The sequence below is a fragment of the Schistocerca americana genome, chromosome 10 (assembly GCF_021461395.2).
Source record: "Schistocerca americana isolate TAMUIC-IGC-003095 chromosome 10, iqSchAmer2.1, whole genome shotgun sequence".
NCBI lineage: Eukaryota > Metazoa > Arthropoda > Insecta > Orthoptera > Acrididae > Schistocerca > Schistocerca americana.
The window spans coordinates 112,066,955-112,355,312 of record NC_060128.1 but is presented as its reverse complement, the minus strand read 5'-3'; the positions used below and the strand labels follow the sequence as shown (position 1 = coordinate 112,355,312).

General features: G+C 42.1%; 1 protein-coding gene and 1 non-coding gene across 2 annotated transcripts; both read left to right on the top strand.

Annotated features, from left to right (window-relative positions):
* Window positions 1-56,288: 56,288 nt before the first annotated feature.
* Window positions 56,289-261,517, top strand: LOC124552285 (CUGBP Elav-like family member 4). The gene is made up of 11 exons (XM_047126562.1): window positions 56,289-56,429; window positions 109,733-109,885; window positions 112,989-113,130; window positions 134,273-134,284; window positions 144,325-144,474; window positions 155,157-155,162; window positions 165,413-165,430; window positions 167,221-167,313; window positions 189,651-189,734; window positions 243,525-243,683; window positions 261,390-261,517. The coding sequence occupies exons 1-11, from the start codon at window positions 56,289-56,291 to the stop codon at window positions 261,515-261,517; spliced, it is 1,086 nt and encodes a 361-aa protein (XP_046982518.1).
* Window positions 208,560-208,634, top strand: Trnal-caa. Its single transcript has one exon. It is a non-coding gene; the product is annotated as a tRNA-Leu (tRNA).
* Window positions 261,518-288,358: the final 26,841 nt, after the last annotated feature.

Genomic DNA, 288,358 nt, shown 5'->3' with positions numbered 1-288,358 from the left:
TGCCACACCGACAAACTGGGGTACTTTATTCATGGGCGACAGCTCCTCTATGACATTCTGTCACGTCTACACGTCGACCGTCTTACTGCGCAGATACCGTACAGCTGGCCCAGGAAATACGGAAGCGTCCGATCCCGCCCGTCTGCTTTGACCCATGACGTCACAAATATGGCGGAAACGAAAACAAACACATACACTTTCCACAAGAAGCCTAATGACACCAACGGGACAAGCGCCAACTAAAACAGAAATTGGAGGAAACAGATAATTAAAATAAGTAATAAGTGTTTTTAAATTTTTAAAAAAATTTCACGATATAGAGCGAACAGATCAGAAAAGTAAAATAAGATAAAACAGAACTGGAGACAGCCACACACAAACCAAACTCCGCGCCGTCATGACGTCACACACGACGACACCCTTACGTCACGGGTAAAGGCGACGCGTGGGATCGGACGCTTCTGTCGACCCGCTGGGCCATACACACCACTTCACTGCAATGACTTACGTCTCAAGACCGCCTAGTATCCAAGCTCTAATAAGATCTTATATGGACTACAGATGGACACACCATTGTTCGGCAAGACAAAATAGACCAGATAAGCTAAGTAAGTAAGGACTTCGACATATGCCGACAGGAAGCTGCAACTCTCAACCGTTTTCGAAAAAACTGAATTTAAAGTTTTTAGGCGTGCTACTACAATTTGAACGGTCGTTGTTAACCAAGCAGCTCGGAGCTGACCAAGTAAGTACTTAGTTTTATAAGCAAAATGTCTCAGGATCGAATCTCATTGCAGGTGCATGTTTTTCGATCCCACATAACTCCAACAACACATTATATTGAGTGTGCAAATTATCAATATTTAATTATTCATTCATTATTTTCACGATCTTTATATTGGAAAAATCAGGAAAATCTTAAGTAGGAAGAGTGATTATAAAAACAGGATACAAAAGAACTTTCGATCACATCAGTATATAATACTGCCATCATATTATATGCACGGCGGGACAAAGGGAAATGTAGTACAGGGTGATTCTGTAACGATATTAAAACCTTTCGGGGATGATGGAGAAGGATGAATGTATCACTTTTAGGTAAGAGGCCCTGTTTCGGAAAGCTTAAAGGGAAAATCGTTCGCATACCTCTGAGTGTGGACCTCTTCCACCGCAAGCTCTTTCCATATTTTGAGAGGAGGTTATATGGACAAAAACAAGAAAAATGTCCAGTAAACATGCGTACTAAAATGCTTCCTTAAGAGCTATGAGCATTTGTTCATTAGAAAACCTGTATGACTCTTAAGGCACACATTTTAAAGGCCATGTTTATTGGACAAATTTTTCTTGTTTTAGTCCATACTATCTTCTCCCAAATTTTGGAAGGCAAAGAGCTTGCGGTAGAAGAGTCAGGCATATCAGAACGATTTTCGGTTGTAAGTTTCGTCTCAGTGTTCTCCAGACACGGGCCCCTTACCTCAAATTGTTGCATTCGCCATTCTCCATGACCTTGTATGTACTCTGGCCAAGGAAGCTGTGTATACTGGTTCAGTGAAATATGATAATGTCCCGCCTGATGGTTTCCTCCGAGCCATAAGGGCTAGGAACAGGACCCAATGGAGCGAAAACTTCCATCTGTCCAGCGAAATTAAAGGGAAACATTATGCCGCAGTGCTACGCAGACCTCAGTACCAAAACAGTAGAAACAGCAGAAACTTTACACTGAGGTGACAAAAATCGTGGGATAACCTCCTGTTGCCAGGCGAAATGCAGCAGCAGTTCGACGTGGCATGCATTCAGTATGTCGTTGGGTGTCTCCTGCAGAAATACTGAGCCATGCTCCCTCTGTAGATTTTCATAATTGCGGAAGTACCTCCGCAGGATTTTGTGCATGAACTAACCCCCCGACTATGCCCCATAAGTGTTCGATGGTACACATGTTGGACGATATGGGTTGCCAAATCATTCGCTCGAACTGTGGTGTCACCGCCAGACACCACACTTGATAGGTGGTAGCTTAAATCGGCCGCGGTCCATTTAGTACATGTCGGACCCGCGTGTAGCCACTGTGTGATCGCAGACCGAGCGCCACCACAAGGCAGGTCTCGAGATACGGACTAGCACTCGCCCCAGTTGTACGACGACTTTGCTAGCGACTACACTGACGAAGCCTTTCTCTCATTTGCCGAGAGACAGTTAGAATAGCCTTCAGCTAAGTCAATGGCTGCGACCTAGCAAGGCGCCAATAGCCTTACATAGTTTGATAGTTATCGTATGAAATGTCTCATCAAGAACGTTGTAAACCAATGACGGATTAAAAGTTAAGTATAGCAGCTACGTACTTTTCTTGCTACCATTCATTACGTATCCTGTTTCAGACCTCTATCTAGCCTACGTGATATTAACGCGTGCCTTTCGGCTACTTCAGTGTGGCGTAGCTGTCTTGTTACGCCACAACACGAACTGTCCAGAATGTCCTCCAAACCAAGCGCTAACAATTGTGGCCGGTGCCATGATGCACTGTAATCCACAAAAATTCCATTCTTGGTCAGTCGCAAACAGTTGTGGTCCAATGAAATGGCACACTGTCATCCACAAAAATTACATCTTTAAAATGAAACTTCCTGGCAGATTAAAACTGTGTGCCCGACCGAGACTCGAACTCGGGACCTTTGCCTTTCGCGGGCAAGTGCTCTACCAACTGGGTCCATGGCTTCGTGGGGTCCGCCACACTCGAATCCTACCGTGAGCTCTTACCAACAGAAATCGAAAGTCATCTGACCAGGTCACGATTTTCCAGTCGTCTAGAGTCCAAGCGATATGGCCACGGGCCCAGGAGCTGTAGGCGATGTCGTGCTGTTAGCAAAGACACTCGCGTGCGTCGTCTGCTGCCATAGCCCATTAACGCCAAATTTTACCGCACCGTCCCAACAGATGCCTCCGTACGTCCCACATTGATTTCTGTGGTTATTTCACGCAGTGTTGATTGTCTGCTGGCACTGAGCCCTACACAAACGCCGCTGCTCTCGGTCATTAAGTGAAGGCCCCCGGCCACGGCGTTGTCCGTGGTGAGAGATAATGTCGGTAATTTTGTATTCTCGGCACGCTATTGGCACTCTGGGCCTCGCAGTACTGAATTCTCTGTTTCCGAAATGGAATATTCCACGCGTCTAGCTGCAACTACCATTTCGCGTTCAAAGTATCAATTCGTGCGACCATAATCACGTGCAAACCCTTTTCACACGAACCACCTGAGACAGTGACTGGTCCGCGAATGCACGCCCTTTTGTATCTTGTGTACTTGGTACTATCGCCATCTGTATATGTTCATATCGCTGTCCCACGACTATTCTCACTTCAGTTTATACTGTCAATGGCGCGACTCCAATTCAATGACGGGAGATTCCGGCACATATCTGCCGCCTCAAACTGAACACATCTTTCTCGCGTAAATGCGGCAGTGAGCAAGATGTTAACCACATTTTAATTATTATACAGAATCCGCCTCGATTGTAAATTGAAACCGGATGTTGGCCTAGATTTCGGCGCGGATAACCACGTCTTCTTCTCAGGTAAACCTGACAGCCCGCGGCCCACCGAACGTTCGATGGGGTGAGGAAGCACGCTTCTGACGTTTGAGTTAAGTACAGCTATCGACATGGTACACACGTACCGTTTATTTCACATTTTATGCGATTCTTTTGCCCTTTCGGGCGTTCTGTATTAATGTTGGACCATGCCTCTTTAGGCAGTTTGTAGTTTTAGTGTGTTCCGAAGAAGGCGTTGTTACTCGCGCCGAAACCTAGGTCCACATCCGGTTTCAATTTGCAATCGAGGCGGATTCTTTATAATCATTAAATTATTCACGATTGCTGACGTGCTGCCATGTTAAAATTTCTTAACTACATTTTCTTTAGTTGTAACAGAAGGTATCAACAAACAATGAAACTAATGCAGCGATTGATGCCCTCTGGCAACACTTTACCAACAAACATTCGAGCTCTCTTTGCGACAGTGGACATGGAAGTGTATAAACTCTTATACCATTTTAGAAGAGACGGAAAAATAAGAAAACAGTAAAAGTTTCTTTTTTAATTGTCTTGTTTCTTAGAACGTTTATTTCGCGTTAAATGCAGGTAATGGATAATTCTTTTGGACCGGTTTAGGCTGTTACACAAATGTAAATAATAATCAAAATACTCCTACAGCGCTCCATAAGTGTCCGCTTTTAAGATAGGTGTCTGTCTGTCTCTCTCTCTCTCTCTCTCTCTCTCTCTCTCACACACACACACACACACACACACACACACACACACACACACACACACACATGAGAAGCTGTGTCGTCACATGGAGAGATGTTTTCGTCGCTTTACAGACTCCGCCACTCATTACTCTCGGCGCGAGTATCGAGCCCCGTGGCCCCCGGCGCGCCTTTCATTGTCTCCGCATTAAGGCCGCCGTCTTTGAAGCGCGGCGGACTTGTCGCCGTAGATTTCCCCGCCTGGCCCTTCTGCCAGAGAGTGCCGGGCATCGCTTCCTGCCTCCCGCCCCCTTCCTTTCCGCTCGCACGCTCGCGAGGCGCGCCGCGCTCGGCCCCGGGACAGGAATGCCGGGAATTTTTTTTCCCGGCGTCCCTTTATCCACGGCTAAATGCACTCCAGGCACTCCATAGCAACTGCGTCAGCCTTCACGTCTGCCCAGCCACTGTGCGTCTCTCCCCTCTCCCCGGCCCCTCCCCCCACACTGCCACTGGTTCCCTCTTGAAGCAGCGCCCGGAGCGGTCTTCACTCGCTCGCAACTTAAAAGGGCTGCTAGCTCTAAGTAAGCGACCCTTTAGTACTTCCTTTTACTCGCTCTCCTTCCACCAGTAAGATGTAGCTATTAATTACACGTCTGCATTCGAGATGAGAATTTATTTTACGAAGTATCTCAGGCGGTTGATAATGTAATCACAGATGTATCGAGAAGGCCCTATCACATTTAGGAAACACATTATTATTACACAACCGAAGAAAACAAGAGTGCATGGATATGGAAATTACCGTAACATCAGTCTAGTATTAAATACGCTACTGGCCATTAAAATTGCTACACCAGGAAGAAATGCAGATGATAAACGGGTATTCATTGGACAAATATATTACACCAGAACTGACATGTGATTACATTTTCACTTAATTTGGGTGCATAGATCCTGAGAAATCAGTACCCAGGACAACCACCTCTGGCCGTAATAACAGCCTTGATAGGCTTGGGCATTGAGTCAAACAGAGCTCGGATGGCGTGTACAGGTACAGCTGTCCGTGAAGCTTCAACACGATACCACAGTTCATCAAGAGTAGTGACTGGCGTATTGTGACGAGCCATTTGCTCGGCCACCATTGAACAGACGTTTTCAATTGGTGAGAGATCTGGAGAATGTGCTGGCCAGGGTAGCAGTCGAACATTTTCTGTATCCAGAAAGGCCCGTACAGGACATGCAACGTGCGGTCGTGCATTATCCTGCTGAAATGTAGGGTTTTGCAGGGATCGAATGAAGGGTAGAGCCACGCGTCGTAACACATGTGAAATGTAACGTCCACTGCTCAAAGTGCCGTCAATGCGAACAAGAGGTGACCGAGACGTGTAACCAATGGCACCCCGTACCATCACACCGGGTGATACGCCAGTATGGCGATGACGAATACACGCTTCCAATGTGCGTTCACCGCGATGTCGCCAAACACGGATGCGACCATCATGACGCTGTATACAGAACCTGGATTCATCCGAAAAAATGACTTTTGCCATTCGTGCACCCAGGTTCGTCATGAAGTACACCACCGCAAGCGCTCCTGTCTGTGATGCAGTGTCAAGGGTAACCGCAGCCACGGTCACCGAGCTGATAGTCCATGCTGTTGCAAACGTCGTCGAACTGTTCATGCAGATGATTGTTGTCTTGCAAACGTCCCCGTCTGTTGACTCAGGGATCGAGACGTGGCTGCATGATCCGTTACAGCCGTGCGGATAAGATGCCTGTCATCTCGACTGCTAGTGATACGAGGCCGTTGGGATTTCAGCACAGCGTTCCGTATTACCCTCCTGAACCCACCGATTCCATATTCTGCTAACAGTCATTGGATCTCGAGCAACGCGAGCAGCAATGTCGCGATACGATAAACCGCAATCATGATAGGCTACAATCCGACCTTTATCAAAGTCGGAAACGTGATGGTAAGCATTTCTCCTCCTTACACGAGGCATCACAACAACGTTTCAGCAGGCAACGCCGGTCAACTGCTGTTTGTGTATGAGAAATCGGTTGGAAACTTTCCTCATGTCAGCACGCTGTAGGTGTCGCCACCGGCGCCAACCTTGTGTGAATGTTCTGAAAAGCTCATCATATGCATATCACAGCATCTTCTTCCTGTCGGTTAATTTTCCCGTCTGTAGCACGTCATCTTCGTGGTGTAGCATTTTTAATGCCCAGTAGTGTATGATCATTTTGGCTAATCAGGTCCATCCCATGGTAATGTTTGTTCCCCAATGGTGACGCTGTAGTCCAAGATTATAAGGCACCCGGACTGTTTTTGTGAGCACAAGTACGAATTGTTTCGTCTCCCCTGGCCACAACAGTCACCACATCTCAATATTATTGATCATTTGTTCTCTTCTTTGGACTGAAGGGTGGGTGACCGCTACCCATCTCTATCATTGTTACCCGAACTTCTATTTTGCAGGAAGGACGGTATACGATTCTCTTGAAAACAATATAAGACCTGTATTCATCCATTCAGAGATGACTGAAAGCTGCCTTGAATGCCAACTGTTTCTTGCATCGTAATAATCATGGCACTGTGGTGTGTTTTTGGTGCACCTGTAATTAGTAATGAAGGAAACACGAGTCTAAACGTTGCCACAGAGAAGTTGGAAATGAGAAGGGAGACAGTTAGGAGGAGTGCCCTCAGGCCAGAAACAAATCGCTCGGAGGCGCCGACGTGCCGTCCATTATTCAGGCGTCCGCGAGGCATTATGGGAGTGGGCGTCGCATTCCGTATTCTGCGCCGCGCCGCGCTGCGTCTCGTGGCAGGTGGACGCGCCGGAAAACTTGGCCCGACCGTCTCCCCCAAACAGAAGGGAAACACTCGCAGACACCTCTTCTCTCCGCATCAGAAAACTTGGCCGGACAACCCCCGGGAGCAATGTGACTCGGCGCGATTCTCATCTTCACCGAAACGCCGAAAAACTCGACATGCTAAATCTCTGTCACGTCGAGAGACGGAGAACACCCAGTACTAAGAAAAATACTTACTCAGCACTGACGCATTAACATTGTGCTTCAAAACGGGGTTAACCAAACTTTAAAAAACGAACAAATTTTAAAAAAATTTCGCATAATGAGTATAAATATTCCGAAACTTCTTGTTGAGAACCGTTGGTAAAAGAATAACAGAAGCTTCCAACCCCGACTACTGTTGAGAAATAATAAATAATAGACTGCGTAGATGAATTTCAAGCATTGCGTATTGTGTGTTTCTCACATTCATTGCAGTGTGGTGAATATTATAACAATAGCGGTGGTATAAAAAGTTCAATTTATTTTGTTGCGGCATCAGTGTCCGGAGACAAATTCGATCCAGATAGTCCAAAATTAAGATCTGGGCCTGGTACGAAATGACTGAAATACTTATTTGAGAGTTCCCATTTTTTATTACAAACTTTTCTGCCACAGCCATGAAGTCCCCACTCTTTTCATATGAACTTCTTGTATCTATAGTTACATTAACAGCAACAACTGCTCGTAAGCAAGTCCATTGCATTACCAACTCAGTAAGTAACGTAACAACTCAGAACAATTCCCTCTGCCGCATACGGCGCCAACAAACTACCAAACATAATAATCTATCAAAGATAATTCCTAACATGTTACACTGATATTACAACTGATCTGTGGTAATAGTTCTTTCGTTCATTAAAGAGTAGAAATACATGTGTCATTGCAGAATATTATTTATATTAATATTTGTAAGGAATGTTAATAACTGAAAATTATTTGGATAAAATGAGGTGGACAGCAAATACCTTGATTCGCGCGAATTAACACAAAACGGTACCAGTAATTTTAGACGAGAAAACGTATCGATAGATACAATAAAGGCTTTAGGTTACCAACCTTGAGTCGTTACAAGCTTTCCGATGAAAATGTGATTCAGTGTTGGAATAGGTAGCATGTTGGAAATTCGTTATGAGATAAACGTATTGAAAGTAGAGCAATGGTAATAGAAGAATGTGATAGTTAAGTCACAGGATGCTGGAGGCACTATAGTACGGAACAGAACGCTGGAAGTAGATGTGCTTTGCTATTTAACTATTTTGGCATAAAAATATCGGCCAAATCGCCTTTGCTCCCATAAGAGGAGGGAAATATAGACACCTCTCCTCTTCGCTGCCGTCTATGTGTCAGGAAACTTGGCCGGGAAACCCGTGTGAGCTACGTGAGCCGGGGCACATCTCATCTCCAGCGAAAGGCCGAAAGGTGGATACGTGAAACATTTCTCTGTCACGTCTGGAGACGTCAGACAAACGTTACTGATTCAGCACTGCCACATAAATACCGTGTTACAACGTAGCCTAATTAAAAGCTAAAAAATAAAAAATTTAATTCAATTTAATCATATTACGAGTGTAAATGTTCCAGAATGTAATGCTGAAAGTTATTTGTAAAGGAATTAAAGTTTAAGACTTGCTGATGACCATAGCCTATCATCAGTTGAACGGAATGATTAACATCCTGAAAACATATTAAGAGGAGAACATAACGTGGTGCAGTTAAGTCAGATGATCCTGGAGAAATTGGAGTAGATAGTGATGATGATGCTGATGATGATTGGTTTGTGGGGCACTCAGCTGCGCGGTTATCAGGGCCCGTACAAATTCCCAACCTTTGCTCAGTCCAATCGCGCCACTTTCATGAATGAAGATAAAATGATGTGGACAACACAAACACCCAGTCATCTCGAGGCAGGTGAAAATCCCTGACCCCGCCGGAATCTAAACCGGGACCCCGTGCTCGGGAAACGAGTACGCGATCACGAGCTGCCGACAATTGGAGTAGAGAATGGATCAAAATTAGTATACATGTTTTGCTACGTGGGCATAAAAATACTTCACGATGGCAAAAGTAGAGGATGTAGGATGTAAATTAGTAAAAAAAAAGCGTTTCCGAAAAGAGAAAGAAATTTTCATCGATTATAATTTATAAGTATTAGGATCTTGATAACTCCAAAGTTTATAACTGGAGGATCTTGAAACACTTCCAAAGAACTGAAAAAATTCTAACTTCTGATCTGGATATCTTACGAAAATACTTCCGTAAATGGAGGTTACAACGTAACTCAAATAAGACAGAAGTTTCATTTTTTCCACCTGTACAACATATTGGCACACACAGTCCTTAATGTTTATTTTGAAGGGACCAACTTCATCATAAGACGCATCCAAAATACCTTGCGATCACCTTAGCATACTTTCTTTTAAGGAGCACATGAAGTGAAGATCATAAGCAGAAGTAATATTAAACTTCCTGGAAGATTAAAACTGTGTGCCCGACCGAGACTCGAACTCGGGACCTTTGCCTTTCGCGGGCAAGTGCTCTACCATCTGAGCTACCGAAGCACGACTCACGCGCGGTCCTCACAGCTTTACTTCTGCCAGTATCTCGTCTCCCACCTTCCAAACTGTACAGAAGCTCTCCTGCGAACCTTGCAGAACTAGCACTCCTGAAAGAAAGGTCGGGCACACAGTTTTAATCTTCCAGGAAGTTTCATATCAGCGCACACTCCGCTGCAGAGTGAGAATCTCATTCTAGAAATAATATTATTCATGAACTCCGTTGCTCTAGCTATGGATCGTCGGCAGATTTTCGTCGAGTATCGGCACTCGGATTGGTATACCCAACAGAAGAGTACTGTGTGTCTACCTGGCTTATTACTCCATATGTGAAAAGGACAAATGTACCACAATAACGAAATTATGTGCGCTGTTAGTGATCAGTTTGATCTACTACTACAGCTAGCAACCCACATTGAGTCACATTGCCCGCAGCTCGTGGTCGTGCGGTAGTGTTCTCGCTTCCCGCGCCCGGGTTCCCGTGTTCGATTCCCGGCGGGGTCAGGGATTTTCTCTGCCTCGTGATGGCTGGGTGTTGAGTGATGTCCTTAGGTTAGTTAGGTTTAAGTACTTCTAAGTTCTAGGGGACTGATGACCATAGATGTTAAGTCCCATAGTGCTCAGAGCCATTTGAACCATTTTTTTTTTTTTTTTTTTTTTTATACACATTCCACCACCTGATTCAGGCGGAATAGTACGCTGCGACGTGAATATCAGAAGATTGTAGATAACACCACCCATATAGTACCAAACGATGTATATTGAGAACACCGTCCATATAGCATTAAACAATGTACATTGAGGTGATAAAACTAATGGGATAGCGATATGCACTTATGCAAATGGATGTAGTGTCGCATACACACTGTATAAAATGGCAGTGCAGACAGAGCTGTCATTTGTATCCGGGTGCTTCATGTGAAAAGGTTTTCGACGAGATTATGACCGCACGACGGGAATTAATGGACTTTGAACGCGGGATATTTGGATCTAGACACATGGGACATTCCATTACAGTATTCCGAGAGCCACAGTGTCAAGGATGTTCCGAGAATACCAAATTTCAGTCATTACCTCTCACCACAGACAAAGCAGTGGTCGACGGCCTCGATTTAACGACCGAGAGCAGCGACATTTGCAAAGAGCTGTCAGTGCTAACAGACAGGCAACAGTGTGTGAAATAACCGCATAAATCAACGTGGGACAGTAGGGCGAAATTTGGCCTTAATGGACCATGGCAGCAGACGAGCGACACGAGTGCTTTTGCTAGCAGCAAAATATCGCCTACAGTGCTTCTCCTGGCTCCTGACCATATCGTTTGAACCCCACACGAGTGGAAAACCGAAGCCTTGTTAGATGAGACCACATTTCAGTTGGTAAGAGCTGATGGTAGGGTTCGAAGCCATGGACCGAAGTTGTCAAAAAGGCACTGAGCAGTTTGGTTGTGGCTCCATATTGATGTGGCCTCTGTTTACATGGAACGGACTTGGTCCTCTGGTCCAACTGGACGGGTTATTGATTGGAATCTTTTATGTCTGACTACGTGGAGACCATTTGCAACAATTCGTGGACTTCATGTTCGTGAACAAATACGGAATTTTTGTGCCCGCCACGATTGTTCGAGATTGGTTTGAAGACCATTCTGGACAAATGGTTCAAATGGCTCTGAGCACTCTGGGACTCAACTGCTGTGGTCATCAGTCCCCTAGAACTTAGAACTACTTAAACCTAACTAACCTATGGACGTCACACACACCCATGGCCGAGGCAGGATTCGAACCTGCGACCGTAGCAGCAGCGCGGCTCCAGACTGGAGTGCCTAGAACCGCACGGCCACCACGGCCGGCCCATTCTGGACAGAACGAGCTAATGATATGACCACCCAGGTCGCCCGCCATGAATCCAACTGAACATTTATAGGACATAATCGAGAGGTTAGTTCGCGCACAAAATCCTGTACCGGCAACAATTTCGCAATTATGGACGGTTATAAATGCCGCATGGCTCGATATCTCTGCAGGGGCCTCCAACGACTTGTTGGGTCCATGACACGTCGAGGAGTTGGTTTAAGCCGGCAAAAGGAGGTTCATATAATATTGGGAGGTACCCCATGACTTTTATTAGCTCAGTGTATTCTCTGTGGAGCGAAAAATATTGCGTTCATGAGATTCTTATCACAACCAGGATTGTTGCTGAAGACATCGATGAATGGAAACGCTGCTGGCAAGCGAAGTATTCGTAATGCCTGAAACTGCACTGTACCCAGGAGAAGCCCCCTGGATTTGATGTGCTTCAAGCAATTCGGTCCACCCTGGATCATGTCCGAATAGGACATGAAAGAAGTGCAGACACTCTCCGCAGGTGGAGCAAATCATCACCATCTTGTGACGTTGGTGCTGATCGACAGACAGCTGCTCATGTTGTATCAACATATGCCGCACGTGGCTCCGTTCCTTTCGAATATTTGCCGACAGCGACGAGTGGAGCGACAAACTATGCGGGTTGGTCAGAAACTGTGTGAAAAGCTTTTATGGGTGTTGAGGGGTGGGCTATGCTGAGAAATAACTTAAGTTGACGCGAGTATTTTTCCGTGATTTCGACATTTCACGATGTCTGGCATCCCATCTTCCAATGGTTGCATTTATATACGTGTCGTGAACTTTGTTTCTCTACTAACGGCGTCGTAGAATTTTGCAAACATAGTTTTCAGACAACTATTGTAAAATTCGTAAGTAAATAAACAGTGTGTACGACACTTGCATACATCTAAACGTCGGAAGACGGAGTGAATATAAAGCGAATGTATTCCTAGAACCCTTGCTTGGAACCATAAGTTGCTGGCGTGTCGTGTCGGGGTAAGGATGCCATTCGTATAGGTGCGTCACGTCATGAGCATTAACGTGACAGACGATGTAGTTCTGACTTGATACACTGGGAGCACTGCTTCCGCGTTACGTGACGAGACGGTCAGCGAGCTTACGCCAGTATGTTAATCAGGCCCGCGGGTCGCCAAACGTCGCCCACGTCTGATTTACGCTATGAGAACAACTGAATGCAATTGTATCTGGTGGCCCGCTTGAATTTTCTCGCGCAACGGCCTGATTGGTTGACTTCAATGCCAATTAACTCCGAAACGGCGCGACGTATCGAAGTTTTTTTCTTAACAGTTATTTCCCAGCACAACCTACCCTGTAACATCCTTACAAGCTTTTCACACTGTTTCTGACGTCCTGTATAAGAAACATTGACATTCGCCTGTAATTATTGTCGTTGGCGTTATATTATGCTGGAAAGCTATACTGAAGGGTTGATGTCTAGCAGTTTAGTAATCTTTGTATACTTATGAAGTACGCCATATGATAAATAAATAGTAAATTAAGCGTTAGGAACTTTATTCTGATTTTATATTTCTGTAGTGTACCCTTATATCGAAGTGAAACGTGGACGATAAACAGAAGAGATGAGGAAGTTTTTTAAATGTGGGGCAACAGGAAGCTGCTGAACATGATGTGGGTAGGTCGAATAAGGACTGAATAGGTCGTATGGTTGGATGTTTAAAGGGCCGGAACTAGTAGGTCATCACTCCCCTTATCCTCGAACACACAGGTCTCTGACTGTAGATCTGAGATAACCTATCGCGCGAAAGCCAGGCGAGGCTGAGGTAAGGAAAAAAAAAAAGAAGAAAGAAGACAGAGGGAGAAAGGCAGGCTAGGTGCCCGATATAGGGAGCAGCCAAGCCAATCTCAGAAAAGAGTACCCCTGGTAACACCCCACTTTCAGGTGTTTCTGGCTGCTCCATGTGTGAGGGCCTATACCTGTGCATTTCATTTGGCGTCTTGCAGTCGACTTTCAGCGGCACCCACACTAGAGGAGGAATAGTAGAGGCAAAGGTAGTCAGCATACAAGCAGGGTGATAGTGAGGACCCCACAGATGCTGCTAGACCATTTATGGCTACTGGAAAGAGAGAAACACTCAGTACAGACCCCTGTGATATGGGGGGATTGTGGGAAGCACTAACTCGAATCTGAAACGTACAGTGTGAGGAAATACTAGATGAAAATCGGGAGTGGACCCTAGAGACCCTACTCAGTAAGTTAGCAAGGATGTGGCATCACCATGTGTTGTCACCATGCGGTCTTACAAGTCTTTTGCGGGTCGAAGAAGGCAGTTATAAGGTATCGACATCAGGCAAAAGCTGTTCAGATGGCAGGCTCCAGGAAAACCAGATTATCAGTAGCGGAATGGCCGTGACGAAAACCACCTTGGGATGGAGCCAGAAGGCCCTGAGCCTCAAGGAGTGAACACAGCCACCAGCTTACCATGCACTCAAGCAACTTACAGATAATATTGGTGAGACTTACTGGGCGACAGTTTCTCTAGAGGGTGCTTACCCAGTTTCAGTACTGGGATAGTGATGCTTTCTCGTCATTACTATGGGAACTCGCCCTCGCTCCAGATGTAGTTAAAGATGTCAATCCTATGACACTGGCCGGCTGATAATTTGGTTGTGGATGAGAGCTGGCCCTTGGATGTATCATGGCAGTGGGCGAGAATACTAACGAATTCCCACTCACTAATTGTAGCGTTGTATGGCTCCAGGTGGCGTGTAGTAAAAGAAAATTGCTTTCACGCCAACTGCTGTTTTAGGACACAAAAGGAAGATTGATGCTTCTCGGACACTGACGCTTGAGCATAGTGCAGAGCAAAATGTTCGATGATAGCGTCTGCATCAATATAGACAGAGCCATTCAAGATATTCAATACCAAGTACACCTGCAGGTGTCTTGAGTACATAGAGACATCTACTCTTAGCCCAAACCTGTGAAGGAGACATACGTGATCCGAAGGTTGAAATGTACCACTCCCAGCATTCTCGCTCCCTTTTTTTTATTAGGTTGCGCACCTGGGCATGGAACCACTTAAAAGCAATGAGATGTTCTATTGATGGGTGCCACTTATGGCGTTGGAGAGTCCGTTTGTAATCTCAAATGGCCTCTGCGATTTCCGAGAACCACCAAGGTACCGTCTTCTGTTGAAATGGGCCTATGGAACAGGGGATCACTATATCAGCTGCCAAAAAATGGCTATAGTTGCATTCTGGACTGCCTCATCAATATCTCCATGCAGCATGGAGCCAAGGTCGACAGGCAGAGGTGAAAGCATCTCAGTCAGCACTGATGAAAGTCTATCAGGGCAGGCGTCCAGGGGAGAGGTCACTACCACACAATCATTGTGGACTCTCCAGTGGATGTATGGGAGAAGACAAGGGCTTCAAATGGAAAGGTCAATGGTTTAAAAGTTCCGTGCACCACAATGTGCTTGGGGGTAACAGTATTCAAGAGGCAACAGTCAAGTTGTGCCAGTAAATTTTCGAAGTCTTTACTGCGTGACCATGGTTGCATCCCACATAGGGTTATGAGCACTGAAATTACCCACGAATAGGAAAGATGGGGAAGCTGAGAAACCCATGCAAACAGTATGTTCTAATACACTTCACCATCAGGAGTTGGTAAACATTGAAGATGGTAATATCCTGAAATGCCCTTACCCACAGCCTCCAACAGTGTATTAAGAGGCACGAGTTCTGTGTACAGAGTCTCTAGAACATATATGCTAACTCCACCCAACGCCCTCTCATTGGCAGCACAATTATTATAATATTCCCAGTATCCACGAAGGGCTGAGGTCTGTGTTACTAGAATCCAAGCCGCCTGAATGACAATGCAGAAGGTAGATGATGTGCTTAAAAGGAGTTGTAGGTCATAAACGTGGTGGAAAAAACCGCTACAGTACTACTGGAAAACAATGTTATCGATGTACAGTGAGACCATGAATGGATCCCAAGGGCAGGTCATGCCATAGCGTCACCTGCTGCCACTGGTTGAATGTTTATGGCATCAGTTTACATAAAGGTTCATTTGTGTGGTGCAAACCGAGGCCTTAGGAGCCGCTGGAATCTCTGCCTCCGCTACACGAGTGGAGGAGCGGAACAGGTGGGATCTGGTAGCGTGGTGGCCACCAGAATATCCTTCTTGGAGGATGTTTTTCTTGTCTTTCCTCTCCTTAGATGATTTCGATGATTGCAAGGGCTTCTATGAAACAGTTTCATGTAAAGAGGATGACTGCAAAGCCCTGTGACCAGCAGCCAGCGGCTGGTCCCAAGGGCGTAACGAGCAGGAGTACCATCGCCAAAGGGCCAAAGGAGGCAACATCGTCGTGGCTGTAGTATGACATTATTTGATATCCTGGGTGCAATCACCCGTTCTTCTTCAGAGCCTTGTATTATCTTTTCTCTTTAGAAAAATACCGCAATCTCCAATCTCGTGAACAGGGAGAATTGTGCTTTCCACAAATGACACATTGCGGGGCGGCAGGGGGGGGGGGGGGGAGTTTCACAAGAACGTTCACATGCAGAGCTCATCCACAATCTTTATACTTTATAGATGGGGCTAGCAGTGCAACACGAAGACATGTGCCCAAATCTCAAGCATTTGAAGCACAGCATTGGGAGGAGAGTGGGGGCAACACACCGTTTAACACTGCATCCATATACCATCACCTTGACCTTTTCAGGAAATGAAGGCACTGGAAGCAACCCTATTGTCCTTTGCCCCCCTCCCCCTCTATGTACATGACAAATTACGTGTACACGCTCTAAGTTGGCGTGTATGTCATCATCAGATTGCAAGACCAGGTCCCTGTGGAAAAGCATGGAAGTCATAGATCTTACGGAAGGATGTAAGTATTCGCTTTTCTCGTGCGCTGTTCGAGATTGGAACAATAGAGAATTGTGAAAGTGGTTCGATGAACCCCATGCCAGGCACTTAAGTGTGATTTGCAGAGTGTCCATGTAGATGTAGATGTAGACGTAGACGGTTGGTTGGTTGTTTTGGGGTAAGAGACCAAACTGCGAGGTCATCGGTCTCATCGGATTAGGGAAGGACGGGGAGGAAGTCGGCCGTGCCGTTTCAAAGGAACCATCCCGGCATTTGCCTGGAGCGATTTAGGGAAATCACGGAAAACCTAAATCAGGATGGCCGGTCGCGGGATTGAACCGTCGTCCTCCCGAATGTGAGTCCAGCGTGCTAACCACTGCGCCACCTCGCTCGGTGTAGACGTAGAGATTGACAATAATAATTGAACTATATGAAAGAAACGTAAATTAGTTACAAACTAAAGTGTGCACACACTTTATTCAACATGTAAACGTCACTACAGATATTCGGATTTAAGTTATGACATATTCGATACGCCTGCCTTCATTGACGATGATGTGGCGGAGACGAACAGGTCTGCATGACACGCTGAAGTGTCCGAACATCGATGCTGTCGATGACCTCTTGAATGGCTGTTTTCAGCTGAGGAATGGTTTTGAGGTTATTGCTGTACACCTTGTCTTTAATATAGACCCACAGAAAGGAGTCGCTAGTGCTCAGATCGAGAGAATATGGCGGCCAATCGAGGCCCATGCCACTGGTGTCTGGGTACCCCAGAGCCAGAATGTGGTCCCCAAAGTGCTCCTCCAGGCCATCAAACACTCTCCTGCTTCGAAGGGATCGAACTCCGTCTTGCATAAACCACATCTTGACGAAACCACGGACACTTTGGATAATGGTGATGAAATCATTTTCCAAACCCTTCAAGTACCATTCGCTAGTCACCGTGCCATCAAGGAATATCGCACCGATTATTCTGTGATTGGACTTTGCACCCTACACACTCACCCGGTGAGGGTGAAGAGACTTCTCGATCATGAGACGCGGGTTCTCATCCCCCAAATGTGCCAATTTTGCTTACCGACTAACCTACCGAAATGAAAGTGAACTTAGTCTCTAAACCAAACAATACAATTCCCATCATGCCTCGCAGCCCACCGTGCAGCAGAATGTCCTAACGCAAACCGTTCGCAAGTTATGACTATTTCATTCCATGTAGTTCAATAATTGTCACCCTATGTATCACTGAATGTGCCTGGAGAATTATATGATTGTACGACACACAATTCACTTCATGTGACGTAGTAAGCATTGAGATGCGCGTGAAACTAGCTTTTGCTTAAAATGGAGCGCAAATTATCCAGGCTGTATTCATTCATTGTTTCATAATGAGAGCATTTAGCGACATCCAACAAACTTTGGACCTAATTTCTACCCTTTTCTAAACTTTGCACGCTTAACGTCAAATACGCCCTACGCAAAACAGAAAAAAAGAAAGAAAAGATGCACGACGAATGAATTACGCGAATGTGACGGAAATGATGTAACGTTCATGTACAGACAGACAAATTACCAGACTTTCAGAGAAACTGGATGACTTATTCAAGAGGAAGACCTTCACAAATTGAACCAGTCAATAGCGCGTTCGTTCGCCTCTGAGCCTTATGCAAGCAGTTATTCCGCTTGGTATCGATTGGTAAGAGTTGGTTGATGTCCTGAGTGATATCTTGACAAATTCTGTTCAGTTTGGGTTTTAGATGGTCAAAATCCCGATCTGGTTAGATGGACTTTGCGCATAGTTCTCCGACGATCTCAGTTGGGGAGAGATCCGGCGACCTTACTGGTCAAAGTACGGTTCAGCAAGGAGTTAGATAAGCAGCAGAAACTCTTGCCGTGTGTGGGCGGATATTATGTTCATGAAATAGACCCAGGATGGCTTGCCATGAAGGGCAACAAAACGGGTCGTAGAAGTTGACGTACCGCATTGCAGAAAAGGTACCGCGCATGAACAACAAAGAAAGTTTGCTATGAAAAGTAGCAACACCCCAGACCACTAATCTTTGTTGCCCGGCTGTATGGTGGGCGACTATCAGGTTGGTAATCGACCGCTGTCTGTGGAAGTTCAGACTCGTCTTCCCTTCTCATCGGCACCCAGATCGAAGCGGGACTCTTGACTGAAGGCAATTCAATCCAGTCAGTGAGATTCCAAGACGTAGGTTTATATGTTGCGCTTCGTGACAAGCCATCCTGGGCTTACATTTCAGCAAGGTAACCCCCGCAAGGCACAATTGAGAACCAGATCGGGATTTTGCCCATCTAATGTGCCGAACTGACAATTTAGCACAATATCCCTCAGGAGGAAATCAACAACTCTAGCAATGTGCCAAGCCGAATAACCGCTTTCGTAACTGGCAGAGGTGGACAAACGCGTTACTGACTTGCTCGATTTGTGAAGCTCTTTCTCTTGAATAAGTCATCAAACGTTTCTGAAATTGTAATTATTTGTGTGTCTGCACATGTACATCACGTCTAATGATTTTCGTCGCATTGGGACAATTCTTGGTGGTGCGTCGTTTCTATTCTTCGTATTGGTCATAGTGTATTTGATACATTAACTCTTTGGTAAAGTAATCAGACGGTTGGGCTGTTCTATATCGAGGAGTTTGAGGTTTTAAAGAATCGGGGTTTACTCGTTGTTACATACACCATGCTAGCGATACACGTCCGTTCAGTAGAATTATTTTCCTTTCCGATGCTTGTATATGAGCAAAATAACGCTGTAGGAATGACACCGTGTGAGCAGCGGGCGGTTACAGTTGCGGGCAGAGTGAGCGACTGTTTCTCGTAGGGAGAAGACAGGTACACGAGGGGTAAGAGACATCACTTATCTCTCGCAGATATTCACTAAACCTCTAAGTTTTTTACGGTCAGTTTTTATGACCCCTCTGTGCCTACTTTCTTGGTCTGTCCCCACGCCCTCTGTACGACCTTGGATGCAGCTTGATTACGTCCAAAAAGGGAAATTAGCTATCCGCTAAGGAACAAAATGAATGGTTTACTTCGACGTAGAAAAAGAGCCTTCGCAGAAATATGACTTCCTTAAAGACACCTTAGAATGTTTTCCGGCAAATTGTTTCGGATGACTAGAGAAAAACAGCGAGCGGGTACTCATATCGGCCAACAGTTCTTCTTGCCGGAGTCGAACAGGTGGTCGGTTATGAGGCCGCCAACAAGTGTTGCCACCTGTTGCAAAACTGGAGGCGGCGTAGCGCTGGCAGCGTCTTGGCTTCCCGACAGGTTGTGCCACAAACCGAGGCTCTCGCGCGCTAGCTGCGCCACCCCGTGGGCAGTAACCGTCACTCGGCAGTTGACATCTCGCCCACGTTTATGCTGGTTTCCATGTATAACGGGAATAAGATCAGCACTTACGTTGAGGTAGAAGCTCACTCTTGTGTCAGTGTCACCTAACAGATTTGTTTTTTGATGGATTCAAACTTGAGCAAACAAAATTTTTAGAGTTCCGAACTTGAATCGGTAAAAACGGAATCCTTAACAGATCACCTTCTTGTCACTCCAACTGTATACACAACAGTCAGAACCCTTGTTCTCAGGTTCTGGTAGACGTATCAAGTTGAAATCCATGTCAAGTCCCATGAGGGCATAGTAAAGGTTAGCTTCTAAGTCGATGAAATCGAAAGATGTGTCACACATTTTGATACACGCAAAACCTACGGGGTACTGCCCCTCGATGTAAAATAATGAAATTTGATAAAAAGTAAGGTTTCACAGTACAGCAAATAAAGGGAAAAAATCCTAAAATTATTAATTTGTAATTATATCACACGAAAAACTATTTCTTTAGTCATTCGTTATCGACTTGACACTCGAAATAAAAACATTCTATTTGGTTCCGTTGCTTACAAGACCTCTTTCTTCATTTCACACTAGCGTTTCTTCCCTCCATAAGTGAATAGCACCGAACAGTTGTATTTCATGCTCCATTTTGCATTTACAATGAGCATCCAAGCACACACATCGTCCATGGATGAACCGGAGAGGTACGATTTTTGTAAACTTTATTCCACTCCCATTTGCACGTGTGTGGAATACAGATTTCCTTCTTAGCCTCTTCCTGAGTGATATATGGATTCGAGACACGCAGCACCTCTACCACCTCGGTAACTGCCAGTGCTTTTTTGTTTGTATTCTTAATAGTGGTTTCCACAGTCGTGGAAACTCGCGATACAGTGAGATAAACCGCAATATGAATTATCGTCCGCTAAACATGCTCGGCGAAACATCGACACACATACCGTCCGAAGTCTTGTCAGAGCTGTCGTCAATCAAAATTTCTCACACACACGTCAAGGTTTGGGTCGTCTGACAGTTCTCTGTGGGCAGAGATCAGAGTCAGGAGCAACTGATGAACGGTAGGGTGGCAATCGTCGGAGTCTTGAGGTTTTACCCGAATTTTCAAGGCATGAACTCTAGAACGTTTTCTTCACGAGTGTCGTCTTGAGAAACTTCGTTACTATTTACACAACTACGAACCAACACGAAAATGCCAAGTGCCTACCAGAATTACTAAATTCACTCAGTGTTCTCGGCATGCTCTCGTAACTAAGCTTGTAAGCAATTTCATATAAGCGAAAAAATTAACCGGAAAAGAAAAACGCTAGTCACTACTGATACAGCGAATTCCGCTTATTTCAGCTAACTTACCGTTAAGTATAAAAGGTTGCATAGTCTAGTAATATAAGCGTGCAGTACGTCTGACAATAAATAACAAGGGCAAAACATTCCAGTGCTGCGGAGTGACTAAAATATTCGCGTTTGTCCCACGGACAACCATACGTAGCTTGTTCGCTTGTTTGACAGTCATAAAACTTATTCGTCTTAGCACCCCAAAGGAAATCACTCAGCGGAGTTTATATGTATGTAATTCGACTAAGTTAGATAGTACACAAACGGTACGATGATTGTGCGTTTTTCCAATTCAGGAAACAAATGGAAAAAAGAGACGAAGCTAGAGCCTCCTTTCCAGTTGGTTGCTCATACAGTGCACTTTCTCACGGCTGTTATTTATGTTCGTTTTGTAAAGAAAACTGCGTTTTTGTTGCTGTCATATTTTAGTTGTTCCAGACACTTTTCGCATTTTACTTTAAGGCGTCTGCAATAGAATCTAGAATATACTGTTTTGTTTTGATTTGCGACGTTTGCAGATTATAAGGCAGTTCACGTCTTATCTTTTACGTAAATAAGTGATTTCTTACAGTTATTCGAGTTTTCGGCTGGCATCTGCGTCTGCTCTTATCTGGTGACATGGCAGAGGTCACACTGTAACTTCAAGTACGAAACATAAGCACATTTTCAACTAACGAACTTTTTTCTTCAGTTTTCGTGTTCTTTGCGCTAACTGCTCCACAGCACACTTTCAATAATTTGTAGAAAAACGTAGTCTGGACTGCCCTACACATATTCCCAAACTATCGTTATACATGTCGTCCCACTAACAACTCTGTCACCTTATATTTCCGAAACGAAAAAAAATGTGGAGAATTCAGTTGGCCAGGGATGCACCTATGTCAAGGGCTCACATAATGGGCAGGAATGTACAATACACAAAAGTAAACAAATGTCACTTTCAACACAAAGTTACTTTTTTTTAATGGCACATGTAGTTTTTTCTACCGTAATGAAAACTAGGGTTACATTTAGTGACGGCAAACGTGTTTTCAGTGTTCTAAACCTCATGGCTTCTGAAATATGTAGACTTCAAAAGATAGCAACGGCGCCACCGTTTCTGCCGTAATTTGTAGAGCGAAGGGTGCCTTCAGCACGCTTCAGACCAGTGCAGGCAACTCGCATTACAACGGAAGCTGTAGCGCCGTTTCCGTTACTTAAGGTCTAAGTATTCCGAAAGGTTTAAGGTTTAGAGCGGTGAAACCACGTCCGCCGTGATTAATTGTACCTCTAACTTTCATTTGGATAGAAAAACGTACACGTTATTTATTAAAAAAGGTATCTCTGTGTTGAAAGTGAAGATTTTTTACTGGTATGGATTGTGCATTCCTGCCCATTGCGTCAGCCCCTCACGTTGCTACGTCCCTGGCCAGATGCATTTTCCATGTTTTATTTAATTTCGGAAATACATGAGGCAATGAAGATAGGCGCGACACACTGCGCATGTATACTATGCTTTACAGTTTAGCGGAAATATCTGTAATCGACGGTATAGGAGATCAACGATTATGCACTCTTGCCCCTATCCTCACAAAACGATTTGCCTCATGAGTGTAGATTTCATATGCTGGTAATTCCTTTTGTTACATAAGAGGTAATCCATAACTTTGATTGCCAAATTCAACAAATCGTGTGAGCGGGCACTGTAGTTTAGATGCTGGACTCGCATTCTCACAGCGGTTCAAATCCCCGTCCTGCTGTCTAGGTAAGATTTTCGTGCTTTCCCTAGCTCGTCATCATCTTCTTCTTCTACTCTCCCTCCTCCTGTTCTTCTCTCCCTCCTCCTCCTCCTCCTTTTCATATTCTCTCCCTCCTCTTCTTCTTCTTCTTCTTCTTCTTCAAGTATTACACTTTACGTTTTAAGACTATGGAGGCTATAGAGATTACGTCCAAGTTCTTCCACTCGATTTTTGGTCACCGTATGTATACATAGGTCTGAAAGAATAGTGTTGTCGATTCACAGCTGCACGAAATTCATTGATTGTGAACGGGTAGTAGACCGATGACTAACAAAGCTGATGTCAAGGGATTAGCAGTCACCGAATAAATTTCGGAAGTGGATCCTACGTTTCTTTGTGTGTTGGTGTGTTGCATGTTGCCTATCTAACGGTTCCATAGGAAACAAAATTCTCAATAATTCATATAATTATTGACTGCATTTATAGAATTTTAAGTGTTGTAACGACTTATTAAGAGGTATTATCTATGTTAAAAGTTTAACATGGGAGAAGTATTACAGTCAGAAACTGTGTGCATGCCCTGCTCCATCGTAACTCGCGGCGCACAATTTCATCCCGTATTTGAAAATGAGACCTCTTAGCGACTGCCAACTAACATAGCACATAACTTCAAACTCAGCTCAGTAGCTCGGTACGGGCTTTTGTTGAAGTTTCGAGAACATACCTTCACCGAGGAGTCAAGCAGTATATTGCTCCCTCCTACGTATAGCTCGCGAAGAGCCCATGAGGATAAAATCAGAGAGATTAGAGCCCACACAGAGGCATACCGACAATCCTTCTTTCCAAGAACAATACGAGACTGGAATAGAAGGGAGAACCGATAGAGGCATTCAAGGTACCCTCCGCCACACACCGTCAGGTGGCTTGCGGAGTATGGATGTAGATGGAGAAACTTTTTTTTTTCTCGCTGACAAACCCCACAACATTATGAAAGGATTAAAGTTTAAAGCTTATTAAATTTTCGGTGTTCGTGCAGTAAAACTTCAGCATCAAAATGACGTTTTAATTTATTACTTCTTTCTAATAATTCCATTCGCAGCATATTTTGCAGAGATTATCGACATATACAACTGAATATAATGCAAAATTATATCATTGTACGACAAATAGTGCAGGAGATATGACGTCGTAAACATTAGCATCCTTGAAAAACTTGCTTTTGCTTAAAACTGAGCTCAAATTACCCAGACTATACTCATTCAGAAAGCATCATTTCCTTTACCTTCCTGAGTGGTCCGAAATAAAATCTTACGTCTCCTCTTTGTAGAAAGCTGTATATGAGGTTCATTCAAATGAAACATGGTCAGTGCGTCTACCTGTGCCTTACACGTAAGGTGGCACCACGAACTGCGGGTATTTTGGCGCCATCTGTTAATAGAGAGAGTGACGCGTGCGCACCGTTTGATGTTGCATAGCGCCTGTGTGGTTTCACACCGAGGAGAAGGTGGTCACACAAGTTATCGTCCACTAACCAACATGCAGGCGAGTAGCGATCACTTGAGGAGGAGAAGGAGGAGGAGGAGGAGGAGGAGGAGGAGGAGGAGGAGGAGGAGGAGGGGGGGGGCGAATCACTGGAAGACGACGCTAGTCCTGGACAGGCTCATCGTGTCATCACACTGGAAATGTTTGCGGAAGTGAATGCTTTAGTCTTGGACAACCGCAGAATCACCGTGGACGAGATCGATTCGCAACGGACGACGAAGTGCGTGACTGGGTCCAGGCCTGAATCAAATAGTAGTCTATTAGCTTCTTCAAGGATGGAATCGACCAGCTAGTGTCGCAATGGGATAAATGTGCCAACAGTTTTGGCGAATATTTATGACTATATGTACTGTGTATAACTGCATTTTTGAACTAATAAAATTAATTAAAATTGAGTTAATAAAATTAATAAATTTATACTAGTGACCGGGTTTCATTTGAATGACCCTTATACACTCCTGGAAATGGAAAAAAGAACACATTGACACCGGTGTGTCAGAGCCACCATACTTGCTCCGGACACTGCGAGAGGGCTGCACAAGCAATGATCACACGCACGGCACAGCGGACACACCAGGAACCGCGGTGTTGACCGTCGAATGGCGCTAGCTGCGCAGCATTTGTGCACCGCCGCCGTCAGTGTCAGCCAGTTTGCCGTGGCATACGGAGCTCCATCGCAGTCTTTAACACTGGTAGCATGCCGCGACAGCGTGGACGTGAACCGTATGTGCAGTTGACGGACTTTGAGCGAGGGCGTATAGTGGGCATGCGGGAGGCCGGGTGGACGTACCGCCGAATTACTCAACACGTGGGGCGTGAGGTCTCCACAGTACATCGATGTTGTCGCCAGTGGTCGGCGGAAGGTGCACGTGCCGTCGACCTGGGACCGGACCGCAGCGACGCACGGATGCACGCCAAGACCGTAGGATCTTACGCAGTGCCGTAGGGGACCGCACCACCACTTCCCAGCAAATTAGGGACACTGTTGCTCCTGGGGTATCGGCGAGGACCATTCGCAACCGTCTCCATGAAGCTGGGCTACGGTCCCGCACGCCGTTAGGCCGTATTCCGCTCACGCCCCAACATCGTGCAGCCCGCCTCCAGTGGTGTCGCGACAGGCGTGAATGGAGGGACGAATGGAGACGTGTCGTCTTCAGCGATGAGAGTCGCTTCTGCCTTGGTGCCAATGATGGTCGTATGCGTGTTTGGCGCCGTGCAGGTGAGCGCCACAATCAGGACTGCATACGACCGAGGCACACAGGGCCAACACCCGGCATCATGGTGTGGGGAGCGATCTCCTACACTGGCCGTACACCACTGGTGATCGTCGAGGGGACACTGAATAGTGCACGGTACATCCAAACCGTCATCGAACCCATCGTTCTACCATTCCTAGACCGGCAAGGGAACTTGCTGTTCCAACAGGACAATGCACGTCCGCATGTATCCCGTGCCACCCAACGTGCTCTAGAAGGTGTAAGTCAACTACCCTGGCCAGCAAGATCTCCGGATCTGTCCCCCATTGAGCATGTTTGGGACTGGATGAAGCGTCGTCTCACGCGGTCTGCACGTCCAGCACGAACGCTGGTCCAACTGAGGCGCCAGGTGGAAATGGCATGGCAAGCCGTTCCACAGGACTACATCCAGCATCTCTACGATCGTCTCCATGGGAGAATAGCAGCCTGCATTGCTGCGAAAGGTGGATATACACTGTACTAGTGCCGACATTGTGCATGCTCTGTTGCCTGTGTCTATGTGCCTGTGGTTCTGTCAGTGTGATCATGTGATGTATCTGACCCCAGGAATGTGTCAATAAAGTTTCCCCTTCCTGGGACAATGAATTCACGGTGTTCTTATTTCAATTTCCAGGAGTGTATTTTACTATATGTAGCACTGTACAAAGCAAGTAGCACAATAGCTAATAAGGGTAGCCAAAAATATGGAAACACCACAAACTTAACAGTTTAACATGCCTAATACGATGTAGGAAACTCGCTGGCATTCAAAACAGCCTCCAGTCGTCGCGGACTGGATAAATATATGTCCTGTACTGCATTCTTCTGCGAACTAGTGCCGAGTTCAGCTAACAATGAGAGAGGTGTACAGTGACGAAGCACCCTTTTCTCCAATGTAGACTACAAAGGCTCAATAATATTGTCATCTGTTGACTCTAGTGTCCAGGAGAGACGTGATAGTTCATCTTCGTGCTCTCAAAACCAGTCCCCCAAGATGCGGACCGTCTGAACAGGGGCCTGTCGTCTGGGAACACAGAATCACCACTGGGGAACAAACATTGTACCATAGGACGTACCTGATCAGCTAAAATGATCACATAATCCTTGGAAATAATGCCATCTTGCAGAGTAACCATGGAACCCATAGAATACCACGATACGTCTGCCCAAATTATCATCAAATCACCGCCATATTTCACTTTTTGGAAATCGGCCAGAAGTTGGAAACAATGTGAAACAATTCTCTTCCGACCGAATGACTTTCGTTCATTGCTCCATAGTACAGGTTTTATGGTTTTGGCACCAAGTTCTCCTGTTGCGGGCATCTGCATTGCTGATGAGTAATTTTGGAATTCCATCTCAACTTGATATTCCCAGCTTATTGAGCTGCCTTCATTTTGTTTTGGCGCTGACAGGGTACGTAGTGTGATGTTAAGTTCTGCAATGACTTCTGCAGCTGTCATATTCTCACTTTTTGTTACAATCCTCTTCAGTGACCGTCCGTCGCCATCACTCGACACACACTTTCGTCCGCGTTGTGACTCAGGGAATGACGTTTTTCCGGATTCCTTGTACGCTCTTTAAGTCTACTATGCGGTGCCTCTTTCCTTCCCTTTGTAAGGTGATAGGACATGGACAATTACACGTTAGCTTACCAAGTTAGTATTAATAATAAAGGAGCTTGCAAGGACATCAGAGCATGACTCTACTGAATTATGATAAATATGAGGCACTCTCGAGCAGTATTCCCTGCATGTCTGCATGATTAATTCACTAAGTTAAAGCGTTGGTGAAAAGTGTCGGAAGTTGAGAATTGTGGAATATAAAGTCTGCATCTGGCCGTAGCTCGCCGGGCCACCGTGGGCGGCAGGTAGCGGACACCGGCGCTTTTGGGGATAGCCCGGCATCCGGAGCCACCTATCCTGGGCAACACGTGGCAAAGACGGGAATTTCGTTTGCCTAGGGGCGTTATGACCTACTCGATCATTGGGTAGATCTCAGAAATACCGTTGGAGGATTTCGGCGATGGCAGAGCGTTCGACATAGGCCGAAACTATTCTTCCGCCGTGTTTTCGTACGCGTGTGAGACGGGATAATTGTGGAGAGAGAGGACTTCGCCTTCAGCCATCGAGCGGTAAGGACTTTGAGACGGCGTCTTGGCCATCGTCTTCAAAGGGAGGTATACGGTCTGTATCGCAGCACTGCACAAACGTGTGTTCCGTGCAGAGTTCTGCGGTTAGAGGTCTTTGTGTGCCCAGAAGCGAGATTTTCACCAACGCTTAAACACTTCCAACAACTTACCTAGTATTCTTGACCTGGTAGTTATCCTTGCGAGGTGCCGAGTATTTATCAAAGTAACTGCCGGTAATAGGGGCGCGTAATTTCAAATTGTTAATGTGTCATTCTCGGGAGTGTGTGGGTGGACAAAGAAATTCATATTTTTTGTTAATTTTGTCAGTTGTCGGGGATATCAAATTAAAATGCCAGTATTACAATCAAACTATTGACTTCATTGTAGCTAGCATTTACCCTGTCCCAGTGAGCTTTACATGTACTCTAGCCACTGCACAGCTTGCCCAGACGGGAAGGAAAGAAGGTTTGCGGTCTTCTATGTCAAAGACGGACAAGTAAGCTTACACCTTCAGCAACCTTTGTTATGGAAGCACCAACCATATGAGGACCAACAATTTGCCCACGTTCGACTGCTCTGTGCACCGACATCATGCACTCACTACTACACACAACACTGTTCTGTCGTTGGCTGACACTTGAAACATATCGAGGACATCGCTCAGACGACTTTCGTGGTGAAATTACAACAGCGCAACCTGCAGGCTCAGCTACCGTCTGCATGCACGAATTTCTCGCGGAGTTTCCATATCTTTGGCCCAAGATCCAAAGATCGTGACGTGACTGTTCAACGTTTTCCCGTTTTCATTGCTTAGAGAGTGTCAATTTGTGTGTCTGGTATGACCATTACAGAGACTGACCCAATCTCTGGCAGCGTGACGTAACGGCTTCCGCCGACTAATCATATGCGATCTAAATGGTCACCAATGTAGCAGGCATGACAGTTGCTTTCTTTTTTCTTTTCTTCGGAGACTATGGAGGATTTCCCCGAAAGCTCGAGATTTTTACTCAGGCCTGACGCGGCAAAAAAACCGGAGCTGAGCTGTGGTGCTGCGGTGATACGACCGCCTGGGGCCTCTGATTTCCCGCCGCGGCAACAGCTGGCCGCTGCTGCGGCTGTAGTGGCAGCCTTGACTGCCAGCCGACACGACAACAATCGATAGCTGGTCTCGCGCCAGAGAGGCGCGGGCACAGGCCGGCCCGCAAGTCGCTGCTCGCCATCACAGGGTGCGCTGCCAATTCTGCCGACAAAGAACGGAACTCGTCCCGCGCCTCTTCATCGCCATTATCATCATCAGCATCGTTGTCATTATCACCGCCCCACCATCGTCCCTTTCATTCAGCAGTTCGGCTAAATATCCTTTTCTAGTGGCCACTATTCCTTTGTCTTCTCCGGTCCCTCCAGGCAGTAGGTCGATACCTGCAATGCTCCACAGGAAACCGGCGGGTAACGCATATGTTACACAGTCGCTTCATCTCTTCCTGCACTCATTCCTTCTGCATGCCTTCATTCCTTGTCACGAAATTAGACGTTCTTCTTATAGAACACGTATTTTTTATTAAATGGCGTTGATTACTAAGAAGGAAGGTTGAACGGCTTCTACTGCTAAACAGCCAACATCTGAACAACAAAATAACAGACAAGGCAGAATGTATACGATTACTGTGAAATCCATACAATTGTACAAATGGATGTATGTGTGTGTTTTATATGAAACACATCTCTTCCTAAACCACTGGACCGATTTCAACCAAACTTGATACCCATATCCCTTACTGTCAGGCTACAATCGGCGTGGGGGTAAGACCCACCTACCTGTCATAGTTCTGGAGATATGACGTCATAATGCAGTGAGATGGGTAAAACAACTGCAGCAATGTGTGTGATGTTTAAATTTATTACTTCATTACTACTAACTCTAGTCATAAACACTGACATGCGTGAAAAAGTGCCATATCATATATGTAGTTTTAATACTCCTAGAGTCGAGTCAACTTAAGGAAATCTCCGACACCTGGCAACGCTCTCAATAACTTTGAATTGCGAAGCGCAAACGGCTTTAGGCGAAAATAATAGCCGTCAATACAGCTATGAAGAGGCGTTGCTATAGAGATGTTTACAAAATCGCGTTGTAGAGACGCGAAGCAGCTGCGCTCATTGTAGAGAAACTGGCCGGGATGCTGTACTTACACATTCGTACATTGTGCATATTTCTCTGTAAGACTGTTTCGTGATTTAGAAGATGTTTTCATATTATGTAACTTGAGGTGGAGTGGGGAGGAAGGGAAGGGAAGGGAAGGGAAGAAACTGATACCAGCTGCAACGGAACTTTATCTGGAATCAGCGGCGACGGGTGAAAATGTGTGTCGACCACAGCTCGAACGCAAGATCTCCTGCTTACTAGGCAGTTGCACTGACCACTGCGCTATCCGGACACAGTGTTTATCTCGGCACGCTTCCAAGGCGACCCGTATTCCCATCTAGCGCCACCTATCTGCACAGACCCCGCGTCCATGTCATCAATGGCCCGCTAGAGCGGCCGAGCGGTTCTAGGCGCATCAGTCTGGAACCGCGCGACCGCTACGGTCGCAGGTTCGAATCCTGCCTCGGGCATGGATGTGTGTGATGTCCTTAGGTTAGTTAGGTTTAAGTAGTTCTAAGTTCTAGGCGACTCATGACCTCAGAAGTTAAGTCCCATAGTGCTCAGAGCCATTTGAACCTTTTTTTTTTCTTCAATGTTCGTTAAGTTTAGATCCCACTGGAGGTCGAACGTAATGTGCGTCACCATTGAAGGTTGTGGATTCGTTGCCCATCGAGGGGACTGAATTATATGGAAGCTGATGTCCGAAAGAACAGATGCCATACATTCAAATAAAGATGTTTTCACGAATGCAAGTAAATGAAATTTTTTCGGTCTTGCACTACGAATACAGTTCATTTTTTGTTTAGTTTCTAACTGAAAACTGGAAAAATGAATATTTGGGCAATGCCGGATTTGTCAGTTAGTATGAGATAAAGGTGCAGACCGATTAAGATTGTTATACAGTAACGTGGCACAGTAATGGCCAAAACATGCAAAATACCTTCCATGCTTGTGCCTCATGGTTCTAAGGGCGAGACAATCTGTGTCAGCAGAGGTTGCACGCTCAGATTATATGAGTTATGAGAAACAGATAAAAAATTTTGAAAAGAAAATGTCATATACTTCGTTAAATAAATTGACAAAAAGTAAGAAATCAAAATATTTCACGTGCTTTTTAGTAATGGTAGAAATCACGCACAGCAAATTAGACTAGGTAGGCTAGGAAATCCTGTAGCGCTTGTTAAGATTCTAAGGTTCTAAATTAAATATTGAACTTTAAATTCTCATTTGCTGCAGATGATTTCCAGTGTCATTCAGATTCTGCTGTAGTTATTTTATTTCTTACTTTTAAAGTATTCATTTCCCAAAACATATGACTTAAAAAACAGTTCAATATCACTCGAATGGAACTTTTCATGAGTAAAATAGTTACGCCTTAAAGAGATGAATTTCTTGACATTTTAAATACCATCTGTTCGTGAAATATTTGAATGTTCCCTCAAATCACCAGTTAAATTTTTCTTAACTAACTTTTCTTGTTTTGCAAAACTAGACTTCATGCTGGTCGGCTTGATAGCCCCTCTGAACATTTCCCACTCTTCGTCTGGCTATAAAAATTCAGACAAATCTGTTGCGTAATTTTGCCTCAAAAAAATTTGCGGAAAGAGATGCGTATTTTGCGAACTGTAAGACGTACTTTTTCCTCGAAAAATTGGCAGCAGCAGTTAACCGATGCGACGAACATTAGCTACCGGGATTCTCAAGCTTGCTAACACCATCTTCTTCCCGCCCCTCCATCCTGTATCGCCTGTGATGCTTCATTGTAGTATACGGTAACGGTGAACTTGACCCGAAAGTGATTTATGTTACCGGCAACGGAACAATATTTTTGTTAGTAAATAGTTTCGTAATGGAAAAGAATAGACGGTATTCATATGGTGCAGGCCATAAATTGAAAGTAATAGTATACGCAGAACATGGAAACAGCCGCTGAGCAGCATTTCGGCCCTCCACCAACAGGAAAAAACCATTCACAGTTGGCAGTTCAGTAAAGAAGAACTGAATAAAATGAGGAAGACCAAATGCGCAAGTAGAGGACTGAATGCAATGTGACCAAAACTAGAAGCTGACGTACTGAAACTGATTCAAGGACGCCGTCAAACTGGAATTTGAATTAATACAAAAACGATTCAAACACAAATTCTTAAGGCAGCGCTAAAGTGGAACTTAACAGACTTTAAGGGTGGAGTTGGCTGGTGCTACAAGTTTATGAAGCGTCTTGGACTTAGTATGCAAATCAAAATATCTCAGAAAATTCCGCAGGGGTATGAAGAGAAAATATCTTTCGACTGCTTTATTATTCAGAATCGAAAGAAAACCAGTGTGGAACTAAGCCAAATAGCGATTACGGACGAAACTCCTCTGATACTTACATTTTTCCACATTTAGGGCTAGCTGCCATTCATCACACCAACTGTAAATTTTGTTTACGTCATCTTGTCTCTTCCTACAGTCACTCAATTTCGGCACCTTACCGTACACCACGGCGTCATCAGCAAAGCAACGCACATTTGCTGCCCACCCTGTCCACCAAATCATTTATGCCTACAGAGAACAACAGTGGTCATATGATACTTCCCTGGGGCAGTCCTGACAATGCCCTTGTCTGACGAACACTCGCCGTCGAGGACAACTACTGGGTTGAAAATGCCTTCGAACCGCTCACATATCTGTGAACTTATTCCTTCGTTAGCAGCCTGCAATGCGGCACCGAGTCAACTGCTTTCCGGAAGTCTAGAATATGCCTGTTGCCATTCATCCACTGTCCGCAGTATACCACGTGGTATATGAGTTCCGCACGAGCGATGCTTTCTAAAACCATGCTGATTCGTGAGCATGAGCTTCTCAGTCTCGAGAAATATACTCTAACTGAGATCATGTTTAAGAATTCAGCAGCAAACGGAAGTCAGAGGTATTGGTCTGTAATTTTGCGGGTACATTCTTTTACCCTTCTACACCTGCGCTTGTTTTCCAGTCGCTTGGGAATTTGTGCTGGGGGAGACATTCACGATAAACGCAGGCCAGGTAAGGGGCCACTGTGGTAGACTACTCTTTGTAAAGTCAAATCCATCCGGAGCTGGTGAATTATTTGCTTTCAATCTCCTAAGCAAGGTATTCTTATTACTGTGTCATCCGTATGGGAGTCTTTCCGATGGTCAAATGACGATATGTTTCTACGATTCGTCTGTGTGATGTATGTGAATCCTCTCCATTGCCATCATAGTGCCATGTAACTGCGCATCGTAATTTGTAAATTAATCCGGAAGACGCACTTTGAAAACCCTACCAGGGAAAACAGCGGAACAACCGAGAACATTCTCCTGCTGGGAACTATCTGTGTAAATAACAATGAAACTGTGGTATATGCTTAAAACAGAAGAAAACCAAGTTGTAAAATTATTGAAGCAGATTTGTTATCTTGTGCTAGATCAGTTTAGTACTAGTCATTGGCAAATTCTGTGAAAGAGAAATTGAGACAGGGTAAATACAAGGCTTGGCGTTATTCCGGGAGAATTTACTGTACAATTGCAACCTCTTGATGTCTCGATAAATAAATTATTTAAAGTGTATATGAGAGAAGAATGTAACAAATGGATGGTGGATGAAACCCAACATGAATTCACGCCGAAGGGGGCTTTAAAACGACCTGCTATCAAAACTAATGTGTCAGTGGATAAAATAGTCGTGGTCTAGAGTCAGAGAAGACATTATTGTTAAATCTTTCAAGAAGTGAAGCATAAGTAATGCTCTCGATGGCAGTGAAGACCATTTTTATATATGAAGAGGACAACGATGACGACGAATAGCGTTAGGCCTTGTAAACTAAGAATTTTTTTTAGTATGGCTTTGCAGTCTAATAATAAAAATGGTAACAATGTTATTTTTAAAAAACTGCTTAAAAATAAAGGTGCGCCTCGCATTTTGTAGCGTCTTATGCTCCGTAAAATAAGGTGATTGCTTGAAAGTAACCAGGATAAGTAAGAAAATTCAGACAAAAATTCACTGTTTAATTTCTGGGGAGTGGTGTCTTCGATCTGCTCAGACATTTGATGTGGGAACAAAATAAGAAAAAAGTCACTATCTGAAAGCCAGAGTCTAAAACACAAAAAATTAGTTTCTAGCATGGGAGATATATGGTAAGTAAAAAGCATGTCACAAAAAATGTCGTATAACGCGCTAATCATAATATAATTCATGAATGGAATAGATTTTTAACGTAAATGCACAAATGGGTACAAGTAACAACAGATCTTAAGAAATACAAAACATGCCAAATAAATCATAGAAAGCAACGTTTAGCTAGGTAGGTTTGGTGACCGACAGAGATCGCAGTTTCCGAAGTGGGTTCTCGTTCACTTCTTATCAAGTCCGGTCCACATTTTTCCATGGCAACAGACGGACGACCCACGAAGAAGCCCCATGTGGCGTCCACTGAAGCGCGCCGACAGGCCAGCGGGAAACAAGGGAGCCCCCACGCCTCTTGCACTTCACGCAGACCACGTGCATTCGCACCGCACACTTCATTAAGAAGTTCGTCTTCGCTTGAACACCCTTGACATCTTGAAGAAATAACGTTTCGGTAACACGTGATTGACAGGAAAAACGTGGTAGTCCAACGCATAATTGTCCGCTTAATGTTCCATCATGCAATTCAGGAGACATCACTGGCCTTAACGGTTGTAGTGGAATATCAGTTTCCTACGTCATTATATCAATACTCCAGGACACACAATCTTTCTTTTTTCTAAAAAGTTTGTATGTTCAAAATGGTTCAAATGGCTCTGAGCACTATGCGACTTAACTTCTGAGGTCATCAGTCGCCTAGAACTTAGAACTAATTAAACCTAACTAACCTAAGGACAGCACACACATCCATGCTCGAGGCAGGATTCGAACCTGCGACCGTAGCAGTCGCTCGGTTCCAGACTGTAGCGCCTAGAACCGCACGGCCACTCCGGCCGGCAGTTTGTATGTAAACAAGATCTTGCTGGAAGTGACAAGACAACATTCAGACGTGTAATTGCATATGCACTCTAAGAAAAAATAACGCACCACTAGGGAATTATCCAAACGGGACGGATATCGGTGGGTGTGATGTACACGTACACACTAACAAATGATTACAATTTTAGAAAAATTCTGTAAGCCAGAAACACGTTAGTCCACCTCTGGCCCTTACGCGAGCAGTTATTGGGTTTAGCATTGACAGAGTTGTCGGATGTCCTCCTAAGGGATATCAAGCCAAATTCTGTCCAACTGGCGCGTTACATCGTCAAAATTCCGAGCTGTCTCGAGCGCCCTGCCCGTAATGCCCCAAACATTCTCAACTGGGAAGAGATTCGGAGACCTCGCTGGCCAAGGCAGGGTTTTGCAAGCACGGAGACAAGCAGTAGAAACTCTCATCGTGTGCGAATGGACATAACGTTGCCGAAATGCAAGCTCTGGTGGCTTGCCATGAAGGGCAACAAAGCGGGACGTATACTGTCGTCGACAAAACGGTGTGCTGTAAGGGTGCCGAGGACGACAAACAAAGGGGTCCTGTTATGAAAAGAAATGACACCCCAGACCATCACTCCTGGTTGTCGGACCGTATGGCGGGCGACAGTCAGGTTGGTATCTCACTGCAGTCCAGGGCGCCTGCAGATACTTTTTCGGCCTGGAATCTCACTGTCTGGAGTAGAATTGTCTTCACTGATGAGCGCCGCTTCGAACTGAGCCCCGATGACCAGCGGACACATGTCTTGAGTCGCTCCGTACAATGATACGATACCAACTTGACTGACGCCCGCCATATGGCCCGACAGACAGGAGTGATTCATCTGTACATCACATTTACCAGTCTACGCGTTTTGAGCTTTACCGTTGTTTACTCATTATAGTATGGAAGTTATCAGCGATTTTGACGGTTGTTTGTAACAGAATCTGCAGAATCAAATTTACACTCTTCAGCGGTTTGCGCACTGATACGAAACTTCCTGGCATGTTAAAAATGATTGCCCCACTGAGACTCGAACTGGGGACATTTGCCTTTCACGGGATAGTGCTCTACCGACCTCTATTTACTTATTTTTATTAAGGAATAGATGGTGGTAAGTGATTTCACATAAATGACGAAACTCTTATTTTATTAATTGACATTGACTGCTTCTTGCAGCACAAAACAACAATGGACAGTGACCCTCTTCGTGAGCGTGCGCCTCGCCGATCCAGCTGTACCTCGTCTTGGAGCTGGGGACGTCCTCGAGCGTGCTGGTGGGTCCTCTCCACTGCCCTAGTCCTTTCTGGTTCAGAATCATTCTCTTCCCTATTACACTCCAACTGAGTGAAGGATCCCGCAAGGCACTACCAAAAAATAAGCGTTGCATGTGCGATATCTCGGATATTACAAATCTATGAGTGATGTTCTTGTAGTAAGGCCCAAAAGTACAGCACATTCCTCCCCGTCCTCTCGTAAAAGGTTATGTACAGTCGGAGTCCGAATCCAAGTCACTGCCATTGTCTTTGTCTGATGACAGTATGTCATATCTGGGACAAGTAGTATCCGCGGTTTATTTGCCTACAGCACCACCAGAAGGAGGAAGACATTGTTTGGAGCAAATTTCACACTACAGCTGAAGATCCGCATGTAATGCGATGTTCATCTGTATCTATGACACAGTGCTATGGCAGGGTATCCATAATGTGAATTGTATGCAACCCGGAAAGTGTCACGTATTTACCATTTACAGCCTGATACCACAGCGCACGCATCTCCTTATCGAGGTGTACATGGTTTACTGGTACCCGCTTGCCCCCCCCCCCTTTTTCTCTTCCATCCTTGTGCTCGCTGTCCGGGATCGTTTGCAGAGTCTTCACGTATGCCTCTGAATTGATGGTTGACCTTTGACCTTCTTGGCATCACATCCACGAGAATGACGCCATCACAATGCCAAAAGACTGTCACCATGACTTCTCCGACAGAGGGGGTTGTCCTTAATTTCTTCTTTTGTTGTGAATGTGGATGATGCCACTCCATGGACTGCCTTTTTGTTCCCGGCGCGAAGTGTATGAAACGTCCCCTTAGAAAAATTATAAATTATTGTGCTCGTAAACTTCTATGTTACTTGATACAGAGACAGCTGAGTAAAACTGAACGTACTCAGACATTTCTCTCTTTACTTATTCTGATCATCAATAAACTGACACACAATATTTTTAGCGCAACGCAATCTGACTTTCAATAATGGCCCTGACTAACAATAACCTATACCTTTCATGAATAACTTACCTCACAAAAATCTTCGTTACTGAACTACTGCAATACAGCGAGCGCCAATACTGCTAACTAAATAAAAGTTTCTAACTATGGAAGGCACTAACTGCTGATAGGCATAGTTAGCAAATGAAAGATTTTGGCGGAGAACAAACAGTGTATTTACCTTAATAATGTTCGAAAGTCATCATATATATATATATATATATATAAAGTTCATGATATCCAGTCTTACAAATATCCTCTTTCTGACGGACACAAGTCCATATCTCAAAACTTTGTCATCTCTGTCCCCACATCCACCATTGCTGGCGGCTCACTTCCAACTGCCCAACGCTACGCGCTGTTCACATCCAACTGCCCAACACTACAGAAGCAAATATTCCAACAATGAGTCCAACCAGTCACAGACTGCACACAGCACAGCCAGTGATTTTCATACAGTGCGCTACATGGCGTTACCAACATAAAAACCTAAACAGCCTACTTACAAGTGGTACGCCCAGCTTTGGTCCCCTGTAAAGATCCGTGACAGAAGGGCCTCTCCGTCGGTCTCAAAATGCTCCAACAATTCAGATGAAATGGTCTTTGAGTACTGCGGTCCGCTGAGAGCATTTGTGGAACCCTTCGTGAGCACCTCTTTGAATATCCGAGAGTCTCGATCATTGCAGAAGCAATTCCAATACTGACCGACGACTGTAGAGCCAATTGTCGAGTTGTGATGCGCCGGTCGGCACGAATAATGGAATCCGCACGATTCACCATGTCTGGAGCAGTGGCTGTGACAGGACGTCCCGAGCGTAGCTGATCGTGGAGCTCTATTTCTGCATTTCCTGAAGCGGTAACTTTCTTTACCCATCGCCAAACCGTACTCATATCAACTGCAGCATCGCCATACACTGCACGCAAATGTTTATGGATGGCCACAATGGTTTCTTTTTCTGCAAACAAGAATTCAATAACAGCAGGCTGCTTGATGTGAGTCGTATGTAGACACCATTTTGACGCTCTTCCACGGCTCTGTCATCTGTCACCAGCGCACAAAACAAATAATCAGATATGAAGCAACAACAAGGACGTTTCTCTCTCTCTTTCTCTCTCTCTATATATATATGGTGAGTCACGTAAGACTTAACACCCCTATTCACCCCTATTATTCCGGGGGCGATTGCACTTATTGACAAGGGGTGTTCGGCGAATCATAGCGAACTATGGGGCACATACGTTGGTACATGCACAATAATCACAACGTTTATATTGGCCGAGATAATGAGGCAAGTACACGTTTTTTAAATAGGACGCTATACTTTTTTTACCATCATTCGAACGCTCTGGAAAAGACGCGCATAGTGATGTAACGCATGTTCCTATTGTGATTCAAACTTCGCTTAAAAGACGCTGGGAAATATTGGACGATTGAAGGTAGAGGTGGTCGGAAGCGGCTGCAGACTGTAAACACGCCTCGCGCGACCCGCAGGCCGAGTTGCCGTGCCCTATGCAGCATGCACGGCCACCGCTACGTAGGTACATCCTCATCCGCCCTCTTTTATGCGAAGTTTGAATCACAATAGCAACATGCGTTACATCACTATACGCGTCTTTTCCAGAGCTTTCGAATGATGGTAAAAAAGTATAGCGTCCCATTTAAAAAACGTGTACTTGCCTCATTATCTCGGTCAATATAAACGTTCTGATTATTGTGCATGTACCAACATATGTGCCCCATAGTCTGCTATGATTTGTCGAAAACCCCATGCCGATACGTGCAATCGATCGCCCCCGAAATAATATATATATATATATATATATATATATATATATATATATATATATATTAAGGGTTTTTTTTAATGTGGGGCATTATTTATTGAACGGCCCTCCCGAGATGTGGTAAAGTTCCATCTCTAATAAAAGCACGCTTCCGGGTTTGAGTGCCGACCCGATACACTGTTTTCATCCGTGACGAGGTTTCAAAGCAGCGCACGCTCCGTTGCACAGTGAAAAAATTCGTGCTTCAGAGTGGCTGTTCGTTCAACTCCGGCGCACAGTCACGCCGGGCATACGTCTGTACTCGTAGCTACCCCGATAAATCGAGCGAGCAGCGGCGCCACGACAAGCCGCGACACGCTCGAGGTGATTTAGGTGCCGTAATAACGCGGCGTCGACGGCGGTAATTGCTGGCGAGATAGGCCACTCGGCGCTGAGGGCGTGCTGTGCGTAACGGGGCACAGTAGATCCATCTTAATTCGCGGCGAGCACGCGACCAGACCGGCACGGCTCGCGGAGGCCGGCGTGTTCAACAGGTTGCGCACGGCCCGGCCAGGCCTAATGCTCGCGTGCAACAGGTTTTTAAGCACGCCAAGAAAGCGCCACAGTCCGACCCGAAAGCCGGTGCCTGGCCGCGCCACCGCTGAGAGGCGACCGAGTTAGTGACTGCCAGGTGAAATGACTCAACTGTGACGTGGACTGCGTCGACTTTTCTGTTCCGGTAGTGAACTTCGGAACAGGCTGTTCGAAAAATGAGATTCCCTGGCCTGTTCGCCGCTATCTGCGACGGAATTCCGAAGAGTTCGAGCGAGCAGCTTTTTAAAATTTTTCTTTTTTTCATTGGTCTTCCAGTATTCATCATACAGCCATCCACGTAAGTAAATCGTAATGACGTAGGCTACAGGGGCAGGACAAAAACACAAAACATTACCATGCCTAACACGGAGTAGGAAACTCACTTCCAGTTGTCTCGTAATGGATAAATACAGCTCCTGTACGATTTCCAAGGTAATCTCATACCATTACTCCTGCAAAATAGTGGCAAGTTCCTGTGACGATGATGGAGGTGGATTACGATCACGCGTTCTTCTCTCCAAAGGATGATGATGATGATGATTGGTTTGTGAGGCGCTCAACTATGCGGTTATCAGCGCCCGTACAAATTCCCAACCTTTGCTCAGTCCAATTTCGCCACTTTCATGAATGATGATTAAATGATGAGGACAACACAAACACCCAGTCAACTCGAGGCAGCTGTAAATCCCTGACCCCGCCGGGAATCGAACCCGGGACCCCGTGCTCGGGAAGCGAGAACGCGACCGCGAAACCACGAGCCGCGGACTCTCTCCAAAGGAGACGACAAAATCTGAACAACATTGATATGGTGATTGTGGTGTACAGCAGAGACTGCGACAATTCATCCTCGTGCTCACAAACCAGTCCTGGTCGATGCGACATGTGTTACAAGGGGCCTATCGTCTTGGAACACAGCATCACCATTGAACAACATGTACTGTATGAGAGGATGCAGCTGATCAGCCAACATTTAACATAATCCTTCGCAGTAATGCGACCTTGCAGACTAACCTTGGGACCCCAGGTAATACCACGATATGGCTGCGGATATCATCACCGAGTCCCCGTCACGTTTCACTCTTTGGACGTAAACTCGGTTAAAAGGTGGATACAGTATGAACAAGACCAATCCTACCAAATGACGTTCTCCCATTGCTCCAAGTCCAGGTTTTATGACTTCGGCACCACGTTTCCTGTTACGGCCTTTTACATTACTAATGACTGGTATTGGAATTCCAGCTCGCCCTGCTTATGGATCTCCCTTCAGTCTCGCGCGAACGTGTGTGTTTTGGTGTCTTGGTGTGTGTGTGTGTGTGTGTGTGTGTGTGTGTGTGTGTGTGTGTGTGTGTGTGTGTGTGTGTGTGTGTGTGTTTTGGCTCACGGAGTTCGCATTCAGTTTTGCAGTGGCTTTTGCAGCTGTCACAATCCTCTTCTATGACCACCTCCCACAACCACTCAACCCTCTCTTTCGTCGGTCTTGTGCCCTGACGGGCGATATTTTTCCTGTTTCCCTGCATGCGGCACAAATCTTCGATACGGTGCCTCCTGAAACATCAAACTCTTCGGCTACCTTGCTTATGGGAGCACTCGCCACAAGAGTACCAACAATTTGCACGCATTCGAATTCACTGATAGGGAATCCCTTGAGCGGGAGGTCGCGAAAGGCCAATAATGTTTACGGCATTTGACGGCGCACATATTTTCTACAATGCAACCACAATATTGGCTGCTAATGACAACAGGGGATGGGACTGGAGGTATCCAATAGTGAGCACAGCAATGAGGCCATCGAGCGAAGTTGAAATGCTTAGTCGACGAGTAACTCACAACAGTGCTACAGTACTAGTGGTATTGACACAGATCAGAGCAATCGTAAAGATAAACAAAGGAAACATTGCAATATATCTACAACACTTGCCGAAGTCGATACTTCGTCTGAAGGGATAGTGAAGAATTTCGCAGAGTGAGAAAGAAGTGGCAGACGAAATATTAGCGTTTCTCCAAGACGGGTCAGTGGAAAATGCGGTATACGCTCGACTGTGCGGAAGATGTACCGGGTAATCAAAAAGTCAGTATAAATTTGAAAACTGAATAAATCACGGAATAATATAGATAGAGGGGTACAAATTGACACATATGCTTGGGATGACATGGGGTTTTATTAGAGCCAAAAAAATACGAAAGTTCAAAAATGTCCGACAGATGGCGCTTCATCTGATCAGAATAGCAATAATTAGCATAACAAAGTAAGACAAAGCAAAGAATATGTTCTTTACAGGAAATGCTCAAAAGCATGTCCGGAGTTATGGTGAGGCATTGGCGTCGGATGTTGTCTTTCAGCATCCCTAGAGATGTCGGTCGATCACGATACACTTGCGACTTCAGGTAACCCCAAAGCCAATAATCGCACGGACTGAGGTCTGGGGACCTGGGAGGCCAAGCATGATGAAAGTGGCGGCTGAGCACACGATCATCACCAAACGACGCGCGCAAGAGATCTCTCACGCGTCTAGCAATATGGGGTGGTTCTAATAAAACCCCATATCATTCCAAGCATGTGTGTCAATTTTTACCACTCTATCAACATTAATCCGTGGTTTATTAAGTTTTCAAATTTATACTGACTTTTTGATCACCCGCTACATGCGGAGTACAATGATGACGATATGTGCTTAACAAGTGAAAGTGATACTGAAGTAGGTGTCGAGCCATGTAATTCGTCATTCTTGTCAGACAGGGAGCCACAAATGCCGTCTCCAGTGAAACGTAGTGAAAGACAGTCGTCGTCCAAGGAGCGAGTCCTAGACATAATTACGTACATGGATCACCACCCGCAGCCCAGTGAAAAGAAAAAAAGTAAACAGATATAGAATAAGTCTGCAGCAATATCACCGTGTAGGGCATAAGAAGGGCAACGGATATTTAAAGGAGGACAGGGCGCACTTCCTGCAAGAACTGGTGTCTGCGCTTTTCAAAGATGTTGGATACAATTTACAGGATCTGCATGATAGTGACCTACTGCGTTATGCACACCAAATTGCGCACGACGTGGGTTACAGTGATTTCAAGAGAAGCAGTGGATGGTTGCATAACTTCAGAAAGTTCTACAGAATTGGAAAACTTAAGACAACAAATTTCAAACAAAGCGTCAACCTGACGATTCACACCAAACTGCGGAATCGGATCAAAAATTTGTAGATGATATAAACAAACTTATCACATCGTTCAATAAGGAATCTGTTTTCAGTTCCGACCAATCGGGATTTGAAGAGGAAAACCCTGGAAATTAGAGCTATCAAGAGTGCTGTATCAGGATCAGTTAACATCGATACCTTAACTCGTTCGTATACAATTATTCCGACTGTTAATCTGGATGGTAAATTGACTGAAAAGTTATTTACTTTACAGGGAGAAGTTGGAGGTGCTCTGCCCCCAAGGATTCTTCCTCGCGTGCATCATCTTGCACCGACAGTAGGGAATATTTGCGTTACAGCAAACAAGAGTGGGAAAATGAGCTTTTGATCAATATTGGTCAAAATGACTTGCTTTGTTGGATTCCTGGTCTTCGTGTGAAAATCTCACTCCTTTAGAACAAACTATGCCTCCTGAAAAGTGAGTGACATTGCAGTTCATACCACCTGGAACCATTAGACAAATTCATCCTATGGATTTTCTTTTTTTCCTTGCCTATAAAACACATTGTCACACTGTCTGCAGCTACGCCTTCAAGTATAGCTGGTTTCACGACAAGTTTCACGACACACTGTTTCGCATTCAATTGCATGCCATCGCATTCCATCAGTTCTTATCATCCCGTTACACCAGTATGATTCTGTATGCGTTCCTTGAGAGTGGATACCTACCTGAACGTGCTGCAGAGTCTGTAACTCCATACGAGGTCGACCACATTCTTGATGGTGCGAACCTTTGTGATCACTCTGGCGCGCTATTTTTCATTCGGTGTTCACGGTACAAGTTAGTGCTTTGTTTCGAACATTTGTTGAATGTCGAGGAAGTCTATTTTGTAAAGTGTAATACGTACAACCTATTGAATGTTAATCTCTGCACGTCCAGGACTCTGATGTTGTATATGGTAAGTCAGTAGCAGCTAATATTTTCCTGTCATAACTGTTAATACAACACTTTAAAATGAGCATTTCTACAGACTGAGCTTTCGACCTCACACTCAAGGGGTTCCTTGATAGCTCCGACATAATTCACTCAAAGCTCAGACCGCGACCGAAACTTGCAACGTACTGAGGACACTACACAGGCGCCGTTCGTGGTCAAATCTAACAGCACCTCCTGCAGGCTTGACTAGCATCTGCATTTATGTTCAAGCATTCATATATCGCGCTGTTTTCATGTTTTTGTACAACTGGTATAGAACCAAAAGCAAATGGACAAAAACAAACACTAATAGTGATGACATAAATACAAAATTATTTGGTTGACGTACGAAGGAAGGAAGATTGCGTTTAACCTCCCGTCGAAATCGAGGTCATTTAGAAACGGAGCACACACTCGGTCTGCGTGAAGGATAGGGAAGAAAATTCGGCCGTTCGCTTTCAGAAGAACCATCCCGGCATTTGCGTGGAGCGATTTACGGAAATCAAGGAAAACCTAAATCTGGATGGCCGAGCGCGGGTTTGAACCCTCGTCCTGCTGAATGCGAGTCCACTGTGCTGTGCGTTTACGTGGGTTAGTTCTACATCTACATCTACATTTATACTCCGCAAGCCACCCAACGGTGTGTGGCGGAGGGCACTTTACGTGCCACTGTCATTGCCTCCCTTTCCTGTTCCAGTCGCGTATGGTTCGCGGGAAGAACGACTGTCTGAAAGCCTCCGTGCGCGCTTTAATCTCTCTAATTTTACATTCGTGATCTCCTCGGGGGGTATAAGTAGGGGGAAGCAATATATTCGATACCTCATCCAGAAACGCACCCTCTCGAAACCTAGCGAGCAAGCTACACCGCGATGCAGAGCGCCTCTCTTGCAGAGTCTGCCACTCGAGTTCGCTAAACATCTCCGTAACGCTATCACGGTTACCAAATAACCCTGTGACGAAACGCGCCGCTATTCTTTGGATCTTCTCTATCTCGTCCGTCAAACCGATCTGGTACGGATCCCACACTGATGAGCAATACTCAAATATAGGTCGAACGAGTGTTTTGTAAGCCACCTCCTTTGTTGATGGACTACATTTTCTAAGGACTCTCCCAATGAATCTCAACCTGGTACCCGCCTTACCAACAATTAATTTTATATGATCATTCCACTTCAAATCGTTCCGCACGCATACTCCCTGATATTTTACAGAATTAACTGCTACCAGTGTTTGTTCCGCTATCATATAATCATACAATTAAGGATCCTTCTTTCTATGTATTCGCAATACATTACATTTGTCTATGTTAAGGGACAGTTGCCGCTCCCTGCACCAAGTGCCTATCCGCTGCAGATCTTCCTGCATTTCGCTACAATTTTCTAATGCTGCAACTTCTCTGTATACTACAGCATCATCCGCGAAAAGCCGCATGGAACTTCCGACACTATCTACTAGGTCATTTATATATATTGTGAAAAGCAATGGTCCCATAACACTCCCCTGTGGCACGCCAGAGGTTACTTTAACGTCTGTAGACGTCTCTCCATTGATAACAACATGCTGTGTTCTGTTTGCTAAAAACTCTTCAATCCAGCCACACAGCTGGTCTGATATTCCGTAGGCTCTTACTTTGTTTATCAGGCGACAGTGCGGAACTGTATCGAACGCCTTCCGGAAGTTAAGAAAAATAGCATCTACCTGGGAGCCTGTATCTAATATTTTCTGGGTCTCATGAACAAATAGAGCGAGTTGGGTCTCACACGATCGCTGTTTCCTGAATCCATGTTGATTCCTACATAGTAGATTCTGGGTTTCCAAAAACGACATGATACTCTAGCAATAAACATGTTCTAAAATTCTACAACAGATCGACGTCAGAGATATAGGTCTATAGTTTTGCGCATCTGCTCGACGACCCTTCTTGAAGACTGGGACTACCTGTGCTCTTTTCCAATCATTTGGAACCTTCCGTTCCTCTAGAGACTTGCGGTACACGGCTAGAAGGGGGGCAAGTTCTTTCGCGTACTCTGTGTAGAATCGAATTGGTATCCCGTCAGGTCCAGTGGACTTTCCTCTGTTGAGTGATTCCAGTTGCTTTTCTATTCCTTGGACACTTATTTCGATGTCAGCCATTTTTTCGTTTGTGCGAGGATTTAGAGAAGGGACTGCAGTGCGGTCTTCCTCTGTGAAACAGCTTTGGAAAAAGGTGTTTAGTATTTCAGCTTTACGCGTGTCATCCTCTGTTTCAATGTCATCATCATCCCGAAGTGTCTGGATATGCTGTTTCGAGCCACTTACTGATTTAACGTAAGACCAGAACTTTCTAGGATTTTCTGTCAAGTCGGTACATAGAATTTTACTTTCGAATTCACTTAACGCTTCACGCATAGCCCTCCTTACGCTAACTTTGACATCGTTTAGCTTCTGTTTGTCTGAGAGGTTTTGGCTGCGTTTAAACTTGGAGTTCTTATCTCTCTTTTCGCATCCGTCAGTACGGAGTGGAGTCTTTGATACATTGCACAATCTGTGGTTGTCATTAATGTTAGCATCAATGATGGAAGTGTTATTTCTTGCTCAAGACATTCCTTAGTAACCTTAATGTGAGGTTCCACCAGATGAAGCACCCAGAAAGTACGTGATTTCTGTCTTCCACTTCGCCAGTCGCAAAGTTGAGATGGTGTTGTGCGCATGCGGTGTAGGTGCTGTGAAAAGCGGCAATAGTCCAACTTCACTCTCTTAAATTTCCGTGAACACGTCCATAATACAAAGACCCGGTTGGTAGCACTGGCGTTGTTTCCGCGTATTATTTTACTGTAGTTGAATGGGAAAAAATGGTTCAAATGGCTCTGAGTACTATGGGACTTAACTTCTGAGGTCATCAGTCCCCTAGAACTTAGAACAACTTAAACCTCTCGTTCCGCAGGTGCTCACGCTAACCACGGGACCACGGCCGTCCTGAGCTTAGACAATCCTTGATGTTGCCTATCCTGCGCATGGACTACTCAGTTTATATATTTTGCTTATTTTTTTTCATAGTTCCACACAACTTCTTCCTGTTTTCTCGATTGATCTGTGTTCAGTTTTTCAAGGCCTATCCACTGTGCCAACTTCTAACTGAATCTGAGGTGGGTGCGATGGGGAGGTTCCCTTGTGAGTCACATGCCCGCAACACCACCAGGCGGCATCCAACATCGAGGTGGTCAGTGGTCATAATGTTTTGGCTGACCAGTGTACATTACGCATATTTCTTTGTACGGCTCTTTCATAATTTCAAACACGTTTTTCACGAATATGCGGAAATTTTTTCTACATTACACTACAATCACAACTCATTTTTTTGTTTCAGTTTCTAATAGAAAGCAGGCAAAATGAATACCAGGGAAACACCGGGTTTGTCACCTGTTACATATTAAAACTAATTGCTAGAAACACTGTCGTAGATAACAGCACACTGGGTGGGAAACAAATCCATGCCGGCCGGAGTGGCCGTGCGGTTCTGGGCGCTACAGTCTGGAACCGAGCGACCGCTACGGTCGCAGGTTCGAATCCTGCCTCGGGCATGGATGTGCGTGACGTCCTTAGGCTAGTTAGGTTTAATTAGTTCTAAGTTCTAGGCGATTGATGACCTCAGAAGTTAAGTCGCATAGTGCTCAGAGCCATTTGAACCAGCCAACAAATCCATAGCCTGCCAGTCTGCTACTTGCAAAAACAGTTCATCCCAGCCCCATTTTCTTGCCCTTTATGGCGATCCGTCCTGTGCTTACATTTCAGCGAGATAACTCCCGCCCACACACGGCGAGAGTTTCTACTGCTTGTCTTCGTGCTTGCCAACTTATACCTTAGCCAGCAAGGCCGTCGGATCTCTCCCCACTTGAGAACGTTTGGAGCATTGTGGGCACGGCCCTCCAACTAGCTCGGGATTTTGACGGTCTCGCGTGCCAATCGGACAGAATTTGGCACGATATCCCTCAGAGCACGCAACAAATCTGTCAGTCAATACCATGCCGAATAACTGCTTGCATAATCAGCAGGGGTGAGCCACCGCGTTATTAACTTGTTCAATTTGTGAAGTTCTTTGTACTGAATAAGTCGCCCAATTTTTTTTTTAATTTGTAATCATTTGTTTGTCTATACGTGTACATTGCATCTACACATTTCTGTCCCATTCGGATAATTCTATCGCGGTGCGTCTTTTTTGTCTTAGAGTGTACTAAGAGAAATTAATGTAAAAAGGACAGCGATTAACAAGATATTGATCAGAATAACGAAATTAACTGGACAACAAAACAGCTTCATAAGAAATGACTTATAAGAAAAAATACTGGGTAAAATCAACAAGACAGGCCTGAAACATGCGTATTACACAGTGTTATCTGTGGAACGGACAGCAGCAATTTCAACCAAATGGTAGAGATGGCGACGGATATAAAAAATAAGCCCCCTCAGTCGAAACGTTTACAGACTGGATGAATAAAAATGGAGAAACGTTAATCTGATGGTTTTAATACTTGCGTGTTCTACACAGCCTGCCCTCAGTTGAGTACAACGATGAGAACGTTGATATAGCCATGTGAAACTGTCAGAAAAGTTTGTCTTTGGGATGTTGTTCAACTCGCGTGTCAAGTTGGCTTGTAAGTCAGTTATGTCGTCAAAGCGCTGACCTGCCATGTGATTTTCTGCACTTCGTCGTTTTGTAGTATGTTCATATTCGTAATACCAGGTCTCGTCACCCATGTTGATCTTTTCCTGGAAAATAATTGTCCGCGTTTTGCAATTCAATCAAGATGGGTTGTTTTTGTTCGAGAGTCAATTTATGCAGGACAAACTTTGTTCGCATTCCCCTCTTCAAAACATTCTCCAGGACGCGTTCAACACTTGACTGAGAAATGTTGCTCCACTGCGAAGTGTGACAACGACGTTGACGCAAGACTGCCGCACGTATGCTGCTGTCAGCTCACAACTAAGTGGTCGAATGCACGTCCATTGTTTACAGTCGTCAGTTCAAGTGGCCAGTGTATTTACTAAGCTGACGCCGCTTTTATGCTAGAAATAAAATCAGTCTCCGAACTTTCTGGTCGGACAGTGTATTGCTGAAATACTCTGAGAAAGCAATAACGAGCGCCCTGAAAGCTGCTGCGTGGAAGTGCCACCACAGAGCTACTGCTAACCAGGGGAGTGAAATTTCTGTGAGCAATGAGCCACCAAATCTCCGTATCAGTTTATATCACCTTCACCTGACAAAACGGTGAAGACTTGATACAAAAAGATGCGGCGCTAATATTCCGTAAATGAGGGTATCCTGTAGAAAAGTAATCCGCTTTGCAATATCTTTTGTAGGTTATTGGTTACCTGGCGAACAATATGATACTAACGTCGCTAGTCCCAGTGTAAATCAATGGCTTGCGCTGAAAGCCTAAAGGTGCAATGGGTTGCAGATGTGAGCCAATAATATATGTGTGAAACTGATATCAAGCACGCCAAGAAAGTGACACAGTGCACTCCGAGAGCTGCAGCACGAACGATACTACTCAACTACTTGTAGCCATAAGGGCAGCCTTTGTAACTAATGTAAAAATAATTTTTATTTTGACGTCCTTCCAGAGTCCAGGAAGGCTAGGAACTAAAATATTCTGCGTTACCCCTAAATATTGCCAGTTAAGTCTCCGTAACAGATGATATACGATAAGATATACGTAATGGAATCGGATGTTGATGCGAAAATGAGGATGAAGATCGCTGGAGTGTCCGTCTGCAGCATAGAATTATATGGAAAGGAACTGTAGACGACTGGAAATCTGGAGAAGAGCTGGAATGATTTGAAATACGACGCTGTGAAAGAATGTTAAAGATGAAATAGATAAAGTATAAAATGCACACGTACGAAAGAGAGTAGGTGGGCAAAGAAGTCTATGGACGACTTACCAGAAGGATGGACAGAGTAGTGGTACACCAGTGAACCCTCGATTCTTTAAAAGGCGAACTCCTGTATGTGAAACAACTTCAAATGAAGTAATGTGTTAAATATTTGACGTTACGAATGTAAGCGAGAAAAAGTTTAGAAAAGATTTGAAGTTTGTCGGAAGTCACTAAGTGCTGTCCTCAAGCGGACGAATAAAGTCCGGGTATTTGCGCGCAACACACACACACACACACACACACACACACACACACACACACACACACACACACACACACACACACCTTTCTAACTGCAATACTTCTCTTACAAAATTAAACTTTTAACATAAGATTATAACTTTTAGTGAGTAGAATATGACAACACTTTAAATTTTCAAAGTCGATCAGTAATTACGCCAGATATATAAAATGAAATTTTTGTTTGGTAACACAGATCAGCCATCCGCGGGAAAGAGGCATGGCAAAGTTCGAGAATGCGCAGAAGGCGTTCGACGTGACGCAGCCTAAGCCAGCTGCGTTGGAACAGCCTATGCTGCTTAATCGAGCAGTAGTTTCCTCATGGTAGAAGCCGTAGAGGGGAAAATCTACACAGGCAAACAAAGATTAGAAAATGAAATAAGTGTAGAGTGTGTTGTGTCTGATAGTCATATGTAAAGCTTAAGGATACCGTGAAAGCAGCCGAAAAACTAACGACAAAAGACGCTGCAGATGAGAGCTTCCAGCTGCAGAGTACTCAAAATACCATTCTCACTCAAAAACATACCTCGTGACGTAAAGCCTCATCCACTGGAATTTCCAGTATAAATCAACGATGTGCAGTACGGAGCTGAAGCTTCAACAGGTTGCACGTGAAAGCCCCTTATGTCCCCGTGCAACAGGCTCTTCAGTACATCAAGAAGGCTGGGTAGGGCGAACTGAGTGCCTCTACATAACTGTGTTACCAGACAGCTGTTCTGGCTAGGATGGCAAGTTACAAGTGAGAAATGGACAAAGAGATCTCCTTGCCAGTTTATTTCTTCGTTATATATGAACCAAGGAGGACCTACAACTAACATATAGCCCAAAAATAAACCCTAAGATAATAAAAGACGCATTACTAAGAAATTATACGAATGGGATGGAAATCGGCGGATGTGATTTGCATGGACAGACGAACAAGAGATTACAGATTTAGAAAAATTTGATGATTTATTCAAGAGGGTGAGAGCTTCACAAAGTAAGTCGATAAGGCATTGGTCCACCTCTGTCCCTTATCCAAGCAGTTATTCGGCTCGGAATTGATTGATAAAGTGGTTGGATGTACGCCTGAGTGATATCGTGCCAAGTTCTCCCCAACTGGCGCGTTAAATTCTAAACATTCTGCGTGGTGTCTGTCTGTTCTATATCGTGTCTCCCTACCACTTTCGCGCAACGACGCTCTGAGCGTGTTTTTTAGGGAATTGACTAGTTTGAACCTGGGACCTGTTGCTGGTAAGGAGACGCCAGACCACATATGACATGTAGAATTCAGAAGAGTTCAGTGAGACTAGAGATGATATAACCAAATACTTAATGATTTCAGCGTCAGCTCCACTGCACTCCCTGTAAAAGAATCTTAATACTAACTAAATTTAGTGGAGGGGGTTCAAGGCTTTCCTATTTTTAGTTAGCTGGTAAAATAACGTCGAAAGAGCAGTTAAGTTTACCATTGGAAATTTTATTCTACTCACAAAACATTGTTTATAAATTGCACTATTGATAAAAGGAAATGTTTTAATACAGGATGGTAAAAACCAACTGTGTTCAACAAAAATGTGAACGAATATTCCCTGAGTGGGTTTCCAAGATCTACAATGAATCGAAGGATGACCTATGCCATATCACATCTATAATCTAGGTTTAAATTAAGTTTCACAAAAGAGAAAACTATCAAAATGGTCTACAGATACCCTCAATTATCTTTAATTACTTATCTAACTTGTCGTAAATTATAGTGGCTGATGTGGCTTCTCAATAACTATATAACAGAAAAATCATCGCGTTTCAGATTTTTACTTCAAGTGGCAAATGTGAACACCATGAGCTTTAATTGACGATCGACACTAGTATTACGCCAAAAGGGGGTGTAACAGATGAGACTTCTGCAGTTCTGAGTGAAGTTTTATGCGCTGTTATGCGGCATCGCGTGCGTTCATTACCTTGTCGGTGTTCGTCAGGGGGCGGCGGGCAGCACAGTTCCGCTCACCTCGCCTTCTCCGAAGCAACTCTCTCCTAACTTCTCCTTACTACAATTTACCGAAGTTGGTTTAAAAAAAAACTATCTGGCTGTGTTTTCATCTGACCAATCAGGGTCTCAATGTTAACCTTAAGCTCCGCCTACAAAAATTCTGTCTATCCAATGAGAAACGTTATACTTTTCGTGGTGGGGCAATGTTTTTAAAGTTTGCAACGTAACAGAGACGCGAAAAAGTCTCACGCTAAAACTTGCAGCTGGTGTGGTCCTTTTAGCGTTATCGTAAGGTCTATACTGTTCTTCTGGAGGGCTCTAGCTTTTAACATGGGCTGGGGGGTGGTCCTAACGTAACAGAGACGCGAAAAAGTCTCACGCTAAAAACTTGCGGGTGGTGTGGTCGTAGCGGTTAGCTGGCGACGTGGGTGTCCGTCCCTTATCGTAGGGCCTTCTCGCTTAACACGGTTCTGCTCTCGGCTTCTGATCTCGTTTCTCCCCTCGGAACTGCGTCTGTCTCACGGTGGGGATGTATGACATGCATTTAGGCATTCTTGTGTTAGTCTGTGGTATTCCATTTGCTCACTCGTTACTCGTATTACTTTGGTTAATTTAATGTCACGATTTATTCGGAGCTATGTGACATACTACTGGATTTGCTTATCATGTCAGGGTTTTCATGGAAGGTGTTGGATTTGCCTGACACCTTACAAAATCATCAAAATTCCAAGATGGCTGGAGAGCCCTGACCACAATGCTCCAAACGTTCTCAACTAGGGAGAGATCAGGCGAAATTGCTGACCAAGGTAGGATTTGGAAGCATGAAGACAAGCAGTAGAAACTCTCGCCGTGTGCAGGCGGACATTATCTTGTTGAAATGTCAGCCCAGGATGGCTCTCCATGAAGGGCAACATAACAGGATGCAAAATATCGCCGACGTACCGCTATGTTACAAGCGTGTCGCAGATGTCTACCGAATAAGTCTTCCTATGAAATTGAGTGGCACCCCAGACCATCACTCCTGGCCGTTGCGACGTTCGGCGGGCGGCAGTCTGGTTGGTATCACACTGACGCTCGGGACGTCTCTAGACAGGTCAACAGCCTGGAATCTCATTCACATGGTTGAAATTGCTTTTAGTGATACGTTTTGCTTCAAACTGAGCCCCGACAACCAGCGAATACGTGTCTTGAGACTCCCGAGACAGTGGTGGGATACCAACCTCAATATCACCTGCCATTCTGGCCGACACACGAGTAATGGTTGGGGCACCATTTCTTTTCATAGCAGGACCCCTATGGTTTTCATCGGCAGCGCCCTTACAGCACAGCAGTACGTCGACGATCTTCAACGTTCCGTTATGTTGCCATTAATCGCAAGCCATCCTGGGATTACATTCCAGCAACAAAACGCTCGCTCGCGCATTGTGACTGTTTCTACCTCTTGTCTTCGTGCTTGCCAAACACTATTTTGGCCATCAAAGTCGCCGGATCTCTCCCCAATTGAGAACGTTTGGAGCTTTATGGACAGTGCTCTCTGACGACCTTTGGATTCTGACGATCTAACAAGCCAATTGGCCATAATTTGGCACGATATCCCTCAATAGGACACCCAACAACTATCAATTCCAAGCCGAATAGCTGCTTGCATAACGACCACAGGTCAACCAACGCGTGATTGACTTATTTTGTGAAGCTGTTTCTCTTGAACAAGTCATTCAGTATCTCTGAAATTGTCATCATTTGTTTGCTTGTAAATGCACATCGTATCTACTGAATTCAGTCCCATCCGGATAACTCTTTGCTGAGCATGTTAGAGAGGGTTCTCAGCAAACGCTCAGTAGAAGAGTGTAGTTAGCCAGATATCAGAGGGGGTGTGGTCGGTCACTTTGGCTTCTTCCACATCTTGAACAGTTGAGAACTAGGGAAGATGTTGCCATATCGTATGGCCGTGAAAGCATCTCATTCGATCGCAATGAGAAGTGAGAGACAAGCATATCGGGGATGCTCAAAAATATGGAAACACCACGTGAAATGCATGAGTCAGAACCCACGTTCTGTGTAGCGGAAGTGAGGTAAGTGAATTCTAACGAGGGCAGATTGTTGGCGCGGTATAGCGAGTCCTTCCTTAGCCAAGGTAGCTGAAGTGTTTATTGTTCCAAGAGGATTCCTATCGAAGATTTGGACTGCATACATGGAAAGTGGAAAAACAGCATCCGCTATCTCCCAACGTGGCCGTTATCGTCACAGACGGTCATTGAAGAAGATTGTGACGAAAAGTAAGAAGAATTGAGTGCCGCACTCACAAGCACTTTCCGCACCAAAACAATACGGAGGGAGCTCCATAAGAGCGAATTACAGGGTTAGGTCGGATTACGAAACTACGCATCGGTGATGGAAATGCTCGTAGTAGGGAAACGTGAGGCCGAAGCCATGAAACCTGGGCTAAGGAGCAATGGAAGAAAGTCATTTGTTTGGAGAGTCTTTCTGCGCATTATCTCCAACTTCTTGCCAAGTTTACGTCCCAAATGTGAAACACAGCACGGCTTTGGCGATGATTTGGGCAGCCATATAGTGGTATTTCATGAGCCCCACGGTTGCTCTGCAAGGTCTCATTACTACTGAGCAGGTCCATCACATGGTACAATGTTTGTTCCCCACCTGTTATGCTATGTTCAAGAGACAGGGAATCTGTTCACACAGCTCGCATCATCCAGGACTGGTTTTGCGAGCACGAGGATCAACTGCCCTGTCTCTCCTGGCCACCACACTCACCAGATCTCAGTATTATTCAGCACTTGTGATGTACTTTGGAGAGATGCGTGCGTCATTCCAATCCTTGTCCATCATCGTTACCCGAATCTGCCATTATTTTGCAGGAAGAATGTTATACGATTCCCTTGAAAACCACACACAATATATATTTATCCTTTCCGAGACGACTGGAAGTTGTTTTGAAAGCCAAAGGTTTTCCTACACCGTATTTGGTATAGTAGTGTGTTATGTTTTGGTGTTCCAAAAAAAAAAATGGTTCGAATGGCTCTGAGCACTACGGGATTTGAACATCTGAGGTCATCAGTCCCCTAGACCTTAGAACTACTTAAACCTAACTTACCTGAGGACATCACACACATCCATGCCCGAGGCAGGATTCGAACCTGCGACCGTAGCGGTCGCGTGGTTCCAGACTGAAGCGTCTAGAACCGCTCGGCTACAGTGGCCGGGCTTGGTGTTCCATATTTTTATTCAGTCGCTGTATGTCTGCAGCTCTACTCCTCCAGCTCACCTTGTGATGTGTTGCAGATGGTATTATTCATACCACCACCAGTCACAAACGGTGTGTGGTAGGAAAAAGTACCAGTACAGAGCGAATTGTAGGGTGAGTTCGAATTCCAAAACTATGCACAGATTCAAATGGTTCAAATGGCTCTGAGCACTATGGGACTCAACTGCTGTGGTCATAAGTCCCCTAGAACTTAGAACTACTTAAACCTAACTAACCTAAGGACAGCACACAACACCCAGCCTTCACGAGGCAGAGAAAATCCCTGACCCCGCCGGGAATCGAACCCGGGAACCCGGGCGTGGGAAGCGAGAACGCTACCGCACGACCACGAGATGCGAGCCTATGCACAGGAGATGGAAATGCACGTAGTAGGGAAATGTGAGGCCGAAGCCAGTACCTCTGCTCTACATGAACACTAATACCTCTGATTTTCTCCGCGTGGGCAATTTGCGAGGTCAATGTGGAAGGAAGTAATACGCTGCCTAACTACCCCTGGAACGAAAGCCCTTCGCATTTCTAGCGTAAAGCTATCAATAATGCATGACGCCACTCTTTTAATGCCTGGATGGAGTTACCTAACGAAAACTCGACGAAACACTATGAATCTCACCTGATACGGGTCCTAAACCCACGATCAGTACTGAAGATTCGTATTTTTAAATTACCTAGTTCCTAGGTGGATTACATTTTTTTAGGATTCTTTTACTAGATCTCTATTTTTTTATTTCTGTGTAAATAGATGAATGTTGTTATTACTTTACTGCAAATCTTTACGTTGGGTGATGTCAGGCTCTTTGTTAAGAACATTATCCACATTTGTACTCAGTACTCCAAGCGAAAATTCAGCTCCACTCATTTTGCATATCCACACAATAATACAGAGAAAATATTTTCCTGTGGATGGCAACATCACCAGTAAACTGAGAGTCTTACTGACACTTTATCACATATCGCGCACGTATCTTGACGACATAAACGGCACTACTACGCCACCTTGTGATACGCGCAATTCTGTTTCCGTTTCTGTCGAACAATTTGTGTCCAGCATAGTGCGTCAGTGGTTACGATCACTTCTTGAAAATCTTGTTTAAATGCCCTTAACGGTTTACTGTGTGTTATCGTTGCCTGTGCTCTATTGTGTGGGTAGAGAACCATTGACAGTATTTTCGTAGCTATAATCTTTAATACTTGATTACATAAGTCTGGAAAGACACATACCAGCATAACGTATGCCAACTTTTATGATCTTTGTTTTACTCTTTGCTAAAAAATATGGACTTGCAACCTGTAGTTGTGTAATTTCTGTTATAACTAAATGTGAGATAGTAATATATTTCATGGAAATTTCTTGTATTCTGGCAGCTAACGCTCGTTGTCTCGTTCTCTTCTGTTTTACAGGCTGCGCTTTCGTGAAATTCAGTTCACATCAAGAGGCGCAGACAGCGATAAGTACGCTCCACGGCAGTCAAACTATGCCGGTAAGTTGGCAGCACTGCTTGTTCCCATCTGTCTTCTTTATCGTCCTTTAATTTCACGACCTTACGTTATCCCTCGAAAATATTTTACTTAGCGTCATGCATTTTCGCAGTTATAAGTGAAACTGTAGATACTTGACCCTCTTATGTAATTGATTCCTTAAATCATATACTGAGATGCACTTCATGCGACATGTGCAAAATTCACCAAGAAAACGGATACTAATGGGGAAGTTTAAAGCACCTAGAGAATTAAATAACACTGTGATATTGTTAAATCATACACAGAAAATACACTTATGTGTAAATCAGAGACGGGAGGCACTTTGGGGGTGGGGCAGAAGAGTCAATGAGTGTTAATGAAAGAGTGTGTGTGTGTGTGTGTGTGTGTGAGAGAGAGAGAGAGAGAGAGAGAGAGAGAGAGAGAGAGAGAGAGAGAGAGAGAGATATGAGAAGGAGGGAGGGGGGGAGTGTTAGCGAAGGAGAAACAGGCAGACTTTGAGAGAGAGAAAGTGTGAATGTGAGAAGGAGGCATTAAGAGAAATGGAGTGAAACTTAGGCCATTTGAAAGAGACTGGATGTTACAAACAGCTAGTGTGAAAATGAGGAACAGAGTTTAAGTAAGAGCGCTTGTACGTGTGTGTGTGTGTGTGTGTGTGTGTGTGTGTGTGTGTGTGTGTGTGTGTGTATGTGTGTGTTTTAATAAGGCCTACTAGTACTAATGAATAAGTAGCTCCCACCCTACCTCAAAATTTACGATATAATGAGCAGAGTATATTAAAAAATAAAACTAATCTTTGAGTTCAATATACGTCCAATTAGGTGCTGGAAGGTTTCTTGGGGAATGGCAGCCCATTCTTCACGGAGTGCTGCATTGAGGAGAAGTATTGATACAGGTCGGTGAGGGCTGACACGAAGTCGGCGTTCAAAAACATCCCAAAGGTATTCTATAGGATTCAGGTCAGGACCAGTGTAGGCCATTACAAGGATGTTATTGTCGTGTAACCACTCCGCTACACGCCGTGCATTATGAACAGGTGCTCGACCGTGTTGAAAGATGCAATCGCCATCCCCGAATTGCTCCTGAACAGTGGGAAGCTAGAAGATTCTTAAAACATCAATGTAGACCTATGCTGTGATTGTGTCACGCAAAACAAGGGGTGCAAGCCCCCTCCATAAAAAATACGACCACACCATAACACCACCGTCTCCGAATTTTACTGTTGGCGCTACAAACGCTGGCAGATGACGTTCACCGGACATTCTCCATACCCACACCCTGACATCGGATCGCCACATTGTGTACCGTGATTCGTCACTGCACACAACTTTTTTCCAATGTTCAATCGTACAATGCTTACGCTCCTTACACCAAGCGAAGCGCCGTTTGGCGTTTACCGGCGTGACGTGTGGCCTATGAGCAGCCGCACGACCATGAAATCCAAGTTTTCTCACCTCCCGCCTAACTGTCTTAGTACTAGCAGTGGATCCTGATGCAGTTTGGAATTCCTGTGTGATGGTCTGGATAGATGTCTGCCTATTGCACATTACGACCCTCTTCAACTGTGGGCGGTCTGTCAGTCAACAGACGAGGTCGGCCAGTACGCTTTTGTACTGTACCTGTCCCTTCACATTTCCACTTCACTATCACATCGGAAACAGTGGACCTAGCGATGTTTAGGAGTGTGAAAATCTCACATACAGACGTATGACAGAAGTGACACCCAAGCACCTTACCAAGTTCGAAGTTCGTGAGTTCCGCGAAGCACCCCATTCTGCTCTCTCACGATGTCTAATGACTACTGAGGTCGCTGATACGGAGCACCTGGCAAGTTGGCAGCACAATGCACCTATATGAAAAACGTATGTTTTTGGGGGTGTCCGGATACGTTTTATTACACAGTGTAAGATAAAACAGACAGGAAATATTTAATCTAAACAAAAAGACAAAGATATAATTTATTAGGAGTTACAAAACCATTGTTCTAAGACCTCCCTGAATGTTATCAAGCAGAATGACACGTTTCTGGGACGTCATAATACCACCACCTGGTCGTCACATGAAATTCAAGGGAGGATGGGTAAGATGTGCGATGTCAGCGCATTTAGGTGTGCCCAGGTCGCGGCAAGCCGAAGGATGGGACAGTCCGCCTTCGAGGCCGTACATGCACTGAGCTCTTCACGAATCGCCTTGTCAAGGGTGTACAGTGTCAACCTCGTTTTGGTGCGGCACTCCCAGAGTCAACCGTCGTCTTCGTGACGGGGAGTCGCATAAAGATAACGGATACTCAGAATGAAAGATGTATTCATTGGCATGAATCTTCCTGGCAGATTAAAACTGTGTGGCGGAGTGGAATTCGAAGCTGGCATCTTTGCTACTCACGGACAAGTACTCTAATGACAGCTATCCAAGCACGACTCAAGATCCGCCCGAAGGTTTGCAGGAGAACTTCTACACAGTTTGTAAGATTGTAGATGCGATACTGAGGGAAGTAAGACTTCGTAAACAGGTCGGGAGTCGGGTTCGGATATCTCAGTCGGTAGAGCAATTAGCCACGAAAGGGAAAGGTTCCAAGTTCTATTCTTGGTCCAGGACAAAGATTTTATCTGCCAGGAAGATTCAGTAATGGACAGACTGGCCCGAAGAGCAGTAAACCGCTCTCCAGTTCAATGCTGGACGGCGGCAAGCAGTGAGCAGCAATACCCCAGTGAATCACCACTTCGCCACAGAGACAGGTGATCGCCCTGCACTGATATTTCCCCTCATCGATTTGCAGTCATGGATAGGATGCTCAGAGTTTGAGACAAAGGCCGTGTCAACTGGAGAACTGCGTTATACAGTACACTTGGGCAAGTTCATGTCTGGGTACGAGTTTCTCAAATACCACACTAGGGGGCACATCCTTTAGGCACCATTTGCAGTGTCTCCTGTCCTGCTTGTAACGCAGGCGTCAGATTCCTCTCATACATTCGGGCGTCGTAAATGGTTGCTCGCTTAGTGACTGTGATTATAATCAAGCTACGAATAGGATTAAAGACGTGTGGTGATTAAAACGTTATGTGAATAAGTGACAAACTCAAATATACAGATATACTGAATAAAGTCCCAATTGCAGATAAAGGAACATCAATTAATGTTATAACACTGAAATGAGTGGAAAAAAGTGTTTAAATTTTTTAATGGCTCTGAGCACTATGGGACTTAACTTCTGAGGTCATCAGTCCCCTAGAACTTAGAACTACTTAAACCTAACTAACCTAAGGACATCACACACATCCATTCCCGAGGCAGGATTCGAACCTGCCACCGTAGCGGTCGCGCGGTTCCATTTAAATTTTTTAAAGATTTTATTAAACACAATGTGTACAACTTATTAATTACTTAAATAAAATTATCATCATTTGCATAAAAGACCGTGACACTGGATGATGTGATATGTATTGCAAGGTCCTCTGCATATGGCGCACTGACCCCTGTCGGTGGTATTGTGAATCCCTCAGTTGGGCATATTCGGTAATGTAGTGCATCGGCAGCCACCCTCGTCTACAGGTGGATCAACTGCATGTTGGTTTCCTTCCATTCGTCATTCTTTATAGAACTGGTACAGCTAAATGTCTTCATTAAGTGATCATAATTTTTGTATCGTTCTACTGCCATACCTAGTGGGTGTGCTATCGCACATTAACTAATGTGGTGAAGAAAATCACATGCGATGTGTGACTACACGAGATGAATCTATGTCCTTCGTATATCTCCAGGCCGCAGACGAGGGCTCATCCGTGAACATTTTAAAGTAAGTGAAGTACAGTAATGCAGTACTGTGCTGAGTAGTACAATATAGAACTAACTCCGGTTCGATATCACTTGGCGCCATATTTGCGTACGTTATTTACGATACACTGTAAGAGAAAAAATACGACACACCATGAAGAAAGTATCCTAATGAGACGAATATAGGTAGATGTGATGTCCATGTACAGACAAGCAATCATTACACTCTCAAAAAAACTGCATGATTTATTGAAGAGAAAGAGCTTCACAAATCGAGCCGCCAATAACGCGTTAGTCCACGTCTGGCCCTAATGAAAGTCGTTGTTCGGCTTGGCATTGATTTATACGGCTGTTGGAGATCCTCTTGAGCGATATCGCGCCAAATTCTGGCCAATTAGCGCGTTGTCAAAATCCCGATCTGGTTAGATGGCCCTGCCCATAAGTCTCCAACGTTCGCAACTGGGAAGAGATCTAGCGACTTTTCTGGCCAGGTTGTGTTTGGCAAGCACAAAGACAAGCAATAGAAACTTCGGCAGTGTGTGGACGGGCAATATCGTGCTGAAATGTCAGCCGAGGATAGTTTGCACAAAGGGCAACAAAACGGGTTGTAGATTATCGTCGACGTATCGCTGTGTTGTAAGGGTGTCGCTGATGACAAGAAAGGGGCCCCGCTATGTGATGCAATGGTACCCAAGACCGTTACGCCTGGTGTACGGCTGTAAGGCGGGCGACAGTCAGATTGGTATCCCACCATTATCTGCAACGTCTCACACATGACTTCGAACTAGAATCTCATTGACTGGAGTAGAATTGTCTTCCGTGCAGAATCCTGATTCGAATTTAGTCCCAATGACCAGTGAAGACGTGTATGGAGAACCCCCGACAGCGTTGGCATCCCATCCTGACTTTCGCCCGCCGTACGGCCCGACAACCATGCATGTTGGTCTGTGGAGCCATTTCTTTTCATTACAGGACCCCTTTCGTTGTCATCCTTGTATCAAAGCATTACGCAGACGATATTCTACTTGGGATTTTGACGCTCTAAAGCGTGAACTGGACAAACTTCGTCACGATATCCCTCACGACGACATCCAGCGCCTCTATCAATGCCAAGCCGAAAAACTGCTTGCATAAGGTCTGCAGGTGAACCAACGCGTTATTGACTTGTTCAATTTGCGAACCTCCTTCGTTTTAATAGGTGGTACAACTTTTCTGAAATCATTCCCATTTGTGTACCAGTGCTGGAAAATCATCTGCTGGTAGTGCCTGGTAAGTATACATTAGGCTCCCATGTAGCACTCTCCAGTCATGTGATCAACAGTACTTGTTGCACCTACCTGCCTTACGCTGACACTAAGGTTGTCGTCAGTTGTACGCAAAAATTCCTCCTCTAGCTGAGGTGTCCTCGTCTTTCTACGCCTCCCCCAGTCGCGACTAGTAGACTTAAGTGTCCCATTTTCCATAAGACGACGATCAGCTGCTTCGAACAGCCTCCTGTCGGGGCACCGACGACCTGGAAATCTTTCCCGATACAAGTGTTGAGCGCTACGGCCATTACCATCTGCTAATCCGTACAGCAACTCCGCATTTGAGTAAACTTCTACTGCACTGTGCCGGAAACAAAGTCCGTGTCAAGGGGTTCTAGGCGCTACAGTCTGGAACCGCGCGACCGCTATGGGTCGCAGGTTCGAATCCTGCCTCGGGCATGGATGTGTGTGATGTCCTTAGGTTAGTTAGGTTTAAGTAGTTCTAAGTTCTAGGGGACTGATGACCGCAGCAGATAAGTCCCATAGTGCTCAGAGCCATTTGAACCAAGTCCTTGAAGTACACTAAACAGCTGATGCTACGTGCTTGGTGTTAGCAGAGCAATGGAGTTACGTGGTGGTTGGTGGTTAGTGTGTTTAACGTCCCGTCGACAACGAGGTCATTAGAGACGGAGCGCAGGCTCGGGTTAGGGAAGGATTGGGAAGGAAATCGGCCGTGCCCTTTCAAAGGAACCATCCCGGCATTTGCCTGAAACGATTTAGGGAAATCACGGAAAACCTAAATCTGGATGGCCGGAGACGGGATTGAACCGTCGTCCTCCCGAATGCGAGTCCAGTGTGCTAACCACTGCGCCACCTCGCTCGGTATGGAGTTACGTCAACACAGGCAACGCCGGAAGTAAACGTAAGAATTACAGCTTGCTGTACATTCTAACCAAACGTAACCAGCTGCGTATTTTGAATATTTTATGTAAGAAAATGTTTCCTCTAACGCTGGTACGATCTATTTCTGTGGGTTACCCACGATTGAGGAAATTATGAAGGGAAGCAGAAACTTTGCTCTAAGATGGGAACAAAGCGTTTCCCACGTAACACATTTACTTCATCTGGTGAATGTTTTCTCAAAGTCTGGCCATACCTTTTTGTTACATCTTCTATAATATTGCTTTCAGATTAATATTTGTATAATAATGTCAGTTACAAGTATGTGGTTACGATGAAAAGACATACTAGTTACGCATTACACTCAATTATGTTTTACAGGCGGCAAATGAAAGTTGTGTACAATGAGTGTAACTGCTCCCAGTCGTCAATGGGAAAGACTATCCCGCAGTGTGTCATCATTTTGAGATCTAGTGAGCAATGGCTCTCACTTTTCGTCAGCGTTATTTGCTTGACGCTACTTCATTATTGTTTGGTGACTTTGTAAACGTTAATGCGATAATTAATTATTTTCTATAAATTATGCTACGGAAATACAATGCGCATACTGCCCTTACGACGTTGTGTACAACGAACGGAATAGAACGACAGCATCGCGCTGACTATTTTTTCTATTTTTTTCTTCACATTCATGAAATTGTAATTTATATCCCTCCGCTATCCATATACTACAAATTAACATTTTTACGGGAGTTCTGTTTATTTTTCAGCAGGCAGTTTATGATTAAATACAAACAATGTTCCGTCGTATTTTACAGGATCGTTATTCATCAGTAAACACAGATGCTTCAATTGACACTTCTCGATAAAACTGGAATGTGTGTGACAACGGTGACGCAGTGCCAATCAGGAAACCGTTAACTTCCGCTCGTTTCTTCTGTCTCCGGTTTACAACCATCCAAACAGTGAGGTTGTGGCTATCGCACCGCGGGAAACGGTTCGGTATTCTGTCAAGATACCTTGAGATCTGCACCTGCTGCACACTGAAAGCCACTAGACTGTTGTGTTGTGGAGGATAGTCCTCGCACCACCGTCGTTCCCCGTCCCGTCTCTCTTTTGCGAAGATTGTATAGGGATAACAACAGTGGGAAAATCTCCATTTGAATTGAAGTTTCTTTGATTTTCGTCATGGACCTTTCGCATGATATACACTAACTGATCAAAAGTATCCGGCCACCATTGCGTAATGCATAACTAAGAACTAGTTGTCACTAGAGGCTAACCCTACAGTATAAAAGGAGGCGGCAAGTATCTTGTTGTCAGCAGAGTAGCATTGAGCAGAATGGGTCGGCCAGGACAGCTCAGTGACTTCGAATGTGGACTGGTGATTGGATGTAACGTAACAAATCCATCAAGGACATTTGCCCTGCGTGGTAAAAACGCGATCTACTTAGAGTTAGAAGATAGCATTACTTACTAAAAAAACATTCTGTAAGGCATCGAACTCTCACGTATAAAACAGCTTCAAACGTCTGATTAATTTACAAATGAGTGTGCTAGTTAACTGATGCTAAGCGTCTAAGATAGAAAAAAAGCTTAGAAATCGTTTGAAATTATATGTAAGTTTATTGAAAGTGCTGTCGTTTTCGAATACCGGACGAATGTAATCTGGATAAAGTTACTTTGCTGGCCTGGAAGAACGCTGCCTCAAGATATATACACAGTAATGAGAATTAGTGGTAACACCTTCAGGTTTGTGTGTGTGTGTGTGTGTGTGTGTGTGTGTGTGTGTGTGTGTGTGTGTGTGTCAACATCTTTATTCAAATGCGACCTATTTCGGTGCCACACTGTACCGTCGGTTGGCCAGCAGAGGAGCCCCACGTCAGTGGAGTGTGTCACCGACACACGTAAATTTGAATAAAGTGGTTCAAACACTAATCTGAAGGCCTTACCATTAATTCTGATGTACTAATCAGCCGTTGTCTCACTCGCCATCCGAAACAGAAGATGGATATACGAAATATACCCAGTTTTCAACCGTAATTTTACTTGTGTTACTGTGTTAAATCTTCAACGTGAGAGTACCAGCTGTGGTTACAAAATAACGGAACTATAGCTGCAAAACATTTCCAAAACATACCTATTTAGTTACTGTCACCCTCAACATATTCCTCCTCTATCGGTACAACGCTCCAGGCGAATTTTCCATTGCTGGAAACAGTCCTTGCAAGTCTTCCTCTGTGAGCTCCTCCAGAACGCATGTAGCTTTTCTTCTCGTTACTCCAAGGTCCTGAAATGTTGTTTCTTTTAATGCAGATTTGACCTTAGGGGATAAGTAAGTCACATGGTGCTAGGTCAGGCAAATAGAGTGGGGGAGGGATGCTGTACTTCGCTACAGACCCCGCAACAGACAATGCGGTATCAGCTGCTGCGTTGTCTTGAGACAGAACCCGTGACTTGTTCTTCCACAATTCGAGTCTTTTTTTTCTTGGAGGTTGAGCAAGAACCTCGTTAGTAATGTCGATTAATAGTTTGACCTTCAGGAACCGTATGAAGATACAAAATTCCATGAATTTCGAAAAAAACAGTCATCGCTTTGAATCTTGATTTGCTCTTTCGAGCTCTTTTCGCTCTCGGTGAAGTTGGGCCCTTCCAGTGTACGGATTGACGCTTAGTTTCTGGATCATAAGTAAAAAACCAAGATTCGTCACATGTTATTTCCGAGAAATTACATTCATTTTCAGTGGTACTCAGAGTGTCAGTACAAACATTTTTACGAGCTTCTTATAGTTCGATCGTGAGAATTTTCGGCACCAGTTTCGCACACACTTTCTGATGTCAGTCTGTTTTTGTAAATGTGCCGTCGATTCTTACAATTTTTAGCAATCGATCGCATACTCAGCTGACGGTCATATCAAATCAGATTATCTGCTTTTTCAATGTTTTCTTCCTTTTTTTGCTGTTGAAGGGCGTCCCGGGCGTCAGTATCTTCAAAGTCTCCTCGGCCACCTCGAAAACGCTTAAACCACTCAAAAACCAGCGTAGGTGATAATCTTCGCTATACATTTATTTTACTAAAATGTAGGTTTCAGTAGCAGTTTTTCCAAGTTTCACATGAAACTTCACGACAGTTCGTTGCTCTTTTATTACGCTTGTAATTTTTCCGGTTCAAATGGCTCTGAGCACTATGGGACTTAACATCTGAAGGCATCAGTCCCCTATAACTTAGAATTACTTAAACCTAACCAACCTAAAGACATCACACACATCCATGCCCGAGGCAAACTTTTCCGGGAAACAGCTCTTACACAAACGAAGGCCACCGGCCACAATGATTTGTCTACAGACACCACAGTTGCCGTATTCGACTGAGGCGGTTTCACACTTCACAGCTATTGGTCGTTCATCTTTGGTGGATTTGTACTTACTCTTGGACATCATCAGTGACGTCATTTTACAGCCACAGCTCTCATACCTCTTAATGAATAGAATATGACAGCATTATAAGTTTTTAAATTCGGTCAATAATTACATTCGATAGTGAAAATGAAATTTGTATTGTGCCTGGAAGCCGTTAGGCAAAGTGCGATTTGAACCGGATGTCACGAACCACGTTGTTCAAATTTCTGCCTGGGACCTAATGTCTATACATATAGCAGTTTTTAAAGCCTTATATTTGGTAAGAGCTACTCTCCACCGCGTACTTCGGAGTGATTTATGGATATGCGTACCATTGTGGAAATCGCCGGTGTAGGTAGTCCTGACTCGTTCAGGAGTGAAAGTCTCCGAAAATAATCTTCGCGCTTGCCCAGGGATACGCAGTATGCAAAAGAGCGCAGCGCGGCGGAACTCTGATATGGGATTCGAGATCGCGGGGAAGTCCCGGCGCCGTAATAATTCGGCAGCGGGCCGCGCAGTGCCGCTAAAAGCACCGGCGGACAGACTCGGAGATTCCCGTTGCTGCGCCAGGCGAAAAGCGGAGAGGGAGGTACTTCCCCGGGAACGGGCATTTTCTTTCCGCCACGTTGGCAAGACGAAACAGCGCTGTTTAATCAGCAGAAACGCCTAAGCTGCAGCGTCGGCCGCCGGAATTAGGGACGCTGAAAAAGTTGCTGGCGGGGCGGAGCGCGCGAAAAATATTATGCGCTGGTAGCGGCCAAAGTGGGACACGTTATTACGCCCACGATTTATGGGAGGGCCGTTCTGTGTGAGGTGAGGTGGGAAGAAGGGTAGCTGTCCGCCTCGCGCCGCGCCTACAAGCCCGCGCTAGTGCAGTGAGTGATACAGTGATATGGAGGCGGCATTTCTCGATTTTCTAATAGCATTTGACTCTGTACCACATTTACGCCTATTATCTAAAGTACTATAGTGTGTGGTATCAAGCGAGATTTGTGACTCGACTGAGGATCTCCTGCTGAGGAGGACGAAGCTTGTTAAAAAAATGGTTCAAATGTCTTTGAGCACTATGGGACTTAACATCTGAGGTCATCAGTCCCCTAGAACTTTAAGAACTACTTAAACCTAACTAACCTAAGGACGTCACGCACATCCATGCCCGCGGCAGGATTCGAACCTACGACCGCAGCGGTCGCGCTGTTCTAGACTGAAGCGCCTAGAACCGCTCGGCTACAACGGCCGGCGACGAAGCTTGTTATCTAGGATGGAAAATCATCGACAGATTTGGATGTAACTTCGGGTGTGCCTCAGGGAAGTCTGTTGACACCTACGGTGTTTGTCTTGTATACACTATAAGACGAAAAAAAACGACGCACCACGAAGGAATTGTCCGAATGGGACTGAAATCTATAGATGTGCTTACAATTTCAGAAACATTGGACGTTATTCAGGAGAAAGAACTTCACAAACTTCGCAAGTCAATAACGCATTGGTCCACCCCCGGCGCTTCTGCAAGCAGTTATTCAGCTTGTCATTGATAGCATTGTTGAATGTCCTAAAGTATATTGTAACATATTCTGTACAACTGACGCGTTAGATCGTCAAAATTCCGAATTGGGGAGAGATTCGGCGATCTTGCTGGCCATGGTAGGTTCTGGAAAGCATAAAGGTAAGCAGTAGAATCTCTCGCCGTGTGCAGGCTGGCATTATCTTGCTGAAATATAAGCCCAGGATGGCTTACCGTGAAGGGTAACAAAACGGGACGTAGAATATTTGTGCCTTAAGGGTGTCTACGAAAATAAATAGCACCCCAGATCATCACTCCCGGTTGTCGGGCTCCATGCCGGGCGACAGTCAGTTTTGTATCCCACTGCTGTCCAAGGCGTCTCCAGACAAGTCTTCGCTGGTCATCGGAGTTGAAATCGAAGCGGGTCTTAGCACCGAAGACAACTCTATTCCAGTCAGTGAGATCCCAGATAGGAAACAATCTCAGGTTAGCAGCCGAGTGGCGCCGTCATCGTCTTGTTGCAATGTTTCAATGGATTCCGTACACATGATCTTCAGGCGAAGTGTCGGGATGCTGTCTGCCGCGTTTCTTTATAGCCGCCCCTGCCGGCCAGTCACGCGCCAGCGGAATCGCTCGGCGCCACCGTTGCGAACGGGGGGAGGGGAGAGACGCGCGTTGCGGCTCCAGTGCGGGCGTCGAGTCCTGGTCTTCCTTCATTCCATGACCGGTCCCCTTCTGACCAGAAAGTTCCTGCCGAATCTTCTTAACTGCGGGATCTCATGCCGAACTGGGATGATAACCACTGCCTCGATTAAATAGGAATATAAAAAAAGGGAGGAAGGTTTATCTGTTTAGCAAGAGTAATAGAAGGCAGATTTCAGACTACCTAACAGATCAAAACGAAAATTTCTGTTCCGACACTGACAATGTTGAGTGTTTATGGAAAAAGTTCAAGGCAATCGTAAAATAAGTTTTAGACAGGCACGTGCCGAGTAAAACAGTGAGGGACGGGAAAAACCCACCGTGGTTCAACAACAAAATTAGGAAACTACTGCGAAAGCAAAGAGAGCTTCACTGCAGGTTTAAACGCAGCCAAAACCTCTCAGACAAACAGAAGCTAAATGATGTCAAAGTTAGCGTATGGAGGGCTAAGCGTGAAGCGTTCAGTGGATTCGAAAGTAAAATTCTATGTACCGACTTGACAGAAATTCCTAGGAGGTTCTGGTCTTACGTTAAATCAGTAAGTGGCTCGAAACAGCATATCCAGACACTCTGGGATGATTATGGCATTTAAACAGAGGGTGACACGCGCAAAGCTGAAATACTAAACACCTTTTTCCAAAGCTGTTTCACAGAGGAAGACCGCACTGCAGTTCCTTCTCTAAATCCTCGCACAAACGAAAAAATGGCTGACATCGAAATAAGTGTCCAAGGAATAGAAAAGCAACTGAAATCACTCAACAGAGGAAAGTCCACTGGACCTCACGGGATACCAATTCGATTCTACACAGAGTACGCGAAAGAACTTGCCCCCCTTCCAACAGCCGTGTACCGGAAGTCTCTAGAGGAACGGAAGGTTCCAAATGACTGGAAAAAAACACAGGTAGTCCCAGTCTTCAAGAAGGGTCGTCGAGCAGATGCGCAAAACTATAGATCTATATCTCTGACATCGATCTGTTGTAGAATTTTAGAACATGTTTTTTGCTCGCGTATCATGTCATTTCTGGAAACCCAGAATCTACTCTGTAGGAATCAACATGGATTCCGGGAACAGCGATCGTGTGAGACCCAACTCGCTTTATTTGTTCATGAGACCCAGAAAATAATAGATACAGGCTCCCAGGTAGATGCTATTTTCCTTGACTTCCGGAAGGCGTTCGATACAGTTCCGCACTGTCGCCTGATAAAGTAAGAGCCTACGGAATATCAGACCAGCTGTGTGGCTGGATTGAAGAGTTCTTAGCAAACAGAACACAGCATGTTGTTATCAATGGAGAGACGTCTACAGACGTTAAAGTAAACTCTGGCGTGCCACAGGTGAGTGTTATGAGACCATTGCTTTTCACAATATACACTCCTGGAAATGGAAAAAAGAACACATTGACACCCGTGTGTCAGACCCACCATACTTGCTCCGGACACTGCGAGAGGGCTGTACAAGCAATGATCACACGCACGGCACAGCGGACACACCAGGAACCGCGGTGTTGGCCGTCGAATGGCGCTAGCTGCGCAGCATTTGTGCACCGCCGCCGTCAGTGTCAGTCAGTTTGCCGTGGCATACGGAGCTCCATCGCAGTCTTTAACACTGGTAGCATGCCGCGACAGCGTGGACGTGAACCGTATGTGCAGTTGACGGACTTTGAGCGAGGGCGTATAGTGGGCATGCGGGAGGCCGGGTGGATGTACCGCCGAATTGCTCAACACGTGGGGCGTGAGGTCTCCACAGTACATCGATGTTGTCGGCAGTGGTCGGCGGAAGGTGCACGTGCCCGTCGACCTGGGACCGGACCGCAGCGACGCACGGATGCACGCCAAGACCGTAGGATCCTACGCAGTGCCGTAGGGGACCGCATCGCCACTTCCCAGCAAATTAGGGACACTGTTGCTCCTGGGGTATCGGCGAGGACCATTCGCAACCGTCTCCATGAAGCTGGGCTACGGTCCCGCACACCGTTAGGCCGTCTTCCGCTCAGGCATTATGGTGTGGGGAGCGATCTCTTACACTGGCCGTACACCACTGGTGATCGTCGAGGGGACACTGAATAGTGCACGGTACATCCAAACCGTCATCGAACCCATCGTTCTACCATTCCTTGACCGGCAAGGGAACTTGCTGTTCCAACAGGACAATGCACGTCCGCATGTATCCCGTGCCACCCAACGTGCTCTAGAAGGTGTAAGTCAACTACCCTGGCCAGCAAGATCTCCGGATCTGTCCCCCATTGAGCATGTTTGGGACTGGATGAAGCGTCGTCTCACGCGGTCTGCACGTCCAGCACGAACGCTGGTCCAACTGAGGCGCCAGGTGGAAATGGCATGGCAAGCCGTTCCACAGGACTACATCCAGCATCTCTACGATCGTCTCCATGGGAGAATAGCAGCCTGCATTGCTGTGAAAGGTGGATATACACTGTACTAGTGCCGACATTGTGCATGCTCTGTTGCCTGTGTCTATGTGCCTGTGGTTCTGTCAGTGTGATCATGTGATGTATCTGACCCCAGGAATGTGTCAATAAAGTTTCCCCTTCCTGGGACAATGAATTCACGGTGTTCTTATTTCAATTTCCAGGACTGTATATGTAACAAATTGTGCATTCATAGGGGGAAAAAATCCACTACTGTACAGCTACACTATTAATGACAAATAGCTGGAGACAGCGTCTGCCGTAAAATATCTAGGCGTAGCTATACAGAGCGACCTTAAGTGGAATGACCATATAAAACAGATAGTGGCAAAGCAGACACAAGACTCAGATTCATCGGAAGAATCTTAAGGAAATGTAACTCATCCACGAAAGAAGTGGCTTATAAGGCGCTTGTTCGCCCGATTCTTGAGTATTGTTCATCTATGTGGGACCCTATCAGGTAGGGCTGTTAGAGGAGATAGAGAAGATCCAACGAAGAGCGGCGCGGTTCGTCACAGGGTCGTTTGGCTGGCGAGAGAGCGTTACGTAGATGATAAACTCCACTGGCAGACGTTACAAGAGAGGCGTTGTGCATCACGGATAGTTTTACTATTGAAATTTCGGAACAGCACTTTTCAGGATGAGTCAGACAACATAGTACTTCACCCGGCATACGTCTCGCGTATTGATCACAAGGAAAAAATTCGAGCAATTAGAGCCAATACGTGGGCTTACAGACAAACATTCAGTGGAACAGGGTTGGAGGGATCAAATAGTGGTACCGGAAGTACCCTCCGCCACACGCCATTAGGTGGCTTGCGGAGTATGATGTAGATGAATGCTGTCTAGCTATCCGAGAAAACAGCTTCCTAGGCACCCTACATAAGACGAGTGGGCAGAATCCCACAAACATGATTGCCTACATTGATAACAAAAAGATTCTTTCTTCCAGGGAAACTGCACTTTACACTTTACAAAGTAAGGATTCACTTAGCGGGGTGGTTGTGGTCGCGGTCGTGTTTTAGTGGCAGCTAACGTTAGGGAAATGTCACCACACCAACGATTCCTGTGACCTTCCCCCTCTTCCAATATTCGCGTATATTACCATGTTCCAGGTAAACTTGTCTTGAGCATTGCTTTATCATCACAAACACGTGCTGCTGTTGTTTTCCGAGCTCACTACGCAACAAGCAACTGCTGTACTCAAAGTTATTACAAAAAAAGTCTGCCTAGAAAGTGCAGCTCGCGTGACTTACACGTTCGGCACTTGCTTTCATTACATACTTAACGGCTTCTACGTAATTAACCTGTTCAAAGAATTAAACGCGAAAATAACATCAGAATTTACAAGTTCCTTCAGACAGGAAAATTACATTCCCGCAAACAGTTCTTTATGCTTTTAATGGATGGCGCTATTTGTTACATTCACAGAATACTGGCGCCTACTTTTAAATATCTCAAACTCTGCTATGAACTGAAATTTGCAGACATACGAGTATGAATAAAATTTATGCTTGTCTCCATGTTCTAAAAATGAGTATTTAAATCTATATTACGGTCTTTATTTAATTGGGTCATTACAATGAGGTCCCTTATTGTGCGTAAGAAAATGCTGTGTGTGAAAGATTTTACAAATGGCTTTGGCTCTGAGCACTATGGGACTTAACATCTGTGGTCATCAGTCCCCTAGAACTTAGAACTACTTAAACCTAACTAACCTAAGGACATCACACACATCCATGCCCGAGGCAGGATTCGAACCTCCATCCGTAGCAGTCGCGCGGTTCCGGACTGCGCGCCTAGAACCACTAGACCACCGCGGCCGGCAAAGATTTTACAACCTTGTGTACTGCAGCAATAGAGGAACAATTCGGAGACTAAAACTGCTTGTATCAGGATGACAACGCAGACGTCATAAAGCAGAATCTGTGAAGCAATGCTTTCTGAACTGAAATTGACTGCCCTTGACGGAGTCCGGTTGTCAACACAACGGAACACTTTTGGGATGAGTTGGACCGTCGACTTCGCTGCAGACCGAAGCGTTCAACATCCCATACCTTCTCGACTCTTGGGGAAGAATAGGCAGCCAGACTGCAGACATTCATTCGCGACACAAAGAGCTCCGACAAGAGCTCAAGGCATCGAAACTGCCAATGGCCGTCACATCTCATCTTAAAGTCCACTCGTAAGTGTCCGGATACCGTTTAGCAGATAGAGCACAGGACAGCTGAGTTAGTTTGGGGATACCTTACACACCTAGCGCCCATACAACAAAAATCAGCAATGCTGTAAATATCGGACGTGAATGTCTGCACCGTATGAACATTAGACTGTACACTATAAGATAAAAAAAACAATGTACCACGAAGGAATTATCCAACTAGGATGGAAATCGGTAGATATGACATACAAACAAATTGCTACAATCTCCGAAAAATTTGATCATTTATTCAAGAGAAAGACCTTCACAAAGTGAGCACACCAATAATGCGTTGGTCCACCTCTAGCTCTTATGCAAATAGTTATGCGGCTTATCATTGATAGTCGTCCTGAGATATATCGTACCAAATTCTGTCCAATTGGCGTGTTAGATCGCAAAAATCCCGAGTTAGTTGGATGTCCCTGCCCATCATGATTCAAACGTTGCAAATTAGGGAGAAATCCGGCGACTTGCTGCCCAAAACAGGGATTGGCAAGCACGAAGACGAGCAGTCGAAACTCTTGCCGTGTGTGGGTGGGCATCATCTTGCCGAAATGTAAGCCCAGGATGGCTTCCAATGAAGGGCAACGAAACGGGGCGTAGATTCTCGTCGACGTACCGCTATGCTGTAAGGGTCCTCCAACCGCCTCCAGACTTTGAAGATCTAACGCGCCAACAGGACAGAATTTGGCACGATATCCCTCAGAACGACGTCCAACAGCTCTGCCAATCAATGCCAAGCCGAATAACTACCCGCACAAGGCTCACAGGTGGATCAACGAATTATTAACTTTCTCAATCTGTGCAGCACTTTCTCTGGAATACGAGAATTTCATCCAACGTTTCTGAAATTGTGATCACTTGTTTTGTCTGTACCTGTAAATCACATTTACGCATTCCCCACCCATTCGGATCATTCGTTTTTGGCCCATCTTCTTTTTCTTATAATGTATTTTTAAATAATCTTATGAATCAGTACGAAGCCACAATCTAACTCTTCCTGTGTTTACCCCTCACGAAATCTCGCTTCGTACCTCAGGAGGTAATTACTGCAGAGTCGTGCACCACTGCCTTAGGCGAATGCCGGGTCGGTTCTTTTCGCGTGTCGTTCCTCGCTTGCTTCCTCCGCTTCTTTGGCAGGTGCCAGAGTTGAGGCCGGGCGTGTGCGATGCGCCTGCCCGTGGCGGGAGTTACTGATATCAGGCGGAGAACACTCCCCCGCAGAAGCCAGGCCGCTGCCGGCGCAGAAGTTAATTTTCTTGTAGCCAGCAGGAGGGGAGACCGGCCCGGAAAGATTTTTCTACTAATTAAAGCTGGCGGCCGGATGTAATAACTGGCGAGAGGAAGAGTCCGCTGGTGGAAGACTGCGACCGCTCCGGGAGGAGCGGCGAAGCATGGCACGGGCCCCGGACTCGTCTCGCACACTGATGAGAAGCACCATCTGAAAGCTAACGTGGGGAGTCGGCAAGATAACTCCGACACCCACCTCGTCCGGCGTCACCTACCCCAATTTTTAAAGCACAGGTGCTAACTTACAGCGTAACACGCCAGCTGCGGAGGCAGCAGTGCTAGAAGTAAAACTGAAATACTTAAGCTTTCCTAGCGAAATGTGTCTGTCAGTGAGCTAACTCGTCAACAAGACATTAATTCTCACAATTCTGAGCTTCAATTCTGCAAAATGAAAATATATAATATTCGTACCTGACACACCCAATTATGATTGGTGGTGACTTTAATTTACCCTCGATCTTCTTCTTCTTCTTCTTCTTCTTCTGTAGTGGTCAATCCAAGGATTGGTTTGCAACAGCTACAATAGCAGCTTGTCTCCATTCTGTGCGTCTTTCAGCTTTTCTCTTCATTTCTTTATAGTTGTTACATCCCACATCTTTCACGATTTGATCCATGTACCTCAGTCGTGGTCTTCCTCTTGGTCTTTTTCCCTCGACATATCCCTCTATGATTGTGTTCAGGAGTCCTTTATGTCTTAATAGATGGCCTGTAAATTGCACTCTTCTTTTAACAACGAAACTCCAGAAGCTTCTCTTCTCACCTGCTCTTTCCAGAACCACTTCGTTTGTGACCTTGTCGATACATTTTATTTTGAGCATGCGTCTATAGCATCACATTCCAAAAGAATTAAGCTTCTTGTCTTCCTCTGTCCCGAGAGTCCATGTTTCACACCCATAGCATGCAACACTCCACACATATGATTTCAAAAATCTTTTCCTGATTTCAAGGCTGATGCTCTTAGATGTTAAGATGTTTTTCTTCTTGTTAAAAGCAGCCTTTGCTTGAGCAATTCTACTTCTCACTTCTGCCTTGCTCCTTCCATCCCTGGTAATATTACTGCCCAGATAAGTAAATTTATCAACTTGTTCGAGCAGTTCATTGCCTACATGAATTTGGACTTTCACTTGATCTTTTTTGTCGCAGGCCATTACTTTTGTTTTTGTTTTATTAATTCTCATATTATATTCTTCCCCCATAACTTTATCCATTCTATTCAGTAGGACTACAACATCATCTTCACTTTCAGCCAAGACAGCTATATCATCGGCATATCTTATCATATCTATTCGTTGGCCATGAATTACTACACCTGTCTGTGAGTTTTCCCTTACTTTTTTCAGGCCTCTTAAATGTATACGTTAAAGATAACAGGGGATAGTGAGAAACCTTGTCGGACACCTTTCAGTGTCTGCACCTCTTCTTGTTTTGTCCGTCCACGGAAAACTGCTGTCTCGGTTTTGTACAGGTTCCATATCATTTTTCTATCTTTATGGTCTATTCCTACTTTTTTGAATGCCTCAAACATCTTATCTCATTTAACATTATCAAAGGCTTTCTCTACATCTACGAAATCTATGTATGTTGTCAGGTTCTTATCTAGTCGTTTCTCTATTATTAGTTTTAGAGCAAATATTGCTTCTCTGGTTCCTCTATCTTTCCGGAATCCAAACTGGTCTTCGGAGAGTGTAGCTTCGACTTTTTGTTCTATGCGTTTCAGGATAATTGAGGTTACTATTTTAGAGGCGTGAGTAACTAGGCTGAGCGTCCTATAATTACCCTCGATATGTTGACGAAAATACATGTTTAATTCCGGAGGTACGCATAAAACCTCATCCGAAATTGTCCGAAACGCATTCTCTGAAAATTATTTCGAGCAATTAGTTCATGAGCCCACGCGAATAGTAAACGGTTGTAAAAACACACCAGACCTCTTAGCAACAATTAATCCTGAGTTAACAACGACCATCAAAACGGATACAGGAATTAGTGAACACAGGGTTGTCGTAGCGCGATTGAACCCCAAGATTCTCTAAAACTAAACGAAAAATAGATCTATTCAAAAAGTAGGTAAAAATTCACTTTACGTCTTCCTGTGAGACACTCTCCACTCATTTCAAATTAACAATGTAAATGTGGACAAGATGTCGCTTCAATTCAAAGGAATAGTATATAGTAATTGAGAGATTTATATTAAATATATTAACAAAAGACGGAACTGGTCCCCCATGGTGCACAAAACGGGTCAGAATACTGTTGCAGAAGCAACGAAAAAGACAAACAAAATTTAAACGGACGGAAAATCTTCAAGATTAGCGATCTTTTACAGAGGATCGAAATTTAGGGCAGGCTTCAATGCAAGATGCTTATAATAGTTTTCAGAACGAAACTGTCTCGAAATCTGCCAGAAAATCCAAAGAGATTCTGGTCGTATGTAAAGTACGCTAGCGGCAAGACAGAATCTGCGAGATAGCAATGGAGATACTACCGAAGACAGTGCTGCCAAAGCAGAGTTACTAAACTCAGCCTTCCGAAATTCAAAGAAGACGAAGTAAATATTTCAGAATTCGAGTCAAGAACAGCTGGCAACATGAGTAACACACAAGTAGATATCTGCGGAGTAGTGAACAAACTTAAATTACTAAATAAATGCAAGTCTTGTGGTCCTGACTGCAGCACGTGTTCTATTATCGCAAAATAAGGGGGGGAGGGGGGGGGGGGGTCACTGAAATGATAGAGGATTTGGGATGGACTTCATTAAAAGGAAGGCGTTTTTCGTTGCGGAGAATCTTCTCACGATATTACAATCACCACCTTTCTCCTCTGAATGCGAAAATATCTTGTTGACACCGACCTACATACGGAGGAACGATCACCATGTTAAAATAATGGAAATCAGAGCTCGCACGGAAAGATATAGACGTTCGTTCTTTCTGCGCGCTATACGAGATTGAAATAATAGAGAATTATTGTGAAGGTGGTTCGATGAACCCTCTGCCAGGCACTTAAATGTGATTTGCAGAGTATCCATGTGACTGAAGATGTAGATGCAGCGTGACCCAAAAAACATTTCAAAATTCAATATTTCAGGGAATACAGTAGGCAGAGAGGTAAAAATTGACACACGCTTAAAACAGCACCGTATTTTATTGAAACCAAATAAAAGTGCACAAACTGACAAACAGATGGCGTTTCACATGAAACAAAAGGAATAGTTAGCGTAACAACTGATTTTAGTAAAGGCGATGTTTTTTTATAACAAATGGTCAACGTTTTGGCCGTCATTCATCGACAATACCTGTAGTGGAAGGACACTGTTGCCCACAGCACTGTACAGCACATCAGTAGGTATGGTGAGAAATTGCTGTCGGACGATAGCGCTAGACATGCGACTTCAGGCAATCACACAACCAATAATAATTACACGGAGTGAGGTGGGTGACCTGGGACGCCAAGCGTGAAGGACGTGCCGGCTCAGCACACGATCCTCGCTAAAGAGATCTTTCGCACGTGCAGCAGTATAGTGTTGATCAGCAAAGCTACGGATGATCTGACTCCCTTTCTCACTTCAGCGCATTCCCCATACGGCGTCACTGACGTCTTGCTGCCCAGCGCCTTCTGTTCACCTCTTTTTGGACTCAATTTCAATAAAACAAAAAAGGGAAAAGACGTTCAACTAACACCAAGAAAACACCCCCTGCTCTATAGTGCCAAAATATTTACAGTTTCTCAAAAGTCAGTTCATAATGCTTCATTATTACAAAATGTCACAATTAGTTTTATTACTTTACAACCACTATTTGTGTAATTTATCGTATTATATTATCTTAACTTCGTTATTTCATCTTAAAACACTTGTTTTTTTCCAGAATGGTCCCGAGTTCGAGTCTCGATCCGGCACACAATTTTAATCTGCCAGGAAGTTACATGTTTTTTTCTCACAAAAGTGTCTTGATACGCTAAAATTCAGATTCATACGAAATCTTCGGTTACTGTCTTATTCGATTTTGTATGACTAATATTGGACTTCAGTGCTCGTCCGCCTAAATACAGAGTTTTAAAAACAGACATAGATTCGTATTCATTTTTATTTTTCACATGAAATACGAAGTTACGTAAAATTTTAGAATTTACCTGACGTAAACAATGATGTGCCCTATACTTCTTAATTTTTATTAGACATTATTAATGTCACTAATTACGAAATATGAAATGAAACCTCAACCTTCAATTGGGAACCACACGAGTCATCTATCTACCTCAAAACCTTATGACACTGCCAAAAACCCGAAAAGACACGTTTTATATTCGAGAAATAGGCATGTATAGCGTCCTTACCAAATCTAGGTTCGAACACACCATTATGATCTGTCTGCGGTGAGACTGGGAAGAAATTACGTACTAAAGATGTGTTTAAAATAGGTTTTCAAATGGCTCTGAGCACTATGGAACTTAACATCTGAGGTCATGAGTCCCCTAGAACTTAGAGCTACTTAAACCTAACCTAAGGACATCACACACATCCATGCCCGAGGCAGGATTCGAACCTGCGACTGTAGCGGTCGCACGGTTCCAGACTGAAGCGCCTAGAACCGCTCGGCCACACATGCCGGCTAAAATAGGTTTTCCTTATATTCTAGTGGTGGATGAATATGCACCACCTGGAATGTTATCCTTCCTTCTCGTGTACCAGCAGACACAGCAGCTACTTGGGGTTCGGTAACTCGCCCACTTGCTGGCGTTGACGGTACACAAATGGAGACAACCGTGTAGAAAAAAACTCTGTTCGGAAGAATTAGGGGCACACGTAAATCAACGTCGAGTTTGTCAAATCGACATTGATACAGGCGGTACCTGTGATCGGCTATGTCATGTATTATAGTCTCAGGTGACCCCTCAAAAGGAAGTGGATAGCAGTTTTCCAGTGTTTTATAGCAAGATACACAGATGGCAGCTGCCCTTTTTGGCCGTTGTGTTCAACCGAGCACATGCGACATCCTGATGCAGTTAGAGCACAATGGGTCAGTCTGGACAACTTAGTGACTTCGAACGTGTAGTCATTCGATGTCACCTGAGTAATACATATATCGGGGACATTATAATCCTCCTAATAAATCCGGAGTCGACTGTTGAATGACAGACAGAGACGGAGGGTGGTTGTAAAATATTTCATAAAACAAGCGGAAGGAATCATCCGTCCGTCCCGAAGGGTTACCTCCAGGACAATGACTGTGAGTAGGGAGTTAAATAGCATGGGGTACCAATGGCCGAACAGCTCCACATCGGCCACGCATTTCTGTAACCAGTGCTAATCGACACTTGAGGTGGCGTTAAAGGTGACACCACTGGGAACGAGTCATCGCGAGTGACGAATCACGCTATATTCCTTAGCAATCTGATGGGTCTTTGGATCTGTCGAATGCGTGGAGAACGTTATCCGCCACCGTGTATAGTTCCAACCGTGAATACGAAGGAGTTGGTGTTACTGTACAGGGGCATTTTTCGTGGTTAGGATACGGCAGTTTTGTGTACTGGGAACAACAGAAAAATAATTCGGAGACGATGATTACATCAGCTTGAGACCCTATCATACAGCAGCATCTGTGAGGAAGTGCTTTGTGGACAATAACATTGCTGAAATGGACTAGCGTACCCAGAGTCCCAACCTGAAGCAAATGAAACACACTTATGGCGAGTTAGAACGTCGACTTCCCTCTATAACGCAGCGCCCAACATCCAACTTAATTACCGTCTAGGATTTCGCCTCTTCCGGAAGAATGGTCTGAAATTCCTCCGCAGATACAGAGGCATCTCACTGAACCTGTCCCTGGGCAGAGTTCAAGCCGTCATAAAGACGAAAGGTGGACACACACTATTTATGTTCACTAATAGATGTCCGGATCCTTTTGATCAGTCAGTGCATCCTCGTTCTCACAAAGAGCGTGCTTCGCCACAGCCGATTCCTACACCAGTTCCAGTTTGCCATTCTGTTTATGTTCTATGGTCCTGGTATTGAAGGATTGTCCAGTCATTCTAACCAAGACGATTCCCCATAATATAGAGGTTACTGTGGAGGAACCTAAAGTGTTTAATTTGTACACTACTGGCCATTAAAACTGCTACACCACGAAGATGACGTGCTACAGACGCGAAATTTAACCGACAGGAAGAAGATGCTGTGATATGCAAATGACTAGCTTTTCAGAGCATTCACACAAGGTTGGTGCCGGTGGCGACACCTACAACGTGCTAACACGAGGAAAGTTTCCAACCGATTTTTCATACACAAACAGCAGTTGACCGGCGTTGCCTGGTGAAACGTCGTAGTGACGCCTCGCGTAAGGAGGAGAAATTCGTACCATCACGTTTCCGACTTTGATAAAGGTCGGATTGTAGCCTATCGCGATTGCGGTTTATCGTATCGCGACATTGGTGTTCGCGTTGGTCAATATCCAATGACTGTTAGCAGAATATGGAATCGATGGGTTCAGGAGTGTAATACGGAACGCCGTGCTGGATCCCAACGGCCTCGTATCACTAGCAGTCGAGATGACAGGCATCTTATCCGCACGGCTGTAACGGATCGTGCAGCCACTTCTCGATCACTGAGTCAACCGATGGGGACGTTTGCAAGACAACAGCCATCTGCACGAACAGTTCGACGACGTTTGCAGCAGCATGGACTATCAGCTCGGAGACCGTGGCTGCGGTTACCCTTGACGCTGCATCACAGACAGGAGCGCCTGCGATGGTGTACTCGACGACGAACCTGGGTGCACGAATGGCAAAACGTCATTTTTTCGGATTAATCCAGGTTCTGTTTACAGCATCATGATGGTCGCATCCGTGTTTGGCGACATCGCGGTGAACGCACATTGGAAGTGTGTATTCGTCATCGCCGTACTGTCGGCTTATCACCTGGCGTGATGGTATGAGGGTGCCATTGGTTACACGTCTCTGTCACCTCTTGTTCGTATTGACGGGGCACTTTGAACAGTGGCCGTTACATTTCAGATGTGTTACGACCCGTGGCTCTACCCTTCATTCGGTCCCTGCGAAACCCTACATTTCAGCAGGATAAATCACGACCGCATATTGCAGGTCCTGTATTGGCTTTTTTGGATACAGATAATGTTCGACTGCTTCCCTGGCCAGCACAGTCTCCAGATCTCTCACCAATTGAAAACGTCTGTTCAATGGTGGCCGAGCAACTGGCTCGTCACAATTCGCCAGTCACAGTCTCCAGATCTCTCACCAATTGAAAACGTCTGTTCAATGGTGGCCGAGCAACTGGCTCGTCACAATTCGCCAGTCACTACTCTCGATGAACTGTGGTATCGTGTTGAAGCTGCATGGGCAGCTGTACCTGTACACGCCATACAAGGTCTGTTTTGCTCAATGCCCACGCGTATGAAGGCCGTTATGACGGCCAGAGGTGGTGGTTCTGGGTACTGATTTCTCATGATCCATGCACCCAAATTGCGTGAAAATATAATCACATGTCAGTTCTAAAATAATATATTTGTCCAATGTATACCCGTTTCTGCATTTCTTCTTGGTGTAGCAATTTTAATGGCCAGTATTGTATGTTTTCCACTGTTTAAAAATTATGAGTGAATCTTTCAGACTCACAGTCTATATTTTTCACTCGGATTAAAAAGGGAACAGAAACACTGTACTCTTTCTAAATGTGTCTACAGTCCCCTGAAGACTACCTTTTCTTGATATCTTCTCACGAGCGCACTGAGCGAGTGTCCTAGTTGCTTGAACGCACACCGTGATGCGTGAAATCTCGCAGTAGATATCGACTATCACGGAGGGTGCACCCATTAAACGCTCGCGGGTACAGGGGAACAAAAGAAATTAGTCGACCGCTAGTTGCATTCACGTCGGCACACTGGCGACCCTGCGCCGGCGACCGATCTGCGGTATAAACGCTCCCCAAGGGATGATTAGGGTGGATTTTACACATGTAAATTGGAAGCAATATGCAGCCAACGAAATTATGCCAATTACAATTATAATGAAAGCGGCCGCCATCGGGTTTGGGGTGGGGTTTCCGAGAATTGTAAATTATCAATTTAACGATGCCACGAACACGATATTCAATTAATTGCTAGTTTGCTATCGCTGCTGTGGTGGGGCCCATCTTCGGCAGTATCAGTTTATACTGTTGGTTGCTCTGTTTTAGAGAGAGAGAGAGAGAGAGAGAGAGAGAGAGAGAGAGAGAGAGAGAGAGAGAGAGAGAGAGAGGGTGGGGGGGGAGGGGGCAAGTCGCCAAATTGCTCTACCCGAAACGCCACAGAAATATTTTTGGGGGGAATAATAAGCGCACAAAAATAAAACTGGGCGCCGTGTAATTGCTCGAAAGCGAAGAAAAGTAAATCGTGTTGCCAAATGAATGCGTGAAACAGAAAATAAAAAAATTAGTTTTAGTAATTTTGTTACGTACCTAACTCAAAATGTTCGTTTATGTCAAAATGTCTTTCACTTGAACGTTTAGAAGAGTTAAAGAGAAGCACTTTTTTGTAAGACAAAAAAAGTCACAGGTGCACGGGTTCCACGTAGTTTTTGATGTTAGTTTCGTTTACAGACAGTGTTCAAACTACCATGTGATTTTTTTTTTTTTTTTTTTGGGTGAGATGATGCGTTTGCCGTTCGAGACACCGACAGTCTCTCCATATGAACTGGTTAGCCATTTGGCTGAAGGAGCAACCATTAAGGGCCCTACACACGCACCAACAGACCGGCAAATTGGACGTGCTTAAGCGTTTTGACAGACAGACCAAATTTCCTTGTCGGGGTGTCGAGGCGCTAGGACCACACGGCAGCCAATGCCCTCCCCTCACTTCACCTAACGAATCGTGCTGTATCTAGCGTTGTCGTGCCAACCGCCCGATAAACGTCTTTTGTCACTGTGCACAAGATTAAACGATGTGCTGTAGAGTGCGATGTTGACGAAATTTTGACAAAGTTTCTAAAGAAATTTAAAGAATGGAGATTTTTTGTGAGACACGTTGTGCGGGGAGTGTAGCAGCACGGATGCAAGAAATTTTCTTAACGAATCCACAATGACACATATTATGGATTAGTTAAAAAAAATACAAGTGCTTCATTTCTTGCATCCCTATTACTACACTCCTCGCATAATATATACACACAGTGAATAAAAGTCCGTCGACCTTCGGTACTTCTGTTTTTAGGTTTTACGACCAGCTTTCAATAAGTAAGGATGGTGTTATTCAGGATGTTAATTCGCCATATTATTTCCCACTCCTTTAGCGATAGAACCATATTTTTCAGCTTAATCGCCTTTCAATGTTACGGACTTACGCCGTCTTATTGGGAGGGTCTGTATGCTCATATGGTGCCACTCCACTGAACGACGTCTTGCTGCGTCAGTAACCTCCGCATTATCCAAGTACTGCTTCCCGCGGAGTGTCCAACAGATGGTCCTTCATTGCTCTTTGGTCTTCTGTTAGGCGCCGAGAAATCCAGGGGCACACGCCTTTGAGTACCCCAACTGGTGAACGAGTGTGTCACCACTACCAACAGAGACGTCAAGCTGGGCAGGGAGGTGTGCGTGTGTGTGTGTGTGTGTGTGTGTGTGTGCGTGTGCGTGTGCGTGTGTGTCACCCACTACCAACAGAGACGCCAAGCTGAGCAAGGAGGCGTGTGTGTGTGTGTGTGTGTGTGTGTGTGTGTGTGTGTGTGTGTGTGTGTGTGTGCGTGTGCGTGTGTGTCACCCACTACCAACAGAGACGCCAAGCTGAGCAAGGAGGCGTGTGTGTGTGTGTGTGTGTGTGTGTGTGTGTGTGTGTGTGTGTGTGTGTGCGTGTGCGTGTGCGTGTGCGTGTGCGTGTGTGTCACCCACTACCAACAGAGACGCCAAGCTGAGCAAGGAGGCGTGTGTGTGTGTGTGTGTGTGTGTGTGTGTGTGTGTGTGTGTGTGTGTGTGTGTGTGCGTGTGCGTGTGTGTCACCCACTACCAACAGAGACGCCAAGCTGAGCAAGGAGGTGTGTGTGTGTGTGTGTGGTGTGTGTGGTGTGTGTGTGTGTGTGTGTGTGTGTGTGTGTGTGTGTGTGTGTGCAGGGAGATCGGACAAGTTTGCACGACCTTGCTGGGATAATTACAGACGCCTCGTCAAACGACTCACCGCGTTTTTGTTCACTGCCACGTCTCAGTAGACATTCTGCAAGTGCCTACAAATATCCATGTTGCTCTGGTTTTCCGTAGAAAGAAACTCAATGACAACTTTCTGCTTGGAACGCACCTCCGTTACAGATGCCATTTTCAAGGCTACGTACAACGCCACCACCTATGGAAACTTCATAAAGCTATAGGGGCTGAAGCATGAATATTCCAAGTTGTCCTACAACAAATTCTGCGTTTTTTCAATCGAAATTAGCCGAAAAAAATATGTTTCATTACTTAATGAACGTTCGTAGCATTTCCGATACTTTTCGGAAAGATTAGATCTTAGATTTTATTTGAAATATGTATTGGGAATAAAACCTAAAAACCGAAATATCCACAGTCGATGGACTTTCATTCATAAAATATACCTGCTTCGTTGTTAGAAGTGTTAAAGTCTTCTGCTATGAACAGCAAAGCGTCCGATTTTTTATTGCAGTTCTAATAGTTGCTAAATACTTCATTTCTCCAACATTTGTAGTGTTTATTAGATGTTATGCAAAACTACCATTTGTAGTCTTTCTTCTTCTCATCTGAAATGAGTTTCTTATACATACAGTGAATCTTTTACACTATATGCAAGGTAAAGTTTACATGAACATCTTTTATTTATTTTGGTTTCCCATAATGTATTTCCTCAGGTAATCATAAATCCCTCCGCAGGTTTCAGGAATTTTACATAAAAGCTGTTTGTATATGACTGCACTCATCCTGAAGTCCTCCTAACTTCTGCCAGTGGCTAGAAATCGTAACGTAGCTAACAGTCGTTCCTCGCGGATTACAGCCTTTCCCATGGATGTAGACTTTTTCGTTAAGAATAATATGATGTTCAGCTGCCCCTACATGCATGATACATCAGTTCTTAGAAAATTACGAAAATCATCAGCACTCAGTTCCTTAAATCACAGAACGTGGGTAAATTTCTATCTTTGTACTACCCTCACCTTCACCCACAACTTTCTCTCGGCTTCTTTGGCGTTGTTATCTCCAAAACAAACAGCTTAAACGCCGTTTTTGTTTCTGTGCAAAACCAAGTGGGATCTCGTATAATATAAAAAATATGTATATCGGCCGACCGATAAATTGGTGGGTGTGAAGGGGCTGTAAGATCGTAGATTATCAGGTGATAGAGAAAAGCAATCTTCCATATTAAAAAAATATCTATACATAACCTTTTAACTGACTTGATCGCAAAACGCATGTAGAGCAGTTTACAATTCGCTTTCAGCAGTGCGCACGTGTGTGTGTGTGTGTGTGTGTGTGTGTGTGTGTGTGTGCGCGCGCGCACGCGCGCGCGCAGGAGGGAGGGAGGGGGAGGGTGAGGGAGGGAGAGAGGGAGAGGGAGAGGGAGGGGGAGGGGGGGAGAAAGTGGGGGGGGGGGGAGAGAGGGGGGAGAAAGTGGGGGGGGGGGAGAGGGTGAGACTCCTAGACAGTACTACTGAGGAAGTCAAAAACTGTGGAAACATATTTCGCTGCCTGGTAATATTGTGCCGTCTGTGGGCAGTATTGGCAAAATCTGTTACAGTCTCTCACGTGGTACACACACCAAGAAGGTTAGGTTTCTTGCACTTGGGTGGAAACTATTCAGAACATCACGAAAGAGCATTATCACTAGTGCATGGAAATGCGTCTCACTGCCGGCGTTGTGGAAAGTTAAGACAGATGATCACAAAACAGATGTGTTGAGAATAACGAATCATATGATTTACTGCTCAGAAAATTTGTGGAACAGCCGTGAAGGAAGAGGTTTTTTTTAAAAATAAATTAATACATAGTTAAGAATAAAAGTCCATATATTTATCTCTGTGGGAACCATACTGTCTCGAATATAATCCTTTAGTGTTGTATTATTCCGCCACTCGTTTCTGTAACATGTCTCATACTGTAAGGTAGAACTGCATCTCTATTGTATTATGTTCTTTTTTGATGGTGGAGATATGGAACGCCGTACGAATTTATCTGGGGCTGAGGATGTCATGGATGGGGGAGGGGGAAGGGAACGTGTGAGAGGTAAGAACCTATGTAGCGGAACGCCAGTGTATGAGGAGAACCAGTTTCAGCAATGCAGTAAGGTATCAAATGTTGGATCATCAGTACAGAAAAAAAAAATCATGAAATTTTTTCGTTCAACCTCTTTGACGCACATTGAACATATTTTTCTTCCACCTTTCTTTTCTGCTAGCAATAAATTAGAGCAACTATCACAGCAGAAGCGTCTCCACCGTCTAACGTCCCGAACCACAGTGCTATTCCACAGTATTATTGACGATATAACAGATAATATTACTGAGCAGTCTAAGGAGAATTTCAGTTATACTGTGCAGTATTACTGTGCAAAATTATGCACCGTCTAGGGGCAGTTTAAGCGACTATCCTGGAACCCAGAATCCAGAACCACTTGCAGGTTGCCTATCTGAAGGCTTGCAGGGACAACAAAATGTTTTCCAATATTTCCCGTAATAACTGATCGATTTTAAAAATTTACAATGCTGTCATAACCTACCCATTAAGAGGTATAACGTTGTGTTGAAAATTTAGAGTTGGAAATTGTGCTTGTCTTAAGGCAGCCTAACTGGCGGCGCGAAATACCCGGACTTCATACTATATTTGAGAAAGAGTGGCTTCTAACAAGTTTTACATGTAATATGAACCCTTTTTCACACTGACACCCCGTTACAGAATTATAAAAGTTTATCGCTTACTACATTTTCTCTCTTCATGCAGTCAGACTTCAGCATCAGACATGAAATTTTAATTTATTGCTTGTTTACTGCTACACACACTGGTAAAGAGTATCTACTTAAGTCGTACCTGCACAATTATGTCATTGTAAGACACATTTAAGGAGGTATGAGGTCAGAGGTGATGGAAAAACTTGCTTATTCATAAAATGGAGTGCAAATTATCCTATCTCCATTCAGTGCTTCATAATGGGCGCAAACTTCAAGGATAATTTCGAACCATTTCTAAACTCTTTCTCACTTACAAGCTTAACGTGAAATGTTTGGTTGGTTGGTTGGTTTGGGGAAGGAGACCAGACAGCGTGGTCATCGGTCTCATCGGATGAGGGAAGGATGGGGAAGGAAGTCGGCCGTGCCCTTTCAGAGGAACCATCCCGGCATTTGCCTGGAGTGATTTAGGGAAATCACGGAAAACCTAAATCAGGATGGCCGGACGCGGGATTGAACCGTCGTCCTTCCGAATGCGAGTCCAGTGTGTAAACACTGCGCCACCTCGCTCGGTACTGAAATGTTTGGATATGCTTGAAGCATTAACTCATTTGTAAGGTAATCAGACGTTTGAAGGTGTTTCATACAGGGGAGTTCGATTCTTTGAGGAATCGGGATTTCTGGTTCGGAAATAAGCAGCGACTGTTATGCCTTCGCGTCAGGGCTGAACAGCCGCTGCTACGGCTGTCACTGCAGTTCGGTTGCGTTCGGTACCGTTCGGTCTTCTCCGGTAACCGCGGTGTAGCGGAAAGCGCAGCCCATCAGCCGCTGCAGCTTCGTTATTCGTAAACACGCCTGGTCTGCGGTGGGTGACAAACCATGCACCCCATTCGGACGCCCGCGCATACAAAAACAGAGCACTTCGGACACCTTCGGCAGACGTTGGATTGTACTCGGTCTACTAGCTGCCTGGCCAGCTCGCGCGGCAGTGCAAAACGCAATTGGAACGTAGCTGAAATATTCCATGAAAATTAAAAGCAAAATAAATAAACTGTTCAGACACATCAGTCCCTAGTCCTCGTAACGTACAGGCGAGGAATTTCAAATACAGCAAGTTCCACCACTTGCTTGAATTATAGATGATTAATAAGTTATACTTCAAGACGAAAAGCATCATTTAGAACAAAATTTGCTTCTGCCACAGTTATCCATCTTTACAGTGACACTATTGCGTAGAACTAGTTATTTGCCCCCTTTAGCGACATTCTAAATCATTTCGTAAGATGTTCTTTGATCGGAAGGTTGGCCCTAAAACGACTGTATAAAATTGCCTTCCGCAAAATTTTTCAAACTGGGTAAGCACAGAAAATATGTTACGCAAGAGATTGTACGATTTAACAGAGAGAGAGTCTAGATATGTAAAACAAATATGAAGCAAGGCATAATTCATGTCACCAACATGGAATCAAATGTTTCGTATTCTGATATTGTACATCATTACCTACCTTATACTACCGTATAGTCGTGGATGCTTCAAATATTCGAAAATAAATGTTCTGCAGCATAATTTCAGGACTCAGCCTCAATAACTGGAAAGAGATTACTATACTCGCCAAATTTTACGAAAGTGTGACATAACGACGTTTCGGATAGCACAACAGGTCTTGAATCTTCACGTGTGTAGTGTAGTAAGTCGTCGTTAATGGAAGGTAACAGATAATTCGCTAGTAATCTTCTGGCGATGTTCGCCATTCTACGATCGAAAAGGGAGATAATGTAAAACGTCGTAGATAGATGTAGGAGCTCTGGAGCTCAACGTAAAAGAGAAAAGAGCTATTCAATCACAACAAAAGCTTGGATATTTCGAAAATTGAATTAGCTGCGGAAAACAACTTTTTCGAGCTTACCTTTCGCTGGGAGTTGTCTGCCATCGGCGAAACAGCGACTGGATCGCGGAAAACACGGCTCCGGCTTCGAATAGTGGCATCGAGCCGCACGCACCACACACACATCGTAAACTGAGGCGCCGCGGCAACCTAAACCGCAGACGTGACGTCACAATTGCTGCCTGACCAATACGCTCGCAACTTTCGTGAATCAAAGGACGTATTTTTAAGTAAAGGGCCCTACAAACGCACCAACCGACAGTCCGACCGACCGACAAATTGGGCGTGTGTAGCGCTGTCGTGCCGGTCTCCCGACTAATATTCGTCTCTTGTCGCTGTGGACGGGATTAAATGTTCTAATACACATGAGAGGGTGCGAGGCGGACGAAACTTTAAGGACAGACTTTCTGGAGGAGTTTAAAGCCTGCAGATGTTTGTGGGGCAGGTCGTGTGAGGAGTATAGCAATGTAGATGCAAGAAATGAAGCACATTTTTCAACTAATCCACAATGGTTTCGTGTTGCACATAGAGGGAATAAAAGTCCATCGACCTTTATATTTCTGATAATAAAGTGCAGCACCACATTCCAAATGTTGACTGTAGCTTTTGGCGAATCTACTATGAGTAAGGTAAGAGTTTAGAATTGATATAAACGTTTCAAAGTGGACCCAGAAGGCGTTGAAGACGACGATAGCCCTCGACGCCCTAGCACACCAATTACTGACGACAATGTGGAAGAGGTAAATAAACTGGCCCTGGAAAATCGCCGAATCTTCATCAGAGAGGTTGCTGATGATGATGGCATATCCTTTGACTCGTGCCAAGCAATTGTTTCGGATGTTTTGGACAATTTTGACCTAAAACGACGTCGTGTAAACATCACCTAGGAATTGCTAAATTAAGACGAGAACGATCCAGAACTAAAGAAGGTTAAAACAGATGACAGAACCATCCGGATGTGACGTCGAATCCAAGACCCAATCGTCCCAATAGAAACTGCCAGAAGAGCCAAGACCGAAAAAATTCGACAAGTTCTATCACATGTGAAAGCTCTTCTCACCTTTTTCTTCGATTACAATGGGGTAGTGAATCATGAGTTCCTGTCTTATGGTCGTACGGACAATAAGGAATACTACCTGAAAGTTATGCGCCATTTGCGTAAAGCAATCCGAAGAAAAAGATCAGAATTGTGACAAAACCACTCCAGGAAATTGCATCACAATGATGCATCTACTCCTACCTTAATGCTAGTTCGTGAGTTTCTGGGGGGAAAAAAGAATTGGAAAAAGCGCTGGTACATTTGTATTATATCTGAAGTGAATTACTTTAAAAGGGACAAACTTGATGTTGATGAATGAATACAGATTCTTTAAAAAAACAACATATCCCGTTACTTTTTCATCACGCCTCGTACAACGATAGTAAAAAATGATCTGCACTTACATCAAAAATGGTTCAAATGGCTCTGAGCACTATGTGACTTAACTTCTGAGGTCATCAGTCGCCTAGAACTAATTAAACCTAACCAACCTAAGGACATCACACACATTCATGCCCGAGGCAGGATTCGAGCCTGCGACCGTAGCGGTCGCTCGGCTCCAGATTGTAGCGCCTAGAACCACACGGTCACTCCGGCCGGCGCACTTACATCCCATGAATAAAACTATGACAGTGAAGTACAGAACTGTACAACACCTTGAATGATTTCTGACAACATATTTTCTTCATATTTATATTAAGCATGTTTTTCATAAAACAACTCATTCTATAGCATACAGGAATACTCGAATATACAGAGTGTTACAAAAAGGTACGGCCAAACTTTCATGTAACATTCCTCACACACAAAGAAAGAAAATATGTTATGTGGACATGTGCCCGGAAACGCTTACTTTCCATGTTAGAGCTCATTTTATTACTTCTCTTCAAATCACATTAATCATGGAATGGAAAAACACAGCAACAGAACGTACCAGCGTGACTTCAAACACTTTGTTACAGGAAATGTTCAAAATGTCCTTCGTTAGCGGGGATACATGCATCCACCCTCCGTCGCATGGAATGCTTGATGCAGCCATGGAGAATGGCGTATTGTATCACAGCCGTCCACAATACGAGCACGAAGAGTCTCTACATTTGGTACCGGGGTTGCGTAGACAAGAGCTTTCAAATGCCCCCGTAAATGAAAGTCAAGAGGGTAGAGGTCAGGAGAGAGTGGAGGCCATGGAATTGGTCCGCCTCTACCAATCCATCGGTCACCGAATCTGTTGTTGAGAAGCGTACGAACACTTCGACTGAAATGTGCAGGAGCTCCATCATGCATGAACCACATGTTGTGTCGTACTTGTAAAGGCACATGTTCTAGCAGCACAGGTAGAGTATCCCGTATGAAATCACGATAACGTGCTCCATTGAGCGTAGGTGGAAGAACATGGGGCCCAATCGAGACATCACCAACAATGCCTGCCCAAAAGTTCACAGAAAATCTGTGTGGATGACGTGATTGCACAATTGCGTGCGGATTCTCGTCAGCCCACACATTTTGATTGTGAAAATTTACAATTTGATCACGTTGGAATGAAGCCTCATCCGTAAGAGAACATTTGCACTGAAAAGAGGATAGACACATTGTTGGATGAACCATTCGCAGAAGTGTACCCGTGGAGGCCAATTAGCTGCTGATAGTGCCTGCACACGCTCTACATGGTACGGAAACAACTGGTTCTCCCGTAGCACTCTCCATACAGTGACGTGGTCAACGTTACCATGTACAGCAGCAACTTCTCTGGCGCTGACATTAGGGTTATCGTCAACTGCACGAAGAATTGCCTCGTCCATTGCAGGTGTCCTCGTCGTTCTAGGTCTTCCCCAGTCGCAAGTCATAGGCTGGAATGTTCCGTGCTCCCTAAGACGCCGATCAATTGCTTCGAACGTCTTCCTGTCGGGACACCTTCGCTCTGAAAATCTGTCTCGATACAAACGTACCGCGCCACGGCTATTGCCCCCTGCTAATCCGTACATCAAATGGGCATCTGCCAACTGCGCATTTGTAAACATTGCACTGACTGCAAATCCACGTTCGTGATGAACACTAACCTGTTGATGCTACGCACTGATGTGCTTGATGCTAGTACTGTGGAGCAATGAGTCGCATGTCAACACAAGCACCGAAGTCAACATTACCTTCCTTCAATTGGGCCAACTGGCGGTGAGTCGAGGAAGTACAGTACATACTGACGAAACTAAAATGAGCTGTAACATGAAAATTAAGCGTTTCCGGACACATGTCCACATAACATCTTTTCTTTATTTGTGTGTGAGGAATGTCTCCTGGAAGTTTGGCCGTACCTTTTTGTAACACCCTGTATGCTGCGCAACGAAATTAAAGGATTACTTTTTCAAAACCACGTAATTTTGTCCCATTCCAACGCATGAGTTTGAAATTTGGCTCAAAGATGTCTACAAGCTTTCTCCGTAATCGTACAAAAGCGTGGCGCCCTGTGACTTCCTCCTCGGGCTCGGTGACGAATTAAACAGCATGGTTTCGACACATTCGAAAAAAAATGCCACACATTGAGCTGTAAGGTAGGTTAATGATGTCACATTGGCACCAAATTTCATCACAATCCTGTCCAGCACTATCATGACTGTGTCACTATGAGGAGGTCGTCACACCGCCTCTTACCCACGTCTCATCCCGTCTTTTCACGCCTCAGCGTTGAAATCACGCGATTTTCTGATGAGAAGCCTAGGAAAACATTCCAGGCACACCGTTGCTCAGAACTGACACGAAACGGCCTCAGCGGGTGCCATACAGGGCGCCAATGAAACAACTCCTTCATCTGGGGCGTTTATTCCCACACATTTCGCGGTCGGAGAGAACAGTTCGCAGTGTGATGAGCAACAGGACAATGTTCTCGACAACTTTCGACACTTCTGCCACCCTTTGGGCGTTTCAGCCCTACTTTAAGTATATCATAAGGATACAACCTCACTGACCGTGATCTGACCCCTTTGGAGCTTAGCGCGACTGCAGTTTTTGTTCTACTGTACAACTCGGAGAATAACTAGGACCTGTTAAAAACATTCGACGAAATCTGAACATGATCTGAAGCAGCAATGGTTTAGTACGCTTTTTCATCCCTCCTTTTCTCACCCTCCTACAGCGTGATTACAGGGGGGGGGGGGGGGGGGCGGGGACAACGTTAAAACGTGCGTGAGTAAAACGGCGAAGGGTCCCTCTAATATGACCCTTTGCAGGAACACCCTTGGTGCCAATCGCTGAACTTAGTTGAGCACAATGGAAAAGTAAATGTCAGAAATTTAGACGCGCTTTCGGCTTCGTGGCTGAGTGTCAGGCAATCTCTTCGACACGCCTCAGGTGGTGTTTGCCTGCTTTCAGGCGCTAGAGCAGACACAAGCCAGAATGTGGGTCGCAGTTTCTGACAGGTACATTATGTAATCTGCTCGACAAAGATGCGTGGGTGGCACCGAGAGTGTTGCGGAAAGGGTGGGTGGGGGGTCTAAGACGGACCCTTTGCCGCTTTACTCTCGCATATCTTAACGTTGTACGCTCCTCAAGACCACGCCATAGAAGGGCGCGAAAAAGGATTGATAAAAAGCGTATGCAAAAAAAAGCCTGTTGACATAAACAAACTAAAAGTAGGGTAAATTAGAATGTCAGTGGTGTTTGTTGCTGGATTCTAGTGCGAATCGTTTACGAGATGTCGTATTTTGAAAAATTCCCACTTCGACACTTGCTTCCGCTATTCAACTTGAGTAGTTCCTTAGTGCGATGTCGTTATGTTCATTGACAGTGCCCCTGAGTGTTCCTTGAGTGCTTTACGACTTGCTAGTCAGTTAGTATGTGACAGTCCAAGCAGTAGCTCGTGAATGGACGATGAGATTTACCAGTGCAAAAAAGGCCGACATGCTCATGGTGTATGGAGAGTGTACAAATAATGCAGTTCGTTCTTGTACAGTATAGGTGGCACGATATCCCAATAGATGTCAACCATCTCGGCAATTATTTATTAGCCTCTTCAACCAGTTATGTAAAAGTGGTAGTATAACACCCAGACAATGTGACAGAAGGAAACAGGTTACTATAGAAGAGGGGAAATTAATGTTCTTGCTGCCATTCCAGTTGATCCGGTCTTTAGCTCCAGCGCAATCGCAAGAGGAAGTGGCATAAGTCAAGCAAGTGTCCCACGCATTCTACATCGACATAGGTTCCATCATTATTACATCTCTCTCCAACGAGAAATGCATGGAAACGATCGTGAGAATCGTGTTATCTTCTGTACATTGGCATTAAGACAGGATATTCGCCACGCGGAGTGGCCGCACGGTCTCAGGCGCCACGTCACGGATTGCGCGGTCCCTCCCGCCAGAGGTTCGAGTCAAGCAAGTGTCCCACGCATTCTACATCGACATAGGTTCCATCATTATTACATCTCTCTCCAACGAGAAATGCATGGAAACGATCGTGAGAATCGTGTTATCTTCTGTACATTGGCATTAAGACAGGATATTCGCCACGCGGAGTGGCCGCACGGTCTCAGGCGCCACGTCACGGATTGCGCGGTCCCTCCCGCCAGAGGTTCGAGTCAAGCAAGTGTCCCACGCATTCTACATCGACATAGGTTCCATCATTATTACATCTCTCTCCAACGAGAAATGCATGGAAACGATCGTGAGAATCGTGTTATCTTCTGTACATTGGCATTAAGACAGGATATTCGCCACGCGGAGTGGCCGCACGGTCTCAGGCGCCACGTCACGGATTGCGCGGTCCCTCCCGCCAGAGGTTCGAGTCAAGCAAGTGTCCCACGCATTCTACATCGACATAGGTTCCATCATAATTACATCTCTCTCCAACGAGAAATGCATGGAAACGATCGTGAGAATCGTGTTAACTTCTGTACATTGGCATTAAGACAGGATATTCGCCACACGGAGTGGCCGCACGGTCTCAGGCGCCACGTCACGGATTGCGCGGTCCCTCCCGCCGGAGGTTCGAGTCAAGCAAGTGTCCCACGCATTCTACATCGACATAGGTTCCATCATAATTACATCTCTCTCCAACGAGAAATGCATGGAAACGATCGTGAGAATCGTGTTATCTTCTGTACATTGGCATTAAGACAGGATATTCGCCACGCGGAGTGGCCGCACGGTCTCAGGCGCCACGTCACGGATTGCGCGGTCCCTCCCGCCAGAGGTTCGAGTCAAGCAAGTGTCCCACGCATTCTACATCGACATAGGTTCCATCATTATTACATCTCTCTCCAACGAGAAATGCATGGAAACGATCGTGAGAATCGTGTTATCTTCTGTACATTGGCATTAAGACAGGATATTCGCCACGCGGAGTGGCCGCACGGTCTCAGGCGCCACGTCACGGATTGCGCGGTCCCTCCCGCCAGAGGTTCGAGTCAAGCAAGTGTCCCACGCATTCTACATCGACATAGGTTCCATCATTATTACATCTCTCTCCAACGAGAAATGCATGGAAACGATCGTGAGAATCGTGTTATCTTCTGTACATTGGCATTAAGACAGGATATTCGCCACGCGGAGTGGCCGCACGGTCTCAGGCGCCACGTCACGGATTGCGCGGTCCCTCCCGCCAGAGGTTCGAGTCAAGCAAGTGTCCCACGCATTCTACATCGACATAGGTTCCATCATTATTACATCTCTCTCCAACGAGAAATGCATGGAAACGATCGTGAGAATCGTGTTATCTTCTGTACATTGGCATTAAGACAGGATATTCGCCACGCGGAGTGGCCGCACGGTCTCAGGCGCCACGTCACGGATTGCGCGGTCCCTCCCGCCAGAGGTTCGAGTCAAGCAAGTGTCCCACGCATTCTACATCGACATAGGTTCCATCATAATTACATCTCTCTCCAACGAGAAATGCATGGAAACGATCGTGAGAATCGTGTTAACTTCTGTACATTGGCATTAAGACAGGATATTCGCCACACGGAGTGGCCGCACGGTCTCAGGCGCCACGTCACGGATTGCGCGGTCCCTCCCGCCGGAGGTTCGAGTCAAGCAAGTGTCCCACGCATTCTACATCGACATAGGTTCCATCATAATTACATCTCTCTCCAACGAGAAATGCATGGAAACGATCGTGAGAATCGTGTTATCTTCTGTACATTGGCATTAAGACAGGATATTCGCCACGCGGAGTGGCCGCACGGTCTCAGGCGCCACGTCACGGATTGCGCGGTCCCTCCCGCCAGAGGTTCGAGTCAAGCAAGTGTCCCACGCATTCTACATCGACATAGGTTCCATCATTATTACATCTCTCTCCAACGAGAAATGCATGGAAACGATCGTGAGAATCGTGTTATCTTCTGTACATTGGCATTAAGACAGGATATTCGCCACGCGGAGTGGCCGCACGGTCTCAGGCGCCACGTCACGGATTGCGCGGTCCCTCCCGCCAGAGGTTCGAGTCAAGCAAGTGTCCCACGCATTCTACATCGACATAGGTTCCATCATTATTACATCTCTCTCCAACGAGAAATGCATGGAAACGATCGTGAGAATCGTGTTATCTTCTGTACATTGGCATTAAGACAGGATATTCGCCACGCGGAGTGGCCGCACGGTCTCAGGCGCCACGTCACGGATTGCGCGGTCCCTCCCGCCAGAGGTTCGAGTCAAGCAAGTGTCCCACGCATTCTACATCGACATAGGTTCCATCATTATTACATCTCTCTCCAACGAGAAATGCATGGAAACGATCGTGAGAATCGTGTTATCTTCTGTACATTGGCATTAAGACAGGATATTCGCCACGCGGAGTGGCCGCACGGTCTCAGGCGCCACGTCACGGATTGCGCGGTCCCTCCCGCCAGAGGTTCGAGTCAAGCAAGTGTCCCACGCATTCTACATCGACATAGGTTCCATCATAATTACATCTCTCTCCAACGAGAAATGCATGGAAACGATCGTGAGAATCGTGTTAACTTCTGTACATTGGCATTAAGACAGGATATTCGCCACACGGAGTGGCCGCACGGTCTCAGGCGCCACGTCACGGATTGCGCGGTCCCTCCCGCCGGAGGTTCGAGTCAAGCAAGTGTCCCACGCATTCTACATCGACATAGGTTCCATCATTATTACATCTCTCTCCAACGAGAAATGCATGGAAACGATCGTGAGAATCGTGTTAACTTCTGTACATTGGCATTAAGACAGGATATTCGCCACGCGGAGTGGCCGCACGGTCTCAGGCGCCACGTCACGGATTGCGCGGTCCCTCCCGCCGGAGGTTCGAGTCAAGCAAGTGTCCCACGCATTCTACATCGACATAGGTTCCATCATTATTACATCTCTCTCCAACGAGAAATGCATGGAAACGATCGTGAGAATCGTGTTAACTTCTGTACATTGGCATTAAGACAGGATATTCGCCACGCGGAGTGGCCGCACGGTCTCAGGCGCCACGTCACGGATTGCGCGGTCCCTCCCGCCAGAGGTTCGAGTCAAGCAAGTGTCCCACGCATTCTACATCGACATAGGTTCCATCATTATTACATCTCTCTCCAACGAGAAATGCATGGAAACGATCGTGAGAATCGTGTTAACTTCTGTACATTGGCATTAAGACAGGATATTCGCCACGCGGAGTGGCCGCACGGTCTCAGGCGCCACGTCACGGATTGCGCGGTCCCTCCCGCCGGAGGTTCGAGTCAAGCAAGTGTCCCACGCATTCTACATCGACATAGGTTCCATCATTATTACATCTCTCTCCAACGAGAAATGCATGGAAACGATCGTGAGAATCGTGTTAACTTCTGTACATTGGCATTAAGACAGGATATTCGCCACGCGGAGTGGCCGCACGGTCTCAGGCGCCACGTCACGGATTGTGCGGTCCCTCCCGCCGGAGGTTCGAGTCAAGCAAGTGTCCCACGCATTCTACATCGACATAGGTTCCATCATAATTACATCTCTCTCCAACGAGAAATGCATGGAAACGATCGTGAGAATCGTGTTAACTTCTGTACATTGGCATTAAGACAGGATATTCGCCACGCGGAGTGGCCGCACGGTCGCAGGCGCCACGTCACGGATTGCGCGGTCCCTCCCGCCGGAGGTTCGAGTCCTCCCTCGGGCATGGGTGTGTGATTTGTTCTTAGCTTAAATTAGTTTAAGTAGTGTGTAAGTCTAGGGACCGATGACGTCATTAGTTTGATCCCTCAGGAATTCATACACATTTGAACATTTTGAACACAGGATACTCCAGATGTATCATGTATCTATTTAGTGATGAAGTCGCATTTACCTGTCATGGCCAAGTAAACTGCTGAAACATGCAGTATTGGTGTGCTGACCATCTCTGTTGGCTTCGTCAGGTGGAACATCAGTGTCCATGGAGTGTAAACATGTGGTGTGGAAAAGTGAACCTTCAGCTCGCAGACCCGTTTTCACAGACAGAACACTGAACACGCACAAGTATCGCAGCCTCCTAACAGACCTCCGCCCCGGATACTAAACGCATTCCTCTACAGACTGGGAGGAACCTATGGTACCGATATGATGGCTGTCCAGCTCATGGTGAACGAAGGTCTACATCATGTCTTCAAGAATTGTTTCCAAATCGTTGCAGAGGACCTGTACCTTGGCCGGTCCGTTCCCTGGATCTGACACTTCTAGACTTTTTGCAGTGGGAAAAGCTGAAGATGCTGTCTACCACACCCGATTATATGCAAAGACGTATTACTGCAGCCTGCTCGGACATCTCCGCTGAAATGCTAGCACATGTGCAGCAGTCGTTCCATATCAGACCGGAAGAGTGTATTGCCGCTGGTGGTAGTCATTTTGAACACAACGTGTGGTGGCCAATTGTCTCGTTACTGGTCAGAGTCCACATGACTCGTGTATGCAGTCATGTTGCTCTTTAGAAGGTGCTTCCACAGGTATTGTACAAGTGCCGGTGTGGGAGTTCCAGGTTCGATTCCCGGCGAGATGACTGGGTGTTTGTGTTGGACTGAGCAAAGATTGGGAATATGTACAGCCCTGATAACCGCATTCTACCCTACTTTTAGTTTGGTCCTGAGCACTGTGGGACTTAACTTATGAGGTCATCAGTCCCCTATAACTTAGAACGACTTAAACCTAACTAACCTAAGGACATCACACACATCCATGCCCGAGGCAGGACTCGAACCTGCGATCGTAGCGGTCGCGCGGTTCCAGACTGTAGCGCCTAGAACCGCTCGGCCACCCCGGCCGACTTACTTATAGTTTGTTTATGTCAATACGCATTGTTCCGTTTAAAAAGTGCATGTTTTTCTATGTCCTGCACGAAAACGATCTGACGCAGCATATAACATTAATAATTTAAATGTGAGTTTTTGGAGCTGGTCTGTGAATAAAGTTCAAAGAAATATTGTTGCCTTCTGGTGGGCCTTTTTCCCTCTTCCAAATTGATTCTACAGTTGCAGAACCGATCCATGCTCCCACGGCCGTGGCAATGCGTCAAGAGTGTTATTAAAACTAAACTCTGCCTAGACAGCTCCCAGGATTCGCGTCGGCAGAGAAATAACGGACACAACTGCTGTGGGACCCATCAGTTGTCAGCCGCGGCAACCACAGGGGGGTGCACGCGTTGACGTCATTCCGCAGCTCGCCGCCAGGGGCGCGCCGGTAATTGGCTTGTCCCAGCATGCCTCGCGGCCTACCGCCGGATATCTCTGCGAAGCAGGCCTGCTATTATGTGTCAGGCTCCAGTGCAGCGGATGTACAGAACAGAGCGGCGGATGAAACCGAAAGCGGCGAGAGGATCGTGTAACGGTCAGGGCAGCCAGGTTCTCGTGTGCGTGTCTGCAGAACACAACTGCGGGCGCCGCGGTTGTATCGGGAAATTGATTATTCTACTCGGCACTGCGCGGTTAATTATTTATTCCAGTATTATATGAGGGCTGAATTTTAAATTTTTGCACATACAATCCAAGAAAAACAACCTTTTGTGACAAATAGCTTTGTCTTTCTCTCCAAATATTTACTTCCACAATCTATACACTTTTACATAAGTTTGAACCAATTTTATTAATTTTCTTCCGCTCTGATTTCGTACTCAAAAGTTTGGCCTTCGGTTGTTTCAGCAACTTTTTTAAGATATGGAAGTCGCTGTCCACACGTGTTTTGTTTCGCATCAGGGAACAAAAGTGTGTGGTTAGCATATAAATCAGGTGAATATATGTAATGAGAAATTTTTCTCCATCAAATAGTTGTTTTACGCAATGTGTAACAGCTGGAATTTTCCCGATGTCGAATGATCCGACGATTTCATCGTTGACTTCTGGCAAACAAATTGTTGTATACCATTCAGCATTAACTGTTTTTCAATAATCTGAAGCAGTGGTTGGGACTTGGCGTTTTAACAAAAGAAATAAAGTTGTAATTTTCGTGGAGTGGTTTGAAAATGAACCGATTTTGTTGAAATCGATTCATCTTGGAGCACCAAAATAATTGGTTGCTGCTTACAAGGAGAGGTTCCCAGAGGCGGGATCATCTTTCCGAAACCATCTAAACGACTGAATAGTTTTGGATGACAGGTATTACGTCCTGCATCCATTCATCGTACCTGGCTCTTGTTTGCGAGTAATCATCATTGCGAAATTTCAGTATTTCTTCGAACTGACTAGACCCTTAAATTATAATTAATATCAAAGCGATGCCGTAGCGTAGTGGTTAAGTTATGCAGCTAATATGCAATTAATTGATTTAAATATAACATATATTATTCTAGTCCCTTGCCAAGTCTTTTTGATCACTATACTAAATGCTTTGTTAGCTCTTATTTCTTCGTTCCTTTTATTCATTTTTTTTATTTTGAGTCTTCATCCATATGATTTTAAATATTTATATTTATTTCTCAAAATATTTAAACGTTTCAAAATGCTGATCTATAGGGTAAACAAGAAAAGAAGAAATAATCTATTGCTACTGACTGTGCAACACTGTTAAACAATTTAGTTTTCGTTACAAGATGTACATTTATTTTGTGGTGATCATCATACAAACATTTAAAACAATAATTCTTCTCGCACCAGGGACAAAATAACGCAGATGAAGATTTTAAAGAAAGAAGATTAATACATAAAATTCGGCAGAATAAGTAACATCACGACTGCAACAACACGGACGAAAATAGAAAATGACGAAAATTAAGAAATTAAATAGAACAAAATATGAAAATATTTAATTTCATATGGATAAAAATTACGAATGGAAAATGAAGCGAGTAACAAATGAAAAGCAGGCCATTAAGTTTAATGCAGTCATTGAAAAGATGCAGCAAAGGCTTAGAAATGAAACTAATTGATTTATTCGAAATAATGACTACAGTTATTTCGATAAACACAAAACAAAAAATAGGTTACAACCTGTTGGTTGCTACTTTAAATTCTAGGAGGAGTAGACTTATGGTTATAATCATCAATTCCAAAAACTGTAGTTAGACAGCTAATTATTTTTTCGTGTTAGCAGGCACACGCCCAGACTACAGATACACACCGAAATCCCAACGCCATAGTGTCGTAGCATGTCGTCAGAAGACATGGAACAAAATTGTGCAGCCTACTGAAAGACGTAAATCTGGACTATACTTCATGAACCTGCGGCGCCTGCATGCTACGGCGGTGTGGTGTGCGGATTTCAGTGTGTACCGTTACTGTCCAGCAAACAAACAACAACGTAATTACACAACCTTGTTTTATCGAAGTGACAGAATAGCTGTATGACAACGAGTAGTACCACTAAAGAAAGAAACTGTGATGCATTAGGTCCTTGTTTCTCGAGATGAAAAATCGAAAATTCAATACAAGTATCAGCATATTCTTCCTGCCATTTTCCATGGCCATGGAACGAGTCACTGCATGACATTGACAACATGAAAGCTACTAACAGATGACATGAAATTTACACGAATCCTATGCAGCCGACAAATTGCTATTTATATAGTAGGACCAATAATATAATACCGCAAACTGCTTAACTTTTTTCGAGGAACTCTCCAACAGACTAGAAGGAGTGGCCATTAGGAAATAATTCAGTTTAGACTTGAAAATGGGTAGATTATTCGTAATACGGTTTTTAGTTCTTCTGGTTGCTAATTCAAAATTGGTGCAGCAGAATATTGCCCGCTCTTCTGCACAAGCGTCAAGGGGCTACGGACGCAATGCAGATTTGATTCCTTCCTAGTATGAACTGAGAGAAAGCTGCTAATTCTTGAGAATAAGTTCGTACTGCCAATAACAAACGACATTAAAGAAAGTATGTATTGAGAGGCCAACGTTAGAAATCCCTGGTTCCTGAACAGGGATCGAGAAGAGGTTCGCGAACTTGCACAACATATCGCTCGAACTGCCTGCTTCTGGGTCCTAAAATCTTTGTGTTACCCCATAACATAATATTATATGTCAAAAGTGAATGAAAATAAGCAAACTAGACTAATTTTCGTGTTGGACTATCGCTTATTGCAGATACTAATTTAATGTACAGTTCAAATGGTTCAAGTGGCTCTGAGCACATTGGGACTTAACATCTGAGGACATCAGTCCCCCAGCGTGCAGTTTTTGAACAAGATGCTGAACATCGGTTTTTAGACACACTAACCAAATGCCAAGTCTATTTAATCAAAATGTCATTTTGAATTGTGGGTTAAAAACTGCAAAAACTAGGTTTTACTGTGATTTAGCAACAATTTAAGCAGATAGCAGGCAAGCACAGCCTCTAGCGCAATGCACACATAAATGACGTCATGGGAACGTGGCGCAGACAGGACATGAGTCATTACCAGAATATTTACAGACGTGTTTCTATGCTGTGTTACACGAAGGGAAGGATATAACTGAGAGACAAACAACAAACTATGACCCCATCAGATAAAATATCTAACCATTTCTACGCACTGTGGAACCTACTGTACTGTGATTGGAAGTTCTCAATACCTCAAAGTGCCAATATCATACCACAAAGTCAAATAAACAATTAATTACAGCCACAACAGATGTCTCCATGATTTATTAAAGAATGTCTTTGGACATACTTTCTAAAAAGCTCTCCAATTTTATTTAATAATAGCTATTGCATTCACTAAGGACACATATGTTGAAAATTTTGTTTAATACCCCGGATGATCATTTAGGCACTTCACTTACAAGTGCTGAAGTAAAAAGTTTCTGATTTTATTTCTTCTTTTTCCCAGCCTTATTCCATGTCATAGGGTCACTAAGTTATTCTGGATTTGTCACTGTTAGTGTTACATGTTGGCCAGATACCCTATCGGACGCTAATGTGCTGGCCAGCCTGGATGTGGTTTTTAGGCAGTTTCCCACATTTTATTTTGTGAATACTGGGCTGGTACCCACGTCCCACCTCAGTTCTACTATCCGCGCCTCGTCATTTCTGTGTCCACTAGGCCTAACATGCCCGCTGTAATGCAGTCAAAGTGGCGACTATGACAGGATCGAAAAAATCTCATTTGTAAACTTATTGTATTATCCCAGCAACCTAGTAAAGGAAACAGTTCTGCTACATTATTTACTTACGGTGCTCATCCCATTTCTTATCGCCAAGAACTGTTGCACCAAGCTATTTGCAGAAGTGGACTTACTCTAGTTGTTGTTGCGCACTGATATGGTCATAATATGCTATGTTTAATACTACTGCTAAAACACCAGCGGCAATAATATTAACTGTTCGTTTCTGAGTAAAAAAATACACAAATAGTCTCCAATTTTCGGCATGTTTTCCTTCTTCCCTTTCTGCGCTGAAATAGAAATTGATACACACGCACATCACTGTTGGCAGGAAAATCGTAAACTGAATGCATGTTTGGTTGCAAACTGTTCCTCCTTCCCCCCCCCCCCCCCCCCCCTCTCTCTCTCTCTCTCTCTCCCTCCCTCACTGTCTCCGTCTCGCTCTCTCTCTCTCTCTCTCTCTCTCTCTCTCTCTCTCTCTCTCTCTCTCTCTCTCCTGTCTCCCTGTCTCCGTCTCTCTCTCTCTCTCTCTCTGCTGCACTGACACACACACACACACACCACACACACACACACACACACGCCGCTGAGAGCGGGCAAGCACAGGCCAGCACACTCGCCTGTGGCGCTGTAGTGCAGTCAAAGAGGCGACCATGACAGCATCAAAGCGAGAGCCGAGGGCCCGGGGTCACGCAGCGAAATGTCAGCACCGCCTAAATTTAGAGCTCGGTGTGCACACGGTGCTCCACCCATCTGCCCTCTTCGTCAAACCACCCTCTCTTCTTTGCCCCCTAGGCTAGCTCTCGAACTCTGCACGTTATCCCCCTTCCACCACCCCCTTCCTCACTCACTCGCTCTCTCTCTCTCTCTTTCTCTCTAACACACACGTACTTGCTCTTTCACTCTAGACATACCGAGCTCAAATTTTCAACTCGTGGCACAGCGCGGTCGGGAATTCCATTACGCCAGACGCAGCGCGATAGGATGATATCCGTTGTCCTATTAGTGCACTCCCGTACATTTATAAATTGTGTGTTCAGACAGTTAACAGCGAAAGGTCCGAAGACTCGACGCCTGTGAACAGCGATAACGGTTCTGTGTACCTAACTAATGTTAGCTTCGCACGGCATATGGTGCGTGAAATCGCCTACGACGTCGTCGGCCCTTGCAGATAGATCCTCACTGCTACGAGAGAGCAGAGGAAAGACGAAATTTGGTGTGTTCTTCGCTTGAATCATGCCTTGCTGCCTTGCTGTCAGTACAATTTAGAGTGGAAAATACGACAAAGTAAATGATCATTTGGGACCACCACTGGCTATGTTCCGTTCTTAGTCTAGTGTTACAGGTTAAGTTACAAGTAAGCGTTTTGGGCAAAAAGTTTGTCAACACGAGCATTCATCGTTAGGAGAAAAAAAAACACCCATCACGAGAGAGTTATGCGCATTGGTCACCAACAGATATTCATACGTATATCGACGGAAAATGCAAAATTGTAAACTGTAGTGACCGATGGATGAATGTGTGACACTGCAGCCCAATTTCACCCGGCAGCAGGCGAGGCTAGTGAACAGGAGACATGTCGATACCACGGCATAACGTCTTTGTGAATTTCATTCCGTGTACTAAGTTGTACAGTAAACATGCCTGGCAAAGAAGTGTGCGGACAACACACGCAGATGGCAACATTTGAGAGAGGATGTCTATTTGGTGTCAAAGAAGCCAATTGGAGCAATCGGAGAATCGGTCGACATTTGAATAGAAGCCGTGCCACTATTCCACAATGTTGGCAGCAATGGGTGAACGATGGCTGAACACAGCGCCAAGAAAGAAGCAGTCAATCTGTGGAGACGATAGAACGATCGAGCAATCGTTACAGAGGCACTCAAAGCCCCGGATTTATCATTATCATCGATCCGGCGTGCAACTGGTGCTAGAGTGACCACAAGGATCATTAATAGGTGACTAACAGAAAGGAGCCTGAGCTCACGGCGCACCCTGTGCCGAATACCATTGAGCTCTGTACTCCATCAAGCCCGTTTGCAGTGATGTTGGGCACATTCGACCTGGGATCCCATTGACTGGACTATAATTGTCTTCAGTAACGAGTCTCGCTTCGAAATGAACTCCGATGACCAGCGAAGACGTGCCTGGAGACGCCCCAGGCAGCGGCGAGCTACTAACCTGAGTGTCGTCCGCCATACGAACAGACAATGAGAGATGGTCTTGGTTGCTATTTCATTTCACACCAGGACGTCTTTGGTTGCCATCCGCAGCATCCAAGGTTGCCTGACTTCTCCCCAATTGAGAAAGTTTGGAGCATTATGGGCAGGGCCTCAAACCAGCTCGGGATTTCGACTACCTAACGAGCCAATTAGAGCATTTGCCTTAATATCTCTCAAGAGGACATCAAGCAACTCTGTCAGTCAATGCCAACCCGAATAACTGCTTGCAAGGCCAGTGAAGTTCTTTCTCTCGAGTAAACCATCCAATTTTTCTGAAATTCTAATCGCTTGAAACTTTTTGGCAGATTAAAACTGTGTGCCGGGCCGGACTCGAATTCGGAACCTTTGCCTTTCGCGGGCAAGCGCATTAAAGACGGTAGAGCACTTGCCCGCGAAAGGCAAAGGTCCCGAGTTCGAGTCCCGGCCCGGCACACAGTTTTAATCTGCCAGGAAGTTTCATATCAGCGCACACTCCGCTGCAGAGTGAAAATCTCATTCTGGAATCATCCCCCAGGCTGTGGCTAAGCCACATCTCGGCAATATCCTTTCTTTCAGGAATGCTAGTTCTGCAAGGTTCGCAGGAGAGCTTCTGTAAAGTTTGGAAGGTAGGAGACGAGGTACTGGCAGAAGTAAAGCTATGAGGACGGGGCGTGAGTCGTGCTTGGGTAGCTCAAATGGTAGAGCACTCGCCCGCGAAAGGCAAAGGTCCCGAGTTCGAGTCCCGGCCCGGCACACAGTTTTAATCTGCCGGGAAGTTTCATATCAGCGCACACTCCGCTGCAGGGTGAAAATCTCATTCTAATCGCTTATTTGTCTGTACAAGTACACCCCTCTCATTTGGATAATTCCTTTATGGTGCGTCGTTTCTTTTTCCTTACAGTCTTCATCACGCTAATACCTTGTGACACTGCCTCTAGGGTCGATAATGGCCTCATCAGGTAAGGAATGCCACATCCAACTGAAACCACTACGAGACGATTAGATCTCGCTGATTTCTGCGTTTCATCCCACTGTTACAAGCAGTACCAGATATGTTGTACGAGATTAAGACTGAGTAACTGGGTAGGCCAATCGATGGTGCTTGAGCGTTTGCCAGGCCTTGAATATACATGTACAACTCTCTAGACACGTCTGTTATCGTCTTGGAAAGCAGGAGTACCAACAGTACATTCATCACTAAGATAACAATTAAGAGCAGCACTTGCTCACCGAGAATGGTGAAATAAACGACCTGGTCTATGGTCGTGGTATTCTGAATATGAGAGCCCAATTCAATGTCCAAAAAAATCCCAAAAATATCAAAGAACCATCTCTGGACTGAACTACACCCTCCAAACACAGCGGGTTGGACCATTGGTGCGCCCTACGCTTTGCATCGACTAAAAGAAGCAAAATAAAGAGTGGTGGGACGAAACTGCATCTGCTGTCCAGTTTCTGTGCTGTTCGACCCATTAAAGATGTATAGCTTTATTTGCCGTCCTGAAAACGGCCTTTCGCGAGGTACCAGTCTCCAAACGTCATTGCACGGAGTATTCTTCACGATGTTCGCTCGTAAATGGGTTGAGTTGACTGTGTATTTGTTGACAGCGCCAATTCCTGTCGTGTTTGTAACCGATTGTCACTAACAAGGCATGACATTCATCTCCGGTTCCCGTCGGTTTAGCATGTTTCAGCCTCCAGTGTTCTTACGCCGTGATACACGGCTTCGAGTGGTACACCATTCAATGTAGGCACTTTGGACAGTCCGTGCTGATACACCAACAGAACGGGTAACATCTTTTGTCTCATCATACATTTCTTCAATCTCTTCATCATCTTCGGAGCATGTAAACTTGTACTACTGTGGCAGGTGTGGACTTCGTGGCTATCTTGGCTATAATAATGCGTTCACCATGCTGTTCATAGTAGCCTACCCACGTTCCTATTTTTTAGTCATTATTAAACCTACTCCTGCATTACCCATATTTGATCTTGTATTTATAATCCTGTATTCACCTGACCAGAAGTCCTGTTTCTCTTGACACCGAATTTCACTAATTCCCACTATATCAAACTTTAACCAATCCATTTCCCTTTTTAAATTTTCTAGCTTACCTACCTTATTAAGGGATCTGACATTCGAAGCTCTGATTCGTAGAACGCCAGTTTCTCTCCTGATAATGGCATCCTTCTGAGTAGTCACCGCACTGACGGCCTGAGATGGGAATGGGAGTCTATTTTACCTCCTGATTATTTTACCCAAGAGGACGCCATCATCATTTAACCACAGAGAAAAGCTGCATGCCCTCGGAAAAAATTACGGCTTTAGTTTCCCCTTGCTCTCAGCCGTAGCAGATCCAGCACAGCACTGCCATTTTGGTTGGTGTTACAAAGCCAGATCAGTCAATCATCCGGACTGTTGCCTCTGCGTCTACTGAAAATGTTGCTACCCCTCTTCAGGTACCACACGTTTGTCTGGCCTCGCAACAGTTATACCTCCGTTGTGGATGCACCTTCGGTACAGCTATCTGTATTGTTGAGGCATGCAAGCCACCCATCCTCGGCAAGGTCCATGGTTCATGGGGAGATAAATGTAGTTTAATAATACACTACTGGCCATTAAAATTGCTACACCACGAAGACACGCGAAATTTAACCGACAGGAAGAATAATCTGTGATATGCAAATGATTAGCTTTTCAGAGCATGCACACAAAGTCGGCGCCGGTGGCGACACCTACAACGTGCTGACATGAGGAAAGTTTCTAACCGATTTCTCATACACAAAACAGCAGTTGACCGGCGTTGCCTGGTGTAACGTTGTTGTGATGCCTCGTGTAAAGAGGAGAAATGCGTACCATCACGTTTCCGACTTTGATAAAGGTCGGATTGTAGCCTATCAAGATTGTGGTTTATCGTATCGCGACATTGGTGCTCGCGTTGATCGAGACCCAATGACTCTTAGCAGAATATCGAATCGGTGGGTTCAGGAGAGTAATACGGAACGCCGTGCTGGATCCCAACGGCCTCGTATCACTAGCAGTCGAAATGACACGCATCTTATCCGCATGGCTGTAACGGATCGTGTAGCCACGTCTCGATCCCTGAGTCAACAGATGGGGACGTTTGCAAGACAACAGCCATCTGCACGAACAGTTCGACGACGTTTGCAGCAGAATGGACTATCAGGTCGGAGACCACGGCTGCGGTTACCCTTGACGCTGCATCACAGACAGGAGCGCCTGCGATGGTGTACTCAACGACGATCCTGGGTGCACGAATGGCAAAACGTCATTTTTTCGGATGAATCCGGATTCTGTTTACAGAATCATGACGGTCGCATCCGTATTTGGCGACATCGCGCTGAACGCACATTGGAAGCGTGTATTCGTCATCGCCATACTGGCGTATCACCCGGCGTGATGGTATGGAGTGCCATTGGTACACGTCTCGGTCACCTCTTGTTCACATTGACTGCTCTTTGAACAGTGGACGTTACATTTCAGATGTGTTACGACCCGTGGCTCTACACTTCATTCGATCCCTGCGAAACCCTATATTTCAGCAGGATAATGCACGACCGCATGTTGCAGGTCATGTACGGGCCTTTCTGGATACAGAAAATTTTCGACTGCTGCCTTGGCCAGCGCATTCTCCAGATCTCTCACCAATTGAAAACGTCTGGTCAATGGTGGGCGAGCAACTGGCTCGTCACAATACGCCAGTCACTACTATTCATGAACTGTGGTATCGTGTTGAAGCTGCATGGGCAGCTGTACCTTTACAAGCCCTCCCAGCTCTGTTTGACTCAATGCCCAGGCGTATCAACGCCATTATTACGGCCAGAGGTGGTTGTTCTGGGTACTGATTTCTCAGGATCTATGCACCCAAATTGCGTGAAAATGTAATCACATGTCAGTTCTAGCATAATATATTTGTCCAATGAATACCCGTTTATCATCTGCATTTCTTCTTGGTGTAGCAATTTTAATGGCCAATAGTGTAATACTTAATATTACTATAAAAATAATAATTGTTAAATAAGTAATAAACTAAGAATGATTATTAAAATTTACCATTGCTGGCAAGCTTATCACTTTAATCTTCTTTGCAGGATTAGCTTCTGATGAACTATCTTTACATAATCCATTGTACACAAAGTGTGCGTATGTTGTTGGGGCGGGGGGGGGGGGGGGGGGGGGGGAGACAGCAGACTTTGATTTATAACGGAGTTGTGGATTGTTAAGCTTACATCTATCAGATGCTGTATCTAAGGACAGATTGTTTTTGTGCTACAGACAGCTGTCGTTCCTTGTGCCGTCCGATGTAAGAAGGAGGTGGGTAAGTGGCGGTGTAGTGGGCTAGTCAGAGCGTAGCCAGCCATCGCTCGCGCCTGTGTGTTGCAGGGAGCGTCCTCGAGCCTGGTGGTAAAGTTCGCAGACACCGAGAAGGAGCGCCAGCTGCGACGCATGCAGCAGATGGCCGGAAACATGTCTTTGCTCAACCCCTTCGTCTTCAACCAGTTCGGAGCCTACGGCGCCTACGCGCAGGTACTGTATGCATAAAACATACGGAAGAATATTAGTATGATATCACGAAAGTACATAAATATCACTCCCTACAGTCACACACACACACACACACACACACACACACACTCGTACACAACACTCGGCACCAGGTCAGAATACAGAATTTTGATCTTTGTGTGTGGAGAACATTGTCAGTCCCCAGAAAGGCTTTTAGGAGTTTTCACTTGGCTGCCAGATGGATGTCGGGAGCCCCCTTCTACTTATTCCCAACTGGCAGTTTACCTGCAGCCGCGCCCGCATAAGAATATGACATATACTGCACACATCCCCTCCACCAACCTCTCTCTGTTCATCTACTTCTCCCCTCCCCTCTGTTCGTCTCCTCCTCTCCCTCTCTCTAACCATCCTTCCTCCTCCCCCCCCCCCTCTTTCTGTCCATATCTTCCTTCCCTCTCTCTCTGTCCACCCCGTCCCCCTCTCTCCCACCAAGAGGTATCAAGGAATAGTTAATTGGGGAATGGAGAGAAGTGGGTGGAAGAGGGGTATATATTGTAGAGCAAGAATGAGGCTTTGTAACATTACTTCGTTTTCCCATGACCATATTAACCTGATGCTAAATGCATTTCATCCCAGCAAACAAGAGTATTGAATATATTACAAAATGACAGAGAGTAAGTAGTACAACTGATAGATTTTTACTTATTTGTCGTTTATACGTCTCAAAGGTTCATAATAGATAGTTGATCTGCACTTTGTTATCGTTCTTGGTTCACCTGAAATTTTCTGTCCTCTGTGTACATAAGATAATTTAGCTTTAACTCACTAATCCCCTTTTACTTTTTTTTCTTTTTAGAAGCTGCAACCAGAGCAGTGTTTTTATTCTTTGGGTTATAGAATGTTACTTTTATCAAATGAACTCGTATTATTACTCCTACGCAGGCTAATGGTAGACACGAATTGCACTGAGATGGCATAACAAAAAAGAACAGATAAAAAAAAGTACCAAAGTATAATTTAAGTGGCACGGCATGTGAATCTTTTATAGGATTGATTTATACACTGAAGCGCCAAAGAAAATGGTATAGGCATGCGTATTCAAATACAGAGATATGTAAAGAGGCAGAATAGAGCGCTGCTGTCGGCAACGCCTATATTAGACAACAAGCATATGGCGCAGTTGTTAGATCAGTTACTGCTGCTACAATTGCAGGTTATCAAGATTTAAGTGAGTTTGAACGTTTTTTTACAGTCGGTGTAAGAACGATGGGACACAGCATCTCCGAGGCAGCGATGAAGTGGGGAGTTTCCCGTACGACCATTTCACGAGTGTACCGTGAATATCGGGAATCCGGTAAAATATCAAATCTCCGACAGCGCTACGGCCGGAAAAAGATTCAGCAAGAACGGGGCAACGACGACTGAAGAGAATCGTTCAGTGTGACGGAAGCGCAATCTTTCCGCAAATTGCTGCAGATTTCAATGCTGGGCCATCAACAAGTGTCAACGTGCGGAACCATTCAACGAAACATCACCGATATGAGCTTTCGGGGCCGAAGGCCCACTCGTGTACCCTTCCTTGATGACTGCACGACACAAAGCTTTACGTCTCGCCTGGGCCATCAACACCGATGACGGACATTTGAAGACAGGAAAGATGTTGCCTGGTCGGACAAGTCTTGTTTCAAATTGTATCGAGCGGATGGACGTCTATGAGTAGGGAACAACCTCATGAACCCATATACCCTGCATGTCAGCAGGGGACTGTTGAAGCTGGTGGACACTCTGTAACGGTGTGGGGCGTGTGCAGGTGGAGCGATATTGGACCCCTGATGCGTCTAGATACGACTCTGATAGCTGACACGTACGTAAGCATCCTATCTGATCACCTGCATCCATTCATGACCATTATACATTCCGACGGACCTCCGCAATTCCTGCAGGACAATGAGACAGCCCACACGTCCAGAATTGCTACAGAGTGGTCCACGAACACTCTTCTGAATTTAAACACTTCCGCTGGCCACCAAACCCGCCAGACATGAACATTATTGAGCATATCTGGGATGCCTTGTAACGAGCTCATCAGAAGAGAAATCCACCCCCTCGTACTCTTACGGACTCTTACGGACAGCTCTGCAGGATTCACCGTGTCAGTTCCCCCCAGCACTACTTCAGACATTAGTCGAGTCCATGCCACGTTGTGTTGCGGCACTTTTGCGTGTTTGCGGGGTCCATACACGATATTAGGCAGGTGGACCAGTTTCTTCGACTCTTCAGTGTATATTGAGTGCATATGATATACACGTTTTTACAAGATAAAATAAATTGTTAAATTACTACTACTTTACAGTATGATAAATAAAAGGTTGCATTAATTTGGCTGTAACAGAACCACACATACAATTCTTAGCTACACAAACATTATTTGAAGAAATGCAGCTTCGTGTCTCAGTTGTTAAGGGCCAGAAAAGGGTTCTAATGGTCTGAGTTGTTATTCCTCCTTGGTCATAGAATTTTTACCCCTCACTTACACTGCTTTCACTTGTGGTAATGTTTGGTACTGTGGAAAATGGCTGAGCTACACTGTAGTCTGGAGTCCATCTCAAGATGTAGGTCTCCCACGAACTGGCTGGGTAAGTGAGTCAAAGATAGGAATATGGAAATGGTGACCTACAATAAATTACTGCTAGAAGGGAACAAATTCTTCTGCATAATCTCTGTATATTCTCTCACTTAATTCATTATCTTCAGATAAATTTCCTATTTCACAACAATTTATTTCAATATCTGCCTCTTCGATATTCAAGTGCCAGTTGAAAGGAAGACTTTACTCTCAAATTCACTGAACGCTGCTTGCAATCCTCTCGTTAGGCTCACTTTAGGTTTGTTTAGCTTTTATACATCAACTATGCGTGCAGTTCGCTTAGTTCCGTAATGCATTAATCCTAACACAGCTATCAAACAATGACGGGTCATACTGATCTAAAGTCTAGTAAAGCACTGTGGGGTTCAAGCCGGCCTATGAGTTATTTGCTGGCTTAATGTAAGTGAACAATGCTTGAAGACTGCAGGTACCGTTTCGGCTGCTCTGTGGCGACTCGTCCTCAGGACGCGATTGTGTACGTTGCAGGTGATGCAGCAGCAGGCGGCGCTGATGGCGGCGGCGACGGCGCAGGGTTCCTACATCAGCCCCATGGCGGCGCTGGCGGCGCAGATCCCCCACCACCCCAGCCTCAACGGCATCGCCAATCCCGTCGTCCCGCCAACGTCGGGTAAGTCACACAACACAGCTCTATTAATTTCTTCTTAATTCTTCTTCTTTTTCTTAATTGTCACTTCGGCATGGGTGACCATATGCATTCTCTACATCCCTCCCCAATCATTTCTGTTCCTGGCTTTTGTGGCCCAGTCTCCATTTCAAAGCCACATCCAATCTTTCCATCTGTCCATGGCCTTCATGGGCTCCTTTGCCTTAGCGTATCCTTAGAATGCCACTCGCGACAGTCTTTTCTCTTCCATCTTAATTAGATGTCCTGCCCGCATCAATCTTCTTTTCTTCATCCTTCAGGCGCTATAAGCTACCAGTCCCTTTTTTAAAAATATATCCACCATTCCTGTAACTAGTTGTCCCTCTTTGGGCCTAATATTTTCCTTACTATGTTCCCCCAAAGACTAGCAGTTTTCGTTCATCTGTTTTCCTTAATGTGAAGGTTTCAGAGCCATACAGAGCTACTGGGGGAATTACACTCTGTTATAATCTGATTTTAAAACTTCTCGAAACTGCTCTACTGCACAGCATGTCCTGTAAGCCAAACGACGTTGTATTTGCCGCAGTGATCCTTGCCTAAATCACAATCTCCATTCTAAAAATGCTTCCAACTACTTAATTATGTCTAAATGAGACTGATTTTTTATCTACCAAAGATTTTTTTCCAGACAGCAATATTGTCCCCTTCAAAATAGTTGTATTTGGCAGCTATAAACCGACGGAGTCATTGTTCCCAGTCTTGGTAGCAGTGCTGAAAGGCTTCGACCGGAAGGCCCATTAAATTTGTGTCACATTCTTTTGAATTTTCTCCAGAGTCGTAAAACGGAGACTTTTCGAGATATTTTTCAATTTCAGGAAACGAAAAAGTTACAAGGGCACAGATCAGGTGAATAGGGAAGGGGGAGGGGCCGTAGAACAACAGAAATGCTTTTTGAGGTCAAAAATTCCGTGATGGAAGTGGCCATGTGACATGGGGCGTTGTCGTAGTGCATCACCCTCTTGTCTGCAGTATCAGGTCTCACTCGACTCACCCTTACCCTGAACCTTTTAAGGACATCCTTGTTAAACATTTGGTTGAAAGTTTGTCCTGGAGAATCAGTCTCACAAGAGCACACACATGTTTGATCTTTTCGTAGGTTTTTGAGGTTGGAGGTCTCCCTGCGCGAAGTTCATTTCCGATGTGTTCTGCCGGCCGGGCTGGCCGAGCGGTTCTAGGCGCTACAGTCTGGAACCGCGCGACCGCTACGGTCGCAGGTTCGAATCCTACCTCGGGCATGGGTGCGTGTGATGTCCTTAGGTTAGTTAGGTTTAATTAGTTCTAAGTTCTAGGCGACTGATGACCTCAGAAGTTAAGTCGCATAGTGCTCAGAGCCATTTGAACCAACCAATGTGTTCTGGGGCTTCCCAAAATGATTTGTGGCAGCGAAAAACTTGAAGTCTTGATAAGAAATGTTTCCATACGCCTGTTACAGCTTTTAAAATGTCACACTCGCGGATTCCCCAAGTTTAACGCAAAACTGGATGGCACAAAAGTTTTACTCTAAATTCTGCTGTTCCGTTTTCGTAACCCACAACAAAAACACAACTTCACTGAAGACGCTTCCAAAAATCACGTGATGGCAGTACGGAGCTGAAACTCGGCCTAAGCATCTGGAATGGATGAACATACTGGTCTACACAAGCAGCACAATACAGCGTTGCCAGATCGCTAATAATGTTGTGAGGCTCATTACTTTTCTCACGCGCCTCGCATTCTTTTGAGAGTTGTTTCATCACCTGTCAATGGGGTACCATCATTGGGTGTTCAGTTTTCGCCTCATTAATTTGTAAACCTGCTCTCCTTGTAATATTTGCGTAAGAAATTGTCATGAGGTGCAAGTCCTCTTTGCTACCACTATTAGAACATTGTCCACATGTTCTAGCCAATTTATTGTGTTATTATACAGTTTTATTCTTAGTTTAATTTTTGTGTTCTCTGGGTATCTTTTCTAAAATTAAATTAAAAAGTATTGGAGATAATGCGTCTCCTTGTCTAAGAGCAGTTTTGAATTGAAAATGCTCTGACATTCCTTTGGTGATCTTTACTCTGCAATAGGTTTTCTCTAAACACCTTGTATTAGACTATTAAGTTTTATGGAAACTGAAACTCTTTCAGGACATTGGTGATTACGCCCCTATGTAGGCTGTCACAAGCGTTTTTTAAATTAACAGAAACCACGTGAATGTCAACGTTATGTTCTCAACCTTTCTTGGATACCTGTCTAAGCGTTAAAAGCTGGTCTTCAGTTGATCTCTTCCTTCTCAAACCATATTTATAGTCCCCTGTAATTCCTTCTGCAATGAGATCATTCTCTTCGGTAAATGCGAAAACATAATTATGTAGTTTACAGTAAGGAGAGCAATCCCTATATAATTATCACATATCAGGGGGTTGTTTTTTTTTTTTTTTAAGTATAGGGCAGATTACGGTCATTTTCCTGTCATCAGGCACTCTCTCATATTCCAAAGCGTCCTTTAACAGTTTCGTAATTATTTTAACCAACACCAGTCCTGCATTCTTTACTAGCTGTCCTTCAATTTGATTCTCACCGAAGGTCTTGATTCTTAGGTTTTTGATTATTTGTCTTATTTTTTCTGCATTGGGGTTTCTACTTGGGGTCTTGTACGTAACATGGAAGAAATTCAATGAGATCATCACAGTTTGGTAATACTGCAAGCTACTCTGTCCATAGCCATTCTACTTGATCGCAGATCGAGATAATCTTCTGCTGTTTGTATTTAATGAATGTTTCTTTTTTCTTATATACCTGTGTTTCTTTCTTTACTTTTTGTACATTTCTTTTGTCCTGTGATGGGTACAGTTCTCTTCGGCTTCTTCTATTAGCCCCTTCTAACATTTCCGTATCTCCTATATAGTATAATAGCCATTATAATATAGTTTCTGTTCCCTTCCTCATTCTGAAATACCTGTCTTTTAGCTCCGGATCCCTCATATTTTCAACCATCTCTTTCTAGATAATCTCCTCTCTTCAGTTTCTTGCTGGCATACTTCATTGAATCACACCTTATCTGACCTCTTTTGTTTGCCTAGACTTTCGGATGCACCCTGTTTTGTTTCCTTAATTTGAGATCAATCATAGTTGATATCACAGTCTCATACCTTTTCCTCACTTTTATTAAGGATTTCTGCTAGTGTTGACTTGCATTTTTTAATCTCTGCCTTTGTTTATATCATAATATGTAATCTGCTTACCTATTCCAGACACCTACATAAATTTAATGTTCATCTTACTCATCGCCGGAAAGTCATTGGTGTCACAATGTGGTCCTCTATAGGCTCGTGTAACTCTGATGCTATTTTCATACCACTTCTGGATACGTATCGTATGTGGTCTATCTGATTTATGGCTTGTTCGTCTGGTGGCATCCATGTCCCTTTATGTTTTCATGTCGAAAGCATGTTCGCTTGATGCAGATACCATTGTCAATTGCGAAATCGACCAATGGGATCACTGTCACTGCTATCTTGACGCAGATTTGCATTACTGATCGCCGGTTTATACATCTCTTCTTGACCCAGTTTGGTGTTAAAACCACGAAATACTATTTTAATACTATGCTTTGGCAACGACTAACACACATTGTCCAATTAAGTGTAAAATTCCTCGTTTGTGAATTCCTCCTTATCCTCGCAGGGGGAGCCAGTATTAATCAAGGGTACACCCCTAGAACTCTTTCAATGCTTTTATTACTGAGTCATGTACCTAGAAAACAGGTTCTGATTCATGGCGCTCGCCAGTCTCCATACAGGACATTTCCATAGCATATCTTGATTAATTCTGTATCCTTCGGTCTAATCTCCTGGAGACCTACAACTTTCAGCTTGTATTTTTCTACCTCCTTGGTCATATTCTGGGCACATCCTGGTCCGTGTGGGCATCTTGCGTTCCAGGTTCCAGAAGACGAGTCCAATTTCCGTCGCCATGCGCGACTCCAGTTGAGGTAGTCCTGATTCGGCGACTTTTGTAGAGAGACCTGACCAGTGCATTTTTTAGCATGAGTAGGGAGGTATACCTCTGCAACAACCCCAACCTGGAAGACCATTGGCACTCTGTTTGCATGCCCATTCTAGAGGTGTTGGCTTCTCCATGGCTCTTGACTCATCCCTGGCCATATAGTTTTGGCCCACCGTGAATATTTTACTTCCTCGGTACCCACTATATCTTATGAGCTTTCCTCGATCAGTCACCTGAGGAGGCGGCCGTTGGTGGTCTAGCAACTCCTCACAAATTTAGACTTCGCTATTTTTTCTCAATCATTCTAAGTGATTCTAATGTTTTTTGATATCCTGAGTTCAGAAACGCCAAGAGTTTCCTCTGAAACATAAGGTTTTTCCACAAAATAATTATGAAGACCCCAGAAAATTCATATAAAAATACATCCGAAAGAACTACATTTAAAATAAAATCCATGGGAAAATAAGGAATTCTAGCATTATAATGAAGTGTTCTGTTCATCACGTCCAATACAAAGGCATAAATCTTGATGTCACTTCTTCTTTCCCGCAAATATCCGTTGCGTTTTCTCCCGTTCACTGGCTGAGAATACCTCCTGTGGAGCATTCAGCAGTAGTCAGCCATCAGTCCTGGTACTACCGTTCCATTTGTTTAATGTTTTGATGGAAATTTTCTTCGTGGTCCTCACTTAAAGCACCCACAGTTTCTAGAAAACAGCTGATACGGAAGTCCAGAAAGTGCAGCTTCAAGCTCTTTCAAGCATCCAGTACCTTGAAGTAAGCCAGTATATTTCTAACTAATTCTCGTAATCAAGATCTTTGGTAGTTGCAAGAAACTTGTTGTCAATTTGTTTAAAGGATTTCCTAGATGTTTAAATTTTGTTCATTGCGACTTCAAGTTATCGTCCTTTTTTAGTGTGTGAACGTCTGGACTCACGAAACGCCCCTTCTTTCATAACTGCTTCTGATAGCCATGGTAATTTACTTGCCACATATTTGAAAGTATCCTCAGCTTTTCGTAGGGCTGTAATAAATTATTTCATAATGCCAAGTTTTGTGTGAAGTGGAAGGAGGAATTCTTTTAGATCCCCGTTTCAACTAAATAGTAATTTTTCCGTCCAGCTGTTGGCGTTCTAATTGGCCAGATATTCTGAGACCAGTGCTCATCTTTTTGCACGACTGTCCCATTTGCACAGCGAGCACAACTTGAACACACTCGATGTGGGACCAGTGACTTGTGCTAATCCCTAACCTGTACCCCATAGTATGCAAAATACACTAAGTCTGTTGGAGACATGAAATTCACAAAAGCAGACACCAGTCGATTTATTACACGTTGCTAAACATTGCGTGAAAAACGTTATGTAAAACGAACATAAAGGCCTCAACATTACAATGTCACGGAATTCTATAGGTAGTTGTATTATACACAATAAAGTTAAACATCTTTTTGTAGAAGCCTCCGAAAACCAATAACGCCGTTATAACGATTAAATAACTACATTTTGCATACTTCTCAGAAATTCTGCATTTGTTTCAAAACTACTGTTGAATGAACATCCTAATTACTATACCTGAGATCAGCACCCAAAAATACACCAGAAAAACCTATTACCTCTAAAACAATTTCACTGTCAATCAGTGTAATTACACAAGAAACCCCAGAATAGTGCTCTGCACGACCCATCATAACATTAAACTTGATTATCTTACAATGCACGACGGGCGTTCAGCAAGTAATGCAACACTCTTTTTTTCTAATCCAGCTTCGGTTGAAAAAAATTTGGAATTTGCTGTGGGACATTGTCGAATAATCCGCTTCGGCCCATATAGTTCCGATAGGTGGTGGCGCGACAGTCTTCAAAACGGCGTATTAATCACAGTTTGTTGCTTGCCACTATTTCCTTTCTGGCCTGGCGTAGTCTCTGGTACAAAACGATCAATCTCGCCAAAATCCAGGCCATCATGTTCGGACAAAGTAAGGCCAGTTGTTCTCCGGCCTTCACCTCTGCTGGTGATGGTGTTATTGCTTCTCTATGTTGACCCTTCGATTCTTCAAAACCGAGAGACGGCGGAAATTTTGTTTGTGGAAGCCTGTGCTTTCGCTGTTCAGGAAATCCTTCACCTCGAGTATGACCTCGTCGTCATTCTGGAAATATCTGCGCCGCAATGGTATCTTCATCAAGGGAAAGACGTAGAAGTGAGTATGCGCCACACAAGGGGAGTGTGAAGGACCTTTATGAGTTTCAAGTGCTCAAATGGAAAACCAGTGCTATGCAAAACAGGAAAAGCCGAAAGGTAAAAGGAGTACATAAAGGGGCTACACAAGGGAAATGAACGTGAAGGCAATGTTATAGTAAAGGAAGAGGAAGCAGTTGAAGATGAGATAGGAGATAAGATACTGTGAGAAGATTTTGACAGAGTACTGAAAGGCCTAAGTCGAAACAAGGCACCTGTAATAGACGGCATTCATATTACTGAGCTTCTCAAACAATTAAGTTCAGCTACTTTCGCTCCTCGTATAATTGGTAATTTTGGAAACAAACATAGCAACTTCCACTGGATAATGTCTTACGGAATAATTTCCTACGGTAACTCATTAGTTAGAAATTAAGTATTCATTGCACAAAAGCGAGCAGTAAGGATAATATGTGGTGTTCATCCACGAACGTTACGTCGGTATCTCTTCAATGAGTTAGGCATTTTAAGTGCACCATCACTATACGCATATTTACTGATCAAACTAGTCATAAATAATCGGTCGCAATTTGAGAAGAACAGAGACGTTCACACCTACATCATTAGAGGGAAAAGTTGCCTTTATTATCCATTGCTAAAGCTACCAGTGGCCCATAAAGCGGTTCAGCAAGCAGTGCAACAAAAATTTTTGATCATTTGCCCAATAACATAAAATGTCTGACAGGTAGTGACGCAAGTTTTAAATCTAATTCAAAATTATTTCTCCTGGACAACTCCTACTATGCCACTGATGAATTTCTACTTAAAAATCGTAAGCTAATAAAAAAAAGGTAGATACACGAGTGGAACTAAAAATAATGTGTTCATTAATGTTAACCCTAATCATGTATACATACCCTGCAAAATGACTCGTTCCATATTATTTCGATAAAAGAATCGTTCAAATGATATGTGTAACGTGTAACTAATTAACCAACTTCCCTCAGAATTGCTGCTACCTTCCGGAGAGTCAGCCATGACTAGACTATTCCATATGTTGAGCAAGATATATCAGACAGACTTCACGAAGAATGTACCAGTTCCAATTCCAAAGAAAGTACCTGCTGACAAGTGGCAATCTTACCAAACTATCAGCTGAAGAAGTCATAATTGCAAAATACTGACATGAATAATTTACAAAAAAAATGGAAATATTCGTAGAAGGCAAACTCAGGGAAGATCAGTATGGGCTCCTGAGAGGAGTTGGCAATCTCAGGGCAATATTGGCGCTATGGCTTACTTTAGTAGGGATCTGGAGAAATGTTTGAACAGGCACAGCAATACTGGCCCTGTGACTTCCTTCAGAAGATAAGTTAACGGCGAACTTACGTTTATAGCATCTCCAGATTTGGAAAAAGCCTTTGACTGTGTTGACTGAAAAATGCTCTTTAAATTTATGAAGGTAGCAGAAGTAAAATACAGGGAGCAGATGGTTATTTGCAACTTTCACCGAAACCAGACGGCAGTTATAAAAGACGAAAGGTGTGAAATGGAAGCAGTGGTTGAGGAGGAAGTGAAACAGAGTTGCAGGCTATCTCCGATGTTATTCAGTCTGTACATTGAGCAAGCTTGAAGGAACGCCAGGAGGTATTTGGAAAAGGGAATCTGGAAGTGCAGTTGAATGGAACAGACGGTCTCTTGAAACGAGGATATAAGATGAATATTAACGAAACCAAAACAACGGTAATGAAATGTAGTCGAATTAAACCAGACGATGCTGAGGTAAATAGATTAGGAAATCATAAGCTAAAAGTAGTGGATAAGTATTTCTATTTGGGCAATACAATAGCGTACGATAGCGAAAGCAGAAAGGATATAAAATATAAAATGGCGACTACAAGAAAAGCTTTACTGTTGAAAAGAAATTTGTTAACATCGAACATAAATTTAAGTGTTAGAAAGTCTTTCCTGAAGGTACACTCTAGACAAAAAAAAAAAAAAAAAAAAAAAAAAAATGCACCACAAAGAACTTGTTCGAATGTGACGGAAATCGGTAGTTGTGATGTACATGCACAGACAAACAAATGATTACAATTCGAGAAAAATTTGATGATTTATTCAGGAGAATGAGCTTTATAAATTGAGGAAGTCAATAACGTGTTAGTCTACCTCTGATCCTTATGCAAGCAGTTATACGGTTTGCCATTCATAGATTTGTTGGATGTTCTTCTCAGGGGTATCCTGTCAGATTCTGTCCATTGGAGTATTGCATCGCCAAAATCCCGCGCTGGTTGCAGGGCCCTGCCCATATTGCTTCAAATGTTCTCAATCTGGAAGAGATCCGGCGACCTCGCTGGTCAAGATATAGTTTGGGAAACACGAAGACAAGCAGTATAAATTTTCGGCGCGTGCAGGCGGTATTATCTTGCTGAAATGTGAGACCAGAACAGTTTGCCATAAAAGACAACAAAATGTGGCGTAGAATGTTGTCGACGTATCGCTATGCTGTAAGGGTGCAGCGGATGATAACCACAGGGGTCCTGCTACGAAATGAAATGGCAACCCAGACCATCACTGCTGGTTGTCAGGTCGTATCCCACCGCCGCCTGAGGCGTCTTCAGACACGTCTTCGCTGGTCATTGGAGCCTCAGTTCGAAGCATGACTCATCACTGAACACCATGCTGCTCCGGTCAAAGAGATTCCAGGCGGAAGGTGTGTCTGGCGCGCTCCGGACAGCAGTGGTATGCCAATGTGACTGCCCTTCATGGCAAGCCATCCTGGGCTTACACGTCTGCAAGATAACGCCAGCGCACACGGCGCGTGTTCCTGCTGCTTGTCTTCACGCTTGCCAAACCCTAACTTGTTCAGCAAGATCGCCGTATCTGTCCCCAGTTAAGATCGTTTGGAGCATTATATGCTTCCAGCCATCTCAGGATTTTGTGATCTAATGCGTCAACTGGGCAGAATCTGGTACAACAATCATATCAATCGATGCCAATCCTAATAACTGCTAGCATAAGGGACAGCAGTGGATCAACGCGTTATTGACTTGCTCAGTTTCTGGAGCTGTTTCTTTTGAATAAATCATCCTATTTTCCTGGAATCGTAATCATTTTTTTGTCTGTACATATACTTCACATCTACCGATTCCGTCCCATTCGGATAATTGCTTCATGGTGCGTCGCTTTTTTTTCTTTAGAGTGTACGATGGCGCATTGCTGCTGCGGCGCACTTCCACCAACTCAGCATGGAGTGTGTCGGCGTTATCCTCTGTCTAATGCTTGAAACGAATTACCTCAAGATGTTCTACGTTTTAAACAGGCTGCGCCATTTCATATCGGCTGCTTTAGTTGCAAACTACGGTAATGTGGCAGGAAGGTTTCAGTGTGTACCAGGAATGCAGATCCAGGTATGTATCTCTAACCAAGCAACATAGTAATTATGTAAATTTATTTTCTTGTGGTAATTTAAACTTCATGACCACCGCTTGTAACAGTAGACTTTCACCGAGGATCATGCACACTCAGATTAAATGAAATACAGTAATACCTAGATTACAGACTCAGAAATCATACACAGTTTTGTAATCCTAATCGTTACCGTTATCTTGTAGACAAGAATGCCGGTTATTCGTCTGTTACAACTGAATTTTGTATTGTTTTCAACCAAATACATTTCATATAATTGTTTAAGTCCATTTCTGGGAACTAAAAAGAAGTGATTGCTTGTCAAACTTTAAATGTGCAAAGTGTGCAAAACTTAAGGAGAAAAGTAACTTTCGAATAGTGTGTCACTGAGAAGTAACACAGCTCGATCAGTCTTGCACCACACATAGAAAGAACTGCTACACTGTAGTGCAGAAGGTAAAGGAAGGAAATACGCAATGGGACCAACAGAAATGACACTTTTATTCAAAGACAGTAATTACACTGAAGCCACCGTGATTTATGATGGTCTCCTGGACATTAAACTAGGCGAGACACGGTTCTTAACAGACTGGAATGAACGCTCCCACGTTGGCCACAAGCTTTGTACGGAGTTCCATCCCTCCATCACAGCGCTTGACAACTGCTGGATGGTCACTGGTACATGTCGACTTGCTGCAGTACGTCTCCCCAAAGCATCTATCAACTGCTCTATCACATTTGAGTGGGGGGAAAACGTGATTCAGTCCATTCACCGAATATCCTCTCGTTCCAAAAGCCCCTCTACGTGCGCCATCTGATGCAGTCGCTCACTGCCATCTAGTCTGGGCACGATGCTCTCCTGAGAAAATGCACAAGGGGGGGGGGGGGGGGGGGGAGTATGGTGTCAGAATAACGATAACAGAAAGGTGTCACGTGTTCGAAGATTTGGAGGTCATTATGTCGATGCAACGTTATGAATCCCCACACCATAGCGTTTGGACCACCAAAACGATCATGTTTGAGACTGTTCCTGGGAGCTTTACGTGTTAAAACCTCTCACCGTATCAGATTACGTTCAGCACTGTGGAATGTGATCATTTTGGCGTTCCAGTGCTATGGTCTAAGAGTGCATAACGTTGTATGGGCTTAATAACCTTCAAATCTTTTAACACCGTACTCTCAGATGTCAGAGTTACGGCCCTGACTTGATTTAAATGAATGACGTTGAGCGACCCCATCGAATGCGCAGGTTTTGGCGAATGGACTGGCCTGCCCATTCCGCCGACTTAAGCCTCATCGAGCACATGTTGGATGAGTACTCCAGCACGTCCAAATACACCGATCCAGCAGTTGTTACCCGTGCTGGTGGAGGAATGGAACGTCCTACAACAACAACTCCTTAACAATCTTGTGGCCAGCACGGCAACACGTCGCAGAGCATGCACTCTCGTCTGTGGTCGTCATACATCCTATTAACAACTGCGTCCCACCTTCTGCAACGTCCAGGGGACCATCGTACCTCGCAGTGACTTCAGTGTAACTATTGTCTCTGAATAAAAGTTCGTCTCATTGCGTAACCTGTAACAGTTCTTTCTAAGTATGGTTCAAGTTTCATCGAGCTATGTTACTTGGTAGTATATAACCTGTACAGAAAATTGGAATAGAAATAAACATAAATATCATTTCCGCCCTTTTTAATGCTCACGGAAACCACACATTGCATGTTGTACCACCACACAGTGAGACCTTCAGAGATGGTGGTCCAGATTGCTGTATACACGGGTACCTCTAATACCCAGTAGAACGTCCTCTTGCAATGATGCATGCCTGTATTCGTCGTGCCATACTATCCACAAGTTCATCAAGGCACTGTTGGTTCAATTTGTCCCACTCCTCAACGGCGATTCGGCGTACAACCCTCAGAGTGGTTAGTGGGTCACGTCGTCCATAAACAGCCCTTTTCAATCTATCCCAGACATGTTCGATAGGGCGCATGTCTGGAGAACATGCGATGACGTTATCCTGAAGGAATTCATTCACAAGATGTGCACGATGGGGGCGCCAATTGTCGTCCATGAAGACGAATGCCTCGCAAATATGCTGCCGACATAGTTGCACTATCGGTCGGAGGATGGGTTTCACGTATCGTACAGCCGTTACGGCACCTTCCATGACCACCTGCGGCGTACGTCGGCCCCACATAATGCCATCCCAAAACCGCAGGGAACCTCCACCTTGCTGCACTCGATGGACAGTGTGTCTAACACGTTCAGCCTGACCGGATTGCCTCCAAACACGTCTCCGACGATTGTCTGGTTCAATGCATATGCGACACTCATCGGTGAAGACAACGTGATGCCAATACTGAGCGGTCCATTCGGCATGCTGCTGGGCGCATCTGTACCTCGCTGTATGGTGTCGTGGTTGCAAAATGGACCTCGCCATGGACTTCGGGAGTGAAGTTGCGCATCATGCAGCCTATTGCGCACAGTTTGAGTCATAACACGACGTCATGCGGCTGCACGAAAAGCATTATTCAACATGGTGGCGTTGCTGTCATGGTTCCTACGAGCCATAATCCGTAGGTAACGGTCATCCAGTGCAGTAGTAGCCCTTGGGCGTCCTGAGCGAGGCATGTCATCGACAGTTACTGTCTCTCTGTATCTCCGCCATGTCCGAACACCATCGCTTTGGTTCACTCCGAGACGCCTGGACACTTCCCTTGTTGACAGCCCTTCCTGGCACAAAGTAACAGTCAAAGAGAGTGTATCGGTGAAACAATATCCACAGTCAACGTCTGTCTTCAGGAGTTCTGGGAACAGGGGTGCCGGGGTGATGCAAAACTATAAGCGGATTCCATACAGGAGGCTATAAATGAAAATGAAAATATGCAAAGTGAACGATTCACAAGCTACGATAAAATGGAATCTAAAAAAATGTAAAACATAAATATATCAAAAGCAAATGAACCAACCACTCTGACCACAGCGCCACCAGCCCCACAATCTCTCCCCAACCAAACATCCAACAGCACTGACACTCCCATGATCCCTCAACCCATCTACTAGACAGGTCAAGAGTAGAGTGAACAGTACGGTTATGGCATGCAATTAACTGAAGCCTTTATCAAAGAAATTTTAGTCCCATACTGCTTCCACAACAGCCCACAGCATTCATTGAGAGATACAAAAGTAACTGCTCGCTCTACGTAGTTAGTTGTAAGTGATACGAAATTCAGCTGCCAAAAAGGAGTAACTTCTTCTTACTTATAAGAAAATTAACTGGATTATTATACGGAATTTAATATGGTTAAGTTGTAGACAATACGATCTGAATGTACGATATTAATTCTGTTTCTCTTGGTCGTGATTCGTAACTCAAACTAGTAAGACCTTGAGTCTTTCAAGAATCGAGCTCCCCTGTATAAAACAAATCCAAACGTCTGATTACTTTAGAAATGAGTTAATTTGTTAAATGTTTGACTTTAAGCGTGTAAGCGAGATCGCGCTTAAGAAAGCTTTAAAATTCTGCTCAAAGTTTGTTGGAAGCCGCTAATTGGTCTCATCATGAAACACTGGGTAAGTATAGTGTGGGTAACTTGCGCTACGTTTTAAGCAAAAGTTAGTTTTTCACGCACCTCAATATCTATGACGTCTTATCTCCTGAACTGCGTGTCGTACAATGACAAAATTTCGCAGGTACATTCATTGGTATATGTGAATACTGTTTGCAAAGTGTATTGGGAATAGAGGTAGTAGTAAAGAAGTAATACATTAAAACGTAATGCTGGATACGGCAGTTTTACTGCATGAATAGCGAAAATGTAGTGTCCGATAAACTTCATTTCCTTTCATCATTTTGTGGAGATGTCAGCGTTGAAAAGTTTCAGAATGGTTTTAAACTATGTCTAAAGTTTGTTGTAGGTCGCTAAGTGCTCTCATACTCAAATACTCGATGAATAAAGTCCGGGTATTTGTGTGCCGTCAGTTAGGCTGCCTCAAGAGAAACTCACGGTTTCTAACTGTAATAGTTACCTTATTGAGTTAAGCTTTTAACATAAATCTCTATGTCTTAACGGGAAGACTATTAAAGAATTTTAATTTTTTTAAATTCGGCCAATAGTTATGAGAAATATTGAAAATAAAATTTTGTTGCCCCTGAAGCTTATGGATAGGCAACCTGCAACTCTAAGTGTGTTCCGGTACATTGCTTAGCAATACAGATTGTAGATGGGGCCAGGAGCCACAGGTTGTTTCTTTTTTTTTCCTTATTTTACATCTCCCGTTCCTCCCAGGCAAATATGCCAGTTGGCTCTGAATGGGCCAGTGGTAGTCCCAGTTGGATCTCGTTGCTTTTTCCGTCTGAAGGGAATGCTGAAGCATCAACTGACGCAAAATAACTGCAAGTACTAAGAACACTAAGGAGTAGTTTGGAAAGGGATTAAAATTCAGGAAAATCATACAAAAATATTTAAGGTTTGACGACGATATTACAGTTTTGACAGAGACGGAAACGGACTAGGAAGATCATCTCAAAGGAGTGGATAGTGTCTTGAAAACACGTAGTAAGGGGAACATCAATGAAAGTAAAGCAGGGATAATGGAATGTAGACGAATTTTAAAAAAGCGTAGCTGAGGGATCTAGATGAACTGAAATAATATATCGTGTGGCTAAGTCCTCCTGTCGGGTAGGCCGGCCGCCTGGCGCGAGTCTTTATAGTTGACGCCAATTCGGTGGCTTGCGTGTCGATGAGGATGATATGATGATGAAGACAATATAACACCCAGTCCACGAGCGGCAAAAATCTCCGATCCAGCCGGGAATCGAACCGCGCCCCTTGCATGGCATGCTGCCGCGCTAACCACACAACTATCAAGGCGGACAGGGAATTAGATGAGGGGGATGAGGCAGTGAAAGTAGTAGAAGGGTTTTGTTATTTACGGAGGCAAAATAACTGGCGTTGGCAGAGTTGTGGAGGATATGAAACGCAGACTTGCAATAGTAAGAAAAGTTTTTTTCTGAAGACGCGAAACTTGTTAACACCTAATTTACATTTTAATGTTTGGAATCTTTTCAGGAAGTGTTTGGAGTGTAGCATTGTATGAGAATGAAACACGTAATGTAAAATGTAGCAACATACAAGAAGAGAATAGAAGTTGTGGAACACTGCGCTACAGAAGATTTCTGGAGATTAGAATGGAGGTCGAGCTACTAGTGAAGAAGTATTGAATACAATCGGCGAGAAAAGACACGAGATGTGGCCATAAAATAAGGGGGCTGCTGCTATCATAGAGTAAGCACGCATGCGCCAAAGGTGAACGGCCAATAGCTGTGAAACGTGAAGCCTTCTCAGTCGAATGCAACATCTCTAATGTTTGCAGACAAATCAGTGTGGCCGTAAATTCATTTTCATAAAAGATGTCATTTTGTTTGTAAACTCCAATCCATGAGTTGGCAGCGGCCAACTTCACAGGGAGCGGAAAAACCTCGAATCAAGATTCAAAGAGACGATGATGGTATTTTTTAATATTCATGGAACTGTGTGTCTTCACTGGTTTCCTGAAGGTCAAGCTAATAGATATTACTACCTTGAAGTTTTCGCTCAACTTCGTGAGAAAATGAGCGAAAAACGACCCGAATTGTGGAAGAACAAGTCATGGGTTCGGCATCAAAACAACGCGAAGTACATCATCCCAGGTCACACCACCCACCTTATTCGCCTGACATACACCGTGTGACTTTTATCTATTCCCATGGTAAAATTTGCACTAAAAGGGACAAAATTTCATCTCGTTGAAACAGTTAAAGCAAAAGCACGCGCAATCAAGGAGCTCACAGACGAAGACTTCCATCACTGTTTCCAACAATGGAAAGTTCGCATGGAACGCTGTAGGGATAGAGGAGGGGAGTGTATTGAGATTAGCAATAAATAACTAAATATGTATGTTTTTGAAATAAAATGCTTTACAGCAATAGTCCCGTTATTATATAGCTACAGCACGTTACGGCACACATCATGAGCAGAAGAAGGGATAGCCTGACAGGTTCAAAATTATTCAAAAATGGCTCTGAGCACTATGCGACTTGAATTCTGAGGTCATCAGTCGCCTAGAACTTAGAACTAATTAAACCTAACTAACCTAAGGACATCCCACACATCCATGCCCAAGGCAGGATTTGAACCTGCGACCGTAGCGGTTGCTCAGTTCCAGACTGTAGCGCCTAGAACCGCACGGCCACACCGGCTGGCTGCAGGAACATCCATTGCACTCAACTTATGTGACTGTGTGGTGAGGTTTCACAATCAACATATATGCGTGATATATAATTCATTCGTTTCGTATACATAAGGTGGACAAAGCTATCGAAATACCAAGTGCACAACACATTACCATGCCTAATACGGTGTAGGAAAACCGTTGACATTCAAAGCAGCTTCCAGTCGTCTCAGAATGGATAGACAGGTCCTGTTTGGGATGGATCTGATCAGCCAGAATAGTCACAGAAAGCTTAGCAGCGACGCGACTTTGCAGGGTCCATAGGGTCCATGGATGCCACGATATTGTTGCCCAAATCATCGGCGAACCCCCGCCATATTTCAGTCATGGCATGCAAACGCCGCCGTAAGTTCGAAACAGTATGCAACAAGGTCCATCCGAAAAAAATGATTTTCTTCCATTGCTTCACAGTCCAGATCTTATGGTTTCAGTGCCATGTTTCCCTGTTACACTTTTCGGTTTATTTTTAGATCAGTTTTTGGATCTATCGGACTGTGAGACTAAAGTGTGGGAGCATTACAAAGAGAACACGCTTTGTTACAAAATAAACCTGACAATGTGGCTAATACGAACACAGGTCTCTTACAACTTTCAAGTATTAAACTTATTCACTTGAAAAATAGAAAATAACGCTTTGAAATATTCCCTAACAATGCGTACGTTCATCCAGTCCCGTTCAAACGTTATGTCTGTTAGATTCACGCTGAAGTAATCATTTCTACATTGCGTTTCCACAGTAGGGAAAAGGTAATCACTGATCACGGAAGCCTTTTCATTTATGTTTTACTGTCCATATGTTTCTCCACAAAAATCACTGATTCACAAACATAATACTGTTTCAGCCTTAAATCTCGTAAGTAATCCTGCGAGTCTTTCCGTGGAATAACTGAATTACTGAAAACTTTTCTTCTACGATGCGATATAACACTTTCAACTCTTAATTATCTTTCTAAAAAATTCTTCCCACTATCATATACACTCTAAGAGAAAAAAAGAACGACCCACCGCTAAGGAATTATCTAAATGGCACGGAAATCAGTACCAAAATGGTACTGAAACAGAGGGTGACCGACCAAAGGCCGAAATATTAAGTGTCTTTTTCCAAAGCTGTTTCACAGAGGAAGACTGCACTCTAGATTGTCGCACAGATGACAAAATGGCAGATATAGAAATAGACGACAGAGGGATACAGAAACAATTAAAATCGCTCAAAAGAGGGAAGACCGCTGGACCTGATGGGATACCAGTTCGGTTTTACACAGAGTATGCGAAGGAACTTACCCCCTTTCTTGCAGCGGAGTACCGTAGGTCTCTAGAAGAGTGTAGCGTTCCAAAGGATTGGAAAAGGGCACAGGCCATCCCCGTTTTCAAGAAGGGACGTCCAACAGATGTGCAGAACTATAGACCTATATCTCTAACGTCGATCAGTTGTAGAATTTTGGAACACGTATTACGTTCGTGTGTAATGACTTTTCTGGAGACTAGAAATCTACTCTGTAGCAATCAGCATGGGTTTCGCAAAAGACGATCGTGTGAAACCCAGCTCGCGCTATTCGTCCACGAGGCTCAAAGGGCCATAGACACTGGTTCCCAGGTGGATGCCGTGTTTCTTGACTTCCGCAAGGCGTTCGATACAGTTCCCCACAGTCGTTTAATGAACAAAGTAAGAGCATATGGACCATCAGACCAATTGTGTGGTTGAATTGAAGAGTTCCTGGATAACAGAACGCAGCATGTCATTCTCAATGGAGAGAAGTCTTCCGCAGTAAGAGTGATTTCAGGTGTGCCGCTGGGGAGTGTCGGGGACCGTTGCTATTCACAAATACATAAATGACCTTGTGGATAATATCGGAAGTTCAGTGAGGCTTTTTGCGGATGATGCTGTGATACATCGAGAGGCTGTAATAATGGAAAATTGTACTGAAATGCAGGAGGATCTGCAACGAATTGACACATGGTGCAGGGAATGACAATTGAATCTCAATGCAGACAAGTGTAATGTTCTGCGAATACATAGAAAGAAAGATCCTTTATTATTTAGCAACAATATAGCAGGTCAGCAACTGGAAGCAGTTAATTCCATAAATTATCTGGGAGTAGACATTGGGAGTGATTTAAAATGGAATGATCATATAAAGTTGATTATCGGTAAAGCAGATGTCAGACTGAGATTCATTGGAAGAATCCTAAGGAAATGCAATCCGGAAACAAAGAAAGTTCACAAATTGAGCGAGTCAGTAACACGGTGGTTCTCCTCCCGCTCTTATCAAGCAGTTATTGGGCTTGGCATTGATTCAATGAGATTTTGGATGTCCTCCTCAGCGATATCTCGCCAAATTCTATCCAATTGTCGCATTAGATCGTCAGAATCCCGAGCTGGTTGCAGGGTCCTGCCCATAATGCTCCGAACGTTCTCAACTGGGGCAATATCCGGCGATCTTACTGGCCGAGGTAGGGTTTGGCAAAGCACGAAGATAAGCAGTGGAAACTCTCGCCAGTCTTCCGTAGTCAGTTTGAAGAGGGACTTATCACTGCAGATAATTCTACTCCGGTCAATGAGATTGCAGGCCGAAGACGTGATGCCCCAGACAGCAGTGGTACACCAATATGACTTTCGTCCCCCATACGGCCCGACAGACAGGACTGATGGTCTGGGGTGCATGTCTTTTCATAGAAGGACCCCTGTGGTTGTTCATCCGCTGCTTCGAGAGTTCCAGAAGCCAGTGATAAATAAGGAGTAAAATACTGACATGATACATCTAAGATACCAATACTCCTCACAGTCACGATGGCTCAATACACACTTTCGGCTGCGTTGTGACTTGTGAGTGTTTCTCCGTTTTCCCTATATGAGCCATAAATTTTCGAGACGCTAGCTCTTGAAACACATAAGCTACCTTCGTTACGGGAGCAGCCACTATACGATCACGAACAATTTGCCCAAGTTCGGATTCACTTAGATGCGACAAAATGCACTCACAACTACACAGAATACTGTTCCGATCACGACTGACAATTGAAACGTATTGACGACATTGCACAGTTGCCGTTCGTGGTCAAACACATTTTGAAATCTCGAACGTAACCTCTAAGTAGCTCTTAACCAGATGTGTTCAGAAAGTAAGGGAAATTTTGTAATTTTGCGTGTTGGATAGGCCGATTCGCGTGATTTTTTCCTTTTTGTGTTAGTAAACGTGGTTGGGAGCTATCAGCACAGGATCAGACGTATAGAATATTTAGTCTGTTGTCAGCTGTCAAAAGGGTTACGTCTGTTTTTGGTGGTATCGGTGATAATTTGTTTTCTACAAAAATGGATCAGACGTTTTTTATTAATTTTTGCTATAAGAGAGGGATAAAGTCCAACAAAGTTCAGTAATGTTAAATATAGCTTTTGTTAAGTCTCAGATGAGAAAACAAGGGTTTGTGAGTGGTATAAGACACCGTTCCGCACAAGCGTCTTCTAACGAAACTGCGTGCCTTTGGAATATCGCCTCAGTTGTGCGACTGGATTCGTGATTTTCTGTCAGAAAGGTCACAGTTCGTAGTAATAGACGGAACGTCATCGAGTAAAACAGAAGTTATATCCGGCGTCTCCCAATGAAGTGTTATAGGCCCTCTTTTGTTCCTCATATATATTAACGACATAGGAGACAATCTGAGTAGCCGACTTAGATTGTTTGCAGATGATGCTGTCATTTACCGTCTCGTAAAGTCATCAGATGACCAAAACGAATTGCAGAATGAATTAGATAAGAATCTGCATGGTGAGAAAAGTGGCAATTGACCCTGAATAAGGAAAAGTGTGAAGTTATTCACATGAGTACTAAAACAAATTAGTTAAATTTCGATTACACGATAAGTCACACAAACCTGAAGGCTGTAAATTCAACTAAATACTTAGGGATAACAATTACAAATAACCTAAATTGGAATGATCACATAGATAATGTTGTGGGTAGACAAAACCTAAGACTGCGATTCATTGGCAAAACACTTAGAAGGTGCAACAGGTCTACTAATGAAACTGCCTGCACCACGCTTGTCCGCCCTATCCTGGATTATTGTTGTGCGGTGTGGGATCCGCGTCAGGTAAGACTGGCGGATAACGCGAAAAGTTCAAAGAAGGGCAGCTCGTTTTGGATTACCACGAAATAGGGGATATAGTGTCACAGACAGGATACGTGAATTGGAGTGGCAATCATTAAAACAAAGGCGTTTTCGTTGCGACGGGATCTTCTCCTGAAATTTCAATCACCAGTTTTCTTCTCCGATTGTGAAATAATTCTTTTGGTGCCCACTACATCGGGATAAATGATCATCACGTTAAAATAAGAGAAATCAGGGCTCGCACAGAAAAATTTAAGCGCTCGTTTTTCCCGCGCGGCGTTCGAGAGTGTAAGCGTAGAGAGACAGCTTGAAGGTGGTTCATTGAACCCTCTGCCAGGCACTTTATTGTGAATAGCTGAGTAATCATGTAGATGTAGAAGAAGACAGTGAAGAAGTTAATGATGACGAGCGCCCTGAACGGCCCAGCAAATCATCAACCGATGATATCATGGAAAAACTGAAAGGAATGATTATGAACGATCGCTGAACCACAGTTACAGAAGTCGCTGATGAAGTTGTTATATCAACTGATACATGCCATTAAATTATTACAGATGTTCAGTATATGACAGAAAAGTTTGTTGAATTTCTAACCAGATCAGTGGCGAAAGCAAGTAGCTAAGGAGGAGCCAGATGATAACAACGATGCAGAATTACTGAAACATGTCACAACATGTGATAAAACATGGTTTTATGAATAGGACATCAAAACTAAGACTCATTCGTTCCAGGGGAAGCATTCTGGATCGTGAAGACTGAGAAAAACTCGACAAGTGCTGTCCAGTGTGAAGGTTATGATCACTGTGCCTTTCGATGTTAAAGGCGCACTGCATCAGGAGCTTTTCACATAAGGTCGAACGATCACTAGAAAATGTTGATTACGCTGTTTACGCGAAGCAAGCTGAAAAAAACGCCCTGATTTGTAAAGAAATAATTCACGTCTTTTGGTCAGGCTTCGTTGTTCATTCGTCAGTGCTTGGCTAAAAACAGTACTGTAATTATGACCCAGCCTCCACATTCGCCTGTCGTGGTGCCATCCGACTTTTTTTCTATTACCGAAAATAAAGGAAATCTTAAAAGATCGTCATTTTATAAGAAGAGATGAGACTAAAACTGCCTTGTTGAGAGAGGTAAAAACTTCCACAAAGAACAAGTTTCAGATATTGGCGTAGGTATATAGTATCCAATGAGGACTATTGTGGAGGTTACAACATTGATGTCGATTAATAAATAAAATTATTTTAAAAAAGTCCCATTATTTTATATACACACTTTGTACGTGCAGATAGACAGAAAGAAGTGTCTAACGGTCACTGTTAAATTCTAGTAGCACAGTGAGTTGTATGGTAATTGTGAGTTGTTCCACTAAAGGATACGCATACAGGATGCTGAAAAAGAAAGCGCAGTAGTTTCATTTGATTCACGGGAACGTCCAACAGCTGCCTTCGAATGTAAACTGAACACCTGCTTTTGGTTCCTCGCACTAATCTCAAGTTAGCAGCTTCGCCCATGTGGTCTTTCTTCCAGTTTAAAGATCTCGCAGTCGTTCTACTGCGATGTTTGTTATTTGAATGAAGCGTACGTACCTTGCTGTATTCGGTCAATATCAATTCGATTCATCCACAATACTATGAGGTCCAAGCCTGCAGACACCGACACTAATTACTTGCAGAAGAATGCAAAGACGGGTAGAAGCTAGAACCACGAGGCACAGTAATGAACCTACGACTTCTCTTAGAAGACAGGTTAAGGCAGGCAAGAACACGAGACACAATAATGAACCTACGACTTCGATTCATCCACGATACTATGAGGTCCAAGCCTGCAGACACCGACACTAATTACTTGCAGAAGAATGCAAAGACGGGTAGAAGCTGATCTCGGGGAGTATCATTTTAGGTTCCGGAGTAATGCAAGAACACGAGACACAATAATGAACCTACGACTTCTCTTAGAAGACAGGCTAAGGCAGACTTACGCGTATACCATTTGTGGACTTTTGACAATGTTGACTGGAGTACACGTTTTGAAATTCTGAAGGTAGCAGAGAGCGAAAGGCTATTTGCACAGAAACCAGACGGCAGTTCTAAGAGTCGAGGGGCACGAAAGGGAAGCAGTGGTTCAGAAGGAAGTGAGACAGAGTTGGAGCCTGTCCCTAATGTTATTCAATCTCTAGATTGAGCAAGCAGCAGAGAAAACCAAGGAGTACTCCGAGATGAGGATTAAAGTAGAGAAGCGCATCAAACCAATCTTCGAATACGAGACCACAATATCAACATTTTTTTGCGTATAGTTAGAACACATGATCTCCATTCCAGCTATACTGCTATATAAAGACAAGTCGTAGTTTAACGTTGTTGCAAAAAAATTCGAGAAGTTCTTCAACTATTTACTTCAAATTATTAAACGATACTCTACGAAATGTTCGGACGTACATAGCCTACACATTTTTATATATATGTGGCATATAAATACAGTATGTACTTTATAAATGGGACAGTTCTTGACTTGTTTACTTCAAATTTTTACACAATATTTTAATAAACGTTTGGACAGACACAGGCCAAACATTTACTTAAGATGTACAGTATATAAAATCTATTCTTCTGTATGAAGCAAGACATGATTTAATTTTATCAAAAATCTCAAAAAGTTCTAGACTGATTTACTTCAAATTTCGACAAATTATTCTAATAAACATTTGGACAGATATGGGATATATATTTTTAATATATGTTAATGTATCTACCCTACCATATAAATTTGAGGTGTTATTTAACGTTGTTACCAAAACTCTATGGAAGTTCTTGAATGCTTTACTTCAAGATTTTACATGATACTCTAATAAACATTCGGACAGATGATATAGGCTACATATATATATATATATATATATATATATATATATATATATATATATATATATATATATATATATTAAGTAAATATATGCATAATATATAAAGAGGAAACACTGTTAGCAAAAATGTCAAAGTTCTTGGCTAATTTACTACATACCTAATTATTGGCCGATTTACTTCAAATTTCTACATGATACTCTACAAAATGTTTGGTCAGACATAGATTCCATATTTTTTAAATACTTATTGGATATAAATATATATTTTATATATAAATAGGAAACGCTGTCAGCAAAATTCTCGAAAAAGAGCTTTCTTTGTTTACTCCAAATTTTCACACAATACTCTCATAAAATTTGGAAGGCCGTACTATATATTTTAAACCCATATAATACATAAATATATGTAAAGTGGATTAGGCATATGCTGTTAGCAAAAATCTCAAAAAGTTCTTAATCGATTTACTTCAATTTGTTGCACAATGCTCTAGGCTACATATTTTTTGACCAACACTATACTAGTTTTCTGTTAAAACGAGACTTCGTAACCTACCGATTCACAAATTAAAATCATGCACAAGATTGTCATTGAAGCTGATATCCTCACAGGTCCAGCAGCTAGAAAAGTCTCTCTCGTACCCCATATACCAATGATCCCAACCGATTTACTCATTTGTTTTAAGTGACTTGAGTTCCCAATCAAGGTTTCCTTTGCAGCACCAATAAACAATGCTCAGAGTCGGAGACACGGGTGGGAGAGGAGGTGGACAGAGATGGGGCAGGAAATGAACACAGAGAGACAAAGGAGGGAATGGACAGAGAAAGTCTTGGGTTTCTTTAGTGATCGGCTCGTCATCAGTGTAGCAAATAACAGCTCCAGTGGTGACCTTTATGTGTTTATCCACCGGATTCAGACGTCGAGGGAGTTATGAGACTAACGGATGAGTGTTACTGACGGTAAGCACTGCCTTCAGTGGATTCACTATTTTTAACAGCTTTTTTTCCTGAACTGAATGCCCTTTCCACCTGGATGTTAAAGCGCGTATTTCAGAAGCTTTACCGTATTTTAATTCAATGTCTTAAAATCAGCAGATGTTCACATTACTATGAGTTAGCTGGCACGGCTGTCCCGTCAGCGCAAATGTGCCGCTAATATTTCTGCGGTTGTGAGACTTTTCGGTCTTATCGGCTACATTACAGCACAACTTGTCATATTACCGTCTTACTTGAATGTACTCGTGAGGGCGTGCTTTAAGCTCCACGTAAACGACGAGCCAATGAAGTAACAGCAAACGCAGAAGTATATATAGCGCAGTGTTTACATCACGTTTATTCTTAACAACGTATAAAGTTTGTCCAGTGCAGTGAGTATTCGACTCGAGCACTTACGGGTAACCAAGTGTTAGGACTGTTTGTTGAAGTGAACAAAATAGGTAAAATAAAGAAAACCAGTGTTGCGTTTAAGCGAAAAAAATGTCAGGAAAAGGAAGAGAGTAAAAAAAATTGATCAGAATTGACAAATTTTTTACTCAGCCTTCTAGAAGCACATCCTGCCCAAACATTTGTGTTGATTATGGCTCAGATAATGCGGTATCTGTTGAGAAGCTTATTGAAGACGGTCGGACAATAACTGCAGTTAAAAATACCGCCGACCACGACGACGCCATCGCTTATTTCGACGACATCTGCATAGTATACCAAACTGGGAAAGAACCGTCGACCTATACACTCTTCAAAAAAGTAAATAAAACTTCATATGACTTGGGGAACTTCAAGAACAAGACACTGAATGGTAAAGAAAAACATGTAATTCCTAATATGGGACTGTTAGAGTCTTCAGGACCATTTTCTAAAGATCCCCACCAGCACAACATGTGTTTGTCAACATCCTGCTATGTCTCAGTTTCTAAGTATGGACCATTTAACCGTTTTTAGCTGTGTTATTCCAAAATTTTAGATACTCCCTGTTGTCAGCTTTGCTGGTTGCTTCCTTCGCAAAGGAATAATGTATGGTGTCCGCGTAATCGGGACTGGAAGCACTTATCAGAAAGAATTAATGAACACCGTTTCTGGAGTGGCCATATGGAAGCATGTGCTGTGTACAAACTTTGGAAAAAGGATGATACTATCGAAACTGAAATCCGTAAAGAAGCATCATTGAAAATAATCTGCTAGAACAAATTAGAACATCACCATTTTTCGCCATCATAATGGACACTACACGGGATATTTCAAAGGTATATCAGCTAAGCATTGTTCTGAGATATCCAGTAATAACCGCATCAGAAAATAGACAAACAATCGATAGAAAAGTAAAAGAATTATTTCTTGACTTTTAAGTCATCAAACATGGTGCAGCAGATTTAGTCAAGCAAGTGACTAAATTATTTTTTATTGACAAAAATATTGGGTTAAAAAAGTGTGTAGGTCAAGGTTATGATGGGGCTACTGTAAGTGATGTTTATAATGGTGTACAAAAAAAGATTAAGAATGTTTAGCCAAATGCAAAGTATTTACATTGCGCCTCTCATAATTTGAAAGCATTAATGTAGTAAAACAAAAAGGTTAAATTTCCAGTTCGTATTCCTTTGTGAACTCATGTACCAAATACTGAATGTCATCATTTACTCATCCAAAATGTTACAAAAACGCGATATCAATTTGGCCGACGCAAGTAGAGCTTTACCAGATGCTGAAACAAAACTGATGTTGAACAGGAATGATTTAGAATCATTCAAGTGCAAAGACTGCAAAAAAAATATGACGTAGATCCCAATTTCCATGAAAAACGGAAAAGAAAGTTAAAAAACACTTCGATGAACTAGCTTCTGAGCACCAGTTACGAAACAGGAAAGAAATATTTACAGTTACCATTCTCAAAAATGTCCTAGAGACAATAATATTTCAGTTAAATACACGTTTTACTGGTGTGAATGCAGTCTGTCAAATATTTAATTTCCTAACTTCTTTATTTTTGGTCACAATAGATGAAGCAACTTCATTACAAAAATGTTATCAATTCCAAAGTAAATATTTTGATATTATAGTGCCTAATTTTTCTCTTCAATTTAGTAATACTTATCACCTTGTTCTACCAAATTTACTATGACAGGAACTGTTCACTAATTATGTAAGAAAATTATAAGTAAATATACAATGCTAGAATGCGACTTTATGGAAATGTTATTATTTTATACAGTACCTGTCACTTATGTAGTAGCTGAAAGATCATTCAGAAAATTAAAAATAAACAAATTTTTTAAAGGAATAGTACGGGTCAAGCTCGACTCCGACATTTGGCATTCATAGCAATAGAAAACAGGGCCGCATCAAGTCTAGATTTAACGGTACTTATTGATGAATGCCCAAGAACTAAAGCCAGAAAATATTGTAAAATAAGTTGGTAAAATAAATTGTCTACTTCGTTTTATTGACTGCTTATAATATTAACTGCAATCTACTACAGACACGAAAACATAGCTCTGCCTCCGACACTTACCGACAATTACCGATCGGAAATCGTAGTCCTGAACGAAATCAGGGTGCTCGGTAGTTTAGCGAGAGTGAGTTGCCGGCACTAACAATAACATGCCTCCCCCACACGTTTCTGCCACTGCGAATGCCGAAGTTCTGGCTTGGCCAACGTGCTTCGCGGCAAGGAGCCATGTCTCTGTAGCTGAGTAATACTTCCTCATGTTTATTTTTTAGTAGCTTTTGCCCGCGACTGCTTTCGCCTAGTGTGGACCAACACTGAAAATTATCCCACGGTATCCTTTTATCTGTATGAAAGTGTCCTATGTCCTACCCAGGTCGTGATACCTCCATGTGCAAAATTTCATCCAAATTAAGCCAGCAGTTTTTGTGTGAAAGCTAAAAAACAAACAAACTTCCGCATTTATAATATTATTAGTAAATACGATTAAATATTATCTGTTGCGTGCGTTACACATAATTTACTCAGTAGCAAGTAGGTGTGCTTTATTATGCCGTACAGTGGGCGGTAAGGAGCTGATAATGTAGTTTTGCATCTGTAAAGAATTTAGTTTAGTTTCAATGGGCCCTAATTTCATTTTTGCCCAAGGGTTCTCGGTCACATAACTACGCCACTGCTGTCACCAATAGATGGCTACATTGTAGATATGTGCATAGTTCGTTCTTAGTACCATGGGTAAATCTCACTAACACCAGCAGATGGCTCCATCGTTAAAAAACGCAACAGTATCATAAATTAATTATTTTGAATACCTAAGATTTTGCAATATTCTAAGAGGTCTGCAAAATACGTATGCAGCACAAAAACTGTGATGTTTGTACACACGAACTGGACCACCACAAGATGATCAGTTCAGGTTAAGTACATGAAAAAATGCTGTAAGACTCAAATCAGTTAAAGTGATGTGACAACATTGTAAAAATACGCCTGCATTGTAAAAGAAATTGCAAGTAAATTTCCACACATACAATTATTAACCAAATTAGTGTCCTAAATTCTACAGTATGTACTCCAATGCTATATTTCCATGCCTGGTAACAGTTTGCATTTTAGAAGGTGGGCCTAAGGAGTTCATGTGAAACTAACCTGATCGGACTTATAACTGCAGAAAAATACAAGTTAGCTACAATACTACGCTACGCAGGCAAGCACACAAGCAAACTGACAGTCTGAATGTGACTAATTAGGCCTACTATTGATGTAAGTCGTAGTACACCTTCAAATTTAATATTTCAACATTTAAATTATTCACGAGCACCGTTTTAGGAGGAACAAAGAAAATGCATCGTGTCATTTACTAGCAAAAATATAATCGACGCTATTAATTGTCAGTTATTGCTGTTATTACAAATGACAGCAGTCTGCAGTCAGCACTATGGTGACAAGACTCTCCAAAAGCTTTATATACTGTACTACTTTCCGCAACTTTCATGTAATGATATTGCAACAAAAAAAAGTATTGCATACAGTTTGGTAACACGAGAAGCGTGATGTTTACATCGAGTATCTAGGAACTAGTACAGGTTAAGTATCGGAAAAAACCCAAATCAACATCTGTGATGGCACAATATTCTAAAATGCGTCGCAAAATGTAATGTTCACATTGCAGCAGTAGCAAACACTTAAAGTATGTGTTCAATCCGTGCGGCTGCATTTCGGAACCTATGGCTTGCGAAAATAATTAAAAAAACCTCAACTCAACTACACAACCCCCCCTTCCCCCCCCCCCCCCCCCCCCCCCCCCCGCGCACACAGACGCACATACACAACTCAACTGTCTTATTAGGGAGGGAGGAATAGGATTATCACTTAAACTGCAGAACGAAAGGAACAGTTTTACGAACGCATGACCGAAGACAATGTCAGCGCCGATATCTCGAAAGTAAGTATAACTACTTCATCATTTATTGTGGATGTCGCACACTTCGCAAGCTCGATGAAGCTTCAAAAATTAAATATTGCTGCACCTAAACTGTCTGTATAACTCATTAAATTGTATGCTTATCGTAATTTAAGCAACACTTCGAAAATTTGATCAAAAATAAAGTTATATTATAAGTAAGATTTTGCACACCTTGCAAGTACAATGAGGCTCAAATAGGCCTAACACCTAAGGCAAGACACTGTATGACCATCCTACATTGCTATAAATAATTCAACACGCATTAAAGAGATGTTATTCTCTTTATCATTCGGATATGAAGATGTGGAAGTTGTGTTTTGAAATTTAGTGGTTCACAACCGAAAATTACGTTAGAGATTCTATCGAACCTTGATGCTGGCTCAGTTGAAATATACTCCTAAAATCAAGTTCCCAACCACATCGCTCATGTTTAAACCTACAATAAGAAAAGCTTAAACAAAATGGCTGTAAATATTACGAGGTATGGCAGTTCAACATTGTAGTGTAACACTACGATACTGCTAGTTTGCAGAGACGAAGATATCGACGTCGTAATACACAGAAACAGAGACAAAATAATGTGAATATAGCAGTGGAATTACCAATAGTTGTAAGTAACTTGATTTCATTTCATAACGGAGTAGTTGAAGAGAAATATACACACCACTGAGTACATATCTAAACAGTCCTCCACAGAGATCAAACACATGATCCATTATGTAGTTGTCTCCAGCCCGGTAATACCATGTGTTTTAGCTAAGGGAGACATAAAAGTCTCCCGCAGCCCACCAAGGAATTGCTCTACCTTTGCCTATCCACCTACCACGGAATCTGTTATTTAGAAGCCTACGAACATTAACACTGGAATAAGGAGGAGCTTCATCGCGCATGAAGTACATATTTCGCCGCACTCGTAAATGGACCTGTTCTAGCACAACAGGTAGAAGATTCTCAATGGTAGAATGATCAGTTTCTCCGTTGAGCCTGGGTGAACGTAATAGTCACCAATAATGCCGGCCCAAACGTTGACAGGAAATTTTTGTTGACGACGTGATTCTTCAGGGATACACGAGCACATAAGGCATTCAGTGCGACAGCGGGTTGATGCATGTATTATTGCTAACGGAGAGAATTTTGAACGTGTCATTTAAGATTGTGATTTGCTGCAATCAAGAGGGTATTTTGAAAGGTTCATGTAAGAAAACGTTCCATGTAATGCAGGTACATTCTGTCTGTGTGTGGGCCGTCTGCTGTGGCCGAGCGGTTCTAGGTACTACAGTCCAGAACCGCACTGTTGCTACGGTTGCAGGTTCGAATCCTGCCTCGGGCTTGGATGTGTGTGATATCCTTAGGTTAGTTAGTTTTAAATAGTAGTAAGTCTAGGGGACTGATGACCTCAGATGTTAAGTCCCATAGTGCTTGGAGTTTTTTTTGTCTCTGTGTGTTTCCCATGATTAATGTGTTTATGAAGGGAAGTAGGAAAATAGCTCTAATGTGGAAATCAAGCGTTTTCGGATTCATGTCCATATAATATACTTTCTTCCTCTGTGTGTGACGAATGCTTCCTGATAGTTTGGCCATACCTTTCTGTTACACCCTGTATACTAGAGACCAGCCAGAGCTTCACATGAGAAGCATTCAGTAAAAACTAAGAGAAATGGTAACCCAGACCATTAATGCTGGTTGCGGATGACAGGTTGGTATTGCACCACTGTCTGGTGGTCTCCAGATATGTCTCCGGCTTGGAATCTCACTGACTGGAGTAGAATTGTCTTCAGTGGTGAGTCCCGCCTGTAACTGAGTCCTGATGACCAGCGAAGACTTGTCGTTTCATAGCAGGACTCCTTTGGTTGTCATCCGCGCACCCTTTCAGCACAGCGGTACGTCGATGATGTTCTATGCCCCATTTTGTTGCCTCGATGGCAAGCCATCCTGGGATACACTACAGCAAGATAATGTCTGCCCATACACCGCGAGTGTTTCTGCTGTTTTGTCTTCGTGATTGCCAAACTCCACCTTGGCCAGCAAGGTCGCCAGTTTCACCCCCAAGTCAGAACGTTTGGAGCACTATCGGCTGGGCCCTCCAATTAGGTCGTAATTTTGACGATATAACGCTCCAATTGGACAGAATTTGGCACGATATTCCCCAGGCGGACATCCAACAACTCTACCAATCAATGCCCAGCCGAATAAGTGCTTGAAGTAAGGTCAGAGGTGGACCAACGCGTTATTGATTCGTTCAGTTTGCGGAGCTCTGTCTCTTGAATACATTGTACAATTTTTCTGAATTTCTATTCATTTGTTTGTCTGTACATGTACATCACATATGCAGATACCATATCATTCGGATAATTCAATATGGTTCAAATGGCTCTGAGCACTATGGGACTTAACTTCTAAGGTCATCAGTCCCCTAGAACTTAGAACTACTTAAACCTAACTAACCTAAGGACATCACACACATCCATGCCCGAGGCAGGATTCGAACCTGCGACCGCAGCAGTCGCGCGGTTCCAGACTGTAGCGCCTAGAACCGCTCAGCCACCCAGGCCGGCGATAATTCCTTAATGGTAGGTACTGTGTATACGGCCAGACTACTTGTGTATAATTAGGTAGAGTTATAGACAAACCTCCCTCGTGAATCAGTCTAGATATTATAGAAAACCGTATAAAATGCCTACAGTACTTTCTGAGATCAGAATTCCAATACAGAAAGAAAAATGCTGTGGCGTATTTTTAATTTATAGTATGTGGTGTCTACTTTACTGCATTTGCCACCAGATCACCACCTCCTCAGCCTGTAGTTCCCATCATTGCCACGAGATGTCACTCCATAGGCTAGATAACTAAGGAACAGATAAAAATACATATACTATACACTCGTCATTACTTTTACGAGGCTCGCGTGAGGAGCTGGGCCCTTACAGATGGGAGTGACGGTGTTGCTCATTGGCAGGTGCGGGTCCAGCCGTGAACGGAGCGCTGCCCAGCCTGCCGTCGCCCACGATGCCCAACTTCAGCATGGCGCAAACGCCCAACGGGCAGCACGCCGCCTCCGACGCCGCTGCCGTCTACACCAACGGCATCCCGCAAACCTACCCCGCGCGTGAGTACTCTGTCCCTGCACCTGTCGTTCCTGCTCACAATATCACTTTCTACTGCCACACGCTTGTTTTTAGTCACTGTTCAGTTTGATTTTCTACTCCAGAATTATTCGACAATCATCCTAATCCTCATCATCATAATCATCATCTCAGTCATCATCATCATCATCATCATTAATTTCATCATCATCGTCATTTCTTCTTCTTCTTCATAATCGTCATCTGCTTCTTCTTTGACATGTTCATCATCATCAGCATCTTCTTCTTCATCTGCTTCTTATTTGTCAAGTTCATCATCATTATCATCAACAACAATGTCATCATAACCATCATTTTATCGTCTTCGCCGTCATTGATATTTCTTTCTTCTTCTTCTTCCTCTGTCTTATCACATCATCATCATCATCATCATCACCATCACCACCACCATCAACATCAACATTGTCATCATCGCAATTATAATTGTTGTTATTTTCATGCTCAGTCATTTTCTTCATCATCTTCTTTTTCTTCTCCATTGTTATCATCATCATCATCATCAAATAATCATCATCGCCAACATCTTTATCTCCATGATTACCATCAACATAGCCATCAACAACTTGGAGAAAAATAACTTCTCATCTGATACCGCGTTTGTAAATCCTTTATTTACGATGACCCGTTTCGATAAATAGAGTTACCATCATCTGATCTCAGTACAGGTTCATACGTGTGGTCAATTTGATGTATACACCAGGTATACTCCATATCTTAATTAGCTGGACAGATGACGTGATATGCATTGGCATGTCAAAGTTGAAACCAGTATATAAAGAATATTCACAGTTAAAACCAGTGTTTAGAAAATGTTTCGCCAAGTGCATCCTTCCCATGCCGAAAAATTTTGTAGATAATGGTTTATACTCTCATCGTATGATGTTATCTCTGTTTACTGAAACCGCTCACCGCAAATAAAGGTTTTACAAATGCGATCTTGGCTGAAAAGTTGTCTCTCTTCAAGCTGATTATTTACTGATCACCACTTATCACTCAACATCAGCAAATTCACTGATTAGCATCATCTTCATCTTTTCATCATCATTTTCATCTTCATCATCACGATGCACAACTTCCTGCCAACGGCTGGGTCTCGTTGGAACCCCAGACTCTCTTTCTTGTCTTGTCTCCATACCGCCAATCTGTAGCTACTTGGCGCCGTCTTCTCCTCCCGTCAACTAATTTTATCCGTTTCTCTTCTCTCTTAACCTACTGCTTGGCCTTTGGCACCCCACCTTCATTTTGCTCATCTTCCGAGACATCATTATCTTCTACATTCTCTCCAAATGGACATCACATTTTAATCTTTTCTCCATTAATCTTTTCTCCTCAATTTTCTGTTCTTGGGGTCTTCAGCTGTTATCTCTCGAGCCGTTTCATTTCTCATCTTGATCATTTCGTGCCCTATTGACAAATAACATAAATGTCGACAAATCCACCACAGCTGTATTTCGGAAAAGTTAATTGCGCCACAACCAGTTTCGTTCTACGAACGTCTTCAGATCACACCAAAAGTTCTCCAACAGTCTTCAGAACTAATTCTCATAAAGCAGCAAAAATATGCCGGCGTCATGACTCGAAACTGTTTTATCGCCAGACATCACGCTAAAAGAATACATCGAGCACAGTGAAGCACTTCGCCGCCTCATGAGCACCGCCATCAAGACACTAAGGACAATTAACGAGCGGAATATTACGTTACTGAGAGGGTAGTTCTAAAATTTCAGTTGTCATTGCGAAAAAAAGTAAAGTTGCTCGAGTTCTTTTTGCTTATTTGCAGGTATTCGTCTGCGGACTTGGTACACATTGAAATCCGTACCGTAGCACGTCACTAGATCAGCTCGTTGATAATGTAGGGTATCTTACGGTAACTCGTTTTTTGCGTTCGTAACGAGAACAACGCTGCAACAACCCGTGTTGAGTTGGTGGAAGCGAACGGCAGTGATGTACAGTAATGCAGCCACCACAACACAGCTTAAGCAAATGCGTTTGTGCCATTCTGCGGATGACGTCAGAGAGAAACTATTCCGCCTCCATATTTGTATGGTAGAGGCTGTGTGACTTCGTGAGCGTTGTCATTTTCGCTCAATTACTTTTACGTACTGAGTGATTTGCAAATGAAAGGGTTGCGAGTGTGTGCGAGCAATGATAGTTTGTGCTGTTGTTGGCTGTAATTCACACAATAGCGGCACTAAGGGGACTGAAGGATTCACGCTTTCCCTCCAGATGCAGAAGATTTTGCTGCCAAAACGCTGCAGGAAAGTCGGTGTGAATGTTGCAAATGCTAGAAAACGTTCTCGTCATTTCAAAGAAACTATGTTAAAGACTTGCGTTCGTGATCGGTAAACTTCCGCCGGCCGCAGTGGCCGTGCGGTTCTAGGCGCTACAGTCTGGAGCCGAGGGACCGCAACGGACGCAGGTTCGAATCCTGCCTCGGGCATGGATGTGTGTGATGTCCTTAGGTTAGTTAGGTTTAATTAGTTCTAAGTTCTAGGCGACTGATGACCTCAGAAGTTAAGTCGCACAGTGCTCAGAGCCATTTGATAAACTTCCGCGAAAATGTTTGCTTACGAGCGATGCATTTCCGTCGTGTAATCTTCCTTCTAGTAGGCTAGCAGCGCCAGTGATAGCACACCATGTGTAACAGAATTTGCGATCCATAAAAGAAGTATAAAGACCTTAGAAAAGTTTTCACCACGGGAGATGATGAATGTATAGCCTATCTATAAATGTACATTTACAGGTAAAGTTGTTTGCATTGATTCAGATACAGTCAGTTTGCAGTATTCCATGGCGGCAGAAATGCACGTCTGAAAAACATACGCATGAAATTGCGAGCACGTAATAAAGAACTTGGAAGTCAGTTGCCATCAACGAAACATCTGCACGATGAAGAAAGTAGTAACATTGCACTTCTGCCTAATGAAATTAATCGAATAGTGGGCAAAATATTTTCACCCAGTCAAATGAGAAGCTTCTTACAAGGGTAAAAAAGGATGCGATGGGTCAAAGGAGACATTTGCAACTCGATTTCTTTGCACGCCGTTCTCAGAAAAATTACAGTTTTCTCGGGGAAAAACTCGTATACCCTTACCCTCTATCTGCAATGTCAACCTTGAGTTTTTGGATAAAACGCAGTTTGCCGTCGAGGTATTTTAAAGGATGTGATGAGGTGACTAGAAACCTGACAACAGTGATGATGTATATAAGAACTAGCGTGACCACAACTCGGCAGGCAGCAGCACAGTTCAGGGCAAAAAATATGCAATGGTCAGTTCCAGTGAAAGCAACAGAAGAGATTGCTCATGTCGTTTTACAAACAATTATTAAGTGGTTCTCTGAAAATGGTCCATCCCTAAATTTTAAGGAAACACACAGTATTCAGTTCTGTACAACAAATTTACGTAGCACGTGAACGGAGGTCAGCAAATAGGGCAGAATGCTCCAAGTTTTTGGATTTGCATATTGGTATAAACTTGAAATCGAAGAAGCATGTTAGTGAGCTTCTCAAGCAGTAAGTTCAGCTTCTTTTGCTCTTCTTAAAATTGTTAGTCTTGGAAACAAACGAATCCGTTTCCTGACATATATTGCACTCTTCAAGGAGTTGGACATTTTAACAGTACGATCACAACACGTGTATCCGCCAACAAAATTCGTCACAAATAATCCACCACAATTTCAAAACAATAGTGATACCCATACCTACAACAGAAGCGGGAAAAAATTACATTTATTACCCATTACTAGAGCTGTCAGTGGTTCAGAAAGTAGTTCAAAACATAGTAACAAATTTTTTTTTTATAATTTGCCCAATACCGTAAAATGTCTGTCTGTGCAGCAAAGCAAGTTTTAAATCTAATCTTATTTCCCCTGGACTACTATTGTATTCCATGGACGAATTTATAATTGAAGACTGACAGCCCGTAAAAAAAGGAACCACCACCTAGTTTTTAAGTGCAGTAGCACGAGTAGGATTAAAAAATAATATGTTAATTAATGTTGACACTGATCATGTATAAGTGTCCCATTAACTGTCTCGTACCACATCATTTCGATGAAAGACCCGTTCGAATGATCTACGGAAAACGTAACTACCTAACTTCCTACCTGAACACTTTGCCGTATTTTTCTCAGTCAGTATGACCACGAGACAATGGAGGAGAGCAAGCAGGGAAAAAAGACACCACGATGTGGATTTACCAGCGCCTGAAAAGGCGAAGGCAAAACTATCATTGGACAACCGATGCCGAGAGGTGTGCGACTGGCAGAATATGCTCGTAAGGGGGCAAAAAGTCACAGGGCCATGCTACCCAGTTCTCCTGGCGAGGATACGGGAGGCTTTCAATACGAAGCTTCATCGATAGTTGTCCGAGGAGGCGGTTTTGCTGGACGACAACGCTCCTGTTCATTCTTCACACGCCACAGCCACACATTCTGCTTCCCTGACTACTAAATTTTGCTCTCCGCCGTATTCTCCTGACCTGGCACTCAGTGACTTCCACCCCTTTCCTCGGACGAAGACCCACTGAGTGGCACGCAGTTCCAGAACGGCGACGAGGTGATTTTCTAGGTGCAGAGTTTCCAGAGCAGCCAAAATGCTGACTTGCACAACCAAGGTCTCTACCAAACCATCCGTTTTGGGGAAAATGTGTGGCATAGAATGGTGAATAGGATGAACACTATAATAATCAAGATTCATGGTCGCCGCTCGATTTTTTCGAAGTGATAATCGGGACTTTATGATTGCGCTCCGCAGGTACAGTCAAGCATTAAGAATTGAAATTATTGTCGAATATGAATCACGAATTTACTTCTCCTCTTGCTTTCCAAAATCAAACAACACTCTTATGTAGACTGCGCAAAAGAATTAAAAGCTCACTTTTTAGAAACCCCGTAGTTCCCACTCATTGCCACGCATAAGTTTGAAATTAGGCTCAAAGGTGCGTACAACATTGCTCCCTAATGGTGCAAAACCTTGGCGCCCTGTGACGTCACCTACGGCCCCGGCGACACTTCAGACAGCAAAGTGTCGCCACACGCGAAAAAAAGGCCACAGCTCAGAAGTCCATGTGACGTGTAAGGTGGGTTAACGATTTCACATTCGCACCAAACTTTACCACAACAATTCAGTCCAATGCCACCGTCGACGTGGCACACGAGAGGAACATCATCATAGCTCCTCTTACCCACTTTTCATCTTTTCTTTTGACGCCTCTGCGATGGAGGTTAGAACCGAGACGCCCAGTGTTGAAATCGCGCAGAGGAAAACATTCCAAGCACATCGCCGCTCAGAATCGCTACAAAAAGGCCTCAGAAGGTGGCTCGAAGGACGTCAATGGAACCACTATTTCCTTGGGGCTTTGATTACACGTTTCGCGGCCGAAAACGACAGTTCGCAGAGTGACAAGCAACACGACGACGTTCTTTTCAACGCTGGACGCTGCTGCCAACCCTTGGGCGTTTCAATCCTACTCTAATTATATCATGGGGCTGCAGTTCCATTAAACATGATCTGTCTCCTTTGGAGTGCAGTGTGAATGTAATTCTTGCTCCGGTACAGGGATACAGAATGGAATTACTGGGGACTCTTAAAAACAAATGGCTCTGAGCACTATGGGACTCAACTGCTGTGGTCATCAGTCCCCTAGAACTTAGAACTACTTAAACCTAACTAACCTAAGGACATCACACACATCCATTCCCGAGGCAGGATTCGAACCTGCGACCGTAGCAGTCGCACGGTTCCAGACTGCGCGCCTAGAACCGCGAGACCACCGCGGCCGGCACTCTTAAAAACCATTCGACGAAATATGAACGTGATCCGAAGCAGCAAACGGCTGTTTTCTTTTTCCTCCCTCGTATTTCGCGTCCTCCTGTAGCATTATCACTGGGGAAGACGGGGATGGGGGTGCAACATTGATTCATACATCAATAAAACGGCAAAGAATCCCTCTAAGATCCCCAGTTCGGCAAAACATTCGGTGGTACTGGCCCATTTTTATTGGGAATTTTACAAATGAATTGTACAGAAACAACGTGTAAGTAGCCCCAGGCGCCTGTAGGCAGGTAACTGGGTTTTCAGGCATCTCAATGAGTTGCCTGCCTGCAGACGAATCGGACTACTCTACATGTTGTTTCTGTACACGTTCATTTGTAAAATTCCCAATAAAGATGGGTGGGTATCTCCGAGGGTTTTGCCGAAGGTGAGACTTAGAGGGACTCTTTCCCGATTTATCTTCGTGTGTGTCCACGCCACAGGAAGGCGCACAATAGGAGGGTTGAGAAAGCACAAGAACCCTTTGCTGCTTCGGATCACGTTCAAATTTCGTTGAATGGTTTTGAACGGTTCCAAGTGGTTACACGCTGTATGCGAGAACAAAATTTGCAGTCGCGTTGCACTCCCAAGCGGTCACATCACATTCGATAGGCATGCAGCATAATGTCATTAGAGAAGGTTTGAAAAGTCCGAAGGTGTCATCAACGTGAAAATTTGTCAAGAACGTCTTCCTGCCCTCAATTTAGCGTTCCATTGTCAGCCCAGTATTGGCGATGGGAAAGTACAGTGTAGAGAGTTTGTGATTTTTCCTTTGTGGTAGAAAATTGACAAACTCTAACGTCTTACATAGTACGCCTGAAAAAACACATTTCCTCATTAAAAAAAAATTGGTGTAGTTGTAAGACATTACTTTCGTTGCGATGTCAGAGACAGAAATTATAGCTCTGTGATATATGTGCAAGTTTGTGTAAGTAGTTGTGGCCTGTTGTTGCAACTCTAAGAACTGATGCTAGAGAGAGAGAGAGGGGGGGGGGGGAGAGGAAGGAAGGAGAGAGAGAGAGAGAGAGAGAGAGAGGATGCTTTCGATTTGATTCGCAACCCAAATGGCATGACTTGACATACTTTTCACTGAATGTAAATGTTTCGATTATTTACAGCAGTGGTAGTCAAGCTGTTTCCTACTGCCCACTAGTGAGTATTCCAGCTTTCATGGTGGGCATTGGCGCTTAAAGATGTTTTCATTAGATTTTCATAAAATTTTGACATAAAGTATTTGCTAAGTATTTATTATTACATGCTTTAACTTGCTGCAACTCTGTTTTACAAATTTCACTACGTAAAGGTATTTCTCTACTTTACAAACCACCATTACTTTGGAACTGGTGGTCAGTTAGAAAACTTTACTACTAACAAAGATACAAAAGTGAACGGTAAAAAAGGTTTACTATCCCTGATTTAGAGTAATGGCGTCCATTAGTAATGGTTTTTTTTTTATCGGTTCTGAATAAAATCCTAACTGTACACCTTCACCTTTCATTTGTAATGTCATCTCTTTCCCCATACATTCTCATACGACCACCCCCCTCCTCTCGACATATCACGAGAAAAATTAGAATTTTGGCGGAGGCGTTAAAATTGAATTAGTCAGCTGCACTACTTAACCCGTCCTTCTCACATCCCCTGACGATAACTTCTAATCTCCCTCAGCTATTAGCGTCCGGTCATAGAAGGTTCCAGCTTGAAATCTCATCAGTGGTATTTTGTTATTTTCGATATTTCCGGCAATAATGCAACTATCCAAAGCGCATTTCGGACACTTCAACATGCGTCCCACAACTTCTACCTACTGGGATTATCGTTTTGGATATTCGCGGTTCAGGACCTTGTGGGGGCAACGCTTACTGAAAGTATACCATGCAGGCACGAGGTAGTCTAGCGTGTGACGGACGCAACAAGTGAAAGTAGGTCAAAGTACCGTTAGGGATTTATTCAGAATCGGCCGAAACCCACTACTTCCACATTATTCTTTGTTGGTGTTTGAAAACTTACCCTTTGTGTATGAAGCCAAGATTGTGAGCCAAACACTCTACAGTACGACATGGAAACATTCTCGCATACTATGCGACATTGGTCGGTGCCTGTGATTGCTGCATGCGTGTTGCCCATGGACCTCCGTTCGACTCTCAGTAGCTGAAGTAATACTCAGAGAAAGCTGCAACGAATAATTACAAATGTCTCATAGCGAACAGTATTCTGTAATGATTGCATGATACATGTGGACGCACTTCTCTTTAGCATGAATGTTTATAGCCCTTGTACCTATCCATCGAATTTGATTTTTTTTTTTTTTTTTTTTTCACCCAGGAGAGAAGATCATACAGCAGCACGATTGCCTGTGGCCTCACCCTGGTAGTGCCACTGTGGGAAAATTTAAACGTTTAAATGACAAAGTCTTTCGCACAATTCCTTCAGTCCGCACCCTGTGACTACTTTTTTGTTTTTTTGGGTTTTTTTTCTGTGGAAGAGCAGCTGCGAGGCAGATGCTCCGACGCCGTAGATCATCCATAAAGCAGTGTGTCGCCGTCTTTAGGCAGCCGCGAGACACTTAAAAATCGCAAGACACTCTTCTGATTTAAAGAACGGTGGCGAAGAGGTGTGCAAAGAAATGGATACTACATTGAAAAGTCAAGGAAACGTCTTTCAAGTAAGATGTTGTACATGGTTTGTCGAAAACAACAGAAATTAACATTCATAAGAATGGGTCGCTGGCGTGGCGGGCTAATTTTAGCACCAGCAGATGTCCCCCTCGAAAGTAATCAACTTTGGATTCTACACGTTTTTTCGTGTGAAGCTTATTTTTCGAATTATTCTGGTATGTCAACTTAAAATTTACACCCTGTATTATAATGGAATACATCATATTTGATGATCCAAAATTACATGTTCATATGATTAATTCAAACGTATTCAACGAGCTAGAAAATTAAGCTAGGAACGTAAGTCTTAAAATTGGAGAAACAAAAACCAAACTTCAAAAATCTCTCTACAACTTTAGCGGAACATATACTACTTCATATACGTACAAAACTTTATTTAGGATCGTGTTAATGGTTTTACTGGGTCGTTTTCATGCTTTCTATTTTCTTAATGTTGACTGTAATAATTGAAGTTGAATAGGATATGTTACGAAAGTTACAGGTTATTTTCGTAAGCCAGGGGCAGCATTCAAATAGATGGACTTAGGGAAGTTCCCAAAACTACGTGCAAATTGCCCGATACAGCTGACTTAACAATATAGGTTTGAATCAAGATGGTTCTTTTCTCTCCAGTTAGACACGATGTTGTGCAGTTGTTCAATCTGGGTTGCAAAATTCGTAACTGTATGACTGCGTGTTTCGCTGTGTTCCATTCCATAGAATTCGAGAAGATTCAAACCGCTGGGGTTGAAATTTCACGCTTTTTTCTCCTTTCTAAAGTACAGAATTACTTTTTCTTTTCCAACTGTTGCATTTAGGTCTACATATGAGCACACCTACTATGTTCTTCAGGGTTTACTACAATCGCTCTTCCGTTTGAAACTGTATGTAGTCTCACCAAGCTGTAACACGGAAGTGTCACTGCGGGCATTGCTGACGGATGTTGGCTATGTAGACTACGGCCACATTTGAGTTAACGCTGGTGAAGGAGGAAAGAAGTGTGCTAGTAATCTTCAACACGTACCATTTGCCGACGTTTTTGGATCAAGCCTCTTCTGCAACTCGGTAAGGTGTAGAAGGAAACGATAGTGAAAGTTCATGACTGCGGGACTGCGTTGACAATGCCGACACACTAAGGAAAAGACAATTTCTCGTGAACAGTCTTAAAGGCAACCCAAGTTACGCAGAGTGTCACACGAGGAATAGCCAATGGTCAGGGATACGACAGGAATGATCATTCGAAGCAAAATAGCCTAGTAAACCCAGGCTGGAAAATGCATACCTTTAAGAGCTATGAGCAAAAATGGCTCTGAGCACTATGGGACTCAACATCTTAGGTCATAAGTCCCCTTGAACTTAGAACTACTTAAACCTAACTAACCTAAGGACATCACACACACCCATGCCCGAGGCAGGATTCGAACCTGCGACCGTAGCAGTCCCGCGGTTCCGGACTGCAGCGCCAGAACCGCTATGAGCACTTCTTCGTCTTCGATACTGTGAAACAAATCTCTTCAAGTGTAAGTTTTGAGTTTCCATATTCTGGCAGAAGATAGTATAGACCAAAACAAGAAAAACTTGTCTAGTAAACGTGGGATCTAAAATACATACCTAAGAGTTGCAAGTGCTTGCTCGGCAGCAGAGATGTGTTTCACCGTATCAAAGTACTCACAGCTCTTAAGGTATGCATTTTAGAGCCCAAGAGGCTTCTAATTATATTTCCTTTTATATTCCTGAATATTGACCATTCCTCCTGAGACACCCTGTGTAGTAATTGGTGAAATCGCAGTATTTTCCATCGTGCTCGCCAATGCTAAATCTGCAGTTTAGTAGAATTGAAGGGACTTATTTCTAGAAACATTTGAGGATTCTGTAATGATTTGAAAGTCTGTACCCCAGATTTCATGAGGGCAAGTACCCTCTCTTGTTCGCCCCGCCCCCCCCCCCCCCCCCCCAATTCACCCTTGCGGACGCTATGCTCCAGAACACGTGAGCCTGCACCAGCACTGTTCTTGTCGTCAGTCTGCTATAGACGGTCATCTAACCTGCTTTATAAAGCGGGCAAAGCTGCGACCGTCATGTTCATTGACGAGGTGTGGACGTCACACACCTTGTCGCCTCTTCGTGGTTTCCCCACCCTTCCACAGATGCTTCTGACAGCACTGTTTCCGAGATGCTCGTTCCCTGGTGCTGCGCCATACTGATCTGACCTCTGTCACAGTCGCTTATTTCAGACTATCCCCCCTTTTGCGGCCCTCACCTTCGCTAGAATGATCATCCGTTCGTTTCTGCTCTTCTTATCGCGTCAGGTACCTGCAACGTGATTGAGGGCATTCGGTGTCAATATGCTCATCGCGATATTCCTTCGTATCAAAATCCCATTTTTGTACATAAACGTATTTAGCGATTCTTTTAGATATGTGCGACTGATGGGTTAGAATCGACCGTTACGTTCAGAGCCAGGCCGAAACAACCTTTGAGTGACACAGCAGTAGTGCTGCGAATCAATTCTGTTGTTCTTTTTAATGGCACTACCTTCCACCTAAGGCATCAACGATGAAAATAAAAGTATTCTGATGCCAATCCATCCTCACTAACGCCCCCCCCCCCCTTTCTTTCAATGCATTCTATACAGAAAATAAACCAGTGTCTGGTTAAATAGATTTACATTTTGTCTCAAAAATCCAATGTGCGGAGGTCCTTAAGGTTGTAGAACAAGTCATAGAACAAGAATACATAATACATATTAAAAAAGAAAAATCATATGCGCTGGCCGAAGTGGCCGTGCGGTTCTAGGCGCTACAGTCTGGAACCGAGCGATCGCTCCGGTCGCAGGTTCGAATCCTGCCTCGGGCATGGATGTCTGTGATGTCCTTAGGTTAGTTAGGTTTAAGTAGTTCCAAGTTCTAGGCGACTGATGGCCTCAAAAGTTAAGTCGCGTAGTGCTCAGAGCCAAAAATCATATGCTAATGTTCCTTCTACAGTTAGTAAGCGCAATGGTGCTCATTGGTATGGAGCACGTCAAAAATTCTGGAACGTATTATCATTTAATATGTACTACCAAAACTTGACACAAACATATAAACGTATATACACTGAAGTGCATTAGATAATTCTTAGGCTCTTGTAGCTGTGCATAATCAAACAGAAAACAGTTAATACCACTTATTTACCATAACCACATTACTGCATACAAGATGTACGGAAGTCACATTTTACATAACTCACGTTGTTTTTGGTATTAACAAAATATCCATCAACTGGTTCTCGTAAGAAATTCGCCAGTGGAATAGGAAGAGTTGGTCACCAAGAAAAGCTTACGCTCATCTTAAACTCAACTTTTTTAGTAGCTGTTTATGGCTGCTGGCAAGTAATTTAAAATGGGTGTTACTGAACAATGGACACCTTTTTGGACCAAAGTAAGGCACTTTGAATATTTCTGTAAATTATTATTATTTCGATACCTATTTCAAGAACTAGACAGCAGGACTGAGAAAGATATGTATTATTTATCACAAATTTCATTAAACAACAAATATATTCAGAAACAGGAGACAGTGTCTTCAGTTCCTTGGACAGACCTCTATTGGAAACTTTTGAGTTCAAACCACACAATTTGTATTACGCATTTTTGGACTATGGACATTATCTTGGTTTGATAACTTACCCTAATAAACTGATCTCATATGCCGTTACGGAATGAAACTAAGCAGGATATACTAGCTGTTTTACTTTTACAGTATGACAGTTATTGAACTACTTAAAAAAAACTTAAATTAGTTACAAACTACGGAGTGCACACACTTTATTCAACATGTAAACGTCACTACAGATATTCGGATTTAGGTTATGACATGTTCGATATGCCTGCCATCATTGGTGACGATGTGGCGAAATCCTGCATGATCACCTGGAGTGTCGGAACATCGTTGCTGTCAATGACCACCTCAATGACTGTTTACAGCTCAGCAATAGTTTTGGGGCTATTGCTGTACATCTTGTCTTTAATATAGCCCCACAAAAAAGAATCTCGCATGTGTTCAGATATGGAGAATACGGCGGCCAATCTAGGTCCATGTCAATGGCTTCTGGTTACACCAGAGCTAGAATGCAGTCTCCAAAGTGCTCATCCAGGACATCAAACTCTCTCCTGCTTCGATGGAGTCGAGCTCCGTCTTGCATGAACCACATCTTGTCGAAATCAGGGCCGCTTTGGATAATGAGGATGAAATCACCTTCGAAAACCTTCACACACCGTTCGGTAGTCACCGTGCTATCAAGTAACATCGCACCGATTATTCTGCGACTGGACATTGCACGCCACACGGCCATCCATTGAGGGCGAAGGGGCTTCTCGATCGCGAAATGCGGATTCCCAATCCCCCAAATGCGTCAATTTTGCTTATTGACGAACCCATCCAAATGAAAGTGGACTTGTCGCTAAACCATACCACATTCACATCAAAGTCCTGTTCGTCAATTCTGTGGAGAACTGTGTTGGCGAAGCCCAACCGCTGTTCCATGGTCCCGGGGCTTAATGGCTGAGGGGTTCGAACTTTGTATGGAAAGAGACGCTGGTCTTCAACAACAATTTGTTGCAGTGTCTCCCGACTGATTCTCACCTGTTGTGCAGCTCGTCTGATCGATTTCCTGGAGCTGGTTTGAAACACAGCGCGTGGCTTCTCGATGTTCCCAGGCGTTTTTGCCTTTTTTGGACGACCGACATTGCCAACACTATCATCACAGACACTACCTGTTCTCTCAAACTTGCGAATCAGATTCTTGATTGCTAGCACACTTGGACCGATTGTTTTTAGCTTGAACTCGGTCGCAAACGTCAGTTGAGCCGCAGCTGAGCTGTTATTGCTCGCATAGCAGGCCTTCACAAGCTCTTTACGCTCAGGAATGTACCATGACATTTTCACGTGCAAATGGCCGACAGCAAAAACACGCGTGAGCATGCGCGTACTAATTCCCATCATGTTCCGCGGCCAACCGTGCAGTTTGAACGTCCTAATGCAAACCATTCAGAAGTTATGAAGATTTTATTTCATATAGTTCAATATCTGTCACCCAGTATATCGCTTGTGCCCACATTAGAAATAATTAATTATTTGTTTAGGTGTTTCAGTAGTTCTACAGTTTGCTCTTATCCGCTGAATTTATTATTCAGTTGTAATACCAACAATTTAACAGTGCCAACCTCTTCTTTCTGCTTGTCGTCAAATTTTAGACATGGCTGGAAGGAATCGTCGTACAAGGTCTGAATTGAAGTTCGTGAAAATTAATTAGTTAGGGACATTCAATAATGTCCATGCAAACTTCATAAACTGATCTTTTTAAAACTGTATCTGATTTGCTGTTCTGGAACCACGTAAAATCTTTTGTGCTAGTGCATACAGACTGCTTGTTTCAGCCAGTTATGCTACAACCTTTGTTTGGAGCACAAGCCTTATATCCATCTAGTGTCTTGTCCTAACGATTTCAACGGTTCTGAGAAGTCTCGAAACCTATTGCTTCTTATCACAATCAAACATTCTGTGCAAGAAAAACATGTTGGCTAAAGCTTAGCTGCAAAGAAAGTTCGTGCAACAAGGTATCGAGTTTTTTTGTTATGTACAATGACGGCACGCTTTGATTCACGTCGATTCTTTTCCTGAAATACAGACGAATAGTATTTTCATTATTGTTGTTTGTAATTATAATTATTACTATTTTTATCACCATTATTCTTGGTATTATTGCGATGATGGTGGATCATTCGATTGTGTGGTGATTTGCTTTTTGTGCATCGTGAAATTTTATTAGACGGTTCAGTTTTTCATTTTTCTTGATGTATTGTGTAGTAGTGTATAGTATATGTGAAAGTTTGTGCTCACACACATTCTTTCCAGACTATACCTTGTTGATGTAGAAACCAAGCATAGCAGTCCAGTATTTAGTATTTACAATGCGTGTTCTACACCTTCACCAGACACATCATAAATAGTGTAATTTTGGTACGTGCCTTTTTTTTACACTTCTCTCTACATCTGCATCTACATTCTGCAAACCACTGTGAAGTACATGGCAGAGCGTACGTCCCATTGTACCAGTTATTAGGGTTCCTTCCAGATCCATTCACGTATGGAGCGCGGGAAGAATGATTATTTAGACCCACCTGTGCGTGCCATAGTTAATCTGATCTTGTCCTCGCGATCCCTTCGGAAACAATATATAGAGGGTTATAGAATCCCGTATTTCTAGAGTCACCGTTTAAGGCTAGGTCTTGATACTTTCTAAGTAGTCTTCCTCTGGGTTAGTTAATGCCTATCTTCAAGAGTCTGCCAGTTCAGTTTCCTCAGCACGTCTGTGACACTGTACCATTGGCCGTACAAACTTGTGACGACTAGTGCTGCCCTTTTCGGTATACGTTCGATATCCTCTGTTAGTCCTATCCGCACACACTGGAGCAATATTCGAGAATGGGTGGCCCGAATGATTTGCAAGCAATCTCCTTTGTAGTCTGATTACCATTCCCCAGTATTCTACCAACAAAGCGAAGTCCACCTCCTGCTTTACCCATAACAGACCCTATGTGATTATTGTATTTCATATCCGTACAAAGTGTTACACCGAGGTATTTGTATGAGTTTACCGATTCCAGCGGTGTCTCCTCCATATTATAGTCATAGGGTAATACATATTTTACGTTTTGTGAAGAAAACGAGCTTACATTTCTGAACATTTAAAGCAAGTTGCCAGCCTTTGAACCACTTTAAAATCTTATCAATACCTGACTGAATATTTACGCAGCTTCTATCAGACAGCACTTTACGGCTGATAACTGCATCATCTGAGAAAAGTCAAGACGATCAATATAAAATATGAATAACAAGGATGCCAACACACTTCCATGGGACACATTCGAAGTTACATGTACATTTGTCAATGATTCTCCACCCAAGATAACATGCTGCGTCGTCCCTACCAAAATATCCTCAGTCCGGTCGCAAATTTGACTTGATACCCCATAAGACCGTACTTTTGATAATAAGCGTATGTATGGTACTGAGGCAAACGCTTTTCGTAAATAGCGAAATTCTGCATCTACCTGACTGCCTTAATCCAAGGCCTTCAGTACGTCATGTGAGAAAAGTGCAAGTAGGGTTTCACATGAACGATGTTTTCGTAATCAATGCTGGGTGGCATTGGAGGAGATCTTTCTGTGCAATAAATCGATTTCAACGTATCGGACATCAGTTTTGTAGATCACTTCTGCTACTATTCTTGTACACGGGTGTAATCTATGCATTCTTCCAACTACGGGGCACAGTTTTTTGTTCGAGTAATCTATGATAGGTTAGATGCAAATTCAATATAGAATCAGATAGGAATTCCATTGGGTCATGGATCTCTGCTAAATTTTAACGATTTTACCTGTTCCTCAACACCACAGACACTAATATCTATTCCAGTGGTACGAGAATTAAAATGGGGCAATGCTCCCGAGTTTTCTTTTGTAATGGAACATTTCGAAACATAGACAAGCATTTTGTCCTTTTCCTTTGCCACACTCAATTTCTGTTCCTGTCTTATCTGCAAGTGACCGGAAGCTAACTTTGGTGCCGCTAACAGTCCTTACATACGACTAGATTTTTTGTTTTGTTTTTGTGAAATATCGTTTGACAATACTCTGTTACGGTAGTCACTGAAAGCTTCACACATTGCTCTCTTGACAGCTAAACGCATTACACTTACTGTCTCTGTATCTATAGCCCTGTGTTTTGAGCTACACCTAGTACGCAATAGTCTCTGCTTTTTTTTTAGAAGTTTATTTACAGTGGCGCACTCGCACTCACTAAACAGACCAATGATGAAACGCGCAGTTCTTCTTCGGAATATCTCATCTGTTCTATTAATCATATCTGACGAGCACATAGAATGATGAGCGCATTCGAGTATGGGTCAAACGAGTGTTTTATAAGCTATCTCTATTGCGGGTGAATTACATTTCCTTGGGATTCTTCCAATTAATTGAGCTTGGCATCTGCTTTTATTAGTCTTAGGCAAAGTAGCTGAACCGATCTTAAGTAAAACAGGTATCAAGCTGAAATTCATTGGAAGAATCCCAAGGAAATGTAATACACGCACAAAACAGATAGCTTGCAAAACACTCGTTCGACCCATTCTTGAATATGCTCGTCATTGGATAGCTCCAGATGGATATTTTCAGATGTTTCATTTTTTTCGAGTAATTTAGCTCTAGTAATCGAACTTATTTATGCACAATATGTCACATTTATTTGTGCTGAGAATCAACTGCCAGTCACTAAATCAAATGTCAATTCTATTTAGGACTTCCTTCATTTTGCTGCAGTTTTACTTTAATGTATACAACAGTATCATATGCCTACTGGTACAGTTTATCTCGATGTTATAAGTGTGACGCAGAAGCACGAAATGCAGTGTGTATATTGTCAACCATTACGGTGACGACTCGGTTCTGGTGGTTTAGTCGTATAGCGTGTATCTATGAGGAACAGTCAAATGTAAACCGAACATTCAACACAAGGGGACCGTGGAATGGTTCCATTCAAAAGTAATCACCAAATGTGTTAAAACATTTATCCCACTGGCCGATGGTACGGTCAATTCCTGTTTCATAGAATGCTGTCGCCTGCTGATAAATCCACAACCGCATCCACTCTTGCACTTCATCGTCTGACTGAAACCGACGTCCATGCATGTTTTTCTTCGGCTCGCCAAAGAAGCTGCACTGTTTCCAATGACATCGCTGAAATATAGCCTGTGTCCGGTTGGCATTGTGGAGCTGGGCATTATCATGACGCAGGATGATTCTGTCTGATGGGTTTCTGACAACCCTAAGGCAATCGGCTAAGCCAACAGTGGAAATATCCCAAATCTCCCCCGCCAAAGAAATCCAAAGTCGTTCACACAAGTTCCAGTAATGTCATGACGATCTTCGTCTTCGACTGCATGGGCACTCTGCTTATCGATTCCCTTGACTGTGGAACCACAATCAATGCACAGTGCTGTGTTTGCAGTAACTGCAATGCACCGTGAAATCAAAACTCCCAGGAACGCTGTCGGAAGAAATCATCCAGTTGCACGATAACACCCGCCCCTACACTGCCAAGCGCACGAAGGCTAAGCAGCTATTTGGTTGAGAAACACTGCAACATCCTCTGTACAGCCCGGACCTTTCACCATGTGATTTTCACATATTTGACCACCTGAAGCAAGACATGCATGGACATTGGTTTCCAACAGACGATGGAGTGCATGAGTGGGTGCAGATGCGGATCCGTCAGCAGGGATCGTGTTCTACGAAACAGGAATTCGTCTCATCTCCCAGTGGGAAATGAAATCGGCCGCCGTATTGCAAGTCCTTTTTAGTTGACGCCACTTCGACGACTTGCGAGTCAATGATGATGAAATGATGATGAACACACAACACCCAGTCATCACAAGGCAGAGAAAATCCCTGACCCCACCGGGAATAGAACCCGGTACCCTGTGCGCGGGAAGCGATTAATATGGTGACTGCTTTTGAATGGGACCATTCCACAGTCCCGTTGTTGCAGGTGTTAGGTTTTCATTTGACTACCCCCTATACATATCGAGATATTGGAAGGTCGCGTTATTGAATACTAGTCGGACAGCGGAAATTTCCAGCTGCAAACGTCATACAACGAGCGTTCAAGTTACAGGAGAACAACTCCTGTCAATAAGGGCCTCTGTAAACGATCAACGTGTTTCTCAAATTCGCCGTTTCCTACCCACAGATTTGTCAAATAAGAGCGCAGACGAACCAACAAAGTTTGTCAAATGTAATCTCACTACTGAAGCAGCTGTTGCTTTTGTATCCCGCCTGGAAGGCGACGCGTGGGACTGCTACTGTAATTTAGAGGGTAGGCCAACTCTCGGTACTGCAATTAAAGTAAAAGTGGTTTTACTATATCATAACAAAATAATAACGCGAATACATAACTTTGCACTGAGGAGCACGTAGGTGCGTAGCCGGATGTATCACAGCTAACACAGGCAAAATCTGTAGTGGCTCGCCTACTACGAAATAGAAACAATGATGCTTGGTCGTCTACTCGTCATCAAAATGGGCTGAATCTGGAGTAGCGCTCGTAGAGCTGCACAGCGCCGGCTAGAGGGCACTGTGGTCGGCGAAAATCTTCCGCTCTCGATACCACAGTTGCCTTGTGCATACCGTGTCGTTGATTATTTTGACACCAGTGGAAATGGCTACAGACAAAGCGTTTCTTCCATTGGCTTTTTATCTTTTTGCATAAAGAAGAAACAGAAAACAAGACGCTGGTCCAGCGAATGGCTGATATTGAGATAAACATACGCATGAAAATCTAATGAAAGTTCATTAAAATATAACAACCTGGGAACATATATGTCGTCTGTGAAGAACTGGAGAGCTTCAATTATTTTATTTTACTGCATACCTGTTTGTACGTTAGGCGTAGAACATTTTCTTCTTAACGTCTTACTGCATAATACACTCTAAGACAAAAAACGACACACCACGAAGGAATTATGGGAATGGAACAGAAATCGGTAGATGTGTTGTACATGTACAAACAAACTAATTACTACAATTTCAGAAAATTTACATGATTTATTGGAGAGAAAGAGCTTCACAAATTGAGCGAGTCAACAACATAGTGGTCCACCACTGACACTTATGCAAACAGTTATTCGTCTTGGCATTGATCGACAGAATTCTTGGATATCCTCCCGAGGGATATCGCGGCAAATTCTGTGGAATTGGAGCGTTAGATCGTCCATAATGCTCCAAACGTTTCCACTGGGGTAAGCTCCAGCGGCCAAGGTAGGATTTGGCAAGCACAGAGACAAGGAAAAGAAACTCTCGTCGTGTGTGGGCAGCCACTATCTTGTTGACATGAACGTCAAGGATGGCTTGCCACGAAGGGAACAAAATTGGGCATAGAATATTGTCGCTGTACCACTATGCTGTACGTGCATCGCGGATGACAACTAAATGGGTCCTGCTATGAAAAGAAATGGCACCCAGATCATCACTTCTGGTTGTCAGGCCATACGGGAGGTGACAGTCAACTTGGTATCCCACTCCTGCCCGGGGCGTCTCTGTACATGTCTCTGGTCTGGAATCTCATTGACTGGAGTAGAACTGCCTTCAGTGATGAAACTCACTGCGAACTGAGCCCCAACGATCAATGAAGCGCGTTTACAAAATAACTGCGCAGATGGTGCGGCAAGAAAAAGGACAACAGCAGTGGTTTGGGACTCCGTCGTGAACAGCCACTGCGCAGTAAATGAGGTACAGTCAAGATCTGAAGTCTATGCATAAACACGTAGAAGGGTTGAACAAAAACATAGAAAAACCACGAGAAATACAGTCTTAAAACTAAATGCAGATCTAGCCGAGCCTACATGGGGTGCTGTTGGGATTTGGCCACAAATGGCATCTCTGCTATGTCCTCAATGTGTTGAAACTGTCAGTCACGATGAGAACAGTGTCCTGTGTAGTAGTCAATGCATTATGTTGGAGGGAGCTCCATAAGAATGGATTGCAGGGCAAGATCTAATTCCAAAATCAGTCATCACATATGCAGATGCCCACACCAGGGAAACATGGTGCCGAAGCCATAAAACCTAGACTATGGAGCAATGGAGTAAAGTCATTAGGTCAGATGAGTCTTCTTGCAAACTGTTTCCAACTTCTGGCCGAGTTTACGTCCTAGTGAAAAATGGACAGGGTTCGGGAGTTCAGCGATGATTTTGGCAGCCATATCGTGGTATTCCATGGGCCCCATGGGTAGTCTGCAAGGTCACTTTGCTGTCAAGGATTATATGACTATTTTGGCTGATCAGGTCCACTCCGTTGTATAATGTTTCATTCCGAATGGTAACACTGTGTTCCAAAACGACAGGGACCCTGCACACACAGCTTTGTGAGCACAAAGGCGAGATGTTGCATCCCCCATGGCTACCATAGTCATGCCAAAAGATTTTCTGCGTCATATTAAGCATGGTAGGTAACATGTTATGGTTTTGGTGTTTCCACATTTTTATCCAAGCACTGTACATATAAAATATTTTTCTCCTCATTCAGCGTCTTTCCTGAAGTTTTGAGATGTACTTGTGGCTTCGTTCGCCCTACATCTTTATTCTTTTTATTGTGCGATTGGAATAGAGGTTCCTGCAGTCCTCTCAACATCGTTTAATGAGATTTGCTTCTCCAAAAACAAAAATTTGTTGGAAATGCGTATGATCACATATGGCTGATTACGAAGAACTTCCCCAGACCTAAGATGTGCAAACACTGCAGTACTGTGCTATGTAGTAAAGAGGTAGCTACAAGAATTCTCAAAGTATGCAACTCGTAAATCCAGTCACATTCGAACCTAAACATTTTATAAGTCAATATAAAGCTCCCAGGTTTCCAGCTGAGAGAGGCAGTATGTTTCAGTGGGATTCAGTACTATCACACTATACCACTTCGCCACAAAATGATGGAAATGACACTCTTCGAAATGTCGCCATGTTGACAAAGTCACTCAGCTCAAAACCCGAGAGATTTATATTAGTTCAACCGGCCAAGAAAGACGACAAGAATGTGGGATGAAAAGTCTTCGACCAATGTAGAAGTATCTTCAGGTGTGCCCAGAAAAGTGTGTTGGGACCCTTATTATTCATGTTGTATATGGATGATCTTGCAGACAATATTAACAGTAACCTAGGACGTTTTGCAGATGATGCAGTCATCTATAATCAAGTACTCCTGAAAGAAACTGCACTGGTATTCACTCAGATCTTGATAAGGTTTCAAAGTGGTACAAAGAGTGACAACTCCCTTTAAACATTCAGAAGTGTAAAGCTGCACAAACAAAAAAGTACAGTTTTGCATGGCTACAACATGAATGAATCAGAACTGGAATTGGTCAACTCATGTGTAACAATGTGTAGGAATATCAGTCACCTAGGCTCAGTCACAGGTAAAGCAGGTGACGATTTAGGTTCTTTGATACAAAGGAGATTGCTTACAAACTACTTGTTCGATACAGCCTAAAATATTACACAAGTGTTTGGGACCATACAGAGTAGGACTACCAGCAGATACTGAATGTCTACAATTAAAAAAAAGAGCAGCACAAATGGTCACAAGTGTTTGACCCATGGAAGAGCACTACAAAGAGATGCTGAAGAAACTGAACTGGTGGGCACTTGAAGTAATCCCAACAAAGCCTACTTACAAAGTTTCAAGAACTGGCTTTAAATAAGGACTCTCGGAATATACACTATCTCCTATGTAGTGCCCCCATAGGGATCGCAAAGACAAGATTAGACTAATTACAGAACTCACAGAGCCATTTAAGCAATTGTTCTTCCTGCACTTCATACATGAATGGACTGGGAAGAAACTCTAATAAGGGTTACATTGGGAAGTACCATCTGGCATACATTCACAGTGGTTTGCAGAGCATTGACATAGTTGCAAAAAGACAATGACATCATATTCTCCTGAATGAATTTTCCCTCTGCAGTGGAGTGTGCACTGATATGAAACTTCTTGGCAGGTCAAAACTGTGCCCCAGACCAGTACTTGAGCCCAGGTCCTTTTCCTTTTGCAGACAAGTGCTCCACCAACTGAGCTCACTGGGCATCACTTGTGATCAGTCCTCACAGCTCTACTTCCACCAGTACCTCATCTCCTACCTTCCAAACTTCACAGAAGTTCTCTTGTGAAACTTGCAGCACTAGCAACTTCTGGAAGAAAGGATATTACAGAGATGTGGGTTAGCCACAGCTGGGTGATTGTTTTCAGAATAAATTTTCACACTACAGTGGAGTGTGTACTGATATGAAACTTCCTCCCAGATTAAATCTGTGTGCTGGACTGGAACTCAGACCCAGGACCTTTACTTTTCACGGGCACATGCTCTACCCAAGCACAAGCACGAGTCTTGACCTGTCCTCATGGCTTTACTTCTGCCAGTACCTTGCCTGCAAAAGGATAAGGGTCCCAGGTTCAAGTCCCACTCTGGCACATGATTTTAATTCACTGGGAAGTTTCGAGTTTTTGTGTTGTGAGCCAATTATTTCTGAGCCCACTTTACAGTCAGTGCCAGTGTCTGGTAGGGTTTATAGATGTTACGGATGTGACCTGCACGAGCGGTGTGGTGTGGTGTGGTATGTGTTGCATGCAGCATGTGTTGTGTGGCTTGCAGCACAGGGCCTGGTGAACGGTGAGGCGGCAGCCCTGCAGCATGCGGCAGCGGCCGCAGCCGGATACCCGGGTATGCAGCCCTACCCCGGTGTCGGTGAGTACCTCAACCTCTACCAACACCAACCTGCCACTACTCCTGCTGTAGCGCATGCCCTGCTGACACAGCTATTCTGCTCATACTTCAAATACCGTGACAGTTTACTGAAAGCAACACTAACCCTCATACAAATGTACAGCCTCACAGCATCGATTTAGTAAAATCTTAATTTGGCATATCAGGCGGTTCGAACACAATAGGTACTGCCCAGTCACTCTCAAGTGGACACTACTGACTAGAGCAATGCATAAGTGTGGCAAAGCTGCAAGTGCAGGACTCGTTTCCTACCTCTCCCACTCTATGCAGCTACACTTCAGGTGACCAGCAGTTCTGTGACTAACCTTCACGAAGGCGAGCATTCGCCAAGCACAAGAAAGTGCACACATCATCATACAATGCAGCTAAGGAAATGTGGCTACTAGCTATGTCATGATGCAGCATGAGCAAGAAGTGAAAGAACTGGTAAGTGACACGAATATCCTAAACAGATGGGGATCAAACCTAGTACCTAAAGATTTGCTGTCTGGCACTTGCCCACAGAGCCACTGCAGATGGCATACTGGCAATAAATACATTACTGTATTAAAACAACAAAAGCTGTGTGGAATTCCGAAATGCATCTTGGCAGAAACTTTAAAAAAGCCCAATTGCTAGATTCCTTTGAGTAAATTAAAAAATTGTTCTACTTCCCCAATACCAACCAAGGTTTCCACAAGGCTTTCCTTAGTTGAAAGGCAAATGCCAGAACATAGTTCTACTTCCCCCATACTAACCAAGATTTCCACAAGGCCTTCCTTAGTTGAAAGGCAAATGCCAGAACAGGAAATTCCCAATTAGGAACCCTACATCTCAATCCTAGTACTGCACATTAGTCTAGAATGTGCTAAGGTCTCAAACAGCTCACTCAGTCCATTGGGTTATGCGGTTAATGTCATCAGCATGATGTAGCAGTGTTTCCACTTGAGATGTAACGAATGCCTTGACCAATGGCATACAAGGCATCATCCAGCTCCACAATAACTTCACTTCACAGTGAGGAAATTGAGCCAATTTTTGAAGAAGAGAGGACATTTGGTTTAACATCCCATTGACAATGCGTTCATTGGAAATGAACAGAAGTTCATATTGTGGAAAGATGGGGAAGGAAATTAATGGTGTTTCTTTCAGAGCAGCCATTCTGAAATATGCCTTAGATGAAGTACAGAAATAACAGAAACTCAGAATCTAGATGGCCACAGGGAGTTGAAACGCCATCCTCTAAAATATGAGTCCAGAGTGTTAACCATTGCATGACCTCTTTCAGTCAGTTCATGAAGAGAGACATTACTAAGTCAGTCTTGAGGTCTGCATAAAACACCCAAAAATCTCTGAATGATCACAAGAAGTTTTTGCATCTACATCATCCCACAAATCAGCAATAACAGATCACATTTAATAAAAAGGACATCGTCTTTTATTTGACAATATTCTGGTCATCAAATATCACAGTTGGCAATGCAGCTATATATGAGCATTATGATGTCATCCAACTAATTCCCTCTAAAATACTTCCAGTTTGGAACACCTTTAACCCACTCCCAGATCATAATAATTTTATGGGGTACAACAAAATTTTAAAAAATGTACCTGCATAATGAGCCATATCTCACACAGTCTGTCCTACCTAACAATAGGGAATGTAATAACAAAAAATGAAGGCCCATTTAGTATTTGAGTGAAAACTAGTGATGTCTGTACCATCTGCAGCAGTTTGATTACAGAAAGAATTTTATTAAAACAATAGGACTGGATAACATCATAAGTTAAAACTGTATGGCTGACTATGACCTAAACATGCGTATCTCCTTCTACCACTTGAACAGGTAAAGCAGGCATAAGAGACTACTTTGAGGCCTTACCCTGCCACTGGTTCCTCATCCTTTGTTCCATCTCTACTAAATTGATCGTATAGGTTGTCTCTAAGTAGGCACTGAATTACTTTCCACCTGTGTACAGTACTGTTTTTATTTCAACTTGAATTAATAATTTTATTTTGTGAGGCACTGTACAATTCTGGTCATGGAACATGAAAATTGCCATGCTTAGTGAAAGACTCATCAGTCACCTAGAAATACAAGTGGTCATCAATAATACTAATGCGGCCCATAGAGTTTCCGTACCTTCAGCCTAAACAGTAGGTTGAATGGGTGCAGTGCAGTGAACCTCCCCCTTAGTATTATACACAACTGCCTGTTGCTGTACTTCTGTGTTACTGCATTTACATATGTACTCTCATGGAAGACTATGTACGTTTACACAACTGTCAATACAAAGTAACAAAATTCATGCTTCATCTAAACTATAAGAAGTTGTTTACATTTTTCAATGGTTCAACATTAATTTTCCTGTGCCATTGCTATCAGAATTAATGTCCTTATCTCAACATGTACACATCCATAAGTCATAAGCTAGTGTGTCTAGTTTGCAATACTCATTCATTCACAATAATGTGAGATGTACTACATTGTATTCCATATTCATTTGCACCACAGCTTGCCACCTATTCTGCATTTTCAGAGCAGATAAGTCTCTGACATCAAAGTTCACAGATGAGATGCGGACATTCACTGACTTGTCATTGTCATCCATTTGTCCATTTCTGTAGTTACATGACCACTGATGTGATTTCTCAAGTTTTCTCGGTTTCACATTGATGGTGTGTTTTTTAAGTGTTAAGCTGAGATGTCTTCTTCATATGCTGTAAGTTGTGTTTTTATGTGTATTTGCTGACTGAACTCTAATCAGATTGTGAAATATTGTTGGTGTTGCACCAAAGAACGTAACAGGCACTGGAAATAGAACATGGTGATAAACAGAGGTGCAACATCAAAAAGAGTTCACAATCTGGTTATACTCCAGGCAGCAGGAACATGTAACACAACACAGCTCACCACACCTGAAGAAGATGGATGGGTCACTTAACAAAATATTATGCATCAGTTGGAATCGACAACTCGGCTGAACATCTGAAAGCAAGCCATTAATCACACTGTTGCATCTATGCTAACCTTCCCATATACTGGTTTATTTTAAACTGTCCTTTCTCAAAGTTACATATGTATGCAGCTTTCCTCATTCACTGTACATGGAGCTAAAAAGATTTCTTTATACCTTGGCATATAATACCTTTTGAAGCACATCACTTACTCTCTATGTGACCTCATTATACTCATTCCTAGACACAGAGATCCAGCTGAACAGTAATTAATGGTTACATCTGTTTCCTATTGTTGCTTTGGTATTCATCATATGAATTAACTTTTAAACCAAAAATGAGAAAACTGTTACTGCTTTGTAATCCACCAGACTCTTACTATGAGGTACACAGAAATAATATTTTTTTTTAAACTTTAATGACAGCACTTATTTAAATATTCGGACTAAATATCATCTGGAACATTTATTTTAAAATACTGCAGTGTTCATTAGTTGCAGGCTTGGAAATTTCCAAGCCTTCCCTTCATAGGGAAAGCTCTTCAGAGGCAGGAAGTATTCAGGATTCTACTATTTTGGTAAAAATAAAGATATTCCCTTATTTGCTTACACAAATGGAAAAAGCAAGCCATACTATTTCTATTTTTCAAGGCATCCATGAATGGTGGTCATGTAGCCACTCAAGCCCCTGTTTTCCAATTAAAGATAAGTAGTGCATTGACACTAAAGTTGTGAAATAAAAATACAATATTGCTGTAAAAAGTTTTTAAGCGCTGTGGGAATGTTGTCCAACATCAGCAACAAAGCACACATAATTTACTAATGGCTAATGGCTCTGAGCACTATGGGACTCAACTGCTGAGGTCATTAGTCCCCTAGAACTTAGAACTAGTTAAACCTAACTAACCTAAGGACACCACAAAAATCCATGCCCGAGGCAGGATTCAAACCTGCGACCGTAGCGGTCCTGCGGTTCCAGACTGCAGCGCCTTTAACCGCACGGCCACTTCGGCCGGCATAATTTACTAACACACTTTTAGTTCACTGTTTTCTTGGCATAGTTGAACATCAAAAACTGTTGAGCAATTTCAAGGATATGAGGAAGTTACACTTGTACACAAAAGCTACAATATTTCCATAAACTAGTACCTTAATTTCCAAACATGAATTACCACAATAGCTGGTTATTCATCTATAATGGACAAACAAAAGACAAAGTACCTTTATCGTTAGAGACTGCTGAAATGCTCGACTACTCACAAAAGTCCTTTACATTTATTCATTTAGAAGTTTCTTGTCCAATATAGTATGAGTTGTTTCTACAACAAAAACAAAATCATCACTATCCTTTGCAAGATAATACAAAATGTTTGATAATGGTAATCTTTTTAATTAAAATTGAGGACTGTTAAAGCCAAGAAAATAATTTTACTTCACACCATAAATTACAAAAAATGCAGCCATATCTAATATGTTGATATGAATTAATATTTAGTCTCACTGCTTTCCAGAGGCATATTGATCTGACATACAGATCTATTTCTCTCTCTATTTCTCTCTCTATTTTTTAAAGAAATTCATAACAAATTAAAATTTATTGGCAGAATCATACAGGATCAGAACATCCTAGTTTGAGAGAAAGTAGTGTATCACTGAATGTCTTTGTAGCACACAAATGAAATAAATTTATTCATTGTTGACTGTATATATTTTGAAAATATACTAATAAGAAAGAAACAATTAAAACACCAATGTACAGCATCATAACAAACTGTAATAAAAAGCAAAATATCATGTTATACAATATGCTAATAGTATGAGAATTTCTTAAGAATGACAGTTTTCTGTGTTAGCTGTCTTGCCTTCCCTTGCTGTGTGATGCAGTTGTTGGCTTGCGGTATATAGTTGCCTTCCTCTTAGCAATAGCCAGTGTTTAAATGTTTAATATGTGTGTTTTATAGATATACAGTTCATACTGGTGGTGAAAACTGTTTCACAGCTGTGAGAATGTTGTGTTTGCAACCTTATGAATGTATGTTTTGCTTCATCTTTTGCTGTGTACTCTAGAAATATGATTTAGCTACCTATCACATGAGTAAGTTTGTCAGTTTACTTTTATTTCAAAGCCCATAATTATTTCAACATATACAAACATAATATTAACAGATCTACAGCTATTTTCTGCCAATTACTGCAGTAAGATACAATCTTACACATGTGACAGATGGGAATCAGTAGTTCTATCTTGTTGTAATATTGTTGTTTGTTCTTTTGTTGATGGCTTCAACTAGTGCATGAGAAACAGAACTGCTGTCGTGTTGCTCTTCTCTATGTGTTAAATTAATTTCACAGACAACAGAAATCTGCAAACATTCCTGTATCCTCACCTCAGTTAGAAAATGTGTTAACCTTCATTCACAAGATAGATACCCAAATATTTGAGTTCACTATAAAGCTCTCATTTTGTTAGATATCATGGGTCAGTATCAAACTGCAGTCCATTAAGTGATATCAGAGACAAAAGGTTTTCTGTTCGGCTCCTATAATGACAATGACCTTGAATATTTTGAGAATCAACCTTGCATTCTCCTTCTGACATAAAAGTTACAAAGACACAATATCTAATGTCCAGCCTTTCACCCTGGTATACATTTACTCTGGCTCTTTACAGAAATTTCTGTGATTTAACTGGAGCCAATTTTGCTTCAACACAGCATACTCTACAACAAAAGCTGATTTGTTTGATTTTTAAGCTAATAGTTAAGCAGGCCAATTTAAAGAACACAAATGCAGTTGTCTTTTCCCGACACACACACACACACACACACACACACACACACACACACACACTCTTCACTGAAATGTCAAGGTAATCATTTCCAAAATATAAATAATATACTGAAACAATCAAACATCTTTACTAAAGTTTTTGTGTACTGTTAACTAGTTCCAGCATGTGCTTCCCCCAATGTACTGTTCTTGAATACTGTATATTTGAAAACAAAAACATGTTAGGATGGAAGACTGATGCTTTTCTATAAATTTGTTACCTATAAATGGTTCTGTTCAGGTAGCCAAAACTCATTGTCAATGTGAACAATTTTACCTAGTGATAAAACATCTTGAGAAGTCTCTACAAACCTTAATCACTACATGTTATTTAGTGGCATAATGCAGAGCTGTGACAACAAACAAATCATTGCCCTGAGTTTATATATGTGTCGCATTCACAGCCCTGTGTCTTATTGCAGGCAAAATAATCTGTGAAGAAGGAGCTGCACCAACAGTTGATGCTGTGGAAGTTAAAGAATAAGGACTTACTGCTGCTTTATTGACTTTGTATAATTTAAGCATAAAGCAGAGTATATTAGCCATGCCAGAAAAAATTTACATTTCTAATATTTTGTTTCATTTAAGCATGAAAGTCTTGAGCCGTACGAGACTGTTATCTTAGCTACACAGTTCTTAGCTTCATGGAGTAAACTGTGTAACCAACAACAGATACACTGCTTGCTGTACCGTTTCTGATAGAAAATAGACAAATCCTCACTACCAGAGATGTATTCAGTTGCACATATGAATTTATTCTACTGCAGATGTCTTACGTAACCGAACGGACCCGGTGCTGCTGCAAGCAGGGCTGCCAACGTGCAGAGTGCAATTCCCCCTGCCTTGCTTGCCTCCAGGGCATCCAATTCTTGCTTCTCAGGAACATATAAATGATGCAACTTTTCCAGGTGTGATCATATTTATTAATGTGCTTCTGTTATGAAAATTAAGTTTTAAACATTCACCAAAGCTTAAATATTGCACAAATGCCCAAATCGTAGAAGGAAGAAAAAGCTTTTTTAATTTAGTTCCACGTCTGTGCAGCACTGATTGCTACACTAGTGAGAAATTGTAAACAAAATAAACAAAATTTTGTTTGCTTCGTACTACTGCTCTGTGTACGTGCAGTTTCAAAAGCTGAGGTTATCGGCAAAAGTGAACTGAGATAGTAATAAAAGAAGTTCAGTAATTAATATTTTGTCCCAAGCTAATTAATTATTGAACAGATATAGATGCTGAAATTGAGACAAATATTATCTTTAAAGGTTGGTTCCTGTTAACTGTATTTTATGCATTATATTTATTTGATTTTTTACTGTAGCATGCAGATGAACACACAATTTAAACATTTTAGTGCAAGCAGTAGGTTTAAATAACACTTTAAAAAAATTTACACAAAGAAATAACAGGAACGTGCCAAAAAATTAACTCTTTCAAAAATGTTTCTGGTGCATTTTCAGAATATTGGGGGAAAAGTAAGACATATTTTCATTAAAATGTTTGTTCTACAGAATGTACTTCCCTAATCATGATTTTTTGGCCATTACGCTTTGACTGTCATTATTTTTTCATATAACTCTGACTATTTCTAAAACTAGTTTCCTGCATTAGGGTTCACTGAAGCCATAATACTCTTCATATTAAATAGGTGGAAGTAAGTTTTCAGTCTTCGTGTCAAGTGTTATTCATAACTCTAGTCTGATCTTTGCAAAAGAGAAGCTGGTATATTCTATTACAAGTATTTTGAAACTATCTGTGAGTGATTTCATTACTGAAGTGACCAATACACCCCTGTTTTCTTAGTAATGAAAAATGACTAAAATTTGACAGTTTAACATCAAATCTGCAAAAGGATACAGTTATTATTGCAATAAGGAGTCTCTCAGATCCTGCCTCGAAAACATATTCCAGGGTCTGAGAGCAGGATATGCATCTGGCCAAGTTATCTCGTGACAGCAGTGTATCTAGTGGTTTCCAAGTCTGAACAACAGTTGTTGCCTCATTCTGTAAGTAAGAGGTACAACAATTCTTCCAATAGGATTTAAAAGAAATATAAAGATAGCAGCAAGAATGCACTTGAACCTTCTTACCATAGTCAAGCACTGGTATCTTCCTGACTGCCACCATTATCAAATTAACTATTCCTCAGTGCCACAATATAGCTCCTATGAACCTGCCCTTTCTTTTAGTCAAGTTGGCCAAAAAAAAGTTCTTTTCTCCCCAGTTCAAATCAGGTCCTCCTCATTAATTATCCGATCTACCCAACCAATCTTCAGCATTCTTTCATAGCTCCACTTTTCACAAGCTTCGATTCTCTTCTTGTTTCTACTGTTTATCGTCAACATTTCACTTTCACACGAGGCTATACTCATGACAAATACTTTCAGAAAAAGATATCTTAAGACATAAATTTATATTCAGTGTCAACATATTTCTTTTGAAAACTTTTCCTGCTTTATGTTTGTTGTCACCAACTGTTTTGTTCCTCCAAAAGCAAAAGTCGTTGAATACTTTTATGTCTCATTTCCTAATATAATTCTCCCAGCATCACCTGACTAAATCTGACTACATTCTGTTACACTTGTTTTATTTGTGTTCAAGATGCTACTGATTCTGTTTAATTGATCTCCTAAGTCCTTAAACATCTCTGACAGAATTACTATGTTATCAGCAAACCCCAAAGTTTTTATTTCTCCCTGCACTTTAATTCCTTTTCTAACTTACCCATGGAGTTTCCTTTGCTTGCTCGATGTCTAGATTGAAAAACACTGTAGACAGGTTACAACCATGTATCCCTCCCATGTCGGTAACTGGTTCCATTTTGTCCCCTTCAATTTTTATAATTGCTGTCAGTTTCTGTACAAGTTGTAAATAACATTTCACTCTATGCATTTTATTTCTGCTACCTTCAGAACTACGAACTGTGCATTCCACTCAAGACTGTTCAAAGCTTTTTTTGTATAAATCTAAAAATGTTAAAATTTTGGTTTGCATTCCTTCAATCCATCTTCTATGATAAGTCACGAAGTCTGTATTGCTTCGCACATGCCTACGTTTCACCGGAAACCAAACTGGTATATCCCCTCTCCCTCCCAAAGCTGGCATCTAACCATCAATCCATCCTCCTACAGATAATTCATGTCCTTATTTTACAGCTATGGTTAACTTAACTGACACTTCAGTAATACCCACACCTGCCGTCTTTGATATAGGGATGATTGAAGTCTTCCTGAAGTCAGGCAATTTTTCATCTGTCTGATTTAACCTGCATATCTAGCAGACTGTTTCATCATGGTTGATTCTTTTAAGAATTTTAATAATTAAAAAAGAATGTAGTATACTCCAGGATATCTATTTAACCTTATGTCTTAAAGCAAATTGTCAAATTGTTCTTGGAGTAACACAATACCCATTTCATAAAATCTCTTATTCATCCACTTCCTCTTTGCTTTCCTCAACATTGTCATCAAGTGTCCTTCATTTACTATATAAAGTAATGGTATTTACTTAGAAATAAGGTCTGATGTACAAATTCTTTGGCTGTCCACCACACATAAAAATTTTCCTGTTTCCGGGAACAAGATCACATATCTCAGCAGCATAAAACACTTCTCCAACCACTGATGATTCGAGTCAATGCAGTGCCAGCATTCTATGTGTAATGTTCATGTATCTCTTGTGGCAATATTAGACTTGGAAACTGCCATCCAACAAGAGACATTCAGTTTGCACTAGTCATGTTAGAGCATAATTGCATCAACAGATTTCTCATAATTCAGACAGAACAAAGATAAAACTAAGATAAATAAACTACTACTTTGCTGCACTAGGACACTAAACTCTCAGCTGGAAGGACAGTTCAAACTGCCCATCCAGATATAGATTTTCTATGGTTTCCCCTTATTGCTTATCACAAGATCTGGTGTGTTCCATTTAAAAAAGGACACAATCAGTTTCTTATCCCATCCTTTCTCCAACTAAGCTTGCGCTCCACCTCTCTCGCCATTGATGGGATATTAAATCCTAATTGTTCTCCATTTCTGAAGACATTACTGCATGGAATTCAATGAAAATCCTCATCAGTATCCAGCAAACTGTATGGTTCTTAGAATATTATTTCTTATGCTTGTCACAGTTTTTGCTGTTCCATTCACTATCTCTAATTAATAAGACTCTCGGTCTCATCAATGAAAATCCTCATCAGTGTCCAGCAAACTGTATGGTTCTTAGAATATTACTTCTTATGCTTGTCACAGATTTTGCTGTTCCATTCACTATCTCTAATTAATAAGACTCTCAGTGTCATCGATGAAAACTAAAGACAAGGTGCAAATATTAACTATCATATAGCTAGTGGAGTACAGATTCAGGTGTAAACATTCTAAGAAATTGGACTATTGGCAATGGTTTGCTCTTGCCTCCACCTGACATAAAATTTCAAGTGCATGTCTGCAGCATTTGACTGGTGAGTGCTTATGAAGTGTGATGGGTAATTATGAATGAATGAGGCCCATTGCTAACAGCATATACCCTTCCTTTCAGCATCCTACTTTCCTGAACAGAAAATTAGTGAGAAAGCAAGATAAGTAAATTGCATAAAATTTGTGGTTAACATGACAACTTTTCTTTTCCTTTGCAGAAACCAACCTTTAAAGCTTAACTTGTAATCATTGCTCACTGACTGGAATCTTGTAGTGCAGCATGAAAAGTAAAGTTCTAAACTTTCTCAGAAAGGAATGAGGATGCAAGATTGATATTTACTTACCTGATAACATATTTCAAGGCTATCAGAACACAAAAAGTTACTTGCCGAGGCAGAAATCTAGGAGAGGACTGTATGCCCTCATTCGCCCCCAGACAGTATTGTGACAAAATTGGTGAACAGAAGTGGCAAGAACAGTGTGTGCTAAATTTCACAGAAAAACCCTGCTCTTCTTGGTAACATAAAATTCTGTGGAAAAAAGTGAGTATGTTGTGATATCGAGAGACAATGTAGAATGAGGCTTCGCAGGATGGCTGATGCAATTGCAGTTATGTTGTGAAGGCAGTAAAAAACTAGAAAAGCTCAAGGAAGCACACAAGTTGATTATCTCTAACTTGTGAGCGCAAATCATATGGTCTTTTATTAACATACATTTTATCATGACCTATCCATGACGGCTCATTCAAGGTTAGGTATATTTTTACTAGTAAAATGCCATTTCCAGTCACAAAGCTTTATTTTTCTGCTTAAGTAGTTACCTAAATTTTATTGCAGCCATTCAACTTCAGTGTTGGTGAACACCTTCCATACATTGTGAATGATTTAAAGCACTTATGACTGCAATTGTGAATTTTTTTTAAATTTAACTGCTATTACTCTGAGTAAATTTATTTTATATCATATGTTAATATAAACAAAAATATTATTTTATTTGCTACTTTCATACACCCATCAATTGCAAATTAAAGTATGTAATCTGAGTCATGTAGCACTATTGCCATAAACATATGAAATCATTTGAAGTGAAGATGCAAATGTGGGAGTTTTTCACCAGTGGTGAAGATAAACATTTTGTGATAAATGTAGGTAACAACTAATAAGACTCAATTTGTTTGTTAATCTCATCTCATATACTTTTCTCAGAAATCTAGGGAATGTGTCATTCATTTCCTGCTAGGTGATAAACTGAAGTGGCTGTAGCATCAAAAAATGTGAAAAGGTAGTTGTAGCTCTAAAGCACATTGAACTTAAACTGAAAAATAAAATATTCTGATTGACAATGGCATGTTTCTTGTGAAAATAAATCTGGCCATATTCCCAAGTTTCATTGTGGGCCTGAAATGATGGCTTAAGAGGAGCAAATTAAAGTAGAATGTATGGAAAGAAAACTGGAGAAAATTTATGCGGTAAACAAAACCTGTAATTCAAGGATGAGTTAGTTTTTCTACAAATAGATGAGGCACAACTATGCACACAGGAAATAGAGGAAAAAATTACAGTTGAAGAGATACAGAAAATTTTCATTCAGTACTGTGTAGAATACAGTCGACAGTGGGAAGCAAAGTGTAGCACACTTGTATCATTTTATCCCATCACCTTCCCTTGTCTACTTGTGTTGTAAGTCATTATTGATTTACAAGTCCATAATGACAATTTTTCATTGGTATCCACATGCACTGAGCAAAATGTGCCAATCTTGGGTTTAAAAAGAAAAAGAAAAGAAAAGAAAAAAAAGAAAAAAAATGTGCTCAAAGTGGTACACAGCTAAAATCAACAATACCTATGAGATAGAAAGTTTCTACTCACCATATAACAGAGATGCTGAGCTGCAGTTGTGAGATGCGTTTGGTTTGTGTGCATGTGTGTGTGTGTGTGTGTGTGTGTGTGTGTGTGTGTGTGTGTGTCTACATCTATTGTTGATGAAGGCCTTAGTGGCCAAAAGCATTTACATACTTGTTTTCTCCTGACTTTTCTGTGGCTCATGATAGCTAAAAAATACAATTCCAGCACCAATCTGGAATTGTTTTGGGAAAGTACAGAGAAAAACTTACAGAAAGTCATCTTCATTAAGAAAATTTACTACCCATTAAGATATGTTCTCTTCTTGAACATATGAAGTGTGGAAATGTCAAAGATTCAAAGTGCCAAATCTCACATTTGTTAGGAGACTTAATAAACAACATCTCTCTTTTTGTACATAATTTATTTATATTCAAAAAATTGTGATGGCATTCCGATACTAAGGAATTATGCTGCTCAACTCATCACTGCAAAAAATAATGGGACAAATTAGAAGTTGAACAATTTCTTAAGAACCCTCTAGGTGCAATACCAGGGTTCTAAGTGTCAATAAGAAAGTTTTTGTTTCAAATGCCATTAATACAGGGCACTAGGTTTTATTTGTGATAACACAAGTACAGAATTACAGCATTAATGTTTCAGCTAGTAGAATTTTAGATGGCAAAAACCATTTCTGATGTCTGTCCAATTTTTACAAAGGAATAACTAAACTAAACTAAAACTAAACTCCGTCCAAGCACACCTTGGAAGGCCCAATGGTACCGACTAGCTGCCGCATCATCCTCATTCCACAGGTGCCACTGGATGCAGATATGGAGGGACATGTGGTCAGCACACCGCTCTCCCAGCCATATATCAGTTTACGAGTCCGGAGCCACTACTTCTCAATCGAGTAGCTCCTCAGTTTGCCTGACAAGGGCAGAGTGCACCCTGCTTGCCAACAGTGCTCCGTGTACCGGATGGTCACACACCTAGGTGCTAGCCCAGCCCGACAGTGCTTAACTTTGGTGATCTGACTGGAACTGGTGTTACCACTGCAGCAAGGCTGTTGGCTTTACAAGGGAATAACAAACTTAAATTCAAGAAAAAATCTTTCAGTATTGACTTCTGCTTCTTACATAACTCCATTCTTGAAACCATTTGTTGTAAAAATTACTGTAGAACTACCTGAGTTGTTGAGGAACAAAAGGACTTTCATAACATTTTCCAGATACATATTGTTTTGTCTGTTCACTTTTTTGGCATTTTTAACTATTTTTGAAACTAAAATTATCTATTTCCATTATGAAGAGGTTTTATATGCAAACAGAAGTTTGCATGTACACCATTTATCACAAAAGTGAGCATCAGCTAAACGGAGGAGACCTGGAATCATGGCTCTCGGAATTCCAGAGGAAAGCACTGCTCAACACAAAAGCCACATGCCATCTAGTGACGAATGTTTGAAACATTTTCTCCACAATTTGGCAGGTGAAACAAGTATAGGGACATGCAACAGAGTACCTAGAACACAACAGCACTAAAAATAATTTTTGTAAAACAAATGGCACTTTGAACGTTTTAACATTTCCACTTCTCATATGTTCATCTACAATTACATAAACCCCCCACAAGTCACTGTACAGTGCACAGAGGAGAGTTCCACTGTTCCACTCCCAAACAGCTTATATGCTTCTGTATAAGCCCTAATCTTCATTATTTTGTTCTTAACTTCCTTATGATTAATCTTTGTGCAGTCTACTGCAAATGCTGGTCATCTAAACTTCCTCATAGTGTTTCACAAAAAGATCTTTTCCCTCCAAGGAAGCATTTTCTTAACATTTTCATACTGATCAAACTAACCAGTAACAAATCTAGCCTCAACATCTGAATTGCATTTTTGCCTTCTCTTAATTCAACCTCCTGGAGACCCCAAAAGCTGATGCAGTAAATTATTTGAGAATGGGTCACACAAATGCTCTGTGCACAGCCTCTTTTATTTGTGGAAGACCCACCCAGAACATATTTCAATACACTGTAGCCAGACATTCAACTGATCTTCTGCATCATTCCAGTTCATTATATTTTGCAATGTTAAAGCTTATATGTTTAACTGATATGCCTAAGTCTTGCATAATACCATTACTTCTGTATTCAAACATTACATTAATGTTTCTCATATCCAACTGTATTAGCATGGCATTTATCCACATTTAAAGTAAGCTGCCCCTCAGCACTCTAAATTAAAATCCTGTCACATCATCCTGAATACGCCTGCAGTCATTAGTGGTGACACTTTCCCACACAAAACAGCATTATCAGAAAACTGTCTCAGACTGCTGCACATCTTATCTGACAGATTTTTTTTTTTATGTACATGAAGAACACAAGTGGTCCTAAAAACAAATGAAGGTGATCACTTAATTGATGGATCATATTTATTAACTGAATGATGAACATTATCTGTATTGTGGTGTACATGATATCACTGTACTATCAGCACATCTAATATACAGGACGGTACGTACGATTGTGCTTGCGAGCAACTACTTGTGGTGTGAATAATATCACTGCATCTACAAAAGGCCCTGATATTGAGTTTAGTAACTCTGAAATCAATTACATTTTAATGTACAATCATCAAGAAAATAATTGTTAATGGGAAATAAATTTTGTGAATGAAGAGAAGTGAATAATACTGCTGCTGAGCAGCTTCTATCCATCTTTCAGTGGAGTTTTGTATTATGATGATCATTCAACAACCAAACACACAAATAGTTGTACAGTAACAATTGTTTATTACATCAATATAATTTTTATCTGTTTTTCACATAATTCCCATCAACTTCTATGCTTGTGTTCTGTCTCCATTCAAGTCTTCTTATATCCTCAATGAAAACTTCTTTATATTGATCTTGAAGACAATTTTGTGCTTTTTTCTTCACCTCTTCACTGCCACAGAACATGATGCCACGTGAAGCTTCATTGGACAGATAAAAATGTGAAAGAACAATGTCAGGCCTGTAAAGAGGATAAGTTGACAGCCATCAACATACTTCTGCAATAATTTCCAGCTTAGTTGCGCACTATGACGTCGAGCATTGTCCTGAAGAAGTAATGTGCATTCCTGTGCCATCCCAGACATTTTTTCTTAAGGGTAACGTTGGCTTTATTCTTGCTGCGTAGTACAAGTTGCATATAGTGTGTTTCTCCTTCATAAAAAAATCACAGAACATTGGCGAACAATTACTCCAAAATATGATTAACATGACCTTACCAGTTAGTAGTTACATTGTGAATTTCTTACAGACAGACAATTCAGGGTGTTCCACTGCATGGTTTGATGGACAGACTCTGGCTCAATATGGTATATCCAAATTTCTAAGCAAGTTCCAAACCTGTCCAGAAATGCATTGCAATTGAAATGATTTCCGATCTTGGAGAAAATGCAAAATCTCCATTTTTTGTGACAATAGTAAGGTCTTTGGAAACGCAACTTGTACAAGTCTTATAGAGTTCCAGATTGTTTTGAATGATAGAATGAGGTGCACCAACACTTGTTCAACATTTTTCAGCAGTTTGTTGAATTTGGGTCTCCAGTATCCTCAGCTAAGTGAATCAATATGAGCTGACAATGCTAATGTTAATACTGCTACTAGACTCACAGAATGGTGCTCACTGATTATGCTTTTGAGACCACATCTAAACTTTTCCACCCAAGTGCAAAAACTTACATGTTACTGCACTGTTTGCTAAGAGAATGTTTTTGATGGTTGAACACTTTCCAAAAGTAAAAATTGGCTCACAAAACACTTTTCTTCAAAAGTGCTTTCTTTTGTGGAGGACACCATTGGGAGACCTTAGATGTTTTTACATAAATATTAATCAAACAAATGACTAACACACCTTGCAAGGTTGGCAGCTAACACTATAAGAGTTTCAGTTCCCTGCATTAGGTGTTGGCTTCACTATATACATTTGTCTGTTTAATTATTGAATGACCCTTGTATTAAAACAAACCAGCTCATCATAAATACAATTTTTATGTTCCATTTCTTCCTTAATTTGATATCATCATGGCAACAACTACATTTTCTTGTGACAGAAGTCAGGAGTCTGTGATGGATAGAAGCTCTCACATGCAATTTGAAATTTAATAGCTGGTAAGCTGGGCACATATGGAAGCTAAGGAAGGCTCAAGAGGGCACACAGGAATTCACAAGGCCTCTCAGGCAATGTCTGTGTGAGCACAGCACTATGTCTGTTGATTTCACCCAAATGCTCTCAGATCTTTAAAGTTTTACATGTAGTCATTAACAGCTGTATTATCATGCTGTGTGACTGTGATCAACACCCACAAGTTGTTCAAAACAGATTATGTGTACATACAGGCACAGAGAAATGTAGCATTAAAGCTTTCTTTTCCAATCATATGAGAGTGATTCAAATATAAACTGTAATCATGCCAGTGCACTGCACAACAGTTCAGAGTAGGATTGTGGAATAGGGGGTTGAAGATCAGTGTGTTATGGAGGGTGAACAAGCTTGGTTTTGTTGCTGCATTCTGTTCTGGCCTAGGTACAGGCACAAGAGAGCAAGAGGTTCCTTCGTATGTTCTCTATCATCATAAAGATTTTAATCCATGAAGGAATGCAGTCCTCCAAGAGTTTAACTCACTTGAAGGCACAGTTTGGGGACACTATATTGTCCCAAAACTGAGTGTTTACTTGTGACAGACAGTTTAAAAATGGCTGAGAAAATGTAGAAAAAGATCATGCTCCATGGCTGGGGTCAAGTCTCACAGATTACCAGATCTGTGCTGTTCAAGAGCTTATTGAAGCTGATCTCCTGGGCACTGATGAATAAATTGCATAAGAAATGGGTATGATCATTGGGAGTAGTCATACCATTACCAGTTAACAGCTCGGCTTTAGAAAAATTAGTGTTTGATGGGTATCAAGTGCTTAAAAGAGCAGTAAAACAGAAGGAGAGGATATTTTAAGCTCATCGTCACATGTGATGAGACATGGGTCCATCTTCACACTTCAGAATCCAAAATGGCAGGTAAGTAGTGGTGAAGAAAGGATGAAGCCTGCCCAGCGAAAACCAAAACCCATCTCTCAGTTGGAAAAGTTCTTGTGACTGTATTTTTTGACTACAGCGGAGTATTACTCATTGATTTTCTTCACGATCAACATATGGTGACTGCAGCTCACTACTGCCAGTTGTTAGCATCAGCAAAAGTCATCCACCAAAACAAAACAAGAAATGCACATCAGAGATGTCATGTTTCTTCTTGACAATGCTAAGGCTCACACCATAAATTTGAGTAGTGACAAATTGGTTATATGCACTGGGAAACCCTTGAACCAGTCTCCCTACAGTCCAGATATCTGTCACATGAGTGTTTTTTGTTAGCATCCACGAATCATCTGGAAGCGATTGATTCAAAAACAGTGAAGACATTGAGGAGAGTAAGCGCAGTTGGTTGACAATGCACCCACAAACTTGAACAAGGACTGTTCAAACTTCCAGATCACTGCAAATACGTGTACAATGTGCAGGAGGCTATATAGAGACAAACTGAAGGTTTCAGTTATGTAAATGATGAATCAATAAATCTATTTATATTTGAATCACCCTCATAACTCACTGATTTATTATCCACTGTCTAATCTCACTTTCCTTGTCATAACTATTTCTTCACCTCAAAATTTCAGCATAGACAAAAAGGAGTTTGTGATGGATCAAAGGAGCATAATGTATGAGCAGTTCCACTCCCCTCATCAAATAACGCCGTTCTCTATCAATGATAGCATTTTTCAGTGAAAATCAATTTCCTTGAAAGCTGTAATTTTTATATTTTATTTTATTTTTACTGTGCTTCTTCATATATGGACAGATACATGACAGTATCACCTCATCTTCAAATACCTGTTGCATTTGCTTCATGAATCGAATGCTGCAAGTACTGTAACCATCCTTCCATAAAGGAAGTGTGTAAAACACATCTGCCACAAAGCTAGATAATTCATGTCAGACACCGCTACTCTCTATGCCAAAACTAAAATAGCACAGTTGCATCTCTTTAGGAAGGTTGGAAGTTCCATATTCCCTGGTATCTGAAGTCTCTGTGATACAATGAAACTCTCATAAGCAGCTAGAAAATCAATGGCAGTTATGCTGGCATGTGAGAGCTTTCCTATAAATAAATGTCTGTGCCTCCTTTAATGGAGAGACAATCAATTCATGAACCATAGCCAGAAGGTATATGAAGATGAGCAACAATATCATAAAAAGACTAGATTGATACCATGTAGAGGAGATGTTGAGTCACAGACAAGCACAATGAGCTTTTAGCAAAAGGCCTTCTTTTAACATAGAAAACACACAAACATTTACAAAAGCACAACTCACACATGCATGACCGCTGTCTCTGGCAACAGAGGTCAGACTGGAAGCAACTGTGCCTGATGGAAGGGCCAATCTGGCTGTTGGAGGTAAGGAAGACGTTAGGGTGGGGAGGGGGAGAGATAGAAGGATAGGGGAGGAAGGCGTACTGCTGATTGTGGGAACATGCAGGGACATGGTTGGGACAGGGTGTTGCTGCTAGGTGCAGACGGGATGTTTTTGGGTGGGAGAAGGGGAGTGGAGAAGAGGAGGGGAAAAGAAGAGGAGTGGAAAAAAGAGGAGGAGAAAAAAAGAGACTAAGTAGTGGGTGTGTTGGGGCAATAGAAGGCTGTGTAATGCTGGAGTGAGAGCAGGGAAAGGGGACAGGTAGGGTAAATGACAGGGTCTAGCGAACATTGAGGCCAGGGGGGTTATGGGGGATATAAGAATATACAGCCTACAGTTGCAGGTTAACTTTATTGTTTACCTAGGTTTCAACATTAGTAATAATGTCTTCTTCAGAACCTGCAACAAGTTAATATTATAATGCACTAGTAAATTATATTAGATATGCTCATCCTACAGGATGCAACGTATAGGACTTACATAAATTAATATTTAAATGTTTGCCTAAAATAGGCCATGTTCTAAGTCATCTTCATAAAACTCAATGCATAACCATAAGGTTTTGTCACTTCTATTAAACCAACTGTAGAAATTCACTTTAAACCCATTGTATGGGCCTCATTGTGTGACTAGAGACTGCGGACCGCGAGGGCTTCACGCTCTGCCTCACAGAGGGCGGCGCACATGCGCGAGACGTGTTGAGTCAAACTCTTATTACGCATGCGTCAGATAACATTTTTGCTATGAATTAATTTTATATTTTACTATTGTAAGTTAATTACAGTATCCAGCAGCATAGCAAAAAGGTTATCTGACATGTGCGTAATAAGAGTTTGACTCTATACATCTCGCGCATGCGCGCCGCCCTCTGTGAGGCAGACCGCGAAGCCCTCGTGGTCCGCAGTCTCTTAGTCACATGATGAGGCCCATACAACGGGCTTAAAGTGAATTTCTACAGTTGGTTTAATAGAAGTGACAAAACCTTATGGTTATGCATAGAGTTTTATGAAGATGACTTAGGACATGGCCTATTTTAGGCAAACATTTAAATAATAATTTATGTAAGTACTATACATTGCATCCTGTAGGATGACCATATCTAATATAATTTACTAGCGCATTATAATATTAACTTGTTGCAGGTTCTGAAGAAGACGTTATTACTAACATTGAAACCTAGGTAAATGATAAAGTTAACCTGCAACTGTAGGCTGTATATTCTTATATAAACAATATCAGTTGCTGTCGCTGCATAAAAATGTTTAAAAAAAAGGTTATGGGGGAGTTCTCAGCTGCGAAATACAGAAAGCTACTGTTGATAGGAAGGATCCAGGTGGTGCAGACTATGAAGCAGTCATTGAAGTGAAGCACATTGTGTTGGGCAGCATGTTCAGCAACTGGGTGGTCCAGCTGTCTCTTGGCCACAGTTTGCAAGTGGCCATTCATGCAGATCTGAACCAGATGAGGGATTTGGAATTCTTGGTGTTTAAGGAGGATTCCATCCCATGGCCACCTATTCGTGAGCAATCTAGAGGAATCCTTGCTAACCACCCAGAACTACAAAGCCCTCACCTTTTTCAGAGTCATCGATGACATCTTCATGACCTGGACTGAAGGTGAGGACACTCTATCCACATTCCACAAGGACCTGAACACCTTGAATCTCACTCACTTCACCTGGTTCTCCTCAAACCAACAAGCCAACTTCCTTGATGTTGACCTCCACCTCAAAGATGACTACATCAGAGCTCTGTCCATATAAAACCTACAAATCACCAGCAATAACTCCACTTCAATACCTGCAACTCACTCCATATCAAGAAGTCCCTTCAATGCAGCTTAGCCACCTGTGGCTGTCACATCTGTAGTGACAAGCAGTCCTTCTCCAAAAATATCAAGGCTCTCATTTAAGTCTTTGCAGACTGCAATAGCCCTCTCAACATTGTACAGAAGCAGATCTCCCATGCCTCATCTCTTCAGTCACCTACAACCTCCCACATTCCCACCATTTGGTCACAAAGAAGCACTTCCCTTGTGACTCACTACCACCGAGGGCTGGAGCAACTGAATCACATTTCCCCCCAGACCCTCAGAGTTTCGACTACTTCTCATCGTGCCCTGAAGTGAGGATTATCGCACACACTATCCTACTCCCATAGTGATATTCAGCCGCCCACCGAACCTACGCATTATCCTTGTCCATCTCTACCCCACCCCTGCTCCCAAGCCCTTGCCTAATGTCTCATGTCCCTGTAACAGACCTAGATGCAAGACCTGTCCCATACATCCTCCCAGCACCACCTATTCCAGACCAGTCACAAGCATTGCCTATCCCACAGAGGCAGGGCTACCTGTGAGAGCAGTCATGTGATCTACATATTAAGCTGCAAGCACTACGCTGTGTTAGGCATGACACCCAATAACTTGTCTGACTGCAAGAATGGCCACCGACAAGCTGTAGCTGAGAGACAGCAGGTCCACCCAGTTGTGAACATGCTGCTCAACACAATGTACTTCACTTCAATGACTGCTTCAAAGCCTGTGCCATCTGGATCATTCCTACTAATAACAGATTTTCCAAGTAGCACAGATGTGAACTCACTGCAGTATGTCCTACGTTCCCATAACCCACTGGCCTCAGCCCTATCTAGCCCTCGTCCTTCAGCCACCCATCTCCTTGCCTACTCCCACTCCAGCACTACACAGCATTCTATTCCACCAACACACCCAGCAGTGTGTCTCTTCCTCCCCCTCCCCCCCCCTCTGCTACTCTCCTTTTCTGCCCGCCCTCCCCCCCCCCCCCCACCTCCTCCCCTGAAATCTTCCGACTGCATGTGGCAGCCCTACCCTGCCCCAACACGTCCTTACATGCTCCCACAAGCAGCACTACACCCTTCCCTCCTCTAGCCTGCTATCCTTCTCCCATCAGGCGTAGTTGCTCACAGTCCAACATCGGTGGCCAGAGACAGTGGTTTTTGTGTGTGTGTGTGTGTGTGTGTGTGTGTGTGTGTGTGTGTGTGTGTGTTTGTGTGTTTGTGCTTGTGTGAATCTATCTGTTTTAGAATTAGAAGAAGACCTTTGGCCGAAAGTTCATATGTACAGCAGTCTTTTTGTTGTGTCTGTCTGCAGTTCAGCATCTCCCCTATATGGCGTGTAGCAATCTATTCTTTTCATAACACTCTCATTATTCCATCCTGTCTTGAAATCCATAGTACACATATGAGATAAACATGAAAATGAAATGTAAAGAATACAGCTGCAGGAAAATGACTTTCATTGGGATGAAAATAACTGCCTAAAGGTCTATGGATATTGAGTGCGTAGGCAACTGTACAAAAATGGTAAGAGTGTGTCAGCCTGCAAAGGAAAACTATGACAAAGCAGGTAGTTTTCTTTCACTGATGTAACAAACGATGATACATGGGTATGCACTGAGCTAGTATAGGACTGGATGATACAGTGCAAAACATCTAGTATCTCATAGAGGATATACATTTCATTCCCAATGGCAAGTGACATGCTCTACACATTACCACTGCTTTCTAGAAATTATCACAACAGTGTCTGACAGGGGAAATGAGGGGCATCTGTCTTCTTATAGATCATGTTCTTGAGACTGTAGAGTCGAATTTCTTTCAACATGATTAGAATGATCAGTGAGCAGTTGAGTGGTGTAGTGTGCTCCCTACCCGTTTGGTCAGCCCCTTGACACTAGTGATTGACCGAGCTATGTTTTATTTTCATTTCCTGACAGCCTACCCTGCTGCCGCTGTGTACGGACAGTTCGCCCAGGCTATCCCCCCTCCGATGCACAACGTGCCCCCTGCACACAGGGAAGGTAAGGATTCCGCTTGGCCATACACAATAATTCTAGCCGCTTTGCTTTAGCTGTCAGGTCTGTGTGGCATTCTTAAAACAGATGTGGAAGGTATTCACTTTTCAATTGTGCTGTTTGCAAAATGACAATAGGTCTGACAGTGTGGCAGGGCAGAAAAGTGGATATCTCAGAACTAAAGAGAAGCCAAAGAAACTATCTTTCTTTGTATAGGCCTCATACAGCGTGCACCCTCTCTAAAATGTTGAGAAACAGTACAGATTTTTCTGAAGGAAGATTAACACAATGAGCAAATGGTGAAGACACCTATATAACCATGAGTGCATTGCATAATGACATACTGCACTGACAGGATGGTGTAAAATGCTGTTGAAGGCATCTTTATTAGAAGACATACAGGACCACATAACTTAGCAACAGTGACAGTGACAGTGTGATAATCATGAAAGTGTGTAAAAAAAAAAAAATAAAGTTTTTCCCCCTTGTAGCAACTTCAGCATTATGAAGCATCACCCTGGAGCCAAATGGAAGGAAGAATAGCATCAACATTTAAAAAATAATATGTGATAATCTCTCAGAAAAGTGATCAGTTTACTAAATCTGAAAATCAGTTTCTTGTCAGAGTTCACTCATGAATAATTGAATGACAGAAACAAATATCTAGAAAATGATGATATGGAAACTATATGTGAGAAGATCCCTCAGACATTAATTTTTATGTAATTTCCAAGTGTAACTGCACTAATTCAAATAAAGTTTGAATAAAAATCAACTAAAATTACAGAATCATAATTGGTTTGCTTTGGTATCTGAGAAATCTGTCAGCTCATTATTATTGTCAGTTTATTTAATAAAATAATTTTGTTATGCATTATCTTTTCACTCATCACTGAATTTTCCCAACTTGTGCTTGAGAGCCTAAAATGAATACTCTTGTATACAGACTATCACAAAAAAAGCCATGCGTAAGATGTCAGACATCTACACCAACATGAAAATTACATAAATTGCTAATGAGGACATAGGGCATTTAAAGGAGTCTAGGAGTGATGCATTTGATTACTGAGGATCATTAAGAATAGGTTCTGTATACAACATAGTACACTAGCAACTGAGTCTCCATATCCACAATAGGCCCTACTCAATACTGCAGTTATATACTATAGCTCTGCAGTTACACAAGGTAAATAAAATAGAAAGTTAAATGTTAGTAATCATCCAAATATGTAAAACTGTCCTTATCTGCTTCAAAGAATGTTTTCGAAAGTTGCAGTTTTCCCTGATTACCTCTTTTTTTCTTTTCAGTGTAAAGAAAGTTTATTTGATGTTACTGACATATGAATTTCCTTTGTTATGTATATCTTGCCACACACACACACACACACACACACACACACACACACACACACACACACACACACACACACACACACACACGCAGATACATACACAGGGCAATGCGTCTAGCTTTTTCATGTCAAATAACTTTTTGATTTGTTAAAGATATTTGTAACCTCATGAATGTTTGTGAGGAGTAATGACCAGGGGCTCATAAAACAAAGAACAACTTCATTAATCACTGAGATGTAGGTATCAACTTTTTAAAATGTGAAATAACAAGAAATCAATCAAGGAGTAACAATACACTGACTATGGTGATAGCTGTGCTTTCCTCAGAAATTAGCATTTCAGAGGCAAGTGATATACGACACCTATATAGTAAACTTCTGTGTGGTGTACTATTCAAATAGCTGCAACAACAGCACAAAATCCTCATATTCCAGGTATTGTTATTCAACAATTTCTACTCACAGCAACAATACAGTTAAATAATTGAATCTGTCTCGAGCGGACATACTATACTACTGCAAAAAATATCATAGTTCATTTACAAAAGCCATGTTGACACCTGTACCTTGGTAATTAATGTAGTTATGAAAACTCTTTGATCTTTGTTACATGAGCCACCAAGCACAACTATATATAGTCTAAGATGACGGAAGTCGGACGATGGTGACCAATGCTATCCAGTAAACAACACTATATTTAATAGACAAGTGGGACTATGAATAATATGATGACAAATTCAGTCAACTAATAAAATTTCAGCACTCACTAGGTGTAGATGTTGTAAAAAGAGAGTTGTCTGCTATATAATGCATACAGTTTGTTGTTTAATAGACACAAGAAATCATTTAATACCAATAACTGTCATTTGACTTCTTTCAATTCTGCAACTCCAACCACCTATCTTGCCAAGAGCCTTCTTAGAGTCTGAATATAAATATTTGTCTAAGTGGAAAGAGCTTACAAATATCTTTAAAAGTCAAAAGTTGTTTGTGATGAAAGGGTTGGGTGCCCCACCCTGTATATACATATAAGTATCTTGTACTTGTGGAAACAGATTTTTTTGACAGAGCTTGTGTTCCCTTACCAGTAAACTGTTATTACTTGATGTTGCAATTGAGTGTGGTCTGCTGTGTGGTAGTTTTAAGTTTATAAGTTGTTACAAATGGGTGGTACTGTAGGTATTGTTACTGTTGTGCATATCTGCATAGCTTTATCAGTGTCTTTATCTGTGTTGCCAACATCCACTCCAATATGTGTTAATGTAATTGTCTGTGCACATTTGTTTTCCACTGCCTTTGTGTGTATAAATCCTGTTATTTTCCTTTTTTAGTTAGCATATGGTGTGTGTTGTCTAGCTGTAATTTGGTTTAGCTTCATTTCCTTCACTGTCCTGTCTTTTAGTCCTTCGTGTCTGTCGAGTGTTCCGCATCTCCTCTTTGTTTCAGCTCTGTGTAAGTTTTGGGAGAAATACATTACTAACCATAAACTCTTTGAGGAATATAACTTGTTCATTACCTACTGCTGCAAACTGTACTCTATAGTAATTGTAACTAAACACTTTCTTTACTGCAGCTGCTGTAGACATATCTCAGGAAACATGCATGAAAGTTGCTGATCTTTAGGACTGTCTCTAGGAATTTAGTTACTTGTTTAGTATAATGACCCACTTGAAGGAAAAGTCGTCTCTCACTTTTGAGAAATTTTTATTTCACGAAAGCAAGATGTGAACTTTTTTACCAGACATCCTTACATTGTAAACTCGGGCAGTACATTTCCAGTAACACTGTGTTTTGCACAAGAGAAAAACCTTCCATTCATTAAGAAATTTAAGCAAACTGATAATATGATAACTGAAGTGAAAGTTTTTTTTAAGCATATATATCAGTGAGAAATAATTTTACTTTTTTCAGAAAATTTTGCTTAACATTTGTTCAGTATGTACTTAGGTCTTCTGACATTATTATGATAAATTTACATATTGTGGAACAAATATGCATTGTTTTCTAAGAAACTGCTAAAATGTGGAAGAGTTTAATAGATAAAGTCAAAACTAGTGACCTGTTGACATTTTCAAGTAGGAGGTGGCAAATTTTCTTTCCTGTAGGGTGAAGAGTGTGTATTTCATATCATAGTGCTGTGGTGTGTGAGAGTCAAGGAACACATGAAGACTCTGCTGAACATGATGTGGAGTCAGGTGTCTACCATGCCAGAACTATAAAGTGTGTGACATTTGGCATGGTACTACTGGCTGTGGTAACATACATAAAAGGTTTCTTTCTGTTATCCTGAAAGAAAAACAATGTGAACACAATCACTTTAGCCTTCTGTTAATTTATACCAAATGTGTTTACTATCTTTTTTTTTAAAAAAAAACTAGTATTTTTTAATTGTAACACTTTACAATTTAAATTACCTTAATTTTACAAACTGACAGATTTAAAGAATCACATAATGATGTCACCTGAACGTTCTGAGGATACTGGTGACTTATCAGTTCACTGCCTGACAAAAAAAAGTGAAGCAGTCAGGAGACGTGGTCAGAAGGTAACTTTGTATACATATATACCATCGTCAGGTATGAAAATTATCAGAGTTTCAATTCTCTGTGACAGGTAGAATGGCCACCTGAGAGCATTATTGTCATTCGAGTTTAATGTTACCCAACCTCATGGCGTATACAAGGGACGTGAACAGCAACAAATGTTGAATGATGACTGGGACATACACAGAGATGTGTACGCGTGTAAGGCAGATTTATCAGGAGCCTCACTGTGAGTCTCCATACGGCTGGTCAGTCAAATCGTGCAGTATCCAGGTATGCGGAGCATTTTGATGTGACATTAGCTCCGTGTCAGAACTGCGCAAGAACATGATGGCAGGCATACTCAATGTCTGGGTTTCGGTTGACTATGTCTGGTCACCATGAGGGAGAGGTGGAGCATCACCATACTGTCCACAGAGGAAATCGTAACTACGTCACATCTGCACCTGGCATCCAAGAATGAGTAACAGACTCATTCCAACACTCTGTGTCTACCCACAACATCGGCAGAGACTAGCACCAGCCAGACTAGGGAATTACTGTCCCACTTGTAGACTGCTGTTAACACCACAACACAGTTAGCTGCATCAGGAGTGATGCGTTTACACAGAAGCACAGACTGCTGACGAATGGCACCACACTGTATTCAGCAACAAATCACCATTCTGCACTACTCCGGATGAGTATCGGTGAGTACATCAGCTACCTGAAAAGATATCCCATTCTTCCAATGGTTTGGTGACGACAGACGTGTTACTCTTGCTCTGTCGTGTTGTCGGGCACCACTGGGTATGACTTCAGGTAACGGCTGGTAGTAACAGAGGGAATTCTGAGAGCACAACAGTACGTCATGTACACCCTGCATGCTCATGTGCTACATCTCGTGCGATAGTATTGTGGTGCCATTTTTCAGCAGGACAACACTCATCCACATATGATACATCTCTGTGAACTGTCTGAGTGATGTTGAGGTACTCCCGTGGCAAGCGGATCCCCAGATTGGTCCTCCTGTGGAACCAGCTCGGACGCTATCTCTGTCCCAGTACCAGTATCTGGGATATCAATGACCAGTCACAACAGCTGTTGGCCATCCTATCTAAGGAAAGGATACAATGGCCTTATGAAATCCTTCCCTTCTGGATCAGAGCACACATTCAGGCAAGAATGGTGCAACATCATACTGGTAAGTGGGCTCACATGCCAAGTTCTTTGTAAATTTGACTCTGTTTTGTAATCACTGAAATAACATCATATACTGTCTAAATGATATACTGTCTAAACCAGAGAAGTTTGATTTTGTTTCCTCCTCCCCTTCTGGGTGCTTCACTTTTTTTGTCAGGCTGCGTATACGAACTCAATAGTTTTATCAAAAGACAAATCCACTTGACAGAACTAAAATATTTTGACGCAGGATTACTGTGCAGTACTTACCCTCAAGAGGTGAAATATTTAGTATTATTGATAGTCATGTGTATTAGTGTGTGACACCATCATAGTTTTCATAACAATTAATTTCTCAGTCAGGGAGCAGCTGGGTATGTTGGGGAAGGTTATAAAAGATGGGCACGTCACTCAGACCTCAGAACAAGAGAGACTCAGATATTGTGATGACTAATGACAGGTGGGTCTCTCTCATCCTGTCTCCTGAGGGTAGGTGATGGTCAACCAATATGTACCAAAATTTTACAATTCTCTCAAAAATTCACACTCTTGGTCACATTTTGATTTATTTCAGCTGAAACCAATTTCATATTTATAGCCAATATCCTGTCCATTACTGCTCATTTTGAGATTTGATTACAGCTGTATAACAGAAAACAGTTATCTCTTTAAATTAATCAAAATGTGAGCATGATTCTGAGTTCTTCCATTTATTTAGATTCAAAGAAATCTCTGGACACGTGCAATGTTGCACCATATTTTAAACACATGCATTTCCACAAGAGAGTCTGTTAGGTGTGATATTGTTCCATATCCCACACAAGGAAAACAGCTCGTTTGAAAACAGCATCAATTTGAATGGAGTAAAAATTAAATACAAAAAAAACCAAGAACTCAGTATTTACGTATGTAAGCACAAATTAGGACAGTATACTTTCACATACTCACTTGAAGCTATAGGTGTACAAATGTTAATGTAATTTACAATGTAAAATGTTACAATGAAACACCACAGCTAACATTTTGTTGAAATTAAGCAAAACACACATCACTTTTGCCTCTCTCTTCACTTCATCAGCATGACACATGACACGAAGCAAGTTATACTTTGTTTCTTGTTACTGTAGTACTTCAGTACTAAATGTTAACTATTTACAATCAAGTTTAATAATTTTCCAAAAACCAACAGTACAGAAGGTCAAAGAAATCTAATGATTTTTAGGCGGTACATTGGCCAGAATGAAAGATTTTTTATAAAATATTCTGATACAAAAGATACAAAGAACTTTTAACAAACTGCTAACCCCACCTTTCTCTCCACACATTGAACATGTGATGTCAAAAACTAGCCTGCAAGGAAGTCATGATTGTCCATTATCCCAGAGAAACCCTGAAATTATCATCGGATTTAGTAATAGGCTGTATGGAATGAAGATCACTGGAAGTAGATTCTTTTTCATGTAGAATGATTTGCAAAATGCACAACATATATGTTGATGTTCACATACTTGTGAAGATAAAGTAACAGACCCCCTAAAATAGATGAGAGCATTTACACACCACTTCCTGGATTCGGGGAATCATGCCTACCTGGAATCAAATCCACCTTGTGGATTAACAATGAGGGCTCGTCAGCCAACCAGGCTGGATGTGGTTTTTAAGTAGTTTCTCTCACTCAACTAAGTAAATATTGGACTGGTTCCCACCACAAGTACATGTTACACAAACATTTAGAAAATGTTCTCTTGACACAGACAGATGGGGGTACACAGATTCTGTGTCAAGGGTAATGGTGGCATGAGGAGGAGCAACTGGCCACCAATTGTCACTAACATTTCCACATCTGAAATAACATGCCTATCCTGCAGAGGACAGAAACAGATAGGATGAAAAAGAAGAAGAAGAAGAACAACAACAACAACAACAACAAAAAGAAGAAGAAGAAAATAACAGTCAGTCATGTGTAGGTTTCCTTCTGATTAAGACACTTACATGCAATATAACATTTTTATGACCATGCAGTCACTGTTAAACATGTAAGGTTACACATCCTACAAGCTACATAACACAATACATCTTGTAACAAACGACGGGCTATATTCTACACAGGACATAAGCTGACATTACCAATGACTGAAAATAAAAAATTGAACAGTTTTTACCTGTAGAGGCTTTGGAAGATTTATTTTGTAAATACTTTTTGTAAGGTCATAAGTGTTGCTCTTGCTTAATTTACAGGAAACAGAAATTTTGGTGTCATTACTGTTGGCATTAGCGTGACAAGAAGGAAAGAACAGGCAATAACTAAATCATTGGTTTGATAGTTACTCTGCCATTTCTTGAAGAAAAAAAATCAGACCAAGTAGCCTTACAGACTTGACATACATATTGAAGCAAAGCTGCAAGAACAGCTATCCTCTATAGAATTGCTTTTTTTAACATTGTTACCTGAAGAGTAGGATGTTTTTTAGATGGAGGTGGAAATTAAAATATTTTGATTGCTTAGGTTTACAGTCACTGTAAAAATTATCTAGCAGGAATACGTCACAGAAGTACTGCTAACAAACATAAAAGGCAATGTATAAACTTTTGTTGGCACTCTGGAAATAGAGAAAGAGAATTATATAGACAATACTTTTGAGAACACAGTGCTCAGGCAAAAATCCATGCTGCAATTTTGGTTTTTTTAATACTGCTTGTTGCAAAATTTCTGAAAAAAGCAATATTATGGGTATACCAGCCCTTAAAACTCAGAGGTTTACCAGTAAGACAGTGATATGCAGGCTGCTGAAATCCTGAAATAAAAATATATAAGGACAAAATGATGTATTCAAATTATAAGACACCATTAAATTTGAAGAAGAAGTGAACAGTAATACATCAATGGTATTAAACTCATGTGAAAGTGAGTCACAATAATTGTCTCCAATAGCAAATTTGATACGAAATAAGGATTTGTCTCCTTGAAAAAAATATAGAAACCAGTTCTCACTTACAAAACAGAATATAGTTTGGAGCTGCTTACTACCACTTTTGTAGGGATACAAGGGCAAAGTGAAACTAATTACACAGTACATATGATAGCAAATAAAGAATCCTTCACCTCTCATTCATTCAGTAATTGAAACTATCTACATAAACTTGACTCGTACCTGAACACATACTGTTTGGTATTTACCTTGATTGTTCTTATTTTGCAAGTGTGGATATGCAGAGAAAATCCTGCTTTGAGTTAAATATGTAAGGTTTTGCTCCTGAATGCTTAGAGAGGGAGGAATAGAAGACTTCAGCCACTAGATCAGAAAAAGAATACAGCAAAATTTATAACAATTTCCCTGTAAGAAAAAGGAGAAAATTTAAGGGAAACTATTCCCTCCCAAAAATATAGCTTCTTTTCAATTAGGCTTGCAGTATTAGACATGGTATGTTGAAGTAGTTAGAATATCATATGGATACTTGTACTGCAGTAGGAGGCAAATATTCATCCATTACAATTTTCTTTTGGAGAAAGGATAACTAAAGTGGCAGACAGATTTAGCACAAAGTAAACATAGAAAGCACAATGTATGAGAGACATAAAAAAAAAAAAAATCACAGCTGTCTCTCATCATAGTGTGTAAATGTCACACGAAAATAAATGTACTCTAAAGTTACTACCACATCCCACTGATGATATACTTCACAGAAGCTGCAGTTACAAAAACTGACATATGGGCAGTTTCACTGGAAATGTCTTTATCAGTAAGAGTGGCATTTGGAAATTAAGAAATTACAGATTTTACATAGACAGTTTTAACATTACTGTAACATCAGAACAACATACACCATGCCTACCATTTAACACATTCCCTGCAAAGGAAGAACTGATGTATCTCCCGTACTCCATATTGGACACAGGTGACCTAATGAAAACTTTGGTAACATGCCGCTCTGATCATTGGTGTCCCAAATGCCACGAGTGTAACTATACCTCTGTGTGAAGTCACTTCACCATGAAGATGCTGTCTTGAGCTGTCTATAGCAAAGGGGGCATTTTGCTGTGTATACTGCTGCAGTAGTGACCAACTAGACTGCAAAGTGGTCCCAACACAATTTTATGAGGCATTTTTACCATGCTCTTTTATTTTGTAAACACACATCTTACAGGAAACAACACAAAAAACTCGTTTCTATATGACTTTTGCATCGATTAATAACTGGAATCTTAAAAAGTCATTCTTGGTTTTATTGTCTCTGTTTTTCTTATTTTTGATGCACATTTTAGCCCACTGCTTTATTTGCAAAACACATTAACAAATTATATAAACAATATAAAAAAATACTTACTGACATAACCTTCGCACCATTTAATCACTGCAGTCTTAAAAAATCATTCCTGGGTGTATTTTTTACTTAAACAATGAATCCATATTTTAACTTGTCCTGGGCAGTCATTGTAGATGGTTGTAGTTTACTTGGTTCTTTTTGTCTGCTGCTTTTTTGCCTTGTCGAGTGAGAAGCCTTTTGTAGCACAACATTCAGTGTTGCCAAAATTTTCTTGCCTGATCCTCAATTTTTCTTAAGCTGTGAGATGGAGGAATGACTTAGATATTATATCCATTTAAATGCAAAGCAATGAACTCTTTGAAAATTGAAAATGACATTCAGCTCCTCACAATGCTCTTTTTACAATGCAGAATCCCATCATTTTCTATAAAGGTCCCTAGTGGGAGTTCCATTGCAACTTTTCTCCACCATTTCACTGCTTTCTCAGTGGTGAGTAAATATGAAAACATCAAGTAATCGAGGTCAGCACCATTTTTTATCTTGTACTACAGCACAGCTTTCATCATAATTTTTCCTTTTCTCTTCTTTTTCCTGGTGTCCTCTAAAACATGAGTACACCCAGGAATTCTCCTTTTATCCAAGAAGTTAAAAATGTCTCCAGTATCATTCTGTATGCAACATATTTGCCCATTTTTAAGATTTTTCTCCACAATATCCTTGGGAAGTCCTGCTTTATTTGGACAAATTTTTCCACAGAGAAGCATATTTTTATCTAATAACTCATGTGCCAGAGAAATGCTTATATAGAAATTATCAACATAAAGAATGTGACCTTTTTAAAGAAGAGACTCATACAGTTTCATAGTGATAGCCTCTGTGTGATGTGCATCTTGTGGTTCAACATCTTTTCCTTGATATATACACAAGGCAAAAATGTAGCCTTCCTTTGTACAAATTTTATACAGGTTTACAACATACTAACCAGACTTGTTGAGGATATATTGCTTGCAAACAAATATTCCTTTTCAAGGTATCATGGATTCAGCAATTACCTCTTCTCTTCTAGGCATTAGAGTGTTTTGAAAGTTACTCTGCAGATGTTCAACTAACACCTGTACTTTGTACATCCTGTCATTTACATTTATAGGAGTATCATTATCAACAAAATGACAGATATTGATCAAGAGGCATAGTGGCTTTTACAATATTGTTTTCATACAGTGGACTCCTTGACCAATAAAGTGAAATTTCTGGGACTTCATTTAACCCCATAGTTGGCATTATGCAAACAAACTTGCCTATTTCTTCTTCAGAAGTGTAAATCCAATTGGCTAGATGAGATCTTTCTTTGCCTGGCATTTTGGACAGTTTCTGTGCTGCATATCTGTTTGTTTCCAACACCATATTGTTGAATATGTTTCCTATTACCAACATTTTGTAAACAACAGAAGGGATATCAAAATTGGTGGAAATATTAACTTCTGAATGCGAACCGAAAATTATTTGTTATGTTCTGTCCAATTGATTTCCAAATCGGGGTATAATTTTCTTCAACATCGCTATGATTATCAGAGTTACATACAGTATCAGGAACCTCATCAGAATAGGAGTCATAATCACCACCATTAAAATCTGAAGAGTATGTTGAACCTTGGGGGTTGTAAGCTGTATCATAGTCAGAGACTGTGGTCATGTGCACGTGTGTCTATTTCCACTGAAGGACTTGTTGGCCAAAAGCTTACTTTCTGATAGTCTTTTCATTGTGCCTATAGATGACTTGGTATCTCCGCTATATCTTTTCATGACATTGTCATATTCCATCCCTGATTTTCCATTGTTTAAATATGCAATTGAATGTGGTTAGACCTGGTGCCCTACTGTAATTATTATAATAGATATACAGTCATTTAATAACAGTAAACAATATTTTGACACATATCTTAAAGCAGCTGTTCTTGGCTGCTAACACTAGCAAATGATGGTGTGTAACAAAGAAAATAATCAATTATTGACAACATAATGTAATTGGATAGATAAAAAAACCTACTCACCAAGCAGAGAATAACACACAGAAAAAGGTTTAATTTACGCAAGCTTTTAATGCCAGTGGCTCCTTCTTCTGGTAGAAGATTTGAAGGGGAAGGAACAGGGGTGAAGGAAAAGAACTGGAGCAGTTCAGGAAAAGCGGTACAGTTCAGTAAAGTCACCCAGAATCCCGGATCATGGAAGACTTACTCGACGGGATGAGAAGGAAAGAATGACATCCAATAAGTCTCCCCTGACCTAGGATTCTGGGTGACTTTTCTGAATTGTACCCCTTTTCCTGAATCTCTCCAGTTCTTTTCCTTTGCCCCTCTTTCTTCCCCTTCAACTCTTCTGTCAGAAGAATGAGCCATTGGCTCCAAATGCTTGCATAAGTTAAACCTTTTTGTGTGTTTGTTCTCCTGCCGCTGCTTGGTGAGTAGATTATTTTTATCTATACAGTTACATTATATTGTCAATAAATAATGGTGTGCGTATTTTAAAGCAGCTGTTCTTACCTGCTAGCACTAACGAATGATGACATGTATATTTTAATGTCCAACAATAAGTGATATGTTTGCTGCATCAGTTGGCACTAAAAGAGCACAGCACCACAACAGTCAGGACACAGGGGACCTGAACAATTGAAATCCAACATGAAAAGTATTATTAGGTATCCAGTGGGCTGAGCAGAAGCAATTACATATTTGAATTATTTATCCCCTACTGAATAAATATACACCTTTGAACCTTTTACAGCTTAGAATTTGATGTAATAATCATTTCTGCAATTTTGGAAACCATCAAAATTCAAGCTAATGGGGATGAAAGAATTCCATTGGGTCACACGGTGGACCAAGCTTCAGGGAACATGTTAAGAGACCTTCAAGAAACATTTAAATGGCTATCAGCCCCCAAATTTGAACTTCAAGAGAGACAATGGGAAACTGGCAGTGAACAATTTAGAAAAAAAATGAGATCCTAAGCAAGTACTTCCAGGAACTGCTTAATTACAAAGAACCCAAAGGATAATAGCTGAAAATAGTTCCACAGCAAAGAAAGAACAATTCAGCATCTCCTACTCCTGATAATCCCAGAACTAAAGCATAATGGAGGCACCAGGGAAGACTCGATCACAATGGCAATGTTGAAAAATGAAGGAGAAATCACCTTTAATGCTATAAGTTTTAAGAGACAGAAAAATTATGGAAAACAGGAATAATAACTGGTGAACAGAAAACAGCACTGATTCACCCTCTATACAAAAAGGGAGAACTGATATCAATTATTATGGTGACATTTCTATCATACTTTAGAATTACAAGGGATTCTCAAAAGTGCTGCAGGCTAGGCTGGTGGACCAGTCAGATCATCACATTGGCACACAGCAAGCTGGACTCAGGATAGGGAGGTCCTGCATCAAGCAGGTCTGAAGTCTAAAAGGAGTATATGAAAATTACATCTCTAAAGATCTGGTAATGGTCTTCATCGGCTTAAAGGAAATCTATGATTCGGGTAACAAGAAAGTATTGTTTGACATCATAATACAGTTTTTACTGGATCCCAAAACAGTGTAAATTATCAAGCAAACTCTAACACAGACACAACAAAAGTAAAATACATGGGAGAACTGTCCCTTTTAGAGGAGGTCATCTGAGAATGGGAAAAGGATGTAGCCAGGAAAGGCTTACTGAAAAAAAGTTTTTGCTGGATGTTTAAAGAATGCTGTTAACTACCTTGCATTCACCATGACAAGGTAATCCTGTCAAGAAACAGAGACAGTTGTAAGCTGGTAAACATGCTGGAGTAGCAAGCAAAAAAAGCTGGCCTCCAAATTTCTTTTGAGAAAAAAGTCCATATCCAAAATCCGAACAGCATCCCATCACCTAACGACAGAGTACAGTGAAATATAAAAAGTGGGTTGTAGTGTAACATAACATTTCGTAAGGAAATTCCATGGAACACTCTTAGGCTCTTCAAGAAATGGAAGATATTCATGTGAATATAAAGAGAAAAACTGTAATTTTAATTTAACTGAAGTAGAGTGGAGGAAAACACTGTTTGTGCAGAGCCAAGAATACACGCAAGAGCTACATCTACTGTGGGTACGAGTGGTGAACTGAAGTCGTCATTCGCTGTGGTGGACATGTTATTACATGCAGCCACTGGTGGAAGATGTAATGGTAGACCACCAAAAAATGACCAATGGGCCTGTATTAGCAATAAACATCATGTAAAATGGAATATAATTGACTTACTCTATTATATACAGACTGTAGAGAAGAGGGAGACTGCTACTCATTGTGAAGTTCATTGTATTAATGGTTAATTTGACAAAATGTGGTTGAAATGATGTAAGTCTGGTTATGATTGCTTTACATCATTTGTGGAGAGAAATGAGCTCTTTTTCCAGCTAATTTATGAAATCTTCAGGGAAGAGGATATGAGCAAGGAGATGAAGATTATTAGTTGGTACTGAATAGCAGGACCAGCTCTAGAAGATATATTTATAGGTGTTGTAGTATCGAGGTGCTATTCCAGGGGGATATACGCAACTAGTAGTTCTGACATCTCCCTGTGAGCACTAGGCACATGACAGGATGGTTTCAGATAGCTCGGTACGGTAGTACAGATGAAAACAAGGAAAATGCGCATCATGGAAACCACTTTGCCTATCTTACAAACTAATGACATTGACAGGATGCAGTCATTAGCTTAATTTCAGTCCCTGAGCTGTTTGCAGAATGAATCTCTCTGCAGTGAGTAGACAATGAACTGAAATTTCCTGACATTAAAATTGTACAAACATCCACTTAATTGACTGTGATGCTCTGATTCAGATTAATGATGTGACCCACCTTCCCATCACTGTGCTTCTCCAGCTTGTCAACATTATGTCATCTGTACTTAAACGTTACATTCCTGGGGATATTGATTATATTGATAACACTTTCTTCACCAGCAGAGGCTCGACCATTTTCCATCTAGCAGAAACCAAACAATGTCATAAGCAGATCTTAATACCTGATGGAGATATTGCTTTCTACTTCCTTACCATGTTATCTGAGTACAGCTTGGATAAGAATGGAGACAGGCAGACCACTAAATGTGTGAATCTTCCTATATAAACTGAGGTTTTATGGAATTGATGGTCTAGCCAACCAATGTCATCTAACCAAGGAAATGAAGAAAATTATACTTAATAATTCAATCAATGTAAGCAGGGAATTTCTGACAGGAAGAGAAACCACTTATGGGTTCCCTAAGGCTCAGTCTTCAGTCCACCACTGTTTCTCATATACAGCATGGTTATAATTAAATTGACAGTGTTCCAAGTGCTGCAGCACAGGCTGCATTCATCGTATGATGATGATGATGATGATGATGTTGAAAAAATAATAGTTCTACTTTCTGCTACCAGGCGAAAACATGGTGCTGTAAGTAGTCAGAATGTGAAATGTTTCCTGTTTTGATGTCAGTATGTTGTTTATGCTGTTTGTCACTTGACATCGCATGTTGATTTCTATTGTGAAGTGACCTCCTTAATGAAGGTTGAAGTTTTCGGTGTGAAACACAATGGTTATTGAGAATAAAGACAGTTGACTGCTGGTAAAGGTGGGTCGTTCCCCCCCTGGAACAGTAACGACAGCAGTGCTGCAGTGGTGCAGGAATATTGCCATCAGAAACAGCAGTGAAGAGGCCCCATGTCAATAAATGGCTAAAGAATATAATCAAAAAATTTGAAGAAAAAAGCGAATTATGTGGTGCAGCACGGAGAGTGAGGCGGTCCTTTCTCATGGCAGTTGTTGATGAAGTTGTTATAACTACAGCCGACAGTGCAACACGTACCTCATATCTTGCAGCCAGTACTTGAAGTGTGTCATGGGAAATGCGTTTCCCCGGCTCAACAGTTCAAACAAAATTTTGTGGCAAATTTTACACTGGTACCTCTACAAGATTCCAAATGTGCACAAAATGAAGCCCGGAGATAGGCTGCAAAACCGTGACTTTGCCCTCTGTTTTTTGGCATGCATGGAAATGGATGTCATGTGGCCATGGAATAGTCTCTGGATGGATGAATTATATTTTACTCAGCTCCTGTGAATGTACAGAACTGTCGCATATGGAGTTCTTCTCTGCCATATGTTGTGCAGGAACATCAAAAATGGTTCAAATGGCTCTGAGCACTATGGGACTTAACATTTGTGGTCATCAGTCCCCTAGAACTTAGAACTACTTAAACCTAACTAACCTAAGGACATCATACACATCCATGCCCAAGGCAGGATTCGAACCTGCGACCGTAGCGGTCACGCGGTTCCGGACTGAAGCGCCTAGAACCGCACGGCCACACCGGCCGGCTGTAGGAACATCCATTGCACTCAACTTATGTGACTGTGTGGTGTGGTTTCACAAGCTCCTTCAGTCCCAGTCCATTTTTCTTCCAGGAGATGACACATTGCTGGCCTGTTAAATGTACAGTGACATCTGCATGTTATCAGGACCTCTTTGTGGAACACATGAGTCTAGCTTTGCAAGAATGCAACTGTGTCCACACCACTATATTCATGTAAGATGGGGTGACACTACATATCACTTGCCAGATGAAAGATTTCTTTCAAGAAACCCTCAGTAACAACCACACCATCACTAGGCAGTTTCAAGATTTGTCCCCTTCCATATCTCCTGACCTAAATCCATGTGACTTCTGGTTTTGGGAATATCTAAAATATCATGCCTATCAGGGATGTATCTCAACTCTTCCTGATCTGCAAGATAGCATATGATAACATAAAGCTCTGATTATGCCAGATATGCTGTGAGCCACTGTTAACCACGCCATGTTGCAGTCACGGCATGTTGTTGATCTGGAAGATGATACTGAAAACATGTTGTAACTTGGGAACATATCCTAGTAATCATGCCAGAACCATTGTTATCATTCCTCCCCTTTTTCTCTTGAGTGCTTAGCACCATAATTTCAACTGGTAGCAGGAAGTGGAAATTTTTTATCCAGCTACTGTGCAAGCGCACCAATTAATGAACATACACTATGTTATCAAAAGTACCCGGACATACCCAAAAACAGTGTTTTTCATATTAGGTGCATTGTACTGCCACCTACTGGCAGATACTCCACATCAGTAATCTCACTAGTCAAGAGACATCATAAGAGAGCAGAATGGGATGCTCTGCGGAACTCATGGCCTACGAACGTGGTCAGGGGACTGGGTGTCACTTATGTCATACATCTGTATGCGTGATTTCGACACTCCTAAACATCCCTAGGTCCACTGTTGCTGATGTGATAGTGAAGTGGAAACATGAAGGGACACATACAACATAAAAGCATACAGGCCGACCTCGTCTGTTGACCGACAGAGACCACTGACAGTTGAAGAGGGTCGTATTGTGTAATAGGCAGACATCTATCCATACAATCACACAGGAGTTCCAAACTGCATCAGGATCCACTGCAAGTATTATGACAGTTAGGCAAGAGGTGAGAAAACTTGGATTTCATGGTCGAGCGGTTGCTCACAAGCCACACATCATGCCGGTAATTGCCAAACGACACCTCGCTTGGTGCAAGCAGTGTAAACATTGGATGATTGAACAGTGGAAAACTGTTGTGTGAAGTGACGAATCATGGAACACAATGAGGTGATCTGATGGCAGGGTGTGGGTATGGTGAATGCCCGATGAACGTCATCTGCCAGTGTGTGTAGTGCCAACAGTAAAATTCAGAGGCAGTGGTGTTATGGTGTGGTCATGTTTTTCATGGAGGGGGCTTGCACCCCCTTTTTGTTTTGTATGGCACTATCACAGCATAGACCTAAATTGATTTTTTAAGCAACTTCTTGCTTCCCACTGCTGAAGAGCAATATGGGGATGGCAATTACATCTTTCAACATGATCAAGCACCTGTTCATAATGAACAGCCTGTGGTGGAATGGTTACATGTCAATAACATCCCTGTAATAGACTGGTCTGCACACAGTTCTGACCTGAATCCTATAGAACACTTTTAGGATGTTTCCAGAATGAAATTTTCACTCTGCAGCGGAGTGTGCGCTGATATGAAACTTCCTGGCAGATTAAAACTGTGTGCCCAACTGAGACTCGAACTCGGGACCTTTGCCTTTCACGGGCAAGCGCTCTACCATCTGAGCTACCGAAGCACAACTCACGCCCGGTACTCACAGCTACTTCTGCCAGTATCTCGTCTCCTACCTTCCAAACTTTACAGAAGCTCTCCTGCGAACCTTTCTTTCAGGAGTGCTAGTTCTGCTAGGTTTGCAGGAGAGCTTCTGTAAAGTTTGGAAGGTAGGAGACGAGATACTGGCAGAAGTAAAGCTGTGAGTACCGGGCGTGAGTTGTGCTTCGGTAGCTCAGATGGTAGAGTACTTGCCCGCGAAAGGCAAAGGTCCCGAGTTCGAGTCTAGGTTGGGCACACAGTTTTAATCTGCCAGGAAGTTTCACTTTTAGGATGTTTTGGAATGCCAACTTGGTGCCATGCCTCACCAACTGACATTGATACCTCTCCTCAGTGCAGCACCCCATGAAGAAAGGGCTACCATTCCCCAAGAAATCTTCCAGCACCTGTTGGAATGTATGCTTGTGAGAGTGGAAACTGTCATTAAGGCTTAGGTTGGGCCAATACCATATTGAATTCCAGCATTACCGATGGAGGGTGCCATGAACTTGTAAGACATTTTCAGTCAGGTGTCCGGATACTTTTGACCACATAGTGTACCTACACGGTTTCAGCATCCTGCGATGTATACAGCCCGCACTGCAGCACACGAGGTACAATCAGTTTAATTATAACCACTCAGTATGTGTAAATGACCTTCCATCTAAAAGTATCATCAATTACATTAAGAATAAAAAAATTTCCAGAATGAGATTTTCGCTCTGCAGCGGAGTGTGTGCTGATATGAAACTTCCTGGCACATTAAAACTGTGTGCCCGACCGAGACTCGAACTCGGGACCTTTGCCTTTCGCGGGCAAGTGCTCTACCAACTGAGCTACCGAAGCACGACTCACGCCCGGTACTCACAGCTTTACTTCTGCCAGTACCTCGTCTCCTACCTTCCAAACTTTACAGAAGCTCTCCTGCAAACCTTGCAGAACTAGCACTCCTGAAAGAAAGGATATTGCGGAGACATGGCTTAGCCACAGCCTGGGGGATGTTTCCAGAATGAGATTTTCACTCTGCAGCGGAGTGTGCGCTGATATGAAACTTCCTGGCAGATTAAAACTGTGTGCCCGACCGAGACTCGAACTCGGGACCTTTGCCTTTCGCGGGCAAGTGCTCTACCAACTGAGCTACCGAAGCACGACTCACGCCCGTTACTCACAGCTTTACTTCTGCCAGTACCTCGTCTCCTACCTTCCAAACTTTACAGAAGCTCTCCTGCGAACCTTGCAGAACTTTGCAGAACCTGGCAGAAGTAAAGCTGTGAGTACCAGGCGTGAGTCGTGCTTCGGTAGCTCAGTTGGTAGAGCACTTGCCCGCAAAAGGCAAAGGTCCCGAGTTCGAGTCTCGGTCGGGCACACAGTTTTAATCTGCCAGGAAGTTTCATATCAGCGCACACTCCACTGCAGAGTGAAAATCTCATTCTGGAAACATCCCCCAGGCTGTGGCTAAGCCATGTCTCCGCAATATCCTTTCTTTCAGGAGTGCTAGTTCTGCAAGGTTCGCAGGAGAGCTTCTGTAAAGTTTGGAAGGTAGGAGACGAGGTACTGGCAGAAGTAAAGCTGTGAGTACCGGGCGTGAGTCGTGCTTCGGTAGCTCAGTTGGTAGAGCACTTGCCCGCGAAAGGCAAAGGTCCCGAGGTCGAGTCTCGGTCGGGCACACAGTTTTAATCTGCCAGGAAGTTTCATATCAGCGCACACTCCGCTGCAGAGTGAAAATTTCATTCTGGAAACATCCCCCAGGCTGTGGCTAAGCCATGTCTCTGCAATATCCTTTCTTTCAGGAGTGCTAGTTCTGCAAGGTTCGCAGGAGAGCTTCTGTAAAGTTTGGAAGGTAGGAGACGAGGTACTGGCAGAAGTAAAGCTGTGAGTACCGGGCGTGAGTCGTGCTTCGGTAGCTCAGTTGGTAGAGCACTTGCCCGCGAAAGGCAAAGGTCCCGAGTTCGAGTCTCGGTTGGGCACACAGTTTTAATCTGCCAGGAAGTTTCATATCAGCGCACACTCCGCTGCAGAGTGAAAATCTCATTCTGGAAACATCCCCCAGGCTGTGGCTAAGCCATGTCTCCGCAATATCCTTTCTTTCAGGAGTGCTAGTTCTGCAAGGTTCGCAGGAGAGCTTCTGTAAAGTTTGGAAGGTAGGAGACGAGGTACTGGCAGAAGCAAAGCTGTGAGTACCGGGCGTGAGTCGTGCTTCGGTAGCTCAGTTGGTAGAGCACTTGCCCGCGAAAGGCAAAGGTCCCGAGTTCGAGTCTCGGTCGGTCACACAGTTTTAATCTGCCAGGAAGTTTCAATAAAAAAATTTGTTACCATCATACTATAAAGAAAATCAAACTGACAATGAAGGCTCAGAACCAGGAGATAAGTTCATATTTTTGTGGCATTTGCAGTCAATGAGGGGTTGGTTAGCAAAATAAATAAACAGAGGAGTGTACAGAATGAATTTTTCACTCTACAGCAGTGTATGTACTGTTTTGAAACTTCTTGGCAGATCAAGACAATGTGTAACAGACCAGAACCCGAATCAGAACCTTGTCTTTTATGGGCAATGCTCTCACCGACTGAGCTATCCAGGTATGACGCATGACCTACCAGTAAAGCTTTACTTATATATACGAAAAGCAGAATCAGTACTTTTTACAGATGACACTAGTACTATAACCAATCCAAACCTACACACATACTGAAGAAAGGGTAAATAATGTTGTTAAAATTATTATTGATTGGCTTTCTGGAAATGGTTTCAGTCTCAATTTTTAAAAAAATAAATAAAGTAAAAAATAAAAATACTCAGTTCTGCACATCTATAGGCATCACACTGATGATAAGGATGGTGAGGAAATAATAACTAGATGTGACTTTCTAAGATTTTAGGTATCCATATTGATGAGAATTTAATATGGGAAAAAAACATATTTTTGAGGTCCTAAAACAACTGCATTCAGCCATGTTTCCACTTCAAATCATTGAAAACCATAGTGAGTGCCAAATCAGTAAGTTAACATTTTTCTTATACACTGATGGAAAAAAAGCAATACGAAGGAGGAGTTGTCTGATATAAACAAAAGTTGTTAGGCACGTTTCTATATCTCAAAGATGATGTCTATTCAAATTTCATGCCAGTTGCAAAAGGGTGGTGCTGACAGTACCACTATGAAGATACAGATCAGGTTGACTTTAAATACACGCTATAATGGTCATTAGCATTAATTACCTTTGAGAGTGGACATGGTGAGTTGATGTTAGTCACAAACATCTTTAAAGTGACAAAGATGTCATTACCAACACCTCACTGAGTTTCAATGAGGTCGTGTAATAGGGCTACAAGAAGTTAGAGTTTCCTTCTGTAATATTGCAGAAAGATTTGGCAGGAATGTAGACACTGTACATGATTGCTGGCAGTGGTGGTCATGAGAATGTACAGTCACAAGAAGACCAGGCTCCAGTTGGCCAAGAGGGACACCAATCGTGTTCAGCATATGGCTGTGGCGCACTGTACCACATCGGCAGCAGCAGTCCAAACAGCACTTGGCAACAACATGACACCATGAGTTGTTACAAATCAGTTACTTCAAGGACAACTCCCAGCCAGATGCCCAGCAGCATGCATTCCACTGACCACAAACCAACACATTTGTGACTTCAGTGGTGTCGAGCGAGAGCTCATTGGTGGGTGGAATGGAGAAAGCTGGTTTTGCCTCAGTCCCAGTGATGGCCATGCGTTGATTAGGAGGAGGCCACTGGAGGGCATGCAACCAATCTGTCTGTGTGCTAGGCAAACTGGACCTAAACCTGGAGCTACAGCGCGGGGAACAATTTCGTATGACAGCGGGAGCACTTTCATGGTTATCCCATGTACCTTCACTGCAAATCTGTAGGTCAGTCTGGTAATTCAACCTATTGTGCTGCCATTCATGAACAGCAATTTCCAACTGGATAATGCTCACCCACATACCACTGATGTAACCCAAGATGCTTTACAGACTAATGACATGTTCCCTTCGCCTCTCAGTCACCAGATCTGTCTCCAATTGATCACATACGGGACATCATCAGACAAAAACTCCAGCATCATCCACAAACAGCGTTAACCGACCTGGTATTGACTGACCAAGTGCAACAGGAAAGGAAACTCCATCCCATAAACTGACATCTGGTACCTGTACAACACAATGCATCCATGTTTGCATGCTTGCATTCAACACTCTGGCAGTTACACTGGTTATTAACGTACTAGAATTTCACATTTGCAGTGGCTTATCTCTTGCTTACATTAACCTGCAATTCTGCGATGTTAATCATTGAAATATGTTACCTAAATAAATGCATTCCTGAAATTTCATTACTGCACATTAATTACTTTTTGATGTTATTGTTGTTCCCCCATTATTTTCATTAAATAATGCCTTATGGAATTTCTGGGATAAGACATCTTTAAGAAAGAACATTTTCATTGGTCAAAAATGTACCATACAAATAATATGTGGCACTCACCCACAGTCATCTTTTTATATTTGTTTAAGGAAATAGGCATCTTGACTACTGCTTCACAATATATGTACTCCTTCATGAAGTTTGTTGTGAATAATCCACTACAGTTCAAAGGAACAATTATGTACATGAGTACAATACCAAAGAAAAAATGACATTGATTATTTCAAATTAAGGATGGCTTTAGTACAGAAAGGAATGCACAATGCCACCACCAAAATTTCTGATCGTTTACCCAGTGGTATAAAATGTCTGACAGACAGCAATGTTAAATTTGAAAGCAATCTGAAAACGTTTCTCCTTGACAACTTCTTCTACTCCTATTTATGTAAAATGTAAAACAGAAATAAGAAATTAAGAGAATACAAATATTAAAAATAATTTGTAACTGGTCACGATGTAACCACATTTATGTATGAATGGGTAATATGAATGCAAAAGTACTCATTTCCTACCACTACAACTAATCCTACAAATTATCCATGAACATAACACAAACTATTTTGCAAAATAAGGAAAAGACAACCATTCACTTGTAGTGAGCAGCTCAATGTGTGGAGAACAGAAACACATAACAGAAAGTAGTATTCACACTAGCTTTTGAGCACTACCTCTTTGTCTAGCAATAGTAAACACACACACACACACACACACACACACACACACACACACACACACACACACACAAAAAAACCACAGAGATACCCAAACACACACTCCCACTGTCACAGCAAGACTAATAAGCCTTCCTGTAGCACAGGAGTGTGCATTAGGATATCTGTGTGCATGAATGTGTGTACTATTGCTCAAAAGGCAGCTAGTGCTCAAAAGCTAGTGTGAACGCTATTTTATGTTATGTGTTTCTGTACTCCACACACTGATCTGCTATAGATGAGTGGATGCCTTTCCCTTATTTTATTTATTGCTACATCCAAGAATTTCTATTACTTTTGTAACTGACTGATTTGTCTAACACCATTTCTATTGTAGCCTTTATGGCCTTGTCGTTGGAATTGCCTAAGAGAAAGGGGATGTATCTGTATAGGGTTTTAACACCCTATACTAGGTATTCTGGAAATTCCTTACTTTCAAGAATAACCTGCAGAGAGCTGTGGCTTGACATAGTCAAAACACACATCTGTGATACTTCATTAACTAAATTTAAAGTTACAGCCCATAAGAGAAATGAAATTTTAACATAAAAAAATGTGCATGATTGCCACCTATCTTGATCAAAAGTAAAACTTTAATTACCTAGGCAAATATATAAAAAAGTATATGACCAAATATCAAGAGAAAGCTACTCAGTTTCTCATAGATGGGCAGCACAATCAGAATATTGGCAAAACATGCCACACACAAAATGTGATTAAGTTCTTCTACAAGACAGTGGCTTACTTGGCTCTACCTGGCAATGAGGTATGAATCCCAAAGCCGAACAACAAGATGAGAATTCAAGCCACATAAATGCAGTTTCTGAGAAGAATCAAAGGTTGCCCTAGAGTGGATCACATCTGCAATGAAGACATCACAAGAAAATTGTAGGTCTTCTTGGTATTAGAAAAAAAAGTTGACGAATATAGGTAAAAATAGCACTAGCAGGTCATTTGAACAGAATATGAGCAGCTACCAAAACAAGCTACTGAATGCCAATCTAGAGGCAAAAGGAATTTGGGTACACCAAAGAAAGATCGACCAGAACAGGCTCAACTATTACTCATGAAGTAGATAATAGTGATGTGATGGTGATGAAAAAATCAAACACCACCCCACACTTTCCAGGCTTTGGATTTACAATGAAAGCTAATTTGACAAGAGAATTTAAACTGTAGTTAAGCACACTTTAACATGTAAAATAAAACAGACAGCAAGTGTGCTATATATATATGTTGAAAAGTTCTTTTTTGAAAAACAAAAAAGGTCATATGGACAAACAGTCAGAAGTGTAATGCAAAGGAGGTACACCCACATCAGTTTGGAGATAAAATCTCTTCGACAGTTTAGGTGTGAATGATTGAAAGCACACATGAGAACACACCAGGCAAGTGGGAATGCTCTGCCGGTGCTAGTGCCTTAGCTTCACTAAAAGAGAGTAGAGAGATGGAACACCATCATGTAGTTGCCATATTACCCTTCATAAGACAAATCTGCTTGCAAAGCAGGCAGTGACACCCAGATGAAGTCAAATATGCCACACCTGTAAGGCACTGTGGAAAGATGACTGATCCCATGAGGAGGTCACTGCACAAACAGTGGGACTGTATCAGCGATGATGGTTTGCTGTCATGATACAATGGGGATTCCTCACAGTCTACAGTTGGTAGGGCACCTGCTCACAAAAGGAAAGGGTCTCGAGTTTGAGTCTCAGCCTGGCACACAGTTTTACTTTGCCATCAGTATGCACTCCACTGTAGAGTGAAAAATTTCATTCCGGAAACATCCCCTAGGCTGTGGCTAAGACGCGGGTCCACAGTATCCATTCTTCCAGCAGTACCAGCCCTGTAAATTTCACAGGAAAGCTTCTGTGAAATTTGGAAGGTAGGAGATGAAGTACTGGTGGAAGCAAATCTGCGACAGTTGGTCATGCCTGGGTAGCTCACTTGGTAGAGCACCTGCCCATGAAAAACAAAAGTCCCGAATTCAAGTCTCCGTCCAGCACACAGTTTTAATCTGCCAGGAAGTTTCACTGTCACACCTCTAATAAACTCTGTGGCTGAGAGCCCTATGTGATGCTGATGATCTTCTTTGAGATGCTGTTTCTTCCTTCCGCTTTCAGCCTTGCATTAGGCCAATGCTGTTCATAAGTCAAGGTGTAATCAAGTGAGGCTCTTAAATATGTTTGATAAGGTGTAGCATTCAGTTTTAGACAATGAGTTTGCGGTCTGTGTGCTGGTACTTTACATGGAAAGCACATAGTTGAGTTTTCGCAATGTCTGAGTGAAGCTGCTTATCCTTTAAATAATGAAGCAATCTTTGTATATGAAGATATAATGTAAAATCAAAATATGTAGAAAAGTAGAAGAGGTACCAGAGGGATAGGGTTCCTAGTGAAACTCAGCTTGCTCTGTTCCTCCGTGAGATTCATGGTGCTTTAGGTAATGGTGCTCTAGTTGATCCCATGTTCCTTGACTTCAAGAAGGCATTTGACACCACCCTACAGTGCCACTTAGTGAAAAAAGTACAAGCTTACCCAGTATAGGTCCAAATTTTTGACTGGATTTATGAGTTCCATGCAGAGAGAATTCAACATATCACTTTTAAGAACAAAATCAATAGATGTAAAGGTAATTTCCGGAGTACCCCAGGAAAGTGTGGTAGGACCTTTACTGTTTACAATGTATACAAATGATCTAGCAGAAAGTTAGAAGCTCTTTAAGACTGTTTGCAGATGATGTGGTAGTCCATAAGAAAGTAGCAATGCCACAAGAGAGTATCAATTTGCAGAATGACCAGAAGAGGATTAATGAGTGGTGTAGGCTCTGACAGCTGACCCTGAAAATAAATAAATGTGACATATCGTGCATAGATAGAAAAAGAGATTCACAACTGTACAACTATGTCACTGATGACAAATTACTGGAAACAGTATCTATTTAAAATATCTTTTAGTAACTATCTAGAGTGACCTTAAGTGGAATGACCACAAAAAACAAATAATAGGAAATACAGATGATGAGAGACAGAGATTCATAGGAATAATTGTAAGAAAATGTAACTCACTGACAAAGAAGTGGAAGATAAAACAAAGAGTCCCACTTTTTGTCATGGGTTTGTTTAGTCGGCACAGAGATACCAACAAACTTCAGTAGCAGACATTACAAGAGAGGCATTGCGCATCAAGGAGACATTTACTGCTGAAATTTTGAGTGATCTCTTTCCGGGAAGAGTCAGACAACATATTACTTTCTCCCACATACATCTCATGAAATGACCATGAGTAAAAAAGTCACAGAACTAGAGCTAATACAGAGGCTTACCAGCAATCGTTCACCGCACGTCCCATCTACAATTGGAACAGGAGAAGGGGTATCAGTTAATAGTGCTAGAAGTGCCCTCTGCCACACACCTAGGTGGTTTGTGGATAAAGGAGTAATAATGGCAAATGAGGGACATGAACCACTTAGATTTGGGCAAGAGCAAGTAGAAGAATTGTGCCTGATGTTAAACCATCCACTTGATAGATAGGTACCTAATAAGAACAGTTCTGATTGGGTGGAGTGGGAATCATTCATAGTGCACAGTCACTGTAAAGAAGTTTCTAAAGTAACAGAGGCTACTACATAATAGGTGTACAACAAAGAAACATAAGGCTACAAATAGTGAGATGCCGAGTGAAACATGTTTGACTCTTGGCAGGCTATGAGTGAAGTATTCAACAATTACCATAGCAGGATATTATTGAAAGATCTCTCACAAAACCCAAAATAATTCTGGTCTTATGTAAAGGCTATTAGTGCTACCAAAGTCAATGTCAAGATATTCATGGATGGGACAGGAACTGAAACTGAGGATGGCAAACCAAAAGCAGAAATACTAAACTCTGTTTTCAAATGTTCCTTTACAAATGAAGATACAGGAGTATTGCCCTAATTTAATTCTCACACCACTACAAAGATAAGTGAAGTAGATATTATTGTCAGTGGTGCTGAAAAAAGCTCTAGGGCCTGATGGAATCCCTATCATTTTTTGTACCAAATATTTGGCTGAGCTAGCCCTTCTTTTAACCATAATACGAAGGCTATATATATGATAGAATGACTGACATACTACTTTTCCACATAACCACCAAACACATTGAGGCACTTATCATAACGGTGGACAAGCTTTGAAAGACCTTTGTCGTAAAATTCTACCTCCTGAGACTTCAGCCAGTGAGCCACACCTGCCTGGAGTTCCATGTCATCATCAAAGTGCCGCGTTGCAAGCCAGTTCTTCATCTTGGGAAACAAGCGGAAGTCACTTGGTGCAAGACCGGGGCTGTAGGGCAATGAGGGAAAATTTCACATTTGAATGAATTAAGGAGTTCTTTAGTGCAGTTTGACATGTGAGGTCAGGCATTGTCTTGCAAAAACAAAATTTTGAACGTCAGCTTTCCTTGGCATTTGTTTTGAACTGCTCTTCTAAGGCTGTGCAAAATTTGACAGTACCGGGCAAAATTTATGGTTGCTCCACATTCAAGAAAATCGATAAGAAGCACACCTTGCCTATCCCAAAACCCCGTCGCCATCAACTTCCTTGCTGACAAGATTTGCAAACATTTTCTTGGTTTTGGGGGGAACCTTGTGTGCCCCACTCCATGAACTGTAATTTTGTCTTACAATTGACATGTTTCACGCAAGTCTCATCACCAGTTATGATTCGATCCAGTAATGAATCACCATGTTTGTGATAGGCCACCAGAAATGTCAACGTTGCCCCCACTTGCTGTTCTTTATGGTGTTCTGTAAGCATTTTGGGCACCCATTGTGCACAAAATTTGTGGTAGCCTAGCTTTTGAGTGACAATTTCAAACAACAAAGTCTCTGAAACTTGTGGAAAAGAAAGAGAAAGCTCCATTATTGTGAAGTGATGGTTTCCATGAATCATTTCATGAACTTTAGTGACAACATCGTAAGTCACAATGCTCGAGTGTCCACTCTTCTCTTCATCATGAACATTGGTTTGGCCATTTTTAAACCGAATGCACCATTTCCGAATGGATCATTCACTCACTGTGTTGTTTCCATACACTTCGCACAGTTCACTATAAATTTCTATGGGTTTTAGATTTTTTGCCAACAAAAACCTATCACAGACCGCAACTCACAAATGGCAGGATTTTTTATTACAGTGCGAATTTCAAATTTGAATATTTAAAAAAAAAAAAACATATGCTCAGGGACATTCCCACTGTCACAGGTGGATGCCGACTGAGCTGCCGAGCACGCACATACCAAAATATACGTGATCGGTGCACGCCTAGTGGAATCAGACGAAAATGTTACCTACTTTCTGAAAAGCACTTGTACATCATATTTCCCCACACAAAAAATTGTACCCAATACCTGGAAGAAAGTACAGGTCACACCTTTCTGCAAGAAGAGCAACATAAGTGATTCAAAAAACTATTGTTCTATCCTCAGATCTATTGGTTGTAGAATCTTAGAAACATTCTGAGCTCAAACACAACAATGTATATCAAATACAGTGACTACCATCATGCCAGCCTGCACGTATTCCAAAAACATAAATCATGTGAAATCCAACTTGTAAAAGCCACACATTTCATCCTGAAAGCCACAAATCAATGCAGTCAGGTAGATGCAGTATTTCTTGACTTCTAAAAAGCATTTCTCTCAGTATCACACTTATGCTTTATTGTCGAAGTACAATGAAATGAAGTGTCATGCAAAATTTGTGATTGGATTGAGGACTTCTTGGTAGGGAGGATGCAGTACATTATCTCACACAAAGAGTAGTCAACTGATATGGAAGTAACTTTGGGCGTGCCCAAGTGATGTGTGTTGGGGCCATTGCTGTTCATGTTGTATATTATTGACCTTGCAGACAATGTCAGTAGTAACCCCCCCACCCCAAACTTTTCATAGCTGATGCAGTTGCCTATAATGAAGTAGTGTCTGAAAAAAATTGAACAGATATTTCATTAGATCTCGATACGATTTCAAAATGTTGCAAAGATTGGCAACATGCTTTAAATATTCAGGTATGTAAAACTGTACATTTCACAAAATGAAAGAAACACAGTATCCTATGACTACAAGTGAGTCACAACTGGAATAGGGTGACCCATACAAATACCTGAGTGTATCAATTTGTAGGGATATGAAGTGGAATAAATGCATAGGCTCAGTTGTGTACAAAGCAAGTAGCAGATTTTGATTCAGTGGTAGAATACTAAGAAAATGCAATCAGTCTACAAAGGAGACTGCATACAAAACACTCGTGTGACCCATCTTACAATATTGCTCAAGTGTGTGGGACTCATACTGAATAGGACTACCAAGAATATCGCATGTAAACAAAAAAATGCAGCAGGAATGGTCACAGGTTTGTTTGTCCCACAGGAGAGTGTCACAGAGATGCTGAATAAACAGAACTGGCATGTTCTTGAAGATAGGTGTAACTAATGACTTTTTCACCTATTCCCCATATTGTGAGCAATGTAGAGCTATTAATTTTGAGCATGGCTCACTAACATCAGTAGGGGTGGCCATACACCATCGCACTTTAGTCCCAACAACACTACATAATAATGTTCATACCAAAGCATTACATTAGCAATGAGACATCAGGGAATAATTTAATGAAAGATATAATGTGGTTGGATCGATTGCTCGAAATCACGAAGGATAACAACATTGCTCAAAACAGATTGATTTTAAGTTTTATATAAATCCCTTTTAATTATTTTCTAGAGAAGCACAAAGTATGGGAATGGTGGTCATAAACAAATAACTCACTGAATACATGAATGGTGTCTATCATCAGTGCAAATTTTGGTACTACTTTGTGCAGACGTAGAATTATACCGATCAGCATGTGCTAAATCACAAAATACAAGTCCCAGTAGAGGAAAATAACATTCACAGCATACACACCACTCACAGCATTACTGATTCCTGACTAAATACCTCACCAACCCTCCAGACGTAAGAGGACATACGAAAGAACCTAAGCTCTGCCCCGCACAGTTATTTAAAGGTTCAGTCACATGACCACTCTTCGATTCGGTGCAGAAACTTTCATCCTGACCACCATTCGTAATTTTTGTAACAATTTCATGTAATTACTTATGATAAAACATATGCAAATCTTTACAGTCATTCTCCAATCTCTTAAACTCACTTATACATTATTTTAAATATATCTAAAACACATAAATCGCCGCACTCAGCACTCTAGTCAAAACACTAGCTCGGCTTACTTTATAAATCAGTAATTCAGTTCAATATACATTTGAAAGTTATTGGAATATAAAGGAAAGAAACTCATGCTGATAAAATCGTTTGTGTACTGTCAACAGTCTCAGTTAAAAATGAAGAATCTATTCCTACATTTCAGAACTATAAGATATTTCCTCATGTGAGGGAGAGAATAGGGGTGAGCTGAGTAAATTAAAAGAAAGGGAAGGTCACTCAGACTTCAGGATGAGGGGAACCACCTGTAATGAATATGAGGGGAGACAATCACTTTTAAATGTGTATTGGAATTTCATCTCCTGAAAAGTTCAGTGAGGGAGAGTTGCAGATAGGAAAAGTGAATTAGAAAAGCAGAATTTGATTTTATGCTGTAAAGTTCCAGGTGGAAAACAAATAACTGAAAAAGTCAGATGACCATTCACAACACAGTTAAATATTGAACAACTGACAGGCACATGACATGATTGATAATGTTGCTGATATTTTGGACAATGTCCTTCTTCAGAGTTAAGTATCAAAATTACACATACATTCATATATAAACAACATCAGTTGCATTGTAAAAGCTCCATTAGGCTGCAGTGCTGTGCCAATGTAGTCAATCAGAACAGTGTATTTGGTCATGTGTATGTATGTGTGTTGTTTGCTAGCTAGGCTGGAAGCAGAGCATTGTCTGAAAGCTTGTCAAAATTTTCAGTCTTATTACAAGATTAAGTTAATAAAACATAAACAATACTCAGGGCTTAGCCCTTAGGCATTCCAATTGGCTGACTACTGCCTACGAGGCGGTATGATGAGTGATCTACCATCATAGGATATATAATCAGCATGTTGTCAATTCCTCAGCAATTACTGCCAGTAGGTGAATCCCGGTGGTTCTGATGCTTCTTTATTCAAGCAGCTCCTCACTTGAGATCATGAGCCTAAGTGGAGCCTGCTGCAGGTCTCCCTACACAGAAAAAATCTGAAGCGGTACCATGAATCAAACCTGGGTTCTTCAGCACCGAAGGCAGCAATGCTAACTGTTCGGCTATGAAGGCTTAGGTTACTGTGAAATGAATATTGGCCAGTGGAACAAACAAAATGTGCAGTTTGTCTGAGAAGTCCCTGTAATCCTAGATCGAAATAGTAATTTGCATATTCCACTGTCAACTGTGGACCTTGTTAAGATGGGGTGGCTTGCGTATCTCGACAATATATATAGCCGTATCACAGGTGCAACTACAACAGGAGGGTATCTAAGGCGCCAGACAAACCTGCAGCTCCTGAAGAACAGCAGCAGCCTTTACAGTAGTTGCAAAGGGTTGACTCTGGATGATTGATTTGGTCTTGTAAAATTAGTTACTGTGCTGGTATTGCAAACAGCCTTAAACAACAGGAAACTGATCCCTCTCAGGGTGCATGCAACTATGCTATATGGCTTGATGACAATGGTATCTACTTGGGTAAAAATTTCAGGAGGTAAAAATAGCCCCTCATGCAGATCTTTGGGTGGAGACTACTCAGGAAGAAGTCATCATCAGGAAAAACACTCTTGGTATTCTGCAGGTCAAATAAAATAGGAATAATTAAGCTACTACAAACAACATATCAAATGCATTATTATAGCCAAGATCGACACGAAGCCAATATGCACTATAGTACTTTAACTTTATATGCTATGTGGTGCTACAGATGATGTGGACAAAAAGTGTCTTTTATGAGACAAAATATATTTTTCATATAGTTATGGGGGACGTAAACATAATTGTCATCAGGGACCGGAATTTGATAATAGGAAAAGGAAGGGAAGGAAAAATAATAGGAAAAATAGACTGGGAGAAACAAATGAACGAGGAAGTCACCTAGTAGAATTGTGCACAGTGCATAATTTAATCATTGCTAAAAAGTTCTTTAAGAATCATGTGAGAAAGCTGTATACATGGAAGAGAATTGGAGGCAATAGAAGGTTTCAGATTGATTATATAATGATATGGATATGAACTGCAAATTAAAATAAAGAATTGCAAAAGTGTAAGAAGTTAAGGAGATGGGACCTGGATAAATGAAAGAACCAGAGGTTGTTGAGAGTTTCAGAAGGAGCATTAGGTAATGATTGTCTAGGGGGAAGGAATACAATAGAAGATGAATGGATAGCTTTGGTAGATGAAATAGTAGAAGCAGCAGAAGATCAAATGGGCAAAAAGACAAGGCCTAGTGGAAATCCATGGATAACACATGAGATACTGAATTTAACTGATGAAAGGAGAAAATACAGAAATGCAACAAATGAATCAGACAAAAAGTAATTTAGAAACCTGGAACTGAGATTGACAGGAATTGTGAAATAGGTAAACAGGAATGAAAAGCTGTAAACTCACACATGGCTAAGGGAAAAGTAGACCTAACCAATTAGAAAATTAAAGAGACCTTTGCAGAAAAGAGAAGCAGCTGCATGAATATTATCAAGAGCTCAGATGGCTAGCAAATACTTAGCGAAGTTGGGAGAGCTTAAAGGTGGAAGGAATGTGTAGAAGGGCTTTAAAGGTAAGATTAACTTCAAGTGAGTACTACAGAAAAAGAAAAAAGAAAAAGAAAAGAATGGTAAAATTGGTAGAAACCTACCTCAAAGAATATCAGTTTGCATTCTGGGAAAATATAGAAACCTATGAGGCAATACTGACACTATCTTAGTAGATAAGTTAAAGAAAGCCACACTTACTTCCACAGTATTTCTGTTTAATATTCTCAAGGCAGCAGCAATAAAATGCTTGTACAGAAACTGCAGTTATAAGAGTCGAAGGGTATGAAGAGGATGTAGTAGTTCGAGAAAGGAGTACAGTAAAGCAGTGGTTTAGTCTATCCCTAATGTTATTCAATCTGTACATTAAGCAAGCAGTAAAGGAAATCAAGGAGAAGTTTGGAAAGGGAGATACAGTTCAACGATAAGAAATAAAAACTTTTCAGTTGTTGGTGATGCTGTAATTCCATCAGAGATTTCAAAGTACTTGGAAGATGGTAATTGGATGTCTCTATAGGCCCCCTGGCTCAGCAGCTGTTGTGGCAGAGCACCTGAAGGAAAATTTGAAAAATATTTTGAGTAGATTTCCCTACCATGTTATAGTTCTGGGTGGAGATTTTAATTTGCCGGATATAGACTGGGAGACTCAAACGTTTATAATGGGTGGCAGGGACAAAGAATCCAGTGAGATTTTTTTAAGTGCATTATCTGAAAACTACATTGAGCAGTTAAACAGAGAACCGACTCATGGTGCTAACATATTAGACCTTCTGGTGACAAACAGACCCGAACTATTTGAAACAGTTAACGCAGGACAGGGAATCAGCGATCATAAAGCGGTTACTGCATTGATGATTTCAGCCATAAACAGAAATATTAAAAAAGGTAGGAAGATTTTTCTGTTTAGCAAAAGTGACAAAAAGCAGATTTCAGAGTACTTGACGGCTCAGCACAAAAGTTTTGTATCAAGTACAGATAGTGTTGAGGATCAGTGGACAAAGCTCAAAACCATTGTACAATATGCAGTACATGAGTATGTGCCAAGCAAGAGTGTAAGAGAAGGAAAAGAGCCACCGTGGTACAACAACCGAGTTAGAAAACTGCTGCGGAAGCAAAGGGAACTTCACAGCAAACATAAACATAGCCAAAGCCTTGCAGACAAACAAAAATTACGCGAAGCGAAATGTAGTGTGAGGAGGGCTATGCGAGAAGCGTTCAATGAATTCGAAAGTTAAGTTCTACGTACTGACTTGGCAGAAAATCCTAAGAAATTTTGGTCTCATGTCAAAGCGGTAGGTGGATCAAAACAAAATGTCCAGACACTTTGTGACCAAAATAGTAATGAAACAGAGGATGACAGACTAAAGGCCGAAATACTAAATGTCTTTTTCCAAAGCTGTATCACAGAGGAAGGCTGCACTGTAGTCCCCTCTCCAGATTGTTGCACAGATGACAAAATGGTAGATATCGAAATAGATGACAGAGGGATAGAGAAACAATTAAAATTGCTCAAAAGAGGAAAGGCCGCTGGACCTGATGGGATACCAGTTTGATTTTACACAGAGTACGCGAAGGAACTTGCCCCCCTCCTTGCAGCGGTGTACCGTAGGTCTCTAGAAGAGTGTAGCGTTCCAAAGGATTGGAAAAGGGCACAGGTCACCCCCATTTTCAAGAAGGGACATCGAACAGATGTGCAGAACTATAGACCTATATCTCTAACATCGATCAGTTGTAGAATTTTGGAACACGTGTTATGTTAGAGTATAATGACTTTTCTGGAGACTAGAAATCTACTCTTTAGGAATCAGCATGGGTTTCAAAAAAGACGATCATGTGAAACCCAGCTTGCGCTATTCGTCCATGAGACTCAGAGGGCCATAGACATGGGTTTCCAGGTAGATGCCGTGTTTCCTGACTTCCGCAAGGCGTTCAATACAGTTTCCCACAGTCGTTTAATGAACAAAGTAAGAGCATATGGACTATTGAACAAAGTAAGAGCATATGGACTATCAGACCAATTGTGTGATTGGATTGAGGAGTTCCTAGATAACAGAATGCAGCATGTCATTCTCATGGAGAGGTCTTCCGAAGTACGAGTGATTTCAGGTGTGCTGCAGGGGAGTGTCGTAGGACCATTGCTATTCACAATATACGTAAATGACTTTGTAGATAACATCGGAAGTTCACTGAGGCTTTTTGCGGATGATGCTGTGGTATATTGAGAGGTTGTAACAATGGAAAATTGTACTGAAATGCAGGAGGATCTGCAACGAATTGACGCATGGTGCAGGGAATGGCAATTGAATCTAACAGTACAGTAATACAGATAATAATGTAATACAGTACAGCAATACAGATAATACTGTAATACAGTACAGCAAGTATAGTAACTGAAAATCAACAGTTCTTTTAAAAGGAAATCCACTTTATAAACAATATTCTCATACGTGGGGTCACTAATGTGTTTTTCCATAATTCTGCTGAAATCTGAAATATGTTTTGTCAATTTGTCACCATCAATCTTAGGTCCAGTTCCACATTAAGATGATTTTGCTTTGTTTTAATACTGAAAAGAGCAGAAAAGGTCTGCTCACATAAGTAAGTGGTAGGAAAAGGCATCAAATGCTGCAGTGTGTTTCTAGACAACTCTTCATACTCATGAAGTAAGCACAGCCAAAGGCTACAAAGTGCATTTTCTTTGAAAATGTTTTTCCAAGAAAGGGGAAAACCATGACTAATGCCATTTGCTGAGGCTGGAGGTGTTTGTGATGGTATCATATTTACACCCCATTCGAGTTAAATTGACACAGAAAATGCACATGATGAAACTTATTATTGTATCTAATGTCAAAAACATCAGGGATTAAAGCTGTAAAGTAGTGGTAAAAACTTGATCTCACTACAGACGAAAAAAGAACAACATTGAGTGTAGTTTCTCTTTGATGCTTAATAATATAACAAAAAATTTAAAGAAGCACAAAATTTTTGCTTCAACAATAATATGACCACAGTGCAATATTATTGTAGCAGAGTTGTTCTTACCTTTGCTGGAAAGGAAGCAGTTAAAATCTATGGTTTTGTGTATGTCATTTTGATATTTTTAATCTTTTCACAAATTGATTGAATCTAAGCAGCACTCTTATTTCTCTGTCGCAATCGATCTTCCAAGACAATTTTACACTAACTGCACTGAATTTGAGTCAAGAATTACTTGCAGTGGCAGATCTAGGAACACATTTTGGGACAGGTTTCTCATTTTTTTTTTTATAAATCCCAGGATAGGGCTTGGGTGGGGCACAGGCTTGATGTTTATAAGCAAAGGAATGACTAACATTTACTTCTCTTTTTTTAAAAAAAAAAAAAAAAAAAACCTGGAATTGATGGTAGCTTTCCATATTTGAAGATGAAATCCTTGAAATTTTGAGGCACTGTGGAGTAATGTACAACTGCTTTTGAAAAAGTGTCCTAATGAAGAAGAAATTTCTCTCATTTGAAGTAGTGCTGTGTAATGATTGATCAGCTTCAGGGTAGAAATTTAGTAAAGTAGGAAAACATTTAAATTTACAAATGTAGGTATAATTTCTAATTGGTTTCTTTCTAGTAACTGAAAACATACTTTTTGCATAATAGCTGTGAGTTCCATTTTATTACAACACATTTCAATTTTTGGGCATAGGGGAGAAACTTTACTAGTCGTATATGTTGCTGATCACTTTTGGTTTTGGACAGCAATATAACTTATGATAGTCAATGCAGAGAGAATGCAAAGGTAGAGAGAATGCAAATGCATAATGGCAGTGGCAAGGAAAGCATTCCTGAAAATGAGTAATTTGTTAACACCAAATACAAACTTAAGTGTTAGAAAGTTTTTTTGAAGACATTTGTCTGTAGTGTAGTCTTCTACAGAACTGAAATGAGGATAAAAAACAGTTCAGGCAAGAAGAGACTAGAAATTTCTGAGATGTGCTACTGAATACTGCTGAACATTAGTTGAGTAAATAAAAGAAAATGAATGATGACGAATTAATTATGAATTAAGGAGAAAAGAAACTTATGGTGGAGTTTGACTAAAAGAAACAGTTGATAAGACATGTCCTGAGTCATGAAGGAATCCTCAGTTTGGTAATGGAAGGAAGTGTGAGAGGTAAAAACTGTGGAGGGAGCCAAGAGATGAATGCGGTAAGCAGGTTCAAATAGATGTATGTTGCAGTAATTACGCAGAGATGAAGAGGCTTGCACAGACTAGATAAGTGTTGAGAGCTGCATCAAATCAGTCTTCGGACTGAAAACCACAACAACAACATATCAGAGTGCTTACATATAAAAAACTATGTATCAAGTAGATTTTGCTTCCTCCTATGTATATCTCATGATAAAGTCAGAGAGATTCAAGTCCATGCAGAGGCTTAACAGCAATTGTTTTCCTCATGGTTCATATGCACTTGGAACATGAAAAGGGGGAAGTGACCATGGTATACATAGTACCCTCTGCCACACACCATGAGGTGGCTTCTGGAGTACAGACGTAGATGTAGGTCTGTATGTGCACCATAATGCCTTACACAGAGATTTATGTTGCTCCACACCCTCCTTGGCATGTTGGGGAGCGTCTTGAAAGGCTTCCGCAACACTTATGTGCATTTCTTCATTATTCTTGTACCAACACTTAGCAATATCGGGCTTGATGATTTGCCATAATGAGTGATCTTGCATAGTAAATTCTGGGATTCAAGATTTCCATTTCTCTAGGAATGGAAACACCGCTGAACCACCCCCAATCCAGTTGTCTCGAAAGTGTTCCTCAACAACTCGCATGCCTTATCCCTAAGTCTGCTAGAGTTCCATCCAGCAGTAACCACACATAATCCATGATTCCCTTGTCCTTGAGCTGATTAACTACATTTGCAGCACATCCAAATAACAATTTACATTTGTGTACCCTTCAGACAAAATATAGTCTCAACAGCTATCGTGGTGACATCTCATCCCGTATACTAACATCCACATACATACTTCGCAAGTCACCATATGGTCATTGCAGAGGGTACCCTGTACCACCACTAGTTGTTTCCTTTCCTGTTTGACCTACAAATAGGGCGAGGGAAAAATTATTGTCTATATGCCTCTGTATGAGCCCTGATTTCTCCTATCTTATCCTCCTAGCCCTTACGCAAAATGTACATTGGCGGTAGTAGACTCATTCTGCAGTCAGATTCAAATCCCAGTTCTCCAGATTTTCTCAGTTGTGTTTCACAAAAATATTGTTATCTTCCCTCCAAAGATTCACATTTGAGTTTAAGAAGGATTTCCATAAATACTCGCGTACTGATCGAAGCTACTGGTAACAATTCTAGTAGCATGTGGCTGAATTGCTTCAATGTCTTCCTTTAATGCATCCTGGTTATCATAAAGGCTCAAGCAGTATTTAAGAACGGGAGAATGGGTTGCACTAGGGATATTTTCACCATTTCCTTTATAGATGAGCAACATTTTCTTAGAATTCACTGAATAAACCGAAGTTGACCATTTGCTTTCACTATTTGTGGCCTTATGTGCTCATTCCATTTCATATTGCTTTGTAGCATTACGCCTCAATATTTATTCAATATGACTGTGGTATGCAGCACACCACTAAGAGCGTATTCAGAAATTACAGGATTTTTTCCCTACTTATGTGCATCAACTTATAATTTTCTACATTTGTGGCAAGCACTCACTCATCACACCAAACAGAAATTATGTCCAAATCATCCTCTACCCTCCTAGTCACTCAACGATGACATTTTGCCATACACTGCAGCATCGTAAACAGTCACATATTACTGCTCTCACTCACCTGTGGCACCGCTGATACTATCACCTGTCTTTGATGAACACTAACCATTCAAGTACCTGAAGTTCAGATGCTCTTTCTGAATGGATTTCATTGAATGAGTGAATGGCAGCATATGATTCCCCTCCCATTTTCTTACATTCACTACGCAGCCTGTAGTTGATACGGCTTGCAACAAAAGTATGTTTCTCCCAATCATGCAGGCATGCTTTACAAAGTGGGGACTTGTTAGAGCACTCTCTAAATATACTCATTATTTCTGCATTGTTTGTCCTGACTGTGGAAGTTAGTGCACCAACACATGTGCCATTAATTGATCCTCTATAGTGTCAATGTGTGTGTGCTCACATCCGCCATGGTTTCAGAACTAAAATAATGCAATACTGGAAAAAAATTGTACAATAATGACAGCAATGCTTCTCAGCAGCTTCGAAGTAGGGACATGAATAGAACAACTGTTTATTTTCCCAATAGCACAAAGCCAAGAGGGCTACGAGGACTTCTTGGACACAATATATGTGGCAGGAAAAGGTCTGTTCTATTAATTTTGGAAAAAAATGCTTCAATGAATTGATTTAGAACACCTTTTAATATCATTCCAAAATTCTGACAGCATATAATAAAAGATGCAATTAAGATAACAGTTATGATTAACAGGGAGAGAAACTTTATTTTAAGTAAAGTGTGGGATCCAGTGCTCAATTTGCTTCAACTGCTTTAAAAACATATCACTGCTCTTCTGTCTACTCATAAGTAAGTATCTTTTAAGGCTTTCTGTAGTGAAAATAGCTGTCTACTTTCCTTACTTATAACTTTTTTACAATAGGGCATAGCCTTTTGGCTGGTCTTAAATTATTGTGAGATTGTTTTATTGTTTAATGGCATCAAATGACAATCACTAGGGAGGCACTCACAGTCCAAACAGGGAGCACTGAAATTTGTGGTCAACAGCTGACAATAACAACTAAGAAAATTGTCAAAATATTGTGGTTGAAAAAATGGAAGTCCAGAAACCTGAAAATATCCATGCAGTGTTTTTCTGTGGTACGATCATCCCTAGGCAAGAGATTATTTAAAGGGCATAATCAATCAAGTTGTTATTTCCATTGTTGTTCAATAATTTACAACTGGCAGTTATTTGATGATACCAGTCAGATTTGTACTTATTTCCACCAGTGGCTTCTCCAATCTCGATATTCTCCATTTCTGTTTGTGATACTGTCCATTCTCTCCTTTTTCAGTTTTGTTAAAGAATTTATTTCTCTGTGCCCTATTTTGTTTTATACTCTATTGTTTTCCATTTTACTTGCCAAAAATATTCTTTATATCTTAAACTTTGCTGTTATTATATATCTTTCACTCCACCCTTGTCCTCCTTATGATACAAAAACTGATTGTGTGATCCAGAAAGGTGTTACTCAAAATGTAATAATGTAGAACTAGATTTGTCAGACCATTTGACGAGTTTGCTGCACCTGGCAGCAGAAATTATAACACAGGATTATGTGAGGTACAATACAGGGTGTGGCAATGAAACACTCTGATTTGAATCTGTCACTGTGAAGGTAGGTGTGGTAGGTTAAGGGCCTCAAATGAAGTTCTGGATTGAGAAGTTTGTCTGCCATCTACCTCAGTAACAACACTCCACTGACTGAAAGGGCAACACTTTGTGGTAAACAGCTACTTCTTTACCTGCTGGTCCATTTTTGCCATGCCAAGCATTGTACATTTCGAGCACACTTCAGTATTCCTACCCCAAGTTCTGTTCGTGGGTAGTGATCATTTGTTTCATGGATGGACACCTTCAGCGTAACTATAAATGTGCAAAGAAGAAGAATGGAGTTTCCAGTGCCTGTGAGATTACAAAAAAAATACCTTGTCCCCCAATCTACAGTTGTCCTTCCACTTGAGATGAATTCTCCGTGATAACCTAATTTCCATGAATATAAGTTCCTGTGGTATAAGAACTCAGCAAATGCAACTTTGTTGCTCGGCAGAATGCATGTGAAGATTTGTTTGAAAAGTTGCCTACTGACGCATTGGTGTTCTTTAGCGATGACGTTCACTTTTCTCTGTCTGAATACATGAGCAAATAAAATGTACACTGCTGCAGTTCTAGTAATCCCAGAGAAATAAATTAGAGACCTCTTTATTAAGAATGTGTAACTTTTGTTTGTGTGCATTGTCAAGAACAGTGATAACTGGTCTTTACTTTTTTGAGGAAAAGGAGCATGCACTTGCTGTGAATTGTCAGCGATTTGTCAGTATGATTGAGAACTTTTTGGTTCAGTCTCAAAAAAAAATTGATGTTGGGGATGTGTGATTTCAACAAGACAAGGCCACAGCACACACAGGATTCTCATTTCGTGTGGAACATTCTCCACACGTCTGGTCACCTCACGGGGAGATTTTCTGTGCTCGGCATGCTTGCCCAATTTAGCCCCTTTTTATTTTTTTAATGGCTATATTTAAACTCTATTGTTTATATTGATTGTCCAAGGACATACGCACATTAAAGACAATTCGACAAGCGATAGCCCATATATCCATCACTATGATCAAAAGTGTTGACTGGAACTTCAAAATTTGAGTAAATTAGTAAACTGGAAAAATGGAGTGTCATTTGCCAGGTATCATGATTAAAAACATTCCAGTTCATAACCATTAAGTTTTGTTGCTGCATCATGTATGAAAATAAAACACACCCCAGATGCTTGGTCCAGCATCACAGTATGGGTTGCAAATAGTGTGATCTACCACAGAACATTTTAATTGGTTGTGGGCAATTAGTGTCCTCCAAAGTAGATGTGTACACTGAGAGGCACGATGTGGCTGAGACAGAGAAGTAAATCTTGCCTGCTATGAACTAGTGCGGTATAGTGTTAGCAGTTAATGGTTTCTACAGAGAAGGCAACAGTAATCTGTAATGGAGAATTAACCTTAATGTTTCTTTGTTTGTATTAAAAAATGTGATCTGTTAAGCATTTATCTCTGTGCATTTCTGTTCCTGATTGGACAAGCAGCCATAAACAAAGGGAGGCGCTCAAAGCTGGGTAAGCAGACCAGTGCCTGTTTGACTCACACTGTTGTACTTGTCATCCTTATTCAATGCAGAATAAGGTAGCTCTTATATTTCAGCATATGAGGGCAGCTGTAGAAACCACTCTGAGCTAATCCCCACTGTCAGTACAATACAAAACAGTGATGTGGCAGTGCCATTCAGAAGGTGATAATAATGTCAGAAAGTATGTTACCAATATCAATTACCTGGAACACAGACTTCTTGCAACTGAGATACCATACCTACCTGTCCACAAACTTGAGTCATGCTGTCAAGATATTTTATTAAACATTGCACCAAATACTCAGATGGAACTCAAAGTGAAAAATGTTTTATTACACACTTTTCAACATATGCATAATACATGTTTATTGAAGGTTGCACAGAAATCGCATAAAGAGTATGTCATAAAAGTGCTGGAATCAGAAAGGAGCTGTTAGTTCTGTAAGTGAAGGATTTCTTAAAATGTTATAGTAATATGATGCTTAATTAAGTGAGAAAGATTACAAATACAAATAAAAGAAGTATACAGCAATGGTTCGGAATTGATGACTGGTGAGAAAAAGCAAAACAATGGAAGAGGTCGCAGCAATGCAAAATACACAAAAATAAAGGGTGCAGCAATGACAAAAAAATCATATTTATGTGAAAGAAGCAAAATGTTTTCAGAAACTTAAATGTGTGACATGAGGGTAGAAGGGAATTTTAATATTTGTATCAACTTTTCTGCAGTTTTGTCACATAAGAGATTTACATTTCATTGATGTAGCTCTCAGCAAACTAAGTAAAGAATGCTTTGTACAATTTTATTATTATTATATGTTATGTAAAGTTGCAGTGATGCTTTAATCCTTCTCAACCAATATCAGATAACAGTTGTCTGTATAAAGACAACCACTCATCATACTGTGGAAGGGTTGAGCAGTAAATAGACACATGAACAGGAAGCTGAGCTTGATGTACTGTTTATTTTACTGTCACAGATTTCTGCAAATAGTTCCTGCTTCCAAGACACGGTGCCCCACTTTACACTTACTGAGAAAAAAAAATCCTCAGTAACAGGACTAATGACTGTGAAGAAGAAGACAACTACATTCCTTCACATATGAAGATTTAACAGGCTACTTTGTAACAAACTTTTTAGTCGGTCTGAAGATTCTTAAGTATATGGAAGTTAGATGCTATAGAAATATAATTGTATTCCTCTTCCCTTTAACTTCAGTCATTTTACTTTGCTGTGTGACTTTTTCAGTGGATCTTAAAATTGGCCCAAGGACCTGAGACTAGTAATCATGGCTGTGGGGAGGTGGAGGGAGGGAAACGGGTGCGCACTTGGATTGGTAGCAAGGGAGGGGGAGGGGCATATGTTTCCCAACTACTGCTCAACATTCCCACTATATGATGAATGGCTGTCTTTATTTATACTTTTGTTTCTAGTCCAGTCAGGATTTTCAGTTGTGGTATGAAACAAATAATATGAAAATCCAATGGATTCTCTGTAACAATCACACCAACTTAAAAAAACAGTTTTGTTTGACACATTGCAATGTGCAAACTGTTTCTCTCACTCTAAATCTTTCTAGTAACAGTGAATCTGCGTAATGCTTTCTGTAGTGAAGCATATTTATTTTACAATTACTACCTAGTTCTCCAGAAACATATTTATTTTACAATTACTACCTAAGTCTCCACTCCAAACCATAACCCCGCCCCCCTCCTCCTCCCCCCCCCCCCCCAAGTAAGTCCATGTTACACCTTCTTCCAATACAGAACAATGCACTGAAATCTCAATGTAGCATGTAAATATCAGTAATCTATGGATTTTCTGCTAATAACTGTATCACTGATTACCACCACAAATGTTGCCCCCTACTTGCTAATGAGCTGTGTTTCAGGACACCAACCATGTCATACATATTGGTGCAGCACTTGAAATTCCCATTTATATATATCTTTCAGCTCTTCTTTGCAACTCTCCAAGATCAGCTATCAAGTACGACTGGTATGGATTCAACACAGAACTGCATACTCCATATGAGGCCGAAACACAAAATGGCATTCCGGTACCTCTTCTTTCCCTTCTCCTGAGCAGCCCTTCAAAAGTATCATCACATGGAAGAGAGCACTCAGGCATGTATGAATCACTGTATATGGGACATTATCTTGAAATTTATAGGATGGAATGAGACTGGGAGGTTAAGAGTGTTAAAAATATGTGGAGATTAAGAGTTTAAAAAGACTGGGAGGTTGAAAGTGTTGAAAAGATTGTAAAAGGGGGGTGGGGGGGTTGAGAGTTTAGATATTGAGGAGCATAGAAAAAACTGGAAGTAGAGGAAGTTGAAAAGTTTTTGAGATTGAATGTGTTGAAACAATTGGGTGGTTGGCAATAGGATATTCTGATAAATGTGGGCAAGTGGGGCTCAAGTGAGGGTAAGTCATAAAAAAATGTATCATTTAAAACCATTCTGGTTACCTATTCACTATCAGAATAAGGCCCTAGATCAATGGATATGTTTGTCTGTAGAATAGATACGTAGGAAAAAAAGAATGCAACAATAAATCTATTTATGAATAGGATTCATTATGTACTTTTAGGATACAATAGTAGCAGCTCAGATAATGTCATACTTGTGCAGAGATTCAACATGAGAATGGGTCTGCCTGATGAGATCCTAGGATTTAACAAAGTTTGAGTTTATCAATAAAAATGTTGTAGTCACCAGAATGTGTGCCTTCAGGAATTATCATGCTAAGTTTCTGTGTTTAACTTTCTGCTTCCTCCCTCATTTTGCTTCTTTTTTGTCCTCCCAGTCCGATTCTTCATTCCTCTTCTGTTCACTTCCCTCCCCCCTGTTGTAGTCTATATTTCATTTCTCCAAATAACCTGCATCTTATGACTGTCTTTGTTGCTACAGTACATTTTAGAACTTTTTTTTTAACTGCATGTACATCACAAAATGACAAAGGGCTTCATTTGATTCATGAAACTATAAATTTTGAGGCAGCATCAGGTGAGAGATATCCATGTGAAAGGCATATATTACCCTAAAAGTTACATGTTGTATGGTGAAATCTCAGATTCTCAATTTTGTTTAGCACTGTAACAATAATGATGATCTTCAGTGAACAAAATATTAAAATGTTTGTAATTAAATGTCAGTTCTCAAAACCAAGCAAAAGGTTTTGGGGGTAGTATACAATAAATAATGGACATTTGCAAGGAAATAAAGGTTCCTGTTCTCATGGAGCAGTCAAAACAACATTCCCCATTCCCCAAAACAAAGAGATTTGTGGGAAGAGCATTATCTTTGGAATGTCCAAGCATATTACATAATGGAGGAATCAAGGAAATTTTCAGTGCTCATTTACTATCCAGCAAAAAAGCAGTATCAGTGTCAAAGATGTCCTGACATACTAAAATAATATGTAATTGGGACAGAAATTAAGTACTATAACTACTGCAGAACAATATACAGTATTGTACTGCAAGGTGGCTAAAACACCCAGTTTCCAGGCATATTTGATTTTATTAATCCAATTAAAAAGTCACTAAAATACAAAACAATGAACAGACATAGTACTCTTTCCTATGAATAGGTCATTCTTTGCTTCATGAAGTTCATTCTGGTTTGTGGTAATCAAGAATCGTTAATCACCTGCAAATTTCACAATAATAAATAATTAAAGGGAATGCTCATTAGTACTTCTGACGTAGTTTGCTGTCTTCAGACTAAATTCTTCACATGAAGTCAAATTTGTATCCGTCTTTTAGTTTTATAAGGTATTACACAATAGTTTTGCACCACCTCTTCTATACCAAGCACACTGAAGCACCAAAGAAACTGATACAGGTATGCATATTCAAATACAGAGATATGTTAACAGGCAGAATAGGGCACTGCCGTTGGCAATGCCTATATAAGACGACAAGTGTCTGGCACAGTTGTTAGATTGGTTACTGCTGCTACAAAGGCAGGTTATCAAGATTTAAGTGAGTTTGAACGTCATGTTATAGTCGGTGCATGAGCGATGTGACACAGCATCTCCAAGGTAGCAATGAAGTGGGGATTTTCCCATACGACCATCCTGCAAGTGTACGTGAATATCAGGAATCTGGTAAAACATCAAATGTCCAACATTGCTGCAGCTGGAAGAAGATCCTGCATGAACAAGACCAACAATGACTGAAGAGAATTCTTCAGTCTGACAGAAGCGCAACCCTTCCATAAATTGCTGCAGATTTCAATGCTGGGTCATCAACAAATGTCAGCACGCAAACCAACATCATCGATATGGGCTTTTGGAGCTGAAGGCCCTCTTGGGTACCCTTTATGATTGCACTACGCAAAGTTTTACACCGACATTGGACTGTTGGTGACTGGAAAATAGCTCTGAGCACTATGTGACTTAACTTCTGAGGTCATCAGTCACCTAGAACTTAGAACTACTTAAACCTAACTAACCTAAGGACATCACACACATCCATGCCCGAGGCAGGATTCGAACCTGCAACCCGTAGTGGTCGCTCGGCTCCAGACTGTAGCACCTAGAACCGCACGGCCACTCCGGCTGGCTGTTGGTGACTGGAAACACGTTGCCTGGTCGGATGAGTCTCATTTCAAATTTTATCGAGCGGATGGACACATAGGGTTATGGAGACAACCTCGTGATTCAATGGACCCTGCATGTCAGCAGGAAACTGTTCAAGCTGGCGGATGCTCTGTAAAGATGTGACGCTTGAGAACTTGGAATGATATGGGATCCCTGATATGTATAGGTACGACCCTGACAAGTGAAACATATGTAAGCATCGTGTCTTATCATCACAATTCCAACCAGCTTACAGGAAGGAGAAAATTTAAGAAGCAAAGTTGCAAGGATAGAGAGTGGCCAGTCATTTCTAAACTTCATGAAGCATAATTTCCAGTATTATTGACAGACATATGTAAAAGAAGAAAATGCTGTCTCATCACATTCATCAATTCATGTCCGTTGTACATTCCAACAGAATTGGGCAATTCCAGCAGGACAATGCGACATCTCACACATCCCGAATTGCTACAGAGTGGCTCCAGGAACACTCTCTTCTGAGTATAAACACTTCCGCTGGCCACCAAACTCCCCAGATATGAACATTATTGAGAATATCTGGGATGCCTTGCAATGTGCTGTTCAGAAGAGATCTCCAACCCGTCATACTCAGGGATTTATGGACAGCCCTGCAGGATTCATTGCGTCAGTTCCCTCCAGCACTACTTCAGACATTAGTTGAGTCCAGGCTCCTCACGATATTAGGCAGGTCTACCAGTTTCTTTGGCTCTTCGGTGTATTTTGATCATCTCCTGTATATATAAAATTCACTCACTAAGAGTTTAATGCTGTTTCTCACATGTAATTATAGTTTATAACTGAAAACAAACATCATACTAATATTATAATAAATGCAGAGCAAACATATATGGAGACATTAAGAGCAGCTATAATGAAACAATTCCAACCAGCTTACAGGAAGGAGAAAACTTAATAAGCAAAGTTACAGGGATACAGAGCGGCCCGTCATTTCTAAACTTCACAAAACACAATTTCAAGAATTGACAGACATATTTAAAAGTACAAAAAGCTGTTGTTGTTGTTGTGGTCTTCAGTCAAGAAACTGGTTTTATGCAGCTCTCTATGCATACAGTAGTGCTGCATGCCCTCAGAAAAAATAATGGCTGTTTTGTTTCCTCTTGCTTTCAGCTGTTTGCAGTATCAGAACATCAAGGCAATGTCGGCTGATGTTACAAGGTCAGATCAGTCTGTTGTCCGTGCAACTTACTGAAAATGCTGCTGCCCCTCTTCTGGGACCATACGTCTATCTGGCCTCTCAACACCTACCCTTCCATTGTGGTTCCACCCACAGTACAGCTGTCTGTACAGATGATGCACGCACATCGACCTGCCATAGTAAGGTCCATGGGAGGAGAAGAAGCTAGTGTGCATTAAAAAATGGACACAGGTCTATCCACCCTGTAAACACCCTGCACCAGATGCTGAGCATATTTCATGATTATATACCACATGGGCCAGAATTAGTTCTCATGAACTCATTAGATCAAAACTTGCCCTCCAACATATTCTCACATTCCACCACCATCTTGTACTTGACCTCTAATACCAGGAGCCTCCCCTTTCTTCTACTGGTACAATTTCATTTCTCTGATACTTTATATCCCCAACTTTACATCTCTCTCTCTCTCCTTCTCTCTCTCTCACTCACTCACTCACTCACTCACTCACTCACTCACTCACTCGCACCTCCTTTTTTTGTGTCTGAATTTTCACTTTCCTCCCAGTCTTGTTTTCCTCTTAACCCTTATTTACTTGTATCATCTCTGTACTGAAGTGGGCACAGCACTTACCATTCTGTTTTCTTTGACCTGCTACAGCCTCTGTTGCCTCCTCTTTCATCTTTGCTTCCCCTTGCATATATTTATTTAAGCAATCCTTGTGATCTGAAAATACACAGTGTGTTACAGATGTCAGACAGAATTTGTTAACACTGTTAACATATGTTATGGATAGATTATGGTAGAAAAGCTATTGTTGTTGTGGTCCTCAGTCCAGAAATTGGTTTGATGCAGCTCTCTACACTTGTTAAGAGCTGCATGTCCTTGCGAAAAAATAATGGCTATTTGCAGTACAAGCACAGCAAGGCCATGCCAGCCTATGGTAAAAGGTCAGATTAGTTAGCTTCACTGAATAGTTCTTGGTTTGCACTTAAGTATAACCAGCAAGATTACTTTTCTAGGTATTCTTTTACAGAGTAAAAACAGTGAAACAGTAACTAAGACTTCACAGATTCACTAAATTGAATATTTTCTTCAATAGACTTCAGGCATGTGATAAACTTGTTGAACAGCTGGAGGTCCATGTGGAATGTTCCATTTTGACAAAGTTGACTGTCTGCATGTAACACATGCAGATTTGAGTTTATTATGGTGTCATGTTTATGTGTTTCACTATTTTTATTGCATCTGGATTCAATTGGCACTATGTAGTTTTTAAAATTTTTACAGTCTTGAGAATATATAATAGACAGGACAGTGTTAGGATCTCCAACTTCCTGAAGATGGGTTAGCAGGAGTCTAGATTTACTTCCATTAATGATCCCCATGGTCTCCTGTGGATTCTAAAAGTGCTCAGGGCAGTTGCAGAATTTCCCCAGAATATCAGACCATATTTTAGGTACTTACATTTTAGGTACATATTTTAGGCACTTACAGAAGAATGTTGAAGATTAGGTGGGTAGATCATGTAACTAATGAGGAGGTGTTGAATAGGCCTGGGGAGAAGAGAAGTTTGTGGCACAACTTGACTAGAAGAAGGGATTGGTTGGTAGGACATGTCCTGAGGCATCAAGGGATCACAAATTTAGCATTGGAGGGCAGCGTGGAGGGTAAAAATCGTAGAGGGAGACCAAGAGATGAATACACTAAACAGATTCAGAAGGATGTAGGTTGCAGTAGGTACTGGGAGATGAAGGAGCTTGCACAGGATAGATTAGCATGGAGAGCTGCATCAAACCAGTCTCAGGACTGAAGACCACAACAACATTTTAGGTGAGTCTATATGCATGCATAGTGTGTACTCATTCTGTTCTCTGGCTAGCATATTATTTCAGCACACTCAGTGCATAGCAGCAATTACTTATTCTGGTACATGCCTTTTAAATATCTGGTACTTACCTTTCAAGTATGTTTATTCCATTTAAGGTTACCTTGTACTCACAGACCCAGGAATTTGAATACACTATTAGTAACTATTGGGTGGTTATTTACCGATACAAGTGATTGAGAGGGATTTGCATTTTGTGTGGAGTGAAAGTGCATGGAAACTGTCTTTTTCGTGTTGATTGTGAATCTGCTGATTGTAGCCTAGATGCTGAGCTGTTCAGTAGCCAAGTTCACAGCTTTTTGAACAGCCTCTGTGTTCTCCCCTTTGAGGAGAACAATTGTGTCTTTTGGGAATATTGTGGTTTGGTGTGCACCTACATTCAGGTTCAAGTCCTTAATATACAGGAGGATGGTTCTGTCCCAAACTGGGATTCCTCCCAGTCTTCCTCAGCCATCACATCTTTCTTCCCTAGGGGAGAAACTAGCCATTCTCATATCTGTGCAATAGTTTTTTTACTTTTAAATGTGTCTATTGGAAGTACTTGGAATTTTGCCATTCTCTCTCCCTGTAATTTTGCAGTTTTCTCAAGTGCATTTCTCTTCTGATAGCACAAACATTTTCAAGCAGGTATATGGACTCTCTCACAATGTTAAAAGTATAACATACCACAAAACAATTTCAGAATTTAGACGCAAAAAAGTAAAAGGCAAGTGCAGCTGTGCTGCTCATGGAGTTGTGACACGGTCTTATAAAAAACCAAATGTGTAACTTTACTGACAGTGAAGCTTTCTGTTTATTCCACAACACCCTCACAATTAGAAGTGTGTAGTCTGCATGGCTTTCATTACCAACAAGTGTAGAGGATTTGTTGAGAAAGTCGCCAAGAAATTGGTTAACTGTGTCATTATGTTCAGTGTCCATGAATAAATAAATAAATAAAATTTGCTCTTTGTGTTTCGCATTACATAATGATACAGTCTTTTCTTTTGATAATGTAGTTCCAGTCCCTAAATCGTTTTCTGAAACAAAACCTATTAAAGGAGCAAATAATGAAATACTATGACAATTATGTCACCCATATCATTTTAAATGAAATAATAAAACATAATACAATGTGGCAGCCATAATGTACATCTTCTTCGCATTGCAAATTTTTCTTATACTGTAAACTCAGATGCAAATAGACAGAGACAAAGGAAATTTTTCATACCACTGCAAAATATCACTCTGAAACTCATAGTTCATAATGTCTGATGCGGGGTCTTTCATGTGTAAACCTAATGAGCGTCAAGTTAATAACCAAAGATGAAAAGGATGTTAGGAGATAGCAGAACACAGCTAATATTTGTGGCCAAAGACATTTAAAGAGAGACAAAAGAAACACAATTACAGCAATAAATACATCATTTACAGCATGAATATTTTATCATGTAATATTTTCAAAAGACAGATAAAAGAAAGCACATGAACTTGAGAATCTTTACAGACAGAAAGAAAAGAGAATGTGCAAGTGTACAAGAATACTGCATAATGGTGCTGTCACATGGCCACCAACCACCTGAATCATACTGACTGGCAGCTGTTTAACTGTTTACTGTAAATATCTCAGATCAAGGCAGAGAAAGACTTTTGTTAGGCAATATCCAGTACCAACTAAGATGATCTGACTGACAGTCTGATAAAGCCAAAACTTGTTATTCCAAAAGTTACAGATGGCCACATCTAAAGATCCATCTTTCATCATTATGAAAACTAACTTAAGGTATTTGATTGAGTTTCTTACGAACAAAGTTAAAATGTTGGAAAATGCACAATATTTTTAAAAATCTATTTCCAGTCCTTTAAAATAAAACATCAATTGATGCATTGATGTCTGGCACTATAAGAATGGGATAATTTTATGGATCACAATAAGCACAAGGCAACCTTTGGTAATTCATAAGGTATGCATAACACAGCAAATGAATACACGATACAGTGTAATATGATGGTGGAGCTGTATATCCTCAAATATGATTCTGAAAATATGTGTGCATTTGTGGAGACAAACTAAATTAAATGTAAAATCAAATGGCAGTATACTGTCTGAAGTATCATTAGAAAAACAGCGGAGCTGCTGGTTGACATTTTCAATTTAAATGACTATGTGATTTGTGCAAATTTCTGAAAATCAGTGTTCATATTGTTAGTGATAATTAACACTAGGTTATGTGTATAGATCTTTTCTACTAAAATAAATAATAGCATTGTTGTTGATCCACGTCTATTTCTTGTTATACATTCTGGTAAGGAGTGTTTGAAACATGGTTCACGGTAGTAGTTATGAAGTATGCAACTCTGTTCTCTGCTACAAAGAACTATTACATTGAATAAATCAAGACAGTAGATTGACACTACTGACAATTTTCTGTCGTTTCTTTTGTGGTCCCTGAACCAAAATATTGACGTGCCATCATAAATATGACATCTTTTTTTCTGTCTGACCAAGGCAGATTATGGCACCTCATTTACAATAAACTCTTCCCATCTGCCTCCTTCAACATTGCTGCTGTCTGAATTCCATATCCTCTCACGAAACTTTCTCTGTTAGTTTTGACTGTCATTTACTCATTCTTGTGTTAACGCAATGGATTTGCATTGAGAAGAGAAGTACAAATCCTCATCCAGCAATTCAGATACAAAATTTCTGTGACAAGTCAATATGAATGACAGAATGATCCTTAAAAACGGCCACAGCTGGCTTTCTGCCTCCATCCTTATTCAATCTAAATCTATGTTCCAACTCCACCATGTCATCAACAACTAGTCAAACCATAATATTTCTTCCTTCTTCTGTCAGGCTATTCCTCTTTCCTATGTGAATCTAACTAGTCACATTCAATTTTTCTTTGCCTTGCCAAACAAACTCTCTCTCCCTGTAATGTATGTACCAATGTCACAGCTGACTTTTTTTCTGTACTGGCACTTCAACCACTTGGGGTCCCAACTGCACATTGCATAAGAAATCTATAATTAACACGTTATCTCTTTTTCTCCAGAGAGCTATTTACTTCACAGGGAATGATACATTTCCAAACTAATCACCCATATATCAATGTTGTTGTTGTGGTAGTCTTCAACCTGAAGACTGGTCTCATGCAGCTATGCATGCTAATCTATACTCTGCAAGTCTCTTTATCCCCACATAACTACTGCAGTCTACATCTATTTCAACCTGCTTACTGTAATTAAAGTTTAGTCCCTGTCTACAATTCACAAATATCTCTCTCTCTCTCTCTCTCTCTCTCTCTCTCTCTCTCTCTCTCTCTCTCTCTCTCTCTCTCTCTCTCCCCCTTCCCTCCATTACCCATTACCAAATTAACTATTCCTTTATGTGTCCTATCAAACCACCCATTCTTTATATCTAGTTGTGCCACAACTTCCTTTCACCTGTAATTTGATTCAGTGACTCCAGTAGTTGCTCAATCCACACATCTAATTTCAAAAGCTTCTATTCTCTTTTTCTCTATACTGTTTAATATGGGAAAGGCAACCACTTACCTATAACAGATCAATGTGGAGCACAGGAACATGTAACAGAAAACAGCATTCATACTAGCTTTCTTTTCCCCACAAAAGTACATACACTCACACACACAAAACCACACAGACAACCATACACACACTCTCATGGCTGTGGCTTGCTGTCATCACAGGAGAGTATGTGTCAATGTCTGTGTGGTTTCGTATGTGTACTTTTGTTAGAAAAAAGAGCCAGTGCTCAAAAGCTAGTGTGAATGCCATTTTCTGCTACACATTTCTATGCTCCGTGCATTCATCTGGTATAGGTGAGAGGTTGACTTTCCCATATTTTACACATTGCTCCATTCAGAAATTTCCATTATTGTTATTTGTATACAGTTTAGTGGCCATGTTTCACTATAAAAATGTCAATACCCCAGATAAATACTTTAAGAAAATATTTCCTACAACTTATACTTTGATTCAACATTTATTTTTTTCAGAAAAGCCTTTCTTGCTGTCTCCAGTCTACATTTTGCATCTCCTACACTATTCTGGCATCAGTTACTTTGACACCCAAATAGCTACTATTTTCAGTCTCTCATTCCATTGGCATCACTTGATTTTAATTTGGTTACATTTCATTACCAATGTTTTAATTTTGTTGATCTTCATCTTATAACCTTTTTTGAAAACAATACTCACTCTGCTCAACTGATCATTCAAATCTTTTACTCTCTATGACAGAATAACAGTGTCAATGGCAAATTTTAATATACTTTCACCTGTTCCTTTGCAAAAATATCAGTTCCCTGGTCAGGTTAGCGTTATTTTTTTTCTTTTTCTTTTTTTTTTAGCAGAATTCTGCCATTCAGCTTATATCTGAAGGGTTTTTATCCATTTTTCACGTAAATTAAATTTGAAATAAAAAGAATTACCTCATGCTACTTAATAAAAATATTGGAAACAACTTTCAAATAAGAATTACGTTTCGCAAGACACTGCAGCAATCTTCATTAGTAGTAAAATAAAATACAGAAAAAATTAATGTTCATACCATTTCTTTCATAACTTTATTGGTCACTAATCCAATGAAGATTGTTTAATTTCCAGTGGTCTGATATTACCTAACATACAATCATGTAGCTATATGTCCCAGCTAGAAATCTGAAACTATATTGTCAGATCTTCTTCAGTAGTTTTATCTTTAATGTACAATGTTAACTTAAGTAAAAATGGCCTCACAAATTTCAAGAAACTACCCTCAATCGTTAAATCAGATATGTTTGCAGGCTGTTCCATTTCCGGCCCAGAAGGCTGCAATCTTTTCATCTACCACTTACCTCAAGAGTTCGGCGATGCCGAGCTGATGCAAATGTTCCTGCCATTTGGAAATGTCATCAGCTCCAAAGTGTTCATTGACCGAGCCACTAACCAGAGCAAATGTTTTGGTAAGTCAAAATACAATGCAAATGTTTTGGTAAGTCAAAATATAAATCAAGTTTTTTGAAAAGTCAAAATATAATATCATATTGCTCTCTCACAGGTCTTTGCCATTCTTTCACAGGTCTTTGCCAACTCTTCTTTTAGACAGGTCAAAAATAACATTAGGTCACTAAAATGTATAACTCTTCTGGCTATGACAGCCTCACAGGCAAAATCTTGTGTTGGCTCACTATTTCTGCGCTTAAATAATCTTCGCAACCAGTCAATGAGTTGAGGTCTATTACCTGAGTGACTGAAGCATGTGCTAGTAATGCCAGTATCTTCCTTCTCATGGTAGACCAATCTCCTCGATTCACATGTTCTCAAAAAGTTTTCAGAAGGTAACTTAAAACAAAATACTGAACCAGTACATTGGATCAGGTTCCATGTTTGAAGTTCATGGACAGAGATGAATGGCACCAACATATAAGCTAACCCAAAAGCTCAGAAATCATTCTCAGACAAGATTACAAACATACTTTCATTCATTTCTGTCCAGTTGCATAATCTTGTGGAGAACTGCAGCTAATGTGAAGCACTTATTCTACAAAAGAATGCAATAAGAATATTGTGTACAGCTAATAACTGAACATCTTCCAGAAGCCTATTCAGGGAGTTAGGGATTCTTACACTTACATGCCAATACATACACACACTACTGGTATTTATGTTAATAACAAGAGTGAATTTACAATTGATTCAGCAAATCACAACCACAATACTAGGAGTAGAAATAATTTCCATACAGGTTTTGCACCCTCTCTCTAGACTGAAGAATGTAAATACTTCATATATCTAAGGCACAGTTCTCACTGAAGCAATATGTTAAGTGATACAACATGCTGCAATAAAGGTCGTACAATTTTACAGTTATCTGTGCTACACTAGTGTTCTGACAGGAGTGATACAAGAGGCAATGAGACAGCAGATGGCAAGAACTTGTGAACAACTTCCAAATACATCATGTACTCGCTAGAGAGGAAAGAGGTATGGCTGCCCATGCACCATTAAAAACAGATTCAATGTATTAGCTACATTTGATATGCAGCATTGTATAACCTAAAATGCACCAAATGTAAACTGGCCTAAGACTCCATTTTTTACAGCAAACTTTTCAAAATATTCACTTTCTTTTACTTAATTTCAAAGTATCACAATAACCCCGGGCAATAACGAAAAGAAAATCAGTTCATTATCAAGCTACAGTATCAGATTACGAGATGCAAAAAATATATAAAAAAAATCTGCCAAATAATTACCTGGAAATTTAATGAGAAAGACTGCAAAGTTGAGAAAATGCACGAATCTCAAAACTGTTTTTCTTTAATTTTTTTGATGTAAAGTGAAAGTTTTACTGAGAAACTAAGTACAGCACCAGATATGACATCGCTTCATCTATACAGGGTGTTACAAAAAGGTACAGCCAAACTTTCAGGAAACATTCCTCACACACAAATAAAGAAAAGATGTTATGTGGACATGTGTCCAGAAATGCTTAATTTCCATGTTAGAGCTCATTTTAGTTTCATCAGTATGTACTGAACTTCCTCAATTCACCGCCAGTTGGCCCAATTGAAGGAAGGTAATGCTGACTTCGGTGCTTGTATTGACATGCGACTCATTGCTCTACAGTACTAGCATCAAGCACATCAGTGCGTAGCATCAACAGGTTAGTGTTCATCACAAACGTGGTTTTGCAGTCAATGCAATGTTTACAAATGCGGAGTTGGCAGATGCCCATTTGATGTATGAGTTAGCATGGGGCAATAGCCATGGTGCGGTACATTTGTATCGAGACAGATTTCCAGAACAAAGGTGTCCCGACAGGAAGACGTTTGAAAAAATTGATCGGTGTCTTAGGGAGCACAGAATATTCCAGCCTATGACTCGCGACAGGGGAAGACCTAGAACGATGAGGACACCTGCAATGGACAAGGCAATTCTTCGTGCAGTTGACGATAACCTTAATGTCAGCATCAGAGAAGTTGCTGCTGTACAAGGTAACGTTGACCATGTTACTGTATGGAGAGTGCTATGGGAGAACCAGTTGTTTCCGTACCATGCACAGCATGTGCAGGCACTATCAGCAGCTGATTGGCCTCCACAGGCACACTTCTGCGAATGGTTCATCCAACAATGTGTCAATCCTCAATTCAGTGCAAATGTTCTCTTTACGGATGAGGCTTCATTCCAACGTGATCAAATTGTAAATTTTCACAATCAGCATGTGTGGGCTGATGAGAATCCGCACACAATTGTGCAATCACATCATCAACACAGATTTTCTGTGAATGTTTGGGCAGGCATTGTTGGCGATGTCTTGATTGGGCCCCATGTCCTTCCACCTACGCTCAATGGAGCACGTTATCATAACGAATAGTAAACTGAAACACTTTTGCACTAAGTTTACGAATGTGACACTACTGGATACAGACAGGTATGAGAGACACTGCTTCACAAAGCATGGACTACATCTAAATCAGAATGAGATTTTCACTCTGCAGCGGAGTGTGCGCTGATATGAAACTTCCTGGCAGATTAAAACTGTGTGCCCGACCGAGACTCGAACTCGGGACCTTTGCCTTTCGCGGGCAAGTGCTCTACCAACTGAGCTACCGAAGCACGACTCACACCCGGTACTCACAGCTTTACTTCTGCCAGTACCTCGTCTCCTACCTTCCAAACTTTACAGAAGCTCTCCTGCGAAACTTGCAGAACTAGCACTCCTGAAAGAAAGGATATTGCGGAGACATGGCTTAGCCACAGCCTGGGGGATGTTTCCAGAATGAGATTTTCACTCTGCAGCGGAGTGTGCGCTGATATGAAACTTCCTGGCAGATTAAAACTGTGTGCCCGACCGAGACTCGAACTCGGGACCTTTGCCTTTCGCGGGCAAGTGCTCTACCAACTGAGCTACCGAAGCACGACTCACGCCCGGTACTCACAGCTTTACTTCTGCCAGTACCTCGTCTCCTACCTTCCAAACTTTACAGAAGCTCTCCTGCGAAACTTGCAGAACTAGCACTCCTGAAAGAAAGGATATTGCTGAGACATGGCTTAGCCACAGCCTGGGGGATGTTTCCAGAATGAGATTTTCACTCTGCAGTGGAGTGTGCGCTCATATGAAACTTCCTGGCAGATTAAAACTGTGTGCCCGACCGAGACTCGAACTCGGGACCTTTGCCTTTCGCGGGCAAGTGCTCTACCAACTGAGGAGAGCTTCTGTAAAGTTTGGAAGGTAGGAGACGAGGTACTGGCAGAAATAAAGCTGTGAGTACCGGGCGTGAGTCGTGCTTCGGTAGCTCAGTTGGTAGAGCACTTGCCCGCGAAAGGCAAAGGTCCCGAGTTCAAGTCTCGGTCGGGCACACAGTTTTAATCTGCCAGGAAGTTTTACATCTAAATCAGTTTGGCAAAAATAAACTAGCAGCAGACACTGGAAAAGCTTTTCATGAAATAATAGGCCTAAACAATAACGATCATGAAAGCAGACCAGTCATAGCCCTAACTAACAAGGTAAACTAGTGAGCAGGGCCAACTCTAGCAGGATTTGGCCCAGTAACAAAAATCTGCAACAAGTAATTAATACACAAACGAAAGTTCACTCAAACAGCAATACAATTAAAGACAAACAAAAGTTAACACTGTTTCATCAGAACATAAGAGGCCTATACTGCCAGCTGGATCAGTTCACAGCAAATATAGAAGACACAAAAGGTATAAACAGTGCCCACATTCTGTGTCTAACAGAACACCACATCACTGCTGGTATTGAAGTGGTCCCTATTCCCAACTATGTTTTGGCAACGTCTTATTGCAGGAACTATATGGACAAAGGAGGAGTAGCTGTATATGTAAAAAACAATGTCTTGTGTCACGGCAATAGATGTACAAAGATTCTGCTTTGAGCTACATTTCGAAGTATGTGCTATAGAGGTGCCAGACACTGTCTCCAGATTAACAGTTGTGGCAGTTTACAGGGCACTGGTAATTTTAAAGTGTTTGTTAAACAATTAGATACTCTTTTGTTGTACTTAAGTAGAAAAAATACGGGCATGGTAGTTGTTGGGGATTTTAACATAGATTTCTTGGTTAATTCTTCCTGCAAGGTGGAATTTGAAAATCTCATGGGCACATACAACCTTGTTCCCGTGGTTAGCTCGCCCACCAGAACCACAACCTCTTCCAGTACTCTCATTGATAACGTTTTTGTTGATCAGAGTAAAGTCAACCATATTAATATTGAAATGGTTATAAATGGTCTGTCTGACCATGACGGACAACAAGTTACTTTCAACAGCTTGGGAATTCCTCTGAATGACACCTCACTTAGATGGAAAACAGTAAGGAAAATAAGTGAGGAAGCTATTCAAACGTTCAGATCATGTCTTCAGCATACTGACTGGACACCTGTTTATCTAGCAGAAACTGCTAATTCAAAATACAATTTATTCACAAATGAGATAGCAGGTACCTTTAAAAGTGTATTTCCAAAAAAGTCATACAGAGTCCAACCTGCTAGGTCTGCAAAAAAACCATGGCTCACTAAGTGCATCATAGCTTCCTGTCAGAGAAAAAGACAACTCTACATAGCATCAAAGACTTCTAACAACCCTGCTCAGCTAAAACATTATAAACTCTACTGTAAAATTCTTGCCAAAGTAATTAAAAACTCTAAAAGTATGTGTATAGCATCTGAAATTACTAATTCTGAAAATAAAATTAAAACAATCTGGAATGTGATAAAGAGAGAAACAGGGACTATAAACTACACCAAAGACAAAAATATTGTTTTAACTGTTGACAACTCAGAGATAACTAATAGTGAGGAAATTGCTGAAATCTTTAACCAACATTTTTTAACTGTCCCAACACAGATAGGTTGCCATGGTTCTGTAGATAAAGCTGCCTGTATAATGAAAAACAATTTTCCATAAGCTTTCAGTCAAATAAGTGTGCTTCCCATTACTGCCAATGAAATCAAAAAAATCATACAGTCTTTGAAAAATAAACATTCTGCTGGTATCGACGATATTTCAAGCAAGCTGTTGAAGGCTTGCTGTAGTGAAGTGGCCGAAGTTTTGTCTCACATCTGTAGCACATCCATGCAACAAGGAGTGTTTCCAGACAGAATGAAATACTCTGTTGTCAGGCCCTGTACAAAGCAGGGGATGCTACAAATGTGTCAAACTATCGCCCTATCTCTCTATTAACAACATTTTCAAAAGTCCTAGAAAAAGCTCTGTACAACAGGATTGTGGCACACCTTGGTGACCTGAACATCATTAACAGTCAGCAGTTTGGTTTTCAAAAGGGAGTTTCAATAGATAACGCAATTTTTTCATTCACAAATGATGTTCTAGAGTCTATAAACAGCAAGAGGCTGCCAATTGGTGTCTTATGCGACCTATCAAAGGCGTTTGACTGTGTAGATCTCCAGATACTCTTCAAGAAGGCCTGTCATTATGGAATTACAGGACCTGTAGGGAACTGGTTAAAATCGTACCTCGAAAATAGGAAGCAGAAGATTATTCTAGATGTTTCAGATAGTGTATCACAATATTTAGTGGACTCTGAGTGGGGAATTGTGCAGCATGGAGTGCCACAGGGATCAGTGCTTGGGCCCTTGCTGTTCCTCATATATGTTAATGACCTGCCTTTATCCATCAATAAGCAGTGTAAATTTACAATGTTCACTGATGGTACGAGCATTGTGGTGGATAATGTGTCAACTACTGACTTAGAATCCGGGGTCAATGATATCCTTAAATAAGTTCTGGGTTGGTTTAGTATTAACTCCCTTTCAATAAACCTGAAAAAAACCAATTTTATCCAGTTCCAGACAACCCACAAAAACCCAAAAGAAATAGTTATCACACAGAATGATCAGATGATAAAACAAGTGCACTTATCAAAATTCCTAGGCGTATACGTGGACAGTAGGCTGAACTGGGAACATCACGTTCTACAAACACTAAAACGGCTGACGTCGGCAACATTTGCTTTATGAATTTTGTCACGCTTCAATGACATTACCATCTCAAAGTCAGCTTACTTTGGCTATTTTCATTCAGTCATGTGTTATGGCATCATCTTCTGGGGCAATACACCTGCCGCAAAGAAAATCCTCACAGCACAAAAAAGAGCAATAAGAATCATTTGTGGTGTACCCTCACGGACCTCATGTCGAAATCTTTTTGAACGACTTGAAATACTGACAGCAACATCTCAGTACATATATTCACTGATGTGCTTCATAATAAATAACCCCACTCTGTATGAAACGAATTGCCTACATCATGAACATAACACCAGAAGAAAAGAGGATTTCCACTGTGAGTTAAAGAACTTGACACTTATTCAGAAAGGGGTAAAGTACGCTGGAACGAAAATTTTCAATTCCCTACCCAACAGCATCAAAAGTATAAGGAGTAGTACATCAGTATTTAAACGTAGCTTGAAAAATTATTTACTTGAGACCTCACTTTATTCACTAGAGGAATTCTTTCAGAGAAATAAGTAAAACCCAGATTGGAAAGATGTTTTTAAATTTTTTGACACTGTTTACTGTTAAACTAATGTAATAAGGCCCTAATGTAAAAATTCCTGTTTTTCTCATTCCCATGGGAAGTTTTGATTACTGTTCAAGGTTAAAATAAATGCAATAATGCCCTAAATATGAAACTGCTATCTTCACATTTATGTTGACTAGTTTTTAAGCTAAAAAGTATGACTTTTGTGCACTGTTATTAATACTATAACAATGTCTTTATTCTATGTATTTTATTATGTATATTGACACGTTCCACATCTGAGTGACTTGCTCACATGTACAGATCTATGGAACAAGAATATAAATAAATAAATAAAATAAAATTTCATACGGGATATTCTACCTGTGCTGCTAGAACATGTGCCTTTACAAGTACGACACAACATGTGGTTCATGCACGATGGAGCTCCTGCACATTTCAGTTGAAGTGTTCGTACGCTTCTCAACACAGATTCGGTGACCAATGGATTGGTAGAGGTGGACCAATTCCATGGCCTCCACGCTCTCCTGACCTCAACCCTCTTGACTTTCATTTATGGGGGCATTTGAGAGCTCTAGTCTACGCAACCGCGGTACCAAATGTAGAGACTCTTCATGCTCGAATACTGGATGGCTGTGATACAATACGCCATTCTCCAGGGCTGCATCAGGGATTCCATGGGACGGAGGGTGGGTGCATGTATCCTCGCTAACGGAGGACATTTTGAACATTTCCTGTAACAAAATGTTTGAAGTCACGCTGGTTCGTTCTGTTGCTGTGTGTTTCCATTCCATGATTAATGTGATTTGAAGAGAAGTAATAAAATGAGCTCTAACATGGAAAGTAAGCGTTTCCGGACACATGTCCACATAACATATTTTCTATCTTTGTGTGTGAGGAATGTTTCCTGAAAGTATGGCCGTACCTTTTTGTAACACCCTGTATAAAACAATTCTTTGACAAACTTTCCCTCCCCATGTATCATATGATATGGTTGCGTGGAACAGCCAGTACTTTGTGCTGTGCTGGAAATACGACAGAGAATTGTATCACTGTCATCCCAGTGTGAACCAGTTAAGTTGTTCTTCCACTATGTTTCTATGCACTCCACTGATGTGAGTTGCTTTTGTATCAATACTGCAGGTCACAACGAACATTGTACCACACATTGTATCACCTCAATGAGAACTGCCCCTCGTATTTGTGTCAGATACATTGAGATTTTGCTACTTTATAGACAGCTGATAATTGCCTGTGTAAAGTTACACAAATGCTGTTGTGACTCTCCGATCTTTCAAAGTGCCACCGTGCAGTTACGCGTGTCCTCTACATGCAGCGCTGTCTGCCAGCCATGCAGCAGCCGGGCCACCTAAGCGGCCAGCCAGCCAGCGGCCACTAGATTTGGACTCAGTGCTGATTGGACTGTTACAGTGTACACACGTCTTACTTTGTTTACTTGATCAGTGACTTAAATGTATTGTGTCGTCCTTGAAATATATTTGTTAAACTTGACATTATAACAAATGCTTTGTTTGAAAGCACTCCATCTTCAGGCCACAAGTGGCCCATCGGGACCATCCGACCGCTGTATCATCCTCAGCTGAGGATGCGGATAGGAGGTGCATGTGGTCAGCACACTGCTCTCCTGGTCATTATGATGGTTTTCTTTGACTGGAGCCACTACTATTCGGTCAAGTAGCTCCTCAATTGGCATCACGAGGCTGAGTGCACCCCAAAAAATAGCAACACCGCATGGTGGACTTGTTGGTCACCCATCCAAAAGCCAGCCACGCCCGACAGCACTTATCTTCGGTGATCTGATAGGAACCGGTGTATCCACTGTGGCAAGGCCATTGCCCCATTGTTTGAAGTATCAGATAATAACAGCAGCTGAGTAGTACGTGAGCAGCAGTACCTGTTTTCAAAGTTACTGTTGTTCTCCATACATACATATCAGTAATCAGCATAACAACCAGTTTGAGTAGATTAGTGCTAGTTATGATCTGTTTTTAGTGTAATTTACAGAAAGAGAGAGTAAGGTTGCTTCCGACTGTTAATGTAGAATTGGACTTGTTCCATGCAACACAATGTGTGAATGAACGAATGAACAAATGACGCTTCCAGCTGTTATCAGTACTTGCTGACCTCTTTGTGGACTGCAGTGTTTTACTAGGCAATGTTCCCAATGGAGATAATGATACACAAGTATTTTAATATACAATATCCATCAGTAATAAACTTCCAAGTTATCCCTTACAATCAGCTTGACTTCATTACAAAGGTAATTTTGGTACAGGTGGGAGTCACAGTCACAGATTATGAGCCACAGAGGCTCAACAAGATAGATTACTCTCCATTTTCCAATAACATATTAAAGAATGTAAATTATCAGGTATCATTTCAAACATTTTTCACAGAGATTCAAACAACAACAATCAATATGTTGAGAACAGTGACACTGAGTGATGTTTCTCAAAGAGGCAGTAGCTAATCTTAGGGATGTAGCTTGAAATAATGGTTAGCTGTGTGCAGTTGAGGTTTGGATACATGGCTTCTTGGGAGTACTGGTCTTATGCGCTTCTAGGCCCAACAAGCTGAACCTAAGCAAGTTTTATGATTCTGGCATGATTTTCATGTCCCACTATTCACGATGAATGGGAATCAACAGAGAGCTGAATTTTCACTACTGAATCCTTGCCTCTGTATCTCCATCTTTGTTGCATGATTAACTGGGATTTAATATTGTTGTTGTTGTTGTGGTCTTCAGCCCTGAGACTGGTTTGATGCAGCTCTCCATGCTACTCCATCCTGTCCAACCCTCTTCATCTCCCAGTACCTACTGCAACCTACATCTTTCTGAATCTGTTTAGTGTATTCATCTCTTGGTCTCCCTCTACGATTTTTACCCTTTGCGCTGCCCTCCAATATTAAATTGGTGATTGCAGTAGCCACCAGAAAGATCGCGGGAGGCGCACATTGGCACGGCGCGTCACGGACGGTAGTTGCCGCAAGTAGAGTCCCATCCACCAGAGGGCACGCGAGAATTCGGACGCGACCTCTGCCGGCATAACAACAACTCAAGCAGCACGGGCCGTGCCCAGTCAGTTAACATCGGGCATGCCTAGGGCACAGTCCCGGTCTATGCTAAGTGAAGTGCTACGTAAACGTGAACAGTGTTACTACACAATTGGCGACAAGTAGCATCGTTCTTTCGCGTGTTGCGTCATTGTTCCGGTTTCGCAGCTTCTCCACAGCATGGAGGATTTAGTGCGGGTTTTGGTTGAGCAGCTGATAGAGCTCATGGCCACCATAAAACAAGTGCTTCCGGCGTTGCTCTCCACGCAGTCTGCCCCAGCGCCATTCCCTCCTCCCTTTCCCCTGTATGACGAGACGGAGGAGGATTGGGACGCATATGAACATCTCCTTCGGCAGCATTTCCAGGCGTTTCATGTTGCTGATACAGAGGTATGTTGTGCTCTCTTCTTGTTTTGGATATCTCCCTCACTGTATCAAGTTTTGCGGCAGCTAGCGCCGTTGCAGGAACCCTCGTGCTTGTCTTTTGACGCATTGTGTTCATTGCTGTCTTCATACACTCCTGGAAATTGAAATAAGAACACCGTGAATTCATTGTCCCAGGAAGGGGAAACTTTATTGACACATTCCTGGAATCAGATACATCACATGATCACACTGACAGAACCACAGGCACATAGACACAGGCAACAGAGCATGCACAATGTCGGCACTAGTACAGTGTATATCCACCTTTCGCAGCAATGCAGGCCGCTATTCTCCCATGGAGACGATCGTAGAGATGCTGGATGTAGTCCTGTGGAACGGCTTGCCATGCCATTTCCACCTGGCGCCTCAGTTGGACCAGTGTTCGTGGTGGACGTGCAGACCGCGTGAGACGACGCTTCATCCAGTCCCAAACATGCTCAATGGGGGACAGATCCGGAGATCTTGCTGGCCAGGGTAGTTGACTTACACCTTCTAGAGCACGTTGGGTGGCACGGGATACATGCGGACGTGCATTGTCCTGTTGGAACAGCAAGTTCCCTTGCCGGTCTAGGAATGGTAGAACGATGGGTTCGATGACGGTTTGGATGTACCGTGCACTATTCAGTGTCCCCTCGACGATCACCAGTGGTGTACGGCCAGTGTAGGAGATCGCTCCCCACACCATGATGCCGGGTGTTGGCCCTGTGTGCCTCGGTCGTATGCCGTCCTGATTGTGGCGCTCACCTGCACGGCGCCAAACACGCATACGACCATCATTGGCACCAAGGCAGAAGCGACTCTCATCCCCGAAGACGACACGTCTCCATTCGTCCCTCCATTCACGCCTGTCGCGACACCACTGGAGGCGGGCTGCACGATGTTGGGGCGTGAGCGGAAGACGGCCTAACGGTGTGCGGGACCGTAGCCCAGCTTCATGGAGACGGTTGCGAATGGTCCTCGCCGATACCCCAGGAGCAACAGTGTCCCTAATTTGCTGGGAAGTGGCGGTGCGGTCCCCTACGGCACTGCGTAGGATCCTACGGTCTTGGCGTGCAACCGTGCGTCGCTGCGGTCCGGTCCCAGGTCGACGGGCACGTGCACCTTCCGCCGACCACTGGCGACAACACCGATGTACTGTGGAGACCTCACGCCCCACGTGTTGAGCCATTCGGCGGTACGTCCACCCGGCCTCCCGCATGCCCACTATACGCCCTCGCTCAAAGTCCGTCAACTGCACATACGGTTCACGTCCACGCTGTCGCGGCATGCTACCAGTGTTAAAGACTGTGATGGAGCTCCGTATGCCACGGCAAACTGGCTGACACTGACGGCAGCGGTGCACAAATGCTGCGCAGCTAGCGCCATTCGACGGCCAACACCGCGGTTCCTGGTGTGTCCGCTGTGCCGTGCGTGTGATCATTGCTTGTACAGCCCTCTCGCAGTGTCCGGAGCAAGTATGGTGGGTCTGACACACCGGTGTCAATGTGTTCTTTTTTCCATTTCCAGGAGTGTATTATCATCGACGCACCCATGTTGTGGCGGCTAGGGTCGAGTTCTATCAACAAACAGCCCCATCAGTCTTACCGGGCGTGGGCCGCTACCCTGCATGGTCTTAGTCGCAAGTGTCATTTTGTCACGGAGCAGTCGCGAGAGTCGTATACCCACGTTATGGTACGCGACGTCATTGTTCGTTCGGCCCCTGGTAGGGAGGTCCAGCAAGGGGCCCTGCAGTTAGAAGACCCTTCCCTTGAGGAAGTCCTGTCCATTGCTCAATCGTATGAAGTCTCTCACGCCACAGGTCAATAGCTGGAAGCGTGGTGTGACGTCACGGCGGTTCAGGGCGGCGCGTCCGCGTCCACTGTGTCCGGGGTGGACGACTTGCGAGCGGTACAATCCGGCCGTTACGGCCGCTTCCGCACAAAGTGTAAACAGAATTCCGGCCGCCAGCCCCTGTTGACGTCCTGTGCGTCGTGCTATATACATCATGATCAGTCAGAGTGCCCCCAGCGTTCGGCCGTTTGTCGCAAATGTAATAAAAAAGGTCACATTGCTAAAGTTTGCTGCTCAGCCTCAAAAGAATTGAAGGAAGCAGGTACAGAGGACATGGACGTTAACATTCAGGAAGTTTCGTCAGGCCAGGCTCCCGACGCATCGGCACGCAAACTCTTTATCGAGGTGTCGGTTCGGTTGCGCCGGTTGCAACTGCAAGTAGATACGGGCGCGGCAGTTTCAGTTTCATTGTTGAATGCACAAACTTATTCCGACCTTGGATCGCCCCCGTTGGCGCCAGTTTACCGGCGTCTACGCAGTTATGGTAAACAGTTCAGTCCCCTACTGGGTCAGTTCACTACCGACGTGACTTACAAATCAGTCACTCGGCCTATTACTTTTATTGTTGTCAGTGATGCGAGCTCCGCTAACCTTTTTGGCCTGGATGCCTTTCAAGCTTTCGGTTTTTCTATCGCTGACACCATACAGTTGGTCTCCAAAGACGTTCCCTATCAATCATTGGAATCTTTGATCTCAGACTTTCCAGATATCTTTGAGGAGGGCTTGGGATGTGTTTCAGATTTTGAAGCTCACTTAACGTTGAAGACGTCGGCTCGCCCGCATTTTCTACGCGTGAGGCAGATCCCCTTGGCTCTCCGCCCTCAGGTAAAGGAAGAGCTAGACCAGCTGACAGCCCTAGGGGTCGTTCTTCCCATTTCTTCTAGTGAGTGGGCTTCGCCCCTCGTTATTGTAAGGAAGCCCTCGGGAAAATTACGTCTTTGTGGCGATTTCAATGCCACCATTAATTCCCTATTGGTGGTGGACACCTATCCTTTGCCTCGTGCTGATGAATTGTTCTCCGCCGTGGCGGGAGGCCAATATTTTTCGAAAATCGATCTTTCGGAGGCTTATCATCAGATACCACTTGATGAGGACTCCAAACGGCTGGCGGTCATCAATGCCCCGTTTGGCCTTTACCAATACCAGCGGTTGGCCTTCGGAATATCCAGTGCCCCAGCGATATTCCAGCATTATCTGGAGCACGTCACGTCGACAATCCCTCATTGTATTAATTACCTGGATGACATAATTGTCACAGGCCGCAGCACGAAGGACACTTGCACAACCTTCATACCCTATTTCTCAAATTCAGGTCTGTGGGCTTGCGTTGCAACCTGCATAAGTCAAACTTCTTCCAACCGTCCATTGAGTATGTGGGCTACACCATCTCCCGGCACGGCATCCAGCCACTAGGAAGTTTGGTCCAAGGTATCGTCGACCTTCCTCAGCCCGCTTCGCTGAAAGACTTACAAGCTTTTTTAGGCAAGATAGCCTATTACCACCAGTTCATTCCCAGGGCTTCCACCATAGCCCATCCCAAGTACTGCCTTCTGCGCAAGGGTGTTCCTTTTGATTGGTTGCCTGCATGCGAACGAGCGTTCACCTCGTTGAAGGGCCTCCTCATGTCAGCGCCTTGTTTGGCTACTTTTGACCCCCATAAGCCGTTGGTCCTGGCTACAGATGCTTCACAGTATGGGGTGGGGGCGGTCCTGGCCCATCGCAACGCAGATGGTTCCGGCTAACCATTGGCGTTTGCATCCAAAACTCTCAGTCCCGCACAGGCCCATTACTCCCAGTTGGAAAAAGAGGCTTTGGCCATTGTCTACGCTGTTACCAAGTTTCACCCTTTCTTGTATGGCACGAAGTTTCAGTTAATCACTGACCATAAGCCGTTAATATCGTTATTTGGCCCTGCCTCTCAGATTCCGGATAGGGTGCCCCACAGACTACAGCGCTGGGCCTTGTTACTCTCTAAGTACCATTATGACATTCATTTTCGCCCTACCGGACAGCATGCCAATGCCGACGCTCTTTCCTGTCTTCCGGTGGGCCCGGATCCTACATTCGATCGAGAGGAGATTATGTGTTTTCATTTGGATGTGGCGTCCTGCCAAGCAGTTGATGGCTTCCCGATCACTAGTTCTCGAGTCACCAGGGAAACGGCAGCTGACCCAGTTCTCCGGCAAGTAGTTCGCCTCATTCAGCAGGGGTGGTCATCCCGCCCTCCAGGCCGGGCCTCGGACCCTCTTCGTAATTATTTTATTCTACGAGACCGCCTCTTGGTCTTGGAAGGAGTTCTCCCTCTGACTACCGATGATACAGCTCCAAGCGTGGTTGTTCCTGCAAGTTTACGAAGGGAGTTCCTCACGTTACTACATGCGGGGCACTGGGGTGTTTCCCGTACTAAAGCCTTGGCTCGCAGACATGTGTACTGGCCCAGTATTGACAGAGAAATTGAGCACTTGGTGGCCGCCTGTTCCCAGTGTGCGAGCCAACAGGCATCTCCCAGGGCAGCGTTCTCTTCATGGCTGCCAGCAACCCAAGCATGGGAACATGTTCACATCAATATTGCGGGCCCGTTTCTCAATGGCTTTTGGCTCATTGTCATTGATGCTTATTCCCGATTCCCATGTGTGGTTCGCTGCTCCTCAACCACTTCAGAGGTGGCAATCCAGGCACTAGCAAAAATCTTTTCTGTGGAAGGTCTGCCAATCACTCTGGTCTCAGACAATGGACCGCAGTTTATTTCGCAGACCTTCCAGGATTTTTGTAGGCGCTTCGGTATTCGGCACATTTGCTCTTCCCCCTTCCATCCACAATTGAATGGGGAAGCTGAGCGCATGGTGCGCACATTTAAGACGCAGATGAAAAAGTATGTGCAAAAATTTCCTGCAGAGGAAGCATTGACGTTTTTCCTGACAGCATACGGGACCACACCAATGGGAGAACGCAGCCCCACAGAGCTCCTCCATGGGCGCCAACCTAGGACTCTGCTGCACCTCCTCTGGCCTGGTCCTCGCCAGTCTTCGCAAAACGGAGTACCAGGCTTTCCACTGGGTATGTCGGTCTGGGCCCGTGGGTTTGGTCGCAATCCACGTTGGATACCGGCGGTGGTCCTGCGCCGAAATGGCCGCCGGCTCTATACCTTGCAGGTGGGGAACCGGGTGGTACGTCGTCACCAAAATCAGCTACGTCCACGTTTGGGCACCCACCCTCTGACCTCTCGGACACCGGCTTCCCCATTGCCGGCACCTGTGTTGGTTTCTCAGGGTACGTTACTGCCTCTCCCCACTGTGACTCTGCCGCACTGCGATGGTTCTCAGCCTTGGCAGCCTCCATTAGCTCCCGCACCGGCATCACTATCGTTCGCGATGCCCCAGCGAGAGCCAGCCCCCCTCGCAGGCCCGGTTTCTCAGGAGGCTGGTTCACCTGTGCTCGTCCCTTCCCCGTCTCCGCCACTGGGTCTTGCCCCTCCCGAGGTGGAACAGGATCCGGAATTTGACAGCTTGTCGACCGTTTTGTCCCGGGCTCCGGTGGTGGAATGACGGGGGCCTCTTTGTGTGGGTCACTTCCAGCCGTATTCGAAGGTTCTGGCTCGTGGGTTGGCAGATCCTCTCGACTCCGGTCTTCCAATGGATGTGGAGGTCATCGCTCCGGCCCGACGCTCCACCTTCCGACGCAGTGGATCGCAGTGGCTTCAGCCCCCCCCCCCGAAGGAGGAGGAGTGCAGTAGCCACCAGAAAGATCGCGGGAGGCGCACATCGGCAGTCCCGTCTGCCAGAGGGCACGCGAGAATTCGGACGTGACCTCTGCCAGCGTAACAACAACAACAACTCAGGCAGCACGGGCTGTGCCCAGTCAGTTAACATTGGGCATGCCTATGACACAGTCCCAGTCTATGCTAAGTGAAGTGCTACGTAAACGTGAACAGTGTTACTACAGTGATCCCTTGGTGCCTCAGAACGCGTCCTACCAACTGATCCCTTCTTCTAGTCAAGCAGAAGCTCCTCTTCTCCCCAATTCTACTCAATACCTCCTCTTTAGTTACGTGATCTACCCATCTAATCTTCAGCATTCTTCTGTAGCACCACATTTCGAAAGCTTCTATTCTCTTCTTGTCTAAACTATTTATTGTCCATGTTTCACTTCCATACATGGCTACACTCCATACAAATACTTTCAGAAACGACTTCCTGACACTTAAATCTGTACTCGATGTTAACAAATTTCTCTTCTTCAGAAAAGCTTTCCTTGCCATTGCCAGTCTACATTTTATATCCTCTCTACTTCGACCATCATCACTTATTTTGCTGCCCAAATAGCAAAACTCCTTTACTACTTTAAGTGTCTCATTTCCTACTGTAATTCCCGCAGCATCACCCGACTTAATTCGATTACATTCCATTATCCTCGTTTTGCTTTTGTTGATGTTCATCTTATACCCTCCTTTCAAGACACTGTCCATTCTGTTCAACTGCTCTTCCAAGTCCTTTGCTGTCTCTGACAGAATTACGTCATCGGCGAACCTCAAAGTTTTTATTTCTTCTCCATGGATTTTAATACCTACTCCAAACTTTTCTTTAGTTTCCTTTACTGCTTGCTCAATATACAGATTGAATAGCATCGGGGAGAGGCTACAACCCTGTCTCACTCCCTTCCCAACCACTGCTTCCCTTTCATACCCCTCGACTCTTATAACTGCCATCTGCTTTCTGTACAAATTATAAATAGCCTTTCGCTCCCTGTATTTTACCCCTGCCACCTTTAGAATTTGAAAGAGAGTATTCCAGTCAACATTGTCAAAAGCTTTCTCTAAATCTACAAATGCTAGAAACGTAGGTTTGCCTTTCCTTAATCTTTCTTCTAAGATAAGTCGTAGGGTCAGTATTGCCTCACGTGTTCCAACATTACTACGGAATCCAAACTGATCTTCCCCGAGGTCAGCTTCTACCAGTTTTTCCATTTGTCTGTAAATAATTCGCGTTAGTATTTTGCAGCTGTGACTTATTAAACTGATAGTTGGGTAATTTTCACATCTGTCAACACCTGCTTTCTTTGGGATTGGAATTATTATATTCTTCTTGAAGTCTGAGGGAATTTCGCCTGTCTCATACATGTTTTATTAGTATTTAAGACACTTTTTGTTTCCAGCATTGGCAATCCTATACACTGTATCGAAGTTATGTTAAATTTTTAAATATCTTACTATAGTATACTAGATTACAGTAACAGAAGTGTCACCACATAGCCAGAGTTTCATCAACAATTAGGTAAAATAATGGTGCCAAATACGTGCCATTCTGTTCCATTGTGAACACGTTTCTTGTTTGCCAATGGCATTTGCTTGATTGAGAGTATTATTTGCAAGCTTCCTTTTGACTCTGGAAGTGCATTTATGGTTTTTGCATAATATTTGGTAGATAGAACTGCTGAAAACACACATTTGGAGAAACAATTGAAAGCAATAAAAAAAATCAGTACAGTCTCCAGCACTTGAGGCTTTGACCACATTGTTAAGAGCTTCAGAGCCTTCCTCGGTAGGAAAACTAGGTGCAAATGCTACGGTATATATGACATTCTAATCCTCTTCATGTTCAAGCACCTCAATAATGCTGCTACTATGAACCTGATTGTCTTCTGATGCTTTATGGTGCTAAGTCAGTGCACTGCTTAAGTCAATAAATAAATTATGCATATTTGAGGGAAGGAAATTGCAGATGCACTCTACTTTGAAGTTACTGCTATATATTATTGCATTATGCCGATTTCTCTGTCTAGAATATAGATCCACAAAACAATGTTTTCTTACAGGTTTCGTGTCCTTTGACAACCCCGCCAGTGCGCAGGCAGCCATCCAAGCAATGAATGGTTTCCAGATAGGCATGAAGAGGCTGAAAGTTCAACTAAAGAGGCCGAAGGATGCAAATCGCCCGTACTAACAACGGCTGTGGCATAGGAGTTATCCTTTGTTACATTTTGCAGTGGTAAAAATGTATTCATTTATGGACTTTCCTCCTACCTTTCACTTCTGTTTTTACTACATGTTTCCTATCTTATTATTTTCTGTTTCTCTCTCTTTTGTTTGCCTGTCTTGTGACTTTGCCTTCCACCTATAAATAGTGTACCTTTTATTCTTTCCCCTTTGAACCATCCTCCATCTTTTCTATTTACGCTGTTTATCCACTTTTGAGCAAGAACATTGCATAACTGTGATTTAGTTACCTTTTTTCCCTTGTGTCATAGATACCTTTTCAATTTGCATACAGCTCCTAACCTCATCTTGTATCGTATTTTTACTGGTCCTTGTATGGAAAGTTCATCACGATAATGGTCAAGCTGGAGTGTGCGATATTAAGGTAGATGATGGGAATTGGTGTGGTGGTTACACTTAAAGAGATACTGTACATTGTTTAACATAATGGTTCTTAAATGAGAGAAAATGCATACACTATGTCCATAATTAAAGTTCCAATTTCAAAACATGGTAGAAAGAGAACCACTGCTCTGAATTATATCAAATTTGAACAGCATATTATTGATGCCACGTGTTCAAAATAAAAAAAAATAGTTTCACCAATACATGGTGCTGTAAGTGTCTTAATGTAAATGGGGTAAGCTACAAATGGCAGATGAATCACAGTTTGACAGCTATGGTTTAAGTTGTACATTATACCATCCGTACTGTTCAGTGTGCCTGACCACACAAGTTTGGCAGTCAACAGTCGTGCCACTTTTAATTAGGTAAGTCTATCCACCACAGAAATATCGTGCATTAGATGGGAGAAATTGGTTTTTACATATCTTGAGGCCAAAAGTCACATAAAAATCAAAATGACATCAGTTTTTAATTGTCCTGGGGCCAAAACCCACAAAAAGCAAAATGACATCAGTTACTAATTGTCGTGAGATCACCACAAGTTGAAACCAAGAAACAGCATGTTCCACAACAGATTGGAGTGTCTCAGGGATCACATTCAGAATGCATGTTTTCAATTCAGCTACATTTGTAATTGAAGAACTGAACACGTCTTTCAGATAACCTCACAGCCAGAAGTCACACACATAAAGATTAGGTGATCTGATCGGCCGGACTGTAGGGAAATGACAGCTGATGATTCTAGCATCTTGGAAATGTCTCTGCAGCAATATGTGGCTGTGCAATTACACAAAAATAATCCTACCCACACGTGCACAGTACTGAAGGATTGGAATGATGTTGGTTTGCAAAAGACTCCCATAGTGTTTACCAGTGACAGCACAGGTAACAGGACCGGCACACCTCACCCCCTCAAAAAAATGTGGTCCTAGAATAAACAGATGGTGTCAACCCACACCACACAGTAACCTTTGCAGTATGAAGTGATACCAGTTGATGTGTGTGCACATTTTCCGTTGATCGTATTCTACAATTCTGCATATCGACATGTCCTTGGAGATGAAAATGGGGTTTGTCTGTCCACGGAATGTTCCACAGCCATTCATTGTCCACTTCCATGCAAGCAAGAAATTGCAGAGCGAAACATTGTCTTGCTGGCAGGTCAGGAGTACACAGCTCCTGAACACTGGTGTTTTTGTGTGGATACCAGTGGAGGATGTTTTGTAAGATTTTATGCACCATGCTTCTAGGCATGTCCAATGTTTGGGGAATTCCCTGTGCACTGTATGTCAGCAGACCACAGCTCAACACCTCCTGCAATGCTGTGGCCACTTCTATGACAGATGTCATAACAACTGCTTTCCTCCCTCTGCCACAATGCACTACAAAGGACCAATCTTTTCGAATTTTGTAATTGTTTTTTCCAGACCATTAGCAGACAACAGACCAATGCCTTTTTGATACCGTTGAGTTGCTGGAACTTCTGTAGGGCTACTGGCACACAGTCACCATTCTTGTAAAAGATCCTTACTGGCAGCGTGTGATACTTCATGGAGACAGCCAAGGCGGGCGTCTCAGGTGCAAACTGAGGGACAGACGTGTGCCATGCATCTATTGACGTGCATAATCTGATGCTCGCAGCACCATGTACTGGTCAAATTTTCGTAATTTTTTTCCATGATGATTACTCCAGTGCCAATAACATGCTGTTCAAATCTGACATCATTCTGAGCAGTGGTTCTATTTCTACTGCATTTTGAAATTGGATTTTGAATTATGGATACCCTGCACTAAAGAGTTCAGAGCTAATATACAACTAAAAGATATTTAAAAAATAACATACACAAACAAATAACTAAGGAAAATTTCAGCTCAGTAGAAAGTATCATTATTGCATTATTCAGGTAGGTTACATGCTCTAAGATTTAGAACCATAAAATTTATACCAATTTGTACATTAGCATGCACTCACATGTGCAACATAAGTACATAAATTGATTTAGACATACTTCTCTTGTTGCTCAGTGCTGCCTCTATCCCACCACAGCTGACATCTGTTTTTTATTCATCTGTTTTGGAGCACATACTCCATAAATGACCCTGATGACAGTTAGGAGTAAAGAAGACCACTCACTGAGAAGAAGAAGCATTGAGCCACCAAAGGCACATAGAAAAAGACAGAAAACGTGCTAGCATTTTGAGTTATCCTTCCTCGAGCTACAGTACACACACACGCACGTGCACATGGACATGCGTGCACACCTTTGCTATTATATGATGCTGGCTGTATGCTCAACACCAGAAGTGCAGTCCGGCAGGTGGACTAGGGGGGGTGGAGGTTGAGTTTGGTGGAGTGGGTAGAGGGAAAGAGGTGGGAGGCAGGAAGAGGGGATGGGGATGGGTAGATAGCAGCTTGGAGGGAGGCAGCCGGTTTGTTGGCTACGAATGCACGTGAGAGGGGTAGAAGGAGCAAAGGCTAGGCACATGAGCACAGGAAAGCTGTTGGATGGAAGGTGTTGGGACAGTCAGCTAATAGAGATTGAGGCCAGGATGGTTCCAAGAGCAAAGGATGTTTTACAAGGATAACTCCTGTCTGCATAGTTTAGAAAAGCTGGTGGTGGAGGGAAGGATCCAGATGGCCTGGGTCGTGAGCATGTTGTGCTCAGCTGCATGTTGCGTCACTGAGTGGTTTATTGTATAATTTGTTCTTGACACAGTTTCACAGTGGCCATTCATTCTGGTGGACAGCTAGTTGGTTGTCATACCAACATACAAAGCTTTGCAGTGATGCAGAGCTGCTACATGATATGGCTGCTTTCACAGGTGGCCCAGCCTCTGATAGGGTAGGATAAGCCTGTGACTGTACTGGAGCAGAAAGTGCTGGTTGGGTAGATTGGGCAGGTCTTCCATCTGGGTCTTCCTCAAGAATACAATCCCCACGGTAAGCTGTTGGAAGTGGGAGTGGTGTGAGGGTGAAATAGGATGTTGCATAGATTTGGTGGGTGATTGTGCACTATTTTAGGAGAGTGGGATGGATCTTGGGTAGGATTTCCCTTGTTCCAGAACATGGTGATAGATAATTAAAGCTCTGACTAATGATGTAGGTCAGTCGTTCCAGTCAAGGGTGTATTGTGTATTGTGTTTTCAACCGGGGACCTAGAAATGACAGAGAGGCTTCGTCCCGCCGTAGGCCTCAATGGTTCACAACCCCACAACATGCCGTAGCAGTGAACCCACCCCACTGCCTCCCCTCATCAAACCCAGGGTTAGTGTGCAGTTCGGCTCCCAGTGGACCCCCCACCCTCCCCCCTCCAGAATGTCTCATACCAGATGAGTGTAGCCCCAAAAGTTTGTGTGGTAGAGTAATTATGGCGTACGCATATGTGGAGACAGTGTTTGTGCAGCAGTCACCGACATAGTGTAACTGATGCGGAATAAGGGGAACCAGCCCCCATTCACTGTGGCAGATGGAAAACCACCTGGCCGGCACACTAGACCTCGACACTAATCCACCAGGTGGATACGTGCCAGGGACCGCCACGCCTTCCTGCTTGAGAGCCGCACATTAGACCATGCGGTTAGCTGGTCAAGCTACTCAAGGGTGATAAAGGATGTCGTGGGAGCACTCTGTTGTAGCTGATTTGTACAGATGGTGGGATAATTTGGTGTTTGTGTGAATATGGCATGAGAAATTTGTTTGCAGACTACGTTTGTGGAGTAGGTCATGTCTGCTAAGGCCGTTTAAGACATACAGCATACCGGGCAAGGGAATTCTCGTTACTGTCAATATGCTGTCCCTGGGTGGCCAAGCTATATGGGAGGAATTTTTTGATGTGGAAGGGATGACAGCTGCCAAAATGCAGGTACTGTTGGTTGTTAGTGGGTTTAATATGGCCAGAGGTTTGGATGGAGCCATCAGAGAAATGACGGTCAATGTCCAGGAAAGAGATATGTTAGGTTTGGGCTGAGAAGGACCTGGTGAAGCAGCTGGGAGAGAGGGTGTTGTGGTTATGGAGCAACAAGGGTAGGATGTCTTGGTCTTGAGTCCACATCATGGAGATGTCATAAATGAACCTGAACCTGACGAGGAGTTTGAGTTTTTAGAGGCTACCAAGGTTTCCTCTAGATAGCCCATAAGAAGGTTGGTGTAGGAGGGAGCACTACAGGTGCCCATGGCTGTGCTGCAGATTTGTTTATGTGCCTTCTCCTCAAAGGAGAAGTAGTTATGTGTTGTGATACAGTTGGTACGATGTATGAGGAATGTGGTAGAGGGTTTGGAATCTAAAGGACATTGGAGGAGGTGATGTTTGACAGGAGCAAGACTATGAGCATGAGGGATGTTGGTGTGTAGGGATGTGGCATCAACAGTGATGAGTCGGTTCCAGTAGGTAAAGAGGTGGGCTTGGTGGAGAACTGATAAAGGAAGCTGTTAGTATTTTTGTTGTGAGAGGCACAGGTGTAGCTGTGGATGTGCACTTTCTTGAGAAAGGATAACTACTAAATCTAGCAAGTTTTCTGTCTTTTCTGTATGTGCCAGTTGGTGATTCAATGCTTCTGCTTTTCAGTGAGTGCTCACTTTTATTCCTGAAGTATTTACATTCTGCCAGAATTTTCCTACATGATGATGACAATAACATATATTATGAAACAACAGTAGTAATTAGAGTACCTTCAAGCAGATAAAAGGTATCACTGATTATCTTGTAAAACAAAAAATTTTTTGTAGTGATAATAGTAATAATTGTGCAGTGAGCTGTGATCATTTCAAGGAGTATTATGATAGAGTACTAAAACATTTATTAACTCATCATCAAGAGATGTATACTTTACAGCATAAAAACTGGTAGTCATGTTACAGTATGGTGTACAATATATAATGTTTCTTCAATAATTAGAGTCCCTCTCACTAGTAGGATGACAGAGTTCGAATGTGGACTGTGACATTTAGGTTACTGAAACATTCAATTTCAACACTTAACAGACTTGATAATAGTGAATATGTGCCACCAACTCATAAAATAAAGAAAGAAGCCATTCTCATTTCAAACTCATTAAGCGGCCTATTTATAATGGCCATAGAATTCATGAGTAACGCTTCGTACAACTGCAATTCCAACAGCGCAATAAAAACAACTGCTTCATCTTAATCTATGAATGCACACTATGTGTTACCACACTCTGACATCATTAACCTCTTCCATACCACCACAGACTAAATTTACAAAACAGCTGATGTCAGTGATATATTTTGAGTGCATGCTGTGCTTGAATTCCTTGTCAAAGAGGAAACATCTGCTGTTTAAATAAATCGTTCAGATGGATGTATACATAGACACGAATAGCCATTAGGATATGGTTGAGACACTTCAAAGATGGAAATACAAGTATCCAAAATAAACCTTGAACTGTCTCCACAGTATGCAAAAAGGACAGAGTTGATGAGTTCATTAGAAAAGACAAATGTGCCACTGCAAATGAAATGCCAACAAAACTTGTAGTCAGACATATTGCAGTGCAAGAAATAAATTAAAGCTTGGGTTATCCAAAAGTTGTATCTGTTGCATCCAAAACCTATTATTGAAGACTAAAAAGTGTAGAGGAAAGCCATTACCCAAAGTCTTCTTCACAGGTTTTGAAAAGGACAGGATTTTGCTATGGTTGTTGTGATAGACTGTGAATGCTGCAGCCACCAAAATGTCACAGTAGGGATATCACTATTTGGATTCAACTTGGACATTTTGCAAATGATGTAGTTACCTATGAAAAAGCTTCTCAAATATTCAATAAGATCTTGATAAGATCTCTTAGGCTTGGAAACATGCTTTAAATGTTCAGAAAAGTAAAATTGTGCACTTCACAAAACGAAAATATCAATGAAATGCAGTGAGTCTAGGAAGGAGACTGCATACAATACATTCACACAACGCATCCAAGAATACTACTCAGGTCCGTGGGACATTTACAAAATAGGACTAACAAGGGACATTGAACTGATACCAACAAGGGTAGTGAGAATTATCACAGGTTTGTTAGACCCATGAGAGAGCACCACAAAGATGCTGAAAGAACTGAACTAGCAGATGCTTGATGATGAGACACAAACTGTTTTGTGAAAGTCTATTTACAAACTTTTAAGAACCAGCTTTACATGAGGAATCCACCTCTTACATATCACTCCCTTAGGGAGACAAGATTAGATAAGTTACAGTATGCACAGGCAAACTTAAGAAATCATTCTTTCCGTGGTCCACACATGAACAGAACAGGAAGAAGTCTTAATAAGTGGTATAATTGGAAGCACCCTCTGTCACATACTTCACAGCACTTTCCAGAGTTGTACAGTAAATTTTTAAACTCCATCATGTAATGCACAATAAAGGCGCTGGGAAGAAGATCATCCTACAGCATAGCCTCACACTGTGAAGAACATTAGGACACTTGGGTGAGAAAGCCTGAAAGCCTTCCAGACTCTCCCTACAGTCCCAACTTGGCAGCCTCCAACTACCACCTTTTTGAGTTTGTGGGAAAACAGCAGTGGGACCAACCCCCAATCTGTAGACATACGTTTAAGAAATTAGGCATGTTGACTATTTCATCACAGTACATGTACTCACTAACAAAATTAGTTGTAAATAATGTGCTACAGTTGAAAGGAACATCGATGTACAGGGTGATCATAATTAAACTTTCACTATTTGAGCCATTGCATGTGGAAACCTATTTTCCATACAGGTACTCAACTTTATAGGAATGACGTTTAGACTGTGCACAGCTGGACTTGTGTTGTTGTTGGTGTCATATCTTGCCGTTAGGCACTGGTACAATGACACAGGACTGAAACACAAGCATTAGTGCGCATTACACTTGAAGAATGTCAAGATGGGTCGGGACATGGTGAGCAAGGCTTTAGTCGGGAAGCTGTTTCATCAAAACAACAGCAATAGGGCTACTGTTCTTCGTATCACCAAATTAAAAGAACACTGTGGTTGAAGAACATGATTCAGAAGTATCAATCAACAGACAATTTGGGAATTGCTCCTCGGAGAGGATGATGGCCAATTGCACCACAAATTGTTGAAGAAGTTACTGTTGTGCATAGCTGAGAATGCTGGATGCACTGTGTGATCTTCGAACAATGCACACACTATATCGTGACAGCTAAACATTCCATTGTCCATCATTTGAAAAGTGCTGTAAATAATTGCGAAATTGTATTTCTAGAGTGATTCCAGCCTGTCATGGATGCATATGATCATTGAGCAATGTTTGTAACCTGCAATGACAACCTAGTATGGAATTAACAAATGATTCACTCTCATGTGGGAAGCAAAAGGTGTTTTTTTTAATTTTTTTCAATGTATTATTCATTATTTCTCTTCTGGGTGTCCTTACAAAATGTTTCCACAAAGTTTTGTTGTCCTAGCAAAAGTAGCAAAAGTTTAACTACAGTCACACTGTACATGATTATAATACCAGAAGAAAAACTGACATTCACTATTCCACATTAAGATCAGCTTTAATCCAAAAAGAGGTGCACAACACTGGCACCAAAAATTCTTGTACCTAGCCAATAAGATAAAATAACTCACATGCGCCAAAGTTAAATCTGAAAATACACTGAGAAGATTTATCCTTGACAACTCTTCCCACTCCATGTGAGAATTTCTATTTATGTACTGTGTGCTGGATAAGAATTACTAATTTACATTTGAGGGGAAAAAAAAAGAAAAAACATGTAAATGGGCAGTATGTGGCAATATTTACATATGACAGAAAAATGTGAATTTTCATTCCTCAAAATGCCAGTTAATCGTGTAAATATCAGTGGAATGAGTGTACTAAACTAAACACTGTAATACACTGGAACAAATCCTAAAAGCAATGTATTGCTGCCTTCGCACTGCCAGAATTCATTTCCACTGCAAGATAATTTACAGATTTACAGAATAATGGGAAATGATGTGTGGAAAGAAATGGAGACACTCTTGGAAAGTGGCCAAAGAAACAATAGCTCACGGTGACATACAAAAAAATTTGACAAAAAAATTAAAAGTGATACTGGTAAAATGGATTGAACTTGGCTTTCTCCATGACCCTTGTATACTGTTTTGTTTACGGCACTTTGCACAGGGTCCCCTGCATTGCCTCACTGTCACACATGCTAATCTGCCACACAGCTTTCCTGTGTCACTGTCCCAGCTGAGATTTTGATACACCTGAGACCCTAACAGTTTGACTGTTTTATTATCACGCTAATAGTTTGGACCAAATGTTATTTCTCCAGTTTTACTACTGTTTTTCTGTAGTGTGTTTCCCTGAAAGTTTGAAATTATAGAAGTAATGCCATTCCTTCTAACAGGGGACAGCGGACAATACCATTTTCTTTGTCTGTTTCTATCAAATGGATGTTCTTTCTGTGTTACTTCCCAGGTAAACCTAGCAAAAACTGTTCTGCTAATTTTCATCCAAAATGGTGTTAGTAAGCAACCACGTAAAGCACCCTTACTTTTTGACATTATGAAAAACAATGACAGAGTGGCAGCCTGTCTACATTTGTTTGCAGACCACTGAATTCACTCTCAACATAGCAGGTGTAACACTCCACTACCAGAACTTCAATATTTAGTGACAGTAAGCCTAATTGTCATTTAAATCACAGTTTATCAAAATTAGTACCATATATCATTATCTTCTGCACATCCATCCTGTTATTCACAATAGAAAGGTTCATAAGATCCAAACTACATGCAGGCTATAATAAATGTCAGTGTACAAAAAAAAGTCACTGATTTTCATTGGTATCAATAACAAGAAACTGTTATTGTGATCATAATTGTGAACACATTTTCACCAGGATGTTAGTTCGACAACAGAGGAACATGGAATCTTGATGGACGTTAACCCAGTGAGAGACGGATGCACACACATTACACAAAGATCAGATCGTATCAAATATTAACTGTGAACATTCATGTTACTCGTGTGCTCTCAGAGCACCATCTTTGATATGCTTTTCTAACTAGATGTTCCTCATTTGATTGCTGTATGCATAGATCTTATCATCCTGTATGTCAGGCACAGGATGGAAACTTTTTGGATGGGGAGGTGTAATCATCTTTAGTGATTGTAAGAATTGCAAGCCAATTACAGTCTGAAAAACTGTAGGGTGAAAATTTATGAGACTAGATGTTACAATCGGTCTATGGCATCGCCACAGTAGCAACACCAGTTCCTGTCAGGTCAACAAAGCTGAGTGCTATCGGGTTGGGCTAGCACTTGAATGGGTGACCTTCCTGGTCTGCCAAGGGCTGTTCGCAGGCAGAGTGCACTCAGCCCTTGTGAGGCAAATCGAGGAGCTCCTTGGTTAAGGAGCGGCAGCTCTGGTCATGAAAGCTTACAACGACTGGGGGGGGGGGGGGGGGGGGGGAGGCAGGAGAGATTACTCAACTACTTTGTATAGCTCCACTGTGAATTACCAGTTTACACTGATTTGCCATATTTGAAATTATGTTAATTTAGTCAATTCATTAAATGATTAATTGAATAATAAAGGCTGGTATCTGATAATACTATGAAAAGGATAAATTGCTACACACCATGTAGTGGGTGGAGATGTTGAGTTCCAGGTAGCCACAACAAGACGACATCTAAACAAGCAAGCTTGGTCAAAAGACCTTCTTCTTAACTAGACAACACACACACACACACACACACACACACACACACACACACACACACACACACACAAACTCGTTCACATATGACCATTGTTGTTGGCTGCTGAGGCCAGACTGGGAGCAACAGTGCATGATGGGAGAAGCAGTCTGGGTGGTGGGGGTAAGGAGGACGGTGGGGCTTGGGGAGGGAAATGGATAGCAGGGTAGGAATGGGGGACAGTAAAGTGCTACTTTTGACACCATAAAGGGACGATATGGGGACAGGACAGAGGATATGGCAGTTACGTGCAGTTTGGAGATTAGACAGAGGGTAGAGTGTCGGGAGAGGAGGGGAGGGACGGGGGGGGGCAGAAAAGGAGAGATGTAAAAAGATTTAGGACATATTGGTGAAATATAAGGCTGTGTGGTGCTGGAGTAGGAACAGGGAAGAACATAGATGAGAGGACGGTGACGAACGAAGGTTGGAGCTAGGTGAGCTATGGGAACATAGGATGTATTGCAGGTATAGTTCCAACCAGCGCACTTCAGAAAACCTGGTCTTGGTAGAAAGGATCCAGATGGCATAGACTGTGGAGCAGTCACTTAAGTGAGGAACACTGTGTTGAGCAGGATGCTCAGCAACTGGATGGTCCAGCTGTTTCTCAGCCACAGTTTGTCTGTGGCCACTTAGTCAGACGGACAGCCCTTTTGTTGTCATTCCCACATAGAATATAGCACAGTGGTTGCAACTTAGCTTGTTGATCAAATGACTGCTTTCACTGGTAACCCAGCCTTTGATGAGACAGGCAATGCTTGCTACTGGACTGAAGTAGACAGTTGGTCACAAGCATCACCTATTCCAACAAAAGCCAGGCTACCTGTGAAAGCAGCATTTGACTACAAGGTGAGCTGCAATCACTGTGGTGCATTTTACGTAGGCATGACAACCAATTAGCTGATATGAAACTTCCTGGCAGATTAAAACTGTGTGCCGAACCAAGACTCGAACTTGGTACTTTGCCTTTCGCGGACAAGTGCTCTACCATCTGAGCTACCCAAGCACGACTCACGCCCCATCCTCACAGCTTTACTTCTGCCAGTACCTCATCTCCTACCTTCCAAATTTTACATAAGCTCTCCTGCAAACCTTGCAGAACTAGTACTCCTGAAAGTTTGGAAGGTAGGAGATGAAGTACTGGCAGAAGTAAAGTTGTGAGGATGGGGCGTGAGTCGTGCTTGTGTAGCTCAGATGGTAGAGCACTTGCCCGCAAAAGGCAAAGGTCCCGAGTTCGAGTCTCGGTCCGGCACACAGTTTTAATCTGCCAGGAAGTTTCACATCAGCACACACTCCACTGCAGAGTGAAAATCTCATTCTGGAACCAATTAGCTGTCATCCACATGAATGGCAACAGACAAACATGGCTAAGAAACAGCTGGACCATCCCATTGCTGAGCATGCCAGCCAACACAATGTTCTTTACTTCAATGGCTGTTTCTCAGCTTTTGCCATTTGGATCCTTCCTACAAAGACCAGATTTTCTGAATTGCACAGATTGGAACTCTCACTGCGCTATATCCTATGTTCCCATAGCCCTTGTGACCTCAGCCTTCATTAGTCATTATCCTTCAACCACCTATGCCCTTCCCTGTTCCCACTCCAGCACTACAAAGCCTTATATTCCACCAATGTGCCCCAAGTCTTTTTATTTCTCTCCTTTTCCACCTCCTCTCCAACACACCACCCTCTGTCTAACCTCCCAACTGTACCTAGTTGGCCTATCCTGTCCTCATCTCGTCCCTGTATGCTGCCAAAAGCAGCACTTTTACTGTCCCCCATCCCTACCCTGCTATCCCTCCCCTCCCAACCTCAGCCTCCTCCTTGCCCCAGCATATACACAGTACATTAAGTCAGACACAGTTGAAATATAAAGTGGAAACAAATTGATTATTTGACAGGAGAACATAAGTAGTTGGAAAAGTTCCAGCTTCCTGTGTTTCAATGCCTGATTACTTTAGAAATGAGGTAATTTGTTATACATATTATGTTGTGTATGTAAGTGAGAAAAAGTTCAAAGAAGGTTTTAAATTATGTTTAAAGTTTGCTGGAAGTTGCTAAGCACTCTTACTGTCAAATACTGGATGCAATCAAAGCAAAAGCTAGTTTTTCACACATCTCGATGTTTTTGAAATCACAGCTCCTCACCTATGGATCATTCAATGGTATAATTTTGCAGGTGCATTCATTGGTACCGTATTTACTTGAATCTAAGCCGCACTCGAATCTAACCCGCACCTGAAAAATGAGACTCGAAATAAAGAAAAAAAAAAGTTCCCGAATCTAAGCCGCACGTGAAATTTGAGACTCGAAATTCAAGGGGAGAGAAAAGTTTTAGGCCGCACCTCCAAATCGAAACAAAGTTGGTCCATTGTAATGTGAGAGACAATTTAGCTCGAATGAATGACGATACAGCTACAGTAGTTTCGTTCGAGTCGTAAGCTTAGCAGTTAAGCTTTACCAGGTAGCCATTGCTATGCGTCAGGCGCTCCGTCCGTATTTATACGGGTACCCTTCCTTTTTCACGTGCTTCGCCTGGTTTGACTCGATTGCTTATTTTGCTTTGATCTGATAAGTGCCGTTTTCTTTGTTATAGGTGTTTATGTCACTCTAAGCTGAAAATGCATTACTGTACTGTGTCATGCATTGTTTGTCGCATTCTGATAGTGAGTGTTTACGGCCTGTCGCCGCTCGCGGCATGGCTTTCTTTTGTGTGCGTTACTGCCGCTTTTTTTTTTTAAAAAATGAGAGAGAGAAAAAAATCGTCTCATTAGCGAAACAATGGCAAGGGACTGCTATTTGTTGTTACTTAAACTGCTGCTTTCTTTGATAATGATCAACAAGAACCAAATAATAGACTGCATATGATAGAACATGTTCTGAACGAGAGTTGGGCGAAAATTTTTCTCCATTTGAAAATCTTTGCGGCCGCTTCTTTAGTACATCAAATTCTGCACAGAAATTAGAGCCATCTTAGATTTAAAAATCTAGTCAGTTGTCGTGCTTCATTTCTGACTGTATCACTATTAGGCATAAGAATAATACGAATATAAACATGACACGATACGTATATTCTTCCACGTTTGCTGTTGTCTCACTCTAGTTTCGTAGTTTATTAGGCGGACAGGATTTAAACGAGATAGCAGCAAACACGAAAGAATACATGGCAAAATGTTTATATTCGTATTATTCTTATGGTGAAAAGAATAATGCATGTGATTCACATTTCATCAGGTTCCTATTAGCAACCATCTCTTCTCACAGGTAGGAAAAAATTCAGAACGTAGAGTTGACCATATTGACAAACATCTCAAGCAGTCTTGCCAGTCGGATTTTCGTAGTACATTGAAATTCTGCTACATTCGAAGATGAGCAATATGGAATTTGTATTTACTTCGTTGGATAATGTATGAAAATGCAGTGACTGAAACTCGGGGCGGAGAAAAAAAGCTCGTCTTCCACCTTTTTTTTTTAATTTATTTACTGACACAGAGGTTTTGGCGCCAGTATTTATCTTTGTGCCTACAAAGCATGCCTGTGTACTACATGTATTCGACAGCAGAAGTTAGTTGTGGCGGCACCTATCGACATTTTTCAGAACTTCCGCTTGCTTTGTACTTGATTCTAAGCCGCAGGCGGTTTTTTGGATTACAAAAACCGGAAAAAAAGTGCGGCTTAGATTCGGGTAAATACGGTATATGGGGATTCTGTCTGCAAAACATCTTGTGATCAGAGTTAGCAGTAAAAACATAATGAATTATAATGTCATGCCTGATGCTGAAGTTTTACTGCATGAATAGCAAAAATGTAGTAAGCTACAAAACTTTTTTCCTTTCATTATTGTGTGCATGTGGGGGGAGGGGGGGGGGAGGGGGGGAGGTTAGTGTTAAAAGATTTTATAAAGGATAAAGGTTTGAAATAATAAGTAAAGTCTGATGGATGTCACGATGTGCTCTCATACTCAAATACTGGATATAGTCTCGGATAATTTGCACACTGTGAGTTACACTGCCTCAAGCCATACACACAGTTTCCAACTGTAATACTTGTCTTACTGTGTTAAACCTTTACCATAAGATTAACTCTTAATGAGTAAAATACAACAGCATCTTAAATTTTCAAATTTAGTCTATAATTAAAAACCGAAAATCAAATTTTTGTTGCATCTGGAAGCCATTAGACAGATAATCTGCAACTGGGACTCTCCAGACTAGCCATTTAATAATACAGATGAGCCAAAACGTGATGACAACCTGCTCGGTCAAGTTTTGGAAAGCAATACAGCAAATGCACAGCATAGATTTGACAAGTCTTTGATAGTTTTGTAGAAGTGTGCAGAATCAGACATATACAAACAGGTCACACAATTCCCATAAATTATGGGCCAGTGGTTTCAGATCAGGTGAACTGTGTGGCTGAGACATATACTTGTGTTCACTACGATGGCTTCACACCATTGTAACACAATCTTGGCTTTGTGACACAGGCAGTTATCTGACCAGAAGTGGTACTGCTGTTGGGGAAGACATAAAGTGTGAAGGGATGCAGGTGGTCTGCAACAATGTTCACTTAGTCCGCAGTTGTCAGGGTGCCTTTAATAACTACCATGGGTTCCATAGAAACCTGGGTAAATGTCCCATAAAGCATAATATGGTATCCAAGGGTTTTTCACATGTGGTGCAGGGCACGTTGCAAGCAGCTGTTTGCCTGAACCATGGAGTATCTGGACACAACCTTCAACCTGGCGTAATGAGGAATGTGCTTCGGCTGACCAGCCAACAAATTTTCATTCATTCACAGATCAATCTCAATGATATCATGCCCACTGATATAATAATTGAACACATCACTGTGTCACCGTTGGAACATGTAGGAGTCATCTGCTGTGGAGCCTTATGTTCAATGCTATGCATCACTAAAATGATTCTGCTTTCATTTCTGCTCAGATTATATACACTTTCCTTACCGAGTCACATGCCTGCAATGCCACCAGGCAGAATTCAGTCTTGTCGTGGGCTGTGGTCATAATGTTTTGGCAATCACTGGATTTTGGAGGAAAGAATACAATTTTGACTTATTTTGGAATGTGAGCTCTTGAAATTTTGTGATTAAAACTCTCCATGGTACACAGCATGCATCACTGCATTTTCTTCTGAACTTCTGTGACACTTTCCCACCAACTAAAAAAAAACTTGTGATACACTGCAAAGACTTTCTTTGCATCTTTTCTATCACCTCTATTAGTTTCAACTTGATAAGGGAGCTGGTCTGATGAAAAACACTCAAGAATTCTATGAATGAGGGTTTTCCAAGCAACATCTTTTACAAGTGAATTACACTTTCTTTATACTCTCCCAGTTGATCTGAATCTAGTATTATTTTCTACACATCCAGATTTTAGTGGTCATTCAATCTTAAATTATTCTGGGAACTCAAGGGTTGTGACTGATTGCAGGCTGATGAAAACTGTGTACCAAAGCATGAGTCATGACCCACCCTCACAGGCTGACATTTCAAACTTCACAAGTCTCAAACAAGTATGCACTCTGCTGCAGATAGAAAATTTGTTCATAAGTTCAGACAACTAAAGAAGTCATCTGGATTGACCTGACACAGCTGCAACATTTCCACTGCCACAAAAAACACATTACCACATAATATTCTATTTTATCAATGGATTGCATCAATTCATTTTCTTTGTTTTGCCTCCTCTGGCAGTGTGCTACATTACTGTGGCACATAGATTTCTAAGTGTTCCAGGACTGCAGACACGTAATTGCAAATGAGCAAAAATTTATTTACAAAAATAATCAATGTTTAAAAATATAACATAACTGGCTAGGTAAAAAGATCTACGCACCAAGTGGTAACAGGACAAAACACATACAAAACATACAGAGATGGACAGGATTTTAGAGCTAGTGGATTCTTTCTCTGGCAGAAGGGTTCAGGGGATAGGAAAAGGAATGAAAGAAAAAGACTGGTGATGTTTAGGAAATAGGGAGAGTTATGGAAAAGCCATCCAGACCCAGGTAGGGAGGCTTACTGTACAGGATGAGAAGGAAGGGCTGACTGTTGGTGCCTGCACCAGACAAGATTTGAAAACCTGAGAACTCAAAGGTGGAAGACAGGTTAATAAGCAAGACAGAGATTACTGAAAAAACATCACACTATAGTCAATAAGAGTGGAAAGTTAATTAATTGCATTATATATTGTATAGAAGCAAGTAAGGGAGGAGGGAGTAGTGGGGGCGGGAAGAGACAGGTTGGAAAATAAAAGCTATAGAAAATAAAAGAGAGCAAAGAAAAGGAATAGTTACTGAAAAGAAATATTGAGACCACAGAAATTAACATAAATTTAGACCAGATAGGTGACAAGAACCAAGCATGTTACGATCAGCACATTATGATCCCAGCGCCAGAGTTCTGAGAAACCACTTCAGGAGTTCGAATCTAGATGGCATGTGTGGTGAAACAGGCACTGATACATTCTCATCATTTTTATGTTTCTTGCTGAACAAATCTGATTTGGGAAGAATAACTTTATTTGCTTTAACAATAGCACAAGTCATTTGGATTCTCCCTCCTGACACCAACTTATCAGAACTGTACAGGTGGGAATGCATGTTATAACGTGCTCAGTTCAAGCCATCCATCTCACCTAAATATATGTTAATTTCTGTGATCTCAGCGTTTCTTCTCAGCAATTATTCCTTTTCTTTGCTCCCTTTTATTTTTCTATATCTTTTATTTTCTGACCTGTCTATCCCCCCACTTACATTTCTGACATGCACAATGCAGTTTTTTGCTCTTATTGACTGTTGGATAATGGTTTTTTTTTTTTTTCAGTAATATCTGTCTTGCTTATTGCCCTCTTTTATACCTATAAGTTCTCAAGATTTCAAAAGTTATTCAGTGCAAGCACCAATAATCAGTCTTTCTGACTCGTCCTCTCTGTTAAGTTTCCTCTGACACAGGGTTCTGGGCAACTTTCCCATAACTCACCCCATTTCCTAAACCCTGCCAGTCCTGTTTGTTCATTTCTCTTCCTTCCCCTTCAACCCTTCAGGAAGAAAGAGGACCACTAGCTCTAAGACCTTGCGCATTTCCTTACCTTTTTGTGTGTTTTACCATTTCCACTTAGGAAGTACTTTTTTTTTATCAGAAAATGTATTTACAAAACTTTATTTATTTATTTATGTATTTATGAATTGATTATTAAAACTTTAACATTACCCCTTCACAGAACAGCAACATTTTGTGTTTTCATTTTCTATTGTATTTATTAACTTGCTTACTGCAAGCAGCCATTGTAAGATATTCCTCTAAAAATTCTTTTTATGTTTCCTTTAGGTTTCGGATCTGCAGAATGGATTCTTCCCAGTGATGAGAACCACTAAATTGTCCTTTAAAAAATGGGCTTAAAAATAGCACAAGAACAAGCTTTAACTCTCGCCAAAGTTTGTCTCGGATGACAGCAACAGCCTGTGACCCTCTTCTACTATCGTGGGACAGAAGAGCCACATCGGCGGCGCGTACGGTACTGCCGCTATCTGCGGGCTGCCACCTGGTACCTACGACACACACCACTGTCATAGCCACAGTTAATTTATCAACTGACCTCTGATACTCCCTCAAAATTGTTACTCATGAAGTGCGTGGCCAAATTTGGTAGGACCACCCTTTGCAACCTCCCACCCCTTCCTTCCCGCAGAAAAAATATTAGTATATAAAAGAAAATTACTTTAGAATAGAATATACATATATCTAGACTACTCAGAAGAAAGCTTCATATTCTTATCATGTTATTGTACACAACTATCATTACACTAAGTACTTATTATCATAATGTTTCTGAAATATATCAACTTACATCAGTGAGGCAGAAAGAGAGCAGTACAGCAAAAGAAAACTTGCAGCAAACTGTTTGCTTGTCATTCTCGGCTTGTTATGTTCTAATGGGGATATAATGTTCGTGGCTGTTTGGCTCCAGAAATATAATGCAGGTGCAAGGAACATTAATGAAACCACTGGAAAGGATGTCAGTTTAATTTAGATTGACGGGTTAGTTCCAGATAACAAATGCTGACAAGAGTTTTGGCTTTGGCCTTTGTGCAGTTTCAAATGTAGTTACTTGGTAAAAAGAAATTCCAGACAAATGTTACCCAGAAGATGTGTGCATGGATTTTTGTACGAGATGTAAGTCTTTCTTACTCGCACTCTCGATAATACGTGTTTTTGTCAGAAAATGCAGTTCTCCAGAGCTGCTATCACTCTAAACTTTTTAATGTGCACAAGTCAATTAACTCTAATTCCACTTTCCCTAGCTCTGCAAGCCCCATTTGAGAGTCATACTGCACCCATTTTGACTGACACAAGTGTTATCAATGAAACTTTATTGTTCAGGGAAATGTCTTTTACGTAGAATGACCAAGTATGCCAAATGGGAAGAAAACCTGCTTCTGAGGTGGTATTAATTCTGTACATAAGCACTTCATTAATAGACGGTGCCTTACCAGTAATTGCTAATGACTTCTAACATTTTATCTGATGAAACTGAATACTTGGTTTCTATTCTTAAAATTATTTTCTCAATACTATGGTTCCTGATAGACAGAAGCTGTGAAATAGTTTTGTGTCACTCATTTTGTCCTCCTCAATAGTAGTTGAGCTTAATATACAAGTTGTGTTTCTTCTGTTCTTTTTTTTCTAATGTTATGCTCAACGCAGAGTATAATGCTCAATGCAGAGTACAATTTCTCAAAGGCAAGATTGTAAAAGTTTCTTTGCAACTGTTTTCCTTCTGAGGCTTTTTAAAGTTCATTAATTTCACTGGATTTTTTAGTGAAATTCTGGCATAAAATTAACATTCTTATTTCAGCAACAATAATATCTTTATATCAACAACACTTCTCTCTCAGTACACTACACAGACATGATATTCTCTAAAACAAGTTTTAGGTCTTCAGTATTCAGAATGCATGTATGTCTTCATTAACAAATTTTTCATAGCACTGTATCTTGCAATAGGTTCTAAGTTATTTCCTGCACTGGTCCAGGTTGTGAAAGGAGCTTTAGAGTAATTTCTGTGGCATAAGAATGGGGCCAATAGCCATTTTAATTTCCTATTTATCAATGCCCGACTCATTTTTCATACGTATAATTTCTCTATACACAGTATCATAATAGAACTTGCATAAAAAGTTCTCGGTTTACTTGCCGCATCACATTTGGATAAAATCCCAAGCTTTTGATGACTACCTCCGTCATCTTCGTCAGGGGTAAAACTGACTGTCGTGGACCGGTGAGGCTTCCGCTTTTATAAGCAGTGGACGGCTTCTCATTGGCTGGATGACGTCACGGTGAAACCGATGCGTACTGAGGTGGCGGCCTCTATATCCATAGATTTTGTTTGCGCGCTTTATCCAGCGTTGCTGGCAGCGCCATCCATTGCAACAGGTGGAGAAGTGCGAGGAATGTAAGAAGTCTCCCTCTGCGCTCCATCTATATCAATTGCGTGCTTCCATGCATTGCTGAGTGCATAACTGGAATCTCTGTTGAAATTATTTTCACAGAGTCTAATTTCAACTGCTCCCCTGATGACAGAGTCCCAATAGTTAGAAGCGTGAGCAAGTAGTCTTGTTTCATCGAATAAAATCTTATGTTTATTTAACAAACTGTGCTCAGCCACCACTGATTTTTCTAGATACCTGTATTTCAGGTGACGCTGATGTTCCACACTGTGATCGGCGACAGTTCTTATAGATTGGCCCACATAACTTTTGCCACACTCGCAAGGAAAGCTGTAAATTCCTGGTACTCTCAGGCCAAGATTATCTTTCACGGGTCGCAGCATTTCCTTAATCTTCCTGGGTGGCCGGAAGACTGGTCTGATTCCTTGCCGGCTCATCAGGGAAGCAGTTGAAATTAGACTCTGTGAAAATAATTTCAACAGAGATTCTGGTTATGCACTCAGCAATGCATGTAAGCGCGCAATTGATATAGAAAGAGCACAGAGGGAGACTTCTTACATTCCTCGCACTTCTCCGCCTGTTGCGATGGATGGCGCTGCAAGCAACGCTGGATAAAGCGCGCAAACAAAATCTATGGATATAGAGGCCGCCACCTCAGTACGCATCGGTTTCACCGTGACGTCATCTAGCCAATGAGAAGCCGTCCACTGCTTATAAAAGCGGAAGCCTCACCGGTCCACGACAGTCAGTTTTACCCCTGACGAAGATGACAGAGGTAGTCATCGAAAGCTTGGGATTTTATCCAAATTTGACGCGGCAAGTAAACCGAGAACTTTTTATGCAAGGACTTCGTCGCGAAAGACTTCGTAGTCATAATAGAATTTGTCTGAGGCAAGGAACAAAACATGTTTATAACCTTCTACTGGTGTTTAGATAATTTAACTCAAGAACCAAAGTATTCATCATACACTAAAAGTTGTAACTATCTAAAGTTAGTTTATAGATCTTGCAAAATATATTGCTAAAAGTAAATATAGTCTTTAAAAATAAACACAGAATCTTTTTTAGGAGAGAAAGGAAGAGAAAGAAACCAAAGAATGTAAATACAAACAGTCTACATTTTTCAGTAATTTATCTTTGCTCCCTGTTTCTAAATTGATCTTCAAAGCAGGCAGCTACATGCAGCCTTATTTGAAACAACTGGCCTGCTTTTTGATACAATACAGGCAAGTGGCCAACAGTAGAAAGAGATATTTAGCAGGAGCATTTGCTGTTAAATTTGTTTTATGTCATATTGACAGCAGTTCTACATTTCATTTTGGATGGTAGCAGGCACACCCCTTCATGTTCTGTTACTGTTCCTCTGTTTTCTGAGCAATTCTAGAGAAACCCCCAGAACTGAACATTCCGCTACGTTCACAATCATTGTTGAGCACAGTTTGACCTGAGCACGAATTACTTTTCAGATGTTACTCCTAAGCAGATAGTGTGTTAGATTACTTTATTTCAGAAGATAATGTCAAAGACAACCAGTTTTCTACTATGTTCTGTAGCCAGACACTGTCTGACACATTACGAAATCCAAAGTTGTTAAATATGGTCAACATAACATCACAGTCACATATACAACTCTCTCTTTTTTTTTTTTTTTTTTTTTTTTGTTTGTTATATAGCCAGCAAAAATAAGTTCAGAATTTTGATGTCTAGAAGTTTATTTTGTTCATTTCGCATTTACAGCCCCTTGTCAGCTGCCTGGGATGCAACTCACAAAGAATAATTTCATTGTTCCACTCATTCTATCATGCCATATTATAAATGTAGAACTCTATATAGAAATCTCACCAATACATAACCTATGGACATGGAAGGTGTACCCTGAAACTCAAATAATAATTTAACTGCTTCTGTGGAAATTGCTGCGATCACTATCGATACATAGTTGCCCTGTAACTGTATACTTCAACTGATTAATGACTTCTCACCACTGTTCTTGCAGTGCCAGTTCTTCCTCACAATTCCAAACACATAAAATGACAATACATTTATAGTGAGCATTTCCAAAACCTCAAGTGCCCAAAATTTCATGAACATGCTTCTTCATTACATAGTTTCATATTTACAGACTTAGATTAAGTGGATTAATGTAACTGGACTATAGTGGAGATCACACCAGTCTGCACCTTTCTGTAGACTTTCATTGCTAGAATAAATAAATATAGAATACATTTGTTGCCAAATCACCACAAAAGTACCATCGTTAAATACATGTTGTCTTCTTTTGTGCCTGTTGCCCTCTCAAAATGAGAGGATGAATTTGCAGATGCCATGTATAAAACACGTGTACATTAAACTTAGATGAGAACAGAAATTAGTCAAAGACATATAAGAGATTGCTATTCATATATATTTAAATAACTACAGAGAAAGATTGGGTAGACTGTAGAAAGCATTAGAGACTGTAGATATGTACTAAAAGCTATACTTATAATGTTGGAAAGATGAGTTATCAAAAGAATATATAGTTACAAAGTTCTCTCTTACATTAATAATCCATGAGAGCAATGAGAGTTCTGAGGAAATGATTGAATGTGTATGAAGTAGTGTGAATAATTGTTATGATTCTTAAAAAAGTGAAATAGGTATGAGTCCCTTGCCCACTGTAATAATTTGTTATGGATACTTTGGTCACTCATTATGAGTGCCACAGAATGGTTTTGTTACTCTACCACTACACGTCATTTATGGCTGTAGTACATTCCAAATAATGGAATACGTGTCCAAATCATATGGCTTTCAGACTTACTGTCAAATGTGTTGAGGAAATATACAAGAAATTGGCTTGTAGCCTCATTTTACAGTGCTGAAGTTTGACAGTTACAAATGAATGTGTGTGTGGCGGTATGTGTGTGGGATGTGTATGTGCGTGTGTGTGTTTTCAGAGTAGTTAATTTTGTATTTGGGACTTGAAATAAAGCACAAAATTATTTTGTATGTTTTGTGTCTTAATACAGCATTACTTTATGAACACTAGAAGAACTGTTTCACAGAAAGTAGCACACAAGGTAAAATTGTTTCAGGGACACTGAATTTTAAAAATATTTATTCTGGAGTTAGGGATCAATATTTATGGCATTCAATGTATATCTCTATTTCGTGCTTTCTTCACCATCAAGTGTGGCAGATTTGTTTTGGCAAACATTCACAAGAGCTTTATGAGTCACACACAACTTATTTTGGATTACCTTCACTATCAAGATACAGAGTTTTGACCAGGACTTAACCGAAGATGATAATGTGTGAGTCTATGTGGCCTATCAGCCACTCTTAAATCTGGACTATCCTATGCAGAATAATGTTTTTGAGGCATGTCAGTGCAATAAAATTGTCACAGATTTCTTTCTAGATCAATTTTCAATGTATCTGTACGAGTTATTTCAGAATGAACATACTCTCCTTCAATCTTATGGCAAAGTGTTAATGTCTCATAGTCTGTGTCCTTATACAGTTTGATTTAAATTACTATGCATATGACATTTATGATCTGAAGTACCACTTGCAGGCAGCCGACAGTGTTTCATGGTGATATACCCTTACTTTAAAATAATCTCCTACAAAAATCATGAAAAAAGTTCAAATTCGTATTTGGTAAAAATCTCTATAATTTGTCTAAGCATACCAATATCCTGTCCTTAATTTTAATCAGGACCAGAGTTACATTAAATTCTTGTGTCTGAGAAACTGCTTCACACTTATCATGTCGTATTCTGAAAACTATTAAATTCACTGAAATACTTTTTATTTTTGCCAGTTACTGAAATACATTGTTTGGCAGTGGATATTTCCAATGTTGAGTGTGAAATTGCTATGAATAACCGTCAATAATCAAGAGTTTTTTTGCAATCCTGTCAATATTTAACTCTTAACATATATGAATTTTAAAGTTTTCATCTTCTATGAAAATGACATAATATTCTGAAATTAACATATGGTATACATCTATATGTGACTTTCAGCTTGTTAAAAATGGGTTTTTACCCAAGTTACATTTTTTCCTTGCCATATGCAAAATTTTCACGTCTGGAAAAGTTCCCTACTTGAGAACTGTCAGCCACAATACTTTCTTTGCACAGTGGAAGTGGCAATACAGTGGAAGCCGATGGTGCCTGCATGTCGCCCATTGTAGTATTGCTGGTGGTGACAGTCTGCCCGTTAGCTGTCGTATCAGCTACTTCAAACTGAACTATAGTCAGAGGCAGCAATGGACATTTAAATCACCAGAATGGTTAATAAATAATCATTTAAATGACACACAACCCTGCATTCATATGACCAAAATCCCACGCTCATTTTCCACTGCTGAGGTACAAAATTTAGCACATTGCTCCTGCCTTATTGTTTCTAATGGACTTTCAATTTGCAATATCTGTTACATACAGAGAGTGGTTTCTGGGAAAGTATTATCGAGGAGGTAAATGAAATACATGACACCAAATCTTGTGATTTGTGACATAAATTTGCCCTTAGTGCAGCATGCTAACCTGCATTGGCAACAATAAGATGGGTGCAATGACTTGCGGCATTTTGAGGTGCAGTGATAGACAGAAAACATGAGCTGCTGGCAAACTGATATGAAAAGAAACCTGAGAAGATTTTATTGCACAGAAAATCCTAAAACTGTATTTTCTTCTTCTAACCAATATCTTCAGATGTTCATACTAGATAGTATTGTTCCATTTAACTCCTAACTGCGAAAGTGAGAAATTAAATTACATGGAGCAGTTTAGATACCTTGAAGCTAAACATTATTGTCAAGGTAATGGATCTTTCACACCAAACTAAATACATTGTGAAAACAAGTTAACACCTATAAGACATACACTTACAAATCTAACGTGCCCACCAGCACTTCATCAATACAGCACCATCTTGTAATACCCCAGCTGGTCTCTTTCATCGAGAACATTTCTCCATAAGCATATTAAGAAATATCATTTTTACATTTACTTGACCTATGCACTTATACCTGAAATTACATTTATAGTTGTAATTATTTCCATACTTCAGCATACATTTTACCTAAAACAGCACTTGCACGTATTTTCTCGTTGGTAACTGTAAATGAGTTCAGTTTTATCTTGGGTGCCACTTCTGCATCTGTCACATGAAACAGATTTTCAGTATCACAAGTAAAATGGCAGGGAATGTTATGGAGGAGAATGTTTGAAGTTGTTGATGACACATTTATTAACGAGTTATCATGATCAGGTTGATACTTCATAAAGTCCACTGATTTTTCAACTATGTTGCCTCCTTACATACTAAACAAAATCATGTGATATAGTTCTTGGAGTGACAGAGTAATCATTTTTAAATGTAAGATATATTTTATACTTTGCTTATTGTGGAGCTAGTTAACATAAAGAGTTATTGGCATGAGAAATAAATGTACACGAGGGTATTCACTGGCACAGTAGTAGCCTACTGCTATGCAGTTTTATACATTTAAACATTTTTGAGGAGAAATTGTAGCCAGACTGTGAGAAGTATTCACACACTTATTTCTCATTCTAAAATAAAAAAACAAAAAAAAGAGGTATCGTCTCTCGCAAAAGTGGAACTAATTTGTGGTGGCATCATTTACTTTGTGTAAAAATAATTATCATTTTATTATATGTCATTGTATATATAACTGTACTTTTTGAAAGGTTCCCTATAGTGACTTTGACAAATTTTACTAATGTGATCTTGCAAACAAACTGTTCAATTATTGCTCTGCCTTTCATGTAGAATACAGTGCACAAAAATATTATAATTAAAAAGGTATGTAGAGTATGACTTAACAAAATTTGTACTAACTGCAAGTGACATTCCTCAAGTAAAACTTGAGCAGTGAACTGGCAGTTGCTTAGTCATAATTAGAAATGCATTTTCTTCCTTTTTTTAAAGAAACATGTCAGCTAGAACTGTTGATATGATATAAAGTCACATAACAATCAAAACATGTAAAAAAAAAAAAAAAGAAAAATGATGTGAAGTGATTCTTGGATACAGGGTATGTTTTTTCCAATTATTTGTGTAAATGTTTTCCTGTGGAACAAAGAAAAAATAATATGGAACAAACTTTGTTGTATCGTCTCCATAGATTTTTGATGAATCAAATGAGAATATAGTGATCTCCTTAAAACATTGTAGCATATAAGTGTAATTGTGCCATGAATGCATGGTGGACAGACAGCAGAGAACTGTTATTGTGACGTCTCAAAGAAAAGTATTTTATTTGTACAGAGGATTTATTTTTAGCAGAGTTTGTGGTGTTAAACAGTGTTTTGAAAGAAAATCAGGACTGTTGGTTTATATGAAACAAGCTAGTAGTTAATTTTGTTTTTTAGTTCATGGCGGGCAATCATTATTGTGATGGTTTGTTGTCGGATGTGTGAGTGAAAGATTCCAGATGTCGACGTGTAAAGAGTACTGAAACAAGCCTCCATGAAGCTGTGAGTAAGGCCTTGGATGCAAGTTACCTGTGCAATCGAACCTCAAGACCAGTCCAAGTGTTAAGAGTCTTGCTTTGCCGTTTTCTTTGATAAAACTGTTGTGTTGTAAGACTTAAATACTGGCAACTGTTGGTGCTTTAATTTTAACATTATTTATTTGTACACTGATCTCAGAGATCACTCAGAATACTAGGGATTTTTCATAAATGTAAAATAAATTTGCCATTTACCATCCGTACTATGTACAGAAACATATTGTACTGAATTATTATAATATGTATAAAATATATATACACTTATACACATTTGCTGTTTATGCAGATTGGCTTTGTTTTATGTCCATATGTGGCATATTTGAAGGGGATCTTTTGATACATAACTGATCCACTGAAAATATTTCGATCAAAAAGTTGAGGCAGGTGTTGAATCTAGTAGTCTGTTTTCAATTAGACTGGCTGACTGATGAAAGTACTGCTGAAGACTGAAGTCTCAAACTACAGATAGTGCATTTCATTTGGTAAAACTAAATCCTGTAGTATTTAGCAGCTGCAAACACTGAATCATATATTTTCTTTTCAACGGCATATTCAACCATGTGGTCCAGACCCCAAAGTAAACATCAGACTTTTTATAAGCTTTTTACAGGCTTCTCAGGTCAGACTGCAGTTGGTGGATCCACATACTTCCTGAAGAGTTAGTAAATGGGTGCACTTGCATCTTACAAAA

Excerpts from the sequence above, each read along its gene's own strand:
- LOC124552285 (XM_047126562.1), top strand. The coding sequence starts at position 56,289 with ATGGAAATTTCTTGTATTCTGGCAGCTAACGCTCGTTGTCTCGTTCTC. Across the intron at positions 109,886-112,988 it reads CCTACGCGCAGGTACTGTAT|GTGATGCAGCAGCAGGCGGC; the intron begins GCATAAAACATA and ends TGTACGTTGCAG. Across the intron at positions 167,314-189,650 it reads GCAGCCCTACCCCGGTGTCG|CCTACCCTGCTGCCGCTGTG; the intron begins GTGAGTACCTCA and ends ATTTCCTGACAG.